Genomic DNA, 282,089 nt, shown 5'->3' with positions numbered 1-282,089 from the left:
TCCCCTGGAGGCGTGGGTTCGAATCCCACTTCTGACAGCATAACTTTTCCTGGAAATGACGGCTTTATCATGGCAGCCACTGCCAAATGTGTACACCTGTAATAGACAAAAGGGTAACTTCAGTCACTCTTTTTTGCTAGACCAAACGTGTCCTTCAAACTCTCGAATCTACACACCTTGATGAATAGGATATGCAATCAATGCGTACACATAGTCTTTGTTTGCCACCTGTCTCCGATCTCAGATGATGGCTTTATGGGACTATGAAAACTTAGACTTTTAAGCCATTCCTGTCATCATTGAAAGAGTTCAACAAGACAGCGAAAAAATTATGATCAGGGGCATCACATATTTCTGTGGCCTCAAGCTTTTGGCCTCAAATCCCACATCTAAAATGCCAACTTTTCTCAAAAGTTAACTGTTTTCTTTACTCACGTTTCGAAAGGCATCCAAAAATTTCCCAAGCTGAAAGCTTCATAGTTCAGGGGTTAGAGCACTGGTCTTGTAAACCAGGGGTTGTGAGTTCAAATCTCACTGGGGCCTGCCTTATTTATCCAGGCTAACTTGACTTTCTTGCTTCTGGACAGAGTTTTCTGGGACCTTTAAGACCCAGAGTCCTCTGAAGATTCTTCTTTTCAACCCTGTGAATAGGAAGCCAAGAAGCTCCACCACAGAAGTGCTTCATCGGTGCAGGTGGATATTCTGGTGGTTTTTCTATCGTTGAGGAAAAGCATTCACCCTTGCCGTGAGTCTTTGAGCAACGAAATTTGGGATATTTAGCCCACAAAACGGGTCAGGATGGCCGAGCGGTCTAAGGCGCTGCGTTCAGGTCGCAGTCTCCCCTGGAGGCGTGGGTTCGAATCCCACTTCTGACAGCAAAACTTTTCCTGGAAATGACGGCTTTATCATGGCAGCCACTGCCAAATGTGTACACCTGTAATAGACAAAAGGGTAACTTCAGTCACTCTTTTTTGCTAGACCAAACGTGTCCTTCAAACTCTCGAATCCACACACCTTGATGAATAGGATATGCAATCAATGCGTACAAATAGTCTTTGTTTGCCACCTGTCTCCGATCTCAGAAGATGGCTTTATGGGACTATGAAAACTTAGACTTTTAAGCCATTCCTGTCATCATTGAAAGAGTTCAACAAGACAGCGATAAAATTATGATCAGGGGCATCAAATATTTCTGTGGCCTCAAGCTTTTGGCCTCAAATCCCACATCTAAAATGCCAACTTTTCTCAAAAGTTAACTGTTTTCTTTACTCATGTTTCGAAACGCATCCAAACAATTCCCAAGCAGAAGGCTTCATAGCTCAGGGGTTAGAGCACTAGTCTTGTAAACCAGGGGTCGTGAGTTCAAATCTCACTGGGGCCTACCTGATTTATCCAGGCTAACTTGACTTTCTTGCTTCTGGACAGAGTTTTCTGGGACCTTTAAGACCCAGAGTCCTCTGAAGATTCTTCTTTTCAACCCTGTGAATAGGAAGCCAAGAAGCTCCACCACAGAAGTGCTTCATCGGTGCATGTGGATATTCTTGTGGTTTTTCTATCCTTGAGGAAAAACATTCACCCTTGCCGTGAGTCTTTGAGCAACGAAATTTGGGATACTTAGCCCACAACGCGGGTCAGTATGGCCGAGCGGTCTAAGGCGTTGCGTTCAGGTCGCAGTCTCCCCTGGAAGCGTGGGTTCGAATCCCACTTCTGAAGGCAAAACTTTTCCTGGAAATGACGGCTTTATCATGGCAGCCACTGCCAAATGTGTACACATGTAATAGACAAAAGGGTAACTTCAGTCACTCTTTTTTGCTAGACCAAACGTGTCCTTCAAACTCTCGAATCCACACACCTTGATGAATAGGATATGCAATCAATGCGTACACATAGTCTTTGTTTGCCACCTGTCTCCGATCTCAGATGATGGCTTTATGGGACTATGAAAACTTAGACTTTTAGGCCATTCCTGTCATCATTGAAAGAGTTCAACAAGACAGCGATAAAATTATGATCAGGAGCATCACATATTTCTGTGGCCTCAAGCTTTTGGCCTCAAATCCCACATCTAAAATGCCAACTTTTCTCAAAAGTTAACTGTTTTCTTTACTCATGTTTCGAAACGCATCCAAACAATTCCCAAGCAGAAGGCTTCATAGCTCAGGGGTTAGAGCACTAGTCTTGTAAACCAGGGGTTGTGAGTTCAAATCTCACTGGGGCCTACCTTATTTATTAAGGCTAACTTGACTTTCTTGCTTCTGGACAGAGTTTTCTGGGACCTTTAAGACCCAGAGTCCTCTGAAGATTCTTCTTTTCAACCCTGTGAATAGGAAGCCAAGAAGCTCCACCACAGCAGTGCTTCATCGGCGCATGTGGATATTCTTGTGGTTTTTCTATCCTTGAGGAAAAACATTCACCCTTGCCGTGAGTCTTTGAGCAACGAAATTTGGGATATTTAGCCCACAACATGGGTCAGGATGGCCGAGCAGTCTAAGGCGTTGCGTTCAGGTCGCAGTCTCCCCTGGAGGCGTGGGTTCGAATCCCACTTCTGACAGCATAACTTTTCCTGGAAATGACGGCTTTATCATGGCAGCCACTGCCAAATGTGTACACCTGTAATAGACAAAAGGGTAACTTCAGTCACTCTTTTTTGCTAGACCAAACGTGTCCTTCAAACTCTCGAATCCACACACCTTGATGAATAGGATATGCAATCAATGCGTACACATAGTCTTTGTTTGCCACCTGTCTCCGATCTCAGATGATGGCTTTATGGGACTATGAAAACTTAGACTTTTAAGCCATTCCTGTCATCATTGAAAGAGTTCAACAAGACAGCGATAAAATTATGATCAGGGGCATCACATATTTCTGTGGCCTCAAGCTTTTGGTCTCAAATCCCACATCTAAAATGCCAACTTTTCTCAAAAGTTAACTGTTTTCTTTACTCACATTTCGAAACGCATCCAAACATTACCCACGCAGAAGGCTTCATAGCTCAGGGGTTAGAGCACTGGTCTTGTAAACCAGGGGTCGTGAGTTCAAAGCTCACTGGGGCCTACCTTATTTATCCAGGCTAACTTGACTTTCTTGCATTTGGACAGAGTTTTCTGGGACCTTTAAGACCCAGAGTCCTCTGAAGATTCTTCTTTTCAACCCTGTGAATAGGAAGCCAAGAAGCTCCACCACAGAAGTGCTTCATCGGTGCATGTGGATATTCTTGTGGTTTTTCTATCCTTGAGGAAAAACATTCACCCTTGCCGTGAGTCTTTGAGCAACGAAATTTGGGATACTTAGCCCACAACACGGGTCAGGATGGCCGAGCGGTCTAAGGCGCTGCGTTCAGGTTGCAGCCTCCCCTGGAGGCGTGGGTTCGAATCCCACTGCTGACAGCAAAACTATTCGTGGAAATGACGGCTTTATCATGGCAGCCACTGCCAAATGTGTACACCTGTAATAGACAAAGGGCAACTTCAGTCACTCTTTTTTGCTAGACCAAACGTGTCCTTCAAACTCTCGAATCCACACACCTTGATGAATAGGATATGCAATCAATGCGTACACATAGTCTTTGTTTGCCACCTGTCTCCGATCTCAGATGATTGCTTTATGGGACTATGAAAACTTAGACTTTTAAGCCATTCCTGTCATCATTGAAAGAGTTCAACAAGACAGCGATAAAATTATGATCAGGAGCATCACATATTTCTGTGGCCTCAAGCTTTTGGCCTCAAATCCCACATCTAAAATGCCAACTTTTCTCAAAAGTTAACTGTTTTCTTTACTCACGTTTCGAAACGTATCCAAACTTTACCCAAGCAGAAGGCTTCATAGCACAGGGGTTAGAGCACTGGTCTTGTAAACCAGCGGTTGTGAGTTCAAATCTTACTGGGCCCTAACTTATTTATCCAGGCTAACTTGACTTTCTTGCTTCGGGACAGAGTTTTCTGGGACCTTTAAGACCCAGAGTCCTCTGAAGATTCTTCTTTTCAACCCTGTGAATAGGAAACCAAGAAGCTCCACCACAGAAGTGCTTCATGGGTGCATGTGGATATTCTTGTGGTTTTTCTATCCTTGAGGAAAAACATTCACCCTTGCCGTGAGTCTTTGAGCAACGAAATTTGGGATACTCAGCTCACAACACAGGTCGGGAAGGCCGAGCGGTCTAAGGTGCTGCGTTCAGGTCACAGTCTCCTCTGGAGGCGTGGGTTCAAATCCCACTTCTGACAGCAAAACTTTTCCTGGAAATTAAGGCTTTATCATGGCAGTGGGAAATAAAAACTTTATTGCAGAACATGTGTGTGTTTTTGGTATTACATATAGCTTCATGGACATGTTCTGGGTCGCGGTGTTAATATGTAGTCACATTAGGCAAAGGGGATCAAACGTTTATCGTATCATTCAATTTTCCCCCAAAAAAATCTATCACAAAATAAAAGGCAAGAAGAGAGAAAGTGTGTTCTTAGATAGTTAGAAGGGTTAAAAACATAAATATTAGTTGATATTATTCCTTCTCAAAATATATAAAGTGAATATGTCCTCTACCTGTGAGGTGCAGCAGCTTCTGTGTGCAGCAAATTCTCCCTGCAGCCTGATGGCTAAGAATCTGGAGGGGGGGGGGCACACTTCAGGGGGCTGTATCTCTGGCTCTGTGACACATAGAACCTCACTTCTTTTTTCCTAAGAAAGCTGAGAGTCTCCTCTTTTATATGAATCTATGAATTTGTTGGGAGTGATTTTTATGTTCAATCATTTTATTGGAAAAAAGAATTTTAAGTTACAAGTCGGGGATATATAACAATCACATACAAGTTATTGTCGTCATATATATTGGATACAATTACAAATATATACGTAACTCTCCTTAGCCTTTAACAGATCAAAAGTGATGGTGAACAGCTGTTAAAGTCGCGGACTATAGCCTGGTCGTATGCTGTGGTTCAACTGTGCTCTTGTGAAAATCATGCTTTCCCAATTTAATCTGGTGTCAGAAGACAAGAATGTAAATGGGAAGAATCTGCCAATGACGTTCTAGATCGAGAAGTGTTTTCCATGAAAGTTTGTCTTGGCATTGACTTAAGGACAAGATTTATGTAACCTCACGTATGGAGCCATGTGGAGAGACAATATGAAGGTATTCAGACAATCACAATCACACTATCCACACTGGGGAAGGGGGTTAGGGCTAAAACATATAATGTAACAATAGGGGACTTTGAAGGTAATGAAAGGGGGAATGGGAAGGGAAGGGAAGGCTTCTCTGTGAATTTTATGGGGAAAATGATAGCCAGTTTATGTTGAATCATTTTATTGACAAAAGACAAAAGAAATAAACAGTGAACAATGAACAATAAACAATAAAACCGTATATAGCCATAGGAAGACATAATGTAGCACATCATAATATGTCGTACCTGACACGAAACATGTTCCCATAGGATTTCGCATAACCCATTCCAGGAACCCCCATTTTAAGGCAATTTTAAGGGAGTCGATAGGGACCATAGGGCTGCTAGGGAGCTAGGATATACCAAAAGAGAAAAACAATCTAATGCGCCCAAAAGAAAAAGAAAATCATGTTTCCCAAAGGTGCCATCCAGGTGTGACGTGATATGAGGGGAACCCAGTACTTTTACCCGTGCAAGGGATAGGGGCTCACACAGTTACCGTTAGGTAGCCATGTGAGACCCAACAATACGCCTAGTACCCGTTCCTGAGCCCGAAGTTCTCCTTTCTGGCCAAAGTAGTAACATGTTAACAATTAGAACAAGTAACAGATTTATTACACACCACGCATGACTGCACAACAGGGAAGGACGGACACATATAGGAAAGGTAAAAGATCCAGATGTACAAGAAGGCACTTGCAGTAGGATGGAAATCAGGAAAGAATAAAAGACAAACAGATAAGGAATTAGGGAGGCTGGTTGATGGGTCTAGTCCCCGAAGAGTGTCTCGTACTCCCTGGATTCCCTGAATCGTACCCAAGGCTCCCACACCCGTAGAAATCGCTCATGAGTATCCGGTGCCACCGCAGCTAGCTCTTCCATATGAAAAAGATGGGACATTTCCTTGGCCCATTCCGCAGCTGTGGGACAGCTTACCGTGCGCCAGTGGCGTGGTATCACTGCTCGGGCAGCCACCAGACAAAACCTTAATATATCCCTCTTCTGAGCTCCAATCTGCCCAGGGAGAACTGACAGCAGGGCAATCTCAGGGGATGGGTGTATTTGTTTACCAGATATTTGCCTGTACGTCTGGAATATCTGATCCCAGAATGGCTTAAGTTTCTCACAAGACCACCATGTATGTAGCATATCCCCTCCATTTTTTCCACAGCGCCAACAAACATCCAGTATAGAGGGGAAGGCTTTATGAATCACAGCCGGTACCCGGTACCACCTAGATACAACTTTGTAACCCTTTTCCTGGGCTGCACATGCTGAGGACACCTTATGAGTATACAGAAAAGATCGCTGCCAGTCGTCTTGATCTAGCGGGGTCTCCAGTTCCCTGTTCCAGTTCCTGACAAATGTAAGCTCAGAGATATCTGAGCTCTGAGAATGGAGAGAGTAGATCTGTGAAATGGCATGTGTCGGTGCCGTACTAGAGTAGAGCATCCCCTCGAACGATGTTAAGGAGTCCGTGTATGCCGCATGAGAACCTGCGCTAAGTATGAAAGATCACAACTGGGAATGCTCAAACCAGGAGACAAAAGCATTGTCTTGCCGAGGTTGAAAGTCCCCAAACGACGGTAGGGGGTGGCCTTTGAGGATGTCGTACATGCATGGGTCCTCTTGCAGTTTCCACCCCAGAAAAGACAAACTCGCCATTCCTGGGGGGAAAGCTGGGTTCCGAAATAGCGGCGTGAGTGGGCTGAACTGGCGGGACAAGACACCCTTGGAGATCATTGATCTCCACAATTTCAGTGCAACTCTTAAGAGAGTCGCCTGAGGGGGGAAATGGACATCTACTCCCACAGGAATCCACGGCAGGAGCTTAAGAAGGACCGGAGACAAGGTCTGTTCCAATCCCACCCACTGCTTGTCAACGGAGTGGTGTTTCCAGTCCAGAATTCGTAGAAGGATTGCAGCCTGATGGTACATTTTTAAGTCTGGAAGACCTGCTCCTCCCATAGCTTTTGACCTAATCAGAGTTTTCCATGCTATCCTAGTACCCCAAATAAATCGCAGCATAGAGCTGCGTAGAGTGCGGAAAAAGCTCGCCGGGGGGTTTATTGGTACACCTTGGAAAATATATAAGAACCGGGGAAGTACATCCATCTTTAAGACATTAATCCTGCCAAACCAGGATAGTTTTCTCTTGTCATACTGCTGTAGGTCCTTTACGGTACGTTCAAGGAGTGGCGTATAATTCAGTGCGTACAGTTTGGAGAGATCATAGGGGATCGATACCCCCAAGTAGCGTATGGAACTAGTTTGCCACTGGAAAGGGAAATTATCTTTAATGTGTTGTACCTCAGCCTGGGGGAGTGAAATATTTAAAATTTCAGACTTAGAATAATTGATCTTAAAATTGCTAGCTGTGCTGTATCTATTAATTTTCTGAATAAGTGAGGGAAAAGATATCCTTGGCTGGGACACGTAAAGTAGCAAGTCATCGGCATACAAAGCTGCCTTACAGTGTCGAGTGCCAACCTGAATACCATGTATGTTGGGATTCTTACGAATGGCCGTGGCCAGATGTTCCATCACAATTACATATAACAGTGGGGACAGTGGGCAGCCCTGTCTTGTACCATTCTTTATGGGAAAGGGAGTAGATAAATGACCGTTTATCCTGACCCTAGCCGTGGGGCCAGAGTACAACGCCAGGATTTTGCTCAGGAATTTCGGGCCTAGTCCAATTTGCCTCAATGCTGCCTCCATAAAGTCCCACTGCACCCGGTCGAACGCCTTTTCTGCGTCAATGGATAACAAACAAGAGGGAATTGATTGTGCCCGGGCATGGGACATGAGAAGGATCGTTTTGTTCAGGTTGTCACGGGCCTCACGCCCCTGAACGAAGCCGACCTGATCAGTATGGATCACTGACGGCAAATGAGGGGCCAGCCTCTCCGCCAGTATTTTGGAATACAATTTAATATCAACATTTATCAAGGAGATGGGTCTATAACTGGCTGGGATAGTCAAATCCTTCCCCGGTTTTGGCAAAACACTGATGTGAGCCTCCAGAGCGGACTCTGGGAGTCCGGACTCCATGGAGACAGCATTGAACACTCCGGCCAGTAGCGGAGATAAGATGTCTTTGAATTGCTTATAAAATGCTGGCGTAAAGCCATCCAGGCCCGGACTCTTTCCTGTTGGCGTGTCTTTTATAACTTCAAGCACCTCTTCCCCGTCGATATCCCATTCTAGATTATCCGCCACCCCGTCGTCTAATGTAGGCAAGCAAGTATCCTTGATATACGATTCTATTTGGGTCATGAATGAAGAAGAGTTACGGGATGGGGTATGCCCGTCTAACGCGTAGAGTGAGGAGTAAAAGGAATTAAAGCTCCCGCACATCTCATCGGGACGGTATACATCTGTCCCCCCAGGCCCCTTGATTTTAGGTATGTAGGACGTCTGACTCCGAGGATGGAGACACTGGGCGACCACATTTATCAGCATGGTCATATAGGTAGCTCTGAAAGCGCGCCCTATGGTGGAGATATTTCTGATCCAGCAGCGATCTGAGAGTGTCCCTAGCCGTCGACAGCTCGGCCAGGTCCGCCGCACTTAAGGAGAATTTGTGGCGCTGCTCTAACCCCTGAATTTGTGACGTCAGTTCACCTATCCGGGCCGAATTTTCCTTTTTCAAACGGGTACCGTGTTTAACAAAAATTCCCCTCAAATCGCCTTTGAGCAGTTCCCATTGGCTAGGTAGACAAGAAGGATCGTCAGACTCTATAGACTGTGTGTAGGATGTAATGCGTTCCCTAACCTCAGTGACACACAAGGCGTCTCTAAGAAGATTATCATTCAGACGCCAAGTCCACGGTTTACGAGATGTCTGAGATATAGTGAGAGTCAGGTATATGGGGGCGTGATCAGAGTGAAGTATGTGTCCGATGGAAGTTGTGGGTTCCCATATCAGAGCGTTATGACTTAACAGAAAGAAGTCAATCCGGCTATAGGTACCATGCGCAGGGGAGAAATAAGAATAGTCACGGTCTCGAGGGTGAAGGATTCGCCATACATCTAGCAATTGTAGCGTTTGTAGGTCCTTACGCAATGCGCGTATATGGTGAAGGGGAGTACTACTGCGTCCCGCGGATGTGTCTATGGAGGGATCTAAGGTGAAGTTAGAGTCGCCCCCCACAATTAAGTGACCTTCAGCAAATTCCGATAACAATCCCAGTATTGCTCTACAGCAAGGGATAAGGTTACTGTTAGGCAGGTACCAGGTAGCCAGAGTGAGGATTTGACCCCAAACTTTTACCTTCACAAATACATACCGGCCTTCGGTGTCTTCCCTTGTGGCCAACACCTCGTGTGGCAGCGATTTATGAAAGGCAATAGAGACCCCTTTTGATTTTGCTTCCGGGTTGGCGCTGTGGAACCAATGCTGGTAGTATCGGTCTCGTATGTTGGGTACACTGGTGGACTTGAAGTGAGTCTCCTGCAAAAAAAGGATATTAACCTTCTGTTTGTGCATGTCATATAAAATCTGAGATTGTTTCTGCGGGACATTCAGTCCTCTCGTATTGAGCGATCCTATCTTTAGGGTATCCATCCTGGTTTTAAAGACCCACCAACCAGAGAAGTTTGCCTTGGAGCTGTGCAGACAAAGGTAGACAAAAGACAATCACAACAGAAGACAAGGACAATAAGACAAACTACAAATAAACAACACTTAATATAGTGGGGAAATAACAAAAACAATACCGTGAGCAGCCCGCTGATCACGGAATCCCCGGTAGGTGCTAAGCTAGCTGTGAACTATGCCATTACCCACCCCACCACCACCGTATATTATGCGCTATGATAAAATTGCAAATCTGATAGTATCCAGCGAAATAGGGAGTCAGGGAGAGGAAGGAAAGAGGGAGGGGGATGAAGAGGGGAAGGATGGGGAAGGAGGAAAGGAAAGACAATGAAAACCAAAAACTGAAAGTCATAACTTGAGAAAATGGCTGCAGCTAGCTGCAGTTGGTTGCAGTTAGAGGCCCAGAGCTAAGGCTGGCAGTATAAATCTCCTCACTTGAACAATCGTTAACCACAGCTTAGGCCCCTAACAATGCCAATAACATGTGCAACAGAGCTATTGTACTCAACACGTAGTGCACAGTGTCACATTATTCTGGTGGGGGGAGGCGAGGTTCCCGGTCTCGGTCAACATTGGCGCCTCTGCCCCCGGGTCCACGTCGAGCTCTTCTTCTGGGAGGTCTCGCAGGGAGGGGAGGAGCTCCCCCCTGTCCTGGAGCAGGGAGACCCGGCCATTCCACTATGTCAGGAACTGGAATTTCCAATGCTGCTGCTAGGGCGGGGATCTCGCCTGGGTGGCGGATACTAAATCTCTGATCCGCTGTTCTTATCTGCAGGCGGAATGGGAATCCCCAGGAGTAAGCAATATTCCGTTGTTGTAGTTCACTCAGCAGAGGCTTGAGGGCCTTTCTCTTTAGCAAAGTTAAACGAGATAAGTCAGGGAGGAGTTGTATTTGAGCCCCACCGTGCAGAATGTTACCCGCCAGCCGAGCTTTGGACATGATAGCGTCCTTCACCTGATAATGATGGACTCTGCAAATAACATCCCTAGGTCGATCTTGCGGTGAGGGCCGGGCCTGTAAGGACCGATGTGCCCTATCTAGCTCTAAGGGCGAGTCTGCTGGGGCTTCTAGTATGGAGTTGAAGATATGACGTAGCGTTTCATGAAGCTGAGGGGTTTCCACTGTTTCTGGGAGGCCGCGCACCCGTATGTTGTTGCGGCGCCCCCTGTTCTCTGCGTCATCCATCTGATCATTCAAATATTGTAGTTGGTAAGCATGAATAGAGAGAGTAGCGTTGTATGAATCTAGACGTTCGGTAACAACCTGATGAGCTACTTCCACTGCAGTGACGCGACCATCAATCTGCCTGACCTCCTCTCGCATGCCATTAAGCTCCATAGCGTAAGATTGTTCCAATCTTGCCATATAACTCTCCATGTCATCTCTGGTAGGTATAGTGCGGAGGTAAGAGCTCAGGGCGCGAATCTCAGCAAGAGCGCCCATTTCTTGTGAAAGCAACATGTGCTGAGGCCCAGGGGTGCCCCCTGGAGAGAAAGTTGGATGTGATATCTGTCGGCCATTATGAGTATCAGGACTACAGTTCATTCCTAGAGACTGAGAAGGTTCTGGAGAATGATTCAATGGTGTACTTGGCCATTCGTCCCCATGTTCTGACCACAAGGCTGGGGATTGGGGCGCCGATAAGAGTCTCTGCCCCTGGCCACATCTCAGGGGTCCCGACGCTGGGACCTTAGGCCTGGTCCCTGTACCCCATTGCCCTACCTGTTGGGCATCTACTTCCTCAGCCCATGACGGGCCTGGTCTCGGGGAGTTATAGGGAGGGCTAGGCTGGGTGACTAGCGCTGCGGGGGTCAGAGCAACCTCCCCTTGTTCCTCCGCCCGCATGACAGGGGTATCAATCTGTGGAGATGGTACCTTTGAGAAGGCCTGCAGGACCTCCCCATGACTGGCTCCTAACTCCGGTCCCAACGAGCAGTCCGGGGCACCGGAGGTGTCTGTGTGCGATCCCCTTACAGCTGCATGTGCCTCCGCTGTGCTCCTCTGCAGGGCTTCCGGCTGGAGTATGCGCTCCTGCGCCACATGTGTCCCCATTCCGCGGTCTCCTGGTTCCGCCGCCATCTTGGCCACGTGTACCTCCTGAGTGGACCCGGCATGCCTGCCCGCACTGCTCTCCGGTCCTTGGCCCGTCGGGGATTCCGCTCCCTGCTGTGGCCTCAGACCCGACGCCAGCTCCTGTTGTCTCCCGGCGGCGGGGAGCCCCGACCGGCCCTCCTCTCCATGTGCTGCAGCGAGCGCCATCTTGGAGGCCTGGGTCCCCGTCATGTCGGCCAGGTATCTTCCAATCCCCCGGGTAGCGGCTTTTCCTACCGATACCGGGGGTTGCTTAGGCTGCGCCCTCCGTTTAGCACCCATCAGGGATAAGGGAAGATGCTGGATACCGGTGCTATCACGGTGAATTGTGGGGTGAGTGCAGGAGCGCTGTCAATGTGCAGCCATCACCGTCTACAGCCAGGCCACGCCCCCATGATAGCCAGTTTAGAGGGTAATTGCAGAATTACAAAGGCAGATCTGGTTGCTGGTCTGTATTGAGGAGGTCCTGGAATCGCTGAGATTCGCAGAATACTATCCAGGGTTGCCATATCTTTATGAATTGCTCTGATGTGCCTGCGGAGTCAGCTACCATCTCCTCCATACGGTATATGGATAGCATTTCTTGTGCCCAGTCGGAAATGGTGGGAACTACGCTCGAGCGCCATCTGCGAGGAATTACTGATAGTGCTGCAATTAGGGCGAATCTCAAGAGGCTACGTTTTTGTTTTCCTATAGCTCCTGGAAGCACAGACAGTAAGGCCACCTCAGGAGTTCTAGGATTTGGATGCTCTGTAAGTTCAGAAGATACCTCAAAGACCTGGTCCCAGAAGGAAGAAATTGCGCTGCACGACCACCAGATGTGGAGCATGTCACCTTTGTCTGCGTTACATCTCCAACACGTGTCCTGTACCGCAGGATAGATAGAGTGTAGAAGGGCTGGCACTCTATATCACCTTGCCAGGATCTTTAAATTGCATTCCTGTGCTGTACTAGCTACCGATAGCTTATGTGTAAACAAGAATGCTTTACCCCATTCCACTGTGGATAACGTGCTACCTAGGTCCCTGGACCAGCCTGCTACGTAGGGCAGGGGTGTGGTGTCTGATTCCTTCAAGAGAAGATTATATATTTGGGAGATACAGTGTTCCGGAGGGGACTCCAATGAAATAGGGCCTCAAAGGGGGTAGGTCCGGTATTGAAAGCTGCTTCGGGTCCTGGGCCTCTAAGGAACGATTCCAGCTGGGTCAGTTCCAACCATGATAGTTTAGTGGAGATCGCTAGCTCCAGGAATTCATTGTGCAGAGGAATGGGTGCCTCCCCCAGAATATCGCACATTCGGAGATCTTCATGGCTGTAGCGGCCCAAAAACATTGTTTTGGAAAATGCAGGCGGGAAATCTGGATTGCGGACCAGTGGTGTAAGGGGGCCCCATGGACTAGACAGTATCTTACGTTTGGAGAGAACATTCCATGTTTTCAATGTTTGGGCTAAGAAAAGGGTTTGGGGTTCTGTTTCTGTGCGTTGGGGGGAAACCCACGGCAACAATTTGATAGGGATTGGAGCGCTGTATTGCTCCAGGCGCACCCATTGTTTGGTGGATAAGTGGTAGTGCCAGTCAAGTAACCGTACTAACACGGAGGCCTGATGGTACAGTCTCCGTATGAAAATCTGAAATCTGAAAGTCTGAAATCTGGTACACTCTGAAAGTCTGAAATCTGGTACACTCGCCCCGCCTGCCGACTTGGCCCTGATCATGAACCGCCAACCGATCCGCGGGCGTAAGGAGCCCCAAATGAAACGGATGAGAGCTGACCGTATGGACTTAAAAAATGAGGATGGTGGAGTGATTGGTATGCCCTGGAAGATGTATAAGAAACGAGGCAATATGTCCATTTTTATAACGTTAATACGGCCAAACCAAGACAACTGTTTCCTACTATATCCCCCCAGATCTTTTAGTGTGCGTTCCAGCAGGGGTAGGTAATTAAGGGTGTGTAGTTTTGATAGGTCGCTTGGTACCTGTACTCCTAGGTATTTAATGGATGTGGCTCGCCAGCAGAAAGGAAAGTGTTATTTGATATGTTGAGTGTCTGCGGGTGTCAAAGATACATTTAACATTTCGGATTTGTTGTCATTGATTTTAAAATTGCTTAGGTGACCATATTTCTCAAATTCCTTCAGAAGGGATGGGAGCGATATTCTCGGTTGTGTGACATACAGCATGAGGTCGTCCGCAAAGAGGGCAAGTTTGTATTGTCTCTGTCCTACCTGTATCCCATGTATGTTTGGGTTATGCCTGATGGCTGTGGCCAGGTGTTCCATAACGTATAGCAGGGGTGATAGGGGGCACTCCTGATGGGTTCCGTTTCCTATGTGTATTGTCTGAGAAAAAAACCCGTTAGCCCTGACTCTGGCAGTGGAATGGTTATAAAGGGCCATAACCCTTCCCAGGAACCGAGGTCCAAGTCCCAATTGTTTGAGTGCCGCGGACATAAAGCCCCAATGCACTCTGTCAAAGGCTTTTTCCGCGTCTATTGCGAGAAGACACAAGGGGATTGCTCTTTTCTGGGCATGCTTCATCAAGAGGAATGTTTTAACCAAATTATCCCTAGCTTCCCTGCATCTAACGAACCCTACTTGGTCTGTGTTGATTATGTGTGGGAGAACTGGGGCTCGGCGGTGTGCCAATATTTTGGAGTATAATTTCAGGTCAACATTTAAAAGGGAAATAGGCCTGTAACTTGCCAATGTCAGGGGTTCCTTATCTGGCTTCAAAAGAACACTGATGTTGGCTTCTAGGGATTGAGGGTGGAAGACTGCGGGTTGAGAAATGGAGTTAAAGATCTTTGTCAAAAGTGGGGTCAAGGATTCCCTGAACACTTTATAAAAGGCTGGTGAGAATCCATCTGGACCCGGGCTTTTCCTTGCAGGTGTGTTTTGAATGGCTTTGGTTACCTCTTCTTCGCTAAAGTCCTGTTCTAACTCCTCAACCTCTTCATCAGCGAGAGATGGCAGGGCCGTGTCCCTTATATAGTCGTCTATCTTTTTGGCTAGAGTGGATGGGTCCATGTCAGAGAGTTGGCCCTTGATGTTATACAATTGGGAATAATAGGAGCCAAATTCTGAACTAATATCCGCCGGATTGTGTATGTCTGTGCCCCCAGGGGTTCTAATGTGAGGTATGTGTGTCATGTCTGATTTAGGATGTAAAAGTCTGGAGAGTTGGCGCCCACATTTGTTTGCATATTCATATAGACGGTCTTTGAACCGTAAGCGCTGTGCCCGAGTTTTCTGGTCCATTAGAGCTTTTATTTCATCTCTTCTTATGATGAGGTCTGCTAAGACTTCTGGGGATTGGGTCTGTTTATGTTGTTGCTCGAGTTCGTGCAACCTTCGCAGTAGGGAGGTGAGTTTAAACGCATTTTCTCTTTTTAAGCGAACCCCATGGTCTGTGAAGCAGCTGCGCAGTTCGCATTTAAAAGCTTCCCATTTTATTGGCAGGTCCTCAGGGCGGGTGTCGGGTGTGGGAGAAAGGCGTTCAATGGTTTGTCTAATTTATTGTATGCATAAGGCGTCTTTGAGTAAGTAGTCATTGAGGCGCCAGGACCAAGGGCGTTGTGCTACAGTGGGTATAGTGACTGTCAGGTATATTGTTGCGTGATATTGCCTATCGTTGCCGAGGGTTCCCAGGTCAGTGCCCTGTTCTGTATCAAGAAAAGGTCGATTCGGCTATAGGAGTCATGTGCCGGGGAGTAGTAAGTATAGTCTCTGTCCTTGGGGTGAAGGATCCGCCAGGCGTCAACCAACTGGAGTTTATACAGATCCTTTTTGAGGGAATCTAGCTGCCGCATGAGGACATGGTTTCTCCCCGAGGAGGTGTCTAGCTTAACATCAAAGGGGAAGTTGAAGTCCCTCCGAGGATCAACATCCCCTCCGAGAATCCTGCCAATTTGCATAAAATTTTCCTAAGCGCTGAGACTGGAGAGCGATTAGATAAGTATATATTGACCAGCGTAAATATTTGATCGAATAATTGTATTTTGACAAAGGCATACCTCCCACGTTCATCTAAAATACAATACAGTAACACGTGCGGGAGTGTGCGGTGGATAGCGATAGAAACACCCTTGGAGCGTGAGTCTATATTCGAACTATGGAACCAGGTGTTGTAGTATCTGTTTCTGATTTCTGGAACATGCCCGGTTTTGAAATGTGTCTCCTGTAAGAATAATATTTTTGCTCCCTGTCTATGCATTCCATAGAGTATCTGAGATCTCTTCTGGGGCACATTTAAGCCTCTGGCGTTCAGGGACCCGATCTTTAAAGTTGCCATGAGGCAAGCGTGGTTGGGGGTTTCTGTTTTAGAAGCACAAAGAGAATCCTAGGAAGGGGAGGAGACAAGAGGGGGGACAGACAGGAGGTTCAGACGCAGACAAGGACAAACACGAACTCGGGGTAAAACAATTGAGGTATTAACGTATCTGGGAAAACTAAAAAAGAAACTAAAGCCCACGGTAGTGGTAGGGAGGTGTATATCACGTGTGCAGACTAGCTGAACACGCTACCCTAGGTGCAACCCAGCAAACCAATTATACATGCAGTATAAAACATTGAGAAGAGAAAATAAGTTATTAATAAACATTTTTGCAAAACAGTCAATGTGTAATCAAAGGATACTCCAGCCGAAGCGCTGCAAGCCGTAACCATTTCAGTTTTCAGACCCGAGGGTCATTTGGATGTCGTCTCTGGCGCCGGGGACCCCTTGGGCCAATACCCTCCATCCCGCGTGGCGGGCGCTGGGGGAGTGGGTGAGGTCCCGGTGTCGGCATTGTTGGCCATTCTGTAAGCTCTGGCGTATGCAGGTTAAGGATCTCCGCCACGGGAGGAACATCTCTGGGATGTCGGATAAGGTGCGTGAGACCGCCATGATGGATCTGAAGCTTGAATGGGAAACCCCAGGTATACGGTATATTGCACTGTCTCAAGATCCCCAAGAAGGGGCGTAGAGCTTTCCTTTTGAGTAGGGTCAATCTCGATAGGTTGTGCAGGAGCTGGATATTAGTCCCCTGAAAAGAGATTCGTTCCATGGTTCTAGCTTTAAGCATTATGGCGTCCTTTAGCTGGTACCTATGTACCCGGCAAATGACATCTCGTGGAGAATCATGTGCTGAAGGGCGCGCTTGTAGGGCTCTATGTGCTCTGTCCAATTCAACTGGAGAGTCTTCCGGTACCTGAAGAACCGAGTTAAAGAGGCATCGTAGGGTATCATGGAGGTGGGCTGATTCCACAGATTCTGGTAAGCCCCGTATCCGGATGTTGTTCCTCCTGCCCCTGTTCTCGGCGTCATCTAGTTGATCCGTAAGGAACTGAAGTTGGTAGGTATGTGTAGCTAGTAGAGCTGTGTGTGCGTTTATCTGCTCTTGCGTAGCTACTTGGACTGCTTCGGTTGCTATTGTTCTGGCCTGTATCTGTTGTACTTCCTCTCTCAAGGTGGCTTTCTCTGCTCCATAAGACTGTTCCAGAGGACGTAACACTCCATATCTTCCTTAGTTGGTATTGCCTTCAAATGAGTCTTAAAGTTACGGAATTCTGTCAACCCTTCCAGGAGCTGAGCTAAGACAGCGGTTTGCTGGATGTCAGTTGATGGAGACATACAGGCTAACGAAGTAGGAGAGGAGCCTGTAGGGCTGAAGGAAAATATCTGTGGAGTTGCCATAACCTCTGGCGATTGTCTAGCCATGAATATTTTCGGGGATGCACTAGGAGAGGACAAAGCTTGGTTGTAGGTTCCGGGCCCCCATGGAGCAGGATGTAGCGGTGGAGAATCTGGCTGAGCGACAGGGGAGCATGGTGATCCCTTTGCCCGGGTGGCCTCTGGTGAGTGTGAGGAGTTGTGGCCTGTTCCTAGGCCATTTGCATACTGGGTCTGTGACCCCTTTGGTGTTCTTATAGAACTTTCTCCCCTCTGGCATTGCATCTGCCTAAGTGTTGGGTCCAGCAATCCTTCAGCTCCCTGAACTGTTTCCGACCAGTTTCCCTGCATTGGTGATGGGGACTGTGACGGGAGTCCCTGAGATGCCGAAAATAGGTACCTCTGCCTGCACCTGAATGGAGGCCTGGACATTGGTCTCCTGTTGACCTGGTCTCGGGTCAGGTCCACCTGGCGGGAGCGGGGGGGGGGGCTTTCCTGCGGGCGCATGTTGTGTCCCATCTGCCTGTATCCCCTCTGGCCCGCACTGCTGTTCTGCCTCCATAGCCAGGTCGTCCCCCAGCCCGGCCTGTGTGTCGGGGCAGCGATGTCCTCCTACCTCTCCAGCTGAGGCCAGGTGCGCTGCCGTGCCTTTCTCCCCTTCACCTTGTTTTGGCGCAAAGCCGCCATGTTCCGTCTGCGGGGACACCTGCCGGCTCCTCTTCACCGCTCCTCGCTGTGTCCCCGTGTGATGGTCTGTTGGCGGTCGCGGCTCCCCCTGCAGCGGAGAGGTGACTGACCTCGGGTCCCTCGCGACGGATCCGCGGGAAACGCTCGACGGCGCCATGTTGGCATCGCAGGTGGGTCCTGGGGGTCTTTCTTCTTTTTTGGGGCCATGTTGGAGTGTGTAGCTGTGCTGGGTTGCACTTCAATCCCACGGGAGCCTGAAAACGAGTCAGAGCTAATGTGTGCTGCGACCGCTCGCCTCCATAGCCAGGCCACGCCCTGGGAGTGATTTTTATATATAAAAATGGCACCTGATATTCTCACTATAAACTTGAATATCTTTGGATCCATGACACCTAGAAACAAAATTCAAAATTAATTTGAAAGAAGAGATTCTCCCACACATTTGTGAGTTGTTTTACATATTGAATAAAGTTTATATTTTTTGTTTTATTAACCCCTTCACGCTCTGTGACGGATATATCTGCCACGGAGCTATGAAGGGTGTATGAAGAGGGCTCACGGGCTCAGCCCTCTTCATACAGAGAAGGGCTTTGCTGCATATCGCAGCAAAGACCCAACGACAACACCTGCGATCGGTGCTTGCACCGATCGTGGGTGTTAACCTGTTGTTTGCCACCAGCAAAGTTGCCGGCGGCACTTAAAATGTGCATGGGCCATCTTACCTCCGATCGTCGCTCCCCCGAACGTCATCGGGGCGTCGGCAATCAGTTGCCATGGTAGCCTCGGGCCTTGGTCAGAGCCGAGGCTGCATGGTTTCTGAGGATTCGTTACAATGAGCCAGTGGCTCATTGTAATGAATCATGTGCAAAAATGACATAAACTGCAATACAGTTGTATTGCAGTATACGGTAGGAGCGATCGGACCATCTAGGGTTAATGTACCCTAGATGGTCTAAGAAATAGCGAAAAAAAAAGTTTAAAAAATGTAAAAAATTATTGAAAGATTAAAAGTTCAAATCACCTCCCCTTTCCCTAGAACTGATATAAAACATAATAAACAGTAAAAAATCACAGACACATTAGGTATCGCCGTGTCCCAAAATGCCCGATCTATCAAAATATAAAAACCGGTTACGGCCGGCAGTGACCTCCGGAACAGGAAATGGCGGCCAAATGTCCTAAATGCGACTTTTACACCTTATTACATGACATAAAAAATTTAATAAAAAGTGATAGCAATGAATGGTAGCAATAAAAACCTCGGCTCATTTCGCAAAAAATTACACCACCCACAGCTCCGTACACCAAAGTATGAAAAAGTTATTAGCGTCAGAAGATGGCAAAAAATTTTTTTCTTTTTTTGTACACCTTCCACCGCGATCGCCCGGACCCAAAGAATAAAGTAGAGGTGTTATATGGAGCAAAGAGTGAAAGTGGTAAAAACCGAGCCCTCAAGAACGTGACGCACGTTTTTTGTTTTTTTTTCTACATTTGGAATTTTTGCCACTACATGGCAAGGAATAATAAATAACATCACGGGAAAGTAAAATAATTTGTTATGCACAAAATAATAATAATTCCTTATTTATATAGCGCACACAGATTACGCAGCGCTGCACAAAGCATGCCAAATCAAATAAGCCCTCACACAGTTCTGTACACGGAAAAATGAAAAAGTTATGGATTTTTGAAGATGGAGAGCGAGAAATGAGTGAAAATACCCTGCGTCCTTAAGGGGTTAAAGAACGTTGTAACTCGTTTTTTTTTTGTGGTAGTACATTTGCTATGGTGGAGTAGTTCTATACTTTGAGAGTGGAAGGCTATATGCCTAGTCCCTAACCACAGTTCAGTGCAGTTTTATTTATTTTCATTATTTTTATTTTTCAGGTTGGTAACATATTGTTGGAAATGCAGGTTGTAAGTATATGATTACAGGGAGTAAAGAATTCAATCGAAGAAAAGCTAAAAAAAAAGGAGGGGATTTAAGGGGAGATGAGTAGATGGACATAGGAAAGAGAGGGAAGGAAGGGGGAGGAGAGTGTATAACCTTCATCTCAACACACTATACATTTCAATAAGTCAGTAAGTGGAATCATGGACAACCCTACAATGATGTCACTGCAAGAGTAGGGGGTCTTGGGTAATCAGTCTCCCCAGGTTCAATGTGGTTAACTGGAAGCAAGTGGGAAGTTTGTACCTAATTCTAAGAGGGAGGATAGAAATAATTTGTTTCCACAGTGGGAATAAAGCTTTCATCATCTGCTTTTCTTGTAGAGATGCCTCAATCTCTTCCATCCTAAATATGTCATTAACAAGTAATTTTACAGTGGGTATGGAAAGTATTCAGACCCCCTTTAAAATTTTCACTTTTTTGTTTCATTGCAGCCAATTGGCAAGATCAAAAAACGTAATTTCCTTGCTCATTTTTGTACACTCTTCACTTCATCTTGGCAGAAAAAACGGAAATGTAGATATTTTTGCTAATTTATTAAACAAGAAAACCTGAAATACAACATGTTCATAAGTATTCAGACCCTTTGCTGTAACACTCATATTTAACTCAAATGCAATTCATTTCCTTATGATCCTCCTTGAGATGGATCTACTTCTTCATTGGAGTCCAGCATTGTTTAATTAAACTGATTGGACATGATTAGGAAAGGCACATACCTGTCTATATAAGACCTCACTGCTCACTGTGCATGTCAGAGCACATGAGAATCATGAGGTCTAAGGAACTGCCCAAGAAGCTCAGAAACAAAATTTTGACAAGACACAGATCTGGCCATGGTCACAAAAGAATTTCTGCAGCATTTAAGGTTCCTAAGAGCACAGTGGTCTCCAAAATCCTAAATGGAAGAACAACTCTTCCTCGACCAGCAAAATTAAGCAATTGTGGTAGAGGAGGCTTGGTGAGAAAGCTAAAGAAGAATGACTGGCTATATATTGTGAATAGCTGGCTATATAATGGATGTTGGCTGACTATATACTGAGGGCTTGCTATATACTTGTGGCAAGGACTGGCTGGCTGTATACTAGAGCAGGGGCTGGTTGGCTATATACAGGGACTGTCTGGCTATATACTGTATACTGGATGTCGGCTGACTATATACTGAGAGCTTGGTATATACTTGGGGCAGAGACTGGCTGGCTATATACTAGAGCAAGGGCTGGTTGGCTATATACTGTGGCAGGAGTTGGCTATATAATGGGGGACTGCTGGCTGGCTATATACTGGGGTATGTCTGGCTATATACTGGGGGCTGGCTGGCTATGCACTAGGGGTTGGCTGACTATATACTGAGGGCTCGCTATATACTTGGGGCAGGGGTTGGCTGGCTAAATACTGGGGGGGCAAGGACTGGCTGGCTGGCTAAATAATAGGGGCAGGCTGCCTGTCTATATACACTGGGCTGGCTATATACAGTAGGGCAGGCATTAAAATTAAAACGTTATGGATCTTTGAAGGTGAAGAAAGGAAAACAGAAACTTAAAATGGTAGTACATCAGTGGCAAGGGCTTAAATGAAGCCTGAGAGAGTGTTCTTTCTTTAAGATGTCCGGTAAACTGACCGGGCATGATCATAGAGGACGTATTCTGTGTGAAGTAAATAAAATAGTAGATCAAGGCAAAGAACGCATCTATGGATGGATCTGTGGAACGCAACCAGGAATGGGCCCAGACCACCACTACATAAAGTAGGGTGCTACGTTTTAAAGTCATATGAGCCTCTGCATGACACCGGATGTGAGAAGACACGTAAACCTATTTGTGGCAACAGATTGGCTCTGTCCAAGAAGATCAGTGTGAAGCCCTACTAGAGTTGTACAGTTCTCTTCCACGTATTTGATATATGGGGAATATTGAGTTTGTACAGTTGAGATGGAACTCATGGGAAAAGTGTTTGCCCTGAAATGTCTGGGGCTTAGTGGATGCCATAAAGACTACTTGGAGTTGGTTTTAGGAACACAGAAGTCTAATCTCACAGTGTAGATGCAGTCTGCAAAAATGGCGATGGAGAAGTCTACTGCCTGACATTGGCTTGGTAATGCATCGCCTAGATTGCATGAGGTGAAACATTTGGACGGAGCTGAAGGTGCATGTGAAAGGGTATTAGTGAGAAAGTTTGAGAAGCAGTGGATGAAGTGGCTTGAGTCTGGGTGTAGTGTAGGAGAAGCTTTTGCAAAGCTGGATGTTGCTGGGGCCTGGGGGTTGAAGTGGATTTATCTCATAAGTCCTCACAAAAGGGCACTGCACTGGACAAGGATAACTCTAATAAGTCCTGGATAAAAAGGGCCATAACTTTGAATCAGTGGCACCTAGAAGCATAGTTTTGATGTCCTTTAAAAGAGGAGAATCTACCCATTAGTACAGGGGTATAACTAGGAGTAGCAGGGCCCCATCTCAGACTTCTGGGTGGAGCTCCATTCACCCATAAAAAATATACATATTTATATATTCACACATGTGAGTTACAGTCACACATATTTATACACTCATATACACACACATTTATATACAAACAGAATATACACACCATATACACACATACAGCATACAAATACACACAATATAAACCCACCATATAGGCATACATACAGCATATACACATATACAAACAGTCCATGGAGCATATACACAGACATACAACATATACACATCACATATGCACACACATACAGAGCATGTAAACATCACCGTATACAGACCTACAGCATATACACACACATCCAGCATATACAAGTCTAATCAGTTTGGTTCATGTATATAAAGTTATTTATTTGGGTTACAAGTGAGCAAAGGAGTGTGTGTGTGATCCTCATTCTAGTTTGCCGTACATGTGAAGCATTTCTAAACTCTTCACATCGTACTGTTTTTGTAATTTTTATTACTCAGTGATGGTCAGTGTAAGATTCCAGAGTGTGGGGATGGGGACTCTCTAAGCAGACACTTCATGATCCCTCTGTGCTATGAGATGCTGTGTGCTGACAATGTGCTTAGATTATCAGGGTACAGGTCTATATACACTTTCATTTAGCTTTTGAACATTGTATATTTGACACATAGAAAGAGAGATGAGACGGATCAGAGATGATGAAATCCATGAGATGCATATTACGCGACATTCTCAGCTCTACTATCACAGACATAACATACACAGCTCTGATATATACCTCCCCCCAATAAAGACCCTATCTGCCTGCAGCTTGTAGCTTTACTCTTCTCATGCTGTGCTGTTGCTTGCCTGCAGTGTGTGTGAGCTCGTCCTGGAATGCAAGGGTAGTAGCCACTGCAGAGAGGAGAGAAGCTCAGCCCAGCGTCAAACAAAAGAACAATGAGGCTTATTTACTAAGGGTCCCACGGCCGCATTTTTGTCAGGTTTCCGGGGATGGCGCCGGGGATTGTTCGCACTTGATCGTATTGTGTCGCAATCGCGACGGCTTTCACACGACACAAATAGGGGGGGGGGGGTGTGGCTGCCGCACGATCCAACGGATTCGGACCACGCATGGTATTTAACATTTAAATTTGTGTTGCAATCCATGCACTTACATACACCGGGAAGAAGAAGGTAAACTCCGGGGCACCTGTGACTTGGCCTTCAAACACCTGGATATGTTTATTTGTGAACCTTCCATTGTAGATTTTGCTTTATGTTTGGGATCATTGTCTTGTTGGAAGCTAAATCTCTGTCCCATTCTCAGGTCTTTTGCAGCCTCCAACAGGTTTTCTCCCAGAATGGTCTTGTATTTGGCTCCTTCCACCTTCCCAAGAAGAATAGCCCAAATCATCAGGATTTGAACCAGCATCCTTTGGCCTTAATAGTCTGTTCTCTACCTGTCTTTTTATTGCTGTATTTCAGCATTGCCTTACGGTGTGTATTATCCTGTCAGGAGTGTCCAGGCTCCATTTAAGGCTTGTATTGTCTTTCAGTATTTGCCAGGTATTGTTGTATCTGCAGATTATCCCTGGCTCTGTTCTGTTGGAACATTTATATTTTGTAGTAGCTTCTTTATTTGACTGTGGTGAGAGATTCTGTGAAGTTTGTCTGTTCTCTTGTATGCACTCACCACTTTCCTGCCTGTTTCCCTTTGTCTGTGGTTGTGTAGTTGTTGGTGACCTGTTGTGGTTGTTACCCATTATTCCTGTACTCCCTATCGCCCTTCTTCCTGTATTCAGTCCCGGGTGTCTGTTTGTGTGCATGCTGGGAAATTCAGTTTGCTAACTTTTCGATGGGGGGAGGGGGGGGGGGGGGGGCAAATTCAGTACTCCAGACCCTAGTATCCTTCAGTCCTTTTCCCTTCTTTCTGGCTAGGTGTTCGTGTTCAGAGAGAGAGAAGTTGGGTCCGGAACAAGCCCGGGTAACACCATAATGGCAAATAGCGCCCAAATGTTCAAAACGCCACTTTTAAGCAATTTTAAACTTATCTCACAAAAAAGCCAGTACATGGCATGAAATAATAAATACCGTCCCTAAATAGTACACTTTGTTATGTAGAAAATAAGCCCTCACACCGCTCTGTACACAGAAAAAATGAAAACGTTATAGGTTTTTGAAGGTGGGGAGCAAAAAATGAATGAAAAAAGGCTCCGAAGCAAAAGGGGTTAATATGATTCTTCCTGTTGTCATTTTGGTTTTATTATAAGTGAAAATTATAAAAATTGCTCTGGCAAATAATGGTGAATTTTTTTTTAAATTTGGAAAAGCAGGTATAATTTTCTGTATATCATACTATACATTATAAATATATTTAATTATTGTGGCTGCTTCGAGGAGGCGTGGTTTATAGTTACAGGGTGGAGCTTACTTGAATGAAGTCTGATTCACACTAAGATTATAACACACTGGCTATAAAACTACTATTTAACTTACTTCGGGTGACGCAGACCCTGTGAGATATAGTTACTATCATTAGTAGAGAAAGAGGAGGAGGATGTGAGTTGATACGTGCGCGGCGTGTGACGTCACAGCTGACGTTCAGGTAAGGGCGGAAGTATCTCCGGAGCTGTGAAGAATCGGGCGGAAGAAGGAAGTTATTGACACCGGAAGTGCTGTGGGAAGACTCCTGTGTTGTAGTTGTCGGGTACATAGAGATGGGGTTATTCGGGAAAACACAGGACAGGCCCCCGAAAGACCTGGTGAGTTACTAAGGAAACGGCTTATTGATTGTTATTGTGATTGGTGACTCTCATAAAATGTATACACGAGGAGGTATAGCTATGTTCTGTGTGTTATATACGTGTGTAGTTTATATTTCCCCAACTGATGTATCTACATCCCCCTCTACTGTATATACATAGTATATACCCCCCTCTACTGTATATACATAGTATATATCCCCCTCTACTGTGTCTACATAGTATATACCCCCTCTACTGTACCTACAAAGTATATACCCCCTCTACTGTATCTACATAGTATATATGCCCCTCTACTGTATGTACATAGTATATATGCCCCTTCTACTTCATACATAGTATATATCCTCCCTCTACTGTGCCTACATAGTATATATCCCCCCACTACTGTATGTACATAGTATATATCCCCCCCACTACTGTATGTACATAGTATATATCCCCCTCTACTGTGTCTACATAGTATATATCCCCCTCTACTGTATCTACATAGTATATATCCCCCTCTACTGTATCTACATAGTATATACCCCCCCCTCTACTGTATCTACATAGTATATATCCCCCTCTACTGTATCTACATAGTATATATCCCCCTCTACTGTATCTACATAGTATATATCCCCCTCTACTGTATCTACATAGTATATATCCCCCTCTACTGTATCTACATAGTATATATGCCCCCTCTACTGTATCTACATAGTATATATCCCCCTCTACTGTATCTACATAGTATATATGCCCCCTCTACTGCATACATATAGTATATATGCCCCCTCTACTGCATACATATAGTATATATGCCCCCTCTACTGCATACATATAGTATATATGCCCCCTCTACTGCATACATATAGTATATATGCCCCTTCTACTTCATACATAGTATATATGCCCCTTCTACTTCATACATAGTATATATCCCCCCACTACTGTGTCTACATAGTATATATCCCCCTCTACTGTACCTACATAGTATATATCCCCCCACTACTGTATGTACATAGTATATATCCTCCTCTACTGTACCTACATAGTATATATCCTCCTCTACTGTACCTACATAGTATATATCCTCTACTGTACCTACATAGTATATATCCCTCCTCTACTGTACCTACATAGTATATACCCCCCTCTACTGCATACATAGTATATATGCCTCTCTCCTGCAGAGGATACTGATATCTCTGTGTTGGTGCTGTATATGTCAAGGGCACCTTATTATATTATTATTGGTTGGGATTTAATCTATGGGAGAACTTGTTCCCATCACAATTTGTTTACTGCTGTGCTGTGTTCCCCTGTCCTGGCCACCTCCTTATTGGCATGTATATTATATACTGTACTATTTCTACACTGTAGTATATGAGTTGGGCTTATAATAAAAGAATCGATATTGAAACGTATGTTTGATAGTTGTATCACTGATGCACGTCTCATGTATATTTTATTTTGTTAGGTAAATGAATGGTCGCTTAAAATCCGTAAGGAAATGCGAGTGATTGACAGACAGATAAGAGGTTGGTAAAGTTATCGCTTAAGTTGTAACGATAATTTTTTAATAGAATTTTCCTTCTTTTGTTTATGGAGAAAGCTTAAAGGGAACCTGTCACCACATTTTCACATATACCGTTAGTGGCAGGTTCCTACAGAGTCCTATAAACTAACTGACACCCTTCTTTCAGCTAAAAATTGTTTCCTTCACATCTCCATAAATAAATTTTGTATTATATTACCTGGCATAAGAGGCGGCGTGTCCTGTTAGACTGGACCCTCCTCCTCCTCATGATCCATGGCTCTTTTCAGCACTTTGTCATGTGACCAGGGTGATGTCATCTATGGTCCTTTACACAGTAAGATTTCCAACGTCTTCTCCATGTATGTATCTGATATGTGGAATCACAGCAGCCGCCATGGACTTCAGCTCCTCCCCATCCTCCATGGAGGCTGCTGTGATTGCATGTGATGCATACATATATGATACATACGTGGGGTAGACATTGCAAATCTTATTGGGTAAAGAACTGTAGATGACATCAGAGGTCGCATTAACGCCTCACCACGTGTGATAGACGCTTGATGAGGCGTCATTACCCCCCAAAATAATTGCCATGCGTAAAGTTACGCTTGGCAATTATTCCCGGCGCGGGCTGCAAAAGAGGTAAATGTCAGTAGCGCGATTACAGCGCGCGCCGGGCCACTCAACTAGACACGTGACACAGTGATCCGTGTCGGCAGCGCTCCGGAGCGAGAGCGCAGGCCCCGGGAGACCTGTGGACAGCGGGGCTGCTGCTCCCTGTCCTGCTCAATCTACCTGCCCGCAGCTGCCCGCGTTTATATGATCCCAACGGGACCTAATAGCAAGGCCGGGTGTGTGTGCGCTGTGTGAGTGCAGTGTAGTGTGTGCGCTCTGAGTGCAGTGTAGTGTCTGTGCGGTGTGTGGTGTGCGCAGTGTAGAACCGAAATTTTCATACTCCTCTTCGGGTAAAAATACTCCTCAAAAATGGTGAGAGGTATTTTTACCCTTCTGGAAAAATGTTAGTGCGACCTCTGGATGACATCATCCTGGTCACATGATAAGTGCTTAATGATGTAACCGAGCTCTCTCTCTGTGTTCCATGCAGCAGCATAAGATAAGATAAGATAAGCTCATAGGTGAGCAGGAGCTGCTGTAACTGTAACCAGCATGTCCTAGCAGTGAGACCTGTCAATCAGGAACAAGGAGGGAGGGCAATTTAACTACAATTTATTATGCAGGACTCGCTTAGTGTGATTGGACTCACATCAGGTGAATTACATATAAACTAACAAACTGATTCTTTAACATTCACATAATCTTCCTCCTCATTTTCTTCATTCAACACTGTTTAAAGGAAATCTGCCATCACAATCAAACATGGATACTCCTAGATCCAGGCACCGTGACTGTAGTTTTTTAAAAAGTTGATGTTAGAAGGAAGGAGGCCATGGATAACAAATATAAGAAGATACCAAAGTCCCGGTGCCTGGATCTATGAGTAATGTCCCTGGTTTATAATGATGGATTTCAATGGTAGATTTAAGGAGTTTCACAAGGTGAAGTTATGTGTGTAAGTCCTTATTCACCCTGTAACCTGAGTAGGGAGCGGGTGCTGCTGTGGTAGTCAGGGTGTCATGTGCAGGTCTCGTGACTGGGGCCTCTATAAATAGAAGATAATCTGGAACCTAAGGTGCAAGTATAAAGCCAGGACGTCCCATATATCTGTCACAGGCAGAGCTGACTATACAGCCACGAGGAAATCACTACTGCGAGTCTCTTATGTAATGGATAAGAAAGTAGCATTAAAGGTCAGACTGATCCTGTAGTGTTCTATATACCATATTATTAATAATATGTAGCCAGAATATAGAGGATAAATGTATGATTGGTGCTAAGACCCCCCCCCCCCCCCCCCCCCCCCCCACTGGTCATGAGAAGATCTAGGAGACTGAGCTGTCACCATGAGATGTGAATGGCATTGTACACACATAATACGGCTTCATTGATGCAGGGGTCTGTGGGACCCCCATTTATGTAATCAGTGATGCTTTAGCGGCCACACATCCGCTGTTTTCCTATCCTATATATAGCAGATTGGCCCATGAACAACCTATAGTGTATACTCTGTACTCTCTCCGTGTTTATGAAAGCAGTAGGGATTTCTAAGACTGCGTTTTCCTTTCCTTTCAGATATACAGAGAGAGCAGGAGAAAGTCAAACGATCCATAAAGGACACAGCGAAGAAAGGCAACCGGGAGGCCTGTGTTATATTAGCCAAGGAGGTGGTGCAGTCCAAGAGGGCGGTGAATAAGTTATATGCTTCCAAGGCTCACATGAACTCCGTGCTCATGAGCATGAAGAACCAACTAGGTGAGTAACGTAACGTGATAGGAGTGATAACGCATCTGTAATTAGCAACAATACACACAGTCAGAGGTCGCGATAACGCCTCTACACGCGTCATAGACGCTTTTAGAGGCTGATTTACTCCCCAAAAAAATCACCAAGCGTATTAATACGCTTGGTGATTTCCCTGTGAGCTGCCGCTTCCAAGCGGTGATGGCGCGGCTGCGATCCTGCAAAATATTCTCTGCAGGATCGCAGCGCTGAGTGTCTGGAGGCAGGACAGGGAGGGACTTCCTGCTCACCGTCTGAGTCTCTCCCGCAGGGCGCCGAGAGATAGGTGAGAGATGGAGGAGCCGAGCGAGGGGTGGGGGAGGAGCCGAGCGAGGGGTGGGGGAGGAGCCGAGCGAGGGGTGGGGGAGGAGCCGAGCGAGGGGTGGGGGAGGAGCCGAGCGAGGGGTGGGGGAGGAGCCGAGCGAGGGGTGTGCCGGGATATCTGTTGCCGGGGCTGTGCTCATGATCTGTGTGCGATCGTGCTCACAGCCAGTAACAGGATCCTGCTGATTATTATCAGTCTCCTGTCACAACAGCCCCTGTATACAGTGAGAGGCTGCCGGGAAGGTGCTGTGCATCCTCTCTGCATGTCTCTGTATACAGATCACTGATGACACTGTTATCTGTCATCTATATAAAAGAAAAGCAGGGAACATATATTATGTGTTCCTCCCTAAATGTTCCCCTGTAAAAAAAAAAAAAAAAAGTTATGTTCCCAAACCGCAGAAAATTAATTAAATAATTTAATTAATTAAATAGTCCGCTCTGTAGACAATAAGGCTGCATTCACACAAACCGTATACCCGCCAGGCCGTAGCCGTGCAGGCATGCGTTCCGTGCCATGGAGAGGAGGAAGGGGTGACCCCTTCCCTCTCCATTGAAATGCATTGGGTACTGGACGAAACACGGGGATATGTCATTTTACCGTATCACTCAGTGCGGCCATCTATTGGGGACATATGTTCAGCCGCAAGCTTGCGGTTGTACATACGTCCCCATATGGTAGTGTGACTGTAGCCTAAGGGTGAGGTTATTACCTACGTTTTCGAACGCATCACAACAGCTGAGAAGAGATTTGCCTAATTACATTGCTGTCAACATTTCGTTTACAAAACGCTTGCAATAAAATTGAATTGATGCATGTGTTTTGTTAACACAATGTTGACAGCAATGTAATTAGGCAAATGTTTGCTATTTGATGGAGCGTTCACACGATGCGTTGCGTTTTTTGATTCGTTTTTGACCCATTCCAAAGGCTTCAACCTTGATCACATGTTGAAGTAACATTGTGTTTCCATTGCATTTGCTAAAACGCAATGTTACTTCAACATGTGAAGCCTTTGGATGCGTCAAAAACGCATAAAAAAGGCGTGATTGCGCACTAAAGGGGTTTTCCCAGGAATTCAAATTAGACCCTATCCCGTGGATAGGACCGAACTTGAATTTGTGGGAAAACCCTTTTAAGCACAGACAACAGGAGCTGTAACTTTTTCCTTGTATTAATAGACGTCTCTTAACACTATATATATATATACGCTAGGAGTTATACATTTATTAGTGAAAATTTTCGTACTCCTCCTGGGTTAAAAATACTCCTCAAAAATTGTGAGAGGAGTATTATTACCCTTCTGGAAAAATGTTAGTGTGACCTCTGCACACAGTGATGTCACAGTACAGGGATAATACACACAGTGATGTCACAGTACAGGGATAATACACACAGTGATGTCACAGTACAGGGATAATACACACAGTGATGTCACAGTACAGGGATAATACACACAGTGATGTCACAGTACAGGGGGTAATACACACAGTGATGTCACAGTACAGGATAATACACACAGTGATGTCACAGTACAGGATAATACACACAGTGATGTCACAGTACAGGGATAACACACACAGTGATGTCACAGTACAGGGGTAATACACATAGTGATGTCACAGTACAGGGATAATACACACAGTGATGTCACAGTACAGGGATAATACACACAGTGATGTCACAGTACAGGGATAATACACACAGTGATGTCACAGTACAGAAATAATACACACAGTGATGTCACAGTACAGGAATAATACACACAGTGATGTCACAGTACAGAGATAATACACACAGTGATGTCACAGTACAGGGATAATACACACAGTAATGTCACAGTACAGGGATAATACACACAGTGATGTCACAGTACAGGGATAATACACACAGCGATGTCACAGTACAGGGATAATACACACAGCGATGTCACAGTACAGGGATAATACACACAGCGATGTCACAGTACAGGGATAACACACATAGCGATGTCACAGTACAGGGATAACACACATAGTGATGTCACAGTACAGGGATAATACACACAGTGATGTCACAGTACAGGGATAATACAGTGATGTAACAGTACAGGAGATAATATACACAGTGATGTCACAGTACAGGAGATAATATACACAGTGATGTCACAGTAAAGGGATAATACACACAGTGATGTCACAGTACAGGGATAATACAGTGATGTAACAGTACAGGAGATAATATACACAGTGATGTCACAGTACAGGAGATAATATACACAGTGATGTCACAGTACAGGAGATAATATACACAGTGATGTCACAGTACAGGGATAAGACACACAGTGATGTCACAGTACAGGGATAATACAGTGATGTAACAGTACAGGAGATAATATACACAGTGATGTCACAGTACAGGAGATAATATACACAGTGATGTCACAGTACAGGAGATAATGCGCACGGCGAGGTCATGGCAAATACTACCATAGCCGTGTTCTGATAAAATATTATGTATTCATGCATTTATTGTTACTTTGCATTGTCTTACACATGTTGTTTTTTTCCTTTTATATTTTCTATACTTTAGCTGTTCTCAAAGTATCTGGCTCCTTACAGAAGAGCACTGAGGTCATGAAGGCCATGCAAAATCTAGTGAAGATTCCTGAGATCCAGGCCACCATGAGAGATCTTTCTAAAGAAATGATGAAGGTAAAACATCGGGCAGAAAACAACAACCCAAGAATAGCAAACCCCGGAGCTTGGGGGATAACACTCCGTCTTGCTGATAAGGGAATCTTTATTACTGGAAGTAAGTAAAGCTTTGTTCCCCCATAGGCGGGCATTATAGAAGAGATGCTGGAAGACACATTCGAAGGAATGGAAGACCAGGATGAAATGGAGGAACAAGCCGAGATGGAAATCGATAAGATTCTGTTTGAAATCACAGCAGGTAAAGAGAAAATTCACTTCATACTGGGTCTAAATGATTAGTGGATCTGCTTCCCTGCATGTGTTTTTTGTGCTCTATTACTTATTGCATACGGGCAGTCCCCAGGTTACATACAGGAAAGTTTCTTTAGGTTTGTTCTTAAGTTGAATTAGTATGTAAGTCGGAACTGTATATTTTATAATTGCAGCTCCAGACAATTTTTTTTTTTTTGCCCCAGTGACAATTGGATTTTCATAATTTTTTGCTGTAATGGGACCAAGGATTGTCAATAAAGCTTCATTACAGACGCCTTACAGCTGCTCATTGTAACATCCAGAGAGCTTCACCAGAGGTTACAGGGGGTCCGTCTGTAACTAGGGGTCATCTGTAAGTCGGGGTGTCCTTAAGTAGGGGACCGACTGTATTTGATTTGGCACCTATTGCCCAGCTCATTTGCCCATGCCATCCACTGGATGTACTGTTACTTCTTATTGTGGCAAAAACACTGTATTGACGGCCTGAAAGCAAGTTGTAAATGTTAAAATACTAATTTTATTGAGATACTAAAATGGGAAGAAGCTACTGGTAAACTTCAAAAATATTCCATAAGTAAATAAACGCTCGCCACGCTGACGCTGCAATTTAGCAATTTTTCTTTATCAAAAATATGCAAAATTATTACAAGCATTTTAGCAAAGCTAACCAGCCATGTGTGAAAGTCCATACAGTCCAGCGCGAACTCCAGGGAACGGGCTGATATCGCCATGTGCTACTCCACTAGGGAGGACGGCATCGAGCACGTCACGTGACGTTTCAGGTCGTGACCCCCCAATCTCCATCACACAATCCTGATGTGCAATTATGACCTCCATAGCCATATGGCAGTGGTGAAGGGGTTAATATTATCTGTACCTCTATTAACATCGCTGTGTTTTTTTTGTTTTTTTTTTTTCCCCAGGGGCCTTGGGGAAAGCTCCCAAAGTCACAGATGCCTTACCGGAGGCTGACCTTAGGGGCGCCACAGCGGCCGTATCCGATGAAGAGGAGGAGGAAGAGGACTTGGAAGCCATGCAGTCGCGGCTGGCTGCACTCCGGAGCTAATGACACATTATTATATGGACTCTGCTCTCTACTTTACTTGTAACTTTCTTTTGTGAAAGTATTTTGGGTTATATATATATATACTATATAAATCTATCTATCCTCAGCTTTGTAAAGGTGGCAGGCCCCTCGTGCTGTCTTTTTCTCCCTGGTTCCTCACATCTAAGCCCTCCAAGGAGGCGTGCAGCGGGGAGGAGAGGTGGTAACGTCTCTCGCTGCACGCCATGCACTTCTCTTGCCTTTCTGCGGCTGGATAAACCGTGATGACCCGGCAGCGGCTGTGACAGACAATGGACTAAGAGCGGGTTCTGCAGCTAGTAAATAAATGACGACTCTATAACTGTATCTACACATAATCTATTTTCTAACTTCTGATTCTGTCAACTGATGTCTTGAGTGTTGCCCATCCAACGTAAACCTGGGTATGTATCATTACCGTGTCATGACGAGAATGCTACTACAGGGTGACTGCACATAATCAAAGGGGTTTCTGTGTAACTAAATGGGTGTTTTATCTACATTTACACTAATTTTTATTGCTCAGAAGGGTCTTGTGAGATCAGGAAAATCCTTTTGAAGGCTTTTTTTACATATATTACATCTTTTTGCTCTTTCAGATAAACTAACTCACACTAATTAACTAGTACAACTATCCCTATGTTGTTCCTCCGCATACTGGTAAAGTTCCACAGTCCATTCATAAAGTTGACTCTGCGGCACTTCGCCCCTCTCTCTCATGCTCGATGCGTGACTTGCTGAAGAGAATTACTGAGGGTAGAGGGGGTGACTAAGAAGACGCTTTCTCTTCAGTGTCACACACAGCCAGCATCTCTCTCATTCCTGAAGGAGGGGTGAATGATTTAGCACAGCAGAATTCACTTCGCTCAAGAGAAAGCAGAGCTAGAAGAACATGAATATGTTGGACTCATTGGAAAGATCGGACTCACGTGGGGTCATTTGCATGTTGGAGAGTCAATTGTAGAAATGGACTGTGGAACATTACTGGCATGGGGTGGAAGAATATAGGGATAGTTGTACTGCTGTATAATGGCAATTTTCAAAGATATGGTTAGTTTATCGGACAGGTTCCCTTTAAAGGTTGTCTTATTTTTTTATTTCATTTTTTGTGTATGCTTGTTCTTGGGCTGGTTCTGGTTTGGTAGTCCTCACCTTGTGGAATGTCCACAAATAAGAGAAAAATGACCACTATTGGACATACTTTAGTGGATTTGCAGAGAACCTTTCTCTCTAGCGATACGGTTTATGGTATTTGGTGCATAGATCATTGGCTTAAAAAATTTTTTTTCTATTTTTGGCAAATAAAGCTCATCATGATATAATGCAATGATTTGTAACTTTATAAGACATTAAGGCATAAATTCTTCAGATTTTCATGAACTTTGCATGTGTTTAGTGTTTTTTTTTTTGTTTTGTTTTGTTTTTTTTATCAATAGTTTTGATTAAGAGGCAAGAGGTTAAACTTGTCTCGTGACTAGTGCACCCCTGGTTCTATCCGGTGTTTTCTCCAGGTTACAAATAGGGTGCCTCATGCCAGCATAAGTCTATGGATATATTTATTGTATATGCCAGGGGCTATACTGCCTTGTATACTGGATGTTTCATAAAAACAAGATATGAATCATCATGTCATCATCACTATGTTTGGCTGTAGGCCGGTCGGTAAGGTAATGTGCAGTGATGTCAGTTGCATATAATTACTATGGTAACAGAGCAGGACAGGCTGTTACATCATCATTGGTAGCAGATCATAAGAGGGAGGAGGGGTTACTGAGAACTGAGGATCATGGGACTTGTAGTTTCCAGTGGCGGCCATCTTGGAGATAACTCACAAAATTTAACGGCCTTTCTAAAATATGCAATCATAAAATCCTATTTAAAGAGGACCTGTCTCCCCAGCCAATTTTTAAAAAAATTTAATTGTGGTAAGTTGATTTAAAACCAATCCGACCTCTTGCTAAATAAGAGGTCGGATTCTCGTATCTTGTGCGCTTGCAGTCGGTGTTATTCATAAGGGGGCCGGCCGAGGCACCCCCAGCACGCCCCTGTCAGCAGAGACCTGTAGGAGAAGCTGGCAGCAATTATGCAATATATGCTATGCTGCCGGCTTCTACAGGTACTTTGGGTAAGCCTGGTGCGGCCGCTGTTAGTGCAGCGCGGCCAGCAATGTGAAGAAGAAAGTTAGTGTTAGGCCAACTGCAAGCGCACAAGATACGAGAATCCAACCTCTTATTTAGTAAGAGGTCGGATCGGTTTAAATCAACTTACCACAAATATGTTTTTTAAAAACTGGCTGGGGAGAGGATTATGGGGGGGAACATTTGGTGGGGGTCATTTTCAGGGTGAAAAGTCCTCCTTAAACTACATTTCATGATTAACCGCTTCACGCTCTGCGTCCTATATATCAGACGGTGCACGCTGTGAGGCAGAGCTGATGCCGGCTCAGCGTGACCGCGGCATTTCACTAGCCTGATAAGGGTCACTAGTACACGATCGACCCGTCCACGTCTTCGGGTGGGCTTAGATCGCTGTCATGTCTGCCATGACTCTGTTCTGTTCATTGTCACATGGATGCGATTTTACGAGTAAATTGATGAGATCTCACATAAAAGAGAATTGTAGGAAGGACATTTCATCCCCTGCCTGTGGGAAGGTTGTTTAATGGAGTAAAAGATGCTGACAGGTTTCCTATAAATGCAACACTAAAATTATTTATGGTTAATTGTGATTTTACTATCTGTAAATAACCCTTTCAAGACAATGATTCCCTCTTTTTATTGACTGATGGGGGATCCTCTTATAGCAACACAAACTGTATTAAAGGCAGTTTTTACATTGATGAATTGGTTATGTTACTGTAATACCTACTTTTTTTTTTTTGCAGGGAAATTCTTTTGAGTCCAAGTATATTAGAGCAGGGGCCTATGTGTAATGTGCATTCTATGGTTGGAAATTTTCCCATTTAAAATATGGTTATGTCCATTGCCTGTTCATTATGGGGATATGGGAGGGAGATGTATCATACACTCCACTGCATCCAGACAGATACATCAAGAGGTTTGGGCATCTGGGCTTCACTTTACACATCAGGAAAGCAGAGCAGGACTATTAATAGATGTATATTGGTAACTGACCTAATATCCTGCCATCCCACACTTACACGCACATTACAAAAACATGAGGAAAAGTGGACAACCCCTTTAATACTATTCTTAGTTATACACAGATGTTACACTCATTGCAGGGACAGCCTATAGCCACTAGAGGGCAGTGTAAGCTGAAATACAGAGACCATAGATTCTAGAACATAGATCCTGGATTGCACACGCTCAAGGGATCCTTACATGAGACTCGCCTTACATTCAGGGTGGTGACAATGGTGTCTTTCTATGTTGTATGAGATGTAGCGTTACACTTTGATCAAATGACCTGCAATGAGTCAAGGGTGAGGTGGAGAGTCACACTGACCTGATCCCTTACCAATGCAGGGCCTAATGTACAATGCAATTTCCTCAAGTTTAATGAAGTTGTATTATATTGTTGAATAATGTTGTAGAGGACAAGTCGATGATTATAAGATATCTTCAGCAGCTGCCACCAGGACTTGTGATGATACATCGGACATCAAGAAATCAGGATGGGACAGTTTAGAGTGACTCTTCTCCGCCCCAGTGACTCCTTAATAATCATGTGTATACAGGGTTTCAAGTTCTATTTTTGCACAATGCTGAATCTCCCAGAATATAGTACATTACCTGCTCCTATTATTATCCTGGGTGACAGGCTGGTGGCAGATCATTAGTCTTAAAGGGGCTGGCCACTCCATAAATGTCCTATGTACCTTTTACAGCCTTAATAATAATCCCTCAATGTTCAATAAGTGATTCAGCAGTTCTGCTACTTCTGTACTGTGTGCAGACTCTCCATGATTCTTTGTTTATATGTCTGAGAGCTGATAAATAGGAGGAGCTGCAGCAGCAGATTATGACTTATCCTGCTCCTTCCCTTCTCCCAGTCTTTCTCAGTGAGGTCGGACTGTGAAAGGAGAGACACAGTGGGAGATGCCATGAGGATGACCCAGTGCACTGAGAGGAAGCTGTATATATGCCGAGGGCGATAAAAAGAAAGGGTGAAGTTGCCAAAATAGGCAATTAGCATAATTATATAAGTTGATTTTAGAAGGAAGGAGGCCATGGATAACAAATATAAGATTCCCGCAGTCACGGTGCCTGGATCTATGAGTAATGTCCCTGGTTTATCATGCTTCATGTTGGTGGTAGATTTCCTTCAAATGTATAATTTACAGACTTCTGCTGGTAAAATGCATTTGGCTGTAGACGTCGTTGTGATTTATCTAGGACATGTAATCTGGAAGCTTCTCCAGACAGACCAAAGATTTTAATTAAGATGCGGCCTTCTATGTCATCTGCGTCACCGCAGGCGTCAGGCCCTTCATTTCCTGTGTCCTCGATGAGGTAACGCTATGTCCATCATCACCGCTTCCATAGGTGTTATATATGGGATGCATTTAAATCTGAACTCCTTCCCTCTTGGACGCACGTACAGAATTTTCCCAATTTTTTTTTTTTTTTTTTAGTAATATCTGTTGCTCTAGTTGCTAGATCAATGCCTCAGGTACATGACTCTGGTAGGCCTCCAGTAGAATTTTGTGATGTTCCTCTGAAAGTCACAGTCACATTCTTATATATTCTATTATAAGGAGATGTATCAGATAAATGTTTTTTTTTTCTCCTAAAATGACTCCACTCTTTTCTCAATGCATGAAATATCTCCGCAGAATATCTCTTTGAGAAAACCACCCATTCCATAACAGATTTCCTGGAGTATATTGTTACATACCACCATACATTATAGAAACTGGTTTGTCTATTTCCTGTATTACAGAGGGGCAGAGACTTTTTTTTCTTGTGTTTCCCCTATAATTGTATATACTCAAGTATAAGCCGACCCAAATATAAGCCGAGGCACCTAATTTTACCACAAAAAAAAACTTGGGATAACCTATTGACTCGAGTATAAGCCAAGGGTAGGAAACGCATTGGTCACAGCCTCCCCCAGTATATAGCTAGCCAGTCCACCCAAGGCCCCGGGCAGCCCCACCCCCCAGTTTATAGCCAGCCCATGCTCCTCAGTATATAGCCAGCCCCCTAGTATATAGCCAGCCCATGCTCCTCAGTATATAGCCAGCCCATGCTCCTCAGTATATAGCCAGCCCCCTAGTATATAGCCAGCCCACGACCGGCTGACAGATAAGAGTCCCCATCACAGTTGTGTGAATAAACCTTAAGGCTACATTTACATGAACACATGCCTGCCGTGCCGTAGGGGGACGGGCATATGTCCAGCGCAATGGAGAGGGGTGACCAATCCCCTCTCCATAGAAATGCACGGCGTACAGGGAGGGGGGGGGGGGGGGATAGGACACGTGTGTGGCACTGTATCACTCCGTGCAGCCATTGCTGTCTACGGGGGACGTATGTACGGCCATACGTCTCTCCCATACGGTCGTGTCAATGCAGCCCAAGTGTGTGTTTTTTTTGTTTTTTTTAATGTGAATAGCAAAAAAGAATCGCAAACAGGGTAATGTTTGCAGCCTATTTCAGTCGGGAATATATAATCTGCAGCACAGACTCCTGGGTTGGTCCGGTGCAGGGAGACACGTTGGACTCACCACACCATGACCAATAGACCTAAATGGGGTCAGTGCGCTAGCTATAAATCTGCACAACTGGCTGACAGCCCCCCAAATACGGTTGTGTGGACTACACTATATTAGGCACAAAGAGCCGAGTCTGACATGGCATGTAAGAGTGGAAAAAGGTCAAAAATGCTAAATAAACACAAACTATACAAACACAAATTACAGTTTATTATTATTTTCTCCTCAAGTACGGAAGTAATAAAAAAAACAAAAAAATTACAAGTGTTCATAAAGGCCCATTACTAATGGATCCCTGTCCTCGTCCCTCCCACGCCCGCCCCCTCTCTCCAGTATAGAGATAATCAACCTGAAAAGTATTAAATTAAAGTCAAACAAGAGAAATCTAAATCAAAAAGATATTTAATTACACAATTCCAGGCACGTCAGTGCTAGTTCTAAATCAATGTAAAATTATAAGAGCCTGCTTATTTACATTTTACTTAGAACGCGCATTCTAGGAACGCTCCGTGGCTACAATAGCTTTCAATTAAAAGAAAAAGTGGGGGAAGCTTAATAGTTTTTTTTTCCTATGTTACCGACCTACAAGCCCAGAAAATATGAAAAAAAAGCATATTTAAATCAGATTTACACACAATGTTTTTGAAGAGTCTCCAAAAAACCAGAGGTATATATTGTACAGTCTAAAAAAAACTTTTGGTTTCTCTTATCGAATGACGTAGCGTATGGCGCCGAGTTGCTAGTAGTTAGGACAATGCAGCACTCGAAGTCGTGGAGATTTGATTTTTTTTTTTAGTTTTTTATTATCAAGTTAATGGATCCATTCCGGATATTGTAAACATCTCCTTTTTAAAAAAGAACCCGCTGCTGTGTTACGAGGTAATGTTCGTAGTGCTAATGAGCGGAGCCGGAGAAGGGGGAGGGGAGTAAAAAGCTGCCAGTGGAAGTCTAATCTTATACGGATCCATGCGTCAGTGTTACACCTTCCCTAGACTGGCTTCATTCGCTTTCAGTACTGCGACCGCATCCTTCACAGCGTGGTAGATGACGTTCTTCACCTGCAGGGAGAGAAGACATAGATAAGGTCATACAGAAACCCACCGTGTAGCTAAACGTCCCTTATTGCCCATGAGGCACCAGAGTTAATATTAGGGCGAATTTACATGTCAGGGCAGCGGATAGGAGGAGCACTGCTCACCCCCGCCCCTCTCCATAGAGAAACATGTCCCATCTTTTCTCGGTCATACCGCACCATGCATCCCTATGGTGGACAAATATACGGCGACCATATACAAGTCCCCCAGCGGTCGTGTGAATTCCGCCTTACACTGAATCCCCCCACCCCCCCCCCCCCCGTTAGCTATTCACTTAGGGAAAACCTTTGGTAACAGAAGACCTGGGACATTACCTGAAGCTTGTCCTCGTGGTTTGTGTGTGTATGGGAGAGATAACGGAATTCCTGAGTCAGCCAGAAACAATGCTTCACATGCTCCGGAGAAACAAAGTCCTCGGCTACCTTTATGCAGCTGTACAAGTTGTGGACCTGCAGTGAGAGATTTCAGTGAAGGTTAGTACGAGCCTGCGTTACATTAAATATTAGACCTGGCTTGATGAAGTAGACGCCTACCTGATGAGGGGCTCCGGCCGGGATGAAGACGGCGTCACCCAGGAACTGCACGATGGCCCATCCCTGTACTCCATGTTCCTGGAGGAGCCTCTTCCTCAATGTACTGTCCAGGTACCAGCTCTGATCATGGATGGGGTCGTGATCTGGTGGGTTCTCTTGGCCTTGTTCTTCTGCCACCTTATTACGACAAGAGCACAAATACATTTCATTATTCATCTGCGTCCACCTTCCCCAAATGCTATGGACTTCTTTTCCTTAGTGCATGTTCCCAGCTGAACCAGAAGTACAAGCGGTGAAGCTACATAGACTCTCAACACGTCTTTAAATGTCCACTGTCTTTGGACTAGCCTATGCCTATTGGTTGGAAGAGGTAATCTGCTAACAATGCTCCTTATACGCCAGGTGCTATATTTTCTGCACAACTCCCCGGTTTGTGTCCCCCAAATATACTTTGATGAGGCACCTTTGTTGTGGAAAAGGCAGAATGTTATATGTGAGAATTGGAGGCTGTAAAAGTCATTGGAGGTCGTGAGCTAGCCAAGGCCCACCATATACGGTCATGTGTTTGAGGCCTAAAGTCTTTGGCGGAGATTTATCAGAAGCAGAACTGAGAGCAGAACTGTTCTAGTTGCCCATGGAAACCAATCAGAGCTCAGCTTTAATTTTCCGACAGCTGTTTATAAATTTAAAGCTGAATTCTGATTGGTTTCCATGGGCAACTAGAACAATTTAACCTCGGACACTTTTGATAAATCTTCTCTTATTACCTTTTTTAAGAACTGTCGGATTTTCTCTGTGTCCTTGGCTGCGTAGATATGCCACAAGGCTCCGGGCTTCTCATTGAATTCCACAAATCTCTTAATGGTCAATTCATCGGCATCTCCATCTTGTAAAGTCTTAAGCACTTCTGTGATGGAAGGGAAATACAGACACAATTTATTATATATTATATCAATTACAAATCAAGGTTCACTTATTACATTTAGCACATGAAGGAAGCGGCTTGAGTGATTACCTTGCTCCTGATCCCCCCCATCCTTCGGGATTCCTACGTAGACCATCACGTTGGCCGCGTCAGATACATCCAGGTGAAGGTTTGTTGTACCGTATTTCCGGTCCTCTGGAGTAATTAAGCCTAACGAAAAAGAAAGTACAAATATATGTTAAAAAGAAAAACAAATTACAGATTTTCAATATTCTCATTACATTATTACAAGCAACCTGATGACTGACCATTTCTCAGATAAAAGGATATGGTGCATCTTACCGTACGCATTGTACATTTTAGGACCCAAGTCAGGGCGAACAAAGTAAGTTGGGAGTCGGGCGGCCAGGTTTAGTTTGCCTTCTCTTCTTGTGTACTCAGGCAGAGGAATATTGCTCATCAAATCGTTAAACCTGTAACAGGGAAGGATAAAGTTACTGTGTGCACTCTAAACCTACAGTGGCAATAACAATATTAATAACAATAATGATTCTTTATTTATATAGTGCACACAGATTACGCTAAATCTAATCAACCTACCAGTATGTTTTGGAGTGTGGGAGGAAACCGGAGTACCAAGATTAAACCCACGCAAACACAGAGAGAACATACAAACTCTTTGCAGATGTTGACTTGGATGGGACTTGAACCCAGGTCCCCAGCGCTGCAAGGCTGTAGTGCTAACCACTGAGCCATCATGTTGCTCTGTGGAGGTTTGCCCGAAAAAAAAGCGACCCCTAACCCTTTGCATTGCTTAAAATTCCAGTAAAAACCTACCGAGAAAGCATCATATCTCTAAAGTCTTCTCCTGGAGGCCAGTCCTTCAATTTAAGCACCATTGCTTCACCGGCATCATTTTTAAGGCGCCCTGAAAAGCCCAACAATAAGAATCTTAAACCAAGCAGTAAGCTTAAAAAGAAAAAAATACATTCCCTAAATTTAAAGGAGTTGTCCGGAGGTAGAAAAACATGGCTGCTTCCTTCCAAAGAGTGCCACATCTGACCATGGTTAGTGCCGGTATTGCAGCTCAGCTGCATATAGAGATTAGTTGTTCTACCCATGATCAGGAGAGGAGCTGTTATTTTAAGAAAGCTCTGCACAACCCCTTTAACTTAGAGGCTGATCCTCAGGATGACCCATCAATTTTATATTGTTGGGACTTAGAGTTGCCATTTTTTTGTCACATCAACATCTATTCTGTACTTTAATAGATTGATCTTACCATATACTTCCATACTACAGTAAGGAAGGATATGGGGATTTTGGCCGGTGGCGATCAAATTGTTAACGGACGCAATTGGTGCTAGTACCGATCACGGATGTTACCAGTGGGTGTTTTATGCAATATGCTGCAAAAACCCACCTTGTATGGTAAGGGGTCAAGTCTTATTTTAGATGTTATATCTAGATGGTTTACGTACTGCTTATGTCTTCAAAGCCATCCCAGAACTCGCCGACAGAGGCTCCGGTGATGATGTCATTAGTCCGACAATTCACCAGATCAGCTTCTTGATCCCCAAACTCATCCCTGAAGGATTCCGGTCTCCACAGATCAGTATTCAGTTTATGGTGCACTCCAGACACCATCACCGGCTGGAGAAGAGACATTTCATTCATCATAATCCACATTAACAATAGAGGCCATACACAACAAGCGCACAGTTATTTAGTGATGTTACAATCATGACACAGGGTGCACCGGGTGACTTACCTGCCCTTGTTTCCAACATTCACGGAAGACATTCCAGTTGCTTTTATTGCTTGGATCTTGCAGACAGAGCAGTCTATTGTCACAGAGCCAGTAGTGCGGTGTATTGAATCCCATCAGACTAGGCTGGACAGCGAGCCCTTGTGGTTTCCGTACTGGGTCGGTCACAGGTTTGGTTTGAACCAAAGAGGCAAATATGTCATCTAGCAGTTTAGGCGTGCTCTTCTCACCGCCCTCAGGCTGCAGGAGAAAACAAAGATTTAAAATCCATAGAATACGTGCACTTTGTTTTAACAAAATTTGCATAAATCATAAGGAAAGAAGACAAGAAACTGAACCTATAATAGGCAATTTATGTCCCCCTTGTTTCCTGCACACATCAGGTTTAGCGCTCATTCACATAGCCGTATGCTTGCTCAGCCCGAATCCCAGGTGCGTACAGGGCCGGGAGGAGTAGGTGGGAGGGTTGAGCACTCGTCACACTTCCATAGGCAGAAGAGCGGCCCGACGCGGTCACGCACCATGTGCTCACCCTGCGTGAGCGATTGAAATCTATGGGGGCTGTGACCAGATCACGGCCGTGTGAATGAGACCTTACTGCCGAGATCTGACCTAAGAAAGGAGAACAATCCTAATTGAGGGATCAGGTTACAATCACCTATACAAATCTAGTCTGTTAAGTCAATGTCTGATACAAAAAAGGGCCCAAAAAACATGGCAATGCTCTAGCAGTTTATGCATTGGCGAGCACACGTCCCCATTTCTTTATATGAGCTCATGATGACAGTGGTGGATTCCGCGGCCCGGTGTGTGAGGCGACTGACTAGGCCGCAAAAGATGTAGCAGGACTTCGGCAGGGGCACTCAATGACAGACAAGCCACAAACAAAGGAATTTGGCCTGCAAATGGTACACATCTGTGTGCATGCGGCCTTAGACTGTACCGAGGAAGATCAAACCCTCACAGAGTACTGCAGATCCCTAGTCATGTGCAAAGGGTCAGTCAATATTGAAGTTTTCTTCCTAGTCATGGTTTTGGGCTCTTTATTGTGTTGGACATTGACTCAACAGAGTAGATTTGTATAGGCGACTGTAACCTGATCCCTCTGCGAAAATCCATTAGAAAAATCTTTCCAGTAAGGAAAATCCTGGAATATTCCCATATCATGTAAAAGGAAACATCACAAAATCCCATAGACATGAAAAGGCGTTGATGTGATGTCTATGGTCCAACCACTGGGACATTTAAGAGACAAAGTCCCCTGAAGTTCTTCACGTGGGTGCCAATATGGATTTCTATGGGACCCCCCCCTACCACACTTCTATTGACAGGTAAACCCTCTGATCAGGGCTCTGCACACAATATAGTAAACTCACCTTTACACTTGAAGAATGGAGAAGGTTCCTTAAGAATCCAGAACTGTTACTACTCATAGGGGAAAGGATGGAGCTACTGAACGGCTGCAACGCAGAAGCCGGCTTGCCGAAGCTAGCAAACGAGGGAAGTGCTTTGTTTTCAGTTCTCAGTGCAGAGGTGAAGAGGTTATCTATAGGAAGAGTAGAATAGACATAGGTGAGGTCATGGGTTGATACTATAGAAGGTTTCTAAGCCCAGAAGTAAACCACCAACTCTAGCAGGCTGCAACTGCTCCCCACACACTTACCTTTGTTTTCTTTGTTCACGTTTGTGTTAGGTGTAAGATTTGTTAGCCAACTTAGAGGTCCGGAGGCTGACGACGATGGCGCTTTGCTACTAGCGGATAATAGGTCGGATGCAGGGAGCTTGCTCGGCTGTAGGGATCCATCCAAGGATTCTGAACTACAAGGGACCTGGAAACAGAATTGCAAACAGTCATCAACAACTACATCTTTCCTTCCAGAATCTGAAAGCATTCGGTCCATGACACATACCTGTTTTGGTTCTTCCTTCACGATCGGTCTAGGTAAAGGCTTTTGGTGCTTATTGGAACAGGGACAATTAGACTTTATACCCCACTTGCCCCTGACAGAGTGGACTACATCTCCGACATCATACAGAGCTGTGAAAGAAAGCGTAGATTTGTCAGATTTTTAAAATCACTTCACATTTTGTTTATATGTCCCAATTGGAGTCCAATAAACCTGGACACAGCCTGTGCCTGACAATATCAGAAAACCACTGACCACACGTTCACACGGCAGATATTCACGGTCTGGAAAATCCCTTTCATAGTGAAATGAATGGGAGGATATAGAACCCAAAGGTCTCCAAAAACAAAATTGAGCAATCAAAATCAACGTCTGCAGATTTGGACAAAGAATATACTGCAGATTTTTTTTAAACGACATATTAGTACAGAGTATGTAGTAGTATCCCGAGGATCCCATAAAAGATGTATTTTCTCTCAGGGGTTGAACCCTCTTCATACATGGTGGGTGTTTGACGCATTATGCAGCCAACACCCAGTGGTAACACCAGCAATCTGTGCCGGCACGGATCCCTGTTGTAAACCTGTCAAATGCCGCCATCTTGAGGATCAACCATCCCCCGTGACGTCGCCAGTGGCGCACTAAGAACAGCTGTATTTCTGTATATGGTAGAAAAGATCAGACCCCCCGTGGGATAGAGTACCCTAGGGGGTCTACATATACAGTAAAAAAAAAAAAAAAATTGAAAAACCCTAAAAAGTTTTAATCAACCCCTCTCCATAAAACGGATATAAAAACAAACCAAAAAAATCATAAAAGAGATTCTTTTTTTTGTCAATTTTGCCGCATTTGGAATTTTTTTCCCCCGCCTTCCTGGAATAAAACATAAAGTCGACTATCACGATTATTCGAACATACTATAATAGTTGCATCCATTACCTTTTCCTGGAACAATCTGGGTGGGCATTAAGTTGTCGGGCTCGTGTAGCTGCCCTTTGGTGCACTTCAGCCAGGAGAATATTTCGGCTCCATCGCTCCCTAATAAAAGTGAGAGGAAAAACAAAATAAACTGAAGGGATCTTGTCGGCTGCTCGTACAACTAAGGAAAGGGGAAATGCTACAGGGAGAATAGGTTTTATTTTACTATGCGATCCACTTACCACTGCTCAGACTCTTTTTCTTCATCCGATGACAGTCTACGCACACCCCAAAGCCACATTTAGGACAAACCCAATGGAGGTTGAAGATGGTCGTGTCGCACACGTCGCACATTTCTCGCACGCCACGCACAGCGCGTTTCCAGGCCACTTGTTCTGTACATCAGAAACAAAATGTGTTAAGCAGGAGAGAAAGATCACAGAAAACTCCCTAAGTTACGTTCCATGAACAAACAGATCTTACTTTGTGGATCTACAGAAGCCATAACTTCCTTTTCGGACATGATGAGCTTGCAGAAGTGGTCTCCGATGTTTGCCAGGATGTATTTAGCCGTGTCAAGGTCCAAATCCACCACACTGTTCACTAGAGGAAGCCACAGGTTCATGGCTTCTGCATCGTATTTATTAGGGGTTAAGAAGCCGCCTTCCCGCAGTAATCCGTGCTTGTTAAAATAAAGCCTGGAAATAAGAAGAATACAGGACTTCACGTTCCAAACCTTCTTGTACTGCAATTCATTTCCAATAGGTCTTGTAGGACTCAGCCTCATTTAATGTATATTTCAGAGCATTCAGAGCACGCAATGGCTAAGAAGGCAACAGATTACCTATACCTAATATCTTTAGCTTTTTATGACTTCGTTCTATTTGCACTTCGGCATGAAGATAGCACACATAATAATAATTATTTCTATAGCGCACACAGATTACGCAGCGCTGAACAAAGCATGACAAATTGGTCCCTGTCCCCAATGGGGCTCACAATCTAAACAACCTACCAGTATGTTTTGGAGTGTCGGAGGAAACCGGAGGACCCGGAGGAAACCCACACAAACAAGGAGAGAACATACAAACTCTTTGAAGATGTTGACCTGCGTGGGATTACAACCCAGGACCCCAGCGCTGCAAGGCAGAAGTGCTATCCACTCAGCCACCGTGACAATCTATATATACACGTCTTAGCAGTATCAGCACTTGAAACGGTCATATCTCCTGAACCGTGGTACCTAGAAACACACTTGGTGTCCTATTAAAGAGGAGAACCTCCCCTTTAACGTAATATGACAATATATGACACAGAACCGGAGATATCCACTGTTACATTTGCAGTAAAATATGTGATTTTTTAAAAACAAATCTCAACAGTAACATTAACAGTGGATATTTCCAGTTCTGTTTCACCTACAAACACAAAAAAATTGATATGTTATTAAAAGGGAGATTCTCCCCTTAATAGCATATTAAGGAGGAGATGTCACTGACTGAAGTGAGCCCCCTCCAGCCTGTCAGCTAAAGGCAGAAGACACTTAGAAAAGGTACGCGCACCCTCTGCATCTTAAAAATGCTACTGGATCGACACTGTACACATTTAGAATATATTTTGTTAACTTTTTACAATTTTACTGCTTATTAAAAAATAATAGAATTACAAGAAAAACTGCATATTTTTTTTGCTTTTTTAGTTACTGCATTTGCCTACTAATTCTATTAAAAAATATGAATAAAATTTAAAGTCAGATACAGCAGGTAATTTTTAAAAAAATATCCAATATTTTTTAAAGTACCCAAAAAGCCCTTAGTGTTCATCTTCTATACGGGAAGGATTATATTAAAGACATTTAAGAGTCAGAGAATCCTACTACAACTACTGGGAACTACCTAGGAAAGTTCAGTAGTAATGTTCTCTAAATTCCATATTCGCCACCTAAAAAGCCAGGAATTTTTATTTTTTTCTACAAATATTTGTGTTGCAGTCTGAGCCCCATCTTTCTGATCCAGAACTGATATACACTCAAAATACAAATAAGCTAAGTTCCTGCAGCCTCCACTAGAGGGCAGGCAAGACCTAAAGACTTATACCTGATCACTAAACACATGACGGCCTGTCCCCTCTAGGAGACAAAAAGTTATTGATCCCCAAACCTTAGGGTATGAGGTTAAAAGAAATCAAGCACTTATATTATGCATGTGTAAACTAAGCTCATATACTCTTGTGCACTCTTGTGTGTGCACTGGGGACCTGGATTCAAGTCCCAGGGTCCACATCTGCAATGAGTTTATATGTTCTCTCCTTGTTTGTGTGGGTTTCCTCCGGGTCCTCCGGTTTCTTCCCACACTCCAAAACATACTGGTAGGTTGATTAGATTGTGAGCCCCATTGGGGACAGGGACTGATTTGGCAAGCTCTGCGCAATCAGCGCTGCGTAATCTGTGTGCGCTATATAAATGAAGAATTATTATTCGTTAGGATAATGGTGGTATTTTTCTTTTTATCTCTCTTCTGCGGGAAAAAGTTTTAAAATCCACCTTGGGCGTTCCACTACTTTGCATGAGACAGAGCGCCACTGCTAGGACGCTCGGCCTTTGCATAATTATGTACACCTCCTGTGTGCATAAGCCTCTGCTCCTCCATCCACGGCTGCTAACGATTTTACCGACATCACCGACTCTCGGGAACGGGAGGGAGGAGCAGAAGCTTTTGCACAGAGGAGTTGTGCAATATTTATGGCAGCACGGAGGCTCAGTGGTTTGCACTACAGTCTTGCAGCACTGGGGACCTGGGTTCAAGTCCCAGATTCAACATCTGCAAAGAGTTTGTATGTTTCCTCCAGCCCTCCGCTTTCCTCCTACACTCCAAAAACATACTGGTAGGTTGATTAGAATGTGAGCCCCATTAGGGACTGATATGGTAATCTCTGTGCAGCGCTGCATAATCTGTGTGCACTATATAAATAAAGGAATTATTATGTTATTTTTAAATTATGCAAAGAATGAGTGCCCTAGCAGTGACACTTTTTATGCGGTCAGATACAGTGATATGGCAGAACACACAGAAGAGCCTGTGAGCTCATCTCACACATGCATAATATAAGTGGTGGATTCCTTTATAATCTAATCACTATGGATCCGTAACTTACGTATCTTTTCAAGAACATATATAGAAGTAGAGAATCTTGAACGGGTCTGAACTGCTTTAAGACTTGACAAGATGCAACAATCGAAACACGTCCCAGTGTCTAGAACCGGATAACACTCACCTTCGGAAGTGAAAGAAGCGACAGAAGACCGCAGCGTCCCGCTGTTCCTTGCTCCGTCCGAAGCGGTCTAGGCGGCACTCTCTGCACTTGTGCAAATGTGGAGCAATGTCGTTGCAGGAGCCGTCCTGCACAAAGCAGTCGCCACTGGATTGGAGCCTCTTCAGCTTTTGGGGGTCCAGCATTATAGATCTGGGATATGTAACTGTATAGAAAAGGAGGGTGTAAGAAACTACATCCACAGCATAAACTGAATAACAGACAAAGGAACTTCCTCTTACCATTATCGTTTTTGTTGGGACTCTTCTGAAGATTAGCCTCCATTTTTACAGGTTTTTGGACAGGAATGCTGATAGATTTAACCTTGAATTCAGTTTTAATGGGCAGTAAATTAATGGCAGGCTTCGTCTCAGTGGCTGGAGCTGCTCCAAATGCACTTGGAGGTTGCCACGATAAGTTTTTACAAGCCTCAGAACTTCCCAAGCGCGGAGAGTCTTTCACCGTCAGAGTGTTTTTCTCAGGAAAACGTTCCACGGAAAACTCAAAGCCCTTCGGAAAGACTGTTGTGGGCTTGGAAAAGGCCGCAAAAAGGTTTTCGGATTTCTGCCCGTTGTCGCCATTGGTTTGGCTGGCCCAGGATGAAAAGGCCGATGAGAAAGCACCAGCGGATTTATCCGTCAGGCCAAATCCTAGCCCCTTGCCTTGTGACATGGCAGCGCTGAGGAACAAGTTCTCCTCCCCCCCGTTGCTGTCACCGTTCAGAATGGAGGAGGTGTCGCCTGGCAAGTCTTGAGAACATTTCCTAAAAAGAAAAACACAAAATTAATGTTTTAGATACAAAATAAAATGTACATATCCTGAACATATACAAGTAAACAGGGTATTACCCAGAATAACAACTTTATTTATCCACAGAAAGGCAATAAATGGGAGATCCTGAGCCCCCACACAAATTAAACAGGGGTAGGGTATGTGCATGGCCACTGCATTCACTTCCTAGAACTGTAGTGAAGTGAAGGATGTGCACAAGATCAACTACTTCTCCATTTCAAAATTTTGACCCCTTATGATAACACTCTCAGGCTGTAATCCACCATATACATTCCTGCCGAAAATACTTACCCTGGAGGTGTCGCGGCCCCAAAGCTTGGAGGAGAATTTGCTTGAGGCGGAGTTGCATGGGAGGACTGGTTTTGGCTGGAAGGTGTAGAAGCCGTACATCCCAGCAACGCTTCTCCAAATCCAACCGGCACAGACTGCTTGGATGCCAGACTAGGGGAGGTCTAGGAGAAAGGATTTCATATCATCAGTAAAAAATTTTCATAATAAAAAAAAAACACTACAATAATTCTCCCTCTGCCTACATACAACATCAGGTATTCCCCTGCACTGCTGATAGAGCAATTATATTGTATTAAAATTGGTTGTTCAGTTTGGACCATGAAGAAAGGGCCATCGATAAAAGATCACACCTAACACTTGGATCAAAATCCATCCTGATAAACCAGGGACATTACTCATAGATCCAGGCACCGGGACTGTGGTAATCTCCTTATATTTGTTATCCATTGCCTCCATAATTATACTAATGAACCCGAATGGCTCTGGAGGTCGGCTACCAGTGCCCCTGCATGTTAGGCTGCATTCACATGTTCAGTTTTTTAGATGCAGTTTTTAAAACCAAAAGCAGGCGTGGATATTAATGAGAGGTGATAACTCTTCCTTTTTTCACTCTACTCCAGATTTGGGCATCGAAAACTGCATCTGAAAAATTGAACATGTGAATGCACCCTTAGACTGTGCAGGAGAATTCCCCACCCCACTGTGTGAGATTACATCAGGCAGAGAGAGGGGTGGGGGGGGGGGGGATGCAGAGGGAGCAGGGTAACAGGGAGACAGTGTAACAACCTGTGACAGTGCAAAATGGAGGTGCTCTGGTAAAAACTCTGGGAGCCCCTGAGGCCAATTAGCAAAATTATAAAAGTAGGATGTGTCTAGGTGCTATAGAACAGTAGATAGAGGCTTCTGAAGTCACACTACCCCTGCAACCACTAAATGTGACTCATCCTGTGTGAAAATGAGGTGAGAAGAGTCATATTTGAATGATTGATTTCACATAATAGAGAGGATTGTAGGACCTTCCATCCACTAAATGGAGTCCTCTTAAAGCTAATAGAAAGTAGGTAAGTTAGGGGACACTTCACCAGTATATTTGTGAAGTCTGTACTACAAAACAGGTTATCCTGTTGGCACCTGACGGTAGATCAGAATAATTAATATTTCTTCTACTGTACTAGTCACATCCTTAATAAAGGGGTTATTCCAGTCTGGACTTGGGACAACCCCTTTAAATGATACACAATGAAACGAAGGTATTCCAGCACTCAGAATCTTCTTTAAAAAAATATTTAAATTTTTATTTTGTAAATATTAAAATTGCAAGGTCACATCCTGGCATATCATCCAAAAAAAAAGAGAAAAGATCTACGCGTTTCGGACTAGTGTGCTTGCGTCCTTATTCATGATCAGATCATGAATAAGGACGCAAGCACACTAGTCCGAAACGCGTAGATCTTTTCTCTTTTTTTTTGGATGATATGCCAGGATGTGACCTTGCAATTTTAATATTTACAAAATAAAAATTTAAATATTTTTTTAAAGAAGATTCTGAGTGCTGGAATACCTTCGTTTCATTGTGCATCATTCAGTCAACCGACAGGACTGCCTTTCCGTGCACCGAGAGCTAAGGAGGAATAGGACCTCGTCTACATTGAGGATGCAGCTTATGTGAGTGAGCGGTGGCTTTCTTTCTATTGTTTCCTTTAAATGATAGCATATCCAAATAAAATAGCATCACTGTATAAGGTAAGCGGACAACCTCTTCACTCACGGTTTGGTCAGCTTTTCCATTTTCTGGTGTCTTTGTGACATTCAGTAGTGAGTTCCCTGAGGACTTTGGATTGTCCACCACGACCAATGTCTTCCCGTCGTCTCTAGAGTAGGTGATGAAGTTCGGCTTCTTAACAGGTTCCTTAGCTTTTGCCTATGAGGGACAGACATCAGTGACGGAACCTGCGCACACACAAAGTTATTACATAAACAGCAGGTAGCTGTGGTCACCTACCTTAGTAACTTTTTTCTGTTTTGCATCCCCTTTCCTCGTCCCTTCATCGCTCGGCCTCTTCACTGGTTTCTTGACCATTACTAAAAGGAATAGTGAACAGTTTGTCAGCCATTACTCGTGATCATCACCATAGGCATAGCTTGTGTGTGCATATATATTATATATATCAGAGTGTGACATCTTACCTTTATCAGGCATTATGTTATGTACCAGTTCTACGTGTATAAGAGCCGGATCAATAATCTTTAGACTGGGAACCTAACGGAAAAACGCAAGCGATGAATGACATGAGAGCAAACGTATTGTGTAATAAAAAAGATGCTAATTTAAAGTTTCTACACACTCTCCCCCCTCCATTATAGTATAAGTGGGTCTTTTACCTGCTGACACTGAATCTCCAGTGTCCGGGTACTGCTGCTGGTGTTCAGCACTGAGCCACTGAACCACTGATAGCCCTCACTCATGCTGTATACTCGTATAGATGACCCAATTAAATTCTTGGCAGCTTTAAAAAGGGAAAATAAAATTACTGATAAATGGGGATACAACGTGACCTTTGTTTTCCAATTTATGACTATAAACAAATTGGAGATAACAATGGGGATGATGGGACGTCTGGTATGTAAGAGACTAGTCACCAGTAGAGACTTTCCAAACTGGACTGTCCCTATCGACAATATAGGGACCATAGCAGAGGTTTCAAGTTTCTCCAACACTAATAGACGACCAGCCCGGCACTTACCTTGCAGTACACGATTTTCATCCACGCTCTTTCGAATGAGCTCCTGGAAAACCTTGTTAAACGTTCGGTTTGCCTGCATAAACTGCTTCAGGCTCTCTCGATCCTATAAAAAACGGGAATCAGAAAACCGTAAACTTATGGATAGCTGCGGGACCCAGAAACTTAATGACATGATAACAGGATTCCCATCTGCAACCAGTGTAAAGTGCAGCATAATAGCCGTGTTCACACAGTGCAGATTTTTACATCATTGCACAGTTTCAATGAAATCTACCATCAAAATACATCCTGATAAACCAGGGACACTTACTCATAGATCCAGGCACCAAGAGTGGTGTTATCTTCTTATATTTGTTAACCATGGCATCTTTGCTTCTAAAATCAACTTTTAAAATGATGCCAATGAGCCTGAAGGGCTCTAGGAGTGTTACCAGAGCCATTCCATGCTGTAGCTTCACAGGCTGTTACACTGTCTGCTCCTTGCGCCTGCTCCCTTAGCAGATCCCCCTTCATCTGCCTGCTGTAATCTCACACAGTACGATGGTGAAAGTGTTCATGCACGGTGTAACAACTCGGAGGGGCTTGGTAACTCCCTCATTAACATAATTATAAAAGTTTATTTTAAAAGCCTGGAGGCCATGGATAACACATATAAGAAGATGACCACAGTCACAGTGCCTGGATCTTTAAGTAATGTCCCTGGTTTATCAGGATGGAATTTAAAGGTAGATTTCCTTTAATGTTTATTTCTTTGCAGACCCAATTTACAACCTGCTCCTAATTACAGATTTTTCTATGCATCCCACCACAACATGCTGAATACAAGGTCTTAATGTCCAAAATTCTGTGTCCGTCACTAGTTTTCCACCTATATGATTCGGTCTTTATGACATTTGAAGACACTTCCCACTTCTCATAAGTGCAAATCTCCTAAATGCTGTAAACTTTATGAGAAGGGGGAAGTCTACAAAGCCAAGAGAAGCAGCGCGTGTCCAGGGCCTGAGAAGCAGCACGACAGCCAGCTATGTGAAGTCGTTACACAGGATCTATAGGTTTCACATATAGGAAGTGAAACAATAAAACAAAAGCATATCTATTGTCCACATATCCCCCGTTACCAGAGACGTTTGCCACACATTATCTATTTATTTTGTATGGCGGGGTCAAGCACTACTTAAAATGTAACCAGAATCTACACAAGCTTAATGATTACCAAGAGCTTCACGTTAATATTAAATTGGGACCCAGTAAAAATCTGTGGAAAACCAGTTAAATAAAGAATGTGTGATAAAGGTCATTTAAAACCTCAAGCTACGTGTCAAGTAGCTGGAGGATAGTAGATGCAGATGAAAGGAAAACTTGTATCAGGATCCATCATGATAAACCAGGGACACTCATCCATAGATCTAGGCACCGGGACTGTGGCATGAAAATATTATCTTCTTCTTAGATTTGTTATTCAGGGTAATGAGCCTTAAGGGCTCCCTTGGGTGTTACCAGAGCTCCTCTGTGCTGTAGGTTCACAGGCTGTTACACTGTGCAGAAACAGTGTCATTACTGAGCGAGATTGCAGCAGGTAGAGTGAGGGGGAAGTGCTGAGGGAGTAAGGGGAAGGAGACCGTGGAAAACAAATATAAGTAGTCACGGTGCCTGGATCTATGAGTAAGTGCAGCTACGTTATCATGAGGGATTTTGATGGTAAATTTCCCATAATGCATCATCGTTAGGTGGCTTAAAAACATGTAACGTGTACGGGTAAAAACAACCTCCAAGTGAAGGGGCACATAATCTACATAGACCAAAAATGCAATACGTACCCGTAAACCCTTCACCACATCCTGATTCATAAAAAATTTGTGTCGGTCTCCAAGGAATTGGATGCAGGTCATGGGATCCATCGAGGCCTTGCTCACTATTACTTTATATTGCTGTAGGGGAAAAAAAAAAAAGTGTTATACAGGCGATCACCCAACTTACAGACGACTACTAGTTACACACGGCCCACTCTCTGACCTCCGGTGAAGCTCTCTAATGTTGTAATCAACTGTAAGTTATATGCAATGGAGCTTTATTGATAATCATTGTTCCCATGTCAACCCAAAATGTTTCAAAATCTAATTGTCACAGGTCCCAAAAAATTATTTGCCTGGAGTTATGCTTATAAAATATACCTGTTCCAACTTACATACAAATTCAGATTACAATAAACCTAAAGTCATTCTCCGGCTATTTGGAGGAAGTGCGCAAGATCTCCGGATAGCCGGAGAATGATGTAGCAATAAGTAGGCATGGAGTGGGCAGAGCAAACAGTGCTCGGGAGGCGGGGTTACCTGACTGCTTGGATGTGTAGCCCCGCCTACTTAACTGCACAAAAGTATAAAAGATAATAATAATAAATTCCTTTATATAGCGCACACAGATTACGCAGCGCTGCACAGAACTTGCCAGATCAGTCCCTGTCCCCAATGGGGCTCACAATCTAATCACCTACCAGTATGTTTTGGAGTGTGGGAGGAAACCAGAGGACCCGGAGGAAACCCACGCAAACACAGAGAGAACATGCAAACTCTTTGCAGATGTTGGCCCAAGACCCCAGCGCTGCAAGGCTGTAATGCTAACCACTACCGCAACCTAGAAATATGATAAAAAGGCCTCCAAGGAATGTTACATAAGAAGGTTACAGAATAAGGTTCTGTTTGTGGGGGCGAGTGTGGGGACAGGTTCTCTTTCAAGTCCTACATCATGAAAAAAATATATAAATACATAAAAATTGTTATGGTATGTAAAGCGGTTCCAAAGATATTGTCATAGCGCCAGAACGTCATAGCGACAAAAATGTGCACAGAAAAAAATATGTGTGAGGGCAGACGGGGCCGCTAATTTATTGGGGCGATTTTCCACTTTTATTTCCCTGACGTGAGCAGTCACTCCGATCACTCAAGGCCATTTCCACATGACAGGACTGAGCGCTCGCTGCCCGAGCCGCTGCACTGACCTCCACATTACAGACGTGTATTATAAAAACTGGACACCGGGCAGAAGACTTCATAGACTGTATATGTTGTAACCCGGTCGGGCTGCAGAGGATTTGGTCACAACTGAGCAGAAGGAAAACGAAGGAAGGAGTTTCCACCATAACATGGAAGCTTTAACTAAATCCATGTGCAACAGATATAAGAAAAGCTGCTACTGACGCGTTTCAGGCCCCTTATACGCCCTCAGTCATAATGGATGCTAACAAATATAGAGAGTATACACAATATAAAAGAGAAATGACATCATGGACACATACTAGTACCTGCATACCAAGAGGTGCAAAGATACAGGGACATACTTCATTTTTATGGAAGGGAACCTGTCATCAGGAAGGTCAGTTTTACATGACGAGTTTCCAATAGCCTCTGGCATCTTGATTTAAGAACACCTTTACTGTGGATATGATTAATTCAAGTGCTTTTTAATTGTTCCTTTAACATTACCTGGCTCCCTGCCAGCAGTATTTGGCAAGTAAAGAGGGGGGAAAGGTAGGTCAGTTCACACGAGAATTGCTTGCGGCTGTGAGGTGATGCAAGAGGGGAGAGGCCGACTAAGAAATGATTAAAAAGCAGTGAAATTATTCAGATGCACAACAAAGGCATTTTTGAAATTTACATGCCGGAGGTTATTGGTACCTGTCATCATGTATAAATGACTTTTCTGATGACAGGTTCCCTTGAACAGCCATGAATAGAGATACTATCAGAAACACGTAGGCCGATGCCTTGACTCCTGTCTTAACCTTGCGTCTTACACTGAATGTATCCGAGAAGATTATAGTAAAGATTTGCTGTTTTTACTAGACGTGTGGAATAACTTATCTTTGAGCTGGATAGTTATTTAGTATATAGAAGTACATATGTTTGCAGCCCGGTGTCCCGCTTCTTGGTAGACTGTATCTGGATTATGTAGACCTGCTTTGTTTTTTAGCATCCTTTATGACTGAGGACGTATAACGCGTCAGTGGCAGCTTTTCTTATTATCTGTTGTATCTGATTATAACTTATTTCATTAAAGCATCAATTTCATGGTCACAGGGGCTAAACTTCCTTGTACCCCAATTAATAGAGTGGCCCGGACTGAGACCTAGTCCATTCTGCCTGTTCTTATGTTGCCAGCACTGGTAAAATGGTTTCACCGCCATCTTTGTTTGTCCACATATTTTGTTACATCTGCACTTCACTACACACTAACAGCAAGCAGAGATAGAAAATGACATGATGCATTAGACATATTTTCATTCCCCAGGTATTGCTTACCATTGCCGGGCACAGCACGGACATAGAAGGGTTACTGGGACATTTGCGGTCGGCGATCGCCAGGCTGTGCTCCACCAGAAACAACTGGACTTGTGGTCCGTACACCTCGATCCACGTCCTCTTCTCCCAGGGTTCATCTTCAAACTCCACACAAACCTGCAAACACAAGACGCACGTGAGACAAAGGTCCCTCCTGCAAAAGCCAAGAACCCAGTCCAGTCATTAACTCATACAGTACATGATCACATCAAGTGTAGACACCCCACACATATGGACATTATTACATGTTACCCGGCATTGTATCCTTTAATGGAAAGCAGAGAAGACTGCAAGAAATTCACCCGAGAGCAGAGTCTATTTGCATACGTTACTATGCATGAGATTCTACAGATGCATTCATGTGCACCACCGGGAGAGTAACCAAGCGAGCCTGCGATATGTTACACCACGTTACATGTCTACCGCCTTAGCTACAGGCTACGAGAAGGAAATATATTAGGGGAGATTTATCAGAAGTGTCTGAAAGCAAATCTGTCCTTGTTGCCCAAGGCAACCAATCAGAGCTAAGCTTTCATTTTCCCACAGCGGTTAATAGAATGAAAGCTGAGCTCTCATTGGTTTCCACCGGCAACCAGAACAGTTCTGTTCTAAGAGACTTATGATAAATCTCCCCTATCATGTTGAGCCCTTGTGGCATCTCGACAGAATGGAATCCAAATTAACACAAAGCAAAAGGGAATTGTTCAATGCAATGGCGAATTAGTATTCATCAAATAAGAAGGGTTAAAACTTTAGTTAAGGGGAACCTGTCACCAGATTTTAGGCCCGTTAAATCTACCAGCACCTTCGGGACTGGAATTAAATGTCCCTTCTTTATGTGAAATCTCACCCGTGTACCTATAAAAAAAAAATCCATAGTCATGTGAAAAAGAGCAAATTAGAGTCATGTTTTTCTTGAGAAGAGTCAAGTTTAGAGGCTGCAGGAGAAGAGTCACTTGAGGTGCCTCTATCTTCAGTTTTATACCATCTAGAAACATGAAGCTTGTGTCATATGGAAGATAAGATTTTTATCTTTCATATCAGTTTTAGTGGTTCTTTGATCTACAGAACCGAAAATACCGACAGTTAAAAAGAAAAAAAGTCAGGAAATTGACATTTTATTTGCTTCTCACATTTCCAATTAAGTCATTAGCTGCATGTATCTTCCGTTCTGATGGGATCTGAAAGATGAGATTCTTATCTTTAATATGACACCAAGGTGCTGTAGAACCAAAGATTCTGAGAGTCTGACATGACTCTCTTCATGCAGCCTGTAAACTTGACTCATCTTGGAAAATAAATGACTATTCTCTGCTGATTTTCACACATATTTTTATAGGTAAGATTTCACTTAAAAGTGTTAATTGTAAAAAAAGGACATCTCATACCCTACCTGAGGTGAACTGGTAGTTTACAGGGGGTAAATCCTGGTGACAGGCTCCCTTTAACCATTTCTGGAGCTCTATATTCCCAATCCTTTAATACTCTGACAACTCCAGAGCGGTCTGATGAGGGTGTGAAGGAATGGCCATTGCTCGGCTGGGAGCTCTACAGCTTCCATTATATAAGCCACTCTCTCTTCTGAACAAGCGCCTGACTATAAAGCAGCGCCGGGAGCTACAAAAAACAGGAAACTTATTGATGGAATTTTTTTTTAAAATAAAACCTTGATTTAATGATACATCCTCTGAATATGAAAATAATGAATTTTCCACGTGCACAACCCAACACAAGAGAAGATGTTAAGCTCCAAAATAGTAGGATGGAGTAGTAGGAAGTGGGTCTGGTCTGGAGTCCTCCTCGCCCTCCGTCACAGTGAGGGCGGATGCCTTCTCATACCATGGGGGGAGGGATGTGGCACCACGTGGCTAATGAGCCTATGTTTACATGTGGAGGCGGAGGAGGAGACATGGTAATGGCTATGAAAAGGACCGTCTCGAAGTCCTCTGACGCCTTACAGGCTCAGGGTTGTAGCTGTACTTCACTAACAGTCACTATGGCCATATCTTCCCAACAGGAAATTGTCGACCCCCGATGATTATGAGCCCAAAATATCTCAACATAGAATGTAGTACTTAAACCTTAAAGGGGTTGGCAGCCTCAATGGAACATAATTTACACTCGAGGCGATGACGCACGCGTTGGTAAGCGGTGACAGTATCCTGGCCTTCTCTCTAAGGTTAGTACCTAAAGTAAGTGTGTAAAGTCCCCTGCACATGGAAATTGCTTTTTTGGACGAGTAATAGTTATAGTCGATGTCACCGTTTCGACGCCTCGCGCACGTCCCCATACACACCACACAGGTGATCGTCCACCGATTTTTAGTAATGGAGTCCAACTACTCTTTACCTGATACTCTCCTCCCATCCCTCACACCAAAAACAAGAGGTAAATTTACCAATATTTATCTATGATAAGTTCTGTATCACTTTTTTGATACGTAAAGCAAAGCCTCCGGTGTTTTACCTCATGATTTCTGAATACGGAAGTTGTGCCTTCTGTCTTTTACCTCATCAGCCAGACAGACATTCCTGTACACAAAATGGCCGCAGATGAAAGCTCCTGTGATCTTAAAGTCTGGTCGACCTTATGATAGTATTTATGAATATAAAATTAACGTCCTGGCTGATGAGGTAAAAGACAGGAGGCGTCACTTTATATATCAAGAAATCATGAGGTAAAAGTCGTCACTTTACATATCAAGAAATCATGAGGTAAAATACAGGAGGCGTCATTTTATATATCAAGAAATCATGAGGTAAAAGTAGTCACTTTACACATCAGGAAAGCAGAGCAGAACCAGTAATAGATGTATATTGGTAAATTACCTCATATCCTGCCCCTCACACTTACACATTACAAAAATCATGAGCTAAAGTGGCCAACCCCTTTAAGATAAAAGTACAGTCACTAATATACAGTTTTCGAGGAGATGTAAGGACATGCTACGGTATGTGACTAACCAGATTCGTCACCATTTGCCTCCATCTTTGTTTTCACGTTCAACGTCAAAAAAGGCGAAGCCTCGCATTCATGTCATCTTCTGTTCAACAGGATCCTGCATTACAGACCAAAGCCCCCCGCCCCGTATCATGTCCCAAACAGTAAGTTCTAAATGAAACGCAACCGTTCCAGATTTTTAAGCCTATTCAAGATCCCAGCTGCCAGTATAATCCTCTCAGGACCCCGGCCTCTCCTCCGAGGGCCGGCACAATGCGCTGCCTGGATTCCTTTTATAGTAAGCAATTTGCAATGCAAGCAGCGAGCATTCCCATCCCTCCCGACCCATTCCTACAATCTGGCCTGAAGGATCCATAGAACAAGAAGCCATTAGTTGGGGGCAACCCCTTTAATATATACAGGATTTTTGTTTGGTGGGGGTGGTTGCTTGTCTAACAAAATTAATTAACCAATCCTGAGAGCCAAAACCCCAAAGTAGGTGAAATAATAATAATAAACACAACCCATTTAATATGTAAATAATGCAGGATATAGAAACTATCATTGAACATGTGTCCGAACTCACATGGAGGCATCAGCCAATGAGCACTAAGCTGAAAATGAAAGGACGGCTAGGACTGGCTGGAAGGTCTGGTGGGAGGAGTCACTGTATAAACAACTGCAAGTATACAGAACAGCAACAAAGTAACACCAGATGCAAAACGTCCTAAAAAGGGTTAAACCTCGTCAACCTAAGAGCTATGGGGCCGCACCACTACATTAATTATAGATTGTGTAATAACTGGCCCCCAACCAATGAGCAATCCCTGCCGGCACTTTAGTAAATATTCCTCGAAATTACACCCAATACAGATCCGGTTGGTCCAATCCAGACATAGCCGGTGGTCCTCTCTGGAAACATCCTGGCTGGGGAGGTTTTTGGGCCACCATGCAGGTTATGTGCAGTGTGCATTACCCCCCACCCAAGAAAGATGTGCAATGATCAAAGAAAAACACAGGGAGAAGGGACGCCATCACATACGATAATGTCACGTTTAGCAGGGATACTCCCTGTACACAACAAGACTCACTATAAAGCGAGCCCGGCCACTGCTGCCCCTCCTGTGTGCTCAAGAATTTGCTGGTCCCGAGTTTACATACACGATAAGCAACCCCCCCCCCTCGCAAAGGCAGACGGCACGTACACAGAGGAACTTCCAGCAGCTGGGGGTGGGGAGGAGAGCGGCAGCAGCGTTACAGACTGCTAAAAGGACATTCACAGGAAGACAATGGCTCCCTAACTGCCTGGACTCGGAGAGAAGACAGTCATGTGCCAAACACAGACAGTCCCCAGCACCGCGAATCAAAAGCCATGGAAAATCCACTAAAATTCAAAGCAACCCATAATTATATACATAGTTCAATAGCAATCGCACATCTAAGAAAAGAAAAGATTGCATTTTTCTATCTAGTGCCAAGTAACAAAGAGCCATATAAAAAATATATATATATTATACGTGGAAGGAAATTTGCATGGAACCCATCGGAGAAGTCCTGAACGACTTGGGGGATTCAGCCAGTGATATTGCTAGCAGAAAGCACTCGACAGAAACAGGCAACATCATTAGGGATTAATGTGACCGTAATGGGTGACAGCCATTAACCCAATGCACACATGGATCTCTCCTGATGGATTGTGGACAAACTAAAAAACATAGCACGTCCAAGCAAAAATACCTAATATAGGTGTCAGCAAAACAGAAGTTTGGCCAACGGATTCTCTGCCGGACCCCATCAGAATCTCCAAACAATTTACCAAACGCCATCCTGGCCCAGTATAGAGCAGCAAGGGTTTGTTTCATGTAGCTACTGAGGATAGCGTGACTGCTACACATGGTCACCAAAACAGGAAGCGACTGACAGCCAGGGGCGGAGTCACAATGTATTAAACTACCAAACGTGTGGTAGTCTAACCCTAAATAATATGCAAACTGCTAAATGTGTTCTGTATAAGGACACACTTCTGGTAGCTTCACCCCCACCTTGAGGACTAATAATCAAGGAAGTTAGAAGCAGAAGTACATCCAACCATTTTTTCCTTCAAACATCTGCTGGAGGAGCTTCATCACAAAATAGGTTAGCCCGACAGTCACATAATGTGTACCTTATGCCTCTGCCTTAAGGATTACACCAACACATGGCTCCAAGATCCCGTAACAGTTACTGAACCTATCGCTAGAAAAACTAACCAAGGTTTGGAATAAGTTCATCCAAGATCTTATTAAGTAGTGCTCACCAGAGCCAATTGCTCTAGAAGAGGTCCTAAGGACTAAAGGTCCTTAGGCAGATGTTCACCATTGAGCACAATCTGAATTCAGCAAGACCCTCCATAACATAACTCAGAATTACTAACATGAGAGGTGACCCACAAAAAAAAAACAGACATAATCCTGTGTTATCCTAGACAAAAGACGGTAATTCCCCAAAGTTCCCCGTTAAATAGTTCCGTTAGTTCCCCAAAGTTGACAATACATAACATTTCAATTGTTAACATACATCTATATTCATTGTCACCATTGTCATCTACACGAGCACCGCCTCGAAAGGAGCCAGGAGACGACATGGCACAATGGCTGCTAAACTTCAATCAAACATGTATCAAACAGCCAACTCTAGCCCATTCTGTGAAATCCAAGATATACGTAACAGCCAAGTTCATCTATGTAAAACATACAAGCGCCACAAAAAACTGGGACATGTGAAGCTGTTATGAGCATCCACCACTGAATCGAAGGGGCTTTAGGCAATTTATCAGAAGCAAGTTTGGTCTGAGAAATCCATCAGACACATGGACCAAACACGCCAACCCTGAACTATAGCGCTGTCCAACGGGCATGCCCTGAACTATAGCGCTGTCCAATGGGCATGGCCTGAACTCCAGCACTGTCCAACGGGCACGCCCTGAACTATAGCGCTATCCAATGGGCATGGCCTGAACTCCAGCACTGTCCAACGGGCACACCCTGAACTATAGCGCTATTCAATGGGCATGGCCTGAACTATAGCGCTATCCAATGGGCATGGCCTGAACTATAGCGCTGTCCAATGGGCATGGCCTGAACTATAGCGCTGTCCAATGGGCATGGCCTGAACTATAGCGCTGTCCAATGGGCATGGCCTGAACTATAGCGCTGTCCAATGGGCATGGCCTGAACTATAGCGCTGTCCAACGGGCATGGCCTGAACTATAGCGCTGTCCAATGGGCATGGCCTGAACTATAGCGCTGTCCAATGGGCATGGCCTGAACTATAGCGCTGTCCAACGGGCATGGCCTGAACTATAGCGCTGTCCAACGGGCATGCCCTGAACTATAGCGCTATCCAATGGGCATGGCCTGAACTATAGCGCTGTCCAATGGGCATGGCCTGAACTATAGCGCTGTCCAATGGGCACGCCCTGAACTATAGCGCTATCCAATGGGCATGGCCTGAACTCCAGCACTGTCCATTTCTGAAGAATGGGAAGTACACTGGCAAAAAGTCCAGTCTAAAACTCTCCTCCAATAAGAAGTGCAGAAAGGTCGTCAAGATTATGAGATCGTCGGAGAAGAATCACAAGGCTACGAAACCTCGAGATGCATCTAGCAAACTTTCAGAACCAAAATAAGTCATAACCAGCTACAACGCATGCTCCAAGATAAAGACCCTTCAAAAAGTCTTCTGCAATCTACTTCAAGAAGACACCGCGTCTCTAACTACTGAAACACATCAAACACCGGTGGTCTCAACAACTAGAAGACCCCACCACTAGAAGAACAACATATTATAGATCCTGAAACATTGCTCCAACCTTTGCATGACTATTGAGTCACAAACCGTAGGGATCTCACCCCGTGGTGGCTGTGATACAGATTCTGTAACGTTCCTCTAAGGAGACAAGACCGTCCAGCGTGGACAAGGCATTTCCTAAAGAGGGTATGGTGTCACAATATCAAAGCAACCTCGTTACTACAGATAACAATATACGTTACATGGATGGATACACAACCATCTGAGATGCCTTCAAACTAATTTTTACCGATAACAATCAGTACAATTTTTGAATTGTTTAATGACATCAAAATTTTTCCTTGAAAACACATCTAAGACAACTTCCCTACATGGCTGAGGAGGACACTATTTATAGTCTAACTTATTCTCTTTCATAAAACTTTCCGTCTACTGTATAGGAAATTCTTGGACGTCGGCAATCCAAGGTCAACAACAGTCAAAACAACAGGATAAGATGAGATTCTCTGAGGGTCACCGACCTAGCGCACCGCTGTGACATACCTTCAGGTCAGCGCAGTTGATATCCTTGTGGGACGCGGCTCGGATGATGCCGTTCTTCCACGGCCAGTGCGCGATCTCTTTAACGTCCAGCTGCAGGTCGCTTCCCAAAATGCAAGCGAACCTCTGCCCCACCAGGACGTGGAGACTGTCTTGGTGCATGAGCACCATCATGGTACAGCCTAAGGGTTAAAAAAATTAAAAAAAAGTCAATTAAGAATGGATTGGGATTGGGTTAACGATGGAGAGACCGAAGAAGGAGTTAGTCCAATGTGAGCAGTGGAGGAGTACACACCCCTCCGGTACCGGCCAATGACAACACCACAACTTCATGGAGAGCATGTGGCTCAATATTTACATCCGTAAGTCACATGATTCAAGCCAAAAATGACAGCACTGTCACCCCAGACCACAGGGGGTCTACCTGTCAGCCAATCAGCCATTGACAAATGGTGTCCCCTGTCTACTAACCCTCCAATAAGAACCAGCCGCACTAAAGTCACATGACACAACTTTCACAGGACAAGTCATGTGACAAGAACCGCTTAACATAAGTCAACAGGCGACAGATACATGGACCAGGGTGGTGCGACAATGGCACCACGACAAATGAGGTCACCAGACCCTAAATAATAGAAAATCCCCTACATTACAATATATGCTAATTACATGAGTATGCACAGGGTCCTACAACTCATAGAAACGCAGGAAGACAAACCGCTAGGTGTGAACGACAACATAAAGCCTCAAGGTTGGAGCTGGTAAAGTGTCAGTACTTACCTTGTGTGATGCACAAGGCCAATTAGAGAGAGTCAGCAATCCGCTGCCAGTCTGTTGTGGCTCCGGTGCCCGGGCGCAGCTCTAGCTCGGGCACAGGACACTACTATGCAGGGGAGGCGGACAGGCGCTACACGCGCACCCTCCAAGACACGCCCCTCGCACGCCTATTGGAGGAGCAAGAGTCAGAGGCCGGACGAAGCTAGACAGGTCGAATTGTCATTGGTGCAATGTGTTGTCAATCACGGCTTGAGTTGCCAAGCGCTCATAACCCCGCCCCTCCGCCGCCTCCACTTTCAACTTAGAGCAATTCCTTACAGCACAGGGGACTCCAGCGAGTTGTAACCTCACAGTGTATCCCTCCGCCACCTAGGTAATACACACAGGCTGCAAAAGAGTCCGCCATCCGCCTTGTGCGCGCTACCGGCTATATCACGTAATGGAAACGCACACACACGGAGCGGTATTATCGTATTGCCCATCGGTAATCCAACTATAGGGGGCACGGGGGATGTCACAGAGCGCTGCTGGGCGTCAATGCGACAGTACAGTGTAAAATAGTTCCGGTCGGCGGAGGAAAGCGGCTTTGGCTTTTAGGACATGGGCTACGTGCAGCTCTGTGCATCCGCAGCGGGGGGAAAGCGTCTAGAGGAGGGGGTGGGGCAGGAAGGCAGCTGCTGCCGGGGGGAGGAGCCCAGCCGTCACGTCATCACCACAGCGAGGCTGACACTTGTTTTCTTGGCTGCCATCTTGTTTCATTCAAAATGGCTGGCAAAAGACAACTCAATAAGCCCAACATGTCAATGTAGACAGTAATAAAAGCACAATTTCATGATAAATTCATCACCCTCATGGACTCACACATCTCCCTCCACCTCAATGCTTGGAAGTGGGGAGTTAGGCATTGGCAACCATTTTGTCATACCTCAAATGGGCTCGTAATGGTTGAGTTGGCTCTCAATGGTGGACATGTTGGTGAGAGCCCAATCCCTTGTCATTGTGTGCAATATTTGACTGGAAAATTGGATTTTCTACATGTTTTTTCACTCAATTCCCATTTTACATGACAGAAAATTGACCTTGGCTTGTCAAAAGACAATTCAATAAGTAAAAACATCAATTTAGACCTCAATAAATGCACATTTTCTTGATAAATTCCTCACCCCCAAGTACTACCTCATGGACTTGCACATATACCTCCGTTGTAAGGCTTGGAAGGGGGAGTTAGACGTTGGTGGACATTTTGTCGTATCTCACGTCAGCTTGTAATGGTTGAGTTGGCACATAATGGTGGACTGGTTGGTGAAAGTCCAGCCACTCGTCATTGTGTACCATGTACCATGATTTTTTACTCAGTTCCTTTTTTACATGGAACACGGAAATGGAGCTTGATGACATTACTTAGATAAGCCAATAAGTAAAACATCAATTAAAACAAGAATAAAAGCATAATTTCATGATGAATTCTTCACCCACAAGTTTTACCTTATAGACTCGCACAACTCCGTCCACCACAATTCTTGGAAGGGGGGAGTTAGGCGTTTGCAACCATTTTGTCATAACTTAAATTGGCTCGTAATGGTTGAGTTAGCTCGTAATGGTGGACAAGTTGGTCAGAGCCCAATCCCTTGTCATTGTGTGCAGGAAATGGACCTTAAAGATATGAGCTTGTCAAAAGACAATTCAATAAGTAAAAACATCAATTTAGACACAAATAAAAGCAAAATTTCAAGGATAAATTTTTCATCCCCAGATTTCTACCTTGTAGACTCACACATCCACCTGCACTGCAAGGCTTGTAAAAGGCTTCGTAATGTGGTCTGGTTGGTGAAAGTCTAGCCACTTGTCATTGTGTACCGTGTATTGATTTTTCACTCAGTTCCCACCTTACATGATGGGAAATGGAGCTTGATGACATTAGTTAGGCAAAAGATAAGTCAATAATTAAAATATCAATTAAGACAGGAATAAAAGCCTAATTTCATGATAAATTATTCACCCCCGAGTTCTACTTCATGGACTAGCACATATACCTCCGCCGCAAGGCTTGGAAGGGGGGAGTTAGGCGTTGGCGGACATTTTGTTGCACTTAAGTTGGCTCATAATGCTTACGTTAGCCTCGAACGGTGGGTGGCTTGGTCATTGAGTACCACGTGTGACTGGAAAATTGCATTTACTCTTGTTTTTTTTTACTCAATTCTCATTTTACATGATAATTCTCACTCCCGAGTTCTGCCTAATGGACTCACATTAGCTGGATAAGTTGCAAAGTTTTTACCTGATGAAAAATGGAGCTTGAAAACATTAGTCTGGCAAAAGACAAGTCATTTAGTAAAATATTAATTTGAATTAAAGCACAATTTCATGCTAAATTATTCAATCCCCAAGTTCTTCCTAAAGGACGCTTACATCTCCCGATGCTGCAACCCTTTATCTAGTTGAGTAGAGAGGCTTGGAAGGGCGATAGAGTCCTTATGTCGTACCTTAAGTTGGCTCGTAATGGTTGAGTTGCGAGGCTTTGAAGGGTGGGAGTTAGGCTATGGCGGCCATTTGGCTCGTAATGGTGGACAGGTTGGTCAGAGGCCAATCCCTTGTGGTTGAGTACAGTATTTGACTAGAAAATTGGATTTTCTACTTGTTTTTTCACTCAATTCCCATTTTACATGATGGGAAACGGTCAATAAGTAAAGCGTCAAATTAGACAGAAATAAAAGTGCAATTTCTTCATAAATTCTTCACCCCCAAGTTCTGTCTAATAGATACGCACATTTCCTGCTGCCTCAACCCTTTAACTGGATGAGAAGCAAGGCTTGAAAGGGCGGGAGTTAGTTGGCAAAAAACAAGGCAAAAACAATATGAAAACGTAGATTAAGACAGGTTAAATTGATAAATTCTCCAAACCCGAGTTCTGCCTATTGGCCATGCATCTCTCTCACCATCAAAATGCTTTAGCTGGTTGAGTAGGGCAGGAGGCTTGGAAGGACAGGAGTTAGGCATTGGTGGCCATTTTATTGTATCTCACGTTGGCTCGTAATGGGTAAGTTAATGGTAGTGTCGGAACAACCATAATGAGTTGGCTAGTACTGTAATAGTAGACGGGTGTGACAGAGCCCAACCAATAGTCATTGTGTATTGTGTTTGACTAAAAATTCAGACTGAATTCCCGTTTTACGACATGAAATGAAGCTTAAAGGGGTATTCCAGGAATATGAACGTCTGATACAAAAACCCATAATGCTGTGTAACTGCCATCACCAAAACACTGGATATACTGGATGCACTGCAACCAACCGACTACAGCCAAACGTAGTGATGATCACATGACCTGCCCAGGCAGGGTGCAGGACATGTGATGTGACATGTGACCAGCGGCCATCTTCTGTCCTGTGCATGCTCTGCAACGGACCGCGCGGAGGAAATTAACGGACTGATTAAAGGGCCAGTAGCATTTTAATTCTTCATTACAGTCTATGTCAGCAGCATTTTCTGCTAAGGGGAGCAAAATTTTAAATAACAACTAATTACACATTAGCTTATATTTTAAGGACCCATTTATATATGAATTATGCCGATTCCTGGAATACCCCTTTAAAGACATTAGTTTGGCAAAAGAAAAGTCAATATGTAAAACATCAATTTAAACAGGAATAAATGCACAATTCCATGATAAATTCTTCACCCCAGGGTTTTGCCTAATGGGCTCACACATCTCCCGACACTGCAGTGCTTTAGCAAGTTTAGTTGCGAGGCTTGTAATGGCGGGAGTTAAGTGATTTAGTTTCAGCTATTTAGTTTTATCTCATTTTGGGTATTAAAGGTTGAGTTGGCTCTTAAAAGATGAGTTGTCTGGTAATGGTTGAGTCAGCTTGTAATGGTGTAAGGGTTCGTTACATTTTTTTCGTATTTCAGGTTGGCTATTGGTAATGGTTGAGTTGGTTCGTAATAATTGAGGTGGTTTGTAATAGTTGCCGGGTTGTCTAAAGCCCAACGATTTGTCATCGTGTACTATTTTTGAATGGAAAAAGGTGTTTGCTACTCCTTTTTTTCACTCAATTTCCATTTGGCATGATGGGAAATGTACCATATATACTTGTGTATAAGCCAAGTTTTTCAGGACAAAAAATGTGCTGAAAAACCCCACATTGGCTTATACACAAATCAATAAAAAAAAAATAAACTTCCATACTCAACCTCCGGCGCTCCCAATGCTCGGCGCGGCTCCCCGATGCTCCGAGCGGCTCCTCTTCTTTCTTCTCTCTGCTGTAACTATGATTACGTCATAATGTACGCCGGCAGAATGCATGGACGTGCACCTGCCGGCTCTTACAGCAGAGAGAAGAAAGAAGAGGAGCTGCAGGGACAGGAGCAGCGAGGAGCCGTGCAGAGCATCCGGGGCACCGGAAGGTAAGTATGTAAGTTTATTTTTTATGTGCTGGGCAAACTGGGGGCTGGCTATATTCTACATTGGGCTGGCTATATACTAATGGGCACAGGCTGGCTGTAAAGGGGGCTATATACTACAGGTAGATGACTGGCTATATACTAAAGGGGCTGCCTGGCTATATACAACTGGGGGCTGGCAGGCTATATACTACAGGGGGCTGGCTATATTCTACAGGGTGCTGCCAGACTATATACTACAGGGGGCTGGCTGGCTGTATACTAATGGGAGCTGGCTGGCTGTATACTAAAGGGGGCTGGCAATATACTACAGGGGGATGGCAGGCTTTATACTACAGGGGGCTGGCTGGCTATATACTAATGGGAGCTGGCTGGCTGTATACTAAAGGGGGATGGCTATATACTACAGGGGGATGGCAGGCTATATACTACAGGGGACTGGCTGGCTATATACTACAGGGGGCTGGCAGGCTATATACTACAGGGGCTGGCAGGCTATATACTACAGGGGGCTGGCAGACTATATACTAAAGGGGACTGGCAGACTAGATACTACAGGGGGCAGGCTGGCTATATACTAAAGTGGGCTGGATGGATGGTTTGTGGTGGAATTTGACGCTTCTGAAATGTCCTGAGTCTGCGATCTTCTGCAGCCAGTGGCCTTCTCCTCAAGACAGTTCTCCCCTTCTGAAGGGAACCATGCCGCAGGTAATCATGTACGTTTGCTCATCAAATGATGGTTTGAGGAAAGGAGACACTTCCTTGAGGGAAACTTGCATTGGATAACTATGATCACAAGAAATTAAGTGACTTTCTCCTAGGCAGGTTTATTTTAAAAATGCGTTTGTTAGCATTCTGAACATTTTCAGTAATTTATATAAGTTTTATTCACATTACCTGGCTCCCTGCCAGCAGCGTGTGGTGAGTCTTGGGGAGTGAGCAGCTGCAGCCTGCGTGTGCCTGTGTCTCAGTCTCCTCCACACTCATGCAGCTCACTCCCCACTTCCATAATGTGCATTAAGTAGGTGGGAAGATGAGGGGGATGGTGGAGTAGAGGAAGAATGCATGGGGAGACACACACAGGCTGCAGCTGCCCCAACCCTGGGATTCACCGCAGGAAGCCAGGTAATGCGAAATAAACTTATATAAAGAATTGAAATAATTCATGGCATTCCTGGTGACAGGTTCCCTTTAATGTTAAGTTCACATCTGCATTTGGCTGCTTTTGTCATAACCTTTAACAAAAACTACCGCGCAGGAGCCCTATAAGTAATGTAAGGGTAAGGGAAGCTACACTTCTGTACTTGGGATGGAACATGAACGGAAGACCTTCTGCTTACCATCCATAACTCGTTTCCGTTCACTCGTCTATAATGGAAGGTCATAACAGAGAGCCCCAACACACATTGGAGAACTTGGGCCTAACTTTGGACCGAACATTGTTTTTGTAGCTATGATTGGGCTCAATTCTTTACTTTCTTCTACAATATTTAGCATTGATATCAGCTAAATGCCTCCATCTAGTGGTCACATCGCTCCAAGCATCACTTTTCCATCTTCTGTGCTCTTCCATTCCGAGGCCAAGAAAAGTACACTGCATATGATGGAGGTTTGTTTTTTTTTTTTAAGTGCTGTGGAAACATAAAAAAACAAAGCTTTGCTATTTCCTGGCCAATTGACACATCCCATTTATTGTGCATGCCCCCTGCAAACAAACTTCAATTTTGGAGGCATGCTCGCCATTGTTTCAACTGCTGATACACATGCCCATTCACTTTTGTGGACTCCTATACAAGTCCATAGGTTACACAACCCGTGCCTGATACAACTGCCCGGTTTCGGTGCTAGTTTGCAGTTTATTATTATTGCCACCATCGTAGCAATGATAAATGGGATGCCAACAACGGTCCACAGGACCATGGTAATCTGTGATACTCCAAGTGCATGTACAGGCGGTCCCCTACTTAAGAACACCCAACTTACAGACGACCCCTAGTTACAAACGGACCTCTGGATTTTGGTCATTTACTGTACTTTACCCCCAGGCTACAATAATCAGCTGTAACAGTTATCACAGGCTTCTGTAATGAAGCTTTGGTGTTAATCCTGGTTCTTATGACAACCCAACATTTTTAAAATATAATTGTTACAGAGACCCAAAAAAATTTGAAGTATTTCTCAGGTATGACGACGATTATGATTACATTTGGATAGATCAGGTGGGGATACAGGGATACTTAGTCTGTTTATGGTCGTATGTATTTATGTTTTGTAGAGGATTCGTTTCCGTGGTGGCAGGTAAATGGGCTCTAACAGAATGAGACAGGGATGTGAACATCAAAAACAGGACCGGCCTGTGTTTTATTAAAAAAAAAAAACTGAAACAAAAACACAACCTTTCTTTGGCATAAAACATAATACAAAACCTGCTTGTCTAAGCTGTAACTAAAGTCAAGTCAATCGTGACTAGACCAAGTACCTTACTATCAGGCAAACCTCATAGCTGTGTTTAGAGTCCCAGACTTTGCGGTCTCAGCGCTCAAGCCTCAGCAGTCACCTCCTGGAGACAGAGATAGACCCACAGTCTGCTCCTCTGTATGCAAGATCTCTAGGGGGCCCATGGCCATCCAAACCACCCACCAAATGTTTTAACTGAGAAGGTAACCATGAAATCCTCGTACATCTGTTCCTTCTCTCACTACACATGTACACAGGAGTTATTTTTGGACCTTTGAAGGTCCTCCAAAAGGTCCTAAAATCACTTATTGAAAGCAGCAGAAGGGACACATCCTCCATTACACAAGAAGCTGATTCTACTACCAGATGTAGGAAGTGATTCCAGACTTGGAGGGGATATAATATCCATACAGCCCCAGAGCCCATGGCAGGCTTAACCTGAGTCACACTGTTTTCACTTTTTTCGCTTTGATCATAAAGTATCATGGGTATGCAGGTTGTTTTGGGTCAATGCTGATCTGAAAATATCATAGATAACTACGATACTTAGAGTCTCTTCACTGGGGGAGTGCTTATTCCATTTGGTTCATATCTTACAGAACAAACATACTTGTCAGAAATATCATGTAAAAAAATTGATGAAACTGGCCTTTATAGTTTTTTATTTTGACGTCTTTTATTGTCTTATTGGATTGTACTTGTGGATTGATGCACCTTTTCAGTGGTATTACTGATACTGTGGTTACACAGTGGAGCACTCAGCATTTTATGTACTGTAGTTTATATGTAGCAATTCCCACCCATTCCATTCATTGTTCTGCTCCTGATATTGGTACTGTGAGACACTGAAGGGGTTAACTGTGGATGGGCGGTATGTTTCCCCTAGGTTTTGCTATTATGCAAGGCCTTAGTGCTGAGCTTGGGTGTCCAGCACCTTGGACACAGGTGATGGGAGCAGCCCAATCAGCTTTTTTTTAAACCGCTCAGCAGAGCTCAGAATGTTGTCTCTCTCTGGAAGAAGGCTGGAGAGCACACAGCCCTGACCTCTGTGCCTGGAGCAGCCAAGTGATTTTGTATAGTGGTGAGTTAGAGAATCACTGTATAGTTAGCACCCTGACGGGTAGGATTTTTGTTTATTTAATGCCTGAATGTGAAGGCTGTTTTATTTTGCTGCTACAATAAACGCAGGCGAGACCTGTTTTGGACTGTACCTTGGTGTCACTGTCTTGAACTGCATCCCAGCACCCCGCTACCACGGTCTCTACTGGGCCAAATCTCCCACATATGGTGCTTCGGATTGCGGGCAGTTCAAAAAGACACACACCTGGAAGGCTCGCTACATCCTGCAACATTGCATGGCCTGGGTGAAAGCAGCAGGCAAAGTGCAGGATAAAGCCAAGATGGAGGACTTTATTAAAGCCATGCTCCAGCAACAGGAGGAGAGATCCCGCCAGCAGCAGGAGGAGGCCAGAGCTAATCGGCAGCAGCAGCAGGAAGAGTCCCAGGCTAATCGACAGCTGCAGCAAGCCATGCTCCAGCAGCAGGAGGAGAGGTCCCGACAGCAGCAAGCCATGCTCCAGCAGCAGGAGGAGAGGTCCCGACAGCAACAAGCCATGCTCCAGCAACAGCAGGCAGAGTCCCGAGCCATGCTACAGCAGCAGGAGGAGAGGTCCCGACAACAGCAGGCAGAGTCCCGAGCCATGCTACAGCAACAGCAGGCAGAGTCCCGAGCCATGTTCCAGCTGATGATGGAAAAGTTTTCTGGCGTTATGGCAGCACCGCAAGCGACGACTACTGAGGGGTCCCATACTGGTTTGCAAGGGTACCCGGTTGTCCAGCATTCCGCACGGGCTGCAGTGCAGAAGGCTTTACAAAAGATGACGGCTACCGACGACGTGGAGGCTTATCTCACTGTGTTCGAGCGAGTAGCTGAGCGAGAGGAGTTACCAGCTGAGCAGTGGGCAGATGTCCTGGCACCGTTCCTGACCGGCGAATCGCAGAAGGCCTACTACGACCTGAGTGAAACGGAGGCCCGTGAGTACCCCCAGCTAAAGGCGGAGATTCTGGCTCGTCTTGGGGTCACCGTTCAAGTTCGTTCCAGCCGGGTCCACCAGTGGGCATACTCTGAAAAACTACCCCCGCGCTCCCAAATGCATGACCTGATCCATCTTGTCCGGAAGTGGCTACAACCCGATGACTTCACCCCAGCACAGATGGTCGAGAGAGTGGTTCTTGACAAGTTCACCCGTTCTCTGCCCTCTCGGCTCCAGCGGTGGGTTGGACAGGCCGGTCCCACAAATGCTGAGGAACTCGTGTCCCTAGTAGAGAGATATCGGGCTACGGAGGATCTTCTACTTATCCCTCCCACACGAAGCAGTGCCAGTGACAAGGCCATTAAACCATCTGGTAGGACTGCTACTGCAGAAAAAGGGAAACAGGTCAGGTTGGGAGGGGGTACACTGGGGGGCTTGGATACACAGAAACCCAGTGAGGCTCGTGACAGAGGTCATAGCCGTATCCAGTGCTGGCGATGCCATGAAATGGGCCATATTGCTGCCAACTGTCCCCTGTCAGTGGAGCCAATGGACTGCAACCAGACCCGGCGAATGTCACTGTTTGCCCGGCCGGTTCTGGCTGCCGAGTCAGTCACGGATGCAGAACCCCAAGTGTGCAAGGTCACAATCGGTGGTCACACAGTGGAAGCCTTGCTAGACTCAGGGAGTCTGGTTACCCTGGTGCGGGGAACTTTGGTTGATCCTGGACAGTACAGTGGGCGTAAAGTGGGAGTGTTGTGTATACATGGGGACACTCGCGAATATCCCACTGCTGTCATCAACCTACATACACCTTGTGGTACTATTACCCATGAAGTGGGGGTGGTGGGGGCCCTGTTTCATGAGGCTATTATCGGCAGAGACTTACCGGTGTTTTGGGACCTCTGGAGACGAAGACCCACCTCAGGTGTTGTTGCAGATAATGGACATCAGGTATGTCCAGCCTTGGCCCCTGAACCCTTTGAGGCCGATGTACACACACCAGCAGTAGGGGTGACCCCATGTGATGAATTCTCTCCCCTAGAGGTCCTAGCTGGTGAGGTCGAGGGTCACGAGGAGGTGGCCGACATGCCGGACCTTGAGTTTTCCCGTGAGAATTTTGGGGCTGCACAGCTACAGGACCCTACCTTGGTTAAAGCACGGGAGAATGTTAAGGTGATAAATGGGGTACTCCAAATACCAGGGGCTGACAAAATATACCCCCGAATGATGATTGTTGGGGAGCTGTTATACAGGGTCGACCAGATACGGGGTGAGGAGGTTGAGCAACTTGTAGTACCCCAATCTCACCGTAGGCTGGTGCTAGAGTTGGCACACAAACATGTGCTGGGAGGGCACTTAGGTGCTGAGAAGACCCGGGAGAGGATCCTGCAGAGATTTTTCTGGCCCGGGGTGTGGGAGGAGGTAAACCGGTATTGTAGCTCCTGCCCTGAGTGTCAACTTACTGCCCCGGTGTCCCACTTCAGGAGTCCTTTGGTCCCGCTACCAATCATAGAGGTGCCATTTGAACGGATTGCAATGGATCTGGTTGGCCCCATAGTCAAATCCTCAAGGGGGCACCAATACATCCTGGTTATCCTGGACTACGCTACGCGGTATCCCGAGGCGATTCCATTAAGGAACACCTCCTCCAAAAATATTGCTAGGGAGCTGTTCCAGGTATTCTCACGCACAGGCCTCCCCAAAGAAATCTTGACTGACCAGGGTACCCCATTCATGTCTAGGGTAATGAAGGAGATGTGTAAGTTACTGCAGGTTAAACAGCTCCGCACTTCTGTGTATCATCCTCAGACAGATGGCCTAGTCGAGAGGTTTAACAAGACCTTGAAGGGGATGCTAAGGAGGGTGGTCAGCAAGGATGGGAAGGACTGGGATTGTTTGTTGCCCTATTTGATGTTTGCCATACGTGAAGTTCCCCAGTCCTCCACGGGTTTCTCACCCTTTGAGCTGTTATATGGCCGTTCCCCACGTGGGCTTTTGGATATAGCCAAGGAGACCTGGGAACAGGAGAGGACCCCCCACCGTAGTGTGATAGAACACGTCTCCCTTATGCAGGACCGCATAGCGGCGGTAATGCCCCTTGTAAAGGAGCACATGACAAGGGCACAAGAGGCCCAGTCTAGGGTCTACAATAGGTCAGCCAGACTCAGGACCTTTAACCCAGGCGACAGAGTGCTAGTTCTGGTGCCCACCGTTGAGAGCAAGTTCTTGGCAAAATGGCAAGGACCATATGAGGTCATGGAGAAAGTGGGGGAGGTTAACTACAAGGTATCTCAGCCGGGGAGGAGGAAACCCGAACAGATATACCACGTGAACCTCCTAAAGCCATGGAGGGAAAGAGAGTCCCTGATAGCCGTGGGAGTAGAAAAAGCGTCTGTCCCCAAGAAGGTGACACCGGAGGTAGGTGTACCCGATGCCAAGGTGCCTGAAGTACAGATCCCGGAGTCCCTCTCCAGGGCCCAGATTCAGGAAGCGAAGGAGTTTGTGCTCCGAAATGTGGATGTGTTCTCTAAGTTACCGGGACGTACTTCAGTCATCAAGCATGACATCGTAACCGAACCCCACATCCGGGTACACCAAAAACCCTACCGGGTCCCGGAAGCGCGCCGGAAAGCCATATTCGAAGAAGTCAGGCAGATGTTAGACCTGGGGGTTATCGAGGAGTCTAAAAGTGACTGGTCGAGTCCTATTGTGTTGATTCCCAAACCTGATGGTTCCCTACGGTTCTGCAATGACTTTAGGAAGTTGAACGAGGTGTCCAAATTTGATTCTTATCCCATGCCCAGGGTTGACGAGTTGATAGAACGACTTGGACAGGCTAGGTTCTTCTCCACCCTTGACCTGACGAAAGGGTATTGGCAGGTACCCCTTACTGACAGGGCCAAAGAGAAGACCGCTTTTGTTACCCCTGATGGGCTTTTTCAGTACGTGGTACTCCCCTTTGGGCTACATGGGGCTCCCGCCACATTCCAGAGGTTAATGGATCTCGTGCTAAAACCTCACCGGAGATATGCCTCGGCCTACTTAGATGACATCATAGTTTATAGTAACGATTGGGAGAGTCACCTGGCCAAGGTGCAAGCAGTGGTAGACTCCCTGAGGGCAGCAGGGCTGACAGCGAACCCCCAAAAATGTGCTCTGGGTCTGGAAGAGGCCCGTTACCTGGGGTACCGTATTGGGCGAGGTGTCATCAAACCCCAAGTAAATAAAGTGGAGGCGATCCAGCAGTGGCCACGACCTATGAGCAAGAAGCAAGTGAGGGCTTTCCTAGGCATAGTGGGCTATTATCGCCGATTTATCCCCGATTTTGCTACCATAGCGGCACCCCTGACTGACCTGACCAAGGGTAGCAGGGCGGTGATGGTAAAGTGGAGTGAAGAGGCTGAGGGGGCGTTTCAGCGACTTAAGACGGTTTTGTGCGAGGGACCGGTACTGATCACCCCTGACTTCACCAAGACCTTTATTGTGCAGACTGACGCTTCTGACGTGGGCTTAGGGGCTGTACTGTCCCAAGTAGTGGAGGGTGAGGAACATCCCGTGACATTCCTGAGCCGCAAGCTCACACCCCCTGAGAAGAACTATAGCATAGTTGAGAGGGAGTGCTTGGCGATAAAATGGGCTCTGGAATCCCTGAGGTATTACTTGATAGGGCGACAGTTTACACTAGTGACCGATCACTCTCCCCTCACCTGGATGAGTCAGGCCAAAGAGAGGAACGCCAGGGTCACAAGGTGGTTCCTAATGCTGCAGAATTTCAAATTCACGGTAGAACATCGAGCAGGAAAGCTGCATGGGAATGCCGATGCCCTATCCCGTACCCACTGTCTGATGGCCAAAAGTGTTCGCCCCCACAGGGTCAAACAGAGGGGGAGGGTATGTGAGACACTGAAGGGGTTAACTGTGGATGGGCGGTATGTTTCCCCTAGGTTTTGCTATTATGCAAGGCCTTAGTGCTGAGCTTGGGTGTCCAGCACCTTGGACACAGGTGATGGGAGCAGCCCAATCAGCTTTTTTTTAAACCGCTCAGCAGAGCTCAGAGTGTTGTCTCTCTCTGGAAGAAGGCTGGAGAGCACACAGCCCTGACCTCTGTGCCTGGAGCAGCCAAGTGTATAGTGGTGAGTTAGTGAACACCTGTATAGTTAGCACCCTGACGGGTAGGATTTTTGTTTATTTAATGCCTGAATGTGAAGGCTGTTTTATTTTGCTGCTACAATAAACGCAGGCGAGACCTGTTTTGGACTGTACCTTGGTGTCACTGTCTTGAACTGCATCACAGCACCCCGCTACCACAGTCTCTACTGGGCCAAATCTCCCACAGTACATAAAATAAACAATAAATTCTGATACTTTTTTGTCCAACAAGATGATACATTTACACTTTTTGTTGCTCTTTTCAGTCATTTGTTGCATTTTTCAAATCTTTACCATTGTCAAGGTAACTTCTTCTTAGTAGGGAATGAGTGATTCTACATCCCAAGACTAAAAGAGAAGAGAAACAACAACTTATTATTGTGTAAGTTTTCTGTATATTTTGTAGCCATATTCATGGTAAACTGAACCAAACAATAAGACAAAGATGATGAAAGGTTTTTTTTTAATCAATTCTGCAATGGACAGGGATAGAGAGATGTATAGTTTAGCTTAACTTTAAATACCCCAATGTGAAAATACAGATTAAGTTATTTAAAGGCAACTTGTGAGAAGATTTACACTGCTAAATGAAATAAAAGCTTAAAGGAAATCTACCATCAAAATCCACCATGATAAACCAGAAACACTTACTCATAGATCCAGGCCCCATGACTGTAGTAATCTTCTTATTTGTTATCTGTGGCCTTTATCCTTCTAAAATCAACTTTTAATATGATGCTAATGATCTTGAAGGGCTCTGCGTTACCAGAGCCCCTCCGCGTAGCTTCACAGGCTGTTACACTCTGCAAAAGCACTTCCTCCCCTTCTACTATGTGCTGAAACTTCCTCTGATGCAGTGAGATTACAGTAGGAAGAAAGAAGGGTAAGTGGTGAAGGGAGCAGAGATGGGCAGGGACTCTCTATGCAGACACTTCATGATCCCTCTTTGCTATGAGCTGACAGTGTGCTTAGATTATCAGGGTACAGGTTTATACATACTTTCATTTTTAGTTTCTGAACATTTTACTAATATCTGACACATAGAAAGAGAGATGATATAGAACAGAGATTATGAGATCCATGAGATGTCACGGGTGCTCCTGCGACCCACTTCTCAGGTTGCTGGCGCACCGCGACCCCGTGTAGCAAACACCCCACAAGTCTTACCTCTCCGTGCTCCAGTGGTGTCTCCTTTGGCCCGGCGCACGTTTGCCCGCCCCCTAGAACATGTGCACGTTGGCTCTGTGAGATTTAAAGGACTAGCGTGCAGCTAATTGGCGCTGGCCGGTCACTGACCTGTTAAATAGCTGCCCTCTTCATGTAACCCCTGCGGGATCTTTGTGCCTCATAGCCTTAGAGAACGCTGTCTTCTGCGATTCCTGTGTATTATCCGTTGTGACCTCCTGCTACGTTCCTGACCTCAATTCTCTGCCACCTGTCTTGACCTTCTGTTACGTCCCTGAATCCAATCCTGTGCCTCCTGTCCTGATCTTCTGCCTGACCAAGACTCAGATTCTGCTTGCTGATTCTGTACTTCGCCTTCACTGGGAGCAAAGTCGCGCCTATGGAGCGACCTGGTGGTATCCCACCGCAGCAAGTCCAACCCGCATTGCGGCAGGCTCTGGTGAATAACGGGTTCCACTTAGACTCCGCTCCCAGGTGTCGGCTTATGTCATCGCTCGTTGTTATTCAGTGTGTCCATCACCCCGACAGATACACTATTAGCTACCCTGGAGAAAGAACTTATCTGTCTGTAGCTTGTAGATTTACTCTCCTCCTGTTTGCCGGTAGGAAGTCTCTGTATGACCTTGCCCTGTAATGCAAGGCTGGAGGCAGTTCATGCAGTGTCACACAGAAGAACAATACGTCTTCCTGACCCTAAAGTCAGAAGATTCAGGGTCGGGTCCTGGGGCAACCAAAATCTTATCTGGTTGGAATTATATCTGTGAAATGCTGTTTTTTTGTTAATAAAATAGTTAAATTAGAGAATGTGTTATTTTGTAATCCTGAGTATATTCAAGGATCTTGTCATTGTTGGAATACCCCTTTAAGTTTGATGGTAGATGCCCTATAATAAAAGAATTCACAGTTTTGATATATATATACTATGGGGAGACTTATCAACGCTTCTAAGCCCATTTTTGAGTGGAGGGGCACAGCCACCAAAATGGGAGTGGGAAGGTACAGGGCGTTCCTGCCCAGAGCTTGCATACTTTCTGAAAACCTGCAAACCTGCCCACAAGCACCAGCCTGTGGGTAAAGAGCTCCCTCTAGTGGTGAGGTGCAAGTGACAGCTATGATAGTGTTGCTGTACGCAGTTCAGTATCTCACTTGCTCACTGGATTTTAATCAGTGTCGGTTGTTGGTTTTTATGAGAATGCAATCATCATAACTAGGATTCATATTAAGTTATTAATAACACAACGACAGATGATTTACAGAGCCTGATATCCAGTCATAACATCTCCAGAACCACTGTGACTTGTGTTATGTTCTGTACAGCCCATCTACTGGCCAGCACTATGCAGGCGTCTGATAATGAACATGTGTGCAAATAAGTCAGAGATTCCCCAGAAGATACAGCAAAATAATATCTGTAGCCGCTGCTCATAATCAGCAACACATGTAATCATTGCTCTGTACACTCACATAATGTCTTCTCAGCTGCCATAATAATATTTATAATACACTCTCCAAATAAGGAGAGACACAGAATTTACTGCACTTACCAAATAAGACATTACACAGTCACAGCAGTATTTTTAGCATTCATGGTTTCTGGCTCAGTCAATCTGCCCCCCCCCCCCCCTGTAAATGCTGTAAAGACATAGTTTTTCATGAATATTTGAAACATCCTGGTGAATTTTCTTGCTCATTTCGAGTAACATATCCAGGAGAGTAGTCATGACTAATGCCAATGGCAGTGCCCACTTCCTAGGTAGTTTTCTACTTTGGCTTCTTCTGCTGTGGCCCTGGTAGGTCCGGTTATGGCAATGCTGGTAACTCTGATGTCAGAGCTGAACGTCTAATACGTCTGTATTTTTTGGACTACAAAAGGCAAATTAAATATCAGACTCTCCTCAGATTTAGCCATCCAAAAAAGAAGATAGAAATATTTGACACCAATTAAAAATTTCCTGGTGGTCACACACAAGCACAACACTTCTACATCCACTCACTAACACACACATCTACACTACTCAGACAGCTATACTACATCTAACCACTCACACACAAACAGCTCTGCTACATTAATCCATTCATTCACACACGCATATAAACTGCTATTTATATTTACTCACACAGCTCTGCTACATCCATTCACACACAGCACTGCTACATCCATTCACACACAGCACTGCTACATCCACTCACTAACGCATACATCTTCACTACATCCATTCACACTCAGACAGCTATATGACATCCATCTAGTCACAGACAAACTACTCTGCTACATCAATCCATTCATTCACACACACACACAGCTATGCTACATCCATTCACTTACAGCACTGCTACTATTCACTCATATGACTCTTACTGCATTCACTCTCTCAGGTCTACTACATACATTCATTCACATAAACATTACAACCATCCATGCACACACAAAAGACGCTGTTAGATCCCTGGGTCCCCCCCCCCCCACCACCACACACACACATCACTTCTTCATACTCGGTCCCAGCTGTAACTTCTTGTGTTGCCCCATGCCCTGGCTCCATCCTCACCTATTACTGGCAACATGAAAGGCCTGCATCAATACTCATATAAGGACAGGCAAGAGATCGAATGAAGTTATTTGTCAGCACCTGATCTCCAGGACAGCGGTCAGAAGAGTCTGCAGTGCTGAAATCCCCTGAACTTTGGACTATCAAATATGTACAAGAAAAGCGTGTCAAAACAACCAATATATAAACAAAAAATCATGCTTTATTTTACACATACAAAATATTTTGACAAACACTGACCAATTTAAAAACACTTAAAAGGTGTATCAAAGTACACAAACACAAAAGACTCATTGGAGCAGATTTACTTACCCGGTCCATTAGCGATCCAGCGGCCCCTTCTCTGCGGAGGATTCGGGTCTTCCGGCCGGGATTCACTAAGGTAGAGCGCCCGGTGTCCACCAGGTGTCGCTGATGCGCTGAATTCCGTCGGAGTGCACTGAAGTTCACCGTCCTAGACTGGGTGCAGGTAAGTGCGTGTCAAGCGACACTTTTTTTTTAAATGCAGCGTTTTTTTCAGAATCCGTCTGGCTTTTTTATGACCACGCCCCCGCCACCCTCCCCCCCTAACCCCCCCCCGCCGCGCTTATGCGCCAAAATCCGGGGGCAATTCAGGGAAAATTGGCGGAAATCGGAATTATTCGGATAACCCGTCGGAAGTCGGAAAAACCCGATTTGGGCCCTTAGTAAATGACCCCCATTGAGATGAATATTGTGAGATCATCCCAAAGAAACCACCCTGACTGCAAAAAAAATGATAATGATGGTGTTAGTAAATTAAACACAGTAAAAGCCCCCAAAGGGAATCAGCTAATTAAAGTGCATGCTATCACAATGGCACGGCAATCTCTCCTATGCAGCGGTATCCATTAAGTATAGAACAATGCGTATAACCTATGTACAAGTGAAATCATAACAGTTTACCGGACCTGAACACCAAAAGCAGCCAGGGGTCGTGATGCCCCATGCGTTCTGTCACCGAAGGTGACTTCATCAGGGGAGAGCAGTAGAATGAGTCAGTGGGGCGGCTTTTATGGCGGCAGTGGGAGTCCCCTCATCTGTGAGATACTCAATCCACATCCGGTTATTGAGCCGGAGGTGTCGAGTGTAGCAATTAGATTTGTGCGCTCGCAACGAAAGATGCGCCAGAAAATAAATTTTATGTGCACGCTTAAAAACACTGGGGCAGATTTACTTACCCGGCCCATTCGCGATCCAGCGGCGCGTTCTCTGCGCTGGATTCGGGTCCGGCCGGGATTTATGATGGTAGTTCCTCCGCCGCTGCGCTGAAGTCCGCTGGAATGCCTCGAAATACACCGGCCTATCCTGGATGAAGGTGAGTGAAATTTTCGCGACACAATTTTTTTTTTTAAATGCGGCGGTTTTTCCGAATCCGTCGGGTTTTCGCTCGGCCATGCCCCCCCGATTTCCGTTGCGCGCATGCCGACGCCGATGCGCCACAATCCTATCGCATGCGCCAAAATCCCGGGGCAATTCAGGTACAATCGGCGCAAATCGGAAATATTCGGGTAACACGTCGGGAAAACGCGAATCGGGCCCTTAGTAAATGACCCCCACTGTATCATGAAGCGCCAATTCAAATTTCTTTGGGTTGATCTCACAATATTCATCCCAATGAGTCTTTTGAGACTTATGATATTGTTCTCTGCTCTCCTTTACTGCTTCATCTCAGTATTAGTTTTAAAACTATTGCCACAACTTTATACTGGAAAATATCAGCAATTTTTGGTTGTGCCTAATGTTGCAGCCGCTCACCATTCAATTCTCCTTGATGTCAGTGACTCCAAACATTCTAATAATTCTTTATTTATATAGCGCACACAGATTACGCAGCGCTGCACAAAGCATTTCAAATCGGTCCCTGTCCCCATGGGGCTCACAATCTAAACAACCTAACAGTATGTTTTGGAGTGTGGGAGGAAACCGGAGGACCAGGAGGAAACCCACAAAAACATAGAGAGAACATACAAACTCTTTGCAAATGTTGACCTGGGTGGGATGCTCTGCAACCCCCTCTGCATGGAAAGCAGAGCGGCCATTGGCGTAATACGGCGTAATATCACTGTGAGACAGCGAGTGCTCACCACACTGTGACCGGCTGCTATAGACCGCTATGGTAGCCATGAATACGCGGCAGGATCACTGGCCCCCATACGTTCGTGTGAACCTTACCCATAGATCCAGGTACCGTGACTTTGGTAATCTTATATTTGTTATCTATCGCCTCCTTCCTTCTTAAATCTAATTTTATAATTATGCTAATTAGCCTGAACAGCTCTGCATTGCTAGAGACCTCTCCCTGGTTTATCCATGCATCGTTTTGTTGGTAGATGTCCTTCTAGGGTTATTCAATGTAAGTTGCTGATTAAAATGACCCTATTAGCTGGGTGTAAAAAAAAAAAAATATTTACCTGTCTGGATGCCCAGACAGAGAGGATTGTCATTGCTGCTGTGTATCCTATAGAGTGGCTAATGCACATGCCATGTGACCTATTGTGATAAATAGAGATTTACATGAATCCCTACTAGATCACCAGTCACCTAGAGGACTTTCCTTTCCTGCAACGAAACAACAGGAGGCTCTCAGAACCCCTTGAGATCTGTGCAGAAATCCTACAAGAAGCGTTCATTCTCTACAGCGCCTCCGCAGGTGAAATGAAGCATTACACCACTTACAATGAAATCATTAGGCTAAAATGATAGCGAGAGAGAGCGAGATCCTTTTTGTCACTGTTCTCCACTCTGGAAAATGAATGGAGGTCCCAGGGGAGGAAGATGCAAGACTAGAATCTACCATCCCTGCTCAATTCTATTATCCAATTCTATGGAGGAAAGGGGAGGAGAGACAGACTTCTATTCATCTTCATTTTTCTATATCAAATCCACTTAAAGGCAAGAAGTCAAATACATATTAAGGGGGTGGGGGTGATATTTCTACATGAATATTACTCCCCCTCAGCCTGAAAGAAGATTTAGGTTTAATTCAGCAATTCTGCTAAGAGTCAAATCTACGACAGGCAGGACACTGAGAGGCCACAACCTCCGAAAAGCCACAGCACACCCACACCCAACAGTGGAAGGTTTATACCCAAAGCTGGCATTGTGGCTAGCCTTTCCACAGAAACTGGATTAAACCGTAAATTATATTTATATCGAAGATAGAATTTTACAGTTTTTTATGTAAAGCTCTTGCCACGTTTATTTGGTTAAAAAAAAATGCCACAAATTTGCGGAGGGCGAGATATATACAGATGCTAGGAATATAAGGTCTTTATGTTCCAGTGCCATGGAAAATATATGAAGTACTTGATAATAAAATATTAAAATACTAAAAATAAATAGTGATTGGCGATAGATAGATAGATAGATAGATAGATAGATAGATAGATAGATAGATAGATAGATAGATAGATAGATAGATAATAAATAGATAATAGAAGATACCTAAGAGATAGATACAGTAGGACTATGTGTTAGTGATACAACATAGAATGGACAGATGATGGAAGATACCTAAGAGATAGCTAGAGTTGATAGATACAGTAGATCTACATATTAGTAATACAACATAGAAGGAAAAATAGAGATGGACAAATAGATACATAGCTAAAATTGTGAGAAAGGGTCATGTAAGAACCGAAAGGTTGCTAAATATGGAATAAATCAATTTGCCCATTGGAGCTCTGTTTTTACGATTTATATAGTTGGAGGACCTGAAGCCCGGTCTTGATAAACCCTTCCCCTTTTGCCATGGACACATCAAAAGGCATAGGCCCCTTGATGCATCCCCCAAGCGGCAGCGCCACCAGGCAAGCACTACGGCAGGTCTGACCAGGTGTGGTTTTGTGTAAAAACCTATGAACTAATGTTCCTACCCTATACCTGCCCAATATGCTGGCAGCCACGACCCGACATACCCCCATGGCATGGAAGTGGCTTAGCTGCAAAAACAATCACAATTTCTTGCAATGCGCAAGAAATTTTGAATATTTTAGCGCTTCTACGCCAGAAACTGGTGTACAAGTACTGATAAATGCCCCCCATTGTCTTACTTGTTTAGTTGTGCTGTCCTTTGAATAGATAGATAGATAGATATGAGATAGATAGATAGATAGATATGAGATAGATAGATAGATAGATATGTGATAGATAGATAGATATGTGATAGATAGATAGATATGTGATAGATAGATAGATAGATAGATAGATTATGTGATAGATAGATAGATAGATAGATAGATAGATAGATAGATATGTGATAGATAGATAGATTATGTGATAGATAGATAGATAGATAGATAGATATGTAATAGATAGATATGTGATAGATAGATAGATAGATAGATATGTGATAGATAGATAGATAGATAGATAGATAGATAGATAGATAGATAGATAGATAGATAGATAGATAGATAGATAGAAAAGACTATAGATAGAGGGGACAGATACAATTATCTAGAAATAAGATTATGAGATGTATGCATTCAGTAGACCGCAGTCTGCAGTCGCATTATATATAAACCAGTTAAATTTCTGTATATTAATCAATGACCAGAACATCACCCAAAGCCACTGTAGACAAGTGACCCCCTGATCTGTCAGCTGCTGCAGAACCTCTTGGAAAACCAGCCCCCTTCCAGTAAATGTCATCTTCCCAGGCAGACAATAGGCTGGCAGCCACCACCCTCTCCCATGTAAATCCAGGACATGGGTTCCCTGAGCAGTGGCAGGTTGGAGGGTGTATGTAGCATGCTGTAGTCTCCCCACCCATCTCCTTCACTCCTCCTTCCAGAATATGATCGCTGGAGGAGCTGAGCAGCTGCCTGCACTCCGCTAGAGCCTCTGTGAGCATTTCTATGTAGTGCTGCCCCTCCAGCACCCTCCTCACCCAGTGCCCACAGCTGCACCGTGTAGCCAGGGCTGTGTACACACTAATGGCTGAGCCCTGCATGTAACGCATCACACAGAAGACAGGAGCCAGCTGAGCAGCACCCCCAGCCATGGTGTCATGGATCATCTCCAGGCTTGTAGTGTGAGTATATACCCTCCATGTGTCAGTGCAAGGTGATCTGTCACAGGCTAAATATAGCTGTTGTCTCTCCCATGTGCTGCCCCTGGGGTATGATAACAGAGCACACAATGCTGGATGGCACTGTATGGATGACATAGGTCCTTCTTATTTCTGCATTGACCCCTTGTCTTCCTCCCTGTGATCTGGTTTTAGTGGATAACACAGTTTGTTTTTGTGCATAAAGGGGGCATCATGTTGTTGTGGCACCAGCAGAGGGCTCTGTAGTGAGATTCCAGGTATTTCTCATTTATACAATGAATTATTATTATTGTTATTGTTGCCATCTTCCTGGATTGTTACATTGTAGATGTGGGAAGTGGATACAGATTGTGGGTCTGTGGTCATAAATTATTCACGGCACATCTGTGATAAAATAGGATGTAATAGGCATGGAATAGGGTACAGATATGGATATATCACATATACCTGTAATATTCTATACATCATATATGATTGTAGATTTAGAATCTTTGTATCGGATACAAATGGAAAAGGTTCTGGTTCAGAGGCCCAGCCTTTCTTTGTTCACACGAGGTGTATCCATATCATCGTCTTCCTCCATGGATCTGCCTCCTTCTTTGTCATTGTGACGATAGTTTACGATATTATATAATATATATGTATTGCCGATTATATATTCATAGAAAATAGATACTTTATGTATTGTCTTGCCTGTATCTCTCCGCCCAGGGATACGTCTGGTGCTCATACATGTAAGGCTTTGTTCTGTTTAGCCATCAGAATAATATACAATGATGTATCGAAAAGATAGAACTAATGGAGGAAGGAAATGGATTGTTACAAAGATGGTCTCTCTTTCTGGAGGACCCAAGGTGACGGCCTATGGATTTTGATATGCTCTGTGTAATATGTCAGTTCACCACTTGTGGCGCTGCAGAATTGCTCCCCTCCCGTGTCTTCATATTTGTTTGTCTGGGAATCCTTACATCCAAAATATTTCCAAAACAGGGGACGACTGTTATCTATTCCAGCTGTACATATGTTATTATAGGATGTCTCTAGTTATTGTACTGGTGCTGTCTATGAGGATGGGTTCTGTATAATATCTACCCATGATCTAGGTAACATCTGCCTAGAAGGCCTGGCCGATTCTACAAAGAGGGTATGGCTTGTTTTCTGGATTTGGTAAGATGGAGAGTGAAAGTAACTGGGGCATTGTTGTTCTCCTGCCAAAGCTTATAGGGCAGGTCTGTTTCCGAATACTGCTGATCCATGTGAGATCTGTAAATGCAGGTTATAATCTATCTATCTATCTATCTCATATCTATCTATCCCATATCTATCTATCTATCTATCTATCCCATATCTATCTATCTATCCCATATCTATCTATCTATCTATCTATCTATCTATCTATCTATCTATCTATCTATCTCCTATCTATCTATCTCCTATCTATCTATCTATCTATCTCATATCTATCTATCTATCTATCTATCTATCTATCTTATATCTATCTATCTTATATCTATCTCATATCTATCTATCTCCTATCTATCTATCCCATATCTATCTATCTATCTATCTATCTCATATCTATCTATCTATCTCATATCTATCTATCTATCTCATATCTATCTATCTGTCATCTATCTCATATCTATCTATCTGTCATCTATCTCATATCTATCTATCTCCTATCTATCTATCCCATATCTATCTATCTATCTATCTATCTATCTATCTATCTATCTATCTATCTATCCCATATTTATCTATCTATCTTATATCTATCTATCTGTCATCTATCTCATATCTATCTATGTCAAAATTTTTAGGACCCCAACGATCTTAGAAAAACGTATTATCTGTATGGGGTCTGACTCGGGGGACGCAAGCAAGGTGTGTACCCTCCTAGACCCTCTTATCAATTACACATTAATGGCCTCAAATGAAATATGCAAATTTTCAGCCTTTTCGGCAGTTTTGCAGCCAAAAATTTCTGCAGTAGAATTTCCTCAGCGGATACTACATGGCAGGAAGGAAGGGCAGACATAAAACCATGTTAACCAACCCAATCAGATTTCCAATATCATATTGAAGATTATGCAAACCCATACTGTAGTTGTGGGCAGGATAGGCCTCAAGACAGGCCCTTAAATCTGATTCGGTTGTGAACATAATGGGGCTTATTTACTAAGGGTCCGCGGATGCACTTTTGTCTGACTTTCCAACATTTTCGGGTTTGGCACGGCAGTGACAGGTATTTAACAGGGGATTGTGGCGCATGCGATTGGATTGTGGCGCAGCTGCGCTGGCTTTCATACGACAGAAATCGGGGGCGTGGCTGTCGGGCAATCCGACGGATTCGGACTGAGCGCGGGATTTAACTTTAGAATTGTGTCTCATGACCAAGCACTAACTTGCACCAGGAAGAAGAAGGTGAACTCTGTCGGACCTGAGCGGGGAAGCGACACATGCAGGATATCGGGCGCACGATCTTAGTGAATCGCGGCACAGGGCATTATCGCCGAACAATGCACTTTCTGTGAACTCCTTCAGACGGGTAAGTACATGTGCCCCAATGATTTGGTTAAAGCCGTGTCTGAAATGCGTTTTTGTTTACTTCCAGCTCTTTTCCGGATAGGCAGGTCACTGGCATTTTCTTATTTCTGTTTGATGTCTCTTATATGATTTTGATTGCGCCAAAGCGCAATTCTATGCCAGGCCGGACCTGTCGTAGAACTGAGCCACGAGCACAATGCGCCACCATATGATACATCCCACACAAAGTTTTTACCCACTGAAATCACACTGTTTGGATACTAAATTATTTAGTGTTTTTTTAATACTTTCTGTAGTCTACAAGAAATTTTATGCAGAAAATCTGTTGCAGTCCCTGACTAAAGGATACCCAACTTACAGACGACTCCTAGTTAAAGACGGACCTCTCTGCCCTCTGTGACCTCTGGTGAAGTCTCTGGATGTTACTTTACTCCCAGGCTGCAATGATCAGCTGTAAGGTGTCTGTAATGAAGCTTTATTGATAATCCTTGTTTTCAATATAGCAAAAAATACCAAACATACCTCGAGAATGCGGTAGCTATACTGATGCAGAAATATATCTTGTTTAATCCCTAATCCAAGTGGTTTTGCTCAAAAAGCAATTATAAAATCCAGGACCTTGGGAAAGCTGGGCGTAGACTGGCTACTGTGTTTCACTGAGCTTCCTTAACTGTCCAGACAGGACTTATCAACCTGAGCTTGATGACTCATACACAGCAGCTGGGGGATGGTGCAGTGATTGATTACTTCTGCTTGTCAGGGACAACACAGTGATTACATCATTCTCTGGAGCAGTGCATAATTAGGGTAAGAGGAGAAGCACGGAGCCAGGCACAGGAGCCTATAATTATAATTCTATAATTGTTTTTTTCAGCAAAACCAGGGATTAAACAGGGATTAAACAAGATATGTTTCTGCATCAGTGTAGCTACAGCGTTCTCAAGGTATGTTTGGTTCACAAATCATAAAAACAAATGCTAGATTTCCTATACTATTCGGATAAGTTGGAACATATAGAATATCTGCTACATTTCCATACACAGCAGAATGCATCACATACATAGGACACACTATTGTTTAGTAATGCTACAGCATTCCCTATAATCAAGATCTATCTTTTACTCCATTCACTCACTTTTACTGGATTTTTGCTGCAGATTTCTGCCGAATATTCACCAACACATTCCATTTGTAAATGAGATTTCTGTTTTGTTTTAGCTGATTTAATGTCCAGAACAGACTGTACCATGAATGAGAGCAAAGGAAATAATCAATATCTGCTTGACTGCAAGAGATGTCAGAGCTCATGTGATGGTGGAAGGAAAGGGAAGGGTTATAAGCAGTGAGGATGATGAGGCAGAAAGAGCTGCATATATTATATACATCTTTTTATAATGTCTACAACACAAGGGCTATATGTAAAGGGTTGTTTCATGAATGAAAGTTCTGAATCTTCTGATTCTGAGTTCTGAAGTCCCATCAGGTAGGGCATGAAATGTCCTTTCTAGAATGTCCTCTTTTATGTGAAATCTCAGCCATTTACCTAGAATAAATCTCCTCCAAAGTCATGTGAAAAGGAGCAGAGAAGAGTCATTTATTGAGATGAGTCAAGTTTAGAGTACTGCTTCAGGTGCCCCTATATTCAGGTATACGGCACCTAGACACATGCTGCTGGTGTCATATTAAAGATAAGAATCTCTTCTTTCAAATTATTTCAGGCTTGTGGTTTTTTGATCTACAGAACCACAGATACACATGACATATCTGGAAATGCAAGCTATAGATAAAAACCCAGCACCCACCTCTGTTTAAACTGTGCAGCTCCCAGATCCACAAGCCTGATGTGACCTGCGTGATTTAATATGACACCAGCAGCATGTCTGTAGGTGCCATAGAACTACAAGTAGGGGCATATGAATAGACGCTCCCCCTGCAGCCTTTAAACTTGACTCTTCTCAGGTATAATATGACTCTTCTCTGCTCATTGTCACATGACTTTGGAGGAGAATTTTTATAGGTATGCGGGTGAGATTTCACATAAAAGAGGGAATACTAGAAAGGACATTTCATATCCAAAACTGAAGGGGGGGCTAGTTTAATGGGGTTCCCTTTAATGTTGTTATAAACATCCACATTCACCAATATAAATCACTTTTATCCCTGGTCCCTATGAGGTCAGATGGGTGATTTTTCTGCACGTTTGCGGTCACCCTAATGTTGGGCATTATGCGGATCAGTATCCATTACTATGGTATGGCAGGACACGCTGTAGGAGGGAATAATCCTATTTGCTCATATAGTATTTATTATGCTTGATTCTCAATTTCCATATAAGAAAAACCCTTGAGGACTATTGTACCTAAAGACGCAGGTGTTTTTAAGAACTCTGTGTCCTGATATGACCTAACGTTTCACATGCAAACCCTCCTCTCGCCATAGAGGAACAGACGGAAGAACATGCCAAGGAATATTAGGATCATTCCTCAGCAGATTATCCTTACAGAGCTACAGGACAGTCCTATCAGCCACAGGAACGTCATTGTATGAATGTGTTAAATCAGATTAAGAAATCCTGTCCTGACACTAGGACAAAAGTCCTGCACCAGTCCTAGGCAGTCTGTCATCTGAGCCCCCACATTGTATGTTCCCTGATAGGATGGATCTAGTTACATTCTCCTTAATCCGGCTATAGCCATGGATGGGGAAGATAGATACGTGTAAGTGCAATGATCCATTGCCATAGAGAAGAACACAGTAAAAACTAATCAAACACGTAAAAGATTAATAGAATAATAAGCTTTATTTACATAGCGCCTTCACATTCTGCAGCGCTGTACAAATACACATAAAAGATTGACACATTGAACAGTCTCCAATTGAGAACTTATTGGGACCGGATGAAAAATTTCATTTTTTCACTGACCAAACTCTGAGGGAACCCTGAGCGAGTACTGTCAGGAAAAGTGGAGGGATTTCTGGACTGAACATGGTATCTCTGGACTGAACTCAACATGTCAGGTCAGTCCAGTAATACATGGTTAGATCTTGGAACAGATCGTTTTTCCCTGACTGTACTCGGTCATTGGCGAGGGGCCTTAGGTTACATTCACACGGCCTTTGGGGGATACGTCGGATGTACGTCCCCCATAGGCCAGCAATATGAGCACGGGCTGTATGGAGCAATACGGTGCAGCACTCGTTGACATAGGACATGACCTATCTTTCCCCGTAATACGGCGCTGTGTATCTCTATGGAAAGGGGCAGGGGCGAGCACCGCTCACCCCCTCCTGCTCTCCCGTGCGCCGACGTGTGCCCGTAAGATAAGATAATCCTTTATTAGTCTCACAGTGGGGAAATTCGTGCACATCAGCATAATTTTATAAGTTGATTTTAGAAGGAATGAGGCCATGGATAACAAATATAAGAAGATTACCACAGTCACGGTGCCTGGATCTATGAGTAATGTCCCTGGTTGATCATAATGCATTTTCATAGTAGATTTCCTTTAAAGGAAACCTACCACTTTAAAATCGTAGTTATAAGCCTCAAATACCTTGCTCAGGGTGAGCTGGTGCCGGAACATATCTTCGTTATTTCCAGATAGCGCTGTATTGCTTTTTAACACTGTTTTAATCTTTATATTCTAAGCACACTTCTGCACACCATGATACGTTCTCGGCGCACCATGTGTGCGACCGTGCGTGCGCCTGACTAGGAAGTGCCGGAGACCCGGTGACGTCTCCCAGCTCTCGGACACACTCGCGCCTGCGCAACTTCACGTGCGGCCAGGATAAAAAATTTTAAGTTGCGCAGGGGCGAATGTGACCGAGAGCTCGGTGACGTCACCCGGTCTCCGGCACTTCCTATTCAGGCGCATGCACGGTCGAGCGCATGGTGAAGATATGCTCTGGCACCAGCTCACCCTGAGCTGGTGCAAGGTATTTAAAGGCTTATAACTACGATTTTAAAGTGGTAGGTTTCCTTTAAGTATGTATAGTATTTTATTATCATTTTAGTGGATAAACATTACTGATTTGCAATCAAAAGTACATCTGCCCCTGACATTATGTCCAGCAATCATGATGTGACCTAGCTTTACTGGTTCTGCTGTATATACACCTGGGGTGTTGACACTGCTGTCACGTTGCGTGACATGTTACAGATGTGTAAACATCACAGAGCTGGGTTTTATCAGCCGTGTCTGTGTCAAAATCCAAACCTATGAGTAAATGGCTGAATATAATTTTCTGCTCTATAACATGCTGCCTGCAAATAGGACACTATGTACAATCTGTTCAGCTTATTCTGCTCTATAACATACTGCCTGCAAATAGGACACTATGTACAATCAGCTCCTCCTGCTCTCTAACATGCTGCCTGCAGATAAGACATTATGTACAATCTGCTCAGGTCCTCCTGCTCTATAACATGCTGCCTGCAGATAGGACATTATGTACAATCTGCTCCGCTCCTCCTGCTCTATACCATGCTGCCTGCAGATAGGACATTATGTGCAATCTGCTCAGCTCCTCCTACTCTATAACATGCTGCCTGCAGATAGGACACTGTGAACAATCTGCTCAGCTCTTCCTGCTCTATAACATGCTGCCTGCAGATAGGACACTATGTACAATCTGCTCAGCTCCTCCTACTCTATAACATGCTGCCTGCAGATAGGACACTATGTACAATCTGCTCAGCTCCTCCTGCTCTATAACATGCTGGCTGAAAATAGGACACTATGTACAATCTGCTCAGCTCCTCCTGCTCTATAACATGCTGCCTGCAGATAGGGCACTATGTACAATCTGCTCAGCTCCTCCTGCTCTATAACATGCTGCCTGCAGATAGGACACTATGTACAATCTGCTCAGCTCCTCCTGCTCTATAACATGCTGCCTGCAGATAGGGCACTATGTACAATCTGCTCAGCTCCTCCTGCTCTATAACATGCTGCCTGCAGATAGCACACTATGGGGGACATTTACTATGGTGTTTCCGCCAGTTTTGTGGAGCTCTCACCACATGTTCTGCTCTCAGACCTATTTATTAGCTGTCGGGGACAGAAAAAATGACTTTTTCCGTCTGCTCCGACTCTTCTCCGAAAAGGGGCGTGGCTTTGGCGGAGTGGAAACTCAGACAGAATTAATATGTGTCGCAGCCCTTGTAAACTGGCGGAAAGTAGACCAAAAGAAAACTGGTCTAGCAGGGACTGTAGGACATATTTCTGGTACTCGGGACAGATTTTGGTCCCTGGGACAGAAAATGGTCTCGGGGACAGAAAATGGTCTCGGCGCCAGAAATGTCTCTGCACAGCTCTACAATATTAAATGTGTGTCTTCTTTCCGAGAGCAGGTCGGTAACAAAGCCAATGCAGACATCGACACTTTAAGTAAATGTCCCCCTATGTACTCTCTGCTCAGCCCCTCCTGCTCTATAACACGCTGCCTGCAGATAGGACACTATGTACAATTTGCTCAGTTCCTCCTGCTCTATAAGATGCTGCCTGCACACACCAGCATGGTAAGCTCCTCATCAGTTCATCATTTCAAATCTCTAGAACCAATACTTTCATATAAAACTTTATATATTTACTGTCAAAATTACACAAATCTCAGTAAAGCCCAAAAGAAGGAATAATAAACCAATTATTAGACATGTATTAGACATTATCTACATGTATATGTCCCTGCGTCATTTGTGTCCTTTAAGAGCTTCAGCCTTTCCCTGTTCTCACCATGCCGCCCTCTTTATACTGTAGATACACAACTTCTTCTCTCTCATTGCTTTAACCCATCCTCATGGCTTCTCCCACTGTCTCTCTTCTTAGTCTTTCCTCACTAATAAATAGACAGGGTGAGGAGCAGCGGGAGCAGGGTTGGTTATACTCATTGCTGCTGCAGCTCCTCCTATTCAGCAGACCTCAGAGAAACAAAGCCTACAGCTGGGCTGCTGAGTCACTTGATGAACATTCAGGGTTTATCCACAAGGCAGTAATGGCACATGGGCAACTTATATAAATGAGGGGCTAACCCCTTTAAGAATGGATCTAGTAGCTTTTTGCCATTTCCATTTTAAACATAAGTCACAACAGAGTCTAAAAAAATCTGTAGGCACTCAGTGTACAACCATATGGAGCCTCTCATCAGAGATACCAGGACCATATCGCCACAATAATAGAGTTTTGTACCAACTATTTATCCATATAAAATTGGTATCAGTACAGAAAGGATCTATAGAATTCTATAGGTAATACAATATAGAGTCAGTCAATGGTGTATAATATGGCCAGTTATAGAGTTATCTCTACACTTCAGTCTGGGGGTTCCAGAACCTCTAGATGTGTGATGACCTCCATTCATCCACCTCCTCCGGATCCACTTACTTCTGATTTAATATCTAGAGTCACTTGAATAAATGATTATTGGCCTCATCCCGGTAAGTGCCGCTCCTCAGGACACGGAGCACTGGGAACAGTTGTGGGCAATGAAACCTAATCCTGCCTTAGTGGAGACTCTCGCCTTGGATGAAGTGTAAGATTTCCCATTTTATGACGCCTCTCGCCTCCCCTGCCCTGCGTTTAGTAACCAGTTTATCAGCTGCTCAGGGATTCTCGCTGATACACCAGGCCCTTCTCTCCTTACACCAGGGGAGGATTTGGCAATTATCTGTCTGACTATGCAGATAGCAGCATGGGGGGATGTCAGCAACATCATACTTTTTATTCTTTGATGGGGTTTTTTTGTGTGTTTTTATATCTTAATTATATTTTATAATAGCCTCCCACGTGCCCAGCGCGGCGGCGGGACCATAGCCGCCCGACATCGCGGCTGCACACCGGAGCGGTGAGGGAAACCCCCCCCCGCCTCTGGACATACGGAGCCGCCGACCCACTTGTAGGATCGCGGCAGCGCTCCAGTCAGCCCTGCAGCCTGCCGGAGGCGCCATTCTACTGGACTCCCCTGCGCTGCCTGAGGCCTAGGCGCGCAGGGTTAACCTCTCCCTTGCTGGACTGCAGCCAGGAGTAAGGTAGGGAAGTAATTCCCCTGCTGCTGCCCACTTCTCACCTGGGGACCCCAAGCTGTGCAGCCCAGCACTGAGTCCTCCATACTCCCAGTGACCCCCTGCCCGGGTTCTGTTTTATATTAACCCTTGCAGTGCCGCTGCAATTTCCCACGTGGGCCCTGATTCTATTTCTGCTAATTACTGGACGCTAGGCTCATCGATTGTTTATCACAGGCCCCCTCTGCCCAGACGTCATGGGTAACCGGAGGAAGACGGCTAAATTGCTCAAAGCAGCGTCCGGGGTGTCTGCGCCTCCATCGGATGATGAATCCGTCCATGAAGATCCTCCATTCCAGTCCCTGGAACCCCTGGATGCGCAGGAATGCTCCACATCCCAAGCCGTTCTAGCACAGATTCAGTCGAACGCTGCCAAAAAGTTGGGGAGATTCTCCCGCACACAGCCCTGCTCTCCTCAGGGGTCCCCAAACTCCTCTCCCTCCCTCTTTGAAGGCTCCCAGAGCCCGCCACAGCTTGTAAGCTATGAAGAGGGCGCTGATCCGCCTGACGTGGCCACTGAACTGGACCGCAAATTTGCAGAGGTGCTGGCGGCCATTAACGGATGCCAATCCAAACTGGTCACCAAGGTGGATGAGCTGCGACAGGACTTTGTTCTTCTAAGACACGATGTCCATAAAGCTAAAGAGCGAATCACCGAAACTGAGCGCAGAATATCTGAGGTGGAAGATGTCCAGAGGCCTATGCCGACACAGATAAGAGAGCTTCAGCGCCAAATGTCTGCATCCATCGACAGAGCGGACGACCTCGAAAACCGCCTGCGACGGAACAACGTCAGAGTGGTTGGCCTCCCTGAAAAAATAGAAGGGTCTGACCCTGTATCCTTTTTTGAAAATTGGCTCAAAAATTTGCTTCCTGCAGATACCTTCTCCCCGTTCTTCACAGTGGAAAGGGCCCATCGTGTGCCATCCCGCCCTGGCCCCCCAGGGGGCAATCCAAGACCCTTCCTGGCCCGGCTGCTGCACTTTAGGGACAGGGACTCTATCCTCAGGGCTGTCCGTACCAAGGGAGAAATCCTCTATGCCAACAGCAGAGTGTCCTTCTACCCTGATTTCTCTGCATCCGTCAGGAAACAACGCGCACAATTCACTGAGGTCCGTGCCCGTCTCCGTGACAAGGGGTATAAATACTCCATGATGTACCCTTCCAAGCTCCGAATTGTGGACGGACAGAGGACTCGATTCTTCACCTGCCCAACCGAAGCACTTCACTGGGCTGATGCAGCTCCACGGGCTCCCGCTGCAAGGCCCGCACCTCCTGAGTGACTGGACTCATATATCCTTTTATCTGATGAGCTATGACATTGCTGGACTTAGTCCTGTATTGATGCTTAGGGGTCCTAAATCATTGCTCTAATTTTCTAATATTGCTTTACATTGGGGCGCACGCCTCGTATATGGTGCCCCATAACTGATGTGCTATCTCTTTTGGTCAATTTGGCCTGTGCGTCACATATGGCACTTCTTTCTCTTTCCCCTCCCCTTCCCCTTCTTTGTACCTACTCCCCCCCCCCCCTCCCTTATCCTCTTACCGCTCCCCTCTACATATTACTCTTCCCTTATCCCCTCCTTTGCTCTCTTTAAACATGGCTGCCTAAATACCTCCTGTTTATATATACTCTGAGGGTTAGGGGTCCCGGGACAAATGGTGTAAGTTTGTCTTGAGTTAGGGACCACTGTTCTATTCTTTGATTGTTATTGGGTATAGGTCTGCACTACTGCTGTTAGGGTGTTAGACAGGGGGTTTATATTCTTGGGATTGTTAGTACAGTTCTGGTTATATTTGTTATGCTCACTGTTGTCTGTCTGTCTATGTCTTTGTGGTATGAAAGGATGAATGCTTGGTTGCTCACGTCTCCTTCCCCACACCCCTTTCCCTTCCGCTAAGATGTCTTCACTTAAGGTAATGAGTTGGAATGTGAGGGGACTCAACTCCAAATTCAAGAGGGCTCTGATGTTAGACGTCATTAAGCGTCAGGCCCCTCACATTGTATGTATCCAAGAGACACACCTTACGGGTCAGAAGGTCCTCTCTCTGAAGCGGGCCTGGGTGGCTAGAGGTTATCATTCCTCCTACTCTGTCTACGCCAGGGGAGTATCCATACTCATATCCAAAGCGCTTCCCATAGAAGTCATACAGGTAGCACCGGATCACTTTGGCCGGTACGTAGTCATACATTGTGCCTTGTGGGGCTTTACTTTCACGATAGTGTCGGTCTATGTCCCACCTCCCTTTGACCCAGCTGTATTGCACCTAATCTCCAGTAAACTTGCTTCTATGCCTCCTAGTCCGATCCTCTGCATTGGTGACTTCAATGCAGTCCCTAATCCCTCCCTGGATCGCACAAGCGGCCTAGACACAGGCTCGGTCCGTCTGAATGAGTGGCTCACTTCTCTAGACCTCGCCGATGTTTGGCGTAGTAAACATCCTCAAGAGAGAGAATATTCATTCTATTCCTCTGTGCACAAGAGCTTCTCTCGGATTGATCTGGCCTTTGTCTCCCCTGATATGATGCAGCACGTTGATCAAGTATCCTATTGCCCGCGCAGTGCATCTGACCACTCCGCCTTGCTTATCAGTCTCCTTATAGGCCCCCCCAGCGACTCCCGCTTATGGCGCCTGCACCCGGCCTGGCTCCTATCCCCAGCGGTCCAGAGTACTGTTAGGGCAGCGCACAGCGAGTTCTGGGATGTACACTCAACCCATCCTGATCCTCTTCTAGTCTGGGACTCGTACAAGTCCTCAGTGCGGGGAGCGTTCATGTCAGGTGTAGCTGGCCATAGGAAGTTATTAAATGCGCAGGAGGAAAGGCTGACGGCCGCACTGGTGACCGCAGAAAAGGAATATCTAGAGAAACCTACTCCGGGGAACAAAAAGACTTGGGCTCAGGCGCAGAGGAACCATCTAGCTGTAGTGAAGGAGCGCACCAGCAAGCGCCTGCAAGCCAGGGAAGCGTCCATCTTTGAATTCGGAGATAAAAATGGGAAGCTGCTTGCATATCTCTCGCGGGCTGAACGTCCGTGTGCTTCCGTTCCATCTATCCTTGACAGTAGCGGAGCCTTGAACACAGAACCCCGGGCCATAAACATGGTCTTTCACGAATTCTACTCTTCTCTTTACAGCTCCAGATTGTCCGCCTCTTCCGTCGAGATTTCCAGATTCCTTGGCAGTCTTCCACTTTGGAGGCTCACACCGGCACAGTCATTGGAGCTTGATGCCCCGCTCTCGGCGGAGGAGGTGGAACTGGCCATCCAATCGTTGCCCCCCGGTAAGACACCTGGACTTGATGGGCTGGGAGGTGAGTGGTATAGGGATAACTGTGAGACTCTGGTCCCCCATCTCCTTAGCCTGTACTCCGATGCGCTCGACAGCGGTTCCCTCCCTGATTCTATGCGAGAGGCCCTTATTGTAGTTCTGCCCAAGCCTGGTAAGGACCCTCTGCATCCCGACTCATACCGTCCAATTTCCCTCCTAAACTCAGATGTTAAAATACTAGCAAAAATTCTGGCAACAAGGCTTAATAAAGTAATATTATCCTTGGTTCACCCAGACCAGACAGGCTTTATGCCAGGGAGGGGAACTGACATAAATATTCAAAGACTACACCTGAATATAGCAGAGGCAGAGAAGTCTTCAGACCCTGGGTTTATATTATCCTTAGATAATTGCAAGGCGTTTGATTCTGTGGAGTGGCCCTATTTGTGGACCCTCCTGCCCAGGCTGGGTATTGGCCCTCGCTTCACAGCACTGGTTAGGTTATTGTATAACGACCCTAGGGCTAGGGTAAGGACCAATCTTAATATCTCACCTACTCTCCCTATGGCCAGGGGCACTAGACAGGGTTGCCCACTATCTCCCCTCCTCTTCGCACTTGCCATTGAACCCCTTGCTGTGGCGATCCGTCACTCTGATAGCATTAAGGGCATTGCTAGAGGTTCTATCATTGAAAAGGTATCTCTCTATGCTGATGATACACTTGTATACCTTGGGGATGTGGGCCCCTCTCTGGAATCCCTTCTGTCCCTGATAGAATGCTATGGGGGGTTCTCAGGTCTCCGGGTTAACTGGGACAAATCGGCCCTCTTTCCCTTATCAGATATAGGGGTACGCTCCCTTCCCGTCCCAGTCCAGGTGGTGTCCACCTTTAAATATCTGGGAGTCCAGGTGTCACGCAAGGTCCAGGCATATACGGAGTTAAACATCACACCCCTGATAGCTGCAACGGAATCGCGCCTAAAAGCCTGGTCCACTCTCCCCTTGTCCCTATACGGGCGTATTAATATATTCAAAATGATCTTCCTCCCCAAATTTCTATACCTTTTTCATGCTTGTCCTATACTGCTTCCTAAGAGTCTGTTTAAACGCTTAGACGGCATTCTCAGGTCCTTCTACTGGCAGAGTAGCGCCCCGCGATTCAGTTTAGCGCTGCTTCAGGCTCCCAAGTCTAGGGGTGGACTGGCTGCCCCGGATCTGTATCTTTATTACCTGGCTTCCCAGCTAGTATATGCCCAGTGGTGGATAGATATAGACATGGGTAATGCAGCTACTGCACTGGCTGGTGCCCTGGTAGGTTCCTACGAGGCCCTTACAAACTTGCTGTACAGGTATAAGTCCCCATCTGATACCCCACTCCCCCTACGTACGGTAGCGGTGTGCTGGCGTAGGGCACAATCCCTGGTAGAGCTAAACAGCTCCCCCCCTCTCTCGCCTAGGACTCCATTGTGGCTCAATCCGTGGCTTTCTCACTTCCTCTCCCTCCCGGGCTGGACAATGTGGGGGGCGGCGGGGGTGAAATTTGTAGGCCAGCTCTTATCCCCGGAAGCAGAGTTACTCAGCTTTAACGAGATAAGGGAGAGACATACTGTACCCAATACGGCCAGCTTCCATTACACGCAACTGCGACACGCATTCAAAGCCCAATTCGGCTCCTTCAGCCTGACAGTGAAATTCTCCAAACTAGAGACTCTGATGAGTACCCCGGACCTCCCTAAGCCACTCACTCAGTGCTATGCTCTCCTACAAGAGCAAAAGTCCAGACCGTTTGATAGAGCCTGTGAACGCTGGAGACAGGATATCCCTGACCTGTCGGATGATGACTGGAGGGAGGTCGAACTGTCCTACTTCACATCTGTAGTGAGCGCGAGGGACTTCCTGATACAATCTAAATTCCTCCATCGAGTATACTTCACCCCTGCTAGACTATTCCGTATGGGAGCAATGCCTAATGATCTTTGCTTTCGCTGTCAGGCTGAAGTCGGATCCTTCCTGCATTGTGTCTGGTCCTGCCCTAGGGTCCATGTCTTCTGGTCCGAAGTGCTGGAGTTCCTAAATGTACACTTTGATTTCCCACGATTACTGTCTCCCTCTGTGTGTCTCCTCGGTATCATAAATGAAGTCATCAATGGCCACTATGACAAAATTTTCTTTAGGTTTGTATTATACTACGCCCGAAAAGTGGTGGTGATGACCTGGAAGGACCAGGAGCCCCCTCCATTAAAAAGATGGATATTACTTATTAACAGCGTCATTCCCCACTACCGGTCCCTGTATGTCAACAGGAAGTGTCCCCAGAAGTTTGACCGCATCTGGTCCAGATGGTGCGAGACTCCCCATACTGCCCTATAATCACATGTGATATATACTCCTCTCCATGATGACGGAGACTGAGCGTGCTGGTGTGTGTGTGTGTGTGTGTGACTGATTGTCTATGTGTCAATAGTTATTTGTGTTGTATCAAGATGTCTGGTTACAATATCTGCTGTCACTTATCGCGGTATATCCCTTAGTTAATATTGGAACGCAATGAGATCCTGTTCGTTACCACGGTTGCTATTCAATTATTCTGTATTGTGGGGAAGAAAGTATGTAACAGACAATCTTGTTCTATGGTTTGTTTATTGCAATTGTTAAAAAAAATTTTTCCAAAAATTTGCAAAAATAAATACTTTTAAAAAAAATTATATTTTATAATATATATTTTTTAATTTTGAAATGTTTCTGCCTTTTTAATACAAATCCATATGAGAAAAGAGAAGGGGATAACTGGCTATAGATAGATATCATATGTCTACATTGACATATGACTACATTCTACCTGGCAGGAAAGCTGATGGCATCCGCCAGGGCCCTACTGGGGATTGGGCAATAACAGTCCAAGAGGTGAGTAGTATGGAGGCCTACTTGGGTGGTCATGGTGGCTCTGTCCTGGCAGATGGTTCTTTCCCATCTGCTTTGGAGCTGACAATGACAAAGCAGGACCTTACAGTGTTAAGGATCCCTTGGGGCACTCCCAGATTTTAGCAGCCCCAGGCTGGTGTTGAAGTGCGGCTCATGTTGTGAAGTGGCTAGCTCACAGCAAACAAGTCATTTCCAACTTATAATTCATTTATTGTCCAAACCCAAAGCAAACAGCTGTAAACCGCAGTGTGGGAGCCGTTACCGGTAGTAGGCTATTCTGTAGTAATGGCTTTAAATCTGGTTTTGGTTCTGGCATGTATGGCTTCCGTTTTTTTGTATGTTTACCATGCGTTTTGGTATGTTTACCATGCGATTGGCTGGTTTTAATCCATCTTACAGCTGCCTACACTTTTAGAAATGAAGATAACCAGGTTCAAACCAGCCAAACATACAAAAACGCATGTGTTTTCAGTCAGTTTAAAAAAGTCAAGAACGCACCGTGTGGCAGCGCCCTCATGGCTGTATATATCAAACTATTCTCTTAATAGAGGCTGGAACTGCAGTCTGCAGGCTGGTATTCTCTCTGCAGCCTACTGGGCTCTGCTACATATCTATCTCTCTCCTCTCCACAGCAACCAACACTTCTGCCAATTCACACACACTACTCATACTCCCAAAACGAGGGCGACCCCATTTATAAACTATGGGATTCTACCTCTCGATTGTTCAGCCAATGATGCAGCCTGCTTACTACCATGTGACACAGGGTCGTAACTACAGTGGTAGCAGTGGTATGAGGCTGGGTATGATTCAGCTTGGTCACGGTGTTGTGAAAAGTGCTGCGCTGCCCACACCATGCCATGCCCATGCACAATGCACTTCTATGGGGGCTCCCATATACATTAATGTGCATGACCCATATGCAAATATAGCAGATGCAGTCTGTACTATGGTCAGTTTGCCTGTGGAGTGTGCAGGGTGTGGCAGATTCATCAAAACTGGTGCACAGTCTCCATTGTCTGGTGCCCCCTGCACTTCTTGGTGTACATTGTTCATGCTGCAAAATTTTGGTGCATGTCAGTAATAAATGTGGCGCACGTTCCGACTAAGCTGTATCAGCCACTTTAGGTGCACATTTTTTCTGTCTTGTCGGACACAGAGCAGCCATGACACAAAACTTTATAAATACATGTACAAGCAGTTTGCACTTTCTTTTCAGTGCAAAGTCAGACACTGGCACAAAGGCTTTAAAGAGAACCTGTCATGCAAAATAACCCCCCTAATCTAAATAGATTTACATAAACTGCCATTAGAGAGCATTGCCTCTATCCCTTCATTGTCCCTCTACATGCCTGTAAACCTAAGCAATGAGGTCCTAAAGTTGTATGCAAATGACCTGTGAAATGTCCAATGAGTCATTAGCATATTCAAGCTGTCCACTCTATTCATGAGTGGGAGGCACAGCCACACCCCCAGTGCATGACTGACAGCCTGTATAATGATGTGAGGCTGTATAATGATGTGCTTCCTGGTGCTGGTGGCCACGCCCCCTGCAGCCTGTGTGTGCATGTGTGTGTATAGGAGAGATACAACAGCTCCAGGCAGCCATGTTATAGTAGAACATGTCAGGTACTTGTGTAGCTGATGTCTGTGTCTCTGTGTATTAGGCATGCAGCATGTCAGCAGATGCAGCACACACACTAGCAATGCTTTACTATACATTACACACAGACATGAGCAGGGGGAGGAGAGGGGAGGGGGAACAGGAGTGACATCACTGCCTCTGACCATGTGACCAGCCTCATTTACATAATAAAGAAAAGATGATTTTACAATGATTAATGTATGAAATAACTAGATAAAGACTGGGATTTGATCCTTGTGAGCTGCTCCAACAGGTAGAGGTGACAGGACAAGTGACACAGACCTGATGACAGGTGTCCTTTAATAAATGTGGCCCATTTTGTCTAAAAACACAATTACATTGGATACATCAGGTGGGATAAGGGTCGAAGGATCCAATGGGGCTTATTTACTAAGCGTCCCTTGGCCGCATTTCCGTCGGGTTTTTCGACGTTTTCAGGTATCGTGCTGCTGGGACAGGGATTTTAGAAGGGGAATGTGTCGCTGGCAAACGGATTTTGCCGCACCGACGCCGGCTCACATGCGACAGATATTGTAGGCGCGGGATTTAACAGTAAAATTGTGTCGCAAGACAATGCACTCACATACACCGGGAAGAAGAAGGTGAACTCCAGCGGACCTGAGCGGGGAAGTGACACATGCAGGGTATCGGGCGCACGATCTTAGTGAATCGCGGCAGAGTTAATTCTCGTCGGACACTCCGGATCGGGGAACGCGCAGGGACGGGTAAGTAAATGTGCCCCAATATTACACATAGCATCACAATAGTATTTCACAAACTATAACAGAGCACACAAAGACCATGCAGTGCTCTAACAAAGACGCTATAATTTCTATAGAACAATGCTTATTAATATCCCCATGTAACAATGCTGTATAGAGTATCATATGCTGCTATAACTCTATTACTGTGCAATTCTTATAGCTGTTACATAAATGACAAAGCGCTCGGGTTACATGAAGGGATCCGGGGATTATATGACACGCACAGAAGGTCTCCCATGCCAGGGGCTATATAAAGCTCCGTCTTTCTTTGAGTGACATTGATTTTATCAGTTCTAGAATTCCTCTGTTCTTCTAGCGTTATACCTCTGGTGTCACTATATCTGCAGTCATCTATTTATACCCTCCATGGAGCATCCTATTTATGTCGGATATGTGGGAGAATATGACACCTTCTTCATTGTGATCACAGACCAGAGTCGATTGAAGCGGTGTTGTTCCTCATCCCTCTCTCTATTCATAACGATTGGATCCTGGGCCTTCAGCACCATGGACAACACGTCACATAGCTGTGCATCACAGGGAACTTCCCTAGTTGTTGTAACTTTCTGTGTTAACTTTGAACAGAAAATCTGATTGTGAGAATAGATTTCTGAGACAATTCTTTGACCACTATATGGCCACCTTCCCATTGGGGTTCATCCAATATGGCTGCTAAAAAGATGGCTGCCATGTTCTGGGCATATCCTAAAAGATAGGTCCCCCTCATACATTACTTGCTGGGGTGTCACATATGCCTGATATAAAGGGGTTTCCTAGGACTTTTGTCTCATTCTGTATATTAGGTAGAAAGAAGATGGCGTATGGCTGATCAACTGTGCAAAAGACTGTTGTATGAACAAACTTCCCACACACTATTGTCTCAAAGGGGTTGTCCGGGTTTAAGAAGAAAATATAACTGACCTGCAGTGACCTGGACATGCCCAGTATACATCTGGCAGTCTGTCACTATATGTTTGGTCACCTGCATAGCTTAAACCCCTGTTTTCTCATATATGTACTCCCTTACCTAGTCTTTCATGCATCTTCTGTAAGCACATGTGAAGGTATAGGCCCAAGCCTAGTGTGGGAGTAGTTCATTCTCCATTTTAGATTTCCATGTGGTTTGTATAATTGTATTATATCACTTAGCCTCATCTTGTGGTAAATATTGCTAATTGCATCTGCCAGTGACACTAATGTTAGTGCCCTCCCTTCTATATTACGCAATATTACTGTAATATTACATCATCTGCACCTGGTCAAGCTGTGGGAGTGGATCTTCTGAATCACCTGACCTCCAGGGCCAGTCAAGGCTTTGATTGCTCTGGAAGGAGGAGTCCCAGGAGCAGCCCTCTGGATAGAGGGTCTGTAACCCTGTAGTTTTAGGGAGACACACTTCGGTGTGTGCAGTGTGCAGTGTGGAGTCACACTTCAGTGTGTGGCCAAGTAAGTCTGTGAGGAGAAAGAGCCATAGGCCATATCCTTTGCAAGCCTGTTCATCACCTGTTTACCCAAGTTAGCAGGGATTACTACGTGCATCCTCTTTAACCGTCTGTGGGACAATACATAATATATATACAGAGCCCATAGCAAGCTGTCTTGGAAGTTTGAGGGTCATCCCGCCAGCAGCGCCAAAGTTTGTTCGTATTTAAGTACGTACCCTGTCTAATAGGAAGTAAAGTCATTGGGAGCAGGTATTCTACTCAGCTCAAGCAAGCATAGTTATTGCTAGTCCAAGCCTCTGTGAAAAGACTCCGCTCATCTGCTTCAGAAGACCACTAACCATCAGCTACACCATCCAAAACGACTGTGATCTGGATTTCTCGTGTCCTGCCAATAAAGAGCAACGGTTACCCCCGAGACTGGGCGTCTGAAGTCTTCATTGCTACAGGTACCTACGTGGGGGCGGGTAATCGGGACACACAAGGAGTGTGAGTGCCACCTGGGATTGGGGCCCATGTATTCCCTCGGATATAGACTACCACCGCGTGACACCTTAAAGGCCCAGCACCCCAAATACAATCCCGGGTCACCACATGTTCTTTTTGGCGTCACGAACAGGATTTAGCCCAGTGCACCTAAGAGCCACAATGAAGACTCCCGATTAATCGGTGGCGTCACGAAAAATTGTTAAAGAGACATTACAAGTCATCTAAAATCATTACTGTGCTTGTGAAAAAGTGAGGGTGCCGTCCCTTTGAGATTGAGACTGCATCACTTTAAATCTGTGTGGTGTGAATTGCAAGCATCCCCTTTTGTGGATTCCAGTTGCCATTGTTGTGGATTACAGTTGTTGCTGCCGCTGTGCATCTTCTATTGTGGACTGAAAAAAATTACCTATATTTGTGTGAAGCAAAGGATTGTGCTGCTGTGTTACTGTGTGACTATCTACTGCCATTGTTCATTGTGCTGCTGCCAGAAGAGCATACAAGAGGTTAATTGTCTCCCCCAGCAGCTCTGCATTGTAGCTCCGCCCACCTGCATCGTGTTCAGGTCCTCCTCTCTTCATTCCTGCAAAGTGGAACTATTCTGTGTTGTTCCTGTACTAAAGGGGAAGGATTTCTTAGCTGCACCACATACAGTTGCCAGGCACTGCCATCTTGCACAGAGTACCAGACCCTCAGCTCTGTCACCACTGCTGCATTGCTCCATTCTACTGTTCTCCTATCATTCAGTCTGCAGCTCCAGTTGTTTTCTTCAGCCTGTTTGTGCCTGCATTTTCTAGTGATTGCTGCTGTGAGCGCAGCACCTGTCATTACAGCTATACAGATAAGTGCAATTTTTCTTAAGGCGACAGCAGCCATATTTTCCTTAAAGAGCCAGTACATTAATTTTTGCAAAAAATGTCTACGTCTTCTCAAAATGATCAGGCTTGCCCTAGCAGCCCTGCATCTTCATCTGCTACTGCTCCTACACCACAGGTTACAGCTGCTGCACCTGTTCCAGCCCCTGTTATAGCAACAGGAATGCCTTTCTTCATAGGAACCTCTAATCTCCCAAGTTACAGAGGGGATCCTCATACCATTGATGCATTTAAAGAAAAGATATTGCGTACCATTGAACTTGTGTCACTTTCTCCCAAACAGCAGGTACAGCTTCTAATAGGGCAACTTGATGGTCCTGCTGCAGAGGAAGTCCGTTCCTGGCCATCTACAGAAAAGACCAGTGTTGAGCAGATTCTTAATCTTCTCAAGAAGGAATTTGAGGTCCAATCACCAACTGAGGTTCGTCTTAAATTTTATGACCGACGTCAGAAACCTGGAGAAACGCTCAGAGAATATGCCCTCGCCCTCCAGGCTGCATACAGATCTTTGTGCCAAGTAGATACCATTGACCCTGTTGCTGCTCAAAGCATGATCACTGATAGATTTATAGAAGGCGTTGATTCCAGGCTAATACAGAGCCAACTCCGCATGCTGGCAGCCCAGAACCCAACCATGTCCTTTCTAGACTTTAAGACTTTAGCCTTACGAGTAGTAGGAACTGACTCACCCTGTGCTAGTTATACTTCTGCCACTAATTCTCCAGACCTGGCTGGTGGAATTTCTACTGCATCCCTACTACCTCCTGTTTTACCTATGCAGGCCACTCAGACTGTCCAGTCAACCCCTGTTACTACACCTAATACCACTGATGTACTTGCCCAAGTTGTTGACTCTCTGTGTCAAGCCTTAAAGGAGATAAAGGTTCAGCCCTCATCCCGTGAGTCATCTTTAGCCAGGACATTGTCTCCAGAACCACGTCCTAATCACCCGAGACCTGATAGGCCCCCTCCTGAAAGGTCTCCACGACATGAACCTCCTTATTGTACTTACTGTGAACGTCCTGGGCATTACAAATACCAATGTTACCAGTTAAACGGGCCACTCCCGAGGCCAAGGGCCGCCCCTCGGGTAGTGATTCCAAGGGCCCAGAGGGACAATCGCAATGGATTTCAAAGTTCATCTCGAAATGCCCGTACATAACTGTTTGTATAGATGGTGTACCCTTAGAAGCCTTAGTGGACACTGGTTCACAAGTCACTACCATTGAGCGACAGACATTTGAAAAGTATTGGGACTCTGACATTCTAAATCCTGTGGGTAAAGCCAAGTTACGTTTAATAGCAAGTAATGGTCAACCTATTTCCCAGCTAGGCTACTGGGAACCCACCATTCGTATTGGTGATCGTCAGTTACCAGGTCAAGGTGTAATTGTTACTGAGGCTCAGGGAGATACAACAGCAGTAGTGTTAGGCATGAATGTGATGCGCCATGTTTTTACTGAATTGCTAGCTGCTTTGCACGCTTCCCTCCCTTCTGCATCTTCCCATTACAGACAAGCAGTTCAGCGGACCATTAAAGTGCTCTGTGCCCAGCAGAAGTTCGCCAATCGCAAAGGTGAAATTTGCCGTGTCCGTATCCAGGATGTGAGACCAGTAACCCTAACTCCAAACAGCGAAACACTAGTCTGGTGTCGAGCTCGTCCAGGGATAGATAATGCAGATTATGAAGCTCTTCTTGATCCCATCCAAATTGAAGGACAGCCACTGGTAAAAGCTGCCAGAAGTATCGTCACGGTCTCAAACGGTAGAGTACCGGTACGGCTAGTGAACCTCAGCGATGCACCTGTAGACTTGTACAAATTCAATTCAGTTGCTCAACTATATCACCTGGATCCAGAAGACATCCTGGATGAAGAAAATCTTGCGCACCAAAAGTCAATTAAAACCACCCCCAAAGGTAACCACAAACCAACTACCTTTTGGTGGAACGAACTCAATGTTGGAGATGCGAACACTCCTATTGAAGATATTAATGGTGTCATCAAAGTCGCTAAGCGACATAGTGAAGCCTTCAGCAAGCATCCACTGGACTTTGGGAAGACTAATTTGATTCAACACAAGATCAATACAGGTGATCATCCTCCTATCAAGGAAAGGCACCGTCCCATACCTCCTGCCAACTACCAGCAAGTAAAGAAACTGATTAAGGAGATGAAAAACACCAAAGTCATTCAAGAAAGTCAAAGTCCTTGGGCTGCACCCATCGTCTTAGTGAAGAAGAAGGATGGCAACATCAGATTCTGCGTTGACTACAGAAAACTGAATAATGTCACCCACAAAGATGCCTATCCTCTTCCCAGGATTGAAGAATCCATCACTGCTCTTGGCTCAGCTGCATACTTCTCCACTCTGGACCTAACCAGCGGTTACTGGCAAGTACCCATGGCTCCTGAGGATAGAGAGAAGACAGCTTTCACTACTCCAATGGGACTCTATGAATTCAATGGCATGCCATTCGGATTGTGCAACGCCCCAGCAACATTCCAGAGACTTATGGAAAGATGTCTAGGCCACATTAATTTCCAGAGCGTCCTGCTGTATCTTGACGATGTCATTGTTTATTCTCGCACATATGAAGATCACTTAAATCATCTAACCGAAGTGTTCCAAGTGCTCATTGAACATGGTCTGAAGATCAAGCCATCTAAATGTCACCTTCTAAAACCAAAGGTCAGTTACTTGGGTCATGTCGTCAGTGCTGAAGGAATACAGCCTGATCCAGAAAAGATTTCTGCTGTGAAAAATTGGGACACCCCAAGAACTGTGAAGGAAGTCAGAAGTTTCCTAGGATTTGCGGGCTACTACCGCCGCTTTATACCTAACTTTGCCAAAGTAGCAGAACCACTCACCGAACTTCTACGTGGTTGTCCTAGAGAAAATTATAACCGAAAATTTCCTATTGATTGGTCTGAGAGACAAGAAGCTGCATTCCAGACTTTGAAAGCCCTGCTGACCTCTCCTCCAATTCTAGCGTACCCTGACTACAGCCATCCTTTCCGTCTCTACACGGATGCCAGCTATCAAGGCTTAGGAGCTGTATTGTCACAAGTCCAAGACGACAAAGAGAGAGTCATCGCTTATGCCAGCCGAAGCTTGAGAGGTGCCGAGAAGAACGATAACAATTACAGTTCGTTCAAGTTAGAGCTACTAGCTCTTGTGTGGGCCGTTACCGAGAAGTTCAAAGATTACCTCGCAGCCACACCATTCACCGTTTACACGGACAACAACCCTCTCGCTCACCTTAATACTGCACGGCTAGGTGCACTTGAACAAAGATGGGCTTCCAGATTAGCAAATTATTGCTTTGATATCAAATACCGCAGTGGTAAAACCAACATCAATGCAGATGTATTATCCCGTTTGCCCATAGGAGAAGGACCTCCTGATGAAGAAGACATGTGGGAAGACGTTGAGATGCCTCCCTTCTATCAAAGGTTTGCTATGCAGAATGTTATTGCTGCTACCCAGACTGATAAAGGTCCTCAACAGAAACATGATTCACTTCAAGATCCATCTAGATGGCAAACTCTCCAGAATGAATCTCGAGTTTTAGGTGAGATCTATGATTTCTTAACTACCGGAAGAACACCTGTCAGACTCAGAAGACAGTATCCAGATACTGAACTCAAGCGTCTATGGAGACAGCGAAAAAGGCTCTTCATTCAAAAGGGCCTCATCATACGTAATACCTTGGATCCTGTCTCAGGAGAGAGAATACACCAAATTCTCATTCCCAGAAGAGATGCAAAAATTGTGCTTGACGCTTATCATGACCAATCAGGACATTTTGGCGTACACAAAACGGAAGCTACCATACGCCAGCGCTTCTACTGGATTGGAATGCGAGCAGATATTGAAAACTGGTGCAGCGAATGCCCAGCTTGCAACCTGACTAAAGCCGGAAAGAAGGAGGCTAGAGCGCCATTGCATCCAATCAACTCTCACCGACCAAATGAGCTAGTTGCTCTGGATCATGTGAAACTGGCACCTACACGTTCAGGATATACTTATGCTCTCACTATGGTGGACCACTACTCTAAGTGGGTCGCAGTTGTTCCAGTGAAAGATATTACTGCTCGCACTACAGCTGCCGTCTTTTATCGTGAGTACGTGAGACATTATGGTTGCCCTGAAGCGGTCCTAACAGATCGTGGACCTGCCTTCGAATCACAACTCTTCCAAGAGCTTTGCCAATTCCATGAGTGTAAGAAGCTACGTACAACAGCTTATCATCCACAAGGGAATGGACTTTGTGAAAAAATAAACCAAGTGTTCATCAACATGCTGAGAACTGCATCAGTAACCAAACAAGCAGAATGGCCACAACTCCTAGATGAACTAGTGGAGATTTACAATAACACCATTCATTGTTCAACAGGCTACTCGCCATATTACCTTATGTTTGGTCGCCAAGGTCAACTCCCTAAGGATCGAGCTTTAGGAATTCAAGTACCTGATGTGATTAATCCCTTACCTAGGACCAACTGGGTCTCTGAACATCAACGTCGCATCCATGAAGCAAGAGAAATAGTTGATCACAGGATGAATGAAGCTCATCGTAGGCAAGAAGAGTGTTATAACCTAAGAGCCAATGCCACACCACTACAAGTGGGAGATAAAGTATGGTTACGAAAATACCATCGCTCAGACAAACTTGACTCACTCTGGGAACAAGAACCCTACACTGTCACAAGTATCCCATACCCTGATTCAGATGTCTACGAGGTCAAGAAGCCGGGAATGGCTCCTCAAACAGTTCACAGGAATCGCATGAAACTCTGCACTAAAGAAGACCTTATGGTTATGTCTTCTCCTCCACAACCAGTCATGCCGGTCTACACACCAACTCCTGTAACTGAGACACCACCAAGACAGCCCACTGTGGAAGAATCAATCAATAACTCTCCATTCATAATTCCAGGCTGTTATCAATGGGTACCAGTTCCTTTTCAAGCTCCTGTACAAGTTCCAGTTCAAGTTCCTGCTTCAATTGCTTCTCCTGTTCCTGTACCAGCATCAGAAGAACTACCTCATCACCAAATTCCAGATTCTGAGGAAGTGCTGAGGCGTTCAGAGCGAAGTACTAAAGGAACTCCTCCTGTCCGTTACAGAGAATAAAGAACTATATCCTTGACATGTATATATAATGTTTTGCTTGTATACATATATTACTGTTTATTTAACTAGATAGTTAGCTAGTTTGCAACGGTTTAAGCCTCGAGTACCTGGTTAACTACCATGCATATTGTTTCTGGTTAACTTGCATATTAATACAGTCTATGGACTACTAAGGACTGTGTCTGTTCTCAAAAGTGCCTTTTACCAGAGCCTTCCCATGGACAATGCCTAATTGCTAAAAGAGACTCTACCTAAAGTGCACTATATCTACTGTTCATATTGTTTTGCGCATTTTCATTGTTATTTTCATGTGTTATTGCATTGCTCTATGATATATTTTCCAGATCATTCTAACTTTACATTGTCATTGTATTTCAGGTGCTACCCCACCTAAACATGTGCATTTCCTCCTCATATAGACGCCGAGGACGGCTTATTTTCAGTGAGGGTGTTTGCAGTGACCTGGACATGCCCAGTATACATCTGGCAGTCTGTCACTATATGTTTGGTCACCTGCATAGCTTAAACCCCTGTTTTCTCATATATGTACTCCCTTACCTAGTCTTTCATGCATCTTCTGTAAGCACATGTGAAGGTATAGGCCCAAGCCTAGTGTGGGAGTAGTTCATTCTCCATTTTAGATTTCCATGTGGTTTGTATAATTGTATTATATCACTTAGCCTCATCTTGTGGTAAATATTGCTAATTGCATCTGCCATTGACACTAATGTTAGTGCCCTCCCTTCTATATTACGCAATATTACTGTAATATTACATCATCTGCACCTGGTCAAGCTGTGGGAGTGGATCTTCTGAATCACCTGACCTCCAGGGCCAGTCAAGGCTTTGATTGCTCTGGAAGGAGGAGTCCCAGGAGCAGCCCTCTGGATAGAGGGTCTGTAACCCTGTAGTTTTAGGGAGACACACTTCGGTGTGTGCAGTGTGCAGTGTGGAGTCACACTTCAGTGTGTGGCCAAGTAAGTCTGTGAGGAGAAAGAGCCATAGGCCATATCCTTTGCAAGCCTGTTCATCACCCACTTACCCAAGTTAGCAGGGATTACTACGTGCATCCTCTTTAACCGTCTGTGGGACAATACATAATATATATACAGAGCCCATAGCAAGCTGTCTTGGAAGTTTGAGGGTCATCCCGCCAGCAGCGCCAAAGTTTGTTCGTATTTAAGTACGTACCCTGTCTAATAGGAAGTAAAGTCATTGGGAGCAGGTATTCTACTCAGCTCAAGCAAGCATAGTTATTGCTAGTCCAAGCCTCTGTGAAAAGACTCCGCTCACCTGCTTCAGAAGACCACTAACCATCAGCTACACCATCCAAAACGACTGTGATCTGGATTTCTCGTGTCCTGCCAATAAAGAGCAACGGTTACCCCCGAGACTGGGCGTCTGAAGTCTTCATTGCTACAGGTACCTACGTGGGGGCGGGTAATCGGGACACACAAGGAGTGTGAGTGCCACCTGGGATTGGGGCCCATGTATTCCCTCGGATATAGACTACCACCGCGTGACACCTTAAAGGCCCAGCACCCCAAATACAATCCCGGGTCACCACAGACCCGCTCACCCGTACACTGCCGTGCATCAGATGCAGCATTAGATTTTGTATTCTGTATGAGTCCGACCATAAGTAGTCGGATGGAAGTGCCTGCCTTTGTAAACAGATGCATGGCACCGATGGCAGCAGCGGGCAGCGGGGGACAATGGGAGAGACGGTAAGCATAAGGTTTTGGGATTTTTTACAGCATCAATGGCCGGATATATATTTTTTTACACGCTGACAACTATTCAGTCTATCTATTCCACCCAATCATTATCAGATTCTGACAATAACATGCAGATACATGGGTCATGTAGGTTTGTTTTGGCTTGGCCTATTATTTTTTTTTTTTTGCCACTTTTTGTGGCGCATGTGGACTTTTGCAACTTTTTATGTGCCTAGGACATCCTCCATTGTCTAGTTTACTGCAGCGTTTCCCTGAGATAACACCTGATTCCAGATATTAAGATTGCGACTTTTTGTCGAAAATGACAAACAATTCAAAAATCATCACCTGCTATTGCCATAGCAATGGAAAGCTGGGACTAAAGAACTTAATTTAGACATATTGGGGCACATTTACTAAGGGTCCGCACAACGCATTTCCGTCGGGTTTCCCGACTATTTCTGATTTGCGGCGCATTTAACGGGGGTTTTTGGTGCACGTGATCGGATTTTGGCCCAATCGCACCAACTTTCATGCGACACAAATCGGCACAACCCGACTGATTAGGACTGAGAAGGTGAACTCCGGCGGACCTGTGCGGGGAAGCGACACATGCAGGATATCAGGCCCACGATCTTGGTGAATCGCACCGGAGTTCATCCTCGTTGGACAGTCCGGATCGGGGATCGCGACAGGACCAGTTAAGTAAATGTGCCCAATTATAAGAGCATAACTCCTTATATACATCTGACCATGCGAAAAGCAGAAAAAAAAGTCAGGATCGTGAAGCCAAAACAAAGGTACATGCAGCAGTGGATTATAATATAGGTGGTTTGGGCAGTAGCCTAGAACCCAAGCCATCTAGGGGGCCGCTTGGCCACTCAGACCACCCACCAAATTTATCCTCATACATCTATCCTCAGACAAGAGCCATTTCAGGACCTGTGAAGGTCCTCCAAAGGAGTGATTCCAGACTTGTAGGGATATAATACAGGCGGTCCCCTACTTAAGGACACCTGACTTACAGATGGTTACAGACGGAACCCTCTGCCCACTGTGACCTCTGGTGAAGCCTCTGGATGTTACTATAGTCCCAGACTGCGATGATCAGCTGTAAGGTGTCTGTAATGAGGATTTATTGATAATCCTTGGTCCCATTACAGCAAAAAACTTTGGAACTCCAATTGTCACTGGGGCAAATAAAATTTTTTTTCTAGAACTTCAATTATAAAATATACAGTTTCGACTTGCATACAAATTCAACTTAAGAACAAACCTCCGGACCCTATCTTGTATGTAACCCAGGGACTGCCTGTATTCATACAGCCCAGGACCCATGGCAGTCTCAATCCGCCTCTGGGTACATGTAGATTCTATATCTCCCATAATTACCTATTGCTAGGGACATATGACCTATAACACTATTTCCGGATATCCAGTATTGCCCGCTCTGGGTTTGGCAGAGATCAGTAAAGTTCTTATTAATCAGGTGACTGTGATGTGAATAATCCCAGTGCTGTATGCAGCGTCATATATCACAGTCAGCACATGGTGATGATTCAGAGTACAGCAGTGTTTAGATGATGAACATCTTTGTGCCGGGAAACCTACATTAATGCAACGTTTCCAAGCGAGAGGCTTTGTGTTGTGCCAGGAAGCCGCCTCATATGAGCTGCGGGGGCTGTGAAGCTGATAGAGCCATCACTCCCATCACTTATTTGTGGAGGATGTGTCGCTATATAGAGATCTCTGCCATGTAAGCCTTGAATCCAGGTGATACACTTCTAGGGTTACCAAATCAAAATTACCTGTATCTATCGGCAGTAGTGGATTATAATACAGGTGATTTGGGCAGCCACCTGGGGCCCAAGGCTTCTAGGGGGCCCATGACCACCTGAACCAATCAACAAGTTTGATACTTCCCTATAGGGATAATAAAGAAAAGGACCTCATGAAATCCTCTCTCAACACATATATTTATATACAAGGGTTGTTCCTGGACCTTTGAAGGGCCTTCAAAGGTCCTCAAACTGCAGAACAAAAAGTGGACAGAAAAGACCCCCCCTGCTTTCCCAACAAGCTTGATTTTAATAACATGTGAAGGAAGTAAATGCCATTAATTAGACTTATAATGGACCACAATTGTCATTCAGCCCAGGGCCCTTGGCTGTCTTCATCCGCCCCTGTCTATAGGAGACCCCCAACTAGGTGGCAGCCCTTTACTGTACACTATGGATTATACGATGTATGAGGCCTGTACTATACATTTGTTACACCCTCAGGCGGACCATATATTACAGTGTGTTTGGTGTGTACAGCATTGGACAGAGTTAGGATAAGTGTGTGCTGTTTGGGTCAGAATAAAACTTCTACTATCTGCAGAGAAGAAGCTGGGTGTGACAGGGAGTGGGGGATAACTATGTGATCACAGTACATGCTCATGGTGTAAGGGGGTCCACATTCTTGGCACACGCATTACTGTAATATGACTTGCTTAGCGGCATGCCACTTGCTTCCATTGCTAAATTTAAAGGGAACCTGTCACCACATTTGACCCCATTACACTACTAGACCCCTAGGGAGTGTATAAAATGTCCTTCCTATAATCTCCTATTTTATGTGAAATCTCACCTATTAAAAAAAAATCTCCTCTAAAGTCATGTGAAAATGAACAGAAAAGAGTCATATTTGCCCCAGATGAATCAAGTTTAGTCTCTTACGGTATCATGTAAAATGTAAAATATCTCATCTTTCAAACTGCTTCAAGCTTGTAGTTCTTTCATCACCAGATATACATGCAGAAATATTCAGACATGCAAGCTATAGATAAAAACCCAATTCCCACCTTTTCTTAACTGTCTGTATCTCTGGTTTTGTAGCCCACATAACTCACTGATGTTATCTTAAAAATGAGATTTTTTTTTCTTTAATATGACACCAGCACCATAAGTAGGTACTAGAGATCCAAAGATAGGTCCATCTAAATTGGCTATGCCCTTGCAGCCTCAAAACTTGACTCACCTCTGTTCTATTTTTATAGGGTGAGTGAGATTTCACATAAAAAAAACTAATTCTATAAAGGACATTTTATACCCTACCAGAGGGGGGGTTGGTAGTTTAATGGGGTGAACAGGCTCCCCTTTAAGGCACTCAGAAGTCTGTGGAGGCCATTATGAGGTCCATATGATATAACACAGTTCAGCAGATGTTCCTATCACGTCTGCCCCAATATTGGGCGGTGTATCCCCAGAATATGGTGTAATTGTGAGTCTCCACAGATATTACCCCCAATAGAACTAATTTGCAAAGGTGCAAAGAAAGATCTGCCTCTTCTTCTGCTGGGTCTTACGAGTCCATACCCTAATTATTATAGTCAATGGTTGACCATGGAATCTTGGCAGAACTTTTAGGAAACTAAATGATACAATGCTATCCTTGTGCTCAAGCATTTAGCTACCCTCCTTTTTAGTGATAGGCCACCAATGTCTGTCCTGAGAAAACCCTCTGTAATCCCAGACAACCCTGATAAAAGTTGGTTACTCTAATAAAGAAACCAAAATGTTTATCTTATTCATACAATGAAATTTTATACAGTTTCCCAATAGACTTTCTATTTCGTTTTTCATCTCCACCAGGGTCGGTGCTAGCACTGGGCAAGTGCTGGGGCCCAGAGCTGCTGGGGGGGGGGGAGGCTCACATGAGGCTGTACATAAGGGATCCATGGGGGAGAGGGTCTGTTTCTAATGAATTCATATGGTGTGAGGGGGTCTCATATAAAATAACCATAAGGGGGGCTTTATAAACAATAACCATGAGGGGGCTGTATCTAAAAAATCCATAGGGGGCTTTATAAACAATAACCATGAGGGGGCTGTATCTAATAAATCCATAGGGGGCTTTATAAACAATAACCATGAGGGGGCTGTATCTAATAAATTCATAGGGGGCTTTATAAACAATAACCATGAGGGGGCTGTATCTAATAAATCCATAGGGGGCTTTATAAACAGTAACCATGAGGGGGCTGTATCTAATAAATCCATAGGGGGCTTTATAAACAATAACCATGAGGAGGCTGTATCTAATAAATCCATAGGGGGCTTTATAAACAATAACCATGAGGGGGCTGTATCTAATAAATTCATAGGGGGCTTTATAAACAATAACCATGAGGGGGCTGTATCTAATAAATCCATAGTGGGCTTTATATACAATAACCATGAGGGGGCTGTATCTAATAAATCCATAGGGGGCTTTATAAACAATAACCATGAGGGGGCTGTATCTAATAAATCCATAGGGGGCTTTATATACAATAACCATGAGGGGGGCTGTTTGGGATGATAAACTAGGGAATATTTTAGGGAACAGCAGACTGTTTTAGTTTCTGAATTTTTAATGTCGCTATGTGAGTTGATTGCCCAGGGGCCTACTGATACCTGGAGCCGACCCTTAACTCCTTAACATGTGAAACACAGGGAAATTGATTTGTTTTAACCTTATGGAAACATATGAAAATCATCTCTCAAAATTGTGCTGTTCCCTTTCTATTGCTAAAATATGCAAGACACAAGACACATGAAATATACATCCATTGCCAACACTCTGAAGGTGAATATAAATATAGCAATGCAGTTCTGCTTATTCAGTCATCCCTTTGTTATATCTGTCTGCATTTACTTATCACGTTGTCTCTGGGAGTCTCTTTGTTCTTGTGATTTACAACCTCTTCCTCCTTGGCAGATACTGTCAGATCCATAAGGCAAAGGAAAGGCAGGAAATGGAAAAACCAGAGATATTACACTGATGTCCTGGCACTTATCATTTCATTGTGAATGTGGGGAAAAACTGATTATGAATGTTATGTATTTCCGGATCACCATGGACGACAATATAACTACTATAATACTGCCCCCTATGTACAAGAATATAACTACTATAATACTGCCGCCTATGTACAGTAATATAACTACTATAATACTGCCCCCTATGTACAAGAATATAACTACTATAATACTACCCCCTATGTACAGGAATATAACTACTATAATACTGCCCTCTATGTACAAGAATATAACTACTATAATACTGCCCCCTATGTACAAGAATATAACTACTATAATACTGCCCCCTTAGTACAGGAATATAACGACTATAATACTGCCCCCTATGTACAAGAATATAACTACTATAATACTGCCCCCTATGTACAAGAATATAACTACTATAATACTGCCCCCTATGTACAGGAATATAACTACTATAATACTGCCCCTATGTACAGGAATATAACTACTATAATACTGCCCCTATGTACAGGAATATAACTACTATAATACTGCCCCTATGTACAGGAATATAACTACTATAATACTGCCGCCTATGTACAGTAATATAACTACTATAATACTGCCCCCTATGTACAAGAATATAATTACTATAATACTGTCCCCTATGTACAAGAATATAACTACTATAATACTGTCCCCTATGTACAAGAATATAACTACTATAATACTGCCCCCTATGTACAAGAATATAACTACTATAATACTGCCCCTATGTACAAGAATATAACTACTATAATACTTCTCCTATGTACAAGAATATAACTACTATAATACTGCCCCTATGTACAGGAATATAACTACTATAATACTGTCCCCTATGTACAGGAATATAACTACTATAATACTGCCCCCTATGTACAAGTATATAACTACTATAATACTGCCCCCTATGTACAAGAATATAACTACTATAATACTGCCCCCTATGTACAAGAATATAAATACTATAATACTGCCCCCCTATGTACAGGAATATAACTACTATAATACTGCCACCTATGTACAAGAATATAACTACTATAATACTGCCCCCTATGTACAGGAATATAACTACTATAATACTGTCCCCTATGTACAAGAATATAACTACTATAATACTGCCCCCTATGTACAAGAATATAACTACTATAATACTGCCACCTATGTACAGTAATATAACTACTATAATACTGCCCCCTATGTACAGGAATATAACTACTATAATACTGTCCCCTATGTACAAGAATATAACTACTATAATACTGCCGCCTATGTACAGGAATATAACTACTATAATACTGCCCCCTATGTACAGGAATATAACTACTATAATACTGCCGCCTATGTACAGTAATATAACTACTATAATACTGCCCCCTATGTACAAGAATATAACTACTATAATACTGCCCCCTATGTACAAGAATATAACTACTATAATACTGCCCCCTATGTACAAGAATATAAATACTATAATACTGCCCCCTATGTACAAGAATATAAATACTATAATACTGCCCCCTATGTACAAGAATATAACTACTATAATACTGCCCCCTATGTACAAGAATATAACTACTACAATACTGCTCCCTATGTACAGGAATATAACTACTATAATACTGCCCCCTATGTACAAGAATATAACTACTATAATACTGCCCCCTATGTACAAGAATATAACTACTATAATACTTCTCCTATGTACAAGAATATAACTACTATAATACTGCCCCTATGTACAGGAATATAACTACTATAATACTGCCGCCTATGTACAGTAATATAACTACTATAATACTGCCCCCTATGTACAGGAATATAACTACTATAATACTGCCCCCTATGTACAAGAATATAACTACTATAATACTGGCCCCTATGTACAAGAATATAACTACTATAATACTGCCCCCTATGTACAAGAATATAACTACTATAATACTGCCCCCTATGTACAAGAATATAACTACTATAATACTGCCCCCTATGTACAGGAATATAACTACTATAATACTGCCCCCTATGTACAAGAATATAACTACTATAATACTGCTCCCTATGTACATGAATATAACTACTATAATACTGCCCCCTATGTACAGGAATATAACTACTATAATACTGCCCCTATGTACAAGAATATAACTACTATAATACTGCCGCCTATGTACAGGAATATAACTACTATAATACTGCCCCCTATGTACAAGAATATAACTACTATAATACTGCCGCCTATGTACAGGAATATAACTACTATAATACTGCCCCCTATGTACAAGAATATAACTACTATAATACTGCCCCCTATGTACAGGAATATAACTATTATAATACTGCCGCCTATGTACAAGAATATAACTACTATAATACCGCCGCCTATGTACAGGAATATAACTACTATAATACTGCCGCCTATGTACAGGAATATAACTACTATAATACTGCCCCCTATGTACAGGAATATAACTACTATAATACTGCCCCCTATGTACAAGAATATAACTACTATAATACTGCCCCCTATGTACAAGAATATAACTACTATAATACTGCCCCCTATGTGCAAGAATATAACTACTATAATACTGCCCCTATGTACAAGAAAAAATAATGTAGTAATTATTTGTATCTTTCAGGCTAATATTTGGCACTCTGTACCCTGCGTATTACTCCTACAAAGCTGTGAAATCTAAGGACATTAAGGAGTATGTAAGTATTGTGACTGGAACCTTGTAATACGTATTATGAATCTGTGGAAGATCATCATTTGGTACCTTATTTTACATTATCAAACAGCCTCTTTTAAAAATCTTTAAAAATCACCTCCAAAGTCATGTGAGAATGACCAGAGAAGAGTCATATTTTATGAGTCAAGTTTAGAGGCTGCAGGTGGAGCTTCACTTCCGACTTCCCTTTTGTCAGTTCTATAGCAGTTACAAACATGATGTTATATTAAAGATAAGAATCTCAACTTTCTGATCTCATCAGGTTTGTGGTTCTGCGGTCTACAGAATCGGAGATACAGGCAGTTACAAAGACGCGAATTGGACTTAATATTTCCAAATATGTCTTTTACTGCCTGTATCTCCAGTTCTATAGCTTACAGAACCACAAGGACAACCGGGTATGATCTGATCTTAATAGAACACCAGCACCATGTATCTATGTGCTATAGAACTGAATATAGAGGCATTTGAAGTGATGCTCCACCTGCAGTCTCTAAACTTGACTCCTCACAGGCAAAATATGACTCTACTCTGCTCATTTTCACAAGACTTTTTTTTTTATAGGTAAACAGGTGAGATTTCGCATAAGTGAGGGAATTCTAGTAATCCTTTAAAGTATGCGAAGATTTGGAGTTGGGGAAGGCAATGGGGGTTATTTCACATTAGGCAGGATCCTTAGAACACTTCTATGTCCGTTTTTGGAGCTCCGCTGCCCATGAGGTTTATTGAAGTGGCTTTGACCCTTTAATTATTGTTAATTTGCTGTGTGGGATTTTTTTTTTTTTTTAAAAAGTCCCAAAAAAAGTCTCAAAATGCAAAAAAAAGTCCCAGCACATAAACCGGCAGGAGAAAGGAGTAACAATGGGACTTTTTGCATGAATCTGGCGTTGTACTACCATTAGTTGTATGTTTACGCCAGAGTTGGATATAGTCCTATGAGACTGTTTAGCAGTGAAAAGTTCCCAAAAACCTCAATGCGGCTTTTTTGAGACTTTTTGAAGGCAAAGAAGCCAAGGAAAAGCAATGATAACAAATAACCCCCATTGTGTCTATGATTATAGTGTGTACAGCCTCGGACTACACACAGACATGAGTCACCACTTTGTGGATGAGCCCTAAAGCAAAACCCTGAATATAGCTGAGGTATTGTTACGTCTCATACAGGGGCCTGAGAAGCCCAAAGGCGATGTCTTGTGTACTCACTAGCTAGCAGTACTAGTTTGTATGGGTTGTATTTTTTTTCTGTCTTGTGTGGGATATTACACACTTTTGTATCTGTTTATAATCATCTTGTAACACCAAAATTTGTTAATTGATACATTTTATCAATAAAAATCTGCATATATAAAAAGCAGGAAGATAGAGAGGGCTCATTAGCCCTGTTCGTACCAGGTGGGTGTTTGCTACATATTGCAGCAAACACCCACCGGTAACACCCGCAGTCCATGCTGGCACTGAATACGGAGGCATTTAAATGCGCACCGCCATAATGGATTTGATCACACCCCCTTATGAGGTCATCTGGGAGTGGTGATCGGTCTATAGCCTGATCTCTATGCGTCTGCTGGAGGCAGATGTTTACAGTGTTTGCGTGGGTTTCCTCTGGGTCCTCCGGTTTCCTCCCACACTCCAAAGCATACTGGTAGGTTGTTTAGATTGTGAGCCCCATGGGAACAGGGACCACTTTGACATGTTTTGTGCAGCGCTGCGTAATCTGTGTGCGCTATATAAATAAAGAATTATTATTATCACTAGCAAAGCTGCCATATATGAATCCCGGAACAGAAAATAGTACCCAAATTTAGAACCCACTTTAATAAAAAGCGATCAAAAGGTCGTACAGTCCCCAAAATAGTAGCAATGAAAACATCATCTCATCCTGTAATTAGACCATTCACGTATCTGTGTGCTATATGAAAAAGTTATTAGCGCCAGAAGATGGCACATTGAAGACATTTTTTTATACTAAAGGTTTTCATTTTTAAAAATCTATTAAAACATATTAAAACTTATATGACTTTGGTATCCTACTATCTACTATCAACTTTAAAAATTATGCTAATTAACCAAAGGAATCTGGGGGGCATTACCAGTGCCCCTCCGTGATGTAGCTTCACTGGCTGTTACACTGTGCAGGGGCACTTCCATTTCCCACTTCTGCTGCTGCAGTGACATTATAGCAGGAAGAGGGAGGGGGGGCTTGCTGTGGGAGCAAAAGGGAGGGGATACAGTGTAGCAACCTGTGAAGCTACAGCACGGGTAGAGCCCAGGCAGAGCTCAGGTAGATTCCTTCTGACTCATTAGCACCATTTTAAAAGTTAATTTTAGAATGAAGAAGTCCTTTGCGTGCATTTAACTGTGCAGGCGCACTTCACCCCTTTCTGCTCTGTATTCACAGGCTGTTACACTGTCTCCCCTCCCCTTGCTGTATTTCTACTTCCCCCATCCCTTTGCCTGATGTAATCTCATGGAGGCAGAGGAACTTGCAGCACACAGATGGGGTGGGGGTGCCCCTGCACAGTGTAATGGCCCGTGAAGCTACAGCACTGAGACACTCTGGTAACACACCTGGAACCCTTGTGGCTCATTAGCATAATTGTAAAAGTTGATTTTAGAAGGAAGGCGGCCATGGATAATATAAAAAGATAACCACAGGCACTGTGCCTGGATCTACCAGGATAGGTTTTGGTGTATTTCTTTTATATACCAGCACAACCCATCCCATACAATCTTATTAGGACAGAAAGACCTGGTCCAGTTTCCCCCTTTCATGACCCAAAGCTGCTTTGTACACCCCAGTCCTGATCCAATATTTGAGATGTGATCCATGTGGGTTACCTCTACGAGTATAGCATCAGATCTGCCCTGGTAGCATCTATTACCCTCTTTATGTAGTGTACATGCACCAGTTCCTGACATTGCTGCAGCGCTGGGTATTATGTAAGATAAGTGTCCTCTCCTCTATCCAGCCGGGAGTTATATGTGTGCGGAGAGATAAGGCAGAGATGTGTGCGGGTTACTGATAATCCACCACTTCAGGAGTTACACTTTCATCTGTGCAGCCGGATGATGTGACTCTGCCCTTGGCTCGGAAACTCTTCATTAAACACGTCTAAAGCTGCAGCGCAGGCAGCGCATGACCCACATAGCCAAACACAAAACCACAGAGAAGATGGAAAAATCCATGTGAAGACCAAAGTACAAAGGAGAGTATTTGCTTTAGGGAGGAAAAATTAAATAAACGTACCGTGACCAATAATTGGAGCGTCTGTTCCCGCTTTGGGGTATAATGATATTCCTGTTATTATAATATACAGCGCCAGCTACCCTGCATATACTCAGGCCGGTGCTGGGGTAAGATCCAAGCTCAGGGAATTACTGTCTGGCATGGAAATACCCTCCGATAGCCAAAACCTAAACTACTGTATATAGAAGTACAGTATATGTGATACTTGCAGGGTCAGACTCTCCAGAGAGTCACAGAGGGTCCTCATGTGACCCCAAAGTAGTAGCACAAGTCATCACGAGTTAGAGACGAATTTGGTGCCACTTGTGGGTCCCTTTACCATTGTCAATGTACCAGGCGGTCCCCGACTTAAAGGAAATCCACCACCAGGATGAAGGTTTGTAAACCTAACACACTTACCTGCTGGTGTGTGCCCCCTCTGAAAGGATCTGCTCTTGTTTCAGCTTCTTAAGCTCTAGTTTTTATTAAAAAAAAAGTTTTAAACATTATGCAAATGAGTCTGAGGGGCTCCAGGCTCCATTGACATCTATGGAGCAGAGGCTCTTCAGGCTCATTTGCATAATTAGCATAATTTCTAAACCCTTTTTTTCTCTAAAAACAAGGTCCTGAATTTGGCCATCAATTATTGAAGGTGTATGGGTGAGGTTTCCATTAGACCTGCCAATGGATTTACTGGAAGAATGTAGATAAGCACATCTTTATACAGCAGTTGTGGTGCTAGGTGACTGTATAGAGCACACGGTGCAGTAACTCTTTCTGCTTTGTCTAGGTAAAATGGATGATGTACTGGATCATATTTGCACTTTTCATGACGCTAGAAACATTTACAGACATATTTCTGTGCTGGTAAGTACAAAGCAAAACAAATTAATTCATTTTTGGTCGCATGCAAATCCATAAAAATAAAAAAAAAGACTACACTACCAACAATGGCCACTAGTCCATGATTCTTTTTAAGGACCAGTTCACATTTCTGCTAGTTCATCAGTTATTTGCATCCGTTATAGTGAACCTAATCCAGGAGTGGAGGAACACACAGAACAGGAGCAAATTTTTTTTTTTTTTTAAATGAAAGAGATGTGCAAATAGGTTTTCCAGGATGAGATTAAAAAAACCTCATGTCTATTAGCAACCTTGTAAAGCAGCTCCCTTGACATCAAGCATGACTTTTAAGAAGCCAAATTACATGATGAAATATTAAAACCAACCCAGTACATCTCTTCAATACAGTATAGGAAACTAGTTTGGCCGAATGAGAGCCTTTTGACTAGGGAGACTTTGCTAATCGAAGCCGCCTTGTAGACGTTTGGAGACTTATAGCCATTGATGCTCCATTTTGGGAAAATAGGCAAATACATTTTTGAGGATGGATTAAGGAAAACCACGCCTCTTTTAGCCTAGAAGAGCACCAATGGCTATAAGTCTCCAAACGCCTTCAAGGTGGCCTTAATTAACAAAGTCTCCATAAGGAGAACTCTCAATTACTGACCCTAGTCAAAAGCCTCTCACCTGTTCCCTTTCACTCTTCTGATCGGTCTTCTGGTGTGTTTCATGCAACCTCTATGCCATGTAGGTGTGGAGGGAGTGAATGAGGGAGGGTAGAGGTGTAACAAGGAGAGGTAGGGCCCCACAGCAGACTTCTCAATGGGGCCCTGCGTCCCCCTTAAAAATATTTGTATACTCACACATGTGTGTTAGAAACACACACCATTATACAATAATATATACACACATTTATAAACTTATATACATACAGCATATAAACATCATATACACACATACAGCATAAACATACAATATATACAAACCATATATACAGCATATGCATTTTATACAGCATAAACATACATACAGTATATACATACACAAAAATACAGTACCATATACAGACATACAGGATATACACACCCAATACATACTACTTTCTACCCCTGCAGTTACACCCCCTGGGGGGCTAATGTGTGTGATAACTATCCCCTTTGAGAAAACCCCCTTTAAGCAGGAGGGGGAATACGGAATACATGTAGGATATGTAACAATTGCCTCATCAGTAGCTTTTCTGCTTATTTTTAATTACTTGTTATTTCCCGTAGATGGTAATGAATGTTCTTTTTGTACTTCTTAGGTTTCCATTTTACTACGAGCTGAAAATTGCTTTTGTGGCCTGGCTGCTGTCTCCTTACACAAAAGGATCCAGTCTGCTGTATAGGAAGTTTGTGCATCCAACACTATCCTCTAAAGAAAAGGTACAGTAAGGAACAGCTCCATTCTCAATGTAGTGGTCACACAATGTTATTGCAAATCAGCTCCGATTAATTTAAATGGGAGCTAAGCTGCAGTGACTTGTTCACCCACTACATAAAGAACGGTGCTGTCTGCTCCCTGTTTTATCCTGTGACAATAGTGGATCCATGGGGGTGGTGGATTAAAAGACATCTACCATCAACATCAAGAATGATAAACAAGGGGCACTTACTCGTAGATCCAGGCACCCTGACTGTGGTAATTGTCTTATAACTGTTATCCATGGCCTCCTTCCTTCTAAAATCAACTTTCAGATTATTCTAATGTGCAACAAGGGCCATGGGGGATGTTATTAGAGCCGCTCCATGCTATAGCTTCACAGGCTGTTACACTGTGCAGAGAACTTCTCCCTCCCACGGTGTGAGAAACAGGGAGCACAGGAGTAGGTGGAAACTGTGTAACAGCCTGGAGTGGCTCGGGTTACACCCCCCAGAGCCCTCCTGGCTCATTAGCGTAATTTTAAAAGTTGATTTTAGAAGGAAGAAGACTATGGATAGCACATAGAAGATTACCATAGTCACAGTGCCTGGATCTATGAGTAATGTCCCTTGTTTAACGTGATTTTGATCCAGTAATATTTTAGCCTGGATAAACCTCTTATAGGAAGCTACAATTTAATCTACTTAATAAAAAAACAGAGAAAATAGGAAATACATTTTCTGTTTCACTTTAGGAAATCGATGAATGTCTCATCCAAGCAAAAGATCGTAGCTATGATGCCCTGGTACACTTTGGAAAGAGAGGTCTAAATGTCGCTGCCACAGCTGCAGTCACAGCCGCTGCCAAGGTTAGTGATGCATTTGGAAATGGAAAAGTTCTCTTCATTTGGCAGAATTTTATTTTCATAACTGTTTCATTTTCCTGATCTACGGCATATATATATATATATTTGTGTAATTGTACTATTCAGACTGGTCAGACTGGTCAGCAGAGTCACTTCTTTCATTGCTAAAAGTGCTACCTAAACAGGTGGCCCTCGACTTATGGACTTCCGACTTACAGACGACCCCTAGTTACAGACGGAACCCTCTGACCACTGTGACCTCTGGTGACCTCTCTGGATGTTACTATAGTCCCAGGCTGCAATGATCAGCTGTAAGGTGTCTGTAATTAAACTTTTTTCATAATCCGTGGTCCAATCACAAAAAAAGTTTTGTAAATCCAATTGTCACTAGGGCAAAAAAAAATTTGTCTGGAGCTACAATGATAAAATATGCCTGTTCCGACTTGCAGACAAATTCAACTCAAGAACAAACCTATCCAGTATATAACCGGGGACTGCCTATATAGAGGTCATATTCAGAATACAGAGCTGCATGTTTATATGTACTTGGATTTTTGGATAATACAGGTACATTTTATATGCACTTTGCATCCCCATCATGTCACTATAAGTACCGAGCCCGAATTCCCCATACAGATCCTGCCCAAAGTGTCCACATAGGGTGGCGGCCACAAATCTGAAGCTCCATCAACTTTTCCACAATTTTGGCCTTTTTACTGCCTGTGGTGAAAGTTGAAATGACGACTCCCCCTCCCAGCCTACGTCTGATCCCCTGCCATATTCAGCTCACCAAAATTGGAGGCAAAACTATAAAAAGAATCTACAACCAGAAAATTCTGACAACATTACTAACAATTGAGAACATCCCCACACAGCGCCACCAAATCACTAATAACCTGTGACTGACACAACACATGCGGATTCTGTCTCTAACACTAGGAGTCAGTGACACAGACATCAGTGGCATCTAGTAGGTAACAGGTTACAATTTGTTCCATAGTGAACAGGACTTCATTATGATTTCTCCCTGCCATGATTTACCACCGCCAGATGTCTCCTGTTCCATGCGCCAAATCTCCACACTATGCACCTAAAAACACCACAGTCACTTACAGTATAATGTAACACAGGATACAGGATAACCACACTGTGCTCCTAAATAATTTATACCCCTAACAACCCAACTGACCACATTAATAAAACATCCTATATATAGTGCACCAAATGGGGGACCACTGCTCTGGGGCTTAGTCTCCTGACTTGCCCTAGGTACCTCTGCGTCCTTGCAGTGAACATTACACCCCTAGTGTATGGTCGGGCTTCTCGTTGCTCTGCGGACACAAAGTCATTGCTGTCACAAACACTTAGGAGTAGATTTATCCAGCGGGCAGCAGCACTATTGGGGCAGTTTTATGCCCGGTCCAGCCAGGAATAGGATTATGCCGTAGGCTGGCTCTGAATGTTTGCAGGCTGTAGTCAGTGTCTAGGAACGGGACAGGAACATCCTGGGCCGGCCCACTATGATGCCGGCCGCTTCCCCCTTAACACCACTCCTCGCCCTTCTTCTGGTGTATAAACCCTGATATATGTTCCCCTGAGTGTCATTACATACATTACTGGCAGGATATGTCCTAACATATAGAAAGTTGTAGCTGAACTTCACATGAACTTCAAGTGGAATGGAGCAAGCGGACCCTGAGGGGAGCAATATACGGCTCTCACCTTTACACCCTTTCCTTATACATGTATTACATTGCTAATGAGGCATTAATGTGCGGCGTAACTAAAGGGAAGTAAATGATACAAGATACAAGATTGTATGCACCTGGTGCTTATCCTCTTAAAGGGGCTGCCCAGAGGATGGAAAATATGTCATCTTTCTTCCAAAAACCTGGTGGTTTTACAATTTAGCTCTTATTCATCTCTATCTTAAACATAATTTACCCCTTCATAGCAGCGTGTGATTGGAGAGGGCTCACGGGCTGACACCCACCGGTAACACCTGGTGCTAGCACCAATCGTGGGTGTTAACCCTTCGATCACCGCCGGTAAAGCTGCCGGCGCCATGTGGGAGCCGCCATGTTAGCTTAGATTGCCGCTCCCCGTTACATGTTAGGTTGGTTGCTCGTTTTAACCCATCTATTACAATGTGTGATTTGCACATTGTAAAAGATGAGGAAAATCCTCAGATAGTGCCATACTCTAGTATGGAAGTTTATGGTAGGATCAATCAGACAACCTAGGGTTAAAGTACCCTAGGGGGTCTGCAAAATATGGTATGAAAAAATGAACATGAAATATAAACATTCAAATCACCCCCCTTTTCCTAGAACTGACATAAATATAAATAAATAGTAAAAAATCATAAACATGTTAGGTATCGCGCCATCCCAAAATGTCAGTTTTATCAAAAAATAGTAATGGTGACTCCAGGCACTTGAAACCGTGATGGAAAATAGTGCCGAAATTCGATAATGCCACTTTTTTTTACCATTTAGCAAAACATTAAATTTTGATCAAAAGGCAGTACAGTCCTCAAAATTGTAGCGCTGAAAACGTCATCTCATCTCGCAAAAAATGACACCACACACAGCTCCGTACATTGAAGTATGAAAAAGTTATTAGCGCCAGGACCTAGCAAAATTTTTGTAAATGTAGAAAAATGTTATTAAAAATATATAATTTGTGTATCCCCGTGATCGTACCGACCCAAAAAATAAAGTAGACACGTTATTTGGGGCGCTGAGTGAAAGCCGGAAAATCCAGGCCCACAAGAAAATGGAGCAAATATGTAATTGGAGTGTGTAAGAGCCCCAATTACGGGCGGAAACAACCCCCTGTCAGGGCAGATGTTGGGTTAGAGCTGGACTGGGTCTGATCAAACCCAGCAGTTCCAATTAAACCCTACAGACCCAAGGATCACGTGACCACCGTGGCTGTATCGCCTGCTGCAGTGCCGCCTCTCCTCCTTTGTGCTTCAGCAGCATGCTGTGGGGATCGGAGAAGGGTCTCCCTAGGGCAGTGGTGGCGAACCTATGGCACGGGTGCCAGAGGTGGCACTCAGAGCACTTTCTGTGGGCACCCAGGTCATCACCCCAGCGCAGAGTTTGCCAGATATGACTCAAGGCTTTCTCCTGTGGTCCAATAGAGCCCAGGACGCGGCATGCTCAGAGCTATTTTAAAGTGACATCCTTGGCTGCAGGACTACAGGAGGAGCAAGAAGGGTTTGATAGAGACAGATTGTCATTTGAGCTCTTGTTTTGGGTCTCCTGATTCTTCCTCTTCAGGGGACCCTGGAGGGAAGCTACAATCCAAATTTCTCCATCTTTCTATAGTTTTGCTGAACTCAGGACACCAATATGATTAAAACCTGTCATACAGCAGGGATCAATAAGTTACTGCTTAAATTGTCATGTTGGCACTTTGCGACATACAAGTAGATTTTGGTTGTAGCTTGGGCACTCTGTCTCCAAAAGGTTCGCCATCACTGCCCTAGGGTCTCCATCCTGCTCCTGCGCTAATAGCGGGAAGAAAACTGAAGCAATGCCTAAAGTCAGAGGGATCTTAAAATATAATCTCAAAAAGGAGCTTTTTGTAAAAATAAGAGAATTCCGGGACATTTTATCCTTCAATGATTCCAATTTCTCTTTTGACATAAAAGCAGACAACTCTATTAATATTTGATGTGAATAAAATATTTAGCAGGAGAGTAATCTATGTCATTTCTGAATACAGAGCTGATATAATGGATGCTTCTAGTTATGTACAGGGGTAAGTGGGATGTTAGGGGTAACAGATGTTACATTTGGGCCATGGTGCTGAATCATACCCAATACCCCTTCATAGGAGGACAGTAGTCCTGTACATAGATCATGATGATTGAGGGGGGGGGGGGGGTCTGCTACAGGTTGTGTATCTGGACTTCGTGTCAAGTTACCCCTCTGGCAGGGGGTGCAGATTCTAGCTGAGAGCGATGTATGTTGTACGTGATGTGAGCCGCCTTGACGCAGCCAGCGATCCTTAGAATAACATCATTTATAATCGGGCCAGGCCTTGGCAGTACAGAATAAACTCTCTGCCAAAACAGTGATATAAACTCTCTGCTCCTGAGTCCCAAGATTTGGTTTCTGCTCTGAAAATATTCCAGCAGTATTTTATATTTCTAAATGGCATGTTTTGACTTTCAAGAGATGGATGTAAACTGACTTAACGCCATATTTTTTGGAGCAGATACAAGTGCTATTATTTACAAGGGGAGTCCGCAAATCTAAAATTATATACTACATATTATTTATAGGCTAAAAGACGCTACTTTAAGATGCATCCCAGATTTAATCAGTCAAAAAAAAAGGAAAAAAATATTTAACACTAATTTGAAAATTCCATGTTGGTCACACTTAAGTACAGCAAACACAGCTCTGCTATATCAATACTCACACTCAGTGCTGCTCATGCATTCATTCACACACAGCTCTGCTACATCCATTCATTTACACACAGCTCTGCTACATCCATTCATTTACATACAGCTCTGCTTCATTCATTCATTTACACACAGCTCTGCTACATCCATTCATTTACACACAGCTCTGCTACATCCATTCATTTACACATAGCCCTGCTACATCCATTCATTTACACACAGCTCTGCTACATCCATTCATTTACACACAGCTCTGCTACATCCATTCATTGACACACAGCTCTGCTACATCCATTCATTTACATACAACTCTGCTACATCCATTCATTTACATACAACTCTGCTACATCCATTCATTTACACACAGCTCTGCTACATCCATTCATTTACACACAGCTCTGCTACATCCATTCATTTACACAGAGCTCCGCTACAAACATTCACTCCCACACCTCTTGCTACATTCACTCACTCAGGTCTGCTACATACGTTCACTTACACGAGCACCCTCAGCATATGTGACAGGGTACAATGCAAGGGTTCTTAATATAGAAACCAGATAATCAAGATGGGACTCAGTTTTTTATTTGTAATCCAGATAGGATTACAAAGATATCACAGGATATGGTCTCAGCTCCTGGAGCAGAAAGTCATCAGACCTCAGGCCTCAGGATCTGGCTGCTTGGCTGCTAGGAGCTATGTTCAGCCTGGCTCCTTTCAAAACACCAAAAACTCAGCAACTTCTTCATAGCCACATCACTGTAACACAATATGAAGAACAACCCCCAACCACATGGGCTTCACTACTTACTGCTAAACAGTCTATGGGTGGGTAGAGCAATAATTAATGGCCCACATTTATTACTCAAACCAAGGGAACTCCAGCCGGAAACCTAACCGAAATTTAAAGGTGGCTTGGGAGGGCTGGCCAAACCCTTTACAGCCGACCAGGAAACTAACTTGAGCTAATTTTAGTGACGACCCTTCCAGCGAGACATTACATTTGTGACACCATTACTTCTTGGAAGGTGTTGAGGACTACACTTGCAGTATGCACAACTTCAGTCATTTTACAGGCGTCGTATGCACTAATTATCCAGGGAAACTGGGGACAATGCTTTTGACAAATGGGAGGGTCCTTTTTTTTGAACATCAAAGAAATTCAAAATTAATCAGCTATCCCAGAATTAAGTTAATGTCCTTCTGATCAAGTCCAACACACGACCTGGTATCACACAGAAAATTGAAGGGCATACTAGGGAAACTGTGTATTATGGACGTCCTGAGGGGTAGATTGTATTCACATGATGGTCTCTGTCACCAGCTTTGATATGCCAGTGAGCCTCAGTGGCTCCGGTGTACATCACAGAAGCCCCTTCTTGCTTTGTTGGCTGTCACCTATTCTCTGGCAGGGGAAGAGAGGAAGGACCTGGACATAAGCACAAAAGAAAGAAAGGCGTGAATAAATAGCAGCAGATGGAGCCATGAAAGGCTTCTGTAGCGTACGCCGGAGCCCATGAGGCTCATTTGCATATTTTTCCACGATAAATAATCCATTAACAGCTAAACAAAGAATGAATCCTGTTTAATGGTCAATTGCCTGTGCTAAAAACCACTAAATCCATGAGGTTGCGTTCCTTAAATATGTGAATGGTATTGTATACAGCACGACTTTTGCCATGATATGTAATGGTTACTGTTTTGCGTTCAATAAAAAAAAATCTGTAAAATATATGTATTTTTCTTTTAACCCTAGGGACAGGGAGCGCTGTCAGAACGACTAAGAAGCTTCAGCATGCAGGACCTCTCCAGCATCCGCGGTGATAGCCCTTCAGGATCTCCAGTCACAACCAGGACTACAAGCAAATCCACTAAGGCCAAGCTCTCCCGAAGCGCAACGCAAGGCAGTGAACCCTCAGGTCAGTACAGATGTGACATAACCTAGTCTCACCTGTAGTCCCTCGTGTCACCTCATCCTACAGCTCTTATCCATTCATGTCAACGTTAACATATATCGACTTCATCAGTAGTTAGTAGGATTGTGGTAAGAATTGTCTTTATGGATCAGTCTCTGCAGTGACAGAAGGATTGGCGCAATAGTTGAAGTCTCCAAAGTAGCCTGACTACCTACAAGCTATAGCCCAAAGGGGCAGATGACTTTCAAGAACACTAGGAACCCCCCTAATGCAGTGATTTATGGGGGCCTAACATCTCTGAAAGAACAAAAACTCATTCTGCAGTTGGCCTTGGATACTACCACAATTCAGTGCTGGTTTGGATTGTATAATACTTTATCATCTGTCCTTTGGTTACATGTAACCCCAAGGTTTTGTTGGTGGCTTATGGGTCTCCATAAGATGGATAGAAACCCCCATTGTCTCATTTGATGGACTGAGTAGGACTGACAAGGTGGGGTGGAGGGGTACAGAAGTACTAGGACTGACAAGGTGGGGTGGAGGGGTACAGAAGTACTTAGGAGGGGTACAGAAGTACTAGGACTGACAAGGTGGGGTGGAGGGGTACAGAAGTACTAGGACTGACAAGGCGGGGTGGAGGGGTACAGAAGTACTAGGACTGACAAGGCGGGGTGGAGGGGTACAGAAGTACTAGGACTGACAAGGTGGGGTGGAGGGGTACAGAAGTACTAGGACTGACAAGGCGGGGTGGAGGGGTACAGAAGTACTAGGACTGACAAGGTGGGGTGGAGGGGTACAGAAGTACTTTGGAGGGGTATAGAAATACTAGGACTGACAAGGTGGGGTGGAGGGGTACAGAAGTACTTAGGAGGGGTACAGAAGTACTAGGACTGACAAGGTGGGGTGGAGGGGTACAGAAGTACTTAGGAGGGGTACAGAAGTACTAGGACTGACAAGGTGGGGTGGAGGGGTACAGAAGTACTAGGACTGACAAGGCGGGGTGGAGGGGTACAGAAGTACTAGGACTGACAAGGTGGGGTGGAGGGGTACAGAAGTACTTTGGAGGGGTATAGAAATACTAGGACTGACAAGGCGGGTTGGAGGGGTACAGAAGTACTAGGACTGACAAGGCGGGTTGGAGGGGTACAGAAGTACTAGGACTGACAAGGCGGGGTGGAGGGGTACAGAAGTACTAGGACTGACAAGGCGGGTTGGAGGGGTACAGAAGTACTAGGACTGACAAGGCGGGGTGGAGGGGTACAGAAGTACTAGGACTGACAAGGCGGGGTGGAGGGGTACAGAAGTACTAGGACTGACAAGGCGGGGTGGAGGGGTACAGAAGTACTAGGACTGACAAGGCGGGGTGGAGGGGTACAGAAGTACTTTGGAGCAGTACAGAAGTACTAGGACTGACAAGGTGAGGTGAAGGGGTACAGAAGTACTCAGGGCTTCACAAAGTTAACATCTATCAGTGGGGACATCAACAGAGTGGCAACATGGAATGGAAGATGTGATGCAGCCACACCAAAATCTGCATCACAACCAATGATGTTTATAGGATTCTGCAACCCAGTTCGCATGCAACTGGAAATTTACTTTCATTCGAAAAATAAGGTTCTTATTTTAGATGGGAAAAATTATCAATTTTATCAGGGTAAGTAAAAGACCCTTACATTATATTTATCTTGTTAAGGTTTTTTGTTAGCTGCAAGCTACGTGACCCTCAAACAGCAGGTTTCTGGACTTCCTGTAATGTCCTGTATCCAGCGGATGGAGGAGGCCATGTCTGCACACCCTCTAAGTCATAACCACTCCCATATCACTGGTTCGAAGGGTATGTCCTTGGTATGACCCTCCAACTACTGACACGGTAGTGGTTATAATAAAGGGACGTGCATACAGTAATGTATAAACGTGCATAAAGTAATGGCCTCTTCCATTCCCCACTGGCCAACCCTGTTAACCCAAATGAATAAAAATGGAGCTTGTCCTATGGATCATGAATCTGCTGCACACAAAGTGGTAAATCTGCACTAAATTATCTGCAAAGTACTCCGGATTCTACCAGAAAATCAAATGTGTGTAATACACTTACACTCTAGAGTCTTTGCGAAAGATGACGTGAATCTACAGTACTGTACTACGTAGTGTGAGAAACCTCAAACTCGTATTAGCCTAGAGACTCTCATCTAGTCATCTCATCATGGCCATAATCCAAAGGATGAAGTGACAATAGACACAAGAGCATAAAATTCACCTAAATCGGGTCCATGTTGTATAGAGTCAAATTGTATAGAGTATAAAGAAACTGAAGACGTTATGTGACAATCACGGAGAGGACAGAGAGATGATTGTCCCATCTCCTATAACACTCGTCACCAGTAATACCGCCGGCATTGTTATATACAGGGAGGACATGTCACTGCTCTCTCATCATCAGATGATCTCCATGAATACTGGGATTATTATCATATTCTGATTATCATATGATAATAGCACAATTGTTTATTTCCAGAGAACCTGACACCGTGACAGATCTAGTCAGATATTAAAATTAGCGTCATACCCTGAGGTCAGCTTCACACAGCAGTGATTCGCTCTCGTCTCTTTATTGCTTCTGTCACTTTGATCCTTCGTATAAAGAGGTCATAGATTTTTCCCGGAGCATTTTGTTCATTACGTGTAATGCAGCCACCACATGGACTGTGTCACATGACCGAGTATATGTGTATGAATAAACCCAAAGGTTCATTCAGTTATCTCAATGTGTCAATCAGTCTCAAATATGAGGAAAGATTAAAACAACTAGATTTATTTAGTGTGGAAAAGAGACGACTACGAGGGGACATGATTAATTTATATAAATATATGAATGGTCCATACAAAAAATATGGTCCCAAGTTGTTTCAGATGAAATCAAACCAAAAGACGAGGGGGCACTGTCTCCGTCTGGAGAAAACAAGGTTTAGTCAACAGAGGCGACAAGACTTCTTTACTATGAGAACTGTCAATCTGTGGAATAGCTGAGCTCAGGCGCTGGTCACAGCAGGGACAGCAGAGAGCTTCAAGAAGGGTCTAGATGTCTTTTTACACCTAAATAACATTGATGGTTATGTTATGTAGAATTGTTTCCCCTAAATCCCTTCCTCATGCAATCCCTTCCCTTCCTCGGTTGAACTTGATGGACATGTGTCTTTTATCAACCGTATAAACTATGATACTATGATTCCTTAATTACTACTATAGTAAAAGTTACAAATCCACTTCAAAGCCTTTACTATGCACTATCTCCATGCAGTTGGACCATTAAGAACAAGTGTTTAAAGGGCACTATGAGCACTATGAGGTGACTAACGCGAATTTCCTAATAATTTTTACCAAATTGCCATTTAAAATTGCCACTTTCAAAAGAGACAAAATTATACCCATATTGTGCTGCTTGTTCTGAAGCTACTTGTCAGAAATTCTCCTCAGCAGCAGAGGAATGGACAGAGACTAATCTCTTCCTGTCTTTGCCCTAAATCTGAGTCAGTTATAAGCTGCACTCACTTCCCATGATGCTTGCTGTTCTCTTATTAAGCAACTTAGCAGTAAACACAGCAAGATTCCTACAGATTAGTGAGGTAACATACACATGGAGGAGCATTGTGCATGGAATAAGTAGTAGAAACAGCAGTGAAATAGCTACATGAAGTGTATAGTTCTGTGTGAGCACTAAGGGTTAACATCTTCCCTGCTGTGTAGGGAGAGAGACAGAGAAAGTTTTGCTAAATCAAACACTGGGTTGGAGGGACTGTTAGGGAACAGGGGATCCCTTCTACCCAACTATTATTTGTAGGAGAATTCTGCACTTTCAGAGCTGTAGAGAGCTTCCTGCTAACTACACACAGAGAGCAGCATCATATGACCTCCTCCTCCCTCTGGAGTGAGCAGGGAGCATCAGCCTTTTCCCCTACAGCAGTTAGGGTCTGTAGAATTTCTTTTGTACACAATGGATGGTTTCACAGAGATAAGCAGCACAGTCAGAGGAGACAGCTGCTGCAGGGGCAGGCTACACTGAGGAGAATAGAAAAAAAACTGCTGCAGGGGTAGGCTACACTGAGGAGAATAGCAAAGAAGCTGTTGGCTATAATATAATATATGGAGTGGAACTTTATGACAACCACCGTAAACTCCACTGAAATGTGGTCTAAGTGGCATATATGTGGCAGTTTATGATCCAGATAATAACATGTAGATTATAATTCATGATCACAATTGTGACGATGGCCCTTTTTACAGAGTGTGCGTGTTGTTCTGCTGGCAAATACGTCCGAGGTGAGTAACCCCTTCCATGTGTGACACTAACTGACCTAGATTTGGTTTCTGTGGACCATTCCTAACCCTATAACAATCTGATAAGTGAAGTGCTTGATGGTAGATGGCAGCTAATGCTCTACCACATGGCCCAGATATCAGCCATTCCTAATAAGTAGCCCATGTTAGGGCACGGCGGCCACATGTGACTAAAGTCTTCCCTGGAAGACTTAGGCTGTATTCACACACACGTATGGGGGACGTATATACGGCCGATACACGTCCCCCATACATTTCTATGGGCTCACGGCACACGTGCGGCACCGTACCGCTCCGTAGCCCGTAGAAAGATAGGACATGTCCTATCTTTTTATGTGATACAGCGCCATGCGCTGTATATACCTATGGAGAGGGACAGAGCAGCCTCTCCGCAGTGCCGATGTGTGCCCACCATACTACGGTACGGTGGGCATACATCGTCTGAATGTAGCCTTAGGGTCCGGTCACACGTACCGCTAGTGTAGTCGGGTCTCAGTCCGACTGCATGTTCGTTTCTATGGAAATGCAAGCAATCGGTAACCAAAACCCGGTGTGTTGCATCCCCAATTGCATTCGTTTCCATAGAAACACATATGAGATCAGGCCGAGGCCCATTCACATACAAATGCAGTGCTAGCTGTACGTGTGACTGTAGCCCTAGCAGTAGTTGGCATCTTTCATAAACTGAAGGAAAGTGACTGTGTACAAGTGTCCCCCTCCCTGCTACAAATGGGGGACATTACATTTTAAAGCAAATCTACCATCAAAATCCATCATGATAACCCAAGGACACTTACTCATAGATCCATGCACCGTGACTGTGGTAATCTTCTTATATTTCTTATCCATGTCCTCATTCCTTCTAAAATTTGTAAAATGTCTTAAATCAATTTTTAAAATTATGCTAATAAATCAGAAGGACTACTGTGAGTGTTACCAGAGCCCCTCTGGCCTGTATCTTCACAGTCTGTTACACAGTACAGGAACACTCCCCCCCCCCCCCCCCTCTCACTGTGTGAGAGTACAGGAAATAGAGGGTGGGGGGAAATGCTGAGGGAGCAGGAAGAAGGGGGAATCAGTGTAACAGCCTGTGAAGCTACAGCACAGAGGGGCTCTGGTAACGCCCCCAGAGCCCTTCTGGATAATTACCATTTTTTTTTAAAGATGATTTTTAGAAGAAAGGAGGCCATGGGTAATAAATATAAGAAGATTACCACAGTTTTGGTTGGATCTATGAGTAATGTCCCTGGTTTTTCATGATGGAGTCTGACAGTAGATTTCCTTTAATGTGTTTCTTTGCAATTGGGTTTAGGTTCGTATATGAATCCATCCATGTGTATTTCAGCCACTACTGCCATTAGAGGGTTCTTTAAAAAGCCGACACAACTATCAGTGTGAACACAGCCCAGCTCCTTGCTGTACAGATGGCAGTAGCCGCTGCTCCTTGGCTTGTCAGCCCCACTGTCTACTATAGCAACTCAGCCCCAATTACATGAAATCTGCAGAAATAGACCTGGCCCTTCATCAGGTTCATCTGCAGATTTTCAAATGATAGTTTCTCATCAGTAAGAATTATCACTTGTAGTTGGCAGTAATAAATCCTTCCCAAAAACTGCAGGATCTTCTATAAAATCCGACACCTCATTAAATTTAAGGTGAGATTTATGAAACAAATCAAGTCCAAATCAAGTGAAAGCCAATAACATAAAGTAGTTACAGGGCTCTGGTCCAGTCCATGATTTACTGATGAATGTCAGCCTTACATAGACAGCTCGTTTCTTAAAGGGGTACTCCACACACTTATGCCCATGATATCAGGGTGAAGGCCATCTTATATGGACAGCTAGTTTCTTAAAGTTGCACTTTAGACACTTATGGTATCCCTACTTTTCTTCTGCATCAAAAGCTTAAAGGGGTTGTCCACTTTCAGCAAATAATCAATACTTTTTTGTGTAATGAAAAGTTGTACAATTTTCCCATGTACCTTCTGTATCGATTCTTCATGGTTTTATAGACCTCTGCTTGCTGTTATTATATAGAAAGTTTCATTGTTTACTTCCTGTAAATAAACGCCGGTGTAACGAGCCCTGCACCTGTATGAGATACGAAATAAAATACCCCCGTTTTTGGATTCATCTTGTGTATGTCACCTATCTGTGTGCGCCGAACTGAGACAAGTACCCTCCCTACTCTACCGACTACGCTTCCAGACCGGTTTGGCAACCGCGTCTTGATGACCCTTGTCCACGGGCAGCACCAGGAGACATTAACCATCTACACTTTCATTAGAGTTGTGCCTAAGTCAGCACAACCACATCCGGTGAGCCTCTCTCCATTCTTCCTAGTCAGCACCATAAGCCACTACCATACTACTCTATGAGCGCTTTTCTGGTCTCTCCTTGTCCGCCTTTCTATATGACTAGGGATATAACACGCCGTGCGCCTGTGTGACATCACATAACCAGGAATATAACGAGACGTGCACCTATGTGACATCATATGACCAGGGATATAATGAGTCGTGCACCTGTGTGACATCACTTTACCAGAGATATAATGAGCTGTGCACCTGTGTGACATCCCATGACCAGGGATATAATGAGCCGTGCACCTGTGTGACATCACATTACCAGAGATATAATGAGCTGTGCACCTGTGTGACATCACATGACCAGAGATATAATGAGCCGTGCACCTGTGTGACATCACATGACCAGAGATATAATGAGCCGTGCACCTGTGTGACATCACATGACCAGAGATATAATGAGCCATGCTCGTGTGTGACATCACATAACCAGGAATATAACGAGACGTGCACCTGTGTGACATCACATGACCAGGACATATAACGAGATGTGCACCTGTGTGACATCATATAACTAGGGATCGGTTTCCATCCCCAGGATGTAATCAATAAAGCTATCTCTTGAATGACAGCAAGCAGAGATCAAGAAAACTGTGAAGAATTGGCACAGAAAGTATATTGGAAATTGTATAACTTTTCATTACTTAAACAAAATCAATTATTTGCTGAAAGTGGACAAACCATTTAAATGTAGAGAGAAGTGACAGTTCTAAGAGTAACGTGGCAACATTCAATCACACATAGTTATATTATTTGAAAGGGCGACCCAGGCAGTCCAGTACTTTTAATGTGCTTGTCTTATCCTATGATGATTAAGGATGGATTTCTAACACCATATTCCAGCATTGGCCTTGATATCGGAATTGATAAGCTTCAATGGATTCTGCACTGGAAAATCTTACTTTTTGGGGCAAATGTATCATAGTTTTTCGGGTGCCACTTTTTCAAGTTTCCTGAAGTTGATCTACTTAATCATTGCAATGTATCTTATGTTTTTCCCCTTTGTGATACATGTGATGAGTTGCCTGTTTAGTCTCAGTATTGAGACTTTTTGTGATGTGCGACTTTTTAGCACCAAATCGTAGTTTACCAAAAGTCTGGGTCTAGCATGCTCTGTTTTGGGGCTAATTAGGTGCAAGAATGGGACAATTCCAATTAAGTTTACACCTGCTAAAAGCAGGTCTAAAAGTAGAACTCAATAGTCATAAAGGGGTATTCCGGGAATATGATTGTCTGATACAAAAAACCCATAATGCTATCAAAAAAATTTATACAACAAAACTCAATGTCATTAATCACAAAATGGACCTAAAATAGTTTGTTTTTATGATTCACAAAAAATGTTATAGGCTTTCTCAAGTATGCAGAGTTTTCTCCAAGGTGGCTGCCATCTACAACTACAACTCCCATGATCCCTCATCACTGCTCTCAGTGATGATGTAACAGACTGTTCTGCTCTGCTTATATTTTAATGATCCATTTGAATATGAATTATACTTATTTCTGGAATACTCTGCACTGTCAGAGCCTAAACCCCTCCCCCGCCCCCTATAATTCTTCTTACATGGCAGTCATGACTTGCTAGTTGTAAATAATAAGTCACCATTTCCTTGGAGCCTAGAAAGCCAGCGGTTAGGCAGGATATCACTAGGATATTATCTCAAATCTCAAATTACGCTACATTGGATATAACCATTACACATATTCAATTAAATTGCCTAATGAGACTTCCATAACCCGGTGATGTGCAGGGATCGGCTGTTCCTTTGTTCATTGACTTTATGGAGAAGAGTGACTTAATATTTTTATCTTTTTTTCCCCCCTATGTACCAATGTTTTGGGGCTCTGATGTAAGTGTTACACATCTGCATGACAGCGTTAACCAAAAGTGTTTATACAAGGGAATTTACCATTACCAACTATTTAAAGGATATTTCCACCATTTTATAGTTTTACAGTACAGTATTACCCAAAAAGTTGAGTACGTCTGTAAACACAAGACGTTACTTATGTTGTACTGATCTTAAGTAAGATCCTTTGTTATAGCTGATGTTGCGTGCACACATTGCGTTTCAATCAAACAATGCAAAACACCTGGTTCTTGTTACTGATCGCAACGCATGTGCGATCGGATCAAGCTCCTCTCCCCTCCCTGCTGCATTTGAATTCTGTCTCAAACACAATTGAAACGGAACGTTGGAACGCAGCCTGAGAGCTGCATTCACAGTTCTGCTGGTTATTAGAAACCCTCTACAAAGCCTGATGTCAGCCACATGTCTATGGCCCAGTACACACCTGCATTAGATAATTATGAATAAATATTTACAGGTGACTCAACTTAATCCATGTAATAACATCACACTCCCAACGCGTGCTGCCCGGATCGCACGGCCTGAACGCTGCAAACCGGAACCGAACTCAGCATGTCAGTTCAGTTCCAATTTGCAGTGTCCGGGACGGGAGATCTGGGCAGCATGCGTTGCAAGTGTGAGGCAAGTTCATCACATCACACTCGCAAGTGTGGAACGGGCCTTAGGCTGGCGCCACACGTAGCGCTTTGTCTGCGCTTGCAAACGCAGACAAAGTCGCGCCCACCGGGGCGGGCCTCGACCCGATCGCATCGGCATTTCTATGGAAACGCCTGCGATCTGGAACGAGCCGCCGGTGTTTCGCGTTAAATTAATTTGCAAGCGCAGACAAAGCGCTACGTTGGCGCCAGCCTAAGGCCTTGTGCAGACAAAAGTATGACGGCCGGTGATACAGCTGCACAATTTGAATTTGCGGGATCAGCTTGGCTCACAGTGGAGAGGTGAGGGGTGAGGAGCGTTCACCACTACTGCCTCTTGCACCCGGCTGCTGCCCAGACAATCATATGTTTGTGTAAAAGGGGCCAAAGTTAGGTGGGTCAATGCCAATTTGGACATCTATGTGGTGTGTGATCAGTCCGTGATCATGGACGTAACGAGTGCCGTGATAACTATGGTGGTGATTGAACTCTGTGCATTATATTGATATATGATGCACAGAGTTCTTATTACCCCAACAGCCACCAGTAGCTCCACTACATATCGTAGAAACAAGAACTCTGTGCATCATATATTAATATACCATAGTGATTTGTCTGTGGCACGGCACTCGTCACAGCAGTGACCACGGACTATTGTGAAACCAGCCAAAAGGAGGTAGCAACATAATCAAAAGGTAGTGTCTCATTGCAGTTGGTGGCTTACTGAAGGTCCACTTATGGTCTTATGAATTAGGGCCTTACATGATTTCTGTCAGCGTCAGGATGACATGAACAGTCTCCTGCAATACAGAAGTGCAAAACCGGTGAAATAAAAATCTTTAATCACATTAAAGAAAAAAAAAACTATAGTACTGGCATTGGATATATTTAGGACCAAAACTTTTAAATGATTAGGTTTTGTGACCTACACAAAAAAAAGTAAAATAATCCAAAATAAAAGAAAATGTAACAAAAAGCAACTAAAAAATATCTTAAATGCTCTGAAAGTGGTACCAATAAAACATCACTTCATCCCACGATAACACAATCCCTCTCACAGCTCAGTCAGGAGGAAATGAACAAGTTATTAATCACACAAATGAACATGAAAAAAAACAAGCCCTCGGACAGAAAATGGCTGTATCCCTAAAGTCAAAGTCATGACCAAGAGGGTAAAGGGGCTGCTGTAAACTATAACATGGTGGATTATTTTTTAGAATATTTTACTTTCTATACTACTAAAGAGAGATAATGTTCTGTATAATGGTACAGTCCCTTGAGTAGTTTCCAGTGTGATTATCACTAACCAGGTCCTCTGTGCCTTCTTTTAACAAATTGTTCTGAAATATCAGGCTAATGGCGGCTTCACATCTGCCCAGTTCGGTCCAAGAACCATGGTCAATGCAGGGTCATGCTTCATGGGCCGAACCCATTCCTGATATAAGATGCATTGAGTTTTTTATTTTTCGTGATTAACCCGCTTTAGTAGACAACACTTAGTAGACGCATGTAGAAGCATCACATGGTTTTACATAGAAGATCTGTTTTAATCCTTAGTGGCTCAAACTAATTGTCTTTTATAAAGTAGTTCATGGTGATGTTGCGGTGACTAACATTACACGGTAATCTACTCAATGTAGTGCGTTGCCTTTTGATAATATTCCTATTTATTTAATACGTAGCTTGGTGTGGACACAGTTGTTGAGGTGGATCAGTGTGAGACAACCATTAACACATCCTATGAGATACAGGAAGTGATTTCAGACGAAGATGATGATGGTGGAATAGTAATACTGGAGCAGGCTCCCATACACAAACCACCACGGAAGAAGGACCGACCTGTTGAGGTATGGGATGTAGAAGCTTGGGGGGGGGGAGGGGTTTCAGTTCCTCTTTGTGTTTGTAATCTCAATTGTAGAAGATCATAGAAGCGGTTGAGTTACATTGTAAGAATCAGATGGGTTGGAACCTCAACTGACGACCCTGAAGTGGGTTCCATAACTTTAATTGATTTTAGTGGAGAGCAGCCAACTCCATAGAAAACCGTCCTAGGGCTCATTCGTCCTCAGAATCGGTGGTGGTGGGTATGGAGGAAAGTAGATGTTTCTTCGCTGCATCAGTGGTGGATGGCATAAGGAGTTTCGGTGAAACATAGGTCCTTTCCACCATCACTTGATCTACTTGTCCGATAACTTTTGTAGAAAGTACATACCAAGACAGTTTGCCAAAGAACCTTGAACGTGTCTAGTTTTCTGTTTCAGTGTTTTACAATGACTCCTCAGTACAGAGAACAATGGTCTTAACACTATTTCATCTGCTTTTTTTTTAATTGATCAGGGGATAAAGAGTTGAGGCTACTGATGTCATGGGCTCCAGTTGACTAGGTGATGTACAGGAGCAGTGCATGGTGCCTACAAGGGTTATGTCCTGCTTCCCTATAGTAAGATTATGCATGGAGATAAGGAGATATTCACATGATCCATGGGTCAATTAGTACAACTTTACATGAAAAATCTTATCACAGGGCACTGGCAACTAACTTTATAGCATTAACCAGAAAACAATAGTTCTCTCACATTACAGAAGTTGTTGGCAATGTTGCCCTGTACCATTGGTTTTCATAAGCTTCAATCCACCTACATCCACATGGGTAAGATTACTAATGATGGATAATATGGTGGCACCAGTTACTCAGAGACCATCGTTGTGTGCCATACTTGCCAGCTCTCATGATTTACCAGTGCACTTCTGGAGCAATATATTGTAAAACGAAATACATCTGCAATGCAATGGCAATAGCATACATCAAGATATAGTTATGACTTAAGGAGCGTTATGTTCTGATGTCATAGTCGCCTTGTTCCTCTAGAAGCCAGCATCTCTATTGGCTACTTTAATTCTTGACAAAGAGCTGACATTCATGTAGTGTCTTGGATCCATTCTGGGGGTTTCATACTTTTTTCTATTCCAAGGAGTCCACACCACTGATGCTGCCCCCCATCTTGCTGCAGTCGTGCTGCCTGAGGCAAGAGACTCAACTCGCCTCATGGATGGTGCAGCCCTGCCTACTGTACGCACAACCCTTGTTGTGTAATCGCAACTCCATTACCAGTGTTATGTTCTAATGTCTTAGTCGCCATGTTCTTCTAGAAGCCAGCATCTCTATTGGCTGCTTAAAGAAACGTTAATTCTTGACAAAGAGCTGACATTCATGTAGTGTCTGGGGTCCATTCTGTGGGTTTCATACTTTTTCTATTCCAAGCGGTCCACACCACTGATGCTGCCTCCCATCTTGCTACAGTTGTGCTGCCTGAGGCAAGAGACTCAAATCGCCTCATGGATGGTGCACCCCTGCTTACTGTAAGCACAACCCTTGTTGTGTTACTGCAACTCCTCTACTATTGACACTTCCAGTGTGAAAGACGGAACCTCAGAAATTACAAAGCACAATCTTCTGTAAAATCCATGTGTAATACATCTGTCTGTAACACAGAATATGAGTGAAATATACAGTGGATTCATTCTACAACTGTCAGGATCAGTGGATCCTCTGGACCATCGCGGGAGATGGAACTAGCTGACACCTGGGACCGGAATCCAAGTGGCACCTGGTATTCACCAGAGCCCGCCGCAAAGCGGGTTGGACTTGCTGCGGCAGGATACCACTAGGTCGTTCCACAGGTGTGACCAGCCCGCAGTGGCAGCCGAGGTCGAGGTACCTTAGCAGAAGTCTCGTAGTCAGGTCCAGGCTCGGGGTCAGGGCAGGCGGCAGAGATGCGAGGTCAAGTCCAAATCCGGGGTCAGCAACGGGAGATCCAGGCAGGTGGGAACGGGAACACAGGCACACGGAACACAGCAACACGGAGGAAGTCGGGTAACACGGCAACCCAGGACTCAGGAGTGGGAACACACAGGAATACACAGGAACGCATGAATACACAGGAACGCAGGAATAATCACCAGGAAGCTTTCTCTAAGGCTGTGAGGCACAAAGATCCGGCAGGGGACACAGGAAGAGGCAGGATTCTTAAAGGTGAGGTGTTCAGCCAGTGCACCAATTAGCGGTGCGCTGGCCCTTAAAATTTTCGGCAGGAGCCGCGCGCGCCCTAGGAGGCGGGGACACGCGCGCACGGCAGTCCGGGGAAGAGCAGGAGCCGGGAGAGGTAAGTGAGGAGACCGGGCTGCAGCGGGGGCACACGTAGGAACAAGGAAGCGCCCGCGATCCGAGACAGGGATTGTGGGAGCACCCGTGACAACAACTTTTTGAGTTACCCCACAGGGTTGAACACTGAACATTTTTACTTTTTAGCACAATTTTACACACTTACCAACAGGAGGTCGGAAATATTCTTACCGGCCAAACTTCTTACACAGCCATAAGATCTAATATTTGAGGGCTGCAGCAGCAGGAAACCTCCGGCCTCAGTGCTGATATTGTGCTTTCAGAAATTTGAGATAAAATTAACATTGTATCTTGAGTTTTGGCTCAGCTCTAGAAAAAAGGTTGCCCCAATGATGACGGTCACTGTCCATGTGCCTTATTACAGTATCATAATTTCCATACAAATAGGATATTAGCTGGTATTGGTCATATTTTGGGAGACTGATCGTATGTTAGGGTTAAGAGGCTTCATTTCTGTGTCGTGTTTTATGTATTACCTTGCGCTGAGTAGTAGAGGTACCTTTGCCTCCAGTAATGTTGTGACCAACCACCATGTACCAAGATCGTCCAATCTCATTACATTACATTTCCATGTTTGTGTCTTTGATGTGAAGACCAGGCTGTAAAATAAAAATGGATTCTGCCCCCTCTCTCCCTCTCTTCCCCCTTTGGTTGATGTCTTCAGACACAGGAGAGACCGAACAGAAGGTCGCTCATTCTCCACCGAAAGCAACTGCTGCGAAAAGACCAGAAGACTCCAGGAGCAGAACCAGCTTAAAAAAGGCGCAGTAAGACTCCATTAACCATGGCACTGCTGGTTAATGTGAGTATGACACCTGCTATTTCTATCTACTGGAGACGGGTGATAGACGCTACGTGACAAGGGGTTTACAAGGTTGACCTTCTCATGTGGAGAGGTGACAGATACAAGCAAATGACGAATAGAGATAGACGGAGATAACTAAACATACCCCAACAGGTAGTAACTATATACAATGCAGAATAATGTACCGGCATCACTTTACTACTCATAAACACTTCACACATTAACCAAGTCTAAAATGAAAGGGATCAGAACACCCCCATGCAAAAGCTGCAGGAGTGGATTATAATATGGGCCTAGGAGGTCCATGTTTGATACAATCTTGTAGAGATAATAATGCGATTGGCCTCCAACCTGCAATCCCAAAACACATGTATTCTAAAACCATTCCAGTAGGTTTGAAGGTGCTCCACAAGGCATCCTCATCCATATGGTACCTTTGTAAACAGTGTCAAAGCATAAAAAACAATTATACTGGTGGGACGGCACAATTCTCATACAACCCAGGGATGATAGCAGTGATAATGTCAACATGCATTATAACCATCTTATATGTATGGAAACCTCTAGACTCCTTCCTAGGGAGGATCAAATTAAAATCCACCTGCCCGATGCTTTTGGTTTCTGAAAGCTGACCTGCTACTAGAGGTATCTGGCTGCCACATACTCGCTACTGAGCTTTATGTGTATCATTATAGATCAGGATAGATCACTGATGAATTTTGCTCCAGTTGTGTAAATCAGGTATATGGTAATAATCATGAGCCCTATTTATGGGTTACCTCTTCTCACTCATGGGTCAAGTGAATATCAAATACTGCAGAACATTGGACAAAATTGCTGCAAATCTTGCATACTGTCTCGCTGCAGGCTGTGTTTGTGGATGTTGCCATGGCTTTGTGCATAGGTGCTGCCATGGATTTGTCATCAATGTTTGGTTACTGCCTTGTTATCTTTGAAGACGCTTAATTTTAATACAAGTAAAGCTATTTTACCTGTTTTATGCAGCTATAATACATGAGCAAATTACTAGGGGGCAGGGCCTTAAAGTATACAGACTCCTCCCCTGAGGAGCTCAGGAGGAAATGTTCTGTTACCACAACATGGAGCTCACTGCTACTGATTTACAAGTGGAAGTTATAGCTATATAGAGGTAAGGAGCTTTCTCTAGTAGCAGCTGCTAGCAGAAATACCTTTTATATAGGTAGTTTGTAGTTGGATGAAATTGAACAAGGGGAATAAATGGTCAAAAATAAAAAAAACAATACATAGAATTATCAATTTCCTATCACTGGAATCCTGGTTCCCTGATTAGTCAGTGCTTTCCGGTCCTTTTCAGAATTTTTCTAGTCACCTATCTAACCCATGTAATAGTGAACTACGAATGGTAATCATCTTATACCTTCAACCACTTAACCACAAAATACACTGGACTTGTAGTTTCTTCAAACTAGTGTACGAGAATAGTAATTACTTGATTGGATTTTTGTGAAATCTCAGACTTGTTCTAAAAGCCTGACCAGTCAGGGTTCAATCACTGGGACTCCCATATATTCCAGGAATGTAAAGATAGAAGGAAATAAGTTGGTTGCACATAAGTAGTCTCTCTCCATTAAAATGAATGAAACTTATGGAAACCATACAGGTCTCTTTTACTGTTACTCCTAACTTACTACTTAAGTTAAACCTGGAACTCCCTTTGTATCATGTGATTAAAGAGTGTCTACTAACCTCAATAATACAATCTAAATGCTCATAATGTTTTGGTCCACTAAGGGACCCTTCCTTATACACAGGAAGCTCTATTTATTCCTCACCATCTGTGTCTGTGGACCAAAATGTCACTGTATTGGGATTGCGATACTTAGATCAACTACCATGGAGTGATGTGCATCATCTTTTCTACCCTTAACTTACTACACCGATGAAATGGTTGTGAGGTCCACGTACCTGCTTCACAAGACATATGCAAATTCACTTTTAGATCCTCTGTTGGGCCCAGGGTTTAACCAAACCAAGGAAACCTAGAGTTCTGACAGAAGGCAACCAAATTTGAAAGCTACTAGGGTTTACTTCCTATATGTTGATGGAATTAGGGCCCCTGAATAAATTTTATCTGGTGGGCCAAAGTAGCCCCAGTCCGACACTGGTTGTAGGCAAGCGCCTCCCTGAGACTAGCCTCTTATTAGACATCTAAGTATCATATATGTTATCTCCACTGGATGAGTTGTAACACAGTTACCATGTATTAAGGTTATTGATGTCAGGTTTCGAGGAGGCCACCTTCTTGTCTCTTGGACCAGGAGCCCAGTGGTCATCTACACCTAAAAAAATGGCCACCCCAAATGCTTTAAGGTGGTGTAGGTTGTCAAAACCTCTTTTTTCCTCTAGGTGGTGAAGGCTCTGGGGAATATGATTGATGTAATTTCTGCCCTGAAATTGTTTATTATCACTCATTATATTAACTTGTCTGGGAAACAGCAACCAAGGATTGTCCCTGTGTTATAGATGATAAATAAAGTGATGAAAGCCTAGAAAAATCCCCAAATAAACACATCCACCATAAGGCAGGAGATGACATCCATACAAATTACTGTCTACAAAACCCAGTATGAGATGGCAGAATATTTCTTGGACCAAACCCTCACAGCAGATATAATAATAATTCATGGATGGTCAGTTGTCTCATTGCCTAATGCACCGAGCAAAAAAAAAAAAAACAAATCATAATAATGGAAAGAGTAAAATGGAACATTTAGCTAAAATGATAAAATATAATGGCAGAATCCAACAATTCAATTCAAGAAACATCATTTACAGAAAATCTATCAAGTGCTATTCATTTCATTACAATGAAGAGTCATTCTCCTCCTTCCAATCAAAACTTGAACCCCAGCAAGTAATGGGTGAAGGGGCCTATCTTTTAGACTATGGGGCAGATTTACTTACCCGGTCCATTCGCGATCCAGCGGCGTGTTCTCTGCGGTGGATTCGGGTCCGGCCGGGATTCACTAAGGTAGTTCCTCCGACGTCCACCAGGTGTCGCTGCTGCGCTGAAGAGCATCGGAACGCACTGGAGTTCACTGAGCCATCGTGGGTGAAGGTAAGTGCGAGTCCAGCTACACTTTTTTTTTTTTTTTAAATGCGGCGGTTTTTCTGAATCCGTCGGGTTTTCGTTCGGCCAGGCCCCCGCGATTTTCGGCGCGTGCATGCCGGCGCCGATGCGCCACAATACGATCGCCTGCGCCTAAAAACCCGAGGCAATACAGGGAAAATCGCCACAAAACGGAAATATTCGGGTAACACGTCGGGAAAACGCGAATCGGGCCCTTAGTAAATGACCCCCTATGTTTGGAATATGGCCGCCATATTGGAGGGTTTTTTTCCAACGGAGAAGAGCAGAATTGTCTCAGAAGTCGACTGCCACAGTCAGATCTACAATATCTTGTACATAAAACAAAAAGTTCCAAAAACTAGGAACATTTTCTGTGATGCGCAGCTATTTTGTTATGTTGTCACAGAATCGGGGGGGGGGGGGGATTTGTTAATGTTTCTCAGGCTCCAACACTGCAGAGCTGGACAACACAAGTCTAGTACTGCGCCAGATTCATCATTGTGATACTGTATCTGTTGCAGTATAAGACGCTCGAGTTCTACCTTTAGACCTACTTTTAGCTGATCTAAACTGTGCACCAGAATTTGGCCCACCCTCCTTAATTTTTTGGCACACGGACTAATTTAAATATGACCATGCCCCTTTGTCGGAAGGCATTTTAGACTTTTTTTTTTTTGGCGTAAATCCGCCATTTTCTGGTGTAGGAGCAATAATATCTTGTGCTCAAAAACTGAGATCATTCTCTGTGATGCACAGCTAACTGAAAGTTCCTGATCCAGTCATTATGAAGCCGCATAAGAATCTATGGAGAATCTTTGTGTCAACAACTTTTGAGCTACTGGGGCACATTTACTTACCCATCCTGTGCATTCCCCGAAAGTGCATTGTCCGACTGGAATGCACATCTGCTGCGATTCACTAAGATCGTGCGCCTGATATCCTGCATGTGTCGCTTCCCCGCTCAGGTCCGCCGGAGTTCACATTCTTCTTCCTGGTGCATGTAAGTGCATTGTCTTGCAACAGCAGATTATCAGATGCACGTCCTCCTGATATATTGGCAAAGTTTATTTCAGCATACAGCTCGTATTGAAATCAGGTATAATACATAAAGAGATTGACGCATTTCGCCGTAAGCCTTAGTCATGTTCTTCACTATGGCCAATTCTGGAGTTTGCCCGTCTGCATTACTATTACGGATTAAGTGAAAAGACCCCACTAACTAATAATAATTCCTTTATTTATATAGTGCACACAGATTACACAGTGCTGCACAGAACTTGCCAAATCAGTCCCTGTCCCCAATGGGGCTCACAATCTAATCACCCTACTAATATGTTTTGGATTGTGGGAGGAAACCGGAGGACCTGGAGGAAACCCACGCAAACACGGAGAGAACATAAAAACTCTTTGCAGATGTGGACTTGGATGGAACTCAGGACCCCAGCGCTGCAAGGCTGTAATACTAACCACTGAGCCACTGTGCTGATGTCCTCGAGATATAAATAGCTGTGTTTGGGGACTGGGGATTGAGACTGTAGAGGCATTTTATATTCACAAACATATCTTGCTTCTTCACCAATCTCCTAGGGATTTATAGACTGGGAATTGTGTTGCTATGTAACACTATAAAACCTTCATTCTAACAACACAGCGGCTGGATAACCGCTTCCTATCCATCTTTATAACCATGATCCAAAGCTTAGAGGAAATCAATTCACGTGTATTCAAGAGGAACATTTTTCCAGCAATTATAATTGATCATATCCCGGGAAACAAGATATAATGGTTAGTCCTGGCTACAAAATATATCTTACTACAGACCATATTGGCTGCAAATACATTGTCTGTACAAGTTATATACAGACCTGCTCTCTCTATTATAAAAGGAGACAATATTTTGGAATCTATGGTCAGGTGGCATTGGTCATCAGTAGAGATTAGCAGACCCGATGTTTGGGTTCAGGGTTCAGGTTCGGCTGCATGACCTGGACATATTGCCAATGCCAAACAGCCAATCCAGCAAATCGATATCCCTAACTATGATTGGCCACGGGGGCAAAGTTTATTACGTGGTTTTGATGGTAGATTTCTTTTAAGAACACGTATGGACCTCTCTACCTGCTATTTCTGAGGGCATTGGGCAAAAATATGCTTAACAATGAGGTCACTAAAGGGGTTACCCAATAAAAGAGGGTTATACAAAAATTTTCACTGTATTAACAATTGAACAATTTTTTTGGGCTAACTTATTTCCCCCTTCAAGTTTAATGCTCTTTCATCTGGTCCTAGGGACCAAGAAAGACATCCAGCCCCTCAGTCACAGCAGGTTGCTACTATGCCGTAGGGCGCATGTGCTACTGTGAATAAGGGGGCTGGATTCATGCTGAAGACATCCAGCCCCTCAGTCACAGCAGGTTGCTACTATGCCGTAGGGCGCATGTGCTACTGTGAATAAGGGGGCTGGATTCATGCTGAAGACATCCAGCCCCTCAGTCACAGCAGGTTGCTACTATGCCGTAGGGCGCATGTGCTACTGTGAATAAGGGGGCTGGATTCATGCTGAAGACATCCAGCCCCTCAGTCACAGCAGGTTGCTACTATGCCGTAGGGCGCATGTGCTACTGTGAATAAGGGGGCTGGATTCATGCTGAAGACATCCAGCCCCTCAGTCACAGCAGGTTGCTACTATGCCGTAGGGCGCATGTGCTACTGTGAATAAGGGGGCTGGATTCATGCTGAAGACATCCAGCCCCTCAGTCACAGAAGGTTGCTACTATGCCGTAGGGTGCATGTGCTACTGTGAATAAGGGGGCTGGATTCATACTGAAGACATCCAGCCCCTCAGTCACAGCAGGTTGCTACTATGCCGTAGGGTGCATGTGCTACTGTGAATAAGGGGGCTGGATTCATACTGAAGGCATCCAGCCCCCTCAGTCACAGCAGGTTGCTACTGTGCTACTGGGACTGAATGGGCTGGATGTTTTCAGTACATGATACAATGTATCTTGTTAACAACAGAGTTAAGGGGAAAACAATTTGTTAAATAAAATCATTCAGCAGTGACTACACCACAATTGTTTTTATATTTTCTGGATACCACCCTCTAATTATCAGTTTAAAAATTCTATTTAAATCTAGCCTAAGGCCTACTGAACGCGTATGTCAACATGATCCCAGGAGGGGAGTGCTTGCATTATACTAAAATATGATGCAAGGACTCCCTGTCTGCCGATTGGCAAAGTAATATAGTTAAAAATAATACAGGTAATACAGATCGTGTGCAGGAGGCCTAAGGTAAGACACACATTAGGCCACATCTATATGCAGTCTGCGTCTGGCATAGACTGCACGTAAATGCAAACTAGTTGCACATGGATTTCTGAAGTGTTTGCACAAGTATTGTGTCACAGCTGCACTATGCACGGCACACCGCAATCCTGTGCACCGAAAGGGGCGTTTCGTTGCGATTCTCCATGTTTATGTTGGCAAGTCCGACAGAGATATGCTGCAGGCCCTTACAGTTCCTGTACATTGGGCACGTACAGCATGCGCCCCATTCATGAAGACTGAGCTCAGTGGCATCCACTGCACTGCTCCACTAAAAGTACATCTGGACCATTCTCTTTTTATACATTTTTCGAAGCCAGAACCTGATGTGGATCATAGAGGGTGAGAATCTACAAAGGACAGATGGTACTTTTCATATGTCATAATCTATTCCTAGTTCTGGCTTCATTATCTACATCAAAGAACCTGAATGTGTGTCCTTACCCTCAAAGAAAGAGGCGATAGGAGTATAATGAGTCTATCAGTCACAGCAGGAAACCATCACCCATTACAGGACATTACAGACACATAACAAGCACTTATTCATCTTTTCCATGTAGAGAGAAGAGAATTCTCCTGCCTAGAATCAAACCGAAATAAAAGAAAGCAAAATGTATTTCTACGTATTCATAAAGTAAAAATAAAGCCACATTAGAAAAATGTTTTTCTTTGTGGATAGAGGAAGCATTAAAAACAATGGGGCTCATTTACTAAGGGTCCGCGGACCACACAAACGTCAGATATTCTGACGATTACCATTTTGTGCCACCTTTAAAAGCGCACATGCCGGCTTTCATGTGGCAGAAAACGGGGTCCGACCGATTCGGACTGAGCGCGGAATTTAACATTTGAATTTGTGTCACAAGCCAAGCACTTACATGCATCGGGAAGAAGAAGGTGAACTCCGTCGGACCTGAGCGGGGAAGCGACACATGCAGGATATCGGGAGCATGATCTTAGTGAATCGCACTAGAGTCCATGATCGTCGCACAACGCACTGGAGTCAATGATCGTAGGGGGGGGGAGGGGTAGTGGGGGCTGTGATAATGGACCCTGTGTTATAATAGAGGTGATTGAGCAGTATTGCACCATTCAAGTCTGTTGTGTGGCTGAAGATTGTGGTTTGTTTGTTTGTGTCCTAGCCAATGAACAGGGTAACTCGTCATCACTGGAATACTTATAATGTGATATATATATATTTTTACAAATCAGTTACATATTTAAAAAGAATATGTATACAATGTGATAAAGAGTTTATAAGACCAGTGAATGGCATATAGTTAGATACATAGATACCAGTCATGCACAATGTTTTAGAATTTTGGATTTTTGGAGTGCTGCCTACACTTTTTTCAGCTTTATTCACACGATGCGTTGCGTCTCATTGTGCAATGCGTTTTTGACGCATTCCACTGGCTTCAGCCTTGATCACATGCTGAGGTTACATTGCATTTCCACTGCATCTGCTAAAACGCAATGTAACCTTTGCATGTAATCAAGGCTGAAACCAGTGGAATGCAATGCACAACGAGACGCAATGCATCATGTGAATGCGGTGTGAAGGATTCTGCTAGGATCCGTGGAGGCTCTGCACCCCTCTATTGAGGTATAGATAGATAGATTAGATCGATAGATAGATACATAGATAGATAGATAGATAGATAGATAGATAGAGAGATAGATAGATAGATAGATAGATAGATAGATAGATAGATATGAGATAGATAGATAGATAGATAGATATGAGATAGATAGATAGATAGATAGATATATAGATAGATAGAATGAAGGAAAATTTAGAGCAGCACAGCAACTTCGGTGGGTGCACAGTCCGTAAGTCCCCAGGCAAGGGGACTGTAATATAAAGTCAGGAAGAGGCAGCACTCCAAAAATAGTTTCAAAAAGGTGGGGTGTCTTTATTCCATAAGCGACGTTTCAGCTCATTACGAGCCTTTTTCAAGCATGGTCTTGAAAAAGGCTCGTAATGAGCTGAAATGTCGCTTATGGAATAAAGACACCCCACCTTTTTGAAACTATTTTTGGAGTGCTGCCTCTTCCTGACCTTAGATAGATAGATAGATATGAGATAGATAGATAGATAGATATGAGATAGATAGATAGATAGATAGGAGATAGATAGAGACATGAGATAGATATTAGGTAGATCAATAGAAAAGACAGCTAGATTTTGAATTCTAGATCATTGTTTAATTTATCATATTTCCTCTTGTTTTTTAGCCTCCTCCCAGAGTCCATAAGCCTCGATTCAGGAAGAAAAGTATCTCTGCCTCTAACCCGGAAACTGCATGACTGCAGCCAACATCCAGAACCACAGAATGTCTCTTCACTGCCTTAAAAAAAAAAGCAAATTCCTTCTACAAGACAAGGTGGCGCTAGAGTTCTAAAAAAAAAATAATAATAATCAGGCGTGACTTTTCCCAGAATCCTTTAATTTGCCCCATCACATCTGTCAGTGTTCGGCTTTCAGTACGTAGCTGCCTGGAAACATAAGAAGACGTTCTCATTATGGTTGATTGTGAGCCCTGCTTGGAAGTCACGTCCCTCTGAGTGTACGATGGGGAAGCGGTGGTAACAGTGAGCGTCCACTTCCTTGTCTTGGGCTGACTTCCATCTTAAGTATTGGTTTACGGATGACATTGAATAGCCATGAGTGTTGGAAATCGGATTTATCTCTGTACCTGCTACATGTTTTTCCTTTTTTTGTTGGTATAAATTATGATTGTCTTTCTTACTGTCCGTTTCAGCTGTGATCTTTAGGCAATAGCGGCTATATGTAGCCTAGAATCAGTACACACATAGGGTGACCATTGGTCAGCACAGTCGTAGTAGTAGTTACCCTACTTTGTAAGTATGTGAGTACAAAAAGAAGGGACTATTCATAAACAACCTTTTTATCTATCTATCACTTTTTCCCATCATAACTCGCAACATTGTAATGGAACGGAAGCAACCAGAATGGACCCTGGAATGGAAAATCCTTGGAGTTGGGAGACCTTCCATTGCCAAAAAATACAATCTATGTTTTAGATCCACCAAAAACATTCAGAGAGGGTCCTGAAGATCATACATAGAGGCTTCTGTTTGCGCAACATTATCACCCAGCATTCACTGAGCCTCTTTCCCGTCTGGACCCCACATCACAATATGTGGGTGACCACCGGGGTCCCAGCAGGGCGATACTTGATGATCTGATGGCTCTATCTAACAAGTAGGGATTGTTCTAAACAGAGAACCAATTTAAAAGAAACCTACAATCAGGAGTCTTCCTATTAAGGTAGATACATTCATAGGTTCCTCCTAACACCCTAAGGCTGCGGTCACACGTTGCGTTTTGTTTGCGTTTAACGCATGCGTTTTTAAATGGCTGAAGAGGAGATTTGCCTAATTACATTGTTGTCAACTTTGCATTTTGAAAATGCAAGCATTAACGCAATGTTAACACATGTGTTAACAAAGCGTTGAGAAACACGCGTGTTAACATCGATTTTACGCAGGCGTTTTGTAAATGCAAGGTTGACAACAATGTAATTAGGCAAATCTCCCCTTAAGCTGTATACAAAACGCATGCGTTAAACGCAGGCAAAACGCAACGTGTGACAGCGGCCTAAGCCCTAAACTGTCTTTTTCTAATTTTTTTTATTATGGCCTTGACTGATCTAAATTTTATCTTATGCAAATTTTCGTCAAAGGCTACTGGGGCGTGGCTTCTCCAGGCTGTGGGAGCAAAGGCTACTCCACTCCCTAGTAGCCTGTGCTCCTCCTTGCAGGTCCTCTGGATGCCTCTGATACACCTTGCGCACTAGCTCTAGTAACACTGGCAGCTTCCTCGAGCAGTGCGTATGCGCAGTAGCTCCCGTTCAGTGCTGGCGCTTGAGCGCACGTGCGTATCGTGGCATCTGCCTCATCGAAGGGGCTATTGCGCATGCGCAGAGCTTGAATAAACCAGCATTGTAAAGGAGTGTAATAGACTACTAGGTCTATCCTCCCCCGGCCCAGCGAGGCTACTCCATGCCCCAGTAGCCTCTGGTGAAAATTTGCATAAGGTAAAGTTTAGATCAAGTAAGGCAATAATAGATAATTGAGAAAGATAGTTCAGGGCTTAGGACTTTAGGCGGAACCTATCATCAGATCTACCTTAATAGGTAGGTTTCTTTTACGTGGAAAAGAATACGTTTTGGGGGCTGACCACGCCCCTTTTGTCCAAACTATACCCCTTTTGTGAAATGGCCACACAACATGCGTAATCTTGGACCATAGACTGCCCATAAAAGACCTAGAGCTTGGCTGATGCAGGGACCGACAGATTATCTCAATCTTCTCTTCATTTTGGGGGAGCCTTCCATAGATTTCTCTACAGTTGTCAAAATGGGAGACCGACATATATAGATAAAACCTTCCCTCCACCTCTAACATGTGCAATGTATACACTAACCATATAAATAACTAGTGCCCTTCCTATACTGCAGGCAATGCACTAAATAAACCACTCCCCTGTACTTAATCACCCACATAGACCACTGCTCTGTACATAATCACCCACTTAGACCACACCCCTGTACTTAATCACCCACATAGACCACTCCCCTGTACATAATCACCCATTTAGAACACACTTCTGTACATAATCATCCACTTAGACCACACCCCTGCACTTAATCAGACCACACCCCTGTGTTAGGCTCCACATACCCAACTATTTTCAGGATTCCAGTAGAAGTGTATGCAGAGTGTCGCGTATGCATTGCCACCGCCTCAGTCACAACGATCACGAAATAAGGGTCGGGAACTTTATTTTTCACACATTGATGGATAATCCTGTGAATATATCCAAATATCTGATATGGGAAGACCCCTGTAAGTATTCAAACAATACAATATATTGGGCTGAGTAATTTTGTGTAAATACGTGTTGTATATAATATTTATTTAATTTTTATTTATGTCAAAATGTTAAAAAAAAATTACATAAATCCTTTACATGTCACAGATATAAAAAAAAGCTTTGAACAGGTCCCTATCACAATATAAAAAATGTATCAGAAACATATTCTACACCCACCTACCCCTCCTATTCAACATTGTTAGGTTGCAGGGAGCAGTACTTACATTTTGTCTCTTCCACAGTTATATTAGCGAGGTCAGTGCTGAGGTGCAGTAGCTATGTGGGGTGAGGTTTATGCTAATTGTTTTTTTGGTTCTGGGGATACTTACTTGCACAACTTATTTGGAATTTAGTTGCAGGTAAGTACCTACTTTACAAAGTACCCCAAGGTCTGGTATGTTGCCTATGTGCCTTTACTCCCTTATAGATGATCCCTAAATGTTCATTAAGTGATTCAGTGTTCCTGCTACTTACCTTTGTGCGGTCTGCAGACTCTCTATGATTCTTTGTTTACATTTCTGAGCTCTGCTGAATAAGAGGAGCTGCAGCAGCAGCACAGCTTGACTCATCCTGCTCCCTCCCCTCTCACTGTGTCTGTCAGTGAGAATAAAGTGGGTGACACCATAAATCTAGATCATGACCATGATCTGGAGCAGTGAGCGAGAGGAAGCTGTGTATATATGCAGAGGGCAGCATGCCGAGAACAGGGAAAGGAGGCAAAGACACAGGTACACATACATGTACAGACATGTCTAATAGAAGATATTTATTCAGAAATGGCCTACCCCTTTAAGTCACTACAATATGGCTATATTCTAGATCTGTATTATAGCTGGTTGAAAATTCACAGTGCTCATAATTGCCCTGTTACTACTAAAGTACTGAAATCTGACCTCCATACAACGCTGATAACAATCAAGTTTGATTCATTAGCATGCCATTTTATGCAAAGACAGCTAGAAAACTGTGTCCAAATATTAAAAGAAAATTCTAAAAATAATGGACAGACATTCTTTAACTGATATATGTTAAATTCCATAGTCAATAAAGTTTTTTTTAAAAAAAAAGAATAACAGGAAGTGGAGACATTTTCTTAAATACTTTTTACATTGGTCCCCAACCTCTGTTGTTTGCTCCTTTGGCCCCAGAAATCGACTCAAAGAAGAAAAACTGAGGCTTTAACTTATTATAACATTGTATAAGGCCCAAATAAGGAATGTTTACACAGTTTGGAGAACCCCTTTAAATTTTGGTTAATCTGGAAATACTGGTGCATAGTCTTTACTATATGATCTTGCCCTTATTGCCCCATGGTCTTCACAAGCAGAAGCGGCCATCTTGGAACCAAATAGATGTGAATACATGCAGGGGTGCTATGAATGCATCCTGAAGGGCTTTGTGGGAGGAAAATATGAGCTGCTGATATCAACCAATGATATATTACTATATTTCCCGTGTAATCTGATAACTAAAATTGTGATTTGCTCCACTGTTCTTTTGCTTGGTTCCCCCATTGAGACAAGTTTATTGTATTTCATATCATGATCATGCATTGTACATATTAATTTGGTGGCTGCAGCATCTTCTGGCCTGAGGAGAAAATCTGAAAATTGTTTCTGAAAAATCTGATTAATAAGACAGTAAAAGAGAAAATTTTAATTTCTGCTCTTAAAGGAAATTACCGTAACCAAGGACACTCATACCAAGACTGATAATCATCTTGTGTTTGTTTTCCTCTTGTAAAATCAACTTTTAAACTTATGCTAATGAGCCATGAGGTCGTTTGAACCCATTTTTGGTCCGTTTTTAAGCAGTCCGTCCAAAAACGCATGCATTTTTTGAAAACACATCTTTTTTTGACCAGTTTTAATTAAGATAATTGGTAAAAACTGTCAAAAACGGATGCTTTTTCAAAAAACACATGCAGTTTTCAAAAACTAATGCATTTTTTAACGCATGCGTCTTTTAATGGGCTGCTTAAAAACGGACCAAAAACGGGTTCAAAACGCCATGTGTGGCATCACCCTAAGATGGTACAACTAGTAGTGCAAGCAATGTGGATCACATGAATCGTCTGTTCAGATACTTCGGTCCTTCACTTAAAGTCGTATACACACCAAATAATCCAACAATGCCGAAAAGATCGAATTTGATGCTGTAAATCCACCCCCCTCCAATTTTTCTTGTGTAAATTTTGGTCACTGTGATGATGCCACAGTCACACATTGTCATTCACCATCCTGTCTGGCATTAGTAATCAGATTTTTTTTTTTTGTATTCATATTTGTCTATTACCATCACCCGTCACAAACTGAGTGCCTCATCCTTTTACTGTAGCGTAATATCGTGTCACTGTGATGTCTACTGTAATAGCCAAAATAAATGCGATGCTCTGGCGCCAAGTGTTTGATACATGATAGTGACGCTGCACCAATAACACATTAGGTTAGTTCACTCAAGTAACAAGCGGCAATCAAAGGATTAGAAAAAACATGGACGCTTTACTTTACTGAAAACAGCGCCACGTTTGTCGGGAATGTGTCTGGTATTACAACCCAGATCCATTTTGAGGTGAATTGATCTGAGCTGCGATACCACCAACAACCTACAAAAAGGCGCGGCGAGGTTTCCACAGAACTAGCCATGTTTTTATCACTTTAAAAGGGATTGGCTACTTTACCTCAGGTTTTTTGTAATATGTGTGTGGGGCGGCAGGATATTATGTAATTTACCAATATACATCTATTCATAGTCCTGCACCACTTTCTTGATATGTAAAGTGAAGCCTTTTACCTCATGATTTCTTGATGTGTAAAGTGACGACTTTTACCTCATGATTTCTTGATATGTAAAGTGAGGCCTCCTGTATTTTACCTCATCAGCCAGACATTCCTGACCATAAAATGGCCGCAGATGGAGGGTCATGTGATCTCTATCTGTCCATGAACGGCCATTTTATCGACAGGAATCTCTGGCTGATGAGGTAAAAGACAGGAGGCCTCACTTTACACATCAGGAAAGCGGAGCAGGACTATGGAAATATGTATATTGGTAAAATACCTCATATCCTGCCCACACACTTACACACACATTATAAAAAACCTGAGGTAAAGTGGCCAACCCCTTTAATGTCTTGTATAAACAATCTAGCTCTGATCTCACAAAAAAAACTTCACTGATTTACAGATTTTTTTTTTCACTGATTTTTAGTGCCCAGCTCGATAAACATCTGTTAATTTCACATGTGAGGAATAGAAATGCATCTTGTAATTTGTGTAATGTATCTGGCAGGCCAGAGGAACTTTCTTTTACAGGTGTAACTGTATATTTTGGGTGATTATTGCATTGTATGTGCTGCATGTTAATTTTTATTTGACTTTTTTTTTTTTTTAATTTTCATTTCAAAGAGCCGTACGTACTGTAAAATAAAGACAAATGCTAAGCTCATGGCGTGAATATTTTGACTTTTATTTCTTAGCAGATTTGTAAAGTTCGGTGAAATATGATGGTGTTATATAAAGGTCCATTTATTTATTTTATCTTCGCTCGGAGAGGGTTGTCCAACTTGAAACAGGTCTATGAGAGTAGTCATTCTATTGCGGGTCCACTAGATAGAGAAGGGGGTTGATGCAAAACTTATCTCCTGCTATAACAGGAATGATACTCAGGTGGGGACACATTGGGGCACATGTACTTACATTCCCCCTGTAGTTCCTGTATTGTTGTCTGACAATAATGCACTGTGTTGCGATTCACATAGATCGTGCGCCCGATATCCTGCATGTGTCGCTTCCGTGCTCAGGTCCGACAGAGTTCACCATCTTTTTTGTGGTGCATGTAAGTGCTTGGGCTTGCGATCCTGCGCTCAGTCCGAATCAGTCAGATCGTCCGACGGCACGTCACAAAAAGGGTCATGTGTGACACAATCGCAGCGCAGACATCTGTTAAATACCTGTCCAAGCCGTGTGATCCCCAAAAAAGGTGCAAAGTCCGACGAAAGTGAGCAGTGAGACCCTTGGTAAATGAGCCCCTGTGACTGTATTCAGGGGGAAGTACGACTTCAATTGTTGTTGTGGACACAATGGCTTTAACTGGGGACACTGTAGTTGTTACTGTACTGTAGTGGGGAGATTGGTGCTGTCATTATCAGAGGGAAGCATGGCTGTCACTTTCTGGAGGTATTATGCCTATAACTATGTTGGGGGCACTGTAACTTTCGGTAGCTACTATACCTGTCACTACTTTGGGAACTTATTGGATGTACCCCTGTAGATATGTGGGGGAACTGTGTAATTTTCCAGAGGTTTTATGCCTTTCGCTATTATTCAGTGTGCGGTTACGAATATTACATCATACATTGTATTGCTCATAAGTTGAAGAAATTCTCCCCTAATATCTATAATCAGATTGGACAACAGGTGGCGCTCTTCGCTTACTTTCATCATATGACATTGGCAAGTGCTGAGCATCTAGTCTGGAATTGCTGCAGAAGTGAAGTTATGATGAGTGTGTTCACACAGCAGAAAGATAAAGACTACTTTGTATTATTATGGCATCATTATAACAGAGCTGGAATTAAACTCCAGCAACTAACAACATGACATGAGTACAGCCAGCCAGAAAAAGAAGCAAATCCCAGAATGTATACTCATGAAATGATACCTGTAGCTCTTTGTTATCTATCTATATAGCAATCCTCTAGGTCAGTGGTGGCGAACCTATGGCACTGGTGCAAGAGGTGGCACTCGGAGCCCTCTCTGTGGGCACCCAGGCCATTGCACCAGCATGAAGTTCACCAGACAGGACTCAAAGAATTTTCCTACAATGATAGATGAATTTGCCCTCCTCCTTTCAACTGCGTTGGTGTCTTTTGGAGGCTGAACGATTGAAAGTTGTCAAAGAACAAGAAGAAATAAATTACTGCTTAAATTGCTGCGCTGGCACTTTGGTGGCTTTTGGTTGAAGTTTGGGCACTCAGGCTCTAAAAGGTTCGCCATCACTGCTCTATGTACTGCACTCCAGGAACCTTGGAGCTGTAAAGTTCTGCATAGGTTGGGTACACGTGGTGCTTTTTTCCCAATGCGTTTAAGTTGCGTTTCAAAATGCAAATCAAATGCATCATGTGTTTTCTCCAGCATTTTTGATAAAACTCCACTGAAACCAAATATTAAATACCAGCCTCATAAATACAATAGCAGTTAAAGGAAATCTACCATCAAAATCCATCCTGATAAACCAAAATTCACAATTTTTAATTTAAGCTGAGGAGCACTTTTTATTGGGGGGCAATATTAAAGAGGGCTTTATCTATTAGGGTAGAACTATCTAATATTAAAGGGGTGTGGCATAGTCTATTATTATTAAGGTTTGCACTGTCTAATACTAAGACAGTGCCACCCTAATAATAAGCGCCCCTTTTAATATCATACAGTGCCACCCTAGTAAAAATAGATAATGGCCCATTAAAATTAAGGGGTGGCACCTGGGCCGGCACCTGCACTGGGCAGACCTGGGCAAGTGCCAGGGCTCCTGGGCAGGCCCATATAAGGCTGTCCATAATGGGGTTAAAGGGGGTTGTATCTAATGAATACATAGAGGGTTAGGGGGGCTTTATATAACAGGGGGCTGTTTGTTATGATAAACTAGGAAATATTTTAGGGAACAGGAGACTATTTTAGTATCTGAATTTTTAATGCCTCCACATGAGTTCACTGCAAAGGGGCCCACTGAAACCTGGAGTCGGGCCTGGGTGGCACTGCCAAATAGCAAGCCAGTGCCACCCTATTAATAGATAGTGCCATTTTAATATTAGACAGTGACACCCTAATAATAATAGATAATGCCCCCTTATATAATAAAGGTGTGGCATTGTCTAATATGAAGACCATGCCACCCAAATAATGGATAGTGTCAATCCTTTAATATTAAAGGGAGAACTCTCTATTATTATTAGGGTGACACTGTCAAATTTTAATTAAGGCAATATTGATTATTATTAGGGTGACACTATCTATTTTTGTGGTGGCACTGTTTAATATTAAAGGGGGCAGTGTCTATTATTATTAGGGTAACACTATTTAATATTAAAAGGGGCACTATCTATTATTACTGTGGCACTGTATTACTGTCTAATATTAAATGTGGTGGTGTATTATTATTAGGGTGGCACTAATCTGTCCTTCATCCCTATCATATTTGGCCTCCTGTGCTCCTTTTGTTTCAGGGTATTAAACAAGTAAAAAAAACTGATACTTACCTTTCCCCTGTTGCCCCATTTACCAACAATTTGTGTGGAGTTGCTAATCCCACCCACTTTGCCTGGCCACGCCTACTCATTTTGACTATACCCATAGATTGGGGCCACTTTTCAATTTTTTCCATTTTACTATTCCCCTGCTGTGTGAGGTTGCATCAGGTAGTAGGAAGGGGGTACATGCAGATGGAGCAAGGCGTGGAGGGGGACAGGGTAACAGTCTATGAAGCGACAGCACAAAGGTGCTAAGACAACACCCACAGAGCCCTTCTGGCTCATTAGCAAAATTATAAAAGTAGATTTTAGATGGCAGGAGGCCATGGATAACAGATATAAGAAGATTACCCCAATCACGGTGCCTGGATCTATCAGTAATGTCCCTGGTTTATCACAATGGATTTTGATGGTGGATTTCCTTTAAAGCACTGTTCCCCAACCTTTTTGTATCTGGGGAACGTCTGCATCCAAAATTTTTTTACCAGAGACCAGACCGGGTAACCCTCTTACCATGGTCCCTAGAAAATGAAATTGTGTGTTCCGCAAATAGTCCATATGTAAACCCAACCCATATAATGTGCCATTTCCTGCAGCCCCTGGTCTAAATGCCCCTTTTCCAGCAGATGCCCTTTTTTCTGTATCCCTCTTTTAATATTTTAACGAGAAGACGGTTACAGAAAAGAGGACATAATAATACCCCCTTTTTCTATAGCAACCCCCACACTCCTAAAATGTCCCCTTGTGTTTGGGCACATACATATCACATGCGCAAGTGTAAACCGAGGTACCTAATGTTACCACAAAAATTTTTTAAAACTTGGCCTGGAGTATAGGCCTAAGTTGGGAAATGCAGCTGCTACTCTTTAATAAAATGGACAGCAGCCTCCCCTCACTAAAAAATTGTCTAGCAGCGACATCCCTCATCAATAAACTGTTCAGCAGCAGCCTCCCTCACTAATAACACGTCCAGCAGCAGCCTCCCCTCACTAATGAAATGTCCAACAGAAGCCCCCCTCACTAATAACTTGCCCAGCAGCAGCAGCCTCCCCTCACTAATAACATGTCCAGCAGTGGCCTCCCCTCACTAATAACATGTCCAGCAGTGGCCTCCCCTCACTAATAACATGTCCAGCAGTGGCCTCCCCTCACTAATAACATGTCCAGCAGCGGCCTCCACTCACAAATAACATATCCAGCAGTGGCCGCCCCTCAATAATAACATGTCCAACAGCGGCCTCCCCTCACTAATAGCATGTCCAGCAGCGGCCTCCCCTCACTAATAGCATGTCCAGCAGCGGCCTCCCCTCACTAATAACATGTCCCAGCAACGGCCTCCCCTCGCTAATAAAATGTCCCAGCAACGGCCTCCCCTCACTAATAACATGTCCCAGCAACGGCCTCCCCTCACTAATAACATGTCCCAGCAACGGCTGTCCTTCACTAATAACTTGTCCCAGCAGCAGCCTCCCTCACTCATACTATGTCCAGCAGTGGCCTCCTTTCAATAATTAAAGAAATGTCTGCAGCAGGCTTCCTGTTATTAATGAAATGTTCACAGCAGAGCACCCCAATGCAATGCCCCCTGCAGTGCTCTCCCAATGAAATGTTCCAAGGAGTGCTCCCCTCCCTCCTCCCCATAATGTGCCCCAAGGAGTGCTCCCCCCCCCCCAAATAAAATGTCACCAGGAGTGCTCACCCCCACTAATGAAATGTCCACAGTGGAAGCCTCATAAAAATAATAAAAAAACAATCACCTCCACCGGTCCTCTTCACCACACGTCTCCAACTACATCTCTCCTCAGTTTCTTGCTGCTGAGGGCAGAGGCACGTGCTTCTGCCCGAACTGCCGGGAATTAAAAGATTATTAAAGGAAACCTACCACTTGTAGTGGCAGGTTTCTGATGGAAATACCGGGCACCAGCTCAGGGTGAGCTTGTGCCGGAGCTTATTTTAGTTAGTGTTTTAAACCGCGGTATCGCGGTTTAAAACACTTTTTAAACGTTATAGCCGGCGCAGGCAGGTACGCGCTCGGCGCTTACCGTGCACGCGGCTCTCATTCACTTCCTATGTAGCCGTGTGCACGGTAAGGCGCCAAGCGCGCACCTGCCTGCGCTGGCTATAACGTTTAAAAAGTGTTTTAAACCGCGATACCGCGGTTTAAAACACTAACTAAAATAAGCTCCGGCACCAGCTCACCCTGAGCTGGTGCCCGGTATTGCCATCGGAAACCTGCCACTACAAGTGGTAGGTTTCCTTTAACCGAGCACACTGACATACTGGTGTGTTCCGCCTCCGGCAGGATCTGCTTTTCTTTAAACACTCTATGCTCTTGTTTTTTAAGAAAAAGAGGCTTTATAATTGGAGCCTGGAGCCCCTCAGGCTTATTTGCATAATTTTAAAAGCCTTTAAAACCAAACCAAAAAAAAAAAAAACAGGGCATAAGAAGCTAAAAGTTGAGCAGATCCTAGCAGAGGGGACACACACCAGTATGTCAGCGTGCTTGGCTTACAATCCTTCATCCTGGTGGTAAATTTCCTAAAAACTAGTAATGACCTTTTAGTCATCCACAGTTGATCATGGGAGTGCAACACCTGGCACCTGCTATTCCGCACACTATGGTCAGGGCCGTACACAGCTTCATCTGAAGTGTAAGATAAAGTCAAGGAGATGGGGGAACCAAGCATTAAAGCTCCCTCTTTGCTTGCTAAAATCAACCCTCAGGGCTTTTGTCAGACCCAAGGCTGCATGGCTTCTGAAGATCCGTTACAATTAGCCAGCTCCGTACATAGAAAAATGAAAAACTTAGATTTTTGAAGATGGAGAGCGAAAAATGAAAAAAAAACCATGCGTCCTTAAAGCATACCTCCCAACCGTCCCGTTTTGGGCGGGACAGTCCCGTTTTTTAACCCTTGTCCCGCCTGCACGGACCGTTAAGTGAAAGTCCCGTTTTTTTTGCGTTTTCACGGATTTTTCCGTTTTGTCCCGCCCCCGAGTCCCGCCCCCCCGAGTCCCGCCCCCGTCCTGCTCAGGATACAGAGAAGCCAGGGGGCGGGGTGCAGCGTCCTCCTCCTCTCCAGTTCCCGGGCTGTCTGCTGCAGAGCCGGCACCTCCCCCATCCCCTCCCCTGGGAGGCAGAGCCCTCCCTGTCCTCAGGCTGCCACTTGCAGGCACATGGATGGATGGATGGATGGAGCAGTGCAGAGTGTCATATTCTCTGCACTGCCCCTGCACAGCAGCCCCAGGGGATCATCAGCCTCCGTGCAGGCAGGAGCTCTCCAGCTCTGCTACATCAATAGCTCCCTGCCCCCACCTCCTCCTCCTGCTCCTCACTGAAGTTCGTCTGATGAAGCAGAGCCGAGTGTGTGCAGCTGCTGCAGTGTGATAACAGGTACTCTACAGTGACTGCAGGCAGCAGCTAAAGGGTTAAACACCTTCCTCCATAGACCCCCTGCCCCCATCCCTAATCCCCCCCCAGTGCCCTTCTATTCTGTTTTTATTGTACCATATACTTAATCCCTTAACCCCTTAAGGACGCAGGGTTTTTCTCTCATTTCTCGCTCTCCAACTTCAAAAATCCATAACTTTTTCATGTTTCCGTGTACAGACCTGTGTGAGGCTTATTTTGTGCGTAACAAATTTTACTTTCCCGTAATGTTATTTATTTTAACATGCCGTGTACTGCGAAGCTGAAAAAAAATTCCAAATGTGGAAAAAATTTTTTAAAAAACCGCACGTGTCACGTTCTTGTGGGCTCAGTTTTTTCGACTTTGACTGTGCACTCAAAATAACACCTCAGCTTTATTCTTTGGTTTGGTGCGATCGCGGTGATACCGGATTTATAGGTTTTATTGTGTTTTAATACATTTTCAAAAATTAAACGAATGTGTGCAAAAAAAAAAAAAAAATTTTGCCATCTTCTGACGCTAATAACTTTTTCATATTTCGGTGCACGGAGCTGGGGGTGGGGTCATTTTTGGCGAAATGAGTCGACGTTTTCATTGCTACCATTGTGAGGTCTGTGCGACATTTTGATCATTTTTAATTTAATTTTTTATGTGATGTAAAAAGGTGTAAAAGTCGCATTTCGGACATTTGGGCGCCATTTCCCGCCTCGGAGGTCACCGCCGCCCGTAACCGTTTTTATATTTTGATAGATCGGGCATTTTGGGACGCGGCGATACCTAATGTGTCTGTGATCTTTACTGTTTATTATGTTTTATATCCGTTCTAGGGAAAGGGAGGTGATTAGAATTTTTAATATTTTATAAATTTTTTTTATTTTTAAAACCAGTTTTTTCTTTTTTTTCCACTATTTCTTAGACCATCTAGGGTACATTAACCCTAGATGGTCAGATCGCTCCTACCATATACTGCAATACTTCTGGCTCATTGTAACGAATCTGGAGAAGCCATGTAGCCTCGTGTCAAAAGAAGACCCGAGGCTACCACGGCAAACGATCGCCGCCCCCGATGACGTTCGGGGGCACAGCGATTCTAAAAAAGACTTTGCCGGCGACAATGACCGACTGCGGTTATTAGCGGTGGGGGTTTTCTGCAACATGCAAAACCCCCCACCTTGTATGAAGAGGACTCAGCCCGTGAGCCCTCTTCATACACTCCTTATACCTCTGCGTCGTAGAGCTACGGCGCAGAGCGTTAAGGGGTTAAAGGGGTTTTCCCACAAATACAAGTTAGGCCCTATCCATAGGACAGGGCTTAACCTGCTGATGTGTGGGGGTTTCAGTGATGTGACCCCCATAGATCATGAAAACGAGGGGTCTGTTGGGGTCCACATAAGGTCCATGTCATCGCTCTATGACAGTAATGGTGCAGAATGGTCATACACGGCCGTCTGCTCCATTACTCTGACGGAGCGATTTTTGCGTTTCCATATTTCACTCCCCACTTTCAAAAATCAATAACTTTTTTATTTTTCCACGTACAGAGCTGTGTGCGGCCTGTTTCTGCGTAACAAATTATACTTCCTAGTGACAGTATTAAATATTCCAGGCCCTGTACTGGGAAGCGGGAAGGAAAATATCAAATGTGGTTTTTATGGCTTTCACTGCGCGCTCAATAGGACCCCTCCCCTTTACTGCGCTCCATAGGACCCCTCCCCTTTACTGCGCTCCATAGGACCCCTCCCCTTTACTGCGCTCCATAGGACCCCTCCCCTTTACTGCGCTCCATAGGACCCCTCCCCTTTACTGCGCTCCATAGGACCCCTCCCCTTTACTGCGCTCCATAGGACCCCTCCCCTTTACTGCGACAACGAGCATGTCTCCCCCCCTAGACAACAAGCATGTCCCCCCCCTAGACAACGAGCATTTCCCCCCCTAGACAACGAGCATTTCCCCCTGCTAGACAACGAGCATGTCTCCCCCTGACCCCTAGACAACGAGCATGTCCCCCCCCAAGACAACGAGCATGCCCCCCCCCCTAGACAACGAGCATGTCCCCCCCCGACTCCTAGACAACGAGCATGTCCCCCCCTAGACAACGAGCATTTCCCCCCCCCCTAGACAACGAGCATGTCTACCCCTGACCCCTAGACAACGAGCATGTCCTCCCCTGTGGCTGCGTGCCCTTTTTTGTGTGTTTGTGTTATTTTTGTCTTCCAGGACCGTGCCTGCTGTGGACTGCTTCGGATTCGAAGGATTACGTCTATGACCGACATTTCTAACAAATAAAATGGTCAACGAGGGTGTGTCTGCGTTTTTTGTTCAATAAAATTTTCTGAAAATGGTGTGATTATTTATTTTTTTGCGACACTCTTCATAGTTTGCCGTAGTAGTGGTGCCGGCTAGGTGACGGTGCTCATTACTAAGGGCTGGCCTTAGTGTTTGCACTACACTAACGCCCATACCATTACCCCGGTACCCACCGCCACCAGGGGTGCCGGGAAGAGCCGGGTACAAACCAGTACCTGACCGTCTATAGATGGTCAGGTGCTGGGGCGGCTGCAGGCTGTTATTGTTGCGCTGGAATAGCCCCCTAACAGTGGCCTATCCCAGCTCAGTAATGGCAGGCTGCTGCTGCTTTTTTGTATCAGGCTGATTTGAACAATAGGGGCACCCCAAGCCGTTTTCCCCCCCATTTTTTTGTAAAGATGGGGGAAACAGCCTGGGAGCCCCCTTTAAAGGGGGAACCCCACGCATATTTTTGTCAAAAATTTTAAGAAAAAACGGCATGGGGTGCCCCCTATTTTTCAAATCAGCCTGATACAAAAAAGCAGCAGCAGCCGCCATTACTGAGCTGGGATAGGCCACTGTTAGGGGGCTATTCCAGCGCAACAATAACAGCCTGCAGCCGCCCCACTACCTGACCATCTATAGACGGTCAGGTACTGGTTTGTACCCGGCTCTTCCCGGCACCCCTGGTGGCGGTGGGTACCGGGGTAATGGTATGGGCGTTAGTGTGAATTTGCCAAAAAAATTAAGGCAAACACTAAGGCTAGCCCTTAGTAATGAGCACCGTCACCTAGCCGGCACCACTACTATGGCAAACTATGAAGAGTGTCGCAAAAAAATAAATAATCACACCGTTTTCAGAAAATTTTATTGAACAAAAAACGCAGACACACCCTCGTTGACCATTTTATTTGTTAGAACTGTCGGTCATCGATGTAATCCTTCGAATCCGAAGCAGTCCACAGCAAGCACGGTCCTGGAAGACAAAAATAACACAAACACACAAAAAAGGGCACGCAGCCACAGGGGGGGACAGGCTCGTTGTCTAGGTGGGGGACATGCTCGTTGTCTAGGGGGGGACATGCTCGTTGTCTAGGTGGGGGTACATTCTCGTTGTCTAGGGGGGGCATGCTCGTTGTCTGGGGGCGGACATGCCCGTTGTCTGGGGGGGACATGCTCGTTGTCTAGGGGGGGGCATGCTCGTTGTCTAGGGGAGGACATGCTCGTTGTCTGGGGGGGACATGCCCGTTGTCTAGGGGGGGGCATGCTCGTTGTCTGGGGGCGGACATGCCCGTTGTCTGGGGGGGACATGCTCGTTGTCTAGGGGGGACATGCTCGTTGTCTGGGGGGGACATGCCCGTTGTCTAGGGGGGGGCATGCTCGTTGTCTGGGGGCGGACATGCCCGTTGTCTGGGGGGGACATGCTCGTTGTCTAGGGGGGACATGCTCGTTGTCTAGGGGAGGACATGCTCGTTGTCTGGGGGGGGCATGCTCGTTGTCTAGGAGGGCATGCTCGTTGTCTGGGGGGGGGACATGCTCGTTGTCTGGGGGGGGGACATGCTCGTTGTCTAGGGGGAGTGGAATATGCCCCCCAATTATATACATAAATATACATTGGTGCCAGTGGATGCGTTGAAGGTATGAGCAGTGGCGTGGCCAGGGGGTGTGGTTAGGGGGCGTGGCTAGGGTGTGGCTTCTGTGGGTAAAAAAATCGCCGCGACGCGCTTCGCGCGCCGCCATTTTGTCCCTCTTTCTCCTCCACAAAAGTTGGGAGGTATGCTTAAAGGGTTAATAAAGTTATTGAAAAAAAAAAGTAATACCCACAACTGTGTGATGCTTCATTGTAAAATGTAATGTTTCATAAAGTTATTGAGAAAAAAAAAGTAGTATGCATTATGTGATGTTAATAAAGTTGTTGAGGAAAAAAAAAACCCGCACGCCGCTGTCTGGAGGGGGTGTGTCCATGCAGGGAGGCGTGGGCGGTGTCAGTTTGGGCTGCGCGGTCACTGCTCTCATTCATCCGGTCCCGGGACATGTTGTACTGAGCTGAGCACCGGACTGATTGCACAGGGAACATGCTGCGGGTGTGCAGGAAGGCCCGGGCGGCGGCGCTCGCTAAGGTAATGGCAAGACTGCGCGTGCGCAGGTACTATCTCCCGATGTTCGGTGTGGAGGAGGCGGACAGTTGCCGGTTATAATCTCTGCCTCCACATCTAGAGTTCAGCGCACTTATACCGGAGGCTCCGGCCTCATAGAGCTCCGCGTATAAGTTTTACCTCCAGCCAATCAGCCGCGATCCCTGTAGCTTCACTAACCAATCGCATTGCGTCATTTTTACTGAATCGTCCAATCACTAATTTCCTTCACTAACCTTTCAACTCTTTGACGTAGTGGGCGGGCTTACGTGTTTACTATCCAATAAGGTTTGTTTTTTTAAGTGATGGACATGAGGCTCGTCCAATGGGAGGGCTCGATTTTGGCAGGTCAGACAGTGGCTCCGGTGTGTGTCCTGAGGACAGATGCTGCATGTCAGTGTGCGGCCGGTGTGCAGAGGGACAGGTTGGGGGGGTCCTCACTGTCTATAAGTCACCACAAGTCCCGGGCCTGTGCTGACAGCAGCTGCTGAGGGGACGGAGTGACTGTATCACCCCGGGAGGACGTGACCTTGTAGAGGAGTCACCCCCAGACTGCGGCCTCAGCACAGGCCGGGCTCTACCTGCACAGTATCACTAGTATACAGAGTACTGAGCTTACAGCGACTCCAAACAAAATAAAAACTTTATATGATAAATAGAATATATTTTTGCATAACCTGATCACTAAAAGTTTTAACTTTTAAAAAATTTTCAAACAAGGAAGTAAAGTGAGGGCTTGTGTTTGCCTGATGAGCTGTGACTCTCATTGGAGGTGTAGAGTGTTTATAGAGTGTTTACAGCTTTTTGATCTTTTTTTTTTTTTTTTTTTTTCTTCAAGCAAAATCACAATTTGTATGGAAACGTAGAAGGGGACCGGATGATGTGACCTTCTATTCACATATATAATATCTGCAGTACTCATGTGTCACAGCTGGACAAGAGCGGACGCCTGATCTGGACTTATTGCTGGTTTGTTGACCAAACAGTTGACGCCCCCCACAACAAGCTGTGGCTATGATTGAGCAGGTGGTGTCCCCATGGCCTTGGCTAGTTGCTAGGGGCTTATGCCCAGGTCAGGCAGATGAACCTGACCATTGGGACTGCTCTTCTCTAGCTGTGACACATTAGTACCGATATTATCATCCACTATCCTGTGGATGGGGGATGACAGTAATATTTGGTATAAACGTCTTTAGGAGTCTGGTGCTCAGAAAAATACTGAAACCTCTATGAATTGTGACGTCATGTGACCTTTGTGTGTTTGGGTATTTAGCTGCAGCACCTGCTCTACAATTGATTTTCACCGATAAACTAGCAGACCCTCTAGGTAGGGTATGAAATATTATTTTTGGCATTAAAGTGCCCATTTCCCTCATATACTAATGAGCTTGCGGAGGAGGGTCCCGGCTACCTGCAGCTCTGTAGCACCTAGGACAAGGCTTCTGGCGTAAGCAGGATTGCGGTTCTGTATAATCTAAAACTGGAAAACCAATTGGGAATTGGAACCTCCTTTGGTAGACACTAGTCTGTGCTGACTTGGTGGACAACCCTTTCATAACAGCATCAAACTCATGGAGGTTCCTGTTAACTCAATTTCCAATCCAGTATCAATAAGAATGATTCATCGTAAATCGGTTTGCTATTCTTTGTATTTCAGAACATCACACATCTAAGTACCTCTGTATGATCATCAAGCATGTAGTGTAACACGTCCACAAAGTACCTAAACATTATTCAGGAATGGGGGGTGCCACGCGGAAAGTGTGTTTGACGGATAGGACCGAGCGTCTAACACGCTTTATGGACTTTGTGGACATTCTACAATGAAGTGTATTCGGACCATGTGATGTTCTGAAATGCAAAGAATTACAAAAATAAATGGTTAATGGCGCATCATTTTTCTTATTACTGAATTGGTTCCTTATCAGCAGTTTGCATTCACAACTGTGACTTTTTTACTGGCCCCCAGTCTAGAAATTTGTGAAAATGACACCAGAAACATGGCTCTAGCTGCTATAGAGGCATCTGAAGTGACACTCCCCCAGTCAGCCTCTAAAGGCATAAAATTAATGTTTTCATCTTATTTGCATATACGGTGACTTCTTAGGTAAATGTTCCCATCCTAAGGGCTTGATACGATGGCAGGGACTCGTTTCCGGCTGTACAGTGGGTAGATATGTCCTGCGCTGTCAGCTGCAGGATCTTCTAGTTGACCTGTTTCTACCACAGATGTAGATTACATTTTTTATCTTCATCGGAGCTTCTCATCTAAAATTCTATATAATCAACGCTCATCAAAATACAACGGGACCACAAAAGAGTATATAGAAAACGACATAAACACTGTTATTAGAAGCCAAAAAGGGACACCACAATAAAACAAACATTTAAAAACCTGATTAAAATACAGACGGTGGTTTAGTAAACCTATTGCTCAAGCTCACCCCATTTACAAAGTTACAGGGTGATGCGTGTGTTGTGAGAGGACAAATGTTAAGACAAGTCCAAAAACTGTACCTGTGCCAGATAACAATAATAGTTACAAAGCAGTTAATATACAATTAAATCACATCCATACATGCCCCGTGTGGGGTGACCCCACCGACTACCCACGTATGTATGGGGAAGTGCTAGCCCCAGCACTCCTGCTCCAGGCAGAGATCCGGAGGCCCTGGATAGAATTCCAGCAGGTTCCGGAGTGCTGACGATTTGATTAGCTGAAATTCTGTTAAACAGATTGTCTAGAGGTTGGAAAACATTGCTGCTTTCTTCCAAAAACAACTGCTTTCTTGACCATGGGTAGTACAGGGTATTGCATCTAAACTCCAATCATCTCTACAAAGCTGGAACAAACCATGGTCGGGGGTGATGCTGTTTTTGGAAGCAAGCGGCCATTTTTTTTCAACCTCTGGACAACCCCTTTAGGTATCATCCTTCTACCACCCGCATCGCATGTACCTCTATGTTCTCCTTACTACCATAATGCGGCATTCAGCTCCGCTGGCTAGGATGTTGTTACTACGGCTGCATTTCTACTTTTCTCTATTCTAATGTCTACCGATTTCTTTTTTGATTTATTTATTTTTTTCCCAATTTAAAACTTTATTAATCATGATAAATGTGTGAGTTCATACATTAAAGGGGTTGTCCAGAGGTAGATACACATGGCTGCTTTCTTCTAAGAACAGCATCACACCTGACCATGGTCTGTGCCCGTATTGCAACTCTGCTTTATTCATCTCTATGCAGTTGAGTTTCAATCCCGGCACAAACCATGGTCAGGTGTGGCGCTGTTTTTGGATGAAAGCAGCCACGTTTTCCAAACTCCAGACAACCCCTTTAAGGGTCCAATTATCCTCCAGTACTGCAATGACCTGTAGGGGACAACCTAGCCTCAGCCCTGTATGACATCCAGATAGTATAGGTGAGTATTATCTAAAATGTGTGCCCGGGCTTCACAATGCATTTTTGGACAAGTGATTAACTCTTTCCTGCATCCCCTGAATGATCATTGTCCACTACATACAGAAAAAAGGAGGTTTGACCTGGGTTCGTCTTGTGTAATGTATTCATGGGGAAATCATAATGTTATGTTCTGTTTGGTTACTAGAATATACAGAACAAACACGGTTTGAGTCTGTTGTATCCACGAGGATAGTGCCCTCTCCACATTTGATTGACCGGTGGCTGTGCACACATGTATGTAAAGTGCACAAACATGGGGTCTGCTCATCTCTACTGGGGAGCCCTATCCTCATGAATACACCAGGCAGCACTATGCAAAGTGAATCCACTTTGTTCTGTTACCGCTTAAAAGGCATCCACCACCAGGATGAAGAACTCTATGCAAATGAGCCTGAGAGGCTCCATGTATAAGTTAATTGATCCTGGAGCCCCTGAGGCTCATTTGCATGCAGTGTTTCATCCTGGTGGTAGATGCCGTTTAAGTAGCAGATCAACAAGATCCAGAGATATAAAATATCTGTGAAAAGTCGTGTTCAGAGGTAAATCTTCTACTGTTGAATAGGCTAAAGGAATATCAGAATGTTCTTCTGGTCAGTACAATAACTGTGATTGGGCCGACCGGTGCCATGGACAGCCCTGGTGCTGTCATCTGTGGACATGGCCTTTGCATTACTGGGTGTTATATCTATTGTTCTGCACTGGATGCTGCAGTGATGTGCTATATACACTTACTGTAATCATACTACAGGGTCAGACCTCCCCTATACCGGCCTCTTTCCCTGTCTGGGCAGTATACTGTGCCATACAACGTCTAAGTGGCCTCATAAGAGCGGCCTGGAAACGAGTGACGGCTCTGCCCATTTTCCTAGGCGGAGGTGTATACGAGGAGCAGGAATACATGTAGGCACGTATGAGTCACTGTAGGGAGGGCCGTGTCTGGATACTTCACATGCTCCTGCTGTAGTACCCAGTTATATTAAAGGAAATCTAACATCAGAATCCATCGTGATAAAAAATACTACAGTCAAACCAAAGTGTTAAAACTCAACCTTCTAGTGATCTACCATCAAAACCCATCCTAAAAAGCAGGGACTTTACTAATAGATCCAGGCACCGGGACTGTGGTATCTTCTTATATTTGTCATCCATGAGGAGGCCATGGATGACAAATATAAGAAGATACCACAGTCACAGTCCTTCTAAAAGCAACTTTGCTAATGAGCACAAAAAAAAGGATCTGGGGGTCGTTAACAGAGCTCCTCCATGCTGTGGAGTTTGCTGTCACACTGTGCAGGAGCACTTCCTCACCCTCTTTGCCATATGAGATTACAGCAGACAGTGGAGGGTGCAGGGCTCCTCTACAGTCTAACATTCTGTGCACCCTCTTGAGGTGTATAGCAATGGTTGGCTCCCCTCCACCTATACAGAACACATGCACCCTCAGACAAGCCCAGTGTGCACGTGCCTGGGGTATCTGGCCATATAACCTTTACATGTCTTTACATGGTATGGACTCGCGCCTGTTATATCCTCCTGCCTACAGCCGATATCTTAGTAATGGATATGAATTCTTGTTCTTTCTTTTGTAGGAATGCCTCTGTATGAAGAAGTCGCTTAACCCCATCCGCGCCACAAGAGCTTACTCCACGGAGTCCTCAGGGTATGGTCTATACAGATTTATTCGCTATGTGGGGGCTTTGCCAGACAGGACTGGTTGTTGGATTTCCTTGTATTTGCACTGGGACCTGAGCACTGACCTGTCTGTAGCTCTGACCATGTAGACTGCAGTCAGTGCTGTGTATTGTCCCTGGAGAGATGTGTGAGCATACTTTCGTGTTTGTTGTTAGTTGTAGCAGGACATTTGAATTTATATTCCAGGATTGTAGTTTTTGGTTTAATGCTACAGCTGTCACTTAAAAGCAGCGCAGAGTGTAAGGATGTGACCCCAGTGCACTGGGAGAAACCACAATGCTGGAATGTAAATGCATTTATCACAGTCCTGCTGCTACTAACAATACACAAAGTTATGAATACACTGATCACCAGGGCCCCTATCTAATGGTCTCTGCAGAGAGATAAGCACAGCAGTGTGAGTACACTCCTCTACAATGAAACCACAGTGCTGGAATGTAAATGCATTTGTTATTGGTGCTACAAATAACACACAAAGGTATGATTACAGTGATCACCAGGGCTCCTGTCTAATGCTGTCTGTAGAGAGATAAGAGCACAGCAGTGTGAGCGCATTCCCCTGCAATGAAACCACAGTGCTGCATTTATCACGGTCAAGGAAAACTTACAAGCATAGTGCAGACCCAGTTGTTTTACATAACTTAGATTCTGGGTTAGAATACAACAAGTACCACATCTGTATGGAGCGGGTCTGCTCTCCACATGTTTCCTGCCACCCTCCAGAAACACATTGACACGTAGTAGGATGCGTGCGCTCTGTCGCTTGGTTTGCCGATAATAGAATGACATCAATCATACTGGGGACGAGAGAGTTGGTTGTCCCTTGATCGGTGACCTATTTAGGATAAGTTGATGTTAACATTCACATTTACAAAACACAAGGATAACAAATGATAACAAAAGTAATGGAATGTAATTTAACAAATCTCCTCTCCTCAGCTGGTGTATTGCGTCTTTAAAACGCAACGTAAACACAGCCTACTGCTCCAGGACCAGCGTCATGTTCTCTTCTTGTGTGTGTGTGTCCCGCATATCTCAGCTGTAGCCTGGATTCCAGTATTCTCCGGCCCTGTGTCCTTGACGGCCTCTCACCTTCTATGTAACATGAGCCCTCTGTGCCGGTCACTATATGAAGGTTACTCCCTTGTGTACAGTGTAGATTATGTCCCTAGGAATAATCCCAGTCGTGTGCTGGGAGGAAGGGATTGTGCACCAGGAAACTGTTCACACTTCGTATTCAATCCAAGTTTTATTGATATTTTTATTTAGTAACACAATATAAAAGAAATAACAATCACATATTCATCTGTAGAATATCCAATACAAGTTTTATTGTAGTATACAAACTATTGAACACGCTTAAGGCTGCAGATTCATGTGTGTAACTCAGCCGTGTCTGTGAGTGTGGGGTCATGGGAGTTGTAGTCTTCTAACTGTGGAGGCATCAAAACAGCATTGAAGAACGTAGGTATTTTTCAGTAATTTGGAGTTCCTGCACGTTATTTGCTTCACAGAAGAGGCAGCCATAATGGCACATGTATTTGTGTGCGTTTCCTATATGACACAGTGTTTGTTGGACTCTTTTTCAGGCCGTCTGCTGGGAAGATCATTGCTGGGGGGCTCCTTTTTGCCGGTGGTGGTGTGGGGGGCACCGTGCTCTACGCCAACTGGGATCCAAAGTTCCGTGATAATGTGGAGAAGTCTGTCCCTTATTCGGATAAACTCTTTGAGCTCGCCCTGGGACCTGCACCATATAACCTTCCAGTGCCAAAGAAACCGGTGAGTTGGTTTGTGGTTCCTCGTGTCTGACCTGGAAGGACTGGACCTGACAGCCACAGCGACTGAGGAAACGGGTCAATGGGGCGTCAGACCGACAAATGAGCAATAGGCGACATTCATCCCTTGTACATAGACTTACCTGCAGGCACAGGGAAAGGTCTGCACTCTCCTTCACATCAATTTTTGTTTCTTCATTAAAACTGACAGGGATGTAAACATGGGGCGCTGTATACGGCCTGGTGACGGTCCTTTTTGCACTTGCTTATGCTACCTCAAGCCTCTATCGGCCCAATGCCTGCCCGCACACAGCTTATGATTATGTTCCTTTCTGTTCGAGTAAAGTAACAAAGATGATGAAGATGAGTGCAGCTCTTTCCCTGTACTTGCACCTGTGAGGTCTCTTCAGCCAGTCCGTCCCTGTTGATTTATTCTCTCCAGTGTTGAGGGATCGTGCCAGTCCTTCATGGACTACTCTATAGACATATACTGACAGGTGGTATCCTTTTCTTACCTCTGTCTGCTCAGTATATGTGTCTTCCAGCAGGAAGCACTGGATGAAAAAGCACAGCAGGTTACTCTTTCATTCTTTTTCCTGCTGGAAAGGGCAGTTTATGTTTGGGATAGGCCATAACAGGCTATGGGGGGGAGTGGGGGCCGGATGTCATTGTATGGCAGCATCTATCCCCAGCCTCTGCTAAGTGTATACATAAGTGATATAAGGACAGTTAAAGGGGTTGTCCACTTTCAGCAAATAATTGATATTGTTTGTGTAAAGAAAAGTTAACCAATTTTCCAATATACTTTCTGTATCAATTCCTCACGGTTTTCTAGATCTCCGCTTGCTGTCATTCTATAGGAAGCTTCTATGTTTACTCCAGTGGAAAGAAATTTGTCCATGTTGATGTGATGGACGTGCAGGTGCACGAGCCATTATCACAGGGTAATATTATTATTGAGTTATTGTGTGATAACTGCTTGTCAACCTGCCTGTCCATCACATGACTATGGACAGATTTCTAGCCACAGGAGTATATGTAGAAGTTTCTATAGCAGGACAGCAAGCAGAGATCTAGAAAACCGTGAGGAATTGATACAGGCAGTTAATTAGAGAATTGTATAACTTTGCGTTAAACAATCAATATCAAATATTCTGCTAAATCACTGGGGGAAATGTCCTGAACATCAGCAGCAGCCAATCACTGCCTCCTGCCAATGTTCACTCCTCCTTTCAGGGGTGAGGAGCCAAACCGAGGACGTAGCCCACTGTATGAGCATACAGGGTGATAGGCTGCTGCCCTATGTTGTAAAGATAGGTTTGGAAACCTTCCTACGTGTCCCTACAACTGACTGCAAAAAGGAGATCTGAACGCAGCCTGTATGTAATCATGTCACTGCTCTGTGTCACAGCTAAAGGATTCTGGTCCTCTGAAGATTTCCTCTGTATCAGAAGTAATGAAGGAATCCAAACAACCTAAGAAAGAAAGTAGTGAGCCGTCGCCTGTGCCTGGAGAAAAAGTAGAAGGTAACAAACTAAGAACAGATCTGTGCTGTCTCCAATATGGTCTTAAACACTGTCCTTACCCATTATTTCCTATTATTTAAGCTTCATCACATGTAGCACAGATCATCTCTGCCACTGGTGATGCAGTTTCAGTCCCGGCGTCCGTGGTGCATGAAGAAGAGGCTCCCAAAGTATCCGAGGCCGGAGATCAGAAGCCGAAACACCACGGAAGTGCCGGTAAATGTGCAACGGATCATGTGCTCCCATCATTGGGAAGCTCAGATCTCCATAACTTAGCCATTTACTACCTAACTCTGGTCTCCTGTCCCCTCCTTATAGAAGCAGAGCACTGTACAGAGTGCGAACATGAGGAATCCCATCACCTGAAGGAACGTCCTGCGGAGGAGGTCGCCGCACGCCTCGTGCAACAGGATAAAGAGGAGCAGAAGAAAATTGAATGTAGGTCAAGTACTGTAAGGTCCGTTTTCAGGTTAGGCCTACGCAGAAACTTTGCCATATGACAGAAGAGAGATTTTTGTGCACTCCCATAGTATTGCATGAAGCAGCATTAAATTTGCTCCAGCTGCTGCTCAGCTCATTAGTAAGAAGGGGACCCCTGTTCTCCAGATTAGTGGGGATCCCATTCTTGTGATCAGTGGGGATCCCAGCAGTTGGACCCTTGCCAATCAGCTTGAAAACTTGGTACAACTCCTTTTAAGGGCAGAGTGCTGCACTACATTCCTTATGTAGCTCACTAATGTAAATGTTATGTATTATCTACACACCGAGTACATACAAGTCTCTTTTCCATACTCAGCTATAGCCGTGTTACTGGAGGAGTCCCTGAGCAGTACGGCCCGCGTCACCCTCCAGGCCATCACCGCGCAGGAGTCTGCTGTACAGGCCGTCAATTTTCATGCTCAGAAATTGAAGGAAGCGATGGATGACGTCAAGGTCAGTACCTACCAGCTCTGGCCTGTATATCAAAACCGGTATATTTTTGATATTTATCCACAGGATAAATGATTGTGGAGGGAGGGGGGAGTTTAGGGTAAAAGCCCTTTGTGGGTTTGAATTTACTAATCTGTTCCTCCCTGATGATTGAATCTTTCTTATCCCTCTTAGATCTCCGCTGAACAGAAGTCCTTGCAGTGGCGGGATCTGGAGGACGCCTTGAAGGTGCGCAGCAAGGCTGTGGATGAGGCGGCTGATGCTCTACTCAAAGCAAAGTTCGTATCAGCCTGTTCTATGTTTCCTATCTTATCGCTTCAGGCCACAACCGTGTTTCCTGCATGATACCACTTGTATTATCAAAAACCTATAAATGGTCTTAACAGGCTGTAAATATTTAACCCTATGTGATATATGCCCCTACGGCGATCTGCTGCTTATAAAACCCTGTGTTTGCCAATTTGGTGTCTCATTACCAAGCGTTTCATCTCTATAGGGAGGAGCTGGAGCGGATGCGGGGAGTCATTGATGACACCAAGAAGAACGCCGCCAACGGTGCGAAACCCCATATCCTCTCCGCCGAGGAGAATCTGCATCGTATGATCGTGGACCTGGATAATGTAGTGAAAAAGGTAAAACTTTATGCAACCAAATCATCAGTCAGACTGTCCCAGATACTATCTTTTCATTGCAAAACGCCACACTGTTATCCGTTGGTTGATGACCTGACCCTATATCCCTGTTGTAGGTACAATCGGCTCAGTCTGAAGCCAAGGTTGTGGCTCAATACCATGAACTGGTTGCGGTCGCCCGAGAGGATTTCCAGAAGGAGCTTGATAGCATCACGCCAGAAGTGCAGCCAGGCTGGAAGGGGTTAAGTAAGTGTCCGCAGTTTTCCTAGCGGAGAATACACGGCAGATCATTAGGAATTCTCAACGATGTTCCATAATCCATCAATCAGCTGACCCAGAACACCAGACCCAGTATCCATACTGCACCCTTAGCTGTGCCCTACCAAGTGCTACGTGCCGACCCCTTCATGAGGACCGTGCACCCACCAATAACATGGGGATAGACCAGCCGTTTAACCCCTTCAGGACTAAGCCATTTTATTGCTTTATAGAACCAAAGCCTGATTTATGAAATCTGCCCTGTGTCACTATAAGTGGTTATAACTTTGTAAAATTTTAACACATCCAGGGTGTTTTGAGGTTTTTTTTTCGTCACGCATTGTACTTCAAAGTAGTTGAAAAATTTGGATGATATCTTTTGTGTTTAGTTATGAAAAAAAAGGTAATTTGGCAAATGTTTCTTAATTTACAAAGTTATAAATTTTCCGCTTTTTCAAGCAGATAGTCATAGCACCCACATAACTTCATAACTAACATTTCCTGTGTGTCTGCTCTATATTGGCATGGGCTTTTTATGCATCCTCTTTATTTTGTAGGTTGTTACGAGGTTCAGAATTTTGGGTGCAAAATCTGCAACACCTATATTTATAGGCAGCTGCTCTGCTTTAAGTGACTTTGAGCGGCCTAAATAACAGAAAACCACTATAATTATTACATTTTAGAAACAACACCCCTCAGTGTATGACAAATCAACCTTTTCAGAAGTTTGTTAACCCTTTAGGTGTTTCACAGGGGTTAAATCAAAATGGAGGTGTAATTTACAAGCTGTAATCTATTAATTTTTTTTTTTTTAGCCAATATATTAATTTCAGTCAAAAATTGGCGAAAAACTCCACAAAGTTTTTGAATTTCATACAACCACTTTTAAGATCTATGTTTATACCTGCGTAGGTAGTGTCTGGAAGCTGCTTATCCATCTCTGCTGAAATATTATAGCAACGCTATTGGCTTGTGGTATCATCGCTGATGCATACAACGAAGGGGCTGTAGCACCTTAGTCACTAGCATTAAAGGGATTTGATTTTAAAGGGGCTCACTTGAAGCTCCCGATGCCGTCTGTGTTGATTGGGGGGTGCACTCCAAATGTGAATGACGGCGTTCATCTCCATATCACATTATGCATTATATACCCTGCTATGTACTGCTCTCTTATTATGCGCTGTGTTCGCTGATAATCCATTGTATATGTGCAGCTTATTTCCATTGGATATGTCGCAGAGCTTAGTGTAAATGTAGGATAAAGGCCTAGTCATACCCCCGGGGAACAAAGACAAATCTTTCCATGCAATCTTTCCTCATCCACTTCATATATTCAGACATTGAGGCAGAAACAACTAGTAGAGAAGATCTTCATCTCCTTGTGTAGGGTCTCGTCTGCTCATACACAAGCGCATAAGTCCCCACGTTCATCCATCCGAGGGATGCAAATTCTCCTCAGATGTCACAACCAGTACAATAAAATGGAAGTAACATGGCCGCTCACAACCAGTACAATAAAATGGAAGTAACATGGCCGCTCATCAGGCGGGATGTTCTCCGCTGTGTTTGTTATCCTTGTTGTTTGCCGTGAAGTAACTGCATGACGCATGCCCCGGGTTATACGCCGCTGCCTTGTATTCACTCACCGTAATGGAGACTAATACATAGAACTACATGAGGAGAGCAAACGCCATGTGGAGGGAACTAGTAGGGATGGAGATAACCAGAGATTTTCTTCTCACACCATAATATACACCTCATCTGTGTATCACCTTGTAGTCTCCATGATCCTGAGGTAGTCGCAGACTACAGGATGATGTCACTTGTCCTCGGTCGCCCCTCTGTGTCATGAACTGTTTTCATGAGGTAAAATTTCCAGCCCCTTTACTTTTAGACCTTGTGGAGAGACAAACAATGGACAACGGGGAATGGAGGCACCCAAAAAATGCATTGTCTGGCCCCTTATCCTGCGTCTAGGTGGCCACTATGTGGGCCTGACTCCCTCAGTGGACCCCATAGAGTTAATGAACGGAGCCTTCAAGTTCTGTCTAATGTTGAGGTCCAAGTTGCAGAACAGCATATGCCTGCTGGGCTAGGGTATCGGACCCCCACGCCCCACCGGCCAAAAATACCCCTTTAGTTCCAACATTTCCAGGAGGAGTAACATAGTAAAGTTGTAAGAGAGGTGACAGGACACCATTATAGTTGTGTATATGTTGTGTGTTACAATGTCCTCTCTGGGGGGGGTTATCATTGTTGTGTCGGGGACTGTCTACTATGGCGCTCTCTCTTCTTGCCCTCCATCGTACACCGCCGTGCACTCTCATTCCTATAAGGAAAAGCTCAAATTTCATTGAAGCAACTTTGCAATCATATTTGGTAGGATGGGGTTGGTCGTGGCCGATTCCCCTTTTAGGAATGGAGTGCAGGGTGTACGCTGGGTGCTGTCTCTTCCGGCGCGGGGGTGGTGTATGGCGTTTTCTGCATGTAGAGTCGTGTAAGTTGCTGCCGTTAACCCTCTCTAAACCTTCCTTTTTCTGTTTCAGAGATTTCCGATGTAGGTGAGTTCTGCTCCTGTCTCCCCTTCTAACCCTGACACCTTCCTGTACTCTCTGCCCACGTCCCCTGTACTCTGCATGTCACAGCGTGTTGTCTGTCCTCATCATCTCTGTGTAATATCGCTGATCAGATGAGTAAGTTATAGTCCCAGTCACTGATGGGAGAGACTCATCCTACTATGGTTCGGGATCAGGATAATTGTAAGCTCTTGTGAGCAAGGACCTCCCTCCGGTTGTTCCATATGACCATGTTATCACTCTGTAATAATCATATTTTTTCTTAATATTTTAATTGGTATATGTCCCCCATGATCTGTACAGCGCTGCAGAATATGGCGGCGCTATATAAATACAGATTTATTTGTAGTGATGAGGACGTATAGTTTTTGCACTGGAGCTAAATACACAAAATTTGTTTCTCTGTGTAACCAGACCTTTGTCTGTGGTATTAAGAGCAGGACTGTCATATATGGAGTTATATTCCATGATTGTAGCTTTTTCAGGACTACTAGGGGCGTGTCCTCACACTGCTTTGCTCTTAGCTCTCTGCATTGAACTTTTCCAGAGCCACTGTGATTTCTGTAGTATTTAACTAGAAACCTGTAACAAATTCACCACCTCCCACAGTGTGAGATTACATTTGGCAGGGGGAGGGGAGTGCTGAGTGAGCAGGGGGAGACAGTGTATCAACCTGTGAAGCTACGGCTCTGGTAATGCACCTCAGAACTTCTAGCTCATTAGTATAATTTTAAAAGCTAATTTTTAAAAGGAAGGAGGTCACGGATAACAAAAATAAGAAGATTACCACAGTCAGTGCCTGGATCTCTGTGTTAGTGTCCCTGGTTTATCCAAGATTTCATTTAAGGGGGAGGACTGTAGAGCAGCTTAATGCAGAGGGGTAAGAGCACAGCAGTGTGAGGATACGCTTCCAGTGCACTTTGAGAGGCTGCAATCATGGAATATGGAAATATCTGATGTATTCTAGTAACTTCTTAAACACTCACACATGTTTTCAGGGACATTACCTCAGGTTGTATCCTCACACTGCTGTGCTCGCACTCGGTTCTCTGCATCGATTTTATGTGACTGTAGCATTAAACCAGAAGCCAACTGCAGAGAGCTGTGGCAGGCTTGAATAATAAAATGGTAATTCAGAGAAGAGGCAAAGAGCTGCGGTGCAGTTCATTGCCAGGAGCTAAGAGCACAGCAGTGTGAGGACAAGATAAGATCCTGGAAAATAAATATGTCGCAGTCCTTCTGAAAGGTACCTGACAGGGAGTTGTGTGACTCTCCTGCCACATTATCAGATCCGTTCTTCTATATATCCGGATTCCATGTAGGGGTTTACATTACATCAGATCACAGGTAAGTTACATGGTCTCTTGTCTTGCACCGTTCTGCATCTTCTTTTCCTCCGACATTCACTTCTTCTACATAAAGAACCTCACCTTATAGTATAAATCAGAGTAGCAGCTGTAATTACTCGACTTTTCCTGTACTTGTGTGGTCATATGGACCCCCATCCCCAATTCTCCTGTCCTGAAATGTGATACAGCTTGGCCCAGATGAATTGGGCTTCTATTAGCAGGTGGTTCAGATGGTCCCATCTATACGGTACCATTTTATATACCATCCAGATGTACAAGGCTCCAAGTATAAGAAAAGCAAAGTATTTACTTATGATGAGGTGTGAAGTGATGTATTACCATGTGGATAGGTATAACCCCGGCCCATAGGGGGAGTCCTGCAGTGTTATATTCTAACTGGCTTTGTCCTATGCAGCCGGCAAGCTGAGCACCGATGACCTGAACTCCCTGATCGCCCATGCCCACCGCCGCATCGACCAGTTACACAAGCAGCTGGCAGAATACCGGGTACGAGAGCAGCAACACATTGAAGCCGCACTAGAGAGGCAAAAACTAGAGGACAACAAAGCCCTGGAGTCCGCCGTGTCCAAAGCACTGGAGCATTACCGGGCCGAGATCCAACTGGAGCAGGACAAGAAGGTACCGGGGACCTCGCACATCTTCTCTACATACCCGAATATTGATAAATTCTGTATAAATCCTAAACCCGATCCATTGTAGGTGGAAGAAGTGCGGGAAGTAATGGAGGCAGAGATGAGGACACAGCTGCGCAGACAGGCTGCAGCACACACGGACCACCTGCGCGATGTCCTCAGTGTCCAGGAGCAGGAGCTAAAGGCCGAGCACCAGCAGGTGAGCTTAGTGCAGGGCATGAACCTCTTAGAGACTGAGTGCCTAATCTACAACAAAAAGCCACTTATTGACAGTGACACTATTCTGCTTAAACATTCAATTGTATTAGCGTCCTGAGGACGCCAATACAGTTGCAGGAAGAGTCCTGTCTGGTGAACTCTGTGCTGGGTTGATGGTTTGTTTGCCCATAGAGAGGGTACTGAGTGCCACTCATAGGTTCACCACAACTGATCTGGGCCGTAGCAGGACACGACTGACATTGTACTTCTCACCCACAGAACCTTTCAGAGAAACTGTCCGAACAAGAGATGCAATTCAGGCGTCTCTCTCAGGAGCAGCTCGATGGCTTCACGCTGGATATTAACACGGCCTACGCCAGGCTGAAGGGCATTGAGGAAGCCGTTGAAGGTAAGGGTTTGGAGCTTTGCTTCCTGATGTAGAGCTCACAACACCCTGCATTGACTTAATTAAAATCTTCGCTGTATATACTTTCAGGAATCCGGAATGTGCAACAAAATGACAAGTCACCACTAGGGAGAGTTCTGGTTCATTTATTCAGTTGCAGATACATTGAGCTCCCCCTAGTGGTGACCGCAAAATAACAAGATTCTATCATTTCTCTTGTTCAATGCTGTGATTTTTGGAGCCAGTTATTGCATTGCTGCACACTGTGTTGTTACCTCATTTGCACAATCAATTCTGGCACATGGTCCTTGTTAGACATCGGGTTGAGGAGTACGTCTGCTATGAATGTGTTGGTGACTTTGTTCTTCTGTGCAGGACATGCCGTGGCAGAAGAGGAGGCCAGAAAAGCCCATCACTTGTGGCTCTCTATCGAAGCTTTGAAATTCACTCTTCGATCTGCCTCCGGTGAACACCCCACTGAACCTTTGGAGGGCGCCGTCCAGGGTATAAGAGCCAGCTGCTCCAATAATGATTTCACAGAAGCCCTGACCGCCGCTCTGCCCCAGGAGTCCCTGCAGCGAGGCGTATACAGCGAGGAGGCGCTGAGAGCCCGATTTTCTACCGTCCGTAATCTCGCCCGTCGCGTGGCGCTGATAGATGAAACCAGAAACAGTCTCTACCAGTACTTCCTCTCCTACATACAGTCCATTCTCATGTTTGAACCTAAGCAGCTCCGACCCCCCAGCGAGTTGTCCTCCGAGGACCTGGACACGTTTAAGCTCCTCTCCTACGCCTCCTATTGTATCGAACACGGAGACCTAGAGCTGGCGGCTAAATTTGTGAACCAGTTAAGAGGAGAGTCGAGGCGGGTGGCTCACGACTGGTTAACCGAGGCGCGTCTTACCCTAGAAACCAAGCAAGTCATCGACATCCTATCCGCCTACGCCAGCGCGGTCGGCCTGGGTACAACGCAAGTACAATAACTTACAGGGAAGTCACGGAAATTGTTCACTCACCAAAAATAAAAACCCCTAATTTAAATAGTTTGGCGTTCTGTAAACTCTCCACATCACAGTAGAGATTGTTGCACTCTCCTGTATCATGTCTGCTGATCCCGGGAATGTCACTATATGCCCTCTACACCCTGTATTACTTTGTTTTGTTTTTTTTTAAGTATTCAGGTTTTACTGATCCAAACCAAAATCTAATTCTAATACTTTACTGTTCATGACTTCTGGAACATCTGAATAAATAAGAAATCGGATTCGGGTGAAGTTTGTGTTCATTTGCGTTAAGTCTAAATCCCGATGTGCGACCCACAATGTGCAGCGGTGACCACATACATCACACTTGTAGCGGGACCCAACATGTCTGACAGGGCAATGAGAGGGTGTAATGTGTAATACTGAGTTTGACCCATGGTGGCGCTACAGGGGAATGGAACATGATGGGGTCAGTGCAGAGGAATAATTACCAAGGGGTCCTAACAATGACACACCCTCTTTAATGAGCAGGTTCCAGTACCGATACTGTATACATTGGACCGTTAACCCCGCCTTTTTTTTTAGTAAATTTTTCACTCCCCATCTTCAGATATCTAACACTTTTCTGTGTACAGAGCGGTGTGAGGGCTTATGTCTGTGTAACATATTACACTTCGCAGTGATGGCAATTTTATTATTCAATGCCTTGTGCAGGCAGTCCCTAAGTTACGTTCAAGATAGGTTTGTTCTTAAGTTGAATTTGCATGTAAGTCGGAACTGTATATATTAGAATTGTAGCTACAGAGACAATAGTTTTTTTGGTCTCTATGACAATTAGATTTTTAAACATGTTGGGTTTTCATAAGAACCAGGATCAATAATCTTAATTACAGACTCCTGATAATTGTTATAGCTGATTATTGTGGCCTGGGACTAAATTACAATAAATTATCAACATGCAGAGATACGTTTGTAACTAGGGGTTGTCTGTAAGTTGGGTGTTCTTAAAGGGAACCTACCACCACAAATCTACCTATAAAGGTAGATTGGGTGGTAGGTGGATCAATAGGACGTTAGGATAGCCCTTTTAAGGGCTAATCCTCACGTCCCCACACTTTTTTGATAACTTTTATTACACATATATTCAAATTTACTTATGCGGCTACTGGGGCGTGGAGTAGCCGCATCTGAGGCTACACGAGGTGGCTACTCTACGCCCCGGTAGCCACTTTACCCCTCCTACTCACCCATCTTCGGCTACGCGGAGCTGCGCGCCCTCGTCGCATGCGCAGAAGAGCAGGCAGAAGAGCAGGCCCGCGCCTGTTTCGGAGCAGTGACCGCGCAGGCACGGGTCTGCTCTTCTGCGCATATCAAAAAAGTGTGGGGACGTGAGGATTAGCCCTTAAAAGGGCTATCCTCACGTCCCATTGATCCACCTACCACCCAATCTACCTTTATTTGTGGTGGTAGGTTCCCTTTAAGTAGGGGACTGCTTGTACTAGGAAGTGGGGAAAAAAAATTCCAAATTTTTACTTTATTCTTTGGTTCAGTCCGATCAGAGGGAACCTAAATTTATACAGGTTTTATTGTGTTTTAATTTTTAAAAAAAATTAAAACCTTGTGTGCGAAATGTATTTTAGTTTTTGCCATATTCTGACGCTTACAACGTTTTTATACTTATTTTTTGCGAGTTGACTTGTTCATTGCTACCATTCTGAGGAATGTTTGACCTATTGATCACTTTTTGTTCAATTTTTTTTATATTGTGCAAGATGGCGAAAAAGTTATTTTTTTTTCAGATGTTTTGGGAGCTATTTTCTGTTACGGGGTTCAACGCCAGGAATAATCCTTATTATATTTTGACAGACCGGACATTTTAGGATGCGGTGATACCTAAAATGTTTAGATTTATTTTTTTTTATTTTTTTTAAATTTAATTTTTATTTATTAGTATTAGGGGGATTGGAACTTTTAGGTTTATTAATTTTTATAACTTTTTAAATTTATTTTTTAAAATCTTTTTCAGACCCCTTAGGGTACTTTAACCCTATGGGGTCTGATTGATCCTACCATATACTTTAAAACTACAGCATGGCAGTATATGGGAATTTTCTGCATAGGCTAAAACTAGACCACATCAGGTCTTTAGATGACCCAAGGCTCTCATGGCAACTATTTACCACTCCCAGATAACATCATGGGGAGTGACAATCAAAACAAAGATGGCAGCCAACCCCATGTCTATTGGTTTCCAGGAGCAGCCTAATCTTGTAGTGCCCCATACACCATAGATCTCTCCCATCTCATCTCTTCCAACACTAGGACCTGGCCAAAGAGGAGAATAGGAATCCCAGTCACCCCGGAATATAGTAGACTGCTCCATTCACTAAGGAAACTGATCCAAACCATTTGGGTTCGCGTTGGTCAGACCCTCAGCAATGACACATTTAGTAACACAACTACCTGTAGCTCCACTTTTGATCAGCGGTTTATGAGAACTTGGCCATATTGAACTCTTACCAGTCTATATGATAACCCTTCATCATTGCTATAATCGGTGTCAAAAAATGACTTAACATACAGATCAGAACCAGCACTTCATGGACTGATACAGTACATTACTGTCGTGCATGATCAGGAGCAGGCAGCGTCGTATGAGGCGCCTATGTGATCCGTATTTCTGGCAATCGCCTTGTATGGGAGATTACACATGCGTTGCGTTGTCCAGGGGTCCCACACATACTCCCCATTTGGGGTCTCTCCCAGGGGTAGTTGTCCTAAATTGAGGAATTATCCCCTAGTCCCAGCATAGGGAATAACTAGCAGATTGAGGGTGCGACTGCTGGAGCCTCCACTGCTCCTGAGACCTGGAGTCCCGATCTCACTGATGGAGCAGCAGGTCGATCATGTCCTCCATTCACTGACTATGTGGGCACCAGAGATAGCGAAGCGCGGTACTCTGACATCTCTGCACTCCCATACAGTACAAGGGGTCCTTCCTTCTCTCCGGCTTTATAGGAGCCGGCTACAGCTTTCTAACACGTCTCTGTGCGATTGTACCTAGGGGAACCTAGTCTTGTGTTCTTTGTGCTGCCTTTAGACTCCAGGAAAAGTAGAAGGGCAGAGCACGAGCTCGATGTCGCTCTATCAGTTAGTGAGGACGGTAAAGGTAAATCTTCTAAGCTCTATAAAGTCTGTACAGGATCTACACTACAGAGCAAAGATGGAGAACAATGTATGCAAAAAGTTTTGAGCACGCCGCTCCCTCACTTGGACCAATGTAAACGAGGAACCACGTTCATCTGTGTAGTGCACGGATCACAAAGGAGGCTTGTCAGAGAACCCAAGTGATATCTCAGGAAAAAAGAAAGCTGTATCCGGCGCTCCAAGCTGATAAAATCACGTTTTTATTCTGTATCCATTGAGAGAAATCTACATTGCATAATCCAAGAGACATTTAGTTTTTACTCCTGGTCTGGGGCACTTAAACAAAAACTCAGGTTAATAAGATATAGAACAGGTAAATGGAGAACTCCGCAATTGGCACACGAGTACTGTGATAAACCCGTATAGATCCTGACGCATGCGTTTTTTTTTAGAGAAATACAATACTGATATTTTCAGTTGTGCTTTATACCAAAAAGTACCTTTCACAAGGACACGGGAGCAAAAAAAAAATAAAAAAAATACATTATACAGGGATTGAACCGATCACTTCTCTACTGCTTTGGCTACAGTGCCAGGTCCATTTATCCTGCTTAATAACAACCCTGAGTTCCAAACTATCCCCGCCACCCCGCTCCCTACAGTATGTGATGTAGTTGAGAACAGGGTCAGCTCAATGACTGACGTGACCACGGGCTCGGCTCCCTCAAGATGGCTCCAATTTTTTCCAGGTCTGTAGATTCGTTAATACCCTAGGTCCCCCTGCACAGGAAGGGGGGACCTCCGAAAGTCATCCTCACATGAGCAGCAGCAAAAGGTGCTCAACTTTCTTAGCACCTCCATGAACTAAATTACAAAATCCTAACTCTGTGCTTGAGAACCCCCAAAGTGCACAAAATATTTCCTCATTCTTGTGCTGGCCGTGTGGGGACACAGAAGGCAACATGTTGCACATATGATGGGAATATCCCCCACCATAGCTTGAAAATCTCTATATAACAACCTGTGCCCAGCAGGAATACAACCCTCACCTGAATTGGCGTTACTTTCAATCTTTCCAGGGACTCTCTCCAAATTCAAAAAGAGTTTTCTTCGACACTTCCTTATGGCAGCGAGGCAGATAACCCCCAAGGTTGTGGAGATCCCCTGTCCCCGCTACTAAGGCGCATTGGGAAGACGCACTCAACACAATATTGCGTCTGAAGGAACTGAAGGGTAGTGACAAAGGCAAACATCCCCTGGCTCACTTACAGGACCCCCCCCGGCCATAGAAACTTGGCTAATGACCCTACATCCTAAAGCATAACTCCTGGTCCTGAGGTGTGTCTTTGCTTGCCCTCTGCCCCTACAACCACCATCCCCCCTTTCCTGTTTCCCATGTTGTCTTTCCCCTCTGTGTCGTTCGCATTATGTAAATTGCGTTATTGTTCAAGGTCCTTTACGGACCGCTTCAGTTTCTGGATTTGTACATTCCAGAACATTTGATATTATAGCGCACTTAATGTCCTCAATCTAACTCTCCAACACACTGGAGTCTATAATATGCATGATGTTGTCATGACTCATCAATAAATTATTATTGAACCATAAAACCAAGGACTCGTGATGCATACAGGGCTCAGGAATCGTCCTGTAACCTGTACAAGTGTGAATACGGCCCTGGAGCCGTATGCAGGATATAACAAAAGAGAAGAAGTTGCAAAATTAGACAACTTTTTTTTTTTATTTGCTGCATTTAATGTGACGGTGGAATCTGCTTTACACTGGACAATATATAAAAAAAAGGAGGTTATGAATAAGACATTACATGCACTAAAAAAAAAATTGTGAATTTACAGTCTTAATCGTGGTCACTGTCACTGCTGCTGCTGCTGCTGCTGCTGCTACTGCTGCTGGTGGTGGAGCTCTGGGTCACGTCTTGTAGGGTTATCCTGTAACAACACAATATGGATCCATTATATAGTGGACATTATAGCTTTACTGTGTATGGTATCGGACAAATTATATGATAGATGATCACTTACCTCTGTTCTTCGGTCAGGGTGAAGTCATTCAGCACTCGCTGCGCTATCTGGGGTGCGTCCGGCAGACTGAAGCCGACCGCCAGCTGCACCAGATCTACGGCCAGCGCTCTGTTCCCTGCAGCTTTAGCGCCGTCTAAGAGCTCAGTGATCACATTAGACCTAGAACGTAACATGTAATAATATCGGTAACGTGTCGTCACTTCTTCGTGCACAGAATCCCTGCATTTAATGGAAATCACAGCAGTTTTCAGTCTCATTATACAGCGCACGGCTGTTGAGCGAATGGGAGGGGGATAGAAAATATTGTCAAATCCTTGGAAGAATGATCATGCAAGGTGGAGTTGCTCATGATTCTTCCAAGGATTTCACATCTGTTTGTGCAACTAGCACTGAAGCTTCAAGATTGGCTTACCTGGGAGTGCACACATGGTCCAATTGGAACTTTGGATAGAGACTCTGGGCTGTGGCCATTTCATTGTTTCAATGTTTTCTATTCTAAGAAACTGCTTTACCCGTTTTGCTATGTGACAGGGGGGGGGGGGGGGGGGGCACACATGAAAATTGCTGGCCGATTGAGTGAAGACCGCAGTGACGGAACCCGGTATATAAAAAGGTTCTGATACACACGTGCAGTCACTCTGCCATGCAGCTCTATGAGAGGTCCTACTCCTGCTGCAGAAAACATTCCCCAAACCATGACACTTCCTCCACCACCATTCACTGACTTCTATTTAACTGTACCCAAAGTGTGTTTAGGCTTCTTCAGATGGTTAAGGAAATTAGCACCAGGTGATAAAACTTGCACATATCTGAAAGTGTTCTCTAATTTTGATCAAGATGTAATCACACTTTAAATAAAGTGGAAACAAGTAGAGTCCTACCTAATACACCTGTACTCATAGAAGGGTAGATCCTTCTGAAAACACAGTTGCGTAATAAGGATTTTACTTTGAGCTTTTACTTACCGGGGAACGAGATGCTTTGTTTTGAAAGACTTGAGAATTTTCCTATAAAGAAGAAAAATATACATATATAAATGTATATATATATATATATATATATATATATATATATATATATATATATATATATATATATATAGACATGCGGGTGACCACGGCCTAGCTAGAACCCCCTTTCTACCATTCATTGTAAATTAAAGATAACCAGGTGGCTGTAAAAATGACACAGTATCTCACCAGGCTTCCTCCAATCTCCCGGCTCTCGTTAGCAGTATCGCTATATTCCCGAACGCAGCCGCAGATTCCTTCAGTTGATATCTGGAATTCTCACTGGATTCATACACAGACTTTATAGATGTCGCCGTATCAGCAAAGGCAGCTCGGAGCTAAGAAACAGCAGCAAGTAAACACAGTCACTACACAGTCATACTATAAACTTTACACCACCTACAGATTGCACGCCACACTACGGGTCGTACAATGGCGGTACTAATGAAGCCATATATAGCTTAGTAAATCATTACTTATGATAATGAGAAGACTCTTTCTGTCCCAGGCTACACAGCACATCAGACAAGTGAACGCCCTTCAGGCCGGTGCGGGATCAGATTTACCTGTATACAGGATTGTATATTTACCTCAGCATTGGGTTTCCCGCCCACCATCAGGTTCAGGACTTCTTCCAGTAAATACTCCTTGTTACTGTGACCAATTTGTTTGATATCTGAGACAAAAAGAGTGAAAAAAAGTAAGTTCAAAAGTCCACAGTTCAAAATTTTTTTGATATATGAATAAAGAATGTATTGTCTTGGTCACTTGGCATGTATCCTTTCTTTGTCTTGTGGCAAAAGTCCACAGATAACATGTTCTACCAGGGAAGACATTGGGGGTCATTTACTAAGGGCCCGAATCGCGTTTTTACAGCGGGTTACTTGAATTTTTTCCGTTTTGTTCTGATTTTTCCTGAATTGCCCTGGGTTTTTGGCGCTCGCGATCGGATTGTGGCGCATCGGCACCGGCGAGCACGCGACAGAAATGGGGGGCATGGCCGAACAAAAACCCGACGGATTCGGAAAAACCGCCGCATTTAAAAAAAAAAAAAAAAAAAAAAGTGTTGCTGGACATGCGCTTACCTGCACCCAGCAATGGATAGTGAACTCCGGCGGGCCTCGGCGGACTTCAGCGCAGCAGCGACACCTGGTGGACGTCGGAGGAACTACCTTAGTGAATCCCGGCCGGACCCGAATCCACCGCAGAGAACCCGCCGCTGGATCGCGAATGGACCGGGTAAGTAAATCTGCCCCACAGCTCAGGGTATACACCGCAGATTCATCTCCATTATTTATTGTACAGCATGTTCTGATCCGTATCGCACCCGGTTATAGATGATCCCTTTTACTAACCTTTCCACATCTCGGGTAGGAGCTCGAGTCGATTCTCCATTTCTAGTACCTGAAGAAGGTTCTGGAAGCCTTTGGAGGTGGGATAGTAGCGCTAGAAGAGAAAATAGGAATCAACATTAGACTCCCACCAAGATGTTCAGTAGAGATGAGCGGACCCAACGATGAAGTTCAGGTTCGGCCACTAAATCCAGCAAACGGATGCCCCTAGAGGGACGCCCATAGCCAATCATAGTCATGGCTAGTTACTAGGGGTGTCCATTTTCCGGATTGGCTGTCCATGCAGTGCGGCGGAACCCGAGCTTGACCGTCGGGGGCTGTCATCATTAGATATGTCAGTAGAAGTGAAACAAGAAATGGACGTACTGATGGGACCAGCTCTCGGTACCACTTCAGGACCATGTCGGCATTCTCCATCATACACACAATGTGGAAGAGTCTGCCACTGCGGAGAGACAGATACATGTCAGAGCAATCCATCTATAGCTACAACAAGTTTCATTAGGATGACACCGGGTGTATCCTGCGTTAATCCCCCTATACTCACTAGTAGGCAAACTCAAGGGAAGTTCTTCCTATCAGCCTCCAGTTGTCCCCAGTGTTCAGCAGACTGTGGAGTTCATAGGCCAAGTCTAAATCCTTCGATTCCAAACACTATAAACAAGGAAAGGTAAGTGTAAGTGTATGAGCGGTAGACGGTACGGTTTACCCTAGAAATGCCTTGGATCACACTTATTACAAGCAGAATCCTACCAAATACAACATTCACATCACCTACACAACCTGGGAACAGTTGCAGATGTATCATCTAGTCAGAAACACTGAACTGGTCAGATAAACTAACCCACACTAGCCAAACATAGCTTTGAAAACGGCTATTATACAGCAGTGTAACTATCCCTATATTGTTCCTCCCAGTGCTTGTAGAGTTCCACAGTCTGTTTGTAAAGTTGACTCATCATCTTTGTATATTTAGGTTGTCCTAGCTCAGCCGCACCAGTTTCCTGATAGAAAAGGATTCTACTTTCTCTTCTACTATAGGCTAACTCGACTCTGCTACATAATTTCCTCAGGAATGAGGAAGACTTGCTGAAGAGAATTCCTGAAAGAGGGGTGAATGACGGGGTTGGGAGAGACGCTGGCTCTATGTGACTGATTTAAGGGAAATCAGCAACCTCATTCTAAGCTCCCCTCATCGAGGGACACAGCCGATTTCTCACTCCTGAGGGAGGGGAGAATAAGGGCGTAGGGACACTGTCTGTGTGCGACTCTCCTCGTTCACCCCTTCCTCGGGAATTCTCTTGAGTGCATCATGGCCAGCATCTCTCATTCCAGAGGGAGGGGGAATGAGGTGGAGGCACGGCTCGGCAGACAGTACATGAATATGCTGGACTCAGCTCAAAAGGAAAGTTCATAATGGGCCCCACATGGGGTCATTTGTATAGATGGTGGGTCAACTTTACAGGCTCGGATAGGAACAAGTATAGCTGTACTGATATATAATGGCATTTTAAAACATATGTGTAGTTAGTGTGGGTTAATTTATCTGACAGGTTCCCTTTATGCCAAGACATCAGTGACTGTGATGGGATAAGCATCTGTACCAGAGTGTTGGGTGATGGAGCTGACACCCCAACAATCTAATTATTGCATTGACCCTTTGTTGCTCTACAGCTCCACTTGTTGCAGGACCAGACATGAACACCACAAACATCCCGAAAGCACCTTAAAAAAAAACAACAAAGGAAGGGGCACCCTGTCTGCCCCTTGTGGGGTCACTCACCACTCTCATCGCTTCACTGAAGAAGAATACTGAAAAATATAGAAAACAAAGATACATTTTATAAGACGGAGTAAAAATAGAGAGAAAAGTCTCCCTCTGCTTATCTTGAATATCAGATAATTAAAAAATGTTGGAAGAAATTCATTTATTTTTGCAGCAGAGTCTGAGCGATCATTATAAGACCAGATGTAGAGGGCACCGCTAGTAAATTATACTTCTTCTAGGACAGTGACGGCAAACCTTTTAGACACCGATTGCCCAAACTACAACCAAAACCCACGTATTTTTTGCAGAGTGCCGATGCGACAATTTAAGCAGTAACTTATTACTCTCTGCTCTGTATAGACACCTGAGGACACCAATACAGCAGAAGGAAGGAGAAGAAGTTTGGATTATCACTGTAGCTTCCTTCTAGGGTCTTGGGCTGCCTGGGACTGCAAGAGTCCTTGAGTCCTGTCTGGCGAACTCTGGGTTGGGGTGATGGCGCAGGTGCCCATAGAGAGGGCTCTGAGTGCCACCTCTGGCACCCGTGCCTTAGGTTCGCCACCACTCTTCTAGAACATCGTCCACATTACAATTGTGTTCAGCTCTTCGTCCCAGTCAGTGTACGACAGATACAGAGTAGCTGCAGAGGCTGCTGTAATCACAGGACTTCAGAAAGTTACTTCCACACAAACCTAAACATCGCCCGGTAAGATCTTCAATGTTTTTTTTATCCATCACCTGCATGAAGGACTGAATAAGTGAAAACCTCATTCTCCTCTGCTCCATCCCAAAAGGGAATAACATGTACAAACTGTATCCAGCAATACAGAAACCACTGATGACAACTTACTGTCATCCGGATCCCGGGCTGTGAAGTTCTTTCCTCTCGCCTGCTCCAGAATAGACACCAGAAGCTGCGATTGGCCCAATAGATCACCTGCAAAGATAGACAATACTGCAATGTAAAACATTCTTAAAAACGAAATCCGAACACATCGGGCTTGTGTTTAAAGAGCAAATTAAAAGTACTTTCTGCATTATGCATAACCTAATAATAACCTTTATTTATGTAGCGCCATCAAATTCCACTGCGCTTGACATTTTTTCCCTAAATACATTAATTACCATATTGCAGGTAGTGGCTGGTAGTGCTCTGCTTTCTGCCTGCCACAGCCTTCACTTTAGTGATGTAATGTCATGGGGTAGGGGATAAATACATTCAAATTCTTCCAAGTCATGAAGACTTCTTCCTTAAAATGGGTTGTCCAGGGGTTGATAAACATGGCCGTTTCGTCCAAACACAGCACCACCCCTGAAAGTGGTGAGTGCAGGTATTGCAGCTGAGTTGTATAGAGATGAATGGAGCTTAGCTGCACCACCTGTGCCGTGGGGCTGTTTGTGCAAGAAAGCAGCCATGTTTTTCAACCTCTGTACAACCCCTTTAAGGAGGGCACAGTCACCAGTCCCGATACATAACCTGTGAATGGCATCAGTGGGTATTCTGCACTTACCGGGTTTATAATACACTCCCAACAAATGGCTGTAGGTTGCAAGGCTCGGCTCTATCAAAAAAATAATAATCATGGTGTAAGTAAAGAGGATTATATAATCTATTCTCCTGTAAAAACTCTGAACTTGTACATTTTCAAACTAAGGCTTTGATAGTGGATCCTGCCTGGGAAGTGACGACACACAACGTCCTACCTATACCAAGTGCTTTCATCTCCATGAAGGTCTGCACTGCCAGGTTCTTCATTGCCAGACCGACCTTACGTAAACTCTTCAGCACAGAGTTGAAGGTCAGTAGGTTAGGGGTAACATTTTGTTGCACCATGTGGTTCAGCAATTCCTGGAAGATAAAATTATGATGAGACAGGCGGGATGTGTTGCATGTAGAGGACAGGTTGTAGGTCTTACGGTTCCAAACATCTCTTCTATTAGACATCTTTGTACCTATGTCTACACACACACCTCTCTCTAACCACTCTAGGACGCCCTGATAACGTCTCCCATTGTGTCTCTCTTTATACCGTCCACCCACATGGAGCAGGATGACTCATAAATCTTTTGCTACAGCTCCTCCTATTCGGCACAGCTCAATGATATAAACAAAGAAGCACGGAAGGTCTGCACACAGCACAAAAGGAAGTAGCAGGGCAGGTGAATCACTTCAGGGATTATCCTCAAGGGAGTAAAGGCACACGGGCAACTTATTTAAAAGAGTGACCTTTAATATTTTGCACATAATATGAGGCTGACTTGTCAAGGATCTATAATTATGGGACAGATGAGAGGAGGTTATAGTAAGGCTTCTTACCACAATCTGGGCTGACTTATCCTTGACCTCTGTCTTTGTCTCGGGAGCTGCCAATATGAGAGCATTGAAAGTGTAGACATCACCTGCCAGGAATTAAGCACCACATTATCCAGGTTACTACAGCAGGGAATCATTATCCAGGTTACTACGGCAGGGAATCATACAATCACGTTATTTCTACATTTATGGGGATTCGGAGATCAGGAACAAAAGCCTTAAAGTGCATCTACCACCAGGATGAAAGATTGTATGCAAATGAAGCCTGAGGGGCTCCAGGTTCCATTAACAACTATTCAACCTGGAGCCCCTCAGGCTCATTTGCATACAGTCTTTCATCCTGGTGGTAGATGCCATTTAAGTTCAACATGTGGCTACGACAAAGTAAGAATGAATATATTACATGGGACCTACATGCAGGGACTCACCGGTAAATCTATTGTTCAGGAGGTCTGTGTACATACTGAAGGCCTGGGCGTAAGCTCCGTGCTGGAATAGAGAAGACATTCAGAATCCTGATAAGGAAATGAGAATATGTGACGTCCTATCAGTGCTGGGTGTCTGTACCTTCACCATCCCTCGGATCATGGTGCGGTAGGTGTGAGCGTTTCTCTCTGGCATCAGGTTGAAAATTCTCTCTGCATTGTTATTTTCTCTGTTATACAAAGATATTACAAAGGTGAATTCAGATCAAATCACACACAGCCGAGCCGTCACAGTATAGATGTCTTCACCCCTTTTCCTGTATATTATAACCCCCCCTATTATCACCTGTGTTCCCACCCCCATAAAATATGATCCCCCCTTCCCCAAACTTTACGGGACACAACAAGAATAGGATCTCCACTGCCTAATGGCAAATAGGCCTTATCCGGAGGTTTAAAAGCACAGCTTCTGACTTCCATCGCCATGGCTTGTACTGAAAGCTCAGCTGTATAGACAGTAATGTAGCTTACATGCAATGCTACACACTATCCAAGGTCAGCTATACAGGCAGTCCCCGGGTTACATACAAGATATGGTCTGTAGGTTTGTTCTTAAGTTGAATTTGTATGTAAGTCGGAACTGTATATTTTATCATTGTAACCCCAGACAGAACTTTTTTGGTCTCTGTGACAATTGGATTTTAAAAATGTTGGGTTATCATAAGAACCAGGATTAACACTAAAGCTTCATTACAGACACCTGTGATAACTGTTACAGCTGATTATTGTAGCCTAGGACTAAAGTACAGCAAATTACCAATATCCAGAGGTCCGTTTGTAACTAGGGGTCGTATGTAAGTCGAGTGTTCTTAAGTAGGGGACCGCCTGTAGTGCGGTTTTTAGAAGAAACAAGCCAGGCTTTTCAAGCTTCAGACAACTCTCTAAAAGGGAACCTGTCAGAAACTAACCCACACTAACTAAACCTATAGAGCTGCTATTATACAGCAGTACAACTATCCCAGTTAGGACCAATCTGTTTAGGTCAGAAACGCATTACCTGCTTTATCCATGGAAATACTGTTTTTTCTACTTAATTTCTTCTATTATTTTTTGGCCTGATTTTTGCCTGATGATGATGGAGTCTTTATGTTTTCCGATTTGACTTTACGTCTCCGGGAGCGGAGCAGACTACCTCAATCGTTAAACGGCATGCATGTGAGCTAAAATGACCCGCGGGTGACCAGGCACTTTTCTTTAAAAGTTTTCTCGTTATCACAACTCGTTATTTGGTCCCTCCCCATGCCTGTAAAAGTTCCACAGTCCATTGTAGTCTTATCACCATCCATATATATGCTTGTTTTTCTAGCTCAGTCGCGTCTCCAAATTTCTGATTGACATGGGTTAACACTTTCTCTTCAGCATGAGCTTGGCTCTGCTACATCATTCCCCCCTCCCTCAGGCATAAGGGACGCTGGCTGTGCGTCTCCCTATAGAGAATTCCTGAAGCAGGGGTTGAGAGAGAAACACTGACTGTATGAGAAATCGCTTCCCACGTTCATCCCTCCATCAGGAATTCTCTTCAGCGAGTCACACAGCCAGAACTTCTCATTCTTGAGGGAGAGGGGGAATTAGCTGGAGGTGCAGCTGACTCAAATGGGGTCATTTGCATAGAAGACGAGTCATCTTTTCAGGCAAAACCATATAGGGATAGTTGTACTGCTGTATAGTCGTTTTCAAAGCATGGGTTAATTAATGTGGATAAGTTTAACGAACAGGTTCCCTTTAAGTGATGGTGTGAATGACCCATAATATATTCACTCCCTTACCTCCATGTTTTTGCAGCAGGGAGACTTTTCTGAGAAACATTTTTCTTCTTGAAGTTCTCCTGAAATTACAGTAGAAGAATTGTTAAAAGCAAAGCCCAAATTATCCCAACTTATTGATGAGTCAGGCCCCAACCACTTGGATCTTCACAGATACCGGGAATGGGGGGAGGGGAACTGATCCTGACCCCTGATATATATATATATATATATATATATATATATATATATACATACACACACATATATATAAATATATATAAGATAAAACCCATGTAAGTATAGACACTCACACTCTCATTATCTTCTTGCTGATTTTGCGGTTCATCTGGCGAGGGCTCACGGTCTCCGTAAAAACAAATAAGATCTAGAAGTTTGTTCGTAGTCTCCAAAGATGGAGTCGTCCCTACACCAAGAAAAAGAAGTTACATCAGAGAGACAACAAACAATTAATATAGAAAACTACTGCCGATACTAAGTCATGGGTTCAGAACAATCCAACCCCAGCATTAAAGGGGTTTTTACAAACACGGCTGCTTTCTTCCTAAAAAAAACAGCGCCACAACTGGCTATGGCCTGTGCTGGTATTGCAGCTCAGTTGTAGAGAAATTAATGGAAGTTATTTGCAACACCGCGCACTACCCCTGGTCAGCATATTTCCCCGATGGTTGGGTTCAGCCGCCTTATCCAGCAAAATTGACGCCCCTAAATACTGACCACGGCTACGATTGGCCAGTGGGTTGTCCGCCAAACTCGCTCAGTCCACTCATCTCCAGAAGAAGTCAGTCCCTAGACCACCCCTTTAAGTAACCATTAAAGGAAACCTACCATAAGGAGTCTACAATGAGAAGTAGATGTGATGCCCTAATCTGCAATGTAATAATCCTGGAACCGAACTTGTTAAAAATTTAATTTTAATAATATGTAAATTAACTGCAAAGGCTACTGGGGAGTGTACTAGCCTGGCCCGGCACTGGGAGCTAAGGCTACTCCTCGCCCCAGTAGCCTCTGCAGTTAATTTACACATTACTAAAATAAAGTTTATAACAAGTTCGGTTCCAGGATTATTATATTACAGATTAGGGCAGAGGCAGGAGGAGGCATCTACCATCACATCTACTTCTCATGGTAGATTCCTCAGGTTTCCTGCCAGCACATTAAAGGGGATGTCAATAGTTAGGAAAACATGGCTGCTTACAAAAATAACCCCATACTTGAGTTGCAATACCATGCACTACCCATGGCCAGATGTGGCGCTGTTTTGGGAAGCAAGTAGTGATGTTTTTCAACCTCTTGCCATTACATCAAGATGGTTTTGGTCTAATAATCATAGAGGAAGAGGGGCCAAAGTTTCTCATACAGCCAGTATACAGCAGGGATATGTTATATTTTGAGAAGTTAATATGTGTCACAGAACCATTAATCTGATGAACAGGGGGTCATCACGTCACCTACCGCCTTGGACAAGTTGGTCAAATAAGTCGACAGAATCCTTCACTCTTCTAAGCTTGATGCGTTCACCCAGTGCTTCCTCGCTGATGCCTTCAATCTGAGGTTGGATGCTCTCCGGCATCAGACACTGGAGGGATAGGTTAAAGGTTACACAGGTGCCATGTAGGGGGGTCACCCGAAATGTATTTATTTCTGTACTGACAGTGACTAAGATTTGCACAACAATTAGGTGCGATATGTCAGATGTGAGGGGTTAGGGAGTCTTCTCAGATCGGGGTACACAGGTAACATAGAGGTGCCCTCCTTTCATTGCACTTATTTTCATGACCGTCTGATTGACCAAGGCAAACGCTTCAAAGGAAATCAACCAGCAAAATCCATCCTGATAAACCAGGGACATTACTCATAGATCCAGGCACCGGGACAGTGGTAATCTTCTTATAATTGCTATACCTTCCTTCTAAAAATCAACATTTTATAATTATGCCAAATGGCCTGAAGGCTTTGGTGAGTGTTTCTAGAGCCCCACAGTGCTGTAGCTTTACCGGCTGTTACAATGAGCAGAGCAGGTCACCCCTCACTCTTACACAGGGAGAGAGAGAAACGTCAAGGCGAGACACTGAGGGGCCCTGGTAATGCCCCAAGGAGCCCTTCAGGCTCATTAGCATAATTTTAAAAGTTGATTTTTAGAAGGATAGAGGCCATGGATAACAAATAAAATAAGATTCCCACAGTCACAGTGCCTGGATCTATAGGCAAGTCTCCCTGGTTTATCATGCTTGATCCTGATGATAAGTTTCCTTCAAGTTATGCAAATCACCACAGATTTTAGATTAAAAATTTGCAAAAATGTAAACGTAGAACATCACTATATGCCTAGTAAGGGGTCTGACCTCTAGGATCCCTCCCACCCTGGTAAGAATGGGGTTACAGCTAGGTTACCATTTGTCCCTGCACAGGGACAGCCTGCCCCTTTAAATTAGAGAAGAGATATGCTGCAGTAACCTGCACACTGATGCCCAAGACAGTGAAGAGGACACAACACACAGCCCTGTGCAGTGATTAAGCACTTTAGTTGTTGATATGATCATATCGGACCCCAACAGGGCACGTAGATATTGCAGATCCTAGTGAAATGGCATGACTTAGAGGAGAGCCCCTTTAAAGGGAACCTGTCACCAGATTTTGAGCCCTCTGAGCAACAATGCCTGCTGATTAAAGGTTACAAGTCCTCCCCATATCACCTAAAATTAGCTGCCGGTAGGGCACTGTACCTTAATTACATACATTTTACAGATATGCAAATTAGCTGACTCATGTCTGGTATCTGTGACTCTTATCTCTCTTAGGCTGCCAGTGAACCACACCCCATTATTTTGACTGACAGTTCTGAGACTCTACAAATCCCCGCTCTGCCTCCTTGTACTTAGGGACCGTCTGCTAATATTCAACTACAGACATATAAAGCTCTATGTACAGATGGGAAATATTGTGTCAATCTTTTTACACGGTGCCTTGTGTTACAAACATGACATGTGACCAGTGACATCATTGCAGGTTTTTTAGCCTTCTAAGAAAAGCAAACTGTACACCATGTATGTGATTACATGAAATCACAGCAGCCTACATAGAGGATGGAGAGGAGTAGAAGTCCATGGAGGTTGCTGTGACTTCATGTGGTCAGATACATGCATGGGGTACAGTTTGCTATTATTAAGGAGGTTAAAGGACCTGTGATGATGACATGAACTGTGACCTGTTAGGAGGCATAAGGCATGGGGAGGAATAGATGGGAGGGGCCGGCCGAGCAGGACACGCCCCTCCTCTGATGCCAGTTAATTTATAAGATAAAAGGTGAGAAAAACATGCAAGAAAAACAATTTTTAGCTAAAAGAAGGGGGTCAGTCAGTTGATAGGGCCCTATAGGCCACTGACTGTATATGTGCACATTCTACTGACAGGTTCCCTTTAAATGAATCAGGATAGTGAGGCCTCTGTAGCTTCCATCACTTATGACCGGTGTAGATAACCACTTACTGGAATGTGGGGTTCAGCGATGTCCTTCTGGAACAGGTCCGGATACAAGTTCACTATATATTTAGCTGCATTTCTTCCAGATTCTTTGGACATGGAGAACAATTTCTGCAACAAAGAGAAAGCAAAACACAAGATTATCCTCAGGGCAGGAAGCAAATACACCGCGAAATACACTGGATGGAAGTGATCTCCTTACATAATCGGTGGAGGTGTTGGGAATGAGGTAGGGGTCATCCTGGAAGATGTAAGAGGCCGCCGTGGGGTCCTGAAGACGACAAACATCAGAAGGGGTCAGATATAATGATATGATATAAGACGACACAATGATAACAAGAATGGATAAAAACTTACATGGCTGATGGTGTACGACAGGGCCTGCAGGACGGCCGTCTTGTCCCTGCACAAGTTACACATTTATTTACATTACAATTCTATCACCAAATACATTATCTATAGATGTGGCGCAACAGAGCTGACAATTGTCCTTAGTGCATAGTATAAATAGTAATACTGTAGTAATGGGGCATCTAGTGTTGGCTCCTACACCCCAGGTGCCCAGAGGAACTGGACAGGACAGATCTGGTGCAGAGTAAAAAGAAATATACATATATACTCGAGTATAAGCCCACCCAAGTATAAGCTGAGGCCCCTAATTTTACCACAAAAACCTTGTAAAACCTATATATTTTTTTACTCGAGTATAAGCCAAGTTTGGGTTTTCAGCACATTTTTTGTGATGAAAAACTAGGCTTATACTCGAATATATATATATACACACATATACATAGATACAGAGAGAGAGATTGAGATTATATTTCCAAATAAAAAATAAAACATAAATAAAACATATAACGTTCTAGTAAATGACACATGTAGGAAGATACTCACCAGGTCTTTCTCTTAGGAACTTCAATCTCATCAGCAGCTTCAAAAAAACAAAAAAAAATTAATAAATCGATAAGAGAAAACAAAAAAAAAAAAATTAATAAACGATAAGTTAAACAAAAAAAAAACAAAAACAAATCTACTCTACATCCCCAACACTTGTCACAGCTGCAGCTTTGGTACAATACACTGTAACAAGTCGGGTAAGAAGAAAGCTTTGCCCTGTATGAGAGAATGATAGGCTGTGTATCTATACTGGCTGGGAATCAGAGACTCCTTGTATCATATATCACAGTGATGTAAGGAGTCCCTGCCCTCTGCACTGTGGTCCCTCCATTAAACGAAACACTGTTTGGTCAGCCATTGCCAGACTGCACCGGTCCTACAAACATAGGGAAATTTCTGATTGTGTGGACACTGTGTCATCTCTGCAGGGGCTGCTACACAGGGGACTTAGCATTTTCGTCTATCTCCCACAGTTGCTGAGATATCAGTCTGGTATCTGACCACTATAATCCTCTCCAGTGTCAGAGAGGAGGAGCTGGGGCAGAGGAAGGGGTGTGTGTATGACAATCTTCTTATAACTCTCCAGCTCCTCCTCTCTGACAGTGGAGAGGATTACAATGGACAGATACTGATATCTTCCTCTGACTGATATGTTCTATGTATGACATGCTGAGAGGTCCTCTTTATAGATAAGTGGACCTGATGCCCGCGTTCAGGTTCTCCTGGCCAATCACAGCCACAGCTAGTAGCTTTCATTTTCCCAATTGGCTGTTCGGCCGAACTTCTTTTCCTGTCACCTATCCACAGGCCAGGCTGTCCTGTACTGATGGATGTAGCTGCAGTCACTCATCTATTCGCCAGGGACATAGGACCCTATTCTTGCTATCACTTACCTGTAGCCGCCTGATGACTGCTGCTCCGGCATAAACACCTGTATATATAGAACATGAGAGGTTACACCAGGCCGGGTCACAACTCAGGGGAGATTAGTCATTACTGATCATCAGGGTGAGGAGCTCAGGTGCTGAAAACAGACGGGATATGGATAGCACCTTCCTAGGGTGCGCTATCATTGTGAGACCCCACTGACCTATGTCACAGGGTCATATGGGGGGCACGACATAATAACTTGTATACAGTGATTGGCTTAGGGGGTCACTTCCTTGTGTATAGGACAGGACTGATAGAGACCCCCTTTAAGACACATTATATGGAACCTATAATAAGTTCTAGCCCATTTACATTAGTACGGTGTTAAAGGGGCGGTGTCACTCCATTAAGGGGGCGGTGTGCAGTCCAGTCACATATAATGGAAAGCCTGCACGGGTCTCTGCTGATGGACCCCCAACTATCTGATTATCATTACTGCTCCTGAGGATGGGGTCATCCTGAGGTCACAGGTCAGACACCTAGGCTCTGCACATGTCACATGCAGGCTCCATGACCTGGATTACACACAGATGTCACCAGGACACCGGCTCCATGTCCACTACATACACACACACGACCCTCCCTGTAGCGGGGCCGCCGCCATCACTACCTGATCAATGTCCCAGCACGGAGCCGCACAGCCCCCAGCCTCACACAGGGCAGCGCCATGACACCACGACAGGACCGCACCACCTGCAGGAGCAGACAGGGGGAGTCTGATATCCTCTCCTTTACTCTATCCAATCCCCAATATGCCTGTGGATAACGGGCCGCTCCCGCTCTGTGTGATTATTCGGTGTCACTGCTGTCTGAAACCTAGAAGATAGTGACAATTTACACCCCCCCCTCTTGCACAACAATGTGGTACGCTCCACTTCCGGATCCCGCACGTGCTGTCAGTGTCCTTGGCAGAGCGGCGGCGAGGAGGGGGCGGGATGTTGTCCTCCATAGGAACCAATCAGCGGCTTGAATTCAGGGCGCCCAGCAATCACAAGTCATGGGTGCATACAAGTTCCCCGATGTGGAATTTGGTGTATTCATTGCCATGCGACTCCAGGACCTGTGCAGGTCCTCTATGGCCAAATTTTAGTGGGGGGTACAGTGTGTGTCTATGGAGGCTGCATAAGGTTACATCTGAGATCTCCCTGTGTTTGGTTAAACAGCTCTGAGAAGGGAGTCATTCCAGAAAAGTCCTGGAAACTTGCATGATGGCTTTGAATTAAGGTTGATATTAATCTAATAACATCAGTTGTAACTGCTCACTCCCTAGACAGGTCAGTGTAATATTCCAGAGTGTGGGCAGGGACACTCTGAGCAGACATTTCATGATCCCTCTAGTGCTATGAGATGCTGTGTGCTGACAATGTGCTTAGATTATCAGGGTACAGGTTTATATACACTTTCATGTAGTATCTGAACCTTGTACAAATAGGGATGAGACAGATCAGAGATGATGAGATCTACAAAGTGGATATAAAACACAATGACACTGTTATCTCTAAGTCACCTAATCAATAAAACACAAAACTCTGCTAAAAAGATCTTTTCTTGTCTGTTGATTGCAGAGTAAGTCTCTGCATGCTGCTGCTTGCCGGCAGGAAGTGCCTGTGTCTGAGCTGTTCTTCTAATGCAGGAGGCAGAGAGAAATGCAGTGTGCAGACAAGAGAAGCTATTCATAAGAAGAATCCGACCATAGTCAGAAGATTTACAGTTGTATCCAGGGACAACCCAACTTGTAAACACCAGGACTGAAAGAGACAGGCTGGAATTATATCTGTGAAATGCTGCGTTTTTGTTAACAGTGAATTAGTGAAAGTGTTATTTAGTTATCCTGTTCATAACACCCCACTTCCCCTATACACACATACAATATCAATGGTGGGTTTAAGCTGCAGCCGGTATCAGTCTCCCCCGCTCCCCCCCACCTTCCCTGTCATGTGCATTTAGCAGCCAGTGGAGGGAGGGTAATGGTGTGAAGTAGAGGAAGAATGTTGCTGCAGCTACCCCTCCTCCAGGACTCATTACGTTTTGCTGGCAGGGAGCCAGGTAATATGAATGAAGCTTATATAAAGTACTGAAATGATTCAGAATGCTGACAGACATTTTTAGGCCGCAGTCACACGTACCGCTAGACGTCCGTTCATGTGCGTTCGGGCCGAGGACCTCCCCCTGTGCGCTAGCGTCGCGTTATGACGGACGCTTAACGCTACGCGTGACCGCGGCCTTAGCGTAGCACAACCTAATTGAGCCAGTAAGCCGCTAAAAACGACATCCCTGGTGACATTACATCCATCTCCTCAACTGTGTATTGGGTTTCTAAGCAGAATGTACACGTCATGTGCAAACACAGCTTTAGGCCGCATTCACACATTGCATTTTGAATTCCAATTGAAAAGCTCCTCCCCCAATCATACATCTGCGTTAACATTGCATTTCCAGGGTATTTAGTAAAATGTGAATCAGGAGTGGAGCCTTTAGATTGGGTTTGAAAACGCAATGGGACACATTTACTAAGGACCTTGCACATGCCCATGTTAAAGGTGCACCAAAAAAAGTTGGTGCACTCTGTCGGAGCAGTGCAAGGGAAAGATTCATGAAGAACGTGCGGCAGAAATCCTAAATCTGGCGCCCCCTGCACACTACACTGCACATATTTAAGACTGCACTGTTTTTAGTACATGTGGCCATATGTGTGAATACACCCTTAGACAGTCCTACAGGGAAAAAAAAAACTGCATCACCCCCTTAGGCCCATTTCACACTTGCGTTTTTCACGCACATTTTCTGCGCATGCTTTTGACGCGCAGAACTTGCATTGCACTCTGACCCTTTGTAACCAATGGGTCTTCTCAGACTTGCATTTTTTTTTCACGCACACACGTGCGTTTTTTTTTAACGCGCGTTTAAATCTTTACATGCTCTACTTTTGCAAGTCACGCGCATGAAAAACGCACCATACAAGTCTATGGAAACGCATCAAAAACGCATTGCACTCTGAGGTACATGCAAGTTCAATGCAAGTGCAATGCGTTTGTCACGCATGAATTGCCATAGAAAAGATAGAGCTCAGTCCTGAGTCCATTTCACACTGAACAAACTCTGACTGAAAACTGATTGCACTCTGATGCAAAATGCACATTTTTCACTGACCAAACCCTGATCGCACCCTGATCAAACTCTGACGTGATCTGCAACGCAAGTGTGGAAGGGACCTTACTGTTGTCTGGTCGTTAAGTTCAGCTCTGCTAAGAAAATAAAACGGATCTGCAATACCACACACAACCTGTTAGCCGGGGTGGTGCTATTCTCAACGAATTAAAATTATAACAAATCACAGTGAGAGTCAAAAGGATAATTTTTGGATTAAATTTACTTTATTAAACTTTACAGTTAGAATGTGATGAATACATGAGGTTTATACTTTCAGGTTGGTGCGGTCGTGGTATTTCTGGTAGGGGTCATTGATGTACCAGTTCCGCCTCTTCCAGAAGTCGGTGGTCATCTTGTCTAGCAGTTTGCTCTGCGTTTTGTTACAGAACACAATTTCTCGAAGACGCTTCTTCCTGCGGGCCGGCTTCTTCCACAGCTTCTTTTTGTAACCAGCCTGTCAGTGGACATTAGCATTAAGATTTGCATATTATTAAAGGCTCATCCAATAGAACAATGAGTAGCGATTTTCAATCTGCATATTCCCCCTGTTCCCATGTTATTCCATACAATCGATTCATTACCAGACATCTTACTCCTATTCAAGTGGATGGGGCTGAGCTGCACTACCAATAACTGCCACTGTACAAAGCATGGTGCTGTTCTTGGTAATGGTTAAAGAGACATCTGCGTTCACAGTGTTGATTGACGGGTGTATCATGGTGATCCCACTTATCCCCGCTTCAACCACTGGATGGTGCAGGTCATCTACTCCACATTATAGAAGAAGCAATCGCATCTGCGTCTTTAGGAGGCAAACTCACTATAGCCAATATTCCAAACGTCTTGATCTATTACTACAGGGGGCACAGTCTATGGATCTATTACTGGGGGGGGGGGGGCACTGCATGTGTATCTATAGCTTGCAGTTTTGGGGACCTGTTTTCTGGCCCAATATTTATTTATCAAGTTCAAGTCTGGTTCTGTAGTTATGTCCGATGCTGTATTTAGTAAGTCAAGCTCGCTCGCTTGGTTTGCCCCGTTTAGTAAATTACATAGAAACTCCGCTGATCCAAATGATGAGCAGTAGGGACACCCCTTTTACACAAAATGTCCTAATAAGGTCTTAATAGTGTAGTGCCATGAGGTTACGAATATGTTCACTGCCACTAGGGTAACGTTATGGCTTTGCAGGAGGGCGAGGGGGACCCCAGGACACACATATAAACACTGATTAGCCCCATCCACTTGTCGTATAGATCCAGAAAGTTTTTTTTTTTTTTTTTAACGGCTCTCCAAAATACCTTTTTCCGTATCCACAGTCCACAGTGAAGACGCATAAAGCGCTGGGTAACTGACCTTACGGTCTTGCGCTTTCCCTTTCTCAGGCTTACATAGGTGACAGTCCTGGAAGGCTGATGAAGGATGCTCGGGAGCAGCGGGGTCACTCTACAGATGGAAAACAAAAAAAATTGGTGTTTAATAATAATAATAATAATCTTTATTTATATAGCGCATGATATTCCATAGCTTTACAACCCTTTAACCTCTTTGAGCACAACATGAAATTCTCCCAACGTGTCCGGGTACCGTTGTGCACGTAAGGCCTTATTCACACGGTCGTTGGGGGACATATATACGTAGCATATACGTCCTCCATAGGCTGGCAATGGGTGTGCGGCGCGGTACGGCATATGGGGCCGTGCGCCATATATCCGTATGGAGAGGGGCAGGGTTGAGCAGCGCTCACCTCCTCCTCTCCCCAGCGCCGCCGCCGTGTGCCCACCGTGCACCGTGCTACGGAACGGTGGGCAACGGCAGTGTGAATCCGCCCTATGGTCCTATGAATCAAGACCTATTCGGCAGAGACCCCCCTATAACAGCAGGCAGGCGCACCACTTACTTGCTGAGGATGGCGCAGCTCTGGGTGGGTGCTAACCTTTGTGCCGCTGGTAGAAGGGCGCCATTTGTAGATCGGGCGAGTGGAGAGCACAAGGCAGACACATGGCGTACGTTACTAGACACACAAGGGATTACCAGCGGCCGGAGGAGACCTGATAACAAAAGAGACAACACAAAAATCAAAAAAAATCATCCTTAGACTGACCTAACACAAGATCTTCCATACCCAGGGTGGTGATGGCGGCCATATTGCTTGTTACCTCTGAATAAAGCTTATTTTATTGACAAAAGCTGACTAATTATTATAATCAATTGTAAAATGATCAATCCAGAGAGGAGATAATGAGAACGAGTGTAACTACCACGTACCTGAGGCGCCGGCTGCAGACTGAGGGAACCTTCGTGGCCACGGACTGTGAGGAACATCAGAAAAAAGAAAAAATTTTAAAAAAGTGCAGTGTCTGTAAATGCAGCAGTAGCGCTGTACGTGTGATCACACCCTCAGGCCACAGTCACACGATGCTTTGAATTTTTGCTAAAGTTACATTGCGTTTCAGGGAAAGTGGCTTAACCTAAGCGCGTGGTCACAGTTGAAGTCTTTGAAATGCATCAAAAACACAACAAGAAACACATCGTGTGAACACGGCCTAAAAAGGGACAATTTGATGTTATTAAAAACAAAAAAAAAGACTTGGAATAATTCTGCAATCTTCAGTGCTGAAATCACCCAGCAGCCTTTGCTACAGGTATTAAACATGGACAAACTGTAGTCGGGCACTACAAGTCACAGGCAAGCATGGATTAGCAGGATAACTAGGACTGGAGTCATACAGTGACAGATCAGTGCAGCCTCCATATAGAGAGGATCTACAAGTCCCAGGGTGAAGCTGTGCCCTCTAGTAGAGGTGATATCCGACCATTCATCTCAATCAACCCCCCCATTTAAATGGTCTCACCCGTACAATACAATAACGGCCACCATACCACACTCCCCAGATGTTAGCCCACAATGTCTCCCCCTCTACCTGAGCAGTGCGCCCGTCCTGACACAGGCAGCCCGCAGCGGCCCACAGGGCAGCGCCATGATGCGACTCAGCTACCGGACTGTACCAACGGGAGAGGGGGGAGCCTTCTTATGTCATCCACATATGTCTCGCCATGTAACCTAGCTTCTCCTTATAAAAGATAAAAATATCCGAACTTGTTACTGCGACATAACATTATAACAGATAAACCTACTCCACGGAGAGCCGGATGGTAACACCTAAGCCTTCCCCCCTTATGGCCCGCGCGGTGGAACGATCCACTTCCGGGTCCCACACGTGTGTGGAGTAGTGTGGGAGTCTTGGCCGGAGAGCTGGCACTCAGCGGCATGCAGTTCTACAAGGACGTGCCATGGCGGCGCCTACGGGGCATCTCCTTTGGTGTTTATTCCTCGGAAGAGATCAGGTAAGTGGCCTGTTATATGTCATCACATCATGTGTAGTGTGCGCATCACGTGTTATACTCCAGAGCTGCACTCACTATTCTGCTGCTGGTGCAGTCACTGTGTACATACATGACATTACTTATCCTGTACTGATCCTGAGTTACATCCTGTATTATACCCCAGAGCTGCACTCACTATTCTGCTGCTGGTGCAGTCACTGTGTACATACATGACATTACTTATCCTGTACTGATCCTGAGTTACATCCTGTATTATACCCCAGAGCTGCACTCACTATTCTGCTGCTGGTGCAGTCACTGTGTACATACATGACATTACTCATCCTGTACTGATCCTGGGTTACATCCTGTATTATACCCCAGAGCTGCACTCACTATTCTGCTGCTGGTGCAGTCACTGGGGGACATTTACTATGGCGTTTCCTCCAGTTTTGTGGCGCTCTCACCACATGTTCTGCTTTCCTACCTATTTATTAGCTGTCGGGGACAGAAAAAAGGACTTTTTCCGTCTGCTCCGACTCTTCTCCGAAAAGGGGCGTGGCTTTGGCGGAGTGGAAACTCAGACAGAATTAATATGTGTCACAGCCATTTTTGGGCGCTGTAAACTGGCGGAAAGTAGACCAAAAGAAAACTGGTCTAGCAGGGACTGCTGGACACATTTCTGGTGCTTGGGACAGATTTTGGTCCCAGGGACAGAAAATGGGCTCGGGGACAGAAATGTCTCTGCACAGCTCTACAATATTACATGTGTATCTTCTTTCCGAGAGCAGGTCGGTAACAAAGCCAATGCAGACACCGACACTCTAAGTAAATGTCCCCCACTGTGTACATACATGGCATTACTTATCCTGTACTGATCCTGAGTTACATCCTGTATTATACCCCAGAGCTGCACTCACTATTCTGCTGCTGGTGCAGTCACTGTGTACATACATGACATTACTTATCCTGTACTGATCCTGAGTTACATCCTGTATTATACCCCAGAGCTGCACTCACTATTCTGCTGCTGGTGCAGTCACTGTGTACATACATGGCATTACTTATCCTGTACTGATCCTGAGTTACATCCTGTATTATACCCCAGAGCTGCTCTCACTATTCTGCTGCTGGTGCAGTCAATGTGTATATACATGCCATTACTTATCCTGTACTGATCCTGAGTTACATCCTGTATTATACCCCAGAGCTGCACTTACTATTCTGCTGCTGGTGCAGTCACTGTGTACATACATGACATTACTTATCCTGTACTGATCCTGAGTTACATCCTGTATTATACTCCAGAGCTGCACTCACTATTCTGCTGCTGGTGCAGTCACTGTGTACATACATGACATTACTTATCCTGTACTGATCCTGAGTTACATCCTGTATTATACTCCAGAGCTGCACTCACTATTCTGCTGCTGGTGCAGTCACTGTGTACATACATGACATTACTTATCCTCTACTGATCCTGAGTTACATCCTGTATTATACCCCAGAGCTGCACTCACTATTCTGCTGCTGGTCCAGTCACTGTGTACATGCATGACATTACTTATCCTGTACTGATCCTGAGTTGCATCCTGTGTATAGTGAGCTGCACTCACTATTCTGCTGGTAGATGAATGAACCTTGATGATTTTCAGTCCATAATTTATGCCATGATTTCCTTCTGTGTTACTATTCTAGGAAGCTGAGTGTAATCGCCATCACCAACCCCCAGTTCCTGGACCCTGCGGGTAATCCCCTGAAGAATGGCCTGTATGACCTGGCCCTGGGCCCTGGAGACAGTAATGAAGTGTGCGGCACCTGCACTCAGGGGTTCTCCCACTGCCCTGGACACTTTGGCCATATTGACCTTCCTCTGACTGTATATAACCCCATGCTCTTTACGGTAAGTGTCTGACTTAGACAGCCATAGCCACTGTATTCAAGAACTATGCATGCTCATATATATGTCCCTGGTCATGTGATGTCACACAGGAGCACGGCTCATTATATATATTCCTGGTCATGTGATGTCACACAGGAGCATGGCAGTGTACAAACAATATCAATTATTTGCTGAAAATGGACGTCCCCTTTAAGGTTCATTTGGTTGGGGGGCGTGGCCTGATGCCGGACTGAGAAGGACGTGCGCCGCGGAGCTCCCGGGACCCGACACCCCATCTCCCTCCTAAGGCAGCCATCCCTCACTTGTGCCCGTTCCCCTCCGCCCCGGGGTGCCCCACACACCTGCCACTGTCCTCCGGTGCCGTTTTGGAGGCGGCTACGGACACCGCGCCGCTCCTCCGTGCTCCCCCGCGGCCGACCACGTGACCCGCGCGGCGGCCCGCTCCTAGCCGCCCGGTGCAGCGGTAAACCGATCGCCGGGGACATTTTCCTGCACCTTGCCGCCTGGACATCGCTCCCACCGCCGAGGGCACTGTGACAGCGCTCCAGCCAGCCCTTTATCCTGCTGGAGGCGCCATCCTGTGGACTCCCCTGCGCTGCCTGAGGCCTAGGCGCGCAGGGTTAACCCTGTCACTGCTGGACTGATCCAGGACCAGGTAGGGAAGTAATTCCCCTGCTGCTGCCCACCTCTGCCCTGGGGACCCCAAGCTATACAGCCCAGCACTGAGTCCTCCATATTCCCAGAGATCCCCTGTTCCTGGGTTCTGTTTTATATTAACCCTTGCAGTCCTGCTGCAATACTCCACGTGGGTTTGGACTGTATCTCTGCTAACTACTGGACGCTAGGCTTCCTGATTGTTTATCACTGGCCCCCCCCTGCCCAGACGCCATGGGTAATCGGAGGAAGACGGCTAAAATGCTCAAAGCAGCGTCCGGGGTGTCTGCACCTCCTTCGGATGATGAATCCGTCCATGGGGATCCTCCATTCCAGTCCCTGGAACCCCTGGATGCGCAGGAATGCTCCACATCACAAGCCGTTCTGGAGCAGATACAGTCAAACGCTGCCAAAAAGTTAGGGAGATTCTCCCGCACACAGCCTTGCTCTCCTCAGGGGTCCCCAAACTCCTCTCCCTCCCTCTTTGAAGGCTCCCAGAGCCCGCCACAGCTTGTAAGCTATGAAGAGGGTGCTGATCCGTCTGACGCGGCCACGGAGTTGGATCGGAAATTTGCAGAGGTGCTGGCGGCCATTAACGGATGCCAATCCAAACTGGTCACCAAGGTGGATGAGCTGCGACAGGACTTTGTTCTATTACGACATGATGTCCACAAAGCCAAAGAGCGAATCACCGAAACTGAACGCAGAATATCTGAGGTGGAGGATGTCCAGAGGCCTATGCCGACACAGATCAGAGAGCTTCAGCGCCAAATGTCTGCATCCATCGACAGAGCTGATGACCTCGAAAACCGCCTGCGACGGAACAACGTCAGAGTGGTTGGTCTCCCCGAAAAAGTGGAAGGGTCTGACCCTGTATCCTTTTTTGAAAATTGGCTCAAAAATATGCTGCCTGCAGATACCTTCTCCCCGTTCTTCACAGTGGAAAGGGCCCATCGCGTGCCATCCCGCCCTGGCCCCCCAGGGGGCAATCCGAGACCCTTCCTGGCCCGGCTGCTGCACTTTAGGGACAGGGACTCTATCCTCAGGGCTGTCCGTACCAAGGGAGAAATTCTCTATGCCAACAGCAGAGTGTCCTTCTACCCTGATTTCTCTGCATCCGTCAGGAAACAGCGAGCACAATTCACCGAGGTCCGTGCCCGTCTCCGTGACAAGGGGTATAAATACTCCATGATGTACCCTTCCAAGCTCCGAATTGTGGACGGCCAGAAGACTCGTTTCTTCACCTGCCCAACCGAAGCACTTCACTGGGCTGACGCAGCCCCTCGGGCTCCTGCTGGAAGGCCCGCACCTCCTGAGTGACTGGACTCACATATCCTTTTATCTGATGTGCTATGACAATGCTGGACTTAGTCCTGAATAGTTATCTAGGGGTCCCAAATCACTGTTACAGTTTTCTAATATTTGTTTACACATTACGTGCCTCACAAATGTACCCTGTGATTGATTTGTGTTCTCTGTTTGGTCATATCGACCAGTGCGCCACATATGGCACTTCATTCTTTCCCTATTCCCCCCCCTCCTCCTCTCCCCTCCCCCTTCCCCCTCCCCTCCCCCTTCCCCCATCCCCTATCTCCTCTTTGGTTTTCTCTAAATATGGCTGCCTAATAACCTCCTGATCATATATACATTAAGGGTTGAAGGTCCCGGGACAAATGGTGTAGGTTTGTCTTGAGTTAGGGACCACTGTTCTACTCTTTGATTGTTATTGGGTATAGGTCTACACTACTGCTGTTAGGGTGTTAGACAGGGGGTTTGTATTCTTGGGATTGTTAGTACAGTTCTGGTTATATTTGTTATGCTCACTGTTGTCTGTCTGTCTATGTCTCTGTGGTATGAAAGGATGAATGCTTGGTTGCTCACGTCTCCTTCCCCACACCCCTTTCCCTTCCGCTAAGATGTCTTCACTTAAGGTAATGAGCTGGAATGTGAGGGGACTTAATTCTAAATTCAAGAGGGCTCTGATGTTAGATGTCATTAAGCGTCAGGCCCCCCATATTGTATGTATCCAAGAGACACACCTTACGGGTCAGAAGGTCCTCTCCCTGAAGCGGGCCTGGGTGGCTAGAGGTTACCATTCCTCCTACTCTGTCTACGCTAGGGGAGTATCCATACTCATATCCAAAGCGCTTCCCATAGAGGTCATACAGGTAGCGCCGGATCACTTTGGCCGTTATGTGATCGTACATTGTGCCTTGTGGGGCTTTACCTTTACTATAGCGTCTATTTATGTCCCCCCTCCCTTTGATCCAGCTGTATTGCACCTAATATCCAGTAAGCTGGCTGCTATGCCTCCCAGTCCGATACTCTGCATTGGTGACTTCAATGCAGTCCCTAATCCCTCCTTAGATCGTACAAGTGGTCTGGACACAGGCTCGGTCCGTCTGAACGAGTGGCTCACTTCTCTAGACCTCGCCGATGTTTGGCGTAGTAAACACCCTCAAGAGAGAGAATATTCATTCTATTCCTCTGTGCACAGGAGCTTCTCTCGGATTGATCTGGCCTTTGTCTCCCCTGATATGTTGCCGCACGTTGACCAGGTATCCTATTGCCCACGCAGTGCATCAGACCACTCCGCCTTGCTCATTAGTCTCCTTATAGGCCCCCCCAGCGACTCCCGCGTATGGCGCCTGCACCCGGCCTGGCTCCAATCCCCAGCGGTCCTGAGTACTGTCAGGGCTGCGCACAGCGAGTTCTGGGATGTACACTCAACCCATCCTGATCCTCTCCTAGTCTGGGACTCGTACAAGTCCTCGGTGCGGGGAGCATTCATGTCAGGTGTAGCTGGCCATAGAAAGTCTCTAAACGCGCAGGAGGAGAGGCTGACCGCTGCACTGGTAAATGCAGAAAAGGAGTATCTAGAGAAACCTACTCCGGGGAATAAAAAGACTTGGGCTCAGGCGCAGAGGAACCATCTAGCTGTAGTGAAGGAGCGCACCAGTAAGCGCCTGCTAGCCAGGGAAGCGTCCATCTTTGAATTCGGAGATAAAAATGGGAAGCTGCTTGCGTATTTATCGCGGGCTGAACGTCCTTCTGCTTCCGTTCCCTCTATCCTTAACAGTAGTGGAACCCTGATCACAGAACCCCGGGCCATAAACATGGTATTTCATGAATTCTATTCCTCTCTTTACAGCTCCAGATTGTCCGCCTCTTCCGTCGAGATTTCCAGATTCCTTGACAGTCTTCCACTTTGGAGACTCACATCGGCACAGTCATCGGAGCTTGATGCTCCGCTCTCGGCGGAGGAGGTGGAACTGGCCATCCAATCGTTGCCCCTCGGTAAGACACCTGGACTTGATGGGCTGGGAGGTGAGTGGTATAGGGATAACTGTGAGACCCTGGTCCCTCATCTACTTAGCCTGTACTCCGATGCGCTCGACAGTGGTTCCCTCCCTGACTCCATGCGAGAGGCCCTTATTGTAGTTCTTCCTAAGCCTGGCAAGGATCCCCTGCTTCCCGACTCGTACCGCCCAATTTCCCTCCTAAACTCAGATGTTAAAATCCTAGCAAAAATTCTGGCAACAAGGCTTAATAAAGTGATATTATCCTTGGTTCACCCGGACCAGACAGGCTTTATGCCTGGGAGGGGAACTGACATAAATATACAAAGACTACACCTGAATATAGCAGAGGCAGAGCGGTCTCCAGACCCTGGGTTTATCTTATCCTTAGACAATTGTAAGGCGTTTGACTCTGTGGAATGGGCATATCTGTGGACCCTTTTGCCTAGAATGGGTCTTGGCCCTCGATTTACAGCATTAGTTAAACTACTGTATAATGATCCCAAGGCTAGGGTACGGACCAACCTTAACATCTCACCTACTCTCCCTATGGCCAGGGGCACTAGGCAGGGCTGCCCGCTATCTCCCCTCCTCTTCGCACTTGCCATTGAGCCCCTTGCTGTGGCGATCCGTCACTCTGATAGCATTAAGGGTATTACTAGAGGTCCTATCATTGAAAAGGTATCTCTCTACGCTGATGATACACTTGTATACCTTGGAGACGTGGGCCCCTCTCTGGAATCCCTTCTGTCCCTGATAGAACGCTACGGGGGGTTCTCAGGTCTCCGGGTTAACTGGGACAAATCGGTCCTTTTCCCCTTATCTGATGTAGGGGTACACTCCCTCCCCGTCCCAGTCCAGGTGGTGTCCACCTTTAAATATCTGGGAGTTCAGGTGTCACGCAGGGTCCAGGCATATACGGAGTTAAACATTACACCCTTGATAACTGCAACGGAATCACGCCTAAAAGCCTGGTCCACTCTCCCCCTGTCTTTGTACGGGCGTATTAACATATTTAAAATGATTTTTCTCCCAAAATTTCTATACCTTTTCCATGCCTGTCCTATACTCCTTCCTAAGAGTTTGTTTAAACGCTTAGACGGCATTCTCAGGTCCTTTTACTGGCAGAGTAGTGCCCCGCGGTTCAGTTTAGCGCTGCTTCAGGCTCCCAAGTCTAGGGGTGGACTGGCTGCCCCGGATCTGTATCTTTATTACCTGGCTTCCCAGCTTGTATATGCCCAGTGGTGGATAGATATAGACATGGGTAATGCAGCTACTGCACTGGCTGGTGCCCTGGTAGGTTCCTACGAGGCCCTTACAAACCTGCTGTACAGGTATAAGTCCCCATCTGATACCCCACTTCCCCTACGTACGGTAGCGGTGTGCTGGCGTAGGGCACAATCCCTGGTAGAACCGAGCAGCTCTCCCCCTCTCTCGCCTAGGACTCCATTGTGGCTCAATCCATGGCTCTCTCACTTCCTCTCCCTCCCGGGCTGGACAATGTGGGGGGCAGCGGGGGTGAAATTTGTAGGCCAGCTCTTATCCCCGGTAGCAGAGTTACTCAGCTTTAACGAGATAAGGGAGAGACATACTGTACCCAATACGGCTAGCTTCCATTACACGCAACTGCGGCACGCATTCAAAGCCCAATTCGGCTCCTTCAGCCTGACAGTGAAATTCTCCAAACTAGAGACTCTGATGAGTACCCCGGACCTCCCTAAGCCACTCACTCAGTGCTATGCTCTCCTACAAGAGCAAAAGTCCAGACCGTTTGATAGAGCCTGTGAACGCTGGAGACAGGATATCCCTGACCTGTCAGATGATGACTGGAGGGAGGTCGAACTGTCCTACTTCACATCTGTAGTGAGTGCGAGGGACTTCCTGATCCAATCTAAATTCCTCCATCGAGTATACTTCACCCCTGCTAGACTATTCCGCATGGGAGCAATGCCCAATGATCTTTGCTTTCGCTGTCAGGCTGAAGTCGGATCCTTCCTGCATTGTGTCTGGTCCTGCCCTAGGGTCCATGTCTTCTGGTCCGAAGTGCTGGAATTCCTAAATATACACTTTGATTTCCCACGCTTGATGTCTCCCTCTGTGTGTCTCCTCGGCATCATAAATGAAGTTGTCAATGGCCACTATGACAAAATTTTCTTTAGGTTTGTCTTATACTACGCCCGAAAAGTGGTGGTGATGACCTGGAAGGACCAGGAGCCCCCTCCATTAAAAAGATGGATACTACTTATTAACAGCGTCATTCCCCACTACCGGTCCCTGTATACCAACAGGAAGTGTCCCCAGAAGTTTGATCGCATCTGGTCCAGATGGTGCGCGACTCCCCATACAGCCTTATAATCACATGTGATATATACTCCTCTCCATGATGAAGGAGACTGAGCATGCTGGTGTGTGTGTGTGTGTGTGTGTGACTCCCCATACTGCCTTATAATCACATGTGATATATACTCCTCTCCATGATGAAGGAGACTGAGCGTGCTGGTATGTGTGTGTGTGTGTGACTCCCCATACTGCCTTATAATCACATGTGATATATACTCCTCTCCATGATGAAGGAGACTGAGCGTGCTGGTATGTGTGTGTGTGTGTGACTCCCCATACTGCCTTATAATCACATGTGATATATACTCCTCTCCATGATGAAGGAGACTGAGCGTGCTGGTATGTGTGTGTGTGTGTGTGTGTGACTCCCCATACTGCCTTATAATCGCGTGTGATTTATACTCCTCTCCATGATGAAGGAGACTGAGCGTGCTGGTGTGTGTGTGTGTGTGTGTGACTCCCCATACAGCCTTATAATCACATGTGATATACACTCCTCTCCATGATGAAGGAGACTGAGCGTGCTGGTGTGTGTGTGTGTGTGACTGATTGTCTATGTGTCAATAGTTGTTTGTGTTGTATCAAGATGTCTGGCTGCAGTATCCTGCTGTTATCTATTGTGTAATATCCCTCAGGTAGTTTTGTAACACAGCAAGAACCTGATTGTTACCATGGCTGTTGTATAATAATCCTGTAATGGGGGGAAGGAAATATGTGGCAGACAATCTTGTTTTCTGGTTTTGTTTATTGTAATTGTATAAAATTTCAAAAATTGCAAAAATAAATACTTTTAAAAAAAAAAAAAAAAAGGTTCATTTGGTTATGTTTTTGTATCATTTTTTTTTTTTCCTTGTATAGAAACTGATTGCGCTCCTGCGGGGTTCCTGCATCTACTGCCACCTCCTCACCTGTCCCCGATCAGAGATTCATCTCCTCCTCAACCAACTGAAGCTGGTGGACCGAGGTGCCGTGAATGAGATCCATAACCTGGAGGCTTTTCTCCACCAGGTGGGTGACTCCTCCAGACATCATCCCCCTTTATATGATTCATGATCCTCTCATGTTTTCCATTGTTGTGTCTTCTTCCAGTTCATGGAAGGTAATGAGTCGGTCAGCGGTCACGAGATAAAAGAAGAGTTGCACTTGTACACCCAGCAGTTCCTTAAAAAGTATCCAGAGAAGCAAAGAGTATCCCTAGTAAGTTGCAACATTGTGACCTTTAAGGACATGTCCAACAATTCTGTATCATTTCACAGACCTAACATCACCCCCAGGGATGGGACTCCACCGTTCTACATGAAGCATAGTTGTCCTCCTTGAATGCATGGGGCTCCTTGTGTCTTCTAGAAGTATTATTTTTGTAGTCCAGTCCTTGGAGCAAGTGTTCTGTCTGTGTTTTATGGACTGGACACGTGTGAATAAATCCGGGGACATGTGGAGTGAGATTCCCATCACACATCATGGACCAACCTGAGGAGATGACTCCTGCTCTGCTCCATTACTGGTGGTGGCCTCTACTACTCGTGATTTCTCATTCGTGGTTTCTGTTTCTCAGGTGAAGACCATCTGTGCCATCAAGAACCAGCTTTTATCAAATTTCTGGAGAAGTCAAATGAAATCTAAAAAATGTCCTCATTGCAAGTGAGTATGCAGTGGCGGGGCTGTGGGGGACGCAGTGGCGGGGCTGTGGGGGACGCAGTGGCGGGGCTGTGGGGGACGCAGTGGCGGGGCTGTGGGGGACGCAGTGGCGGGGCTGTGGGGGACGCAGTGGCGGCTTATTTAACATGTTACCAATTTTCATGTTTCTTATGATTAAAAGCACAAAAAATCTGACCTCATTGTCACGGGATCAGGGATCCACCAAATCCTTGTACCTGACACCCAGTCCTAAAGATACAGAGACCATTATGTCGTCTCCAGAACACTGAGCGATCCAGTTGCATCTGTTATATATCATTTTTGTAAAGTTGACCTTTGAACCTGACTCCCCGTACCGGCCCTCCCCAAATTTGGTAATTTTTGACGGTTTTTCTCTTGCGCAGGGCGCCGAGCGCCATGCTACGGACAGAACACAACTCCAAAATCACCCTGATAATGGCCTCCAGTGGAAAAAATAAGGAACAAGAGGAAAAAGATCCCCCAACATGTGAGTCAACCCTGCAAAATGTGTTAGAGAGTTATAATAAAGTGAAATAATAATGAATCGCTATTTATATAGCGCCATCATATTTGGTAGCGCTGTAATGAGCGTCTGTGTCACATACATATAAAATAAGAAGTTACAGAGTAATAACAGTCATAGGGAACAATGGGAGTCTGAAAACATGTCTTATATTCTAGGTTCCTTTTTCTTTGAGCACTGCTTTGCACACTCTTGGCTTCTCTTGATGAGATACAAGAGGTAGTCGCCTGAAATGGTCTTCCAACATTCTTGAAGGAGTTCCCAGAGATGCTTAGCACTTGTTGGCCATTTTGCCTTCACCCTGTGGTCCAGCTCTCCCCAAACCATCTGAATGGGGTTCAGGCCTGGTGAAAGTGGAGGCCAGGTCATCTGGCGTAGTCCCCCAACACTCTCCTTCTTGGTCACATAGCCCTTACACAACCTTCCTACAGAGCTCAAAGCCTCTGCATGGCCCTTGTAGCAGTGCACAGAGTCGTGCTCCCAATATCAGGTGGTGCTGCTAAGGGCCTCGATTCTTTTTACCTAGCGATGCCCCTGCCCAACAGTCGCCAGCAAAGCCCCCCGCACCATCACACCCAACAGTGTCGGCAGCAAAGCCCCCCGCACCATCACACCCAACAGTGTCGCCAGCAAAGCCCCCCGCACCATCGCACCCAACAGTGTCGCCAGCAAAGCCCCCCGCACCATCACACCCAACAGTGTCGCCAGCAAAGCCCCCCCGCACCATCACACCCAACAGTGTCGCCAGCAAAGCCCCCCGCACACCATCACACCCAACAGTGTCGCCAGCAAAGCCCCCCGCACACCATCACACCCAACAGTGTCGCCAGCAAAGCCCCCCGCACACCATCACACCCAACAGTGTCGCCAGCAAAGCCCCCCGCACACCATCACACCCAACAGTGTCGCCAGCAAAGCCCCCCGCACACCATCACACCCAACAGTGTCGCCAGCAAAGCCCCCCGCACACCATCACACCCAACAGTGTCGCCAGCAAAGCCCCCCGCACACCATCACACCCAACAGTGTCGCCAGCAAAGCCCCCCGCACACCATCACACCCAACAGTGTCGCCAGCAAAGCCCCCCGCACACCATCACACCCAACAGTGTCGCCAGCAAAGCCCCCCGCACACCATCACACCCAACAGTGTCGCCAGCAAAGCCCCCCGCACACCATCACACCCAACAGTGTCGCCAGCAAAGCCCCCCGCACACCATCACACCCAACAGTGTCGCCAGCAAAGCCCCCCGCACACCATCACACCCAACAGTGTCGCCAGCAAAGCCCCCCGCACACCATCACACCCAACAGTGTCGCCAGCAAAGCCCCCCGCACACCATCACACCCAACAGTGTCGCCAGCAAAGCCCCCCGCACACCATCACACCCAACAGTGTCGCCAGCAAAGCCCCCCGCACACCATCACACCCAACAGTGTCGCCAGCAAAGCCCCCCGCACACCATCACACCCAACAGTGTCGCCAGCAAAGCCCCCCGCACACCATCTCACCCAACAGTGTCGCCAGCAAAGCCCCCCGCACACCATCACACCCAACAGTGTCGCCAGCAAAGCCCCCCGCACACCATCACACCCAACAGTGTCGCCAGCAAAGCCCCCCGCACACCATCACACCCAACAGTGTCGCCAGCAAAGCCCCCCGCACACCATCACACCCAACAGTGTCGCCAGCAAAGCCCCCCGCACACCATCACACCCAACAGTGTCGCCAGCAAAGCCCCCCGCACACCATCACACCCAACAGTGTCGCCAGCAAAGCCCCCCGCACACCATCACACCCAACAGTGTCGCCAGCAAAGCCCCCCGCACACCATCACACCCAACAGTGTCGCCAGCAAAGCCCCCCGCACACCATCACACCCAACAGTGTCGCCAGCAAAGCCCCCCGCACACCATCACACCCAACAGTGTCGCCAGCAAAGCCCCCCGCACACCATCACACCCAACAGTGTCGCCAGCAAAGCCCCCCGCACACCATCACACCCAACAGTGTCGCCAGCAAAGCCCCCCGCACACCATCACACCTCCTCCTCCAGGCTTCACGGTGGGGACCAGGCAGGTAGAGTCCATTCTTTCCCCTTTTCTGGTGGTTGGAACCAAAGTTCTCTAATTTGGACTCATCAGACCAAAGCCCAGATTTCCCCTGGTGTAATGTCCGTTCCTTGTGTCTCTGGTGCTTGTTGCCTGTCCTTAGCTGTGGTGTCCTAGCAGCTATTTTACCATGAAGGCTGCTGCATACAGTCTCCTCTTATACGGTTGTTGTAGAGATGCGTCTGCTGCTAGACCTCTGTGCGACAGTGCTGCTCTGATTTCTGAGGCTGGTGACTCGGATGAACTTATCCTCCTCTGCAGCAGTGACTCTTATCCTCCGCAGCAGCGGTGACTCTTATCCTCCTTTGCAGCAGTGACTCTTATCCTCCGCAGCAGCGATGACTCTTGGTCTTCCTTTTCTAGGGCCGCTGTGATCCAGTTTCTTTTGAAGTGCTTGATGGTTTTTACAACTGCTCTTGGGGACACTTTCTAAGTTTTCCCAATTTTTCGGACTGACTGACCTTCATTTCTTAAAGTAATGATGGTCACTCTTTTTTCTTTACTTAGCTGCTTTCTTCTAGCCATAATACAAATTCTACCAGTCTATTCAGTAGGACGATCAGCCGTGTATCCACCTGACTCCTGCACAACACAACTGATGCTCCCAACCCTATTTATAAGGCAAGAAATCCCACTTATTACACCTGATCAGGGCACCTGTGATGTGAGAACCATTTCAGGTGACTACCTCTTGTATCTCATCAAGAGAAGCCAAGACTGTACAAAGCAGTAATCACAGCAAAAGGACCTGGAATATATGACAGATTTTCTATTGTTTGACACTTTTTTGTTAAATATAAAATTCACCTTGCTAATTCATAGTTGAATTCTGAAACCTTCAGTGAGAATCTACAATGTATATACTGAGCACTGTACTTGTACTGTAAATGTAAATGTTTTCCCTTATATTTTTAATTTTTTTTTTTTTTCCCTCAGCGAAGAATAAAGGTCCTGATGTGACGCATCGAGGCTACCTCACTCCCAGCACTGCGAGGGAACATATAGAGGCTCTGTGGGAAAATGAAGGTAACGAAAAAGCGTCGCTTCCGAAAAAAAGTTCTTTTAATGACCGCCGTAAAATGCTGATTCGGCAGTCATTAAGGGGTTAATAGGTCAGCCGTTAAAAAAAAATATATACATATATTATAAAATTTAAAAAAACAACTATTTTCTGTTTGACCCCCAGCGGCTCTGATACAATGTGACTTCTGTATTGTAATGTTCTTTTACCGCTTCCCTATTAAATAAGTTCTAATCGTAATGTTTTTTTCAGGTTTTTTCCTAAAATATCTGTTTTCTGGCTCGGAGTTGGACAATGTCTTCACCCCAGATATGTTTTTCATGGATGTTTTGATGGTTCCTCCAAATCGGTAACTTTTACACCACAACTTGGTGACACTTTATTTTTTTTCCTACCCCGCGGATGTCCCTGTTCCCGTTTTTTTTTTAAATTTTCTCTTTATTTAACATTTTCCACTACAAATGAAAGAATCCAAATATTGCAGACTGCCCCCTGTTTCATATGGGCAGGACACCCCCTGACCTTGCTGGGATGAGTTGTGGGACTTTTTGGATTGCTTTTCGGGGCAGCCATCCCCCATGATGTGCATTCTGCTAGGGCTTAACCTTTTTCTGTCTGTTACAGTTTCCGACCTATGAATCGCATGGGAGATCAGATTTTCACCAACGGGCAAACGGTGAATCTACATAACGTCTTGAAAGATGTTTTTGTCATACAGAAGTTGTTGGCGGTGTTGGCCGAGGAGCAGAAGGGCCCCAAACCTCCTCAGACTGAAATAAGTGAGGTAAGGCACATGATGTACCGGCAAGCCATCGCCAATCCTCATCTATTGCTCCGCTAATTCTGGAGTAGTTGGAATTATTTCTGTAGCGCGCACCATTAGCTAGTAATCAAAGAATTCCAGTTCTTAACTGTCAGATGGGCGGAGCTGTAGCATGGGACCACCCATCTGACAGTCATGTTTCAGTGTCCAATATCCAAGGTTCATCTGACATTGGCCAAGTTTGGATCCATATACGTCAAATGAGAACAACACATAGCAATTCTCTACTCCTATGTTATGTTCCCGAGTATTTTTGGATAAAACATGTTTTTTTTTCCCGGTAGTTCCGGAGGTAGGTGTTTGGCTCATCGGTGGGGATTTTTACTAATCTCTTGGAGAGGAACCTATCGTTTTTATAAAGAATGTGTCATTATGCAAATTACCTTCAGGGGCATGGCCTTTGAACTCCGGGGACTAAGGCTACTCCACGCTCCGAGTAGCTTCTACAATGCCGCCCCCCTGCGCGTCCATGCCGACTGTGAACGCGGCGGCAAGGGCATTGTCTCTATCCAGGCTTAAGGGCCAGAGGGAGCTTCTGCGCCTGCTCCAAGTCCCCGTTCACAGTCGGCATGGACGTGGACAAGAGGTATTGCAGAGACTACTCAGAGCGCGGAGTAGCCTTAGCCCCGGAGTTCAGAGGCTACTCCACCCATGGAGCCTCTGGGGCTCATTAGCATACAGGCTATCATCTTGTTTGTAGATGCCCTTTAAACTTTATAACACGATAGGCTGCTCTAGTAATTAGTAAAGATTCCCTACCGATGTGCCGATGGAGCGATCTACATAGAAGTGAGTTTCTGATCCAGCCGTGTTAGAAGCAACTTTTATTCTTTATTTAGGCAAAATTGTTACAATCCATGGTGTGAATCTGGCCAATGCCTTCTTAGTCATGGCTAAAGTAGACATCCATGTTACAAACATTTATACAAAATATTTAAAATAACCACTCCCACTTATGATGTCATTGAGACACGGATTTCCAGAGTTCCCCGTGGGGAGGGGGAAAAACAACGGAGATCGTCTCCACAATTAACAAACGTTCATATAGTATCCGTCTCTACTATTAATATACATTGTTCAATACATAATAGACATAAATTAGTAGAAACACAATTTAGAAAAATGTACAATATAAAATATTCATTTTTTTATGAACATGAGCACCAACACATGTCACTATAATTCATGCAAAACGCAGGGAGCATACTGAAGATTAGTCGTTACTTGTAGCAATGTAAATACTGCGTATTCTCCTGTTGGCGAAAGGTAACGAGAATCGGAGCCAGTTGGTGAGTTCTCGCCGTGTTCTTGCGATGAAGAATGGAAAAATCCAGGCAGTCGCGGGTAATACGGAGGGAACGTCTAGTAATCAAAGAATTCCAGTTCTTTCACTGTCAGATGGGCGGAGCTGTGGCATAGGACCACCCATCTGACAGTTATGTTTCAGTGTCCAATATCCAAGGAAATATGTTTGAAATAAAACAATGGAATAAGGACTGTATATAATCAAGGGGGAATTCGGATAAAAAAAATATTTAAAGTGACCTGTGTGGGGTAAGTGAACAAATGTAGCTTCCAGGCGGTAGATTTTCTTTCAAATCCCCGGTCAGTATCAGCCCTAAATGTACGTCGTCGCATGAAGTATCGCCCATTGAGGGCGACTCACAACTGACTGTTCAGCTCCTGACTAAGTGACTGACGGAGACAAAGTAAAGGAGGTTGTGTCTGTTCTTTTTGTGTCTTCAGGAGAAGCCTGAGCCTGAGGATGAGGCTGAGGATGAGGCTGAGGATGAGGCTGAGGATGAGGCTGAGGATGAGGATGAGGCTGAGGCTGAGGATGAGGCTGAGGCTGAGGCTGATCCTGGTGTAGATCGATCCTTCCTGGCCTCTCTGCCTGGTGCCTCCTTAACAGATAAACTCTACTACATTTGGATACGGATGCAGGTGCACGTCAACATTGTGTTTGATAGTGACATGGACAGAATCATTACCAACAAGTTTCCTGGCATTCGTCAGGTAAGTGAAGGGCGATTTGTAGTCGCTGCTAAGATGTAATACAGGATGTACACAATGACTGCACCAGCAGCATCGGAATAGTGAGTGCAGTATAATACAGGATGTAACTCAGGATCAGTACAGGATAAGTAATGTCATGTATGTACACAGTGACTGCACCAGCAGCATCGGAATAGTGAGTGCAGTATAATACAGGATGTAACTCAGGATCAGTACAGGATAAGTAATGTCATGTATGTACACAGTGACTGCACCAGCAGCAGAATAGTGAGTGCAGCTCTGGAGTATAATACAGGATGTAACTCAGGATCAGTACAGGATAAGTAATGTCATGTATGTACACAGTGACTACACCAGCAGAATAGTGAGTGTAGCTCTGGGGTATAATACAGGATGTAACTCAGGATCAGTACAGGATAAGTAATGTCATGTATGTACACAGTGACTGCACCAGCTGCAGAATAGTGAGTGCAGCTCTGGGGTATAATACAGGATGTAACTCAGGATCAGTAGAGGATAAGTAATGTCATGTATGTACACAGTGACTGCACCAGCAGCAGAATAGTGAGTGCAGCTCTGGGGTATAATACAGGATGTAACTCAGGATCAGTACAGGATAAGTAATGTCATGTATGTACACAGTGACTGCACCAGCAGCAGAATAGTGAGTGCAGCTCTGGGGTATAATACAGGATGTAACTCAGGATCAGTACAGGATAAGTAATGTCATGTATGTACACAGTGACTGCACCAGCAGCATCAGAATAGTGAGTGCAGCTCTGGTGTATAATACAGGATGTAACTCAGGATCAGTACAGGATAAGTAATGTCATGTATGTACACAGTGACTGCACCAGCAGCAGAATAGTGAGTGCAGCTCTGGGGTATAATACAGGATGTAACTCAGGATCAGTACAGGATAAGTAATGTCATGTATGTACACAGTGACTGCACCAGCAGCAGAATAGTGAGTGCAGCTCTGGGGTATAATACAGGATGTAACTCAGGATCAGTACAGGATAAGTAATGTCATTTATGTACACAGTGACTGCACCAGCAGAATAGTGAGTGCAGCTCACTAGCGCAGAAGAAACATTAACTGCATTGTATGAAACACTCGCTTCTGTTTTAGATACTGGAAAAGAAGCAAGGTCTGTTTCGGAAACACATGATGGGAAAACGTGTTGACTATGCAGCGCGATCTGTCATTTGCCCGGACATGTACATCAATACCAATGAAATTGGCATCCCTATGGTACGTATCTGAAGTTACATGAACGTGGGTTTTTCCCATTAAAGGGGTTGTCCGATATCTTATGAAAAATAAGACGGGGCTGCTTTAAGGTCCCTCCTGGCGTCCCACGCTGCCGCCTCTCTAGTTCCTATCTGGAGCCGCAAAGGAGGACTTGTAGTTGAGGATTGAGCTTTGTGGACATGTGGGTCCTCACACTGCTGTGCTCAGAGCTCTCTGCATTGAACATTCTCGTGGAATGTAATTTGTTCATCCCCTTTTGCTGTGTGACAGAGGAAGTATAGAGTCTAAAGCCTGTTACAGTTTTTACTCGGAAGGGAGCAATTGTGAAACGGATCAATACAGAGAGCTAAGAGCACAGCAGTGTGAGGACATGCCACTTGAAGAATGGATAACCCGATGCAGGATTTGGATTGAGAATGATTTTCTATGATTTTGTTTTCAGGTATTTGCCACCAAGTTGACCTACCCCCAGCCTGTCACCACCTGGAACGTGCAGGAGTTGCGGCAAGCGGTTATAAACGGTCCCGCAGTGCACCCCGGAGCCACCATGGTGATCGCTGAAGATGGGTCCCACACAATACTGACCGCATCTAATGTCAACCAACGTCTCGCCGTAGCCAAGCAGCTGCTCACTCCATCCACCGGCTCACAGAAGGTCGCCGCAAAAATCGTAAGTTGTGTTTCTGTGCCCCCCTCAGTCCACACTGCTTATTGTAGGAGAGTGGTTGACGTGGCTTCTCCTGTAAAGCCACGTGTGTCTTAGGCTAGGGCATAGAAGATGTTATAATAAGGTTCCTGGAGGTCAAGAGCTATAAAGAGTTTAACCCTTTGCACCCAGAGTGCAATGCAAGTTCTGTGCATCAAAAGCATGCGCGTATCTTGTGGATGGATTATCGCCTATCCTGTGAATGGAGGTTATGGTTTAGGGGTCCTGTAGGCCACGGGCAGTAAAGCACATGGCAAGTTCAATGTAGATGGTCTTAGGCAGTAAAAGTTTATTGACCACATCCCTGGTGGTGACGGAGGTTATCGAAATGTTCTCTGTGGTCTATAAGAGTGAAGGGCTCAGTGTCCACATGTCTGTTCTTGTAGGGTGGAGAATGTATTGGCGGTCCTGACGGATCCAGTGCCCACATGTCTGGTCTTGTAGGGTGGAGAATGTATTGGTGGTCCTGACGGGTCCAGTGCCCACATGTCTGGTCTTGTAGGGTGGAGAATGTATTGGTGGTCCTGACGGGTCCAGTGCCCACATGTCTGGTCTTGTAGGGTGGAGAATGTATTGGCGGTGGTCCTGACGGGCTCAGTGCCCACATGTCTGGTCTTGGAGGGTGGAGCATGTATTGGCGGTGGTCCTGACGGGTTCAGTGCCCACATGTCTGGTCTTGTAGGGTGGAGAATGTATTGGCGGTGGTCCTGACAGGCTCAGTGCCCACATGTCTGGTCTTGTAGGGTGGAGAATGTATTGGTGGTGGTCCTGACGGGCTCAGTGCCCACATGTCTGGTCTTGTAGGGTGGAGCATGTATTGGTGGTGGTCCTGACGGGTTCAGTGCCCACATGTCTGGTCTTGTAGGGTGGAGAATGTATTGGCGGTGGTCCTGACGGGCTCAGTGCCCACATGTCTGGTCTTGTAGGGTGGAGAATGTATTGGTGGTGGTCCTGACGGGCTCAGTGCCCACATGTCTGGTCTTGTAGGGTGGAGAATGTATTGGTGGTCCTGACGGGTTCAGTGCCCACATGTCTGGTCTTGTAGGGTGGAGCATGTATTGGCGGTGGTCCTGACGGGTTCAGTGCCCACATGTCTGGTCTTGTAGGGTGGAGAATGTATTGGCGGTGCTCCTGAGCTGTGAAGGAGTTCATGTCAGTCGTTGAGATTTCTCTTTCTTGGTTTGTCTGTTTTCTGCTCCCTTTTTCTGGAATATTTCCTTAATACTCTGATTTCTGTGCAGAGTTTTTGGTATCTATTCCCTAAGTTGTCGATGTTTTCTCCCTCTTGTATCTCAGGTTTATCGTCACGTGAAGAACGGCGATGTCCTCCTACTCAACCGGCAGCCCACGCTGCATAGACCGTCCATCCAGGCTCACAAGGCCCGGATCCTTCCAGGGGAGAAGGTGCTGAGGCTCCACTACGCCAACTGTAAGGCCTATAATGCCGACTTTGATGGAGATGAAATGAACGCACACTTTCCGCAAAGCGAACTGGGTCGGGCGGAGGCTTACACCATAGCGTGTACCGATGAGCAGTACTTGGTTCCCAAGGTAAGGATGAAAAATGGTTCTAGGTTATCGATTACTGACCAAATCCATATGCTGCTGGGATCTGTGCAATTTATATAGATCTAAGATTATATAGATTTATATAGATATACACATATATCGATAGAGATAATATATACAGTATTATTTTGGACTATAAGGCGCACCGGATTATAAGATGCATCATCAATAAATGCCTGCTAAAACGTCTAGGTTCATATATAAGGCGCACCTGATTATAAGGATGAATGACCAGCAGGTGGCAGACCTGTGCACAGTACAAGGCAGCTGTTGTCTGTAAGTACGGTTTATTTATAAGGCACACCTTTGATTTCTGAGAAAATCAATGGTTTTTTTGTGCGCCTTATAGTCCGAAGAATACGATATATACACTCACCGGCCACTTTATTAGGTACACCATGCTAGTAACGGGTTGGACCCCCTTTTGCCTTCAGAACTGCCTCAATTCTTCGTGGCATAGATACAACAAGGTGCTGGAAGCTCCTCAGAGATTTTGCTCCATATTGACATGATGGCATCACACAGTTGCCGCAGATTTGTCGGCTGCACATCCATGATGCGAATCTCCCGTTCCACCACATCCCAAAGATGCTCTATTGGATTGAGATCTGGTGACTGTGGAGGCCATTTGTGTCCAGTGACCTCATTGTCATGTTCAAGAAACCAGTCTGAGATGATTCCAGCTTTATGACATGGCGCATTATTCTGCTGAAAGTAGCCATCAGATGTTACAGGGTACATTGTGGTCATAAAGGGATGGACATGGTCAGCAACAATACTCAGGTAGGCTGTGGCGTTGTACCAAGGGGCCCAAAGAGTGCCAAGAAAATATTCCCCACACCATGACACCACCACCACCAGCCTGACCCGCTGATACAAGGCAGGATGGATCCATGCTTTCATGTTGTTGACGCCAAATTCTGACCCTACCATCCGAATGTCGCAGCAGAAATCGAGACTCATCAGACCAGGCAACGTTTTTCCAATCTTCTACTGTCCAATTTCGATGAGCTTGTGCAAATTGTAGCCTCAGTTTCCTGTTATTGGCTGAAAGGAGTGGCACCCGGTGTGGTCTTCTGCTGCTGTAGCCCATCTGCCTCAAAGTTGGACGTACTGTGCGTTCAGAGATGCTCTTCTGCCTACCTTGGTTGTAACGGGTGGCGATTTGAGTCACTGTTGCCTTTCTATCAGCTCAAACCAGTCTGCCCATTCTCCTCTGACCTCTGGCATCAACAAGGCATTTCCGCCCACAGAACTGCCGCTCACTGGATGTTTTTTCTTTTTCGGACCATTCTCTGTAAACCCTAGAGATGGTTGTGCGTGAAAATCCCAGTAGATCAGCAGTTTCTGAAATCCTCAGACCAGCCCTTCTGGCACCAACAACCATGCCACGTTCAAAGGCCACAAATCACCTTTCTTCCCCATACTGATGCTCGGTTTGAACTGCAGGAGATTGTCTTGACCATGTCTACATGCCTAAATGCACTGAGTTGCCGCCATGTGATTGGCTGATTAGAAATTAAGTGTTAACGAGCAGTTGGACAGGTGTACCTAATAAAGTGGCCGGTGAGTGTAGATAGGTATATAGATAGATATAAATAAAGGGATATATAATATTATCTCATTGGGCCACTAGGGGGAGTCCACTCTACTGCTTGAACAGTAACAAAAACATAAAGGGGAAAAAGTGGGATAGTTGAGGGAATTGCATTCAGATATAAGTGAATCTTGGAGTGATGAGACCATTTCACTTTTAGTGATTCTTAGAATTGTTCGATGCAAATGTAGTTTGAGCCCCTAGAAGAAGCCAAAGTTATCGGTCAAACAATGTCGGGTCATGCCCTCCTTCGGACTACAGGCCTGAATTCCACCATCCAAGTAGGGACTCGCCCTCTGTAGTGAAATTTCTGCCTTGGTTCGCATATCCCGGGCGTCTCCTGTGACGCGGATACAGTATACAGAGAAGGTTACATGTTGGCGCCGGCATGTTTGGTCAGCTGATCAGCAGCTGTACACTGAGCGGCGGATGATGGCGTGTCACAGCGTCAGCAAATTACCAGCAGTTCTCTACTACGTCCTGCTCTGCTCCCACCAGAGGGGAGTGTCCCCTCATCCACACTCCATTTACCTGTGAGAAAGATGAGCCTTATCCACGAGGTCTCAGTGAAATGAATACAAGAACGTCGCACCCTTCATAGCACCACCGAGGTGGCCGTGCATGGCATCTCCAAGAACTCCCATAGAGATAAACAGGGCAGCCCGAGCACGCGCAGCCGGGTGCTCCAGCCAGATCGGTGGTGTGATGGGTATATCTGACCCACGTTCTTGTGATTCGTGGGGGTTGTCCCAATGGCCCTGTCCACGTCTCCTCAATATTTTATATCTAAATATTTGATCCTCCCTCCTGCTTGAGCAGTGATGAGCCGTCATGGGTGGAGATTTATGAGCAGCGGCGTATGATAGTGGAAGGAGGTTACTGCACATTATTCTTTCGGTGCATACATACCCAGGTTCCTAAATAATAGATTATTCCTCTAATTTTCACTTCTGTTTGAAGCATTACAAGAAGCCCCTGAACACATTAGGCTTCTATAAATGACCAGGAGTGTCACAATGAGGGGATCGAGGGGTCACACTCCTGATTTTGGTCTGTAACTTAATAAATATATAACAGGAATAACTATAAATCCCACTTTGTTTCCTTCCCCCTTTGGCAATTTTTCCTACAGATTGTTGGCATTGACAAGATATTACTTAATTATTTGCATCACAAGGGCTCTGCTCCTACCCTGACAAGCAGGGCAAGAAGATATATTTATTGGCTGCTCTGCACAGAACAAATGATACATTTACATCAGAGACATTCTCATTGTATTACGGATGTATATAATTTAATAATCTGTATAATTACGAATATTTACTGTGTGAAGACCCCCTTATATTTTTTTGAAGGTGATTTTGACTGTCGCAGTTGTCGATATTAGCGGTTACAAATATTTTGTGTCAATGTTGTGTTTTTTTTTTTTTTTTTTTTTTTTTTTTTTTACTTTTCTGTGAATAAATGATAATATTCCTTCCCGCCAGGATGGCACCCCCTTAGCCGGCCTCATCCAGGATCACATGGTGTCCGGAGCCAGCATGACCATCCGCGGTTGCTTCTTCACCAGAGACCAGTACATGGAGCTGGTGTATAGAGGGCTGACCGATAAGAACGGCCGAGTAAAAGTCCTTCCACCTGCAATCATGAAGCCTTGTAAACTATGGACCGGAAAACAGGTAACATTGTGGCCTCGTGGTCTCTGGCTCTGCAAGGGATGGGAGGTAAATGTGGGGTGGTGGAGGCCTGAGCATTAGAATGGGGGACCACCGTCTTGTATCCAGGACACAAGAGGGCTCACTACCTCTGCTGTCTGCCTAGAATAGATACATCGTAACAAGCTTTGTTGTGTGAGTATTAAGAGTATATTACAGATGCTATACACATGCGTGAAATCCTAGGAATCCTATAGCTCTGAGGTCCGAAGGTGTGTAATGTGTATTTTATGTATTGTTTAACGCTGGAGGAGAGTCAAGAGTTAACATTTTGTCAATCCTGGTTTTAAAAAGGGTAAAAAGGTCACCTACTCCCTTGCTGCACAGGTGCTATTTCTCACTGCTGTAGTTCCTTGCATGGCCACAAGATGGAGCCTGATCCACTCCATATAGAGGTCATATAATGATAATAATGATTCCTTTATTTGTACAGATCACACAGATTGCGCAGCAATTGCCAAATCAGTCCATGTCCCCATGGGGCTCACAATCTAATCAACCTACCAGTATGTTTTGGAGTGTGGGAGGAAACTGGAGGACCCGGAGTAAACGCATGCAAACCCAGAGAGAATACAAACTCTTTGCAGATGTTTATCCTGGGACTTGAATCCAGGACCCCAGCACTGCAAGGCTGTAGTGCAAACCACTGAGCCACCATGTTGCCCAATTTTTATTAGAATTTTCCACCTAAAATGATAGGATACAATGGCCTCTTCATGTGCCGTAACCTTCACATGAAGGGTATTAATGGGTCAGTCACTTCTGTGGTTCTTCTGTTAGTCCTGTAGAAGTGTCCATGGATGTCTAGTGCCCACAGAGGATTATGGGACCCCTGTGGTTATCTTTGTGGGGGGGTCCTAGCAGTCAGCCCCCCTACTGATCACACACTTATCTTGTTCTATTTTATTGCTCTTGGTTCTCCTTGTGCCATATATGTATACAGTATGTTACCTTCATGGAGGTAAGTACCCAGACTTACCTGCTCATATTCTGTGCACTCTTGTATCCCAGGTGGTCTCTACGTTATTAATCAACGTAATCCCGGATCACTTCATACCCCTCAACCTATCGGGAAAAGCAAAGATCGGAGGGAAAGCCTGGGTGAGGAAAACTCCCCGCAGCATCCCTGGCTTCAACTCTGACTCTATGTGTGAGTCGCAGGTAAGTAGTCCATAGTGTTTATCATAGCAGATTTAGTATTGTGGATTATAGTGATGACTATGACTTCTTGTAGGTCATCATCAGAGATGGGGAGCTGCTCTGCGGGGTCCTGGATAAGGCACATTACGGCAGCTCGTCCTTCGGTCTTGTCCACTGCTGCTACGAGCTGTACGGTGGGGAGACCAGCGGGAAGCTACTTACCTGTCTGGCCCGGCTATTCACGGCCTACCTGCAGCTCTACCGGGGCTTCACTATGGGTAAGTTCTGCTCGGAGCTCTTCTTCAGGTCTTGGGCTATCTCCATTATGATATGTAGTAACTCTTCTGTGTTACAGGGGTGGAGGATATCCTGGTACGACCCTATGCGGATGAGGCCCGGGAGAAGATCGTGGAAAGTTCTCCGCTTTGTGGAGGAAGGGTAAGTCCTAATAATGTGCAGTGTTTGATAATCCTAGAAGATATAAGTGCTATCGATCCCGGGGTGTTGGAGGCCATTGTGTGTTCTGCGGTCATTAACCCATAATCTCCCCTTGGCCCAATCAATAAGGACAATAAACCCCATTGTGCTGCAGCTCATTTCCATCGATACGTTATCAGAAGGAGACCAGGTGTCCCTCCTGCTCGGCCTGGCAGAAAAATCTGTGTGCCTCATGTCTCATTGATCTCTGCATTTCCTGAAAATACCTTCCATGATCTGTGCCTCCAGAGGATGGGATCTGTTATAGGATCTCTCCTATAGTAATAATAGTATCCACGTTCTGGGGTCACACGTTGTATGGTCCTAGATGATCCATAGAAGTGAATGGAATTGGAGACCTGTGCAGTCAGTGATGTTATTTTCCCACTTCTAGGCCGTTCGCGCCGCATTCAACCTCCCACCGCTCTCCTCCGATGAGGAGGCCAGAGAGAAATGGCAGGACGCCCACCTCAACAAAGACCAGAGGGACTTCAACATGGTGGACCTGAAGTATAAGGAGGAAGTCAATCAGTTGAGCAACGAGATAAATCAGGTGAGGAGCCAGGAGGTGTACTTAAAGTATTTGAGTAAAGTGTCTTCTAGAGGAATTCATGGCGCCCTCGTGTGTCTTGTGGTAGCGTGCCTCATGATGCCCTCGTGTGTGTGTGTGTGTGTGTGTCTTCTGCCACGCGCCTCGTGAACCGCTCCTGTGTGTGTCTTCTGCACCTGTTTTTGTGTGTTCTAGGTGTGCGCCTCGTCACGCTCTTGTGTGTCTCCTAGGTGTGCGTCTCGTCACGCTCTTGTCTCTTCTAGGTGTGCGTCTCGTCACGCTCTTGTCTCTTCTAGGTGTGCGCCTCGTCACGCTCTTGTCTCTTCTAGGTGTGCGCCTCGTCACGCTCTTGTGTGTCTTCTAGGTGTGCGCCTTGTCACGCTCTTGTGTGTCTTCTAGGTGTGCGCCTTGTCACGCTCTTGTGTGTCTTCTAGGTGTGCGCCTTGTCACGCTCTTGTGTGTCTTCTAGGTGTGCGCCTCGTCACGCTCTTGTGTGTCTTCTAGGTGTGCGCCTTGTCACGCTCTTGTGTGTCTTCTAGGTGTGCGCCTCGTCACGCTCTTGTCTCTCTTCTAGGTGTGCGCCTCGTCACGCTCTTGTCTCTTCTAGGTGTGCGCCTCGTCACGCTCTTGTCTCTCTTCTAGGTGTGCGCCTCGTCACGCTCTTGTCTCTCTTCTAGGTGTGCGCCTCGTCACGCTCTTGTCTCTCTTCTAGGTGTGCGCCTCGTCACGCTCTTGTGTCTCTTCTAGGTGTGCGCCTCGTCACGCTCTTGTCTCTTGTAGGTGTGCGCCTCGTCACGCTCTTGTGTGTCTTCTAGGTGTGCGCCTCGTCACGCTCTTGTCTCTTCTAGGTGTGCGCCTCGTCACGCTCTTGTCTCTTCTAGGTGTGCGCCTCGTCACGCTCTTGTGTGTCTTCTAGGTGTGCGCCTCGTCACGCTCTTGTCTCTTCTAGGTGTGCGCCTCGTCACGCTCTTGTGTCTCTTCTAGGTGTGCGCCTCGTCACGCTCTTGTCTCTTCTAGGTGTGCGCCTCGTCACGCTCTTGTGTGTCTTCTAGGTGTGCGCCTCGTCACGCTCTTGTCTCTCTTCTAGGTGTGCGCCTCGTCACGCTCTTGTCTCTCTTCTAGGTGTGCGCCTCGTCACGCTCTTGTCTCTTCTAGGTGTGCGCCTCGTCACGCTCTTGTGTGTCTTCTAGGTGTGCGCCTCGTCACGCTCTTGTCTCTTCTAGGTGTGCGCCTCGTCACGCTCTTGTCTCTTCTAGGTGTGCGCCTCGTCACGCTCTTGTCTCTCTTCTAGGTGTGCGCCTCGTCACGCTCTTGTCTCTCTTCTAGGTGTGCGCCTCGTCACGCTCTTGTCTCTTCTAGGTGTGCGCCTCGTCACGCTCTTGTCTCTCTTCTAGGTGTGCGCCTCGTCACGCTCTTGTGTCTCTTCTAGGTGTGCGCCTCGTCACGCTCTTGTGTGTCTTCTAGGTGTGCGCCTCGTCACGCTCTTGTCTCTTCTAGGTGTGCGCCTCGTCACGCTCTTGTCTCTCTTCTAGGTGTGCGCCTCGTCACGCTCTTGTGTCTCTTCTAGGTGTGCGCCTCGTCACGCTCTTGTCTCTTCTAGGTGTGCGCCTCGTCACGCTCTTGTGTGTCTTCTAGGTGTGCGCCTCGTCACGCTCTTGTCTCTTCTAGGTGTGCGCCTCGTCACGCTCTTGTCTCTTCTAGGTGTGCGCCTCGTCACGCTCTTGTCTCTCTTCTAGGTGTGCGCCTCGTCACGCTCTTGTCTCTCTTCTAGGTGTGCGCCTCGTCACGCTCTTGTGTCTCTTCTAGGTGTGCGCCTCGTCACGCTCTTGTCTCTCTTCTAGGTGTGCGCCTCGTCACGCTCTTGTGTGTCTTCTAGGTGTGCGCCTCGTCACGCTCTTGTCTCTTCTAGGTGTGCGCCTCGTCACGCTCTTGTCTCTTCTAGGTGTGCGCCTCGTCACGCTCTTGTGTGTCTTCTAGGTGTGCGCCTCGTCACGCTCTTGTGTGTCTTCTAGGTGTGCGCCTCGTCACGCTCTTGTCTCTCTTCTAGGTGTGCGCCTCGTCACGCTCTTGTCTCTTCTAGGTGTGCGCCTCTTCACGCTCTTGTCTCTCTTCTAGGTGTGCGCCTCGTCACGCTCTTGTCTCTCTTCTAGGTGTGCGCCTCGTCACGCTCTTGTCTCTCTTCTAGGTGTGCGCCTCGTCACGCTCTTGTGTCTCTTCTAGGTGTGCGCCTCGTCACGCTCTTGTCTCTCTTCTAGGTGTGCGCCTCGTCACGCTCTTGTGTGTCTTCTAGGTGTGCGCCTCGTCACGCTCTTGTCTCTTCTAGGTGTGCGCCTCGTCACGCTCTTGTGTGTCTTCTAGGTGTGCGCCTCGTCACGCTCTTGTCTCTTCTAGGTGTGCGCCTCGTCACGCTCTTGTCTCTTCTAGGTGTGCGCCTCGTCACGCTCTTGTGTGTCTTCTAGGTGTGCGCCTCGTCACGCTCTTGTCTCTCTTCTAGGTGTGCGCCTCGTCACGCTCTTGTCTCTTCTAGGTGTGCGCCTCGTCACGCTCTTGTCTCTTCTAGGTGTGCGCCTCGTCACGCTCTTGTCTCTCTTCTAGGTGTGCGCCTCGTCACGCTCTTGTGTCTCTTCTAGGTGTGCGCCTCGTCACGCTCTTGTGTCTCTTCTAGGTGTGCGCCTCGTCACGCTCTTGTGTCTCTTCTAGGTGTGCGCCTCGTCACGCTCTTGTCTCTCTTCTAGGTGTGCGCCTCGTCACGCTCTTGTGTCTCTTCTAGGTGTGCGCCTCGTCACGCTCTTGTCTCTCTTCTAGGTGTGCGCCTCGTCACGCTCTTGTGTGTCTTCTAGGTGTGCGCCTCGTCACGCTCTTGTCTCTTCTAGGTGTGCGCCTCGTCACGCTCTTGTGTGTCTTCTAGGTGTGCGCCTCGTCACGCTCTTGTCTCTCTTCTAGGTGTGCGCCTCGTCACGCTCTTGTCTCTCTTCTAGGTGTGCGCCTCGTCACGCTCTTGTGTGTCTTCTAGGTGTGCGCCTCGTCACGCTCTTGTCTCTCTTCTAGGTGTGCGCCTCGTCACGCTCTTGTCTCTTCTAGGTGTGCGCCTCGTCACGCTCTTGTCTCTCTTCTAGGTGTGCGCCTCGTCACGCTCTTGTCTCTCTTCTAGGTGTGCGCCTCGTCACGCTCTTGTCTCTCTTCTAGGTGTGCGCCTCGTCACGCTCTTGTCTCTCTTCTAGGTGTGCGCCTCGTCACGCTCTTGTCTCTCTTCTAGGTGTGCGCCTCGTCACGCTCTTGTCTCTTCTAGGTGTGCGCCTCGTCACGCTCTTGTGTGTCTTCTAGGTGTGCGCCTCGTCACGCTCTTGTCTCTTCTAGGTGTGCGCCTCGTCACGCTCTTGTCTCTTCTAGGTGTGCGCCTCGTCACGCTCTTGTCTCTCTTCTAGGTGTGCGTCTCGTCACGCTCTTGTGTGTCTCCTAGGTGTGCGTCTCGTCACGCTCTTGTGTGTCTTCTAGGTGTGCGCCTCGTCACGCTCTTGTGTCTTCTAGGTGTGCGCCTCGTCACGCTCTTGTCTCTCTTCTAGGTGTGCGCCTCGTCACGCTCTTGTCTCTCTTCTAGGTGTGCGCCTCGTCACGCTCTTGTCTCTCTTCTAGGTGTGCGCCTCGTCACGCTCTTGTCTCTCTTCTAGGTGTGCGCCTCGTCACGCTCTTGTGTGTCTTCTAGGTGTGCGCCTCGTCACGCTCTTGTGTGTCTTCTAGGTGTGCGCCTCGTCACGCTCTTGTCTCTTCTAGGTGTGCGCCTCGTCACGCTCTTGTGTGTCTTCTAGGTGTGCGCCTCGTCACGCTCTTGTCTCTTCTAGGTGTGCGCCTCGTCACGCTCTTGTCTCTTCTAGGTGTGCGCCTCGTCACGCTCTTGTCTCTCTTCTAGGTGTGCGCCTCGTCACGCTCTTGTCTCTCTTCTAGGTGTGCGCCTCGTCACGCTCTTGTCTCTCTTCTAGGTGTGCGCCTCGTCACGCTCTTGTCTCTCTTCTAGGTGTGCGCCTCGTCACGCTCTTGTCTCTTCTAGGTGTGCGCCTCGTCACGCTCTTGTCTCTTCTAGGTGTGCATGCCGCTCGGTCTCCACAGACCTTTCCCAGAAAATAATTTGCAGCTGATGGTCCAGTCCGGAGCTAAAGGATCCACGGTGAACACTATGCAGGTGCTGGTCGTCATCTTCCTTCTATGTTTTGGACTTTTATGGCTCCTCCACTCAATGTCTTATTATTATGTTGTGTTTTTGCCCTTTTACAGATCTCCTGTCTCTTGGGTCAAATTGAATTGGAGGGTCGTCGGCCACCTCTGATGCCTTCTGGGAAGTCGCTGCCATGTTTCCAGCCGTATGACTTTGCTCCACGAGCGGGGGGCTTTGTCACTGGCCGCTTTCTCACTGGCATCAAACCTCCGGTAAGTGGTCGGGGGTGACTCTGTACCAGGCGTTGTTATAGTCTATAGTGCAAAGTGTACTGGGGGGGTGGAGATAGGTAAAAGGCTGGATTGTCTCAGAGCTGGTGGCTGGAGATTTAGCAGCCCACGGCTCCTCTCCCCCTCTCCATAGACATCTATGTAACATGTCGGCTTCTGTCCTTCTTGCTAGCAAGATGGAGTTCAGAACAAATGTAAGTTGAACTCTAAAGGAACCAAGTAATTGGAGACATAACTGTAGAGGTGGTCAGGCTTGTAACGGTGGGGCCTATTTCCCCTAAAATTTTCTGATCCTGTGTGTTGTCCCTCTGCCCTAGGAGTTCTACTTTCACTGTATGGCCGGGAGAGAAGGTCTTGTGGACACTGCTGTAAAGACCAGTCGGTCCGGTTATCTTCAGAGGTGGGTGGCAAGTTCTCCATCTTATCTCCAGTATGCCTGACCATCTGTGGTGGCCCTTCTAATGAGGAGATGGTGCACCACCGCACCGCCCCCCCCCCCCCCCCTCCCACATCACTCAGGTTGTCCTGCTAACGTTTTAGGTTCTCCTCCCTTCTTGTCTAGGTGCATCATTAAGCATATGGAGGGGCTGGTGGTGCAGTACGACCTGACGGTGCGTGACAGCGATGGCAGCGTGGTGCAGTTCTTGTATGGTGAAGACGGTGTGGATGTACCCAAGACACAGTTCCTGCAACCAAAGCAGTTTCCGTTTATTGCTGAGAACTACGAGGTATGTGACCCTATATAGTAGTTATATTCTTGTACATAGGGGGTAGTATTATAGTAGTTATATTCTTGTACATAGGGGACAGTATTATAGTAGTTATATTCTTGTACATAGGGGTCAGTATTATAGTAGTTATATTCTTGTACATAGGGGGAAGTATTATAGTAGTTATATTCCTGTACATAGGGGGCAGTATTACAGTAGTTATATTCCTGTACATAGGGGGCAGTATTATAGTAGTTATATTCCTGTACATAGGGGGCAGTATTATAGTAGTTATATTCTTGTACATAGGGGGTAGTATTATAGTAGTTATATTCTTGTACATAGGGGACAGTATTATAGTAGTTATATTCCTGTACATAGGGGGCAGTATTATAGTAGTTATATTCTTGTACATAGGGGGCAGTATTATAGTAGTTATATTCTTGTACATAGGGGGCAGTATTATAGTAGTTATATTCTTGTACATAGGGGCAGTATTATAGTAGTTATATTCTTGTACATGGGGGGCAGTATTATAGTAGTTATATTCCTGTACATAGGGGGCAGTATTATAGTAGTTATATTCCTGTACATAGGGGGCAGTATTATAGTAGTTATATTCCTGTACATAGGGGCAGTATTATAGTAGTTATATTCTTGTACATAGGGAGCAGTATTATAGTAGTTATATTCTTGTACATAGGGGGCAGTATTATAGTAGTTATATTCCTGTACATAGAGGTCAGTATTATAGTAGTTATATTCTTGTACATAGGGAGCAGTATTATAGTAGTTATATTCCTGTACATAGGGGCAGTATTATAGTAGTTATATTCTTGTACATAGGGAGCAGTATTATAGTAGTTATATTCTTGTACATAGGGGGCAGTATTATAGTAGTTATATTCTTGTACATAGGGAGCAGTATTATAGTAGTTATATTCTTGTACATAGGGAGCAGTATTATAGTAGTTATATTCTTGTACATAGGGAGCAGTATTATTGTACTTATATTCTTGTACATAGGGGCAGTATTATAGTAGTTATATTCTTGTACATAGGGAGCAGTATTATAGTAGTTATATTCTTGTACATAGGGGGCAGTATTATAGTAGTTATATTCCTGTACATAGAGGTCAGTATTATAGTAGTTATATTCCTGTACATAGGGGGCAGTATTATAGTAGTTATATTCCTGTACATAGGGGGCAGTATTATAGTAGTTATATTCCTGTACATAGGGGGCAGTATTATAGTAGTTATATTCTTGTACATAGGGGACAGTATTATAGTAGTTATATTCTTGTACATGTGGGGCAGTATTATAGTAGTTATATTCTTGTACATAGGGAGCAGTATTATAGTAGTTATATTCTTGTACATAGGGGGCAGTATTATAGTAGTTATATTCCTGTACATAGGGGGCAGTATTATTGTAGTTATATTCCTGTACATAGGGGCAGTATTATAGTAGTTATATTCTTGTACATAGGGAGCAGTATTATAGTAGTTATATTCTTGTACATAGGGGGCAGTATTATTGTAGTTATATTCTTGTACATAGGAGACAGTATTATAGTAGTTATATTCTTGTACATAGGGGGCAGTATTATTGTAGTTATATTCTTGTACATAGGAGACAGTATTATAGTAGTTATATTCTTGTACATAGGAGACAGTATTATAGTAGTTATATTCTTGTACATAGGGGGCAGTATTATTGTAGTTATATTCCTGTACATAGGGGCAGTATTATAGTAGTTATATTCTTGTACATAGGGAGCAGTATTATAGTAGTTATATTCTTGTACATAGGGGGCAGTATTATAGTAGTTACATTCTTATACATAGAGGGCAGTATTATAGTAGTTATATTCTTGTACATAGGGGGCAGTATTATAGTAGTTATATTCTTGTACATAGGGAGCAGTATTATAGTAGTTATAGTCTTGTACATAGGGGGCAGTATTATAGTAGTTATAGTCTTGTACATAGGAGGCAGTATTATAGTAGTTATAGTCTTGTACATAGGAGGCAGTATTATAGTAGTTATATTCTTGTACATAGGGGGCAGTATTATAGTAGTTATATTCTTGTACATAGTGGCAGTATTATAGTAGTTATATTCTTGTACATAGGGGGCAGTATTATAGTAGTTATATTCTTGCAGTAGCTGTAAGGCTAGATTCACACAATGTATCCCTGCCGTACCGTAGTACGGCATGCATACATCGGCGCTGCGGCGCTATAGGAAGATACGGCGCCGTATCAAGGGAAAAGATAGCTCATAGAAATGTATGGGGGACGTATATCGGCCGTACATACGTCCCCCATACATGTGTGTGACTGTAGCCTGTCTTTTTTTTTTTTTATTGTAGTATGACACTATATTCATATCTTCCATTATTGTACATTCTTGATTTTTAATTAATTAATTAAAGAAATCTCCTAGTTATTTGTACAGTATTTTAAAGGAAAGCTACCATTTTTTTATGCATTATGAGCCAAACATACTCTGAGAATGCTGTAGGTACATGGATGCAGAAACATAAAATTATGATAATGAGGTTCTTACCCCAATTATGCACTCATCCAGCATGCATAAGGCTGCCTCATCCACCCCCCATAAGCCTTCCTCCACATGAGCCTGTGGCATCATCCAGCTTTCCCAGTATCCTGAAGATCATTTTGCTGCAATGTCATTCAGGAACTTGGGAACGCTGGTTGCAGAATGACTGCCGTACATAAATAACGTTACTTTCACATACACAGACTGGACTAATCAACCTGTGCTTGATGACATAGCAGCTGGGTGGATAGTACAGCGATTGATTACTTCTGCCTGTCAGGCACAACACAGTGATGACGTATTCTCAGCTTATGCTGGGCAGGACAAGGCTGGAGCAGTACATAATCGGGGAAAGAGGAGTAGTGCGGGGTTAGCCGCAAAAGCGAGACCCTCATTATCATAATTTTATAATTGTTTTTTCAGCGAAACCACTCAGTTCAGGGCTTAAACAAGATATGTTTCTGCATCAGTGTAGCTCCAGCATTATCAAGGTATGTTTGGTTCATAATGCATAAAAACAAATGGTAGATTTTCTTTAAGTTCACGCATAACATTGTCATCTGGTTGTCATTCGGTTGCTATTGACCTGTGTGTGATAAAGGAGGATATAACTTATACATGCTGCCATATGGTCTTCAGTGATGGCTCTGGAGCTTGATCATAAAATAATCTTTACACCTAGAATTTATGATATTTGCTTTAGCCTCTGTGTGACCCATTCATAAAACCTTCTGGCACCGTAACCTTTGGAATCATTGAGCGATCAGAGGGGCATGATCTCTTATAGCAACAGGAAGCAACTAGTCCTAAACTATCAAGCTGGCTAGTTACAGGGGTATGATAAGTAATGTCATGTATGTACACAGTGACTGCACCAGCAGCAGAATAGTGAGTGCAGCTCTGGGGTATAATACAGGATGTAACTAAGGATCAGTACAGGATAAGTAATGTCATGTATGTACACAGTGACTGCACCAGCAGCAGAATAGTGAGTGCAGCTCTGGGGTATAATACAGGATGTAACTCAGGATCAGTACAGGATAAGTAATGTCATGTATGTACACAGTGACTGCACCAGCAGCAGATAGTGAGTGCAGCTCTGGAGTATAATACAGGATGTAACTCAGGATCAGTACAGGATAAGTAATGTCATGTATGTACACAGTGACTGCACCAGCAGCAGAATAGTGAGTGCAGCTCTGGGTATAATACAGGATGTAACTCAGGATCAGTACAGGATAAGTAATGTCATGTATGTACACAGTGACTGCACCAGCAGCAGAATAGTGAGTGCAGCTCTGGAGTATAATACAGGATGTAACTCAGGATCAGTACAGGATAAGTAATGTCATGTATGTACACAGTGACTGCACCAGCAGCAGAATAGTGAGTGCAGCTCTGGTGTATAATACAGGATGTAACTCAGGATCAGTACAGGATGAGTAATGTCATGTATGTACACAGTGACTGCACCAGCAGCAGAATAGTGAGTGCAGCTCTGGAGTATAATACAGGATGTAACTCAGGATCAGTACAGGATAAGTAATGTCATGTATGTACACAGTGACTGCACCAGCAGCAGAATAGTGAGTGCAGCTCTGTGGTATAATACAGGATGTAACTGAGGATCAGTACAGGATAAGTAATGTCATGTATGTACACAGTGACTGCACCAGCAGCAGAATAGTGAGTGCAGCTCTGGGGTATAATACAGGATGTAACTGAGGATCAGTACAGGATAAGTAATGTCATGTATGTACACAGTGACTGCACCAGCAGCAGAATAGTGAGTGCAGCTCTGGGGTATAATACAGGATGTAACTCAGGATCAGTACAGGATAAGTAATGTCATGTATGTACACAGTGACTGCACTAGCAGCAGAATAGTGAGTGCAGCTCTGGGGTATAATACAGGATAAGTAATGTCATGTATGTACACAGTGTCGGCACCAGCAGCAGAATAGTGAGTGCAGCTCTGGGGTATCATACAGGATGTAACTCAGGATCAGTACAGGATAAGTAATGTCATGTATGTACACAGTGACTGCACCAGCAGCAGAATAGTGAGTGCAGCTCTGGAGTATAATACAGGATGTAACTCAGGATCAGTACAGGATAAGTAATGTCATGTATGTACACAGTGACTGCACCAGCAGCAGAATAGTGAGTGCAGCTCTGGAGTATAACACAGGATAAGTGTACTCTCTGTGTGATAGACCCTGTAACCTTTGCTTTCTCCGTCTCTGTACATACATGGTATACACAGACCTTGTTACATACTTTGGTCCTTGACCATTTCCATTTTTTCTTATCCGGAAATGTACTTTAGTTTTTGGTAATATCTTTTCCTTTCAAAGGTGATCAAAAAGTCTAAGCGCTTGGATGAAGTCTTGAGTAAAATGGATTCTGAGAAGGCACAACTCCATAGCAGGGCTATCCGAAAGTGGAGAGCGACGCACCCTACTCCTTCCCAAAGAATGGGGGCTTTCCTATTGTACTCTCAAAAGAAGATGGCCTATTACAATGAGCAATTTCCAGAGGGATTTAATTTCGATGGAAGGACTGAGGCAGTGGTTCAGGTGAGACACCAGTTGTCATAGGGACCGCTACTGCTGCAATGCACTTCCTGGGCGTGTCCTGACCACAGGAAGTGCTAGTGGACGCTGCTCTGCCAATCACAAATTGAATTGGTGAACCGATTGGCTTTGTTTCTGAATACATTTGCAGCTTTACCGTGCGACCATTATTCATTATTCTCATGTGCTTTTTGACGATATCTGTGGTTTTATTTTTGATATATTTTTTTCTCCTTAGCTACAAGAGAATTGGCGTGAACTGCCCGATAAGGTACAGAACAAGTACAAGAAGCGGTCAGCGCACATTCCCGATCCTTGTGTCTCGGTTCTCCGCCCTGATCTCTATTTTGGATCGGTGTCCGAAAAATTTGAAGACCAAGTGGAAGCGTTTACCGTTCAACGGGATATGGACAGCAGCACCCGCTATGAGAGGTCCAGGGTGTCGTCTGACAGGTGAGTGACTGCATGGTGTGCGGCACATCGAGTTATGATGTGATCCACATCTTCAGGGTCCTTGCATGTTCCCAATCATTCAAGCAGCATTTTATTTACTACATTATTTTTATCCCATTCCCTTATAAAGAATGGCTGCACCATTATACCAGCTGTCATACCTCTTGTCATCCTCATAGACTGTAAGCTCTTGTGTCACCCCTCATCCTCATAGACTGTAAGCTCTTGTGCCTCCCCCCTCATCCTCATAGACTGTAAGCTCCTGTGTCACCCCCCCTCATCCTCATAGACTGTAAGCTCCTGTGTCACCCCCCCCTCATCCTCATAGACTGTAAGCTCCTGTGTCACCCCCCCCTCATCCTCATAGACTGTAAGCTCTTGTGTCACCCCCCCTCATCCTCATAGACTGTAAGCTCTTGTGTCACCCCCCCTCATCCTCATAGACTGTAAGCTCTTGTGTCACCCCCTCATCCTCATAGACTGTAAGCTCTTGTGTCACCCCCTCATCCTCATAGACTGTAAGCTCTTGTGTCACCCCCTCATCCTCATAGACTGTAAGCTCTTGTGTCACCCCCTCATCCTCATAGACTGTAAGCTCTTGTGTCACCTCCCTCATCCTCATAGACTGTAAGCTCTTGTGTCACCTCCCTCATCCTCATAGACTGTAAGCTCTTGTGTCACCTCCCTCATCCTCATAGACTGTAAGCTCTTGTGTCACCTCCCTCATCCTCATAGACTGTAAGCTCTTGTGTCACCCCCTCATCCTCAGACTGTAAGCTCTTGTGTCACCTCCCTCATCCTCATAGACTGTAAGCTCTTGTGTCACCCCCTCATCCTCATAGACTGTAAGCTCTTGTGTCACCCCCTCATCCTCATAGACTGTAAGCTCTTGTGTCACCCCCTCATCCTCATAGACTGTAAGCTCTTGTGTCACCTCCCTCATCCTCATAGACTGTAAGCTCTTGTGTCACCTCCCTCATCCTCATAGACTGTAAGCTCTTGTGTCACCCCTCATCCTCATAGACTGTAAGCTCCTGTGAGCAGGGCCCTCACTCCCATTGTTCCATATGACTATGTTATTACTCTGTAATGTATACATTTATTTGTATATATTCTTCTAGAATCCCTAAAGCGCTATGGAATATGATGGCGATATATAAGATAACTATTCTGATTGAAGCAGCTTTATTCTCTCTCCCTTCTACTCATCACTGCATCTCCCGGCAGCCTGCTGATCAGACAGACTCCTGTCTCCGTGATAGACATGGACGTCCACTTAGTTTTTTTAGGTGTCATCATAGAAAATTTTGAAGGGTTGTTACAATGCCCCCTGCAGGCAGAAACATGAATGACTCTAGCTGCCCTTGTGATGCTGTGCTCAGGGATTATGGGATGGATAAGGAACTGCAGAGAGAGAAATCTAACAGTGAAATTAGAGTCTGATCTGGAGTATATAATATATACTGTGTGTGTAGCTATATATATGTATGTGGAAGAAATTAGGATACACCTTTTAGTGTAGCTGTGAATTGTTTTGGATTTATCAGAAAAATGAAGAGGTAAAGAAATATATTTTGTATACGCTGAGGACTAGTCACTAACTTTTAATAAACTTTGCATAATTCAGCAGTAGAAGTGAAGAGAAGCTTTTTGTTATGTAACTTACCTGAGGAAAATTTTTCCTTCCCCACTTACTTGGCTGCTCTGATTACTTAGAAGTCTATGGAGAGGGAGGGGGGAGAGTGAGCTGCAGCTGCAGCCAGGTCTCTACTTCTCCGCTCCTAAAGGTTTATGTTTTGGACACAGCTTAAAGACGTTGCTGCAGCTGAAATGGCAGCGAGCTTTGTCTGAACCCGGGGACGCGGTGGGACTTCTTGCAGCTCAGAGCATCGGAGAGCCGTCCACCCAGATGACACTCAACACTTTCCACTTTGCCGGCAGAGGAGAGATGAATGTCACTCTTGGTATTCCCAGGTAAGTGGTTCCATGCTGCGGGGGGTATCTTGGATTGGTAAGGTGCCGCTAGAGAGGATATACATATCATTTACCCTAAACGTCTATGTTACCAAAGCCCCTCTGTGTTGAAGCTTCTAGGATGGTTACACTGTCTCTCCCTTTCCCCCCTCAGCATTCCACCCCCCCCCTCCCTTTTCCTGATATAATATCGCTACATTCCATGTTTCAGCACACAGTAAGAGGTAGTGCTCATGCACAGTGTAACAGCCTGTGAAGCGGCAGTACAGTTGGGCTCTGAACTGTCCCAGGAGCCCTTCAGCCTCAGTAGAATAATTTTAAAAGTTGATTTTAGAAAGAAGGAGGCCATAGATGGCATATATAAATAGTTTACCACAGTCCCGGAGCTTGGATCGATGAGTAAGTGTCCCTGGTTTATCAGATTGTGATTATTTCCATTAATAATAATTGTTGTCCTTTCGCCTTTCAGACTTAGAGAAATTCTCTTGATGGCGAGCTCCAATATAAAGACTCCTATGATGAGCATCCCTGTCCTCCCCACAAAGAAAGCCTTGAAGAAGGTGAAAAAGCTGAGGAAAGAACTGTCCCGCGTGTGTCTGGCGGAGGTGAGTCTGACGCTTCATGTGGGGGAGTCGCCCACTTACCCCTAAAGGGGCTGTGTCATAATATGTCACCCCATTAACTTACCAGCACCCTAAGGTAGAAGAGGTAATGTCTAGAATTCCCTATTATGTGAAATCTCACTCGTTTACCGAAAAGAAAATCTCCGAAGTGAAGTGACAATGAGCAAAGTAGAGTCATATTTTGCCAGTGATGAGGTTGCACAGGAGTGTCACTTTAAGCGCCCCTTTTCCTATAGTACCTAGAGACTTGCTGTTGGGGTCGTATTCTCCTCTTTTACAGATCACATCAGGCTTGTGGTCCTGTGAGATACAGGCAGTAATCCACATCCAGTATTTATTTACATGCCTCTATCTCTGGTTCTACTTTACAGAACCACAAGCCTGAAATGATCTTAAAAATTAGATTATTTTCTTTGTTATGACACCTGTACTATGTTTCTAGCTGCTATAGAACTGCTAGAGGTGTCTGAAGTGAGACATTCCCCTGCAGCCTCTAAATTTGACTCCTCTCCGGTAAAATCTGACTCTTCTCTGCTCATTTTTAATTGACGTAATTGGAAGAGTTTTTTTTTTTTTTTAATAGGTAAAAGGGTGAGATTTCATATAAGAGGGAAGACTAGAAACATTTCATCCATTACCTGGTGGGGTAGGATTAGAGTCACTCTTAAAGGGATTTTCCAGACTGTTTGTCTACACATAGGTCATTTGTAGGTACAGTAAAGAATGGTTAGTAAACACCTGCTCTGTTCACAGAATTGTGACTGCAGCTCTGCAGCATATTACATACATAAAGGATACAGAATCTTTTTTATGTATATTAATCAGGTAAACTGTTATGAGCCCTGAGTGTTCATCATGGGTACATTTTTGGACCCCCCTTTCCCACCAGCGCATCATGGCAGGGGACTGTCTTAGCATCTTTCTATATCTGAACAGGCATGTGCAAGAGAATGGACTCTGGATAGAAGTAGCGGTACTGATCCAAAATCTAAGTACCATATATACTCAAGTATAAGCCTAGTTTTTCTGCACTTAAAAAGTGCTGAAAACCCAAACTCTGCTTATACTCGAGTAAAAAAAGATATATATCAAAACTCACCTTTCTGGCTTCCCCCGCTGCTGGCTATATACTGGGGGATATGGGCTGGCAGGCTATATACTGGGGGGCAGGTGCTGGCTATATACTATGGGGCAGGGTTCGGCAGGCTATATAATGGGGAGGCTGTGACCAATGCATTTCCCACCCTCGGGTTATACTCGAGTCAATAGGTTTCCCAGGTTTTTGTAGTAAAATTGGGGGCCTCGGCTTATACTTGGGTCAGCTTATACTCGAGTATATACGGTATCTAAAGGAAATCTACCATCACAGTCCTTCCTGATAAAACAGGGACATTACTCCTAGATCCAGGCACTGTGAATGTGAGAATCTCCGTTATCCTAGACCTCCTTCCTTCTAAAATCAACAAAATTATGCTACTGAGGCTCTGGGGGATGTTACCAGAACCCCTCCGTGCGGTAGCTTCACAGGCTGTTAATGTAAGGGTTGGGGGGGGGGTTCTGCACACTGTGTGGTAGAGTGAGATTACATGAGGGGGAGACAGTGTAACAGCCTGAAGCTACTGCATGAAGGGGCACTGGTAACTACCCCCAGATCTCTTCTGGCTCATATTCATGATTTTGCAAGTTGAAGTGAGGCGGCCATGGATAATAAATATAAGAAGATCATCACAGTCTCGGTGCCTGGATCTAGGAGTAATGTCCATGATGGATTTTCATGGTAGATTTCTGTTGGATTTGCATCAGTTCCCTCAATAAGCCCCAATGGAGAGATGACTTACTGTAGATCTGTATGGTTAGTGAGCCCATCCCTTTAACACGCCGGGAGGGTTGTTACCCTGTGATTATCGTGATTCATTATCTGAGATGATGATCTCACTCCCTCGTAAAGCGTTACGGTCCCTGCCGCGTGCCGCTGCCTGCAGCTCCCTCCCTGCTTAACGAGAAGGAAGTATTAATTAGTCCTATAAAGCGGATAATGAATTGTGTTCTTGGATGTGAGTGCCAGGAGGAAAACCACAGAGGAGCCGACTTAACGGGACACTCCAGTCACTGCCTTATACCTGGTGCAGGGCCTGAAGGGAGGAGCAAGGACTCCAGGTTGTAGCAAGACTTCGAGTCCTGCTACTCCCCCCAGGTCCTGCTCAATGAAATAGCTGTGACTACACTGTCCCTTTAAAAGGCCGTTTCCTTGTATAAGATAGTGATGCGAGATCATGTGACCGATCACCGATGTCTCCAGGATCCCTATTCCCTGTCTTTCCGGATCGATTTCTGTGGAATGCGAGCATAATGATAAGATAGATAGCGGGTGTATTGTTGTGACTCCTATAAGTGCACGGGTTATATGGACTGCGGACTCTATTACATGTGCAGACAAGATGCCCCCCCCCCCCCCCCCCCCCCTGGGGACGTAGAGACCGGCATTGTATGGGAACAGTCCATTAGGAATGTAATGGAAGAGTCATCCCCACCCATGATGGGTGCACACCCTCTGTTTAGGAAAATCTTTGTTGGGTATCTCGTTTTTTGACTAAATTAAAATAAAATTGGTAGAAACCCAATTCCCTTTTGATTTAATATCAGGATTGTCAAACAGAACTGGAGAGATCCACTGCTTGAGGTAGGTTAGAAACAATATTTGATATCCCACGGTCCTGGGGGTGTTGCACCCCTGATAGTCTTCCTTAGGGGGGATTATGTTAGCTCTGGTATAGATTATGGGGGGTCGTCGGTTCTTGGGTGGTCTAGGGTCAGGAGTTAGACCAACAAGAGCTGAAATATTATCTTCTACTTCTTGATGGACAAGGGAGGGGTTTCTAATTGATATTTGCGTGGTGTAGGGTAATGTATCTTTGTCCTTTTGTAGTGTAGGCATAAGGTATAAGGGGGTTAATCTGTGATTCCCTGGTGGGCTAGGGTGGTGGTCTTTAGTTCATACTCCTTATTTTTGGTCAAGGGAGACCATTCCCGGCCTTCATATGTTCATCCCTGGTGGGGGGGGGGGGCGGAGGTGTAGGTGCGGGCACGGCTCGGGGCACTCTATGGCCGCCATCATGGCCCTCGTGGTGGCATTAATGCTGAGATCTCTTCTCGTTTTCCAGTTGTTGCATAAGATGGATGTGGAGGAAACCCTCAATATTAGAGAGAAAGAGAAACGCAGGAAATATCACATCTACAAAATAAAATTCCACTTTTTGCCTTACGAATGTTACCGGCATGAGAAATGCTTGACACCCGAAGATATCCTACACTTCATGGAGAGCAGGTGTGTACGCCCGTCCGATTTGTTAGACTCCTCCCCCTCTACCCGCTTTCCTGGGGCTTGGTTATCGGATACATGTGACACTCTGTTGGAATTTTTTTTGTCTAGCCCCATCCATCCTGAGTCGCTGCTGTAGGACCAGCACCCGATTTTTAGACTCTCTGCTGTCAGGTGGGCGGTGCCAGAGTTTTTGTCCCGCCCACCTGACGTGATGGATCCTAATTAGAATAATGGGGTAGATTGCTAGTGGAATAATGGTGGGGCTAGTAATAACAAAAATGTAACTGCCTTGAGATGAAGTAACGATGCGATGGATTCCATTCTGCAGGTTCTTCCGGATCACATTGGATTCCCTCCAAAGGAGATGCGCCAGGTACGCCACCTTTAGCGATGTCAGCAGCAGAAAGGCGTCGCGGAAAGATTTGGCTGAAGTTGGGGAGTCTACAGAGACACAGGTGGGATATGAAATGACAGCTATTCCTCTAGTTTTACCCTACACATGCACCCTCAGCAGAGCCTCGCAAACCAATGGGCCAGTCCTTCCTACTTCTGAATCTGCTGATCCAGTGGAGGTCCATGATATGTTAGTGCAGCAGTGGGGGGTGGGGGGTGGGGGGGTCACAGGTGGATGTATGTAATAATCCCCCTCCACTTATACAGAGCACAGGTGACTGTGTGCCGACTCCATATCTGGACACAGCCGGCTCGCTGCGCCCTCCTTTTATTGACCTTGGTGTTTTTATGTACTGGCAGTGGGAGATAAGCCGCGCCTACTCACAAGTCTCCAGTCGTTGAGTATTCACACAATAAGGATGGAAGGCAAATGATATGTAGTCTGTGTAGTTTTCTTTTAGGCTTGTTCTATGACTAATGTATAGAATGTTCTTCTATAGTAATGATATCAATGAATCAATTTCTATTCTTATTCCTTATCCATGATTCGATTCCCACCATTAATGAGAACAAGCTCCTAGTCTAGTATGCTGACTGCCACTCCTCAATACTACAGGAGCATCAGGAATTGCTGAGCACAGCGCGCGGCTACAATAATAAATGTCTCTGGTACATTCTTATAGAGTGAGATCCCTGAAGGCTGTGCTCTGCAATTTCTTACCACTTCATAAGTACTGAATAGAGCGGCAGTATGGATTCTAGACCTGACATTCTCATGATGTGGGGGGGGGGGGGTTATACACAGGATATTCTTATAATTCATGGATTAAAAATGGGGGCTAAATTGAACAGCACATATTTCCCTGAATATAACTGAGGATTTATCTATTGCATATATATTTGCAGTAACACGGAGCGTGTCCCCAATTTTTTTTTTTTTTTTTTTTTTTGCTTGCTAGGAAAACCAAGAAGGTGATGGCGAAGAACCCGATATTGTAGATGCAGAAGCCGAGGAGGGCGATGCTGACGCTACAGATGCCAAACTAAAGAAGAAGAAAGAAGAGGAGGTGAAGTGTCTGTTTATTCCATCTGAAAGAGAATCCTTCAGCCTGGGTCACATATAGGTCCTTAGGGGACATTCCCATGGCTGTGTGGATTTTGGGTGGGCACAGGGTCGGGAGGAGGAGGGGTGAGCGCTCTTCACCCCTCCTCCCTCCATAGGCAGAAGAGCGGCCGCCCAACTCGGGCGACACACTTTGTGCTCACCATCACCAGGAGCCGTAGAAGTCCATGTGCGACCAGATGGCGGCCCCTATAACGGGCGTGTGAATGCACCCTTGTACTGGGAAGGCCGTATGGAGTGTGCCTACAGGCCGAGCCTTCTCCGTACAGGGCGGGTGTCTCTTACATTTGATTCGGGCTAAGAAGTTTCTGGGGGTATCCGCTGGGCCTTGTTTTGGAACCGATTTAAGTTCTGAGAGTGCAAGTTGGGTACAGCAGGGAGAAGCTCTTAGATGTCGGCCATATTGTGTATATTAGTTACATTGTCATGTCTCCGGTAGATGGATTATGAAAGCGAAGGGGAAGAAGAGGAGGAATTGATGGCGATTCCAGAACCTGAAGAAGAGCAAGATGAGGAGAACCCGGAGAAAGAGTCAGAGAAGAAGGATGGTGAAGAGGACGAGGTGCTGCCATCTGACGACGACCTCATTCCCTCACCTTCAGGATCGGATAACGAGGAAAGTGATGAAGAAGAACAGGGTCATGATGAGCGGGTGAACCGCGTCATGGACATCTCCGATAATATAGAAGGCTATTCTTATGATGTGGAGAACAGCCAGTGGTGCGAGGTAAGATCTGGCCGGAGGGTCACCTGAGGTCAACCATTCACCTACTACCCCCGGGTAGTTTTACACTGTATATAATATGTATGTATACAGAGGACCCCCAGCCCATAAATGTCCTACAGCTTTGTGTCTTTTGTAGTAAGGACATTCGTATGACCTTCTTGCATTCAGAGGTAGTGACCCTGTACATGGCTAATACAATGGTCTACAGTCTGCAATGCTCTAGGATCTTAATGGCCTGGATTCTTAGACTGATACATTGTAACGAGCCATCATCTAGATGGGTGCAGCCGCTACTGATGTGTATAGCTCACGGAGTAACGTGTTACCCCCTTTCTCCTCCTCCTAAAGATCACGTTGAGGCTGCCGCTCATGAGGATTCACTTCGACATCTCCTCCGTCCTCCAGTCCCTGGCGCAAAACATTATGATCCACGAGACCAAAGGGATAACGCGCTGTCTCCTCAACGAAACCACAAACGCAAAGGGGGAGAAGGAGCAAGTCTTGAACACCGAAGGCATCAACCTCCAGGAGATGTTCAAATACAAAGATGTAAGTGATGGTAACCCAGGGTCTCCTCCGATACATGGGGGGCAAACTGGGCATTTGTACAGGGCACAACATCACAGGGGGGCTCCATAATTACATATACAAGATAACCCTCTTTTACGATACAACAACCTTCTCCTGACAGATCCTGGACCTGAACCGCCTGTACTCAAACGATGTCCACGCAATGACCGCAACGTACGGCATCGAGGCTGCGGTGAGGGTGGTGAAGAAGGAAATCAAAGACGTGTTTGCTGTGTATGGTAAGAGGCAGCGAGATAAAACGTAATCAGGGAAATTAAAGGGTTTTTTTTTTTTTTGTTAGGTTTGAAGAAATTAAAGGGCTCGTCCACTTTCTGCAAAGTGAATGTTACTGTTTGTGTAATGGAAAGTTCTACATTTTGTTTTTCCAATATACTTTGTGTATTAACTTGCCACTGTTCTTTAGATCTCTGCTTGCTGTCATTCTATAGGAAGCTTCATAGTTTACTTCCTATAGATAGAAAACAGTCTCTCGTCATGTGATGTCACACAGGTGCATGGCTTGTTAGAACACACAGCTCTGATTATATACCGAGCCGTGCACCTGCGACATCACATGACCAGGGATATACCAAGCCGTGCACCTGTGTGACATCACATGACCAGGGATATAACCAGCTGTGCACCTGTGAGACATCACACAACCAGGGATATAAGAAACCGTGCACCTGTGTGACATCACACAACCAGGGATATAAGAAGCCGTGCACCTGTGTGACATCACACGACCAGGAATATAACGAGCCGTGCACCTGTGTGACATCACATGACCAGGGATAAAACAAGATTTGTGACATCACATGACCAGGGATATAACAAGCCGTGCACATGTGTGACATCTCATGACCAGGGATATAATGAGCCATGCACCTGTGAGACCTCACATGACCAGGGATATAACCAGCTGTGCACCTGTGTGACATCTCATGACCCGGGATATAATGAGCCATGCACCTGTGAGACCTCACATGACCAGGGATATAACCAGCTGTGCACCTGTGTGACATCACATGACCAGGGGTGTAACAAGCCGTGCACCTGGCTGACATCACACAACCAGGGATATAAGAAGCCGTGCACCTGTAAGGCATCACATGACCAGGGATATAACGAGCCGTGCACCTGTGTGACATCACACAACCAGGGATGTAACGAGCCGTGCAACTGTGAGACATTGCATGATCAGGGATATAACGAACCGTGCACCTGTGTGACATCGCATGACCAGGGACCTGTGTTTATCAACAGGATTCAAACAATGAAGCTTCCTGTAGAAGAACAGCAAGCAGAGATCTAGAAAACTGCAAGGAATTGATATAGAAAGTATATTGGAAAATTGTAGAACATTTCATTACACAAACGGCATCAATTATTTGCTGGACATGGGAGAATCACTTTAGGGTGAGGTAGTTGTATTTTTGGAGTCATTTGGAGATCCTGCTCTTACAGTGTAATTCAGATCAGGCATTATACAGTGATGATAGGTTCCCTATAAAGAGAATGTGTCAGCAGATTTTACCCCACTGAACTACTACAGGCAGGGGATGACATGTCCTTCTTAGAATTCCCTCTTTTACACATCTTATGGCTTTGTGACCTACAGAACCAGAGATACAGAGAACTAAAGATCCAGTTCCCACCTCTTCCTTATCTGCTTTGTATGTCCAGTTCTGTAGCTCACAGAACCATAAGCTAAAATTATGAGCTTCTTATCTTTAACATGACACCAAGCTTGTTTCTAGGTGCTATAACGCCTGGCTTCAGTAGTGACCCCCCTACCCCGGAAACTACTAAACCTGACTCTACTCATGTGAAAATGAGTCATATTTTCCTGATTTTGTATGTGATGTTGTGGATCACTCACTGCCTCTCCCTCCTCTTTATCCTACAGGTATAGAGATAGACCCCCGTCACCTCTCCCTTGTCGCAGACTATATGTGTTTTGAGGGAGTTTATCGGCCTCTTAACCGCAACGGGATTCGATCCAACTCCTCGCCTTTCCAGAAAATGACCTTCGAGACCAGCTTCCAGTTCTTAAAGGACGCCACATTGAGAGGTAAGTGCTCCAGAACTATACAACTGTGCCTGGGGTCTGGGAAGGGGGGGGCATTCCGCTACCATTCTGAACGCAGCTCTGGATGTGAATGGAGCAGTAAATGCTTCCACCTTGATATCTTTGGATGATGTCATGTGACGCATCACATGATCAGATCCTGTGATACTGTATAACCCTGCTACATCTGTGTAACTTGTTCTCTTTTTTTTTTTTTTTTCAGGTGCGAAAGACTGTCTTGAGTCGCCGTCCGCTTGTCTTGTGGTGGGGAAAGTTGTCAAAGGAGGAACAGGATTGTTTGACCTTAAACAGCCAATGAAATAAACCTGAAGGACTAACAATCAGAGCCAGGAGACGGAGGGTTAATGTACCGCGCGGAGTCCTGCCGCGATATATCCAGCCTTTGTGTAGCCTCGGAAGGACGATCCGGCAACGAGCGGAGCGGTCACTCACAGCACGACCGATTACCCAGAGCTTTCCAGCTGCTGCCTGGCGCCACCACATTACAGCATCAGCCCCGAGTGTGACTCTCGTGTGTAAATGTTTACAAATGTAAAATGTATGAGAATAGCGATTTGTAATAAAGTATATGAACCCAAACGGGCCAGAACTTTTCAGCATTTTACAATAGATTTTCCTGTTATTACTCGCTGCAGACATCACACAATCCACACGTTGGCGGCTGTGGAACCTCGCACTACATGTCACTTCCTGGGGAAACCATGCAATATATACTTCATCTGCTGCAGAACCTCTCAGTACACACCTCAGATGCTGCAGAACCTCACAAAGTGCAAACCAATTTCTGCGGAGGTCTCACTATCCACACCTCACGTGCTGGCGAAGCCACACGGCGCACACCCCGGCCGCTGGCGAAGCCACACGGCGCACACCCCGGCCGCTGGCGAAGCCACACGGCGCACACCCCGGCCGCTGGCGAAGCCACAGAACCAGAACCATAGAATAAATCTATTATCTTCTGCAGAACCTTGCAATCCACATCTCGGCTGCTGCAGAACCTCACAGTAAAAGGAAGCCACACAATACACACCTCTGCTGCGGAAGCCACACATTTAACAAAGTTCTCTGACCCATGCACTCCTGAGCTCGGATCTGACTATTATACGTGGCCTGATGTGGCCAGAATACCATGTAACACACATTTTTATATTTACTGAACACAAGAGCTGCCAGTCTGTCAAGGTCAGAGATCAGAGATCAGATCATGTGTGAGAGATGATAGGGAACAGCCTGCCGGCAAGTATTTTTTATCTTACACGTACATCTCCTGTCCAATAGTTCTGTAATTGTTCTATAATAAGCGGTGGAATGGCTGTGGCACTGCCTATGTAATTTTGGTAAAAGATGCTTCTTTTTTGCTCCTCTTTCAGCCTCTAACAGTGACTCTTCTCAGCCAAAAAGTTTTCTGCAATTCAGTTCCAGGATGCTTATATTTTGTCAGAAAAATATGCAAATACGTTTTCCAAGATGGGACAAGGAAAACATTGCCTTTTAATGCTAACTTGTAAACTAGGCCCCTTTACCATCAAGCATGACTTTCAGGAATGACTTGATGCAGGATTAAACCCAAACTTGTATACAGTGGGTATGGAAAGTATTTGACCCCTTTAAATTGCTCACTCTTTGTTCAATTTCAGCCAATTCTCAAAAAAAGTTTTTACTTTATGCACATTCATGTACAGTCTGCCCCCATCGTGGTAGAAAAAAAACAGGTATTCACCCCCCGGTGATGATAAGTATTCACCCCCCGGTGATGATGAGTATTCACCCCCCGGTGATGATAAGTATTCACCCCCCGGTGATGATAAGTATTCACCCCCCCGGTGATGATAAGTATTCACCCCCCCGGTGATGATAAGTATTCACCCCCCCGGTGATGATGAGTATTCACCCCCCCGGTGATGATGAGTATTCACCCCCCCGGTGGTGATGAGTATTCACCCCCCCCCCGGTGGTGATGAGTATTCACCCCCCCCGGTGGTGATGAGTATTCACCCCCCCCGGTGGTGATGAGTATTGACCCCCCCCCGGTGGTGATGAGTATTGACCCCCCCCCGGTGATAAGTATTCGGCCCCTTTACTCAGTGATGAGTAGAAGCAGTTTTGCAGCTGGTGCAGCCAGGAATTTTCTTTGGAAGATGCTACAAGTTTTTCACCCCTGGATTTGGGTATCCTCTGCCTCTTCCTTGCTGATCGTCTCCAGTTCCCTCAGGGTGGATGGTGAACATTGGTGGAGACCATTTTCATGTATCCTCAGAGATGCTCCATTGGGTTTAGGTCCGGGCTCTGGTTGGACTAGTCAGGAATGGTCACAGAGATGTTCTGAAGTCTCTGCTTTGTTATTTTAGCTGTGTGGTTAGGGTCAAAGTCTTGTTGGAAGGTCAACCTTTGGCCCTGTCTGAGGTCCAGATCTATGTCTTGTTATAATTCTCTCTGAGCTCCCTGGGCAGTTCCTTAGACCTCATGATTCTCATGTGCTGTGGACATGCACTGTGAGCTGTGTTTTTAATAAAAAAAAAAAACTGGGCTGCAATGAAGGAGTAGAATCATCTCGAGGAGAATTGGAAAGACATTCAAATTGCTTTTTAGTTAAATATGAGTTAAATATCACATTTAAGGGTCTGAATATGATTTTCTTCTCACGCTTTATGGTAAGGGGGCTGCCTTACAAGGTAGCAAAAAGATGCTTTTTTTTTTTTTTTTAGCCCTTCCTGGAAAATGTATTTGCATATTTCCCAGAATCCCCTAGTTGAGCATCAATGGCTGTAAGTCTCCACACACCCTCAAGGCAGCCTTAAATGGCAAAGTCTCCACAGGTTGTGTCAGGTATTACAGCTGAGCTCCACTGACATGGATATGTCTGAACTTTGAAACAAATAACTTTTATTGAGTGTTCTTTGTCTCCTTCAGCCCACTCGATCCTGTGGTATGCCTTTAACTTGTCAGACATATGAAAATGATTTGCCCTTTGCCCCCTGGTGTACAGTTAGGGTGTGTTTTATATCCTCTTTCATCACACATTTCATAAAATTTGCTGATGCATGGACCGGACCCAGTAAAAGCCACGTGGTGTGATCAGAATAGGATTTAACAGCTTTTTCCTTGTATGATGACATTACAGGTGAGTTTTATGGCTATTTATTTCTCACCACCTGCAGTAATGGTTTTCCCTGAACACGGAGTCACGGCGCGCTCAAGGTCAGCGACAGATAGCGATCACGTCCAGCACAGTTGATTATAATCAGCTCTTTGCTCGGCTGAATTTTATAAAAAAAAAAAACTTAACACATTTCCAAAACTAATGAAACCATTTATATGTGGTGAATTACACGATGTTCATGAGTTTTATGAGCCTTAATGGGGATTGTAAAGTTGAGCCTCTTGCCTCAGGCAGCAGCACCTGATGATAGATGTGGGGGAGGCAGCACCTGCTGTAGAACACAACCTGAATAAAAAAAAATTGTGTTCATCGAAAAGGCACCATATCTAACCACAGCCGATATAATGCTCCCAATGTAAAATGCCCCGTTCCCTGAAGCTGCCCCCTTTTTTTTGTAGCCCAACTTTATAGTGTTCCCTTTTGTAGTGCCCCTTTTACTGTAGCCCCATCCCTTTTCTGTACGCCCCCTTCAATATGGAATTTTAAAAATATAGTCGTAACTTTTTACAATATTTTCAAAAAGTTTTAGTCGTCAAAAAACTGAAGTGTGAAAGAGCCCATTGCAATGAATGGGTCAGTAATGTAACGATCTGTATGTGTCCATTAGCCAATATGGCTTCAGTGGAAAATCACCGATGTGAAAAATAAAACACCAATGTGAAACCGCCCTGAGTCACATAGATATTCGGAACTTTGAAAACATTGACCCATTGCCTAGATGAACCCACAGTTATCATAAAAGTTGCAACAGGCGGATTAATCCCATGAGCAAAAGATCCCTTAAATTGCTGATATCAAGTACCAGGCTGAGTCAGACAAATGTGCACAAAGTATTCAGTCCTTTCTACATCCTAAAAAAACAGTGCCAAAGTTTTTGGGAAAACTCTAAAATGAGGGACATCCTTTAAAGGGGTTTGCCCACGAAAGAACATTCTCTAATTTCAATAGATAGAGACAGGTTGGAATTATATCTGTGGAATGCTGTATTTTTTGTTAATAACAGTGAATTAGGGAATGTGTTATTTTGTTATCTTGAGCATATTTAAAGGGGTTGTCCGAGTTCTTGAAAAAAAGCTAAAAGTTAAAAGTTAGCTAAAAGCTAAATGAATGTACACAGATTTTCAGAAAGTAAATGTTTAGTTTAGTGCAGTGATGGGCAACCTTTTGAGCTTGGTGTGTCAAAATTTGCCAAAAAACTGAGCAGAACCCGGGTGGTGTGTCACCTTTAGAAAATAAAAACTAATTTTGTGATATTTAGAGATTAAATAACAAATATGTATAATTATTAACGAAAAAGCAAAAATTTTATAGCCTACAAAAGGGGCCAAAGAGAAAACCAAAATCCTGGCAGCTGCAGGGCGCTCCTTCCCTTCTGTGCCTCGCTGTGCGCCCATAAAACAAGTAATCAAGTAATGGCCACATGTTGGGTTTTCTGTACTCGGGAGAAATGGCATAACAAATTGAATGGTGGGTTTTCTCTTTTTATCTTTTGGAAATGTGTAAATTTTAGCCGACACAATTTGACCCACTTCCCTAAAGCAGTGCACATTAACCCCCTCTAACGCCTTTAGACAGAGACAGGACTGGCAGTGCTCAACTCCTCAATTAAGATCCCCCCAACAAATAACAAAAAGGCAGAGTAGCTTTTAACTAGTTTTAAGGACCTTTGTGTCCTGAGAAGTGCCCCCCATAGCAGTGTACATCACAGCCCAGCCCAGCAGAGCTCAACTCAATAAATTAACTGGCGCAGGCTCCAACGACGCCTCGGACCTCCGTTACTCCTCTTCAGGCCGATTCAGCTTCTGTGTAGAAGATGTTCCCGCGCAGGCGCAGCACAGGTCACGTCTGTGCGAGCCGGGGCTGCTCTGTCTCCACGCTCCACTCTGATGTCATTGCGTGGCCTCCGCAGTGCAGGATAGGAAAACAGGAGCAGAAGCTGCAGACCACATCACCGGGCGTCAGTTGGTGTTGCTTGCCAGTCGGCTGGACCGGCCCCAGACATTGGCGACGGGCCCGAGACAGCCCCGATCAGTCCGCCCCTGCACTACAGCAATTTTTCTCCGACGGGCTACGTGTGTCAGTACTGACACGCGTGTCATAGGTTCGCCATCACTGGTTTAGTGTTGTGATGCCTGAAGCCATTTTTTATTTGCACAGAGCATGGCACGTGGAGCAAAAGAGCAGCGGTTATTGTCAGATGTTGGGTGTCTTGTAATATTAATTGTCTGGTCTTGGGTCTCTATAATGTTTCTTAGGGTTCAGCATCAATGGTAATTGTCTGATCTGGAGTTTTGTTGTCTGAATTAATCTGCATTAATTTTGTCCAATTTGCGGTATGTATTATTTAATTTTTGATCTGTCCGACTACAGTGGTATGGGGTGGTATTTTGTGCTGCACTTTGGTTTATTTACTTTCAAGGGTGGCATTTTGTGCTGCATTATGGTTTGTGTAGTCTCTGGGGTGATATTTAGTGCTGTACTTGGTTTATGTAGTCTCTGGGGTGATATTTTGTGCTGTACTTGGTTTATGTAGTTTCTGGGGTGATATTTTGTGCTGTACTTGGTTTGTGTATTTTCTGGGGTGTTATTTTGTGCTGCACTATGGTTCGTGTAGTTTCATAGGTGGCATTTTGTGCTGCATTATGGTTTGTGTAGTCTCTAGGGTGATATTTTGTGCTGTACTTGGTTTATGTAGTTTCTGGGGTGATATTTTGTGCTGTACTTGGTTTGTGTAGTTTCTGGGGTGGTATTTTGTGCTGCATTATGGTTTGTGTAGCGTCTGCTGTGTTATTTTGTGCTGTACTTGGTTTCTATAATTTATGGGGTGATATTTTGTGCTTCACTATGGTTTGTGTAGTTTCTGGTTGGTATTTTGTGCTGCACTATGGTTTGTGTTTTTTCTGGTTGGTATTTTGTGCTGCACTATGGTTTCCGTAGTTTCTGGTTGGTATTTTGTGCTTCACTATGGTTTGTGTAGTTTCTGGTTGGTATTTTGTGCTGCACTATGGTTTGTGTAGTTTCTGGTTGGTATTTTGTGCTGCACTATGGTTTGTGTAGTTTCTGGTTGGTATTTTGTGCTGCACTATGGTTTCCGTAGTTTCTGGTTGGTATTTTGTGCTGCACTATGGTTTCCGTAGTTTCTGGTTGGTATTTTGTGCTATACTATGGTTTGTGTAGTTTCTGGGGTGGTATTTTGTGCTGCACTATGGTTTCCGTAGTTTCTGGTTGGTATTTTGTGCTTCACTATGGTTTGTGTAGTTTCTGGTTGGTATTTTGTGCTGCACCATGGTTTCCGTAGTTTCTGGTTGGTATTTTGTGCTTCACTATGGTTTGTGTAGTTTCTGGTTGGTATTTTGTGCTGCACTATGGTTTGTGTAGTTTCTGGTTGGTATTTTGTGCTGCACTATGGTTTGTGTAGTTTCTGGTTGGTATTTTGTGCTGCACTATGGTTTCCGTAGTTTCTGGTTGGTATTTTGTGCTGCACTATGGTTTCCGTAGTTTCTGGTTGGTATTTTGTGCTACACTATGGTTTGTGTAGTTTCTGGTTGGTATTTTGTGCTGCACTATGGTTTCCGTAGTTTCTGGTTGGTATTTTGTGCTACACTATGGTTTGTGTAGTTTCTGGTTGGTATTTTGTGCTGCACTATGGTTTCCGTAGTTTCTGGTTGGTATTTTGTGCTTCACTATGGTTTGTGTAGTTTCAGGGGTGGTATTTTGTGCTACACTATGGTTTGTGTAGTTTCTGGTTGGTATTTTGTGCTTCACTATGGTTTGTGTAGTTTCTGGTTGGTATTTTGTGCTTCACTATGGTTTGTGTAGTTTCTGGTTGGTATTTTGTGCTGCACTATGGTTTCCGTAGTTTCTGGTTGGTATTTTGTGCTTCACTATGGTTTGTGTAGTTTCTGGTTGGTATTTTGTGCTGCACCATGGTTTCCGTAGTTTCTGGTTGGTATTTTGTGCTGCACTATGGTTTGTGTAGTTTCTGGGGTGGTATTTTGTGCTGCACTATGGTTTCTGTAGTTTCTGGGGTGGTATTTTGTGCTGCACTATGGTTTCCGTAGTTTCTGGTTGGTATTTTGTGCTTCACTATGGTTTGTGTAGTTTCTGGTTGGTATTTTGTGCTTCACTATGGTTTGTGTAGTTTCTGGTTGGTATTTTGTGCTGCACTATGGTTTGTGTAGTTTCTGGGGTGGTATTTTGTGCTGCACTATGGTTTCTGTAGTTTCTGGGGTGGTATTTTGTGCTGCACTATGGTTTCCGTAGTTTCTGGTTGGTATTTTGTGCTTCACTATGGTTTGTGTAGTTTCTGGTTGGTATTTTGTGCTTCACTATGGTTTGTGTAGTTTCTGGTTGGTATTTTGTGCTGCACTATGGTTTGTGTAGTTTCTGGGGTGGTATTTTGTGCTGCACTATGGTTTCTGTAGTTTCTGGGGTGGTATTTTGTGCTGCACTATGGTTTCCGTAGTTTCTGGTTGGTATTTTGTGCTTCACTATGGTTTGTGTAGTTTCTGGTTGGTATTTTGTGCTGCACTATGGTTTCCGTAGTTTCTGGTTGGTATTTTGTGCTGCACTATGGTTTCCGTAGTTTCTGGTTGGTATTTTGTGCTTCACTATGGTTTGTGTAGTTTCTGGTTGGTATTTTGTGCTGCACCATGGTTTCCGTAGTTTCTGGTTGGTATTTTGTGCTGCACTATGGTTTCTGTAGTTTCTGGGGTGGTATTTTGTGCTGCACTATGGTTTCCGTAGTTTCTGGTTGGTATTTTGTGCTGCACTATGGTTTCTGTAGTTTCTGGTTGGTATTTTGTGCTTCACTATGGTTTGTGTAGTTTCTGGTTGGTATTTTGTGCTGCACTATGGTTTGTGTAGTTTCTGGTTGGTATTTTGTGCTGCACTATGGTTTGTGTAGTTTCTGGTTGGTATTTTGTGCTGCACTATGGTTTCCGTAGTTTCTGGTTGGTATTTTGTGCTGCACTATGGTTTCCGTAGTTTCTGGTTGGTATTTTGTGCTACACTATGGTTTGTGTAGTTTCTGGTTGGTATTTTGTGCTGCACTATGGTTTCCGTAGTTTCTGGTTGGTATTTTGTGCTACACTATGGTTTGTGTAGTTTCTGGTTGGTATTTTGTGCTGCACTATGGTTTCCGTAGTTTCTGGTTGGTATTTTGTGCTTCACTATGGTTTGTGTAGTTTCAGGGGTGGTATTTTGTGCTACACTATGGTTTGTGTAGTTTCTGGTTGGTATTTTGTGCTTCACTATGGTTTGTGTAGTTTCTGGTTGGTATTTTGTGCTTCACTATGGTTTGTGTAGTTTCTGGTTGGTATTTTGTGCTGCACTATGGTTTCCGTAGTTTCTGGTTGGTATTTTGTGCTTCACTATGGTTTGTGTAGTTTCTGGTTGGTATTTTGTGCTGCACCATGGTTTCCGTAGTTTCTGGTTGGTATTTTGTGCTGCACTATGGTTTGTGTAGTTTCTGGGGTGGTATTTTGTGCTGCACTATGGTTTCTGTAGTTTCTGGGGTGGTATTTTGTGCTGCACTATGGTTTCCGTAGTTTCTGGTTGGTATTTTGTGCTTCACTATGGTTTGTGTAGTTTCTGGTTGGTATTTTGTGCTTCACTATGGTTTGTGTAGTTTCTGGTTGGTATTTTGTGCTGCACTATGGTTTGTGTAGTTTCTGGGGTGGTATTTTGTGCTGCACTATGGTTTCTGTAGTTTCTGGGGTGGTATTTTGTGCTGCACTATGGTTTCCGTAGTTTCTGGTTGGTATTTTGTGCTTCACTATGGTTTGTGTAGTTTCTGGTTGGTATTTTGTGCTTCACTATGGTTTGTGTAGTTTCTGGTTGGTATTTTGTGCTGCACTATGGTTTGTGTAGTTTCTGGGGTGGTATTTTGTGCTGCACTATGGTTTCTGTAGTTTCTGGGGTGGTATTTTGTGCTGCACTATGGTTTCCGTAGTTTCCGGTTGGTATTTTGTGCTTCACTATGGTTTGTGTAGTTTCTGGTTGGTATTTTGTGCTGCACTATGGTTTCCGTAGTTTCTGGTTGGTATTTTGTGCTGCACTATGGTTTCCGTAGTTTCTGGTTGGTATTTTGTGCTTCACTATGGTTTGTGTAGTTTCTGGTTGGTATTTTGTGCTGCACCATGGTTTCCGTAGTTTCTGGTTGGTATTTTGTGCTGCACTATGGTTTCTGTAGTTTCTGGGGTGGTATTTTGTGCTGCACTATGGTTTCCGTAGTTTCTGGTTGGTATTTTGTGCTGCACTATGGTTTCTGTAGTTTCTGGTTTGGTGTTTTGAATACACTGTGGTTTGTGTAGTTTCTGGGGTGGTATTTTGTGCTGCATTATGGTTTGTGTAATTTCTGGTTGGTATTTTGTGCTGCATTATGGTTTGTGTAGTTTCTGGTTTGTTGTTTTGTGTTATACTGTGGTTTGTGTAGTTTCTAAGGTGATATTTTGTGGTTTATTGTGGTATTTGCTGCTTCTAGGGTATTCATTACCAGTGTTGCTTCTTGAATGTGCATAGTACGCACAACGGGACACTCAGGTAATAAAAAGATTGTACACCACTGATCTAGAAAAGAAAATCATCAGTATTATTATTATTAGTATTATTAGTATTGTTATTACGATACATTATTATTGTGATCTTTGGTTTTCTAAGAACTCAACCCCTTTGCTTGAATTAGAAGTTCTAATTAACTTTGCATTAGGTCCTTGGGGTGCACATTGTATCCACAGCTGCACTGTCACATTTCACGTCCTTCTAATGTTACAAATATCAACATCACAAAATATCTACCTGGTGGCCATGGTGACGCCCCTGAGGAATTTTCTTCAATTTGATTAGTCTCAGGAAGATAGTATTTGCCGCTAGGCTCCGAGGAGCAGTCACCGGGGACAGAAGTGTTTACAAAACCTAAAATTTGTTACTGCGTTTATTACCTGTGGACGGATTTATCAGATCCAAACAACAGAAGACTCTCGATGCCCCAGGGTGACTCCAGATATATTTGTGGAATTTATTACTAACCCTTTAACGACAGATAGAATGTGGGGTCTTAAAGGGGGGTTTCTAGAGATGTAGCGGCTTTAACTGCATCAGCTGTGAACATTCGGGATTGGACTTGACTGTGATCCCTGCCATTTTACTCCATAGAGTCCAAGGTCTGTGTCCTTTAAAGGAAACCTACCATGTGATTTGATGCATTATGAAGCAAACATACCTTGAGAATGCGGTAGCTACACTGATGCAGGATCATATATTGGTTAATCCCTGTCCTGAGTGGTTTTGCTGATAAAACAGATATAACATTATGATAATGAGGCATTGTCGCTTCTATGGCTCCTTCAGCGCTTCTCGTAGCAAGAGAGATTTTTCTCTCCAGTAGATGATGATGCAATCACCTTTCTCCCTGCCAGATAGAATAATCAATTGCTGCACCATCCCCCGGCTGCTGTGTATGAGGGATCCAGCTTTCCCAAGGTCCTGAATGTTATGATTGTTTTTTCAGCAAAACCACTCAGCTCAGGGATTAACCAAGATATGGTCCTGCATCAGTGTAGCTACAGCATTCTCAAGGTATGTTTGCTTCACAATGCATCAAATCACATGGTAGGTTTTCGTTAATTGAGATAAATTGGGCTTCTTTCGTCCTCCGGATTCACCATGCAACTCTGCAGACAGCCCTAGAGAGCTGTTGAAATATACCTTGTTCACAGCAGGACCTGGACATGGCTTCTCCAAGTGCACTGATCCTAACACTGCTGTGCTCTTAGCTCACTGCACTGATCTGTATTACAATACATTGTGCATATACTCTATTCATATTACATTGGGACAATGTATGCACTGCTAAGAGATTCAGCACAATGCTTTGTGTCTACAGTAATTTGGGATCATACATATCATGGTAACAGCTGATTGTATCCATCGCATTGAGCCGTTCTTTTTATGTATTTCCAGTACAAACCCCTTTATACTTCCCGATTGTTCTTTCATCCACCCCATTGAAGCCGAATAAATATTTGTACGAAAACCTTCATATCTGGTGATTAATGTGACAAAAAAGTAATGGAAAAGACTGTAAGTATATAGAGGCTTATCCAAATATACAGGGTTTGTGTTCTCTCGGACTGACCTTGTGCCACCCAAGACAATGGGGAAGGTCAGGATACGAAGCGGCTCAAATACAGAGCGCAAGGAATAGTGATGGCTCTTCTTAGTGAGCTGGATCATATGCCACAGAGCCTTATAATACCTCAGCTGCTGCAGAACACCATAGTACACACCTCATGCTAAATTTAATGTTGGAAACATTAATTCTGACTTCTTTTATTCAATAATTACATCTTTTGTGTTGGAAAACGCATTTTTGATAGATGCGGGTCCCACATCCAACACCTGCACCTATTACACGTATGAGGGTTCACTTGTCATGTTCATAAAATAGCTGAGCAGGCAAATTATCCTCCCAGCATAACAACCCCAAGCGCCAGGCCGAGGCGTCACTCGAAACACACGAAAATCACAGTTCAGCCAGCATAGCCACGAATGACTTGGTGGCTCTCTCAACACAGAGGAGGGGACAAATTATGACAAGGTTCCCCTCTAGGGTATATATGGTGGTTCCGGTTGATGCTAAAGGGGAGGCCTGTGATTTTGTGCACCATTAAGCAAGGCACAAATGCTGAATAACAAAGATATGGTAAAAAAAACACTGTTAAATTTATTAAAGGGGTTATCCGGGTTTAAAAAATTTCTTATGTCCGGGCTGGGGAGGGCTATTTAAACACAATAAACATGTACTTACCTCCTCCGGTGCTGCCGATGTCCCCTGCCGTGGCCCGTCTTCTCCGTGCGCCGGTTTCAGTACAAGGGTGCACAGGGAGCTTCCGGCCGGCTGGATGCTCCCATGCGCACCATCTCCCAGCGCTTACAACGCTGAGAGATAGGGACGATTGGGAGGAGCCGTCCACATCGCGGACCGGAAGCTCCCTGTGCGCGGCTTCCGTGTCCCTGTAAACAAACAGGGGCAAGGATCGAAGGGACTGCGGCGCGGGACATCAGCGGCGCCGGAGGAGGTAAGTACATGTTTATTATGTTTAACTAGCCCTCCCCAGCCCGGCCAAAAAAAAATTTTTTAACCCGGATAACCCCTTTAAAACAAGGCTCAGTGCCGTCAGAAAAATTGCAAACTTCCACTCGGTGTGGCATGCAGGCTGATCCAAGTGGCTGGTGGCGAGACAGGTGAGTGTCTAAAGAGGATTTCTTAGGGCAGTGTGAGGTTGATTTCTCTTCATATAGCCAGCAACACTCTCTACCGCCACCTTCCTGAGGGAGTGGTTAATGATGTGGCAGAGCCGAGTCACACACATCCACTGTTTATCTCTCACCTGCTCCTCACCCTAACCTCAGGAATTCTCTTCAGTGTCAGAGAGGTGAGCAGGGGAAAGTGAAGGAAGCTGCATATGTCTTTAGTTGAATATTGTCAGCATTTTCTTGCTGGCTTGGTTTGTACAACTTTCACACTGTTCCCCAAATGACATGTCTCCTTTATTCTTTGGGTCGGCGCTAATAACTTTTTCATACTGCAGGGTACGGAGCCTTGAGGGGTCATATCTTGTGAGATAAGATGACGTATTCATTGCTACCATTTTGGGGACTGTACAACCTTTTGATCACTTTTTATAAACATTTTTTATGTGTTGCAAAATAGCAAAAAAAATGTGTTTCAGACATTTAGGCGCCATTAACTGTTATTATATTTTGATAGATCGGACATTTTGGGATGCAGCGATACGTAACATGTTTTTTTTTTTTTATTTTTCTGTTTATTTTTTAAAATCAATTCTAGGGAAAGTGGGGTGATTTTGAATTTTTTAGGTTTTTAAATTTATTTTTATAAAAAAATGTTTAAATTTTTTTTTACTACCTTTAAGACCCCCATGGGTACTTTAACCTTATGTTGTCTGATTGATATTGCTACATTATGGCAGTACAGGCGGTCCCCTACTTAAGAACACTCGACTTACATACGACCCCTAGTTACAAACGGACCTCTGGATATTGGTAATTTACTGTACTTTAGTCCTAGGCTACAGTTATCACTGGTGTCTGTAATGAAGTGTTATTGTTACCCCTGACTCTTATGACACCCAACATTTTTAAAATCCAATTGTCAAAGAGACCAAAAAAGTTCTGGCTGGGATTACAATGATAAAATATACAGTTCCGACTTACATACAAATTCAACTGGTGATTGGTGTTAATGCAAATCAATATAACTACCAGCCAATGGGAATTTATGAGAACTACAGGTCTGATTCGTGAAGGCCTGAAACAATCTCCGTAGCTATGAAGGATGACATTACTATGTTGTGAGATCTCAGCCATGAAATCCTGACCCCTCCTAGAGGTGCATTTGAATAATTATGGCACACACTCCTGCAATATTAACCCCGTGAGACACACGCACACGCTCTCTAATGATTGTGAACTTTGTTCACCGCATGATCACTAAAGCCTGGGAATTCGGGTTAGTCTCCTAAGTGCGTCAGTAATGAGAGGCGAACGTTCTCAGCACATCATATTGTGTCTGTGGAGAGCCGGGATAATTGTAGGGTGAATGCAACTTTCCAGAAAGCATCAACTTCATGCGGATCATGACCAGAAACCCAGTGTACAGTACACAAAGGCAAAAAGAACAGAGGGGCCCACATTTATCAGAACCAGTGTGGTCTATACTATGTGCAATTACCTGTGTAGTGTGCAGGGGGCGCCAGATTCATCAAAAATGGTGCGCGGTCTTAATGAATCTGGAGCCCCCTGCGCTGATCCGCAAGAGACTTGTTAATGACATACTAATGATGACAAAATGGAAACTAAATATTCAAAACATCAACTATTTTTCAGTATCAAATTTCGGTGCCACGTCCTGCAATACCGCGCCTTGGCAGGCTACCAGAGAGATTATTCATTGTCCTCTGAGTAATGTTCTTCCACCCGGAATGTACTTGCAAACAGGGGTGTAACCATCGCAGTTTCAGGGACCCCAGGAAGGGTCCGCACCCGCTGAGTGGCAGAATCGTGAAGACGCAGGGAACATTATTTGGTATACTCTGGGTAAAGTGACAAAATATATTTTTTTGCATGTGCAACACCCCTGCCGATGCATAGGGTTAGGTAGGTGTTGCGAAAATTAGTCTCTCTCCTTGTCAGGAGCTGCCTGGAGAGCCTGAACGCCTCACTGGGGGGTCTCCAGCGTGGAAATCTAGCATGCATCTTTAAGTCTCTGCCTAGGAGGCAAGGGTTAATCTCATTGTCCAATCGTATGCTCTTTGTTACTGAGATGATAGGAGCAAGGTCTTGCTACCTCACAAGAGGCAGTTATAAAACCCCTTGTGGGTGGGGGCTCAAGGTTTTTCTTCTGAAGTGGAAAGTCTTGGATCAGGAAGTCCAAATTCAGTCCAGGAAGCGTAAGTGTCTGAGGCAAGCTGCCCTGACACCAGACTAAAGCAGAGCTCCACTATCAGGACTCTGCTCCTATACCTCTAGGCCAGCCTGAAGCCACTTTACCAGGCTGTGCACACCTACCCGAGGACCTGAGCTCCAACCAGCCACCTCACTCCAGCTGAAGTTTTGCTGCCGTTGCCTGTACTGTAAGTTTCACTTCACCAACGTGCCTCTGAGTGATCCCTGGATCCGGCTGTTCACCATCACGGATGCCCCATCCTTTATCCCGATCCTTTAGCCCCAGGGAGAAAGCTACTCTGTCAGCCTCTCTCTCCATATTTCTTGCGCACACCACCTGCTGGAGACCGGCCAGGCTGTGGACGAGGCCTCCGCTCCTGATACCAAGCACCGTGATCATCGCTGTATGCTAGGCCGCACTAGCCACTCCAGTATTCCTCCAGCCACCAAAAAAGGTTAGGCCCCAGTGGGGGATGTTATACATGGGGACCCCAGAAAGTGCTTTGGGCTGTGCTACCAAGGTGGTGGGGGAGTACAAAGTGGTAAAGTATATTTTATCTTCATGACTTCCCCAAGAAGAGCCCCTTTAAGTAAAATTTGGATGTATTGGAAAGTCCCTTAATCCTAGTTGTAAGTAATTTTCATACAATGTTCCATATTTTGTGAATACCAAAAGAGATAACCACTACAAAGTAACAAGTCCCTATACTATCCATGAAATGAATGCCAATAATAGGTATTGATTTTAGGTGATGATTTTAAATAGTTTTGCCCTTTTTGATTGCCTTGTGGAAATAAAGATTGAAGATTTTATTCTATTGTTTCATGTATGATGACTTCATTACTGTGGTCCTGTATGCTATTATTGGTATTCATAATGTTCCATATTTGTCCTTCAATTGGATCTGGATTGGACATGAGGCGGACAGACATGTTTGTGAGCTGAGAACCTATAACTATCTGTAAGTGTCAGTATAGATCATCAGGTATTGTGATAGCTGTCACAACCAACACCCAAGTCTTACATGTAGTATGGCGTCCCATTAGCTTATCGTCGGTAGTGAATACGCCCAGTCGTTAGCCAGACAACCCGTGATAACATGCGGTGAAAACTTGAAATACCTGATTGAGAGATTTTTTTAGTTGCTAAACGTTTACGGGCTTGGTCTCAAAATGCGACAATATTCTATATACACTCACCGGCCACTTTATTAGGTACACCTGTCCAACTGCTCGTTAACACTTAATTTCTATTCAGCCAATTACATGGCGGCAACTCAGTGAATTTAGGCAAGAAAGGTGATATGAGTGCCTTTGAACGTGGCATGGTTGTCGGTGCCAGAAGGGCTGGTCTGAGTATTTCAGAAACTGCTGATCTACTGGGATTTTCACCCACAACCATCTCTAGGGTTTACAGAGAATGGTCCGAAAAAGAAAAAACATCCAGTGAGCGGCAGTTCTGTGGGCGGAAATGCCTTGTTGATGCCAGAGGTCAGAGGAGAATGGGCAGACTGGTTCGAGTTGATAGAAAGGCAGCAGTGACTCAAATCACCACCCGTTACAACCAAGGTAGGCAGAAGAGCATCTCTGAACGCACAGTACGTCCAACTTTGAGGCAGATGGGCTACAGCAGTAGAAGACCACACCGGGTGCCACTCCTTTCAGCTAAGAACAGGAAACTGAGGCTACAATTTGCACAAGCTCATCGAAATTGGACAGTAGAAGATTGGAAAAACGTTGCCTGGTCTGATGAGTCTCGATTTCTGCTGCGACATTCGGATGGTAGGGTCAGAATTTGGCGTCAACAACATGAAAGCATGGATCCATCCTGCCTTGTATCAGCGGCTCAGGCTGGTGGTGGTGGTGTCATGGTGTCTTTGGCCCCCTTGGTACAACGCCACAGCCTACCTGAGTATTGTTGCTGACCATGTCCATCCCTTTATGAGCACAATGTACCCTGTAACATTTGATGGCTACTTTCAGCAGGATAATGCGCCATGTCATAAAGCTGGAATCATCTCAGACTGGTTTCTTGAACATGACAATGAGGTCACTGGACACAAATGGCCTCCACAGTCACCAGATCTCAATCCAATAGAGCATCTTTGGGATGTGGTGGAACGGGAGATTTGCATCATGGATGTGCAGCCGACAAATCTGCGGCAACTGTGTGATGCCATCATGTCAATATGGAGCAAAATCTCTGAGGAGCTTCCAGCACCTTGTTGTATCTATGCCACGAAGAATTGAGGCAGTTCTGAAGGCAGAAGGGGGTCCAACCCGTTACTAGCATGGTGTACCTAATAAAGTGGCCGGTGAGTGTATATAGGAGTATAGGAGGTATCATTAGCCTCAACCCCACTGTAAGAAGGACACCATCTACCTCTTGCCTACTTAATCTGATATAGCCACCCATTCCATAGAGATGACCAACTGCCCCAATTTGCCAGGGCTGCCTCTGGAAATTAGGGAAATATGCAAATACAATTTCCAGGATGGGATAAGGAAAACAATGACTCTTTTTGCTACTTTGTAAGGCAGTCCCTTAACATCAAGCATGACTTTGAAGAAGCCTGGTGACATGATGGGAGGTTAAAGCCAAACCAGTAAATCTATTCCAGAAATGATTGCATCTCTTCAGCGCAGTGTAGGGAACTGGTTTGGCTGAGTGAGAGGCTTTTAATTAGGGTCAGGAAGTAAGAGTTCTCCTTAATAATAATAATAATAAGAATAAGAATAATAATCTTTATTTATATGGCAACATCATATTCCATAGCACTTTATAAATATAATATTACATTACAGAGTACAAACAGTCATATGGAGCAATAGAAGTGAGGTCCCTGATCACAAGAGCTTACAGTCTATGAGGATGAGGGGGTGGC

At 44.8% G+C, this 282,089-nt stretch overlaps 7 protein-coding genes and 1 non-coding gene across 20 annotated transcripts; 5 read left to right on the top strand and 3 right to left on the bottom strand.

Annotated features, from left to right (window-relative positions):
- Window positions 1-792: 792 nt before the first annotated feature.
- Window positions 793-875, top strand: TRNAL-CAG (transfer RNA leucine (anticodon CAG)). The gene has a single exon. It is a non-coding gene; the product is annotated as a tRNA-Leu (tRNA).
- Window positions 876-25,183: 24,308 nt separating this feature from the next.
- CHMP3 (charged multivesicular body protein 3) lies at window positions 25,184-34,999 on the top strand. The gene is made up of 6 exons (XM_072126282.1): window positions 25,184-25,340; window positions 26,806-26,866; window positions 29,056-29,235; window positions 32,159-32,280; window positions 32,407-32,521; window positions 33,459-34,999. The coding sequence occupies exons 1-6, from the start codon at window positions 25,296-25,298 to the stop codon at window positions 33,599-33,601; spliced, it is 666 nt and encodes a 221-aa protein (XP_071982383.1). The 5' UTR covers window positions 25,184-25,295; the 3' UTR covers window positions 33,602-34,999.
- Window positions 35,000-39,486: 4,487 nt separating this feature from the next.
- On the bottom strand, window positions 39,487-66,518 carry KDM3A (lysine demethylase 3A). Of its 3 annotated transcripts, none has more exons than XM_072126276.1 (27): window positions 65,964-66,518; window positions 65,187-65,365; window positions 57,876-58,031; window positions 55,398-55,508; window positions 53,581-53,683; window positions 53,219-53,343; window positions 53,024-53,096; window positions 52,839-52,918; window positions 52,593-52,757; window positions 50,837-50,997; window positions 49,996-50,516; window positions 49,718-49,919; window positions 46,928-47,142; window positions 46,687-46,839; window positions 46,466-46,564; window positions 45,530-45,657; window positions 45,283-45,448; window positions 44,996-45,165; window positions 43,623-43,859; window positions 43,333-43,504; window positions 42,689-42,779; window positions 42,194-42,324; window positions 41,942-42,061; window positions 41,694-41,833; window positions 40,927-41,103; window positions 40,708-40,842; window positions 39,487-40,357 (listed from the first exon to the last, which is right to left on the bottom strand). In XM_072126276.1, the coding sequence occupies exons 2-27, from the start codon at window positions 65,355-65,357 to the stop codon at window positions 40,277-40,279; spliced, it is 4,083 nt and encodes a 1,360-aa protein (XP_071982377.1). In that variant the 5' UTR covers window positions 65,358-65,365; window positions 65,964-66,518; the 3' UTR covers window positions 39,487-40,276. The 3 variants fall into 3 exon arrangements, with proteins under 3 accessions (XP_071982377.1, XP_071982378.1, XP_071982379.1); XM_072126277.1 differs by having other exon boundaries at window positions 52,605-52,757; window positions 65,964-66,516; XM_072126278.1 differs by lacking the exons at window positions 65,187-65,365; window positions 65,964-66,518 and adding an exon at window positions 60,878-60,977.
- A 20,943-nt stretch (window positions 66,519-87,461) lies between these two features.
- Window positions 87,462-164,906, top strand: REEP1 (receptor accessory protein 1). 8 transcript variants are annotated; one of them, XM_072126269.1, is made up of 10 exons: window positions 87,462-87,793; window positions 123,157-123,229; window positions 127,263-127,339; window positions 128,619-128,739; window positions 129,471-129,584; window positions 135,761-135,923; window positions 140,202-140,237; window positions 146,828-146,976; window positions 149,977-150,114; window positions 158,795-164,906. In XM_072126269.1, the coding sequence occupies exons 1-9, from the start codon at window positions 87,762-87,764 to the stop codon at window positions 150,067-150,069; spliced, it is 858 nt and encodes a 285-aa protein (XP_071982370.1). In that variant the 5' UTR covers window positions 87,462-87,761; the 3' UTR covers window positions 150,070-150,114; window positions 158,795-164,906. The 8 variants fall into 8 exon arrangements, with proteins under 8 accessions (XP_071982370.1, XP_071982372.1, XP_071982371.1 ...); XM_072126271.1 differs by lacking the exon at window positions 149,977-150,114 and adding an exon at window positions 147,467-147,513 and having other exon boundaries at window positions 87,464-87,793; XM_072126273.1 differs by lacking the exon at window positions 87,462-87,793 and adding an exon at window positions 87,959-88,068.
- A 10,425-nt stretch (window positions 164,907-175,331) lies between these two features.
- IMMT (inner membrane mitochondrial protein) lies at window positions 175,332-192,258 on the top strand. 2 transcript variants are annotated; one of them, XM_072126265.1, is made up of 15 exons: window positions 175,332-175,519; window positions 180,589-180,659; window positions 182,281-182,470; window positions 183,878-183,992; window positions 184,074-184,208; window positions 184,311-184,430; window positions 184,789-184,925; window positions 185,097-185,200; window positions 185,419-185,554; window positions 185,671-185,800; window positions 188,359-188,373; window positions 190,153-190,376; window positions 190,458-190,589; window positions 190,868-190,997; window positions 191,370-192,258. In XM_072126265.1, exons 1-15 carry the CDS (start codon window positions 175,475-175,477, stop codon window positions 191,975-191,977), a joined length of 2,292 nt encoding a protein of 763 aa, XP_071982366.1. In that variant the 5' UTR covers window positions 175,332-175,474; the 3' UTR covers window positions 191,978-192,258. The 2 variants fall into 2 exon arrangements, with proteins under 2 accessions (XP_071982366.1, XP_071982367.1); XM_072126266.1 differs by lacking the exon at window positions 188,359-188,373.
- A 4,588-nt stretch (window positions 192,259-196,846) lies between these two features.
- On the bottom strand, window positions 196,847-212,077 carry PTCD3 (pentatricopeptide repeat domain 3). Its single transcript, XM_072126264.1, has 24 exons — window positions 211,779-212,077; window positions 211,132-211,169; window positions 210,236-210,272; window positions 209,699-209,744; window positions 209,544-209,612; window positions 209,348-209,452; window positions 207,314-207,437; window positions 206,152-206,264; window positions 205,862-205,920; window positions 204,178-204,265; window positions 204,039-204,099; window positions 203,614-203,696; window positions 203,001-203,145; window positions 202,808-202,858; window positions 202,147-202,233; window positions 201,312-201,340; window positions 200,076-200,182; window positions 199,895-199,973; window positions 199,532-199,622; window positions 198,767-198,852; window positions 198,366-198,514; window positions 198,132-198,173; window positions 197,167-197,325; window positions 196,847-197,073 (listed from the first exon to the last, which is right to left on the bottom strand). Exons 1-24 carry the CDS (start codon window positions 211,835-211,837, stop codon window positions 196,983-196,985), a joined length of 1,998 nt encoding a protein of 665 aa, XP_071982365.1. The 5' UTR covers window positions 211,838-212,077; the 3' UTR covers window positions 196,847-196,982.
- Window positions 212,078-214,520: 2,443 nt separating this feature from the next.
- MRPL35 (mitochondrial ribosomal protein L35) lies at window positions 214,521-217,447 on the bottom strand. Of its 2 annotated transcripts, none has more exons than XM_072126262.1 (5): window positions 217,243-217,447; window positions 216,587-216,630; window positions 216,219-216,369; window positions 215,620-215,764; window positions 214,521-214,772 (listed from the first exon to the last, which is right to left on the bottom strand). In XM_072126262.1, exons 1-5 carry the CDS (start codon window positions 217,299-217,301, stop codon window positions 214,584-214,586), a joined length of 588 nt encoding a protein of 195 aa, XP_071982363.1. In that variant the 5' UTR covers window positions 217,302-217,447; the 3' UTR covers window positions 214,521-214,583. The 2 variants fall into 2 exon arrangements, with proteins under 2 accessions (XP_071982363.1, XP_071982364.1); XM_072126263.1 differs by lacking the exon at window positions 217,243-217,447 and adding an exon at window positions 217,174-217,231.
- Window positions 217,431-265,171, top strand: POLR1A (RNA polymerase I subunit A). Of its 2 annotated transcripts, XM_072126260.1 has the most exons (34): window positions 217,431-217,666; window positions 219,344-219,548; window positions 226,700-226,849; window positions 226,931-227,038; window positions 227,397-227,482; window positions 227,884-227,987; window positions 231,071-231,160; window positions 231,408-231,504; window positions 231,780-231,939; window positions 233,725-233,994; window positions 235,127-235,249; window positions 235,692-235,919; window positions 237,252-237,506; window positions 240,609-240,800; window positions 241,848-241,997; window positions 242,071-242,254; window positions 242,332-242,414; window positions 242,848-243,006; window positions 247,082-247,180; window positions 247,273-247,425; window positions 247,761-247,843; window positions 248,006-248,171; window positions 253,080-253,301; window positions 253,537-253,751; window positions 255,558-255,725; window positions 256,195-256,330; window positions 259,510-259,673; window positions 259,999-260,125; window positions 261,023-261,130; window positions 261,626-261,913; window positions 262,262-262,462; window positions 262,605-262,722; window positions 264,393-264,557; window positions 264,778-265,171. In XM_072126260.1, the coding sequence occupies exons 1-34, from the start codon at window positions 217,590-217,592 to the stop codon at window positions 264,876-264,878; spliced, it is 5,235 nt and encodes a 1,744-aa protein (XP_071982361.1). In that variant the 5' UTR covers window positions 217,431-217,589; the 3' UTR covers window positions 264,879-265,171. The 2 variants fall into 2 exon arrangements, with proteins under 2 accessions (XP_071982361.1, XP_071982362.1); XM_072126261.1 differs by lacking the exon at window positions 247,082-247,180.
- The last annotated feature ends 16,918 nt before the right edge of the window (window positions 265,172-282,089 follow it).

This window comes from Engystomops pustulosus, chromosome 1 (assembly GCF_040894005.1).
Source record: "Engystomops pustulosus chromosome 1, aEngPut4.maternal, whole genome shotgun sequence".
In the NCBI taxonomy this organism is placed as follows: Eukaryota; Metazoa; Chordata; class Amphibia; order Anura; family Leptodactylidae; genus Engystomops; species Engystomops pustulosus.
This window is presented reverse-complemented; position numbering and strand designations above follow the sequence as displayed.

Excerpts from the sequence above, each read along its gene's own strand:
- CHMP3 (XM_072126282.1), top strand. The coding sequence starts at position 25,296 with ATGGGGTTATTCGGGAAAACACAGGACAGGCCCCCGAAAGACCTG. Across the intron at positions 29,236-32,158 it reads GAGCATGAAGAACCAACTAG|CTGTTCTCAAAGTATCTGGC; the intron begins GTGAGTAACGTA and ends TCTATACTTTAG. Across the intron at positions 32,281-32,406 it reads TTTCTAAAGAAATGATGAAG|GCGGGCATTATAGAAGAGAT; the intron begins GTAAAACATCGG and ends GTTCCCCCATAG.
- KDM3A (XM_072126276.1), bottom strand. The coding sequence starts at position 65,357 with ATGATGGTGCTCATGCACCAAGACAGTCTCCACGTCCTGGTGGGGCAG. Across the intron at positions 52,919-53,023 it reads TAACATAATGCCTGATAAAG|TAATGGTCAAGAAACCAGTG; the intron begins GTAAGATGTCAC and ends TATTCCTTTTAG. Across the intron at positions 50,998-52,592 it reads ACCAAACCGTGAGTGAAGAG|ACCTCCCCTAGTCTGGCATC; the intron begins GTTGTCCGCTTA and ends CCTTTCTCCTAG.
- REEP1 (XM_072126267.1), top strand. The coding sequence starts at position 99,276 with ATGCTTGGTTGCTCACGTCTCCTTCCCCACACCCCTTTCCCTTCCGCT.
- IMMT (XM_072126265.1), top strand. The coding sequence starts at position 175,475 with ATGCTGCGGGTGTGCAGGAAGGCCCGGGCGGCGGCGCTCGCTAAG. Across the intron at positions 184,209-184,310 it reads GAAACACCACGGAAGTGCCG|AAGCAGAGCACTGTACAGAG; the intron begins GTAAATGTGCAA and ends CCCTCCTTATAG. Across the intron at positions 184,431-184,788 it reads GGAGCAGAAGAAAATTGAAT|CTATAGCCGTGTTACTGGAG; the intron begins GTAGGTCAAGTA and ends TTCCATACTCAG.
- PTCD3 (XM_072126264.1), bottom strand. The coding sequence starts at position 211,837 with ATGGCGCTGCCCTGTGTGAGGCTGGGGGCTGTGCGGCTCCGTGCTGGG. Across the intron at positions 204,100-204,177 it reads TGATCCGAGGGATGGTGAAG|CACGGAGCTTACGCCCAGGC; the intron begins GTACAGACACCC and ends TCTCTATTCCAG. Across the intron at positions 201,341-202,146 it reads AGCCCGGGATCCGGATGACA|TATTCTTCTTCAGTGAAGCG; the intron begins GTAAGTTGTCAT and ends TATATTTTTCAG.
- MRPL35 (XM_072126262.1), bottom strand. The coding sequence starts at position 217,301 with ATGGCGCTGCCCTGTGGGCCGCTGCGGGCTGCCTGTGTCAGGACGGGC. Across the intron at positions 216,370-216,586 it reads GTCTGCAGCCGGCGCCTCAG|GTCTCCTCCGGCCGCTGGTA; the intron begins GTACGTGGTAGT and ends TTTTGTTATCAG. Across the intron at positions 214,773-215,619 it reads GACTGTGGATACGGAAAAAG|GCTGGTTACAAAAAGAAGCT; the intron begins GTATTTTGGAGA and ends GTCCACTGACAG.
- POLR1A (XM_072126260.1), top strand. The coding sequence starts at position 217,590 with ATGCAGTTCTACAAGGACGTGCCATGGCGGCGCCTACGGGGCATCTCC. Across the intron at positions 233,995-235,126 it reads AGTTTCCTGGCATTCGTCAG|ATACTGGAAAAGAAGCAAGG; the intron begins GTAAGTGAAGGG and ends CTTCTGTTTTAG. Across the intron at positions 248,172-253,079 it reads TTATTGCTGAGAACTACGAG|GTGATCAAAAAGTCTAAGCG; the intron begins GTATGTGACCCT and ends TTCCTTTCAAAG.